General features: G+C 39.6%; 7 protein-coding genes across 26 annotated transcripts in view; 5 read left to right on the forward strand and 2 right to left on the reverse strand.

Annotated features, from left to right (window-relative positions):
- Window positions 1-7310: 7310 nt before the first annotated feature.
- Window positions 7311-14991, reverse strand: LOC111158214 (PR/SET domain 13). Its single transcript, XM_022520131.1, has 4 exons — window positions 14848-14991; window positions 13229-13360; window positions 12811-12931; window positions 7311-9073 (listed from the first exon to the last, which is right to left on the reverse strand). Exons 1-4 carry the CDS (start codon window positions 14989-14991, stop codon window positions 7311-7313), a joined length of 2160 nt encoding a protein of 719 aa, XP_022375839.1.
- A 35628-nt stretch (window positions 14992-50619) lies between these two features.
- Window positions 50620-76753, forward strand: LOC111158259 (cyclin C). 6 transcript variants are annotated; one of them, XM_022520175.1, is made up of 13 exons: window positions 50620-50923; window positions 56489-56595; window positions 57426-57510; window positions 57688-57757; window positions 60500-60551; window positions 67840-67895; window positions 68808-68843; window positions 69522-69613; window positions 70273-70340; window positions 72722-72801; window positions 73951-74069; window positions 74881-74971; window positions 75515-75574. In XM_022520175.1, exons 1-12 carry the CDS (start codon window positions 50892-50894, stop codon window positions 74930-74932), a joined length of 849 nt encoding a protein of 282 aa, XP_022375883.1. In that variant the 5' UTR covers window positions 50620-50891; the 3' UTR covers window positions 74933-74971; window positions 75515-75574. The 6 variants fall into 6 exon arrangements, with proteins under 6 accessions (XP_022375883.1, XP_022375881.1, XP_022375885.1 ...); XM_022520173.1 differs by lacking the exon at window positions 74881-74971 and having other exon boundaries at window positions 75515-76753; XM_022520177.1 differs by lacking the exon at window positions 74881-74971 and having other exon boundaries at window positions 73999-74069; window positions 75515-76753.
- A 6963-nt stretch (window positions 76754-83716) lies between these two features.
- Window positions 83717-92985, reverse strand: LOC111158307 (thiosulfate sulfurtransferase (rhodanese)-like domain containing 3). Its single transcript, XM_022520264.1, has 4 exons — window positions 92880-92985; window positions 84409-84582; window positions 84150-84309; window positions 83717-83860 (listed from the first exon to the last, which is right to left on the reverse strand). The coding sequence occupies exons 1-4, from the start codon at window positions 92950-92952 to the stop codon at window positions 83788-83790; spliced, it is 480 nt and encodes a 159-aa protein (XP_022375972.1). The 5' UTR covers window positions 92953-92985; the 3' UTR covers window positions 83717-83787.
- Window positions 92986-102567: 9582 nt separating this feature from the next.
- Window positions 102568-169835, forward strand: LOC111158301 (ubiquitin specific peptidase 45). Of its 5 annotated transcripts, none has more exons than XM_022520248.1 (17): window positions 102568-102667; window positions 106677-106849; window positions 108610-108713; window positions 113106-113206; window positions 127580-127722; window positions 128117-128212; window positions 131581-131711; window positions 137336-137423; window positions 152244-152325; window positions 154188-154279; window positions 155480-155536; window positions 155870-156013; window positions 157706-158375; window positions 159712-159809; window positions 160968-161054; window positions 165323-165476; window positions 166099-169835. In XM_022520248.1, exons 1-17 carry the CDS (start codon window positions 102568-102570, stop codon window positions 166227-166229), a joined length of 2451 nt encoding a protein of 816 aa, XP_022375956.1. In that variant the 3' UTR covers window positions 166230-169835. The 5 variants fall into 5 exon arrangements, with proteins under 5 accessions (XP_022375956.1, XP_022375957.1, XP_022375958.1 ...); XM_022520249.1 differs by having other exon boundaries at window positions 106680-106849; window positions 166099-166650; XM_022520250.1 differs by lacking the exons at window positions 152244-152325; window positions 154188-154279 and having other exon boundaries at window positions 166099-166650.
- A 3911-nt stretch (window positions 169836-173746) lies between these two features.
- Window positions 173747-201051, forward strand: LOC111158308 (PNN interacting serine and arginine rich protein). Of its 11 annotated transcripts, none has more exons than XM_022520273.1 (14): window positions 173769-174020; window positions 176358-176402; window positions 182509-182588; window positions 184194-184312; window positions 185758-185946; window positions 186179-187542; window positions 189069-189240; window positions 190359-190549; window positions 192391-192528; window positions 192949-193048; window positions 193782-193835; window positions 194909-195079; window positions 196123-197209; window positions 197453-199718. In XM_022520273.1, the coding sequence occupies exons 6-14, from the start codon at window positions 187327-187329 to the stop codon at window positions 197481-197483; spliced, it is 2160 nt and encodes a 719-aa protein (XP_022375981.1). In that variant the 5' UTR covers window positions 173769-174020; window positions 176358-176402; window positions 182509-182588; window positions 184194-184312; window positions 185758-185946; window positions 186179-187326; the 3' UTR covers window positions 197484-199718. The 11 variants fall into 11 exon arrangements, 10 of the variants coding, with proteins under 10 accessions (XP_022375976.1, XP_022375983.1, XP_022375974.1 ...); XR_002641346.1 differs by lacking the exons at window positions 176358-176402; window positions 182509-182588 and adding exons at window positions 200794-200866; window positions 200995-201051 and having other exon boundaries at window positions 173777-173857; window positions 187319-187542; window positions 197453-197570; XM_022520268.1 differs by lacking the exon at window positions 176358-176402 and having other exon boundaries at window positions 173747-173857; window positions 187319-187542.
- Window positions 201052-201377: 326 nt separating this feature from the next.
- On the forward strand, window positions 201378-224609 carry LOC111158309 (coenzyme Q3, methyltransferase). The gene is made up of 7 exons (XM_022520276.1): window positions 201378-202150; window positions 206577-206694; window positions 209068-209220; window positions 210962-211061; window positions 211909-212151; window positions 221854-222013; window positions 223792-224609. The coding sequence occupies exons 1-7, from the start codon at window positions 202042-202044 to the stop codon at window positions 224010-224012; spliced, it is 1104 nt and encodes a 367-aa protein (XP_022375984.1). The 5' UTR covers window positions 201378-202041; the 3' UTR covers window positions 224013-224609.
- Window positions 224610-243573: 18964 nt separating this feature from the next.
- The window catches only part of LOC111158298 (failed axon connections homolog), a 68593-nt gene continuing 24925 nt past the window's right edge, over window positions 243574-287241 (forward strand). Inside the window, exons 1-4 of the mRNA XM_022520239.1 lie at window positions 243574-243861; window positions 249210-249345; window positions 261086-261282; window positions 271016-271239. Coding sequence (XP_022375947.1) covers window positions 243596-243861; window positions 249210-249345; window positions 261086-261282; window positions 271016-271239 — 823 coding nt within the window. The 5' untranslated portion in view covers window positions 243574-243595. The remainder of the gene's footprint in view (window positions 243862-249209; window positions 249346-261085; window positions 261283-271015; window positions 271240-287241) is intronic.

Raw genomic sequence — 287241 nt, forward strand, 5'->3', positions numbered from 1 at the left:
GGGATCGAGCCCTACATCGGGCTCTCTGCTCAGCAGGGAGCCTGCCTCCTCCTCCTGTCTCTCTCTGCCTGCCTCTCTGCCTGCCTCTCTGCCTACTTGTGATCTGTCAAATAAATTAAAAAAAAAAAAAATCTTTAAAAAATGCCTCTCTCCAGGGTCCAGTGTTGAAGGTATCACTCCTTCTCTACCTCTTTCATTCTATCCCAACCTTCCTGTTCTAGCTTGATTTCATTCCTACTACCTTGTAACTACTGGGATTCTGCCTCAGCCTGGTTCTTTCCGGATGATAATGGGCCTGGCATTCTATTTTGATTTTGATTTGAGCCCTGTATTTCTCTTTCTGATCACCCTCAGGTTCACCATCGGCAAAGCAGCTTCAGGCCAACCCAGCCCTACCCCTGCACCTTGCGTGGCCCAGACTCCCAGGAATCCAGCCTGCTACATGAGAAAGGAGTTTGAAAACTGACAACTATATCACTGGTGATCAATCCCAAGGGGTGCTAGAAGCCTGGGAGATTTTTTAGGTCCTAACTTGGGAATAGGTTCCAATAAGTCCTGGAGTTCTCAGCAGAACCCAACTACCATACCTTTCTTTCTAGAGTCAGTAGGAACACTGGTAGTGCACTCTAGACTAACCCCTATATGCACATCTTTGTGTTTAATAAAACCAAATCAGGGGGCACCTGGGTGGCTCAGTGGGTTGAAGCCTCTGCCTTCAGCTCAGGTCATGATCTCAGGGTCCCGGGATCGAGCCCCACATTGGGCTCTCTGCTCAGGGAGCCTGCTTCCCCCCTCTCTCTGCCTGCCTCTCTGCCTACCTGTGATCTCTGTCAAATAAATAAATAAAATTTAAAAAAAAATCAGGCTAGACTGAACTGAACCCAGCCTTATAAGAATTTACCAAAATCTAAATAATTTCAAGTCCCTACAAGCCAAAGATGGTCTCTAATTTAACTCTGGTTCCAACTGGAAGAGTCTGGGAACCCATTAATCTTTCAGCTCACCTCATCTCTGTCCTGTGAAACATTCACTGGATCCAGTTACTGAATTTCCGGATACCTCCTATGTCAGTCAGATGACAGTGCTTCATTTTTTTTTTAAAGATTTTATTTATTCATTTGACAGAGACATCACAAGTAGGCAGAGAGAGAGGAGGAAGCAGGCTCCCCACTGAGCAGAGAGCCCGATGAGATGACAGTGCTTTAAAGAGAACATACAGAATGTTGAGAATGAGGCTGTGTAGTCATCAGGTCTAGGGATGAATCCTGGGAATATTTCTAGCTAGCTGTGCAACACAAACCTCATTTCCCTTATCTGGAAAATAGGTTGTTATAAAGATTAAGTGAGATAATGAAGGTTTAATGAAATGAGTGCTATCCAGGAAACTTCAAGGCAAAGCTGTTTTTTTCTCACTTTATGAGGAAAAATATTGGCCAATATGAATATCATTAATTCCTAAACTACCAATTCAAACCAATAATACATAAATTGATTTGGGAAACAAATGTGGGGCACAATATATGTACAATCATATACAAATGACAAAAGCAGTACCTGAGACCACATTTCAGCAATGTAACTTTAAATAATTCAGAAAGCCTATCATATAAATCCTCTAATGTGTTTTCTTTTCTCTATGTCTTCTTGGTTGCTAAGGCATTTCTTTCTCCAGCTTGCTGAAAACTACAAATAAGCTTATAAAATGTGACATGTTACATGGACTCATTTCTTATTGGATTGACTTTTAGCATACCTGAAAGCATTTTGTTGCTCACAGATGTGTTCTGCTATGGTCCAATGCACTCAAGTGCGCTTAAACCTGACCTGGTCGTGTCTCCATTTACCTTAAGGTGATAATTCAGGAATCAACTGCTCAGTGTCGGGTATAGAATCTTATCTTTCTGCCGGTTGTCAAGGATCTAATAAATAAATAGATAAATAAGTAAATAAATAAATATCTTTGACCTTCACTATGTTCTTATGTAAAGCCATCTGCTACTGCATTTCTCTTCACTATATTTCCTGTCACATAAGACATTTCCACCTGAGGCTTTCTACACAAAATCGCTGGAATTGAGTGTCTCCCTTTCAAATACAACTTGCCATGGAACGTTGGATTTTAAATGACTCTCTACTTAAATTCTCATAGGAACATTATGATACTGCCAACATTAAGAATAGGAAATGTGTATTTGCAGCCATTTCCTACAGTATACAAAAGCATATGTGGATAGGAGGGAAAAAAAGGTAGACAATATTCATGATATTTGGATATCGAATAAGTTTCATTTTGTAATAAAATTTCCTCACTCTACATGAAAATGTTCCTCAATCCGTTTGATTCTAATTGCAAAAATCTGCCTTTTATGCTATCACGTTCATCTTTTTAATAAATCGTGCTTTACTTCTTATCTCCTTACATGAAATGTTAAAATTTAAACAAGAAAACATATTGCACTTGAAATAAAATCAGTGTCCTTAAAGGATTTACATGCATACAAATAGTCCACCCAACCTTGGTTCCTTTTTTAAGGACCTCGAGACCGTTCTCAAGCCAAAGGATTTAACAAGTTGTCTGTCGTACAACTGGTTACACCTAATTTGAATTAAACTACAGTCGCAGCTGACAGAAGCGCTCCTTTATTCTTTTGTAGGAAGGTCACCCAGCCCGGAGCGAGCGCCACGCTCCTTCTGGAACTAAACACGTGGACCCAGACGTCTGTTGAGTCCTCCCCTTCACAGCTCACACCTGGGTGGTCAGGGGTCAAGTCTGACCTCCCGACGGCGCCAGCGCCTATGCACCCCCTCCCCTTCCCTTTGGGGAGGCAGCAGATGGCGAGGGCGCCGCAGCGCTGGTGCCGCAGCTCCCAGCCACAGCAGGGCAGGGGCACGTCAGCAAGGACTAGTCAGGCGCCAGGAACTCCCTCCACCTCCTGCTGCGCGCCGCAGGGGTAGGGGGTGGAAGGCGGGTCCCGCGTTTCTCTCCCCACCAGGGCTCCCAGACACTACACCTGAACGTGGCGAGACTCCCACACGTCTGCCCCAACCCAGAACCCAAACACCCCTGTTCCAGGGAGAGCGAAGCCGTGAGCTGCAGGAGCGTCACACTCACTCCCTGACGCCGCGGCACCCACTCAGGCGGCCACACGGCCAGTGGGTCCGGGCTTCCTGGGAGGCCGCACCTGCCCAAACCTTCGCGCGACGCCAGCCTGCCACCAATAGCATCCCTGGGCTCCAAGGGATGAGCCAATGAGAGCGTTCGGACTGAAAGGGAGCAGCCAATCACTGCCCTCACGTCCAGGGTGTCCCAGCAGCCACACCACCAAACGCTCCTTCGGCTCCCCTGAAGTTCAGGTCTAACCTGGAGCCCCGCGGCCACTAACCCCCTTCCCTCCAGTCTAGGCGGGAAATGAACTTTCCGCAGAGCAGAATGTTGAGGAATTAATTGCAACTCTTTCTGTGTGTTTCGCTTTCTGCTCGACACGGGAGGGGAGATGTGCTCGCGCTCACCTCCTCCGCAGGCTTCTCCTTAAACTCACCGCACAGCCTTGCGTGTCAGAAATTAGTGAAAACAGACGAAGAGCGTTTTTCCTGTTACTTAACCGCTATGAGGCGCTTGAACAGGTCGATGTCTGAGCTTAAAAGGGGAAGGTGACTTGATAAGGGGTCTGACGAAATTTCTCTTTAGCCACAGTATGAAAGTCCTTTATTTACTGAAGTTGGGGCGAGTTTGTCCTGGGCTAGAAGTGACCCAACAGGAGGGCGAAGTGCTAATGCTTGTAAAAGGGCGTCAACCCTTATCTCGTTGGTCGATGTCTACAAAATGAAACAGAGTTGCTAGGGTTATTTTAATATTGTCTGAGAGCCTACTATATGCATCAGGCTTTATTCTAAGCAGTTTACCTGCATTAACTCATTCAATCCTCACAACCTCCCTATTGCTTATTTCAACCTGTTTTACAGATGAGGGAATTGAGGCAGTAGAGAGACTGGCCCAAGATACCAAGTAAGTAAGTGGGAGAGACAAGAACCAGTGTCTGATTTGTTTAGATGAGCAAAACATTTTAATGTTCAAATTTACTAAGGTCCAAACAACGTAGATACTTTTACTTCTAAAATATATAAATCCTCCCATCATTTTTTAATCTCTTTATGCAAAATATTTAGTTAAAATCTTAGAAACTTCCAGTGGCTTTAGTATAACCTTCAAAGTTAGTTGTGGTTATCAGGATGAGAAGGATGGAGTATTGGAGTCTGATAACAGGAGACAAAGGGATTGGAGATTAAAAGAAGCCATCTGAGAAACACTAATTCAACTGAGTCACTTAAATAAGTAGAATTAATGTTACTGATTGTACATCACTGATTTGACTTCAACATTAAAATAATCACATTCATCATATATGATAGTGTGCACATCCATGGACAAATATACAGGTTATCTGAGGCAACCTATGGAGAGTTACAAATGACCTGCTATTAAGAACCTTTTAAATCTATATTCAACTTTCATTTTTTATACTGAAATTTATTTTAATAACCTAGTCAATATTAATTTATAAAGGGGAAAAGAAGGCTGGGGTTTGTTGTTTTATTAAATCTTTATCAATTTTTAATGTATTTCCTTTGACCAAACTTTTTAATTTATTTCTCTAAAACAGTAGTTATAAGACTTAGTAGTGAGCTAAGTAATGAAAGAAAGAAACAAGATTTTTACAGCAGATAAAATTTTCATGTTTTAAATCTGGGCAGCCTTTCTCACTTTCCCTGAGGACTTACACAGTCTGATTGCAGGAAAGTTTTCCAATATTTCTCTGTAAGGATGGATTTTGTTTCAAGCAATAATTGCTTCAAAGGACAGGACTATGATTCTACGTAGGCAATGAGAAGTAAGTCCTGGGTACCTAGAGCAAGCTGAACAGGCAAAAGCTTGGGTTTACATCCAGTCTGTGTGTCAGGGCATCACTGAACCTAGTGCGCCAAGCCCATGGTCATCTTCTGCAGGGAGGAAAGAACTGCAAATAGCACGAGGATTTGGCATAGAGTAGGCCCTCAATAAGTGGCAGTTTCATTGTCACCATATATACATGTTAATCCACACATATTTTTTTCTTTCTTTTTGAGCTTTCTTTTACAAAGCAAAACATTTTCTGGTCAGTTGATGCTAAAAACCTAAAATTCCCTCAATAAGTTTTCTCATAGGAAAAATGTCCTTTTGCTGATGAGCCCCTATAGAAGTCAGATACCTTCTCCCTCCCTCCACCCATGTCTCTTGCTGTGATGGGTTAGAAAAAGTCCCCGCCAGCCACCCAGGGACTGAGGACCTGGTCCCAACTGGGAGACAGCAGGGAGGTGATTGCTGCAGTACTCAGGATCCAGAAAATAAAAGTCATTTTTAACTGAGTTAAGTCATCAGGATCATATCCAGGTCATTTAGTGACCTACAAGAATCTTCCCACCAACCTCTAGGAAGAGCACTACAGACCTGGGCTCTTAGGGTACCTGACCTTAGTGGAGGGGATAACTAATCCTCCACTTTGAGGTAACTTCAGTGAAATCCTCCCCTGAATAAGGGGTTGGAGGGGTGACGTAGGAAGGGGAGAGGGTGCTTTCCAATTTTAGCGCATAGAAATCTATTTTTTATCATAGTCTTCCATTAGCTAGCATTAAATTTTTATATCCATAAATAAAGTCACTGTTTCTAATTCTGTTCTTCTCATTGTGGGCCTCCCAGTGACCTTGAAATGTGTATTTTCTTGACGGTAAAATGGAACACATACCAAAAGCACAAGATCATTGTCAAGAGTGCATGGAGAGAAGAAAGCTACACAGACCAATAGATCAGTACCTCCCTTTAGCATGTGTTGAATGAATGCTAAAGTGTATGAATCATAAAAAGCACTGCACAAGTTTCCCTCATTTGCATCCCAAGGAAAATCCCCTTGTCAAAACAGTTCATAAGAAGAAATAATGATTCTACAGTTCTGTAAGTCTTTTTGATGAGGAATATGAATTTTTTTTTCCTTGAAGGTCATTAGTTCTTTCCTAAACACGAAAACTCTTAGCATAATTAACAATGGTTTCAGAAAACAATTGCTTTGCCTGCTATCTGGGAGCCTGTGAAATGCACATATTGAAAATGCTATATTTCCCTATTAAAACACCACCTAACATTTATTTTATGAATAATCAAAGTCTTAGGAGTGTCCTATGATTCATTTTGTTATGGAGTCTCCTCATAAATTGTTTTCAAATTAAACTCTCTTTAAAAGATCTACTGAAATCGTTAAGTGAAGAAACTCATTTGCATTTTATTTTATTAAAGATTGCACAAACTGGAACCAAGACCAAAATACTGAATCCACTGTACATCATTCAGTGTAAAACAACATACATCACATTTGTACTCTACCAAATAAGACATTTCCTTATAATTATATATTGCGTGCTTTTAGATTCATGCTTTAGATATTTTACATTTGTCATTATTCTCTTATAAATAATTGCAACTTGACCAATTTGTACACCTGCTACCACTATATAGCCAATACGGGAAGGCGTCGTCTTTGACCCGAGAACAGATGAAATGGAAACAAATGTATGGTTGTCACATCTACCGAACTGTGACTACTGTTTTGCCTATATCGTGAAATGCTAATGTAAAACACACACACACAAAAAGTCGTTTCAAAAGGCACAATTTCCTCCACAGAAAAGAACAATTTTAAAATACATGGCAATCCAAAATCGGCGCCCTCAAGGGCGCTATGAAGTTCACATAAATGCGATCTTAAACCTTGAGAGTAGACCTCCTGGGCGTTTCGTGGGAGTGCCTATCCGCCGAGTCCAAGGGCCTAGGACGCGCGGACACCCGCCGCCCTAGGGCGGCGCAGAAGGCCAGAATTTTTTTTTTTTAAAGATTTTATTTATTTGACAGAGAGAGATCACAAGTAGACAGAGAGGCAGGCAGAGAGAGAGGGAGGGAAGCAGACTCCCCGCCGAGCAGAGAGCCCGATGCGGGACTCGATCCCAGGACCCTGAGATCATGACCTGAGCCGAAGGCAGCGGCTTAACCCACTGAGCCACCCAGGCGCCCCTTTTTGAGACACTTCTAAACCTTTGCTCTGAGTTTAAGCAGCGGACCTGGAACCTCTCACTCTTCCAAATCTGGCGCCCGACCAAAATAAAAACGGCTCTGTCAACCGGATCCTTCGTATCTCCCGGAGCTCCTCTTCTCCCAAAACAGAGCCACCCCCACCTTCTCATCTCTGTCCACGCCCCCGAAGCCCACCCTTTCCCGAGCCGACTCGTTACGAGTTGCGCTCGCCGCGGCCTCCAGCTTCGGGGTCACTCTGGTCGTCCGTGAAGCAGACGTCCACATCGCTGTCGTTGTCGCTCTTGGGCTCCCCGGGCTCCGGGAGGTAGTCAGGCTCTGCGCCTGGGCCCTCGCCCGCCTTGGCGAGCAGGTTTTGTCCGGGGTGGCGGGACTTGACGTGGCGCTCCAGGTCCCGGCGGCGCACCAGCACCTTGCCGCAGAACTCGCAGCGGTAGGGGGTGTTGCCCTCGGCGTGCAGCCGGATGTGCTTGTTCAGATTGCTGGGGTCGCCGAAGGGCCGCAGGCACACTTTGCACTTGAGCGGCTTGTAGCCCGTGTGCGTCCGCATGTGAATCTTGAGCCCGTATTTGCGCGAGTACAGCTTGCCGCAGTAAAGACACAGGTGGCCGGTCTTGGGCTTGCCGGCGCCGCCACCTCCACTGCCGCCACCCCCAGGGCCACCCGTCGCCACGACGGCCGGTGGCAGCGTCCCCGAGTCCAAGCGGCCGCGGCTTTTCCCGGCCGCCATCTCCGACAGCTGCTGCGTGTGCATGGCGATCTCTCGGTCGATGCTCGCCAAGGAGCCCAGCTCCGCAGGGCTTAGAGCGGCTGCTGCCGCCGCTGCCGCCGCCGCCGCCGCAGGCCCGCTGAAGTAGGAGATGGACTCTGGATACTTGAGCAGCCCGCCGAAGTGCAGTTTGAGCGGGTAATAAGCGGCGGCGGCAGGCGAGCCATAAAGTAGCTCTCCGTTGTAGACGGTAAAAGCGGGCATGACGGCAGGCAGGTGGCTGCACTCGCCACCGGGGTAGGCTTTGAGCCCGCCCGCGTCGAGGGCCGGCAGCGCGCAGCGCTCGACGGGCAGCCCGGTTGCAGAGGGCAGCTGGGCGAAACGCGCTCCCGGCAGCGCGGTCGCGGCGGGCTGGGCGCGCTCCACATGTTTGAAGGCTGACGCCTCTTCCGGGGGGCCAGGGAGCAGAGGAAAGCCGCGCAGGCCCCCGGAGCAGGGTAGGCCAGGCGCAGGCGGCGGGGGCGGTTCCCCCGCGAGAAGGCACTTAGAGTGATGATGGTGGTGGTGCGCGTGGTGGTGATGGTGGTGGCCCGTGCTGCCCGCCGCGGGGTTCTCCCCGCTTCCGGGGCGCCCGCCCGCACGGCCCCCGCCCAGCAGCCTGCCTAAGGCCAGGCCGGACCCCGGTTTGCCGCCACCCTCTTCCCGGTAGGGGTCGCCGTGTGCAGCCGCCGCCGCCGCCGCCCTGGCCAAGCCCGCAGGCTTAAAAGCGGAGCGCACTCCGGGGTAGAAGGCCAGGCCGCCGCCCCCCGCTGGGGAGCCGCCCACGATGCCAAGGAAGTGGCCGTGTCCCCGGGAGGCCCCGCTCACGTCTAGGGTGCGGTCCGGCTGCTCCTTGCCCTTCTTGGACTGCCCCCACTTGGCCAGGGGCGGTGAAGGGGCGGAGGGCGCAGAAGAGACCTCCCGCTTAATGCTCTCCCGCGCTCCACAGGCCTGGAGGGGCGGCGGGGCCTGCGGGTGGGACCGCAGAGGGCCAGCGGGGGCGGCCGCGGCAAAGTCAGGCGCCGGGGGTTTTGGAGAGAAGTGAAGGCCATCCGCGGCCGGGGCAGCGCCTTGGCGAGCCGCGTGCTCGTGGTGCAGGTAGGCTCGGCTCCCGCCGCTGCTGAGCACGCAGTGGAAACGTAGGTGGGCCTTAAGGCTGTTGGGGTATCTAAACGTCCTCCAGCAGTACCAGCAAATGTAGCGCTCCTCCCCTGGGCGAGAAAGAGTAGGAAAGCGACCCAGTGAGAGGCGAACTAGCAAGAGAGAAAGAAAGCGCACCCAAGGCAAAGCCCAGATTTTGACCAGCGGTATGAGGAGGAAGAGACGTATTCTTGGGTAGAGCGAATAAGTGAGTTAGTTCGGTAGCCCCCCGTAGCAAGGACCCCGAGAAGCCCCAAATGGCCAACTTTGTCAACATCTCCATCCCCTGGGATTACTCAAGAGGCCAAAGGGGTGACCTGTGCCTTTCCAACGAAGACTTCCTCCGGGCCATCCCAGCAAATCCTCGTTGGGAGGGCAGCGCTCAGGCAGACTGGCCGGGGAAGAGACCAGAACAGAGAGCAGCTGTTGCTTTAAATCAAGTGTTGAAGCTGTGCTGTGCCTGGGCCCATCTGTTGGCGTTTGCAGAATAGGTGGCGTATGTCAAGGAGTTTGGATAAACTGAACAAAGACCAATCTAATGGTCGTGAGCGCCTCATTACCAGGCGAGACAATATCTTGTATGTATGGGCCATATGTAATCATTCCTTTTCATAGAACAATGCCTTTTATGTCCACTACGCACCCTTCTCACCCCCTCCCAGCCTTAAACATTTTGCCTGAGGTTTTCCTGGAGTGTGACCAACTGAAGGGCCACATAGGGACTATGATCTGCTATTCTTCAAAATTATTTGTATCTTTATTTCCTCTTTAACCCCATTTAATTTGATGAGAGAAAAGAAAAAGCCCTGTGTCCTGATATTCTAAAAACTGAAGGATGATGTTGCATTATCTTGTCAGTTGTTTCACCTGGAGTAATTAATTAACTCCTAGATAGCTACACAAATCCAAGCTTAATAATAAAGTTCTTGGGAAAGATAGTTTATTCTTTATGAAATAAATGAATATATAGATAGATACATGGAGATACTCAGCTTTTAATAAGTGTACAACTCTCTACCAGGAACGGTATACATGTTTTTGGCATCAAGTCTTTTTTCGTGTTTAATATTATTAACATTACTTCTTTTAATTTTGCCAGGTTCTGGGAACACAATTAAGAGACACATGTATGAAACAGATTTTGATCACATGGTAGTTAATTTTCACTTAAAAAGGGCTCCTTACATCTGGACACAGAACAACGATCTTGCAGTGGGTTTCTTTTTTAATATTACAGTTGATTGATAATACTGAAGGGTGTTTGTGAGAAAGAAGTTAGTTGAGCTACAAGGAAGTACCTAAAATATGTCTGTCTCATTAAATTTAGTGGAAAAGTTAAATTCCCTTCCCCCTTGTACACAAGCAGTTCAAACTTCTAAAACATCACTATAAAAACAACTGGAAGAAATTCCAGATCTTCCTCCCTTCGTGTATTTTACTTTTGGCTTTGCATAAAGCAAGTAGTCCCCCTAGATAACTAAGATGGAAGTTCAAGTAAAGATCTGTTTATTTCGGCTGAAGCCAAGGTAGAACAGAAAGCAAAAGGGGGGAGGGGGTTGCCTCTGAGAACTTAACCTATTTGCTTATGGAAGACTTGGATAAAATCATTTCAATGGTTTTGCTACCTTGTATTGAGCAGCTTTCAAAATAAATCTTGGTGGGGGGGAGAGATTTCCTGGGTTCTCTTAATGGGTATGCTGATTTAATATCTTAAATAACCTCCCTTCTCAGAACCTTCCTCTCATCACCCCTTTTTAAAGGAGTTTTCAGAGGCTGCCCCAGAATGACTCTAGTCAATTGCAAAGCCAAGAAAGCTTTATCCGTAAAACAAAGGGTTGGTGCTTTACTTAAGCCTACCATGGAATTTAAACCCACTGGAGTTAGTCAATAATGGAAGAATGGCAGCCATCTCTACTTATTTCTTCCTCTTTTCAAGGGGTAAGCAAATGTGTTCCTGTTTCAATATGTTCCTTTTTCAGTTTATCCTAACCAACTGACATGTTCTCTGGACTCTGAAATCCAGCAATGTATGCCAAAAGTATCAGACACACTTCATAAGTGACGTTGCCTCATCTCCTTGGTGTAACCCTGAGGTTGCCAAGATTTCAAGCATTTCAAAGGTGGGGAAGTCAGGGTTCAAAATAACGCATGCATTCCCAAAAGGAAAATGGTGTCTATTCTGACATCAGTTGGCTGAAATGAAAACACAAGGGCCACCACTCAAACAAGTTGCTTTTGTACTATTTGAGAGTGCTAAGGAGGGGTGTTCTGTGTAGAAATGTCTGGCCCCAAAAGGTCAGCAGCTGTTAGAATTGTCATGTGGTGGCTGATTTGAGAGTTCTCCACTACAGGGCTTTTATCATGTTTCTCTTTTACTGGAAGAAGTTGACAAGAGAATTTAATACAGTGTGATACAAGGAACAAACTAGGATAATGTTTTATGAATACTGTATTCACAGATCTACCCACAAAATAGTGATACTTTGAAGTGAAGTGATTCATCCTTCCAAATAAACTTTGTTCTTATTCATGAATGTTTCTTAATGCTCACATTTGTATTAATTTCTTTAACCCTGTTTCTAAAGTGATGAGACTTAAGCAGGCAATTCAGGAGAAGAGCACGTTAAAATATTTTACAGAATTCATTGCGTTGACTTTAAACATAACTGTGTCTTTAGGAGAAACTGCACACTAAAGCAGTTGTGAAGGGAAAAAGTCTTGGAAGCTTTGTCAATAAAAAGGGAGGTCTCAAGATCTTAACTATTTTAGCACCTCCCAGCTTCCTTTCACAGAAAGTGTTCTTCAGTGTTCTAGGGAGGTTTGAAAATGTTCTTCTCTTTAGTCACTGCCCCTTAATTTGCATAAATCCACTCTTGGCTTTGGAAGGGATCAAATAAATCTGAGAAGAAACTGGGATACATCCCAGATTCAATTTAAGTACGGAGGGGAAATGAATAAATACCATTTAAATGGTAGGGCCTCAGTACCTGCCAACTGACCAGCTGTAAGTACCGTAATGCTTCTAAAATGCTGTAAAAGTACATCACTCTCCTTCAAACCAGTGAAGAGAAGCCCCTCCACCTTCGAAAAGCATTCCGAGTCTGAGTTATGCTTTTTGGAGCTCATGATGTGATTAATAATATGTTAAGTCTTCTTTATTGACTCTTAATTGAGTAAATGATTGTCTCTGGGTATGTAATAGGAAAAGATGACCCCATGAAGTTCATAAAGAATATTTTGGGGGGCATCTGTGTGTGTCAGTAGGTTAATCGCTCTCAAGGTCCTGAGATGGAACCCCATGTGGGGCTCCACACTCAGCGGGGAGTCTGGTTGAGGGTCTCTCTCTCCTATCCTTCTGCCCCTTGCCCCACTTTCTCTCTCTCTCAATAAATAAATCTTTTTTTAAAAAACAGTTTTTTCCCTGCAACGATGAGGCAGATTTTTGTCTCTGTTATCCTTTACTGTTGATTTTAAGGAGGTAGTGGTGACATTGCTTAGCGTGAATTCAGTTTTTTTTTTTAAAGATTTTGTTTATTTTTTCAACAGAGAGAGATCACAAGTAGGCAGAGAGGCAGGCAGAGAGAGAGAGAGGAGGAAGCAGTCTCCCCGCCACGGAGAGACAGCCTATGCGGAGCTCGATCCCAGGACCCTGGGATCATGACCTGAGCTGAAGGCAGAGGCTTTAACCCTCTGAGCCACCCAGGGGCCCCGTGAATTCAGTTTTATACAGCTCAGGGAAAAGGCCCTGTCAGTCCAGGGCTGGACTCTTACCCACCCCGCTGGCCAGAGGCCCTCTCAGACTTGGTACCTTTCTCATCGTGTGTCGGAGTTGCAGTCGTGGGGATGTCAAACCACTGAGCTAGAGAGTTGGAATACCACACCGTCAGCTCCTCCCCTGGCTGGACATCTCGAAGCGCTCGGTAGAAAATCTGGGACACAAGGAACAGGACAGCTTGCTGTCATTTCCTGGGTAATCGGTCTAAACACATCTAAAAGGAAAGGTTGGAATGCTTGTTCTGACGCTGTGTGACCCTAGAAAATCTATTGGATCTCTCTGAACCTTATTTCCCTCATTCTTCAAACGGGGAAAATAATAGTATCTACTTTACAGGGTTGTTGGGATATTTAAATGAGACCTCCAGCTGAAGAGCTTTGCTCCTGATATTGGTGGCCACCTCAGTAACGTTAGGTAGGTAGAATTGGCAGTGGGGGGAAGCCCACGGTACCTGTCCTCCTGGTAAGTCTGCAATAGCTTCCAGAGTCTGTTCCTGGGGGTTCCTGGCTGCCCGGATTAACCCTATCCATTCCAGAGGAGAGCCCCCCGACTCGTCCACCAGCTCCCCTCTCACCATGCGCACCTGCAACACAAGCAGTGGTCGTTCTTCCCCGCGCCACGGCCAGGCCCACAACCCAGAGGGAAAGTTTATCCAACACCCCACCGGACTCAGGAAAACGGTTGTGTTCACGGTGGCCAGACCGCTATGGGCTGCTGGGAGGAAGGTAATTCCTAGGACCCTTGCTTGAAGGAGGGAGAAGAGGCTGGCTAGTATGACAGTTCCCTCTCTCCCCCCACCTCGGCGATACCAAGGTCGAGAGCATCCTCCCTGAGCGACTGGGGGTATCTGGTACCTAGACGTTCCCCACTCCCACCCTCACCCCAGTTCTCGCTCCTGTAGTTCTGAGAGTTGCCCGAATACCAGGGGAGAGACGATTTGAAGGCAGCCCAGAACCCAGAGTTTCCTCCACCTTCTTCTCATGCCTCCCGACGCTCGCTGCACAGCACCTAGGTGCCAAAGTGCCCGGGAGCCCGGTAGTGAGAGTGTGCGAACAAAGCACTGGACAGCCGGCCATTTAAAAGCAATTAAAGCGCATTTAAAGAAGGCTCTAGACCGCGGAGGGTGGAGGGGGTGGTGGGAGAATGATTACGAGAGGAGCCAGATGCAGGTCCCGCTGGCAGGGCGCCTGAGCAATTTCTTACAAGAAAGCTCTCGGCAGAGACTAGGCAAACCTAAGGACCTCCTTCCGCCGCCCCCACGGGACTCCTGCCTTCTTTTCCCGGTCGCTGTGAGCCGACACCTGCCTGCTGGGACGCCTCAGGGCGGGCGGGGCCTTTAAAACCCCGCTGCGATCAGGGGTCTGTCCGCTGCTCCAGAGTCTGAGCAGGCGGGCTGGCCCCGACGCCTCCCAGTTGCGACCCTGGACTCCCAGAGCCCGGCTGCGGGCGCGCGGACCCGGTGCCCCACGCGGATGGGCCCTTCTCGCCCTGGAAGCCCCAACTGGAGCCATCACCTGGCTCACCCTCTCTCCATTTACCCCAACCCTCCAGCAGACATCCGCGGAGGGGAGGAATGGGGGGGGGGGGGGACCTGGGAACTGAGAGATTCCCAAGGATTTCCCCCGCCCCCAACACATGAAATTAAGGTAAATGCAAGCCTTAAAGTAGCGCGTTGAAGGGAAGAAGTTAAGAAAAGCCTTCAACGCCCCGCGCGTTGTGAAACAGAAAAGGCGAATTTGCAGAGAGGCCGGGCCCCGCCACGCCTCTGCGAACGAAACCCCGGAGTTCCAGGGAAACCGTGGGTTCCGAGTGGTCCCGGCGCGTAAAGAGTCCCATGCACCCCACCAGGGGCTGACCCCTCTCAGCCATGTTCTTTCCCCTCAGCTCGGCCCACGTCCAGCTCTCACTTAATACGACTTGCGGGGAATTACCGGAGTCCTCCGGGCCACCTGGCAGAACTGGCAGGTAACGACTCAACCACCCCTTTCCTCCACTTGCCCTATCTACCCCTGCCAGGGCCAGGGCAAAGGAAGGCGAAAGGCTGTGGGCGGAGGTCGGAATGGCTAATACCTTTTTCCTGGGCCCTGGTTCCCTGCGGTCTGACAGGTACTTGCCCAGCTTGAAGGTTCCGGGCACCGGCCCCAGGCGCAGGCCGGCCGGAATGCAGCAGTCCGCACTCACGCTGGTGGCCGGAGCGCGGGCTGCTCCGTGCATTGCTGCCGCCGCCGCCAGGAAGGCGCTCGGGTACGCCGGGTCCTCCGCAGGGCTCGAGTGACAGTGCCCGAGCCGCGCGTGAGCCAGGGAGCCGCACCCCGACGTGCGTCCTCCGCCCGCGGAGCGACGCGGGCGGGCATGCACTGCGCCTTTTCAATTGGGGCGGGCGCCTTTTGGCACCGCGAGCGCAAGGGCGCGGAGTTTGGTGAGAGAGTTGCTCTGCGGAGCAGCTGCAAAGTCCCACCCGAGAGGGTCACATGGAGTGGTTCCCTCAGCCCTCTGCATAATCGAGGCCTCTGAATGGCTGGCGCACAATGGTCCAAGCGACCTTCCCATTCCTAAAAATCCAATTTGTCAAGGGCGAAGAAAAGGCTCTGGTGAATCAAAGGTCCGGCGGGACCATTAATCCTCAGCATGGGGTATTGTCCTCGAGACAGTTACGATATTTTAAGTGACAAATCCACTGTATAATTTCTCCATAAATTTTGCTTCCTTTTATTGTTCTCCGACAAACCAGTTTTGGGAAATAAGTGACTACTTTAAGTCTACTTGGCTGATTCCTTTGAGCCTTGGTCTACTTCAAAGATTTTTAATTCTCTCCCCTTGGCTTTATTGTAAAGGAGATTAAACAAAGAGATGGGGACTGTTTGGAGGACTTGTTAACTTCTATTGATTTCTGGCGTGTGCCATACAGAAATTAGGCAGGTACTTGATGGGAAAACACCAGAAAATACCTACACTTTTTAAATAACGACCATATTACCATTTCAGGGGATTGGGTCCACGCCAGTCGTCTACTTAGAACCCCTTTTTCGTTCCTTCTGTCCAGTTTCGCCCCGAAATATGAAGCGTCCGGACTAGTTTTGGTAGACGTGGTCCGTTGTGCACCACTGCTCTCGGGGGCACCCCGGACCCGCAGTTTCTCTGGGATTGGAAAGCGGCCTCAGGGCCACGGCTTTGCCGGCGAACCTATGCCCTTGTCCCCAGCAGAGGGTTGAAGAGAGGGGTGTGCTGATTGGGTCTTTTTAAAATCAGGTCTCCCTCACATGCCAACCGACCAACTCAAGCCCTGATTTGCTTTTACGTTTTAAACCTAGAGGAAATCCTTGGAGTTAACTTTAAAAAAAAAGGGTGGGGGGGAGTACTGTATCAAAGGTTCTGGAAAAAAAGGTGAGGTGGGCATTAGAACTCCTACTTTGAGCCCAGTTCATGAACTATGAGAACGTGCGTACTTCGGGATTTAAACCAGAGTGCCAGAGTGCTCGTTTTCTTTTAAGGAAGACTCCGATTTGTGCAGAGACATTTCTTTTCATAAGATAGCTGAGTAATTGAGTTCATCAGATACTTGTGACAGTTCTTCCTGCACCTGCCACGCTACGCTCATCGTGGGCGGCCCTCCCCAAACCCTACGCACCACGATGCGGGCCCAACGCGGTATTCCGGGAGTGGCGTGAGAGGCTGTGGGTTTCTGGCGTGTGTTGGAGGCCCAAAGACTGTACACTTGGGCGGAGGACTCCCAGCAGCCACTACACCGAATTCTCCACCGGCCTCTGCCAGCGGAAGTTGTGGTTCTTAGGTCACTGGCCGGGGTGAATGTGATTAACAACAGCGGCCGGACGCAAGGTGGCGACACCGGTAACTCAGCGGTTGATCTCCATCAGGCCCTCAAAGAAGCTCCGTGGCACCCCTCGATGGAGACCTGCGTTCACCATACTGGACACTGTCAGGAGGCTCGGGGTCCTTTAGTCTGTCATTCGAGACTCGGGGAAACGTCAGTGGATTACTTCAGAGCCTCATTCTTCTAATCCGTAAAATGGGAACAATAATGGAACTTCAGCTTCCACTCAGCGTTTCACTCGGGTTTTTTGCGAAGGTCAACACCAATGATCTGTGTGTAGAGTGAGTGGCTCGCCCAGACTCGAGGTTTGCATAAGGGGGGAATCCAGGTCAGGTCAAGGGTCTCAAGTCTAAGCATCTCCAGTCAAACGGCGCGGTAACACGTGGGTGGCGGGTCTGTGCTAACTCAAGGCCTGTATAGACCCGGCTGCTGGGGCTGGGAAGAGAGACGCTTGGCGGGTCCGGGCGGCCACATTCTTCGGCCGCTCTGACCAGGCAGCCGCGCCATGCCCAGGGCCACTTTCTGAGGGAGCTGCCACCGATTTTTCCTCTCAAACCTCCAACTGCCCCTCTTCGTGCCGCGCGAAGGCTGCGCCAGCGACGGAGAGGAGGGAGCCTTTGATCCGTCGGCCCATGAATGGCAAAAGCCGGGGGAGGGGAGGAGGAGAGGAAGCCGCTCCGAAGAGTCGAGGGCAATAAATTTAAGCCATGAACATGTCCCTCTAACCTCTGGCCTGGCGACTCCGGGATGACACCCAGTTTAAATGACCAGCACTGCGAGCGGGAAGGGGCGAGCGCGGGGCCTGGGTTCGGGGCTCCTCCCCGGCCCTCCTTAATGAGTGAAAAAGCGTGAACGACACGCGAACAATTTTATCAATAGGACCATGTAAAGGCCGACTGTGAGGAAAGTTATTTATTAATATGGCCAATTGTGGCTGGTTCCCAGCCCCTCGAGAAGAAAGGGACTGCGCCAGAGGCATTCACACCAGCTCGCCGAGTTTTATTCTGTCCTGTGGCTCAGAGTTGAAGTTCCCCAAGTGAAATAAATTGTCCACAAAGGAGGAAAGGAACACATTTTCTTTTATTTTTTCTCCCCTAAAAAGCAAGGGTGAAACCAATCTAATGTGCCCAGTGGAGCAAGATGGGCCGTGAAAGGCTGGGTGTTAAAAGTAAAAGCGGGCTGTGCAGCAAATGGGATGGAAAATTAAATGAAATTAAATAGCTTGAACGGACGTATTGTCCCTTATTAAAAAGACACATTAATTACATGGTCTCAGCCTTATTCAAAGACAATGTTGAGACTCAATCAAAACATTCCACTCGGCTTTTTTATGGACTTAAAATGGGCGTCCAGAGGCCCCGTTAAAGCGAAATCCCTTCTGTACGGAGGTGCGGGGCGAGGCGGGTTTGGGGGCGGTCCTGCCCACTGCCCACCGCGGAACTGCGCGGGCACAACTCCCTCCCAGTAACCGGTTGCGGGTAAGGAGGCAAGGCGGCTGAGGGCCGGCAGCAGAGAGCTAACTCCCGCACTGCGTTGCTTCCAGACTCGGCTGCGTTAGGGGGGCGGTCCCCGCCCGCGCCGCGCAGCGTCCTAGAGCGGAGCTGGAAATGCTGCCGGCGCCGAGCACGTGTGACCCGGCTGGGCTCCGCCTAGAAAAGAGGCCCTCCAGCACTTGAGCGCTGCTTTAGCCGCTCTATTCCGAACACCCTTCTGCAGAGCTGGGGGTGGCCGGGGCGCAAAGCCCTTGGGCTTCGGGTCCTCAGGGGGGCCGATTCGGCAGCATCCTGAGACCTTCTCTGCCTTGAGGCCCCGGGTGTTTGGAGAGTCGCCCGCCCCAACCCTGGCCGGCTCGCAGAGTCTCGAATCCCAGGATGGAGGGAGCTGCCCGAGGTTAGGGACCAATGGCGAGGACGCGGGGCAGATAGAGCCCCGGAGACTCCGCGGAGTTGGGGCTTGAGGTGACCCGGGGCGCGGCCCCCGAGGGTGTCTGCCCCGGCCCGGCCGGCGGGTCAGCGCGGACCAGCTGCGCGGCCCCCGAGGCGCGGGTGGGACATTAAGGCCGGGTCTGAATAGGGCGGCGGCGACGGGCTCTGGGAACGCCACCAGATGACACGCAGGCGACGGGGCCATTTTCTCCTTAATTGCGAGGCCGGTGGGTGCGCCGCGGCCGGTAGACTCCAAACGCACGGCCAGGGCGCAGCCCGGACGCCGCTGGTGGGTTTTGTGGTGCCTTTTTTGTTGTTTTTTAAGTCCTTCATTGGAAGCGGCTCAATAAAAGTATTCAGAGTGCCTCTCAAGTTGCCTTTTAACCGGAGTTCCCCAACTTATTTCTTGGTTCTTTCGGTTGACATGGTGCAAAGAAAAGTCAGAGAGCGTGTTGCTGAATTGCAATGTCTCGGGGCACCTCCACATTCAGCGCTCCTCTGCCGGCCGCCGCCGAATGAGCCCGCACTCAATTCGATTTTCCTTGCTGTTGGGCACATTTAGGAGCGCCTCTATTTGTGAAGTTCATTTCTAGGCAAATGTATTCAAGAGCTGATGGGAATGAATAGGACCGTGTGTCAGCCGCCCCTAATTGGGATTAAAGCACTTAGGAGCATATGCAGAGAGTGACAGAAATTCTCAGGTTGCATTGTGTTCAGACTTCCACCCGCTTGGACACTCCTCCTCCAAGGGAGATTTATAAAGCTTGCAGGGAGAAACTGAGGAAAGAAAATCGAAACGGAACAGAACCGGGCTAATGGCTCACGATGGGGCTGCGGTTCAGCAAGTGGTGGTGACAGCTTCTGAGAAAAGATGCTGGGGGATAATTGAAGGCGGGCGGGGGAGCGGGTCTCAACTCTTTAATCAGAAAGGCGGAGTGTTAAAAGGCGAAATAAAGATGTTCTGAGATTCCCAGACGGTTTTTTTCCCCCCTTTCCTTTTTTTTTTTTTCCCGTCTTCCCCTTGAAGAGCTTGGCTTTCTTTCTTTTTATCTCTGCCTCCCATCCCCACCCCCAAAGAACATACCATCTCTTGGGGCAATAACAAGAACAATTTGGTATTTGAATTAGGAAAAGAAAAGTCAAAAGAAACAAAAATATGAGGTTTTTTGTATGTTAAGGAGAATGTCACACCCAAATCAGTCAATGAAAATGTTTCCTGATGTGTTGAAGTGTGTGTAAAATACACACATGCTGCATTAAAACACAAGCAGAATGATAAGTATTTATATAAATTCAGACTGTGGAGGTAGCTACATAGTCTCTCGTAAATGGTCACCCTGAGGTGGCTGCTCGCTTTCCCAGCAGAAGGTGACAAGGGCTTATAGAAGCTAAAAATCAGCCTGGAGCTGAGGCTGAGACAGTTGTCTAAGCAGAGAGCAGTGCCCGCCTCTTTTAGCCCCTGAGAGCAGAGGAGCCAGAAATGACAGATGAACACTGAACAAAAGAATATGAGAGAGAGACCAGATATTTCTAAAATTACCTAGATTTCCTTGTTTGTTTCTGACTTTGTTTAAATCCACATGGAAACATTGGTTCCCTGAAGGGGTGGGAGTATCCAGTCCTTGAGGACAGGAAGACTTCTCACAGTATCCTTTTTGGTGTCATTTTGGATTTGGTACCATAAGAATGTATTTCCAATTAAAAGTTACTTTTGAAGGAAATCTTGCCATCTGTGACAACATGGCTGGAATTGGGGGCATTATGCTAAGTGAAATAAAAATCTGACAAAGAAAAAAAATAGAAGTTATTTTTGAGATTTAAATTCTTTAAAAATAATGCATGAGGCAAAAGAAAAAGAGGGAAAAAAGAAAAGGAGGGTGATGTGTGGATCTGAAGAAAGGATAATAGCCAGTAGTTTTATTTTTTTAATATTTTATTTATTTATTTGTCAGAGAGAGAGAGAGCAAGAACAGGCAGACAGAGGGGCAGGCAGAGGTAGAGGGAGAAGCAGGCTCCCCGCCGAGCAAGGAGCCCAATGTGGGACTCAATCCCAGGACGCTGGGGTCATGATCTGAGCTGAAGGCAGCCGCTTAACCAACTGAGCCACCCAGGAGTCCCTAGCCAGTAGTTTTTATAGTAAATCTTTACTCAGAGTTAGGCTCTCAAACCCAGTATCTCTAGAGACACCTGTTGACACCACCCAATCCAGGGTCCCGCCCCTCCTGCCTGAGCCCTGGTGGGAAAATGGGTTCTCCATCTTCTACAAAGGGGATTCTGTGCAGAGAAGATGATCATGTGACAGAGGGACAGTGATAAGCCAAACATTTTTTCTCTTTCAATTCCTCAAAAGATCTCAAAACCTCCTTCCTCTTCAGGCTGTTCCACCTCATGAAGCAACAACTTTTAAATCTGTATTTAGGAGGCACAAATTTTTCCTTTAATCCATGACCCGGTTTTCAACTCCTTGGAAAGTGATGCATAATGGGAGGAAGCTCTCCCGGCAGGTGCTTTCATGGCCCCTAAGACAACCTGTGAGCAAAGGAAGTTCATTATATGGTTATTATGATAACAATAGGAAACAATAAAAATACCTGGCTATGTCCCAACTAAAACCAAAGTCAGCTTCATAGCCAGCATTTCTGAATAACAATTAGTTAAGTTCACTAGTAGTAACCTGTCTGTGTATTCACCTAATGTCACCACTAATTATGTATTTGTCTGATTTAAAATGCAATATGATCACTCATGTTATTCATGTTCATGTCATTCATGTCAATGACCAAATGATGATACATTTTAGTTTCCTGAAAGTATATTTGAATTTTATATATCCTTATTTTATAGTAGGGATTCACATTCAGCTAACTTTTCAAATCTGTACATAATCACAACATAAAATTAGATAAGATTATAAAAGATGAATTTTTATGCACATACAAGCTATTTTCTTTGTTAAACAACTTTATTGAAACAAAATTCATATAACATTCAATCTACTCATTTAAAATGTACAGGGGTGCCTGGGTGGCTCAGTTGCTTAAACATCAACTCTTGATCTCAGCTACTTTATTTTTTTTAAGGATTTTATTTATTTATTTGCCAGACAGAGATCACAAGTAGGCAGAGAGGCAGGCAGAGAGAGAGAGAGAGAGAGAGAGAGAGAGAGAGAGGAGGAAGCAGGCTCCCTGCTGAGCAGAGAGCCTGATGTGGGGCTTCGATCCCAGGACCCTGGGATCATGACCTAAGCAGAAGGCAGAGGCTTTAACCTGCTGAGCACCGAGGTGCCCCTCAGCTACTGTAAGTAGATAGATAAATAAAATATACAATTCAATTTCTCTAAGTATATTCACAGGGTTGTACAACCATCACAATATAATCTTAGAACATTTTTATCCCTCTCCCCAAAAGAAAGCCCATGCCCATTAGCTATCATTCCCCATTTGTTCCCAAACTACTGGTTTTACGCAACCACCAATGTATTTTCTGTCTGCAAAGATTTGCTTTTTTTTTTTTTTTCCAGTGGGGGATGGGGGGAAAGGGAATCAAGCAGACAACACAGCCAGTGTGGAGCTGGCACAGGACTCGATCTCACAACCCTGAGATCATGACTTGAGCTTAAATCAAGAGTCCAATGCTTAACCAACTGAGCCACCCAGGTGCTCTAAGATTTGCTTATTTTGTATATTTCATATAAATGGAATCACACAGTATGTGGTCTTTTGTGACTGGATTCCTAGCATAATTTTCCAAGGTTCATGCATGTATCAGTATGTTTTTCCTTTTCGTAGTTGAATATTATTCCATCGTCTAGATATACCACATTTAGCTTATCCATTCATCAGTTGTTAGGTCTTTGGATTGTTTCTACTTCTTTGCTATTATGTATAATGATGATATGAACATTTGCATATACATTTTTGTATGTATATGTCTTAGTTCTTTTGGATTTTGTATGTATATGTATGAGTTCTTTTGCCTATATATCCATGAGTGGAATGGCTTGGTCATATCATAACTCTATGTTTGATTTTTTTAAATAACTATCAAACTGTTTCCAATTTTATAGTCCCACCAGTAGTGCAGGGGTGTTCTAGTTTCTCCATATCCCCTAATACATTTTATTACCTGTCTTCTTAAATTATACCAGCCTGGTAGGAGTGAAGTTGTACCTCACCGTAGTTTTGATTTGCATTTCCCTAATGTCTAACTGAATAGTAAGTACTCAACCATTCTTTTATGTGCTTCTTGCCATGTAGATCTCCTATAGAGAAATGTTTATTCAACTTCCTTGCCCATTTTTTAATTGGGTGATTTGTCTTCTTATTATTGAACACCATACTTTTTTAATCATTTTTAAAATGACCAACACAAAACAGATTGTTAGGTTTAACCATCATAATGACACTAACAAGGAGATTTTATTATTTGTATTTTACCAATGAGGAAAGTTCAGAGAGGTTAAGAAGCTTGCTTAGGGTCACATGGTAAATAATAGATAAAGAATTCTTCTTACATCCTTCTGAGTTCAAAGCCCAGGGCATTTTCACTTGACCACCCTGCATTCAGAAAGTTAATTGACTTCATATATCTGCTGGCCTCTGTGAGGATCATTAAGTTATCATGGAATGTCCCAGGATTGAGAGAGGTGGGCCCTGGAGTCAGACTGCCTGGATTCAAATCCTGTCTCTGAGTCTTATCAGCCATATGAACTTGAGCAAGGGTAACCTTTTTATTCTTCAATATTGTCATCTGTAAAAATGAGTAATAAGACCTACTTCGGGGGCGCCTGGGTGGCTCAGTGGGTTAAGCCTCTGCCTTCAGCTCAGGTCATGATCCCAGGGTTCTGGGATCGAGCCCCGCATCGGGCTCTCTGCTCAGCAGGGAGCCTGCTTCCTCCTCTCTCTCTGCCTGCCTCTCTGCCTACTTGTGATCTCTGTCAAATAAATAAATAAATAAAATCTTTAAAAAAAAAAAAAAAGACCTACTTCGGGATTCCTGGATGGCCCAGTGGGTTAAGCATGGAACTCGTGATTTTGGCTCAGGTCATGATCTCTGGCTTGTGAGATGGGAGCCCTGCATCCAGCTCTAGGCTGGATGTGGACCCTGCTTTAGATTCTCTCTCCCCCTCTCCCTCTGCCCCCCCCCCCTCTTTCTCTCTCCCCCTGTAAAAAAAAAAAAAAAAAGACCTACTTCACAGAGTTGTTGAGAAAATTATGAGCTGTTGATACAAAGTGCTTGTCATAGCACTCGGGACATGGGATATACTCAGAAAAGCACTCAGTCGGGCACCTGGGTGGCTCAGTGGGTTAAGCCTCTGCCTTCAGCTCAGGTCATGATCTCAGGATCCTGGAATCGAGTCCCACATTGGGCTTTCGCTCCTCAGGGAGCCTGCTTCCTCCTCTCTCTCTCTCTCTGCTTGCCTCTCTGCCCACTTGTGATCTCTGTCAAATAAATAAAATCTTAAAAAAAAAAGAAATGCACTCAGTAATGATATTAGTTATTAATATTTTTATGATAATACTTATACCTACCACTTTCTGAGACCTATAAGGTACTGTACTCACAGGCTGGAAATTGTACATAATAAATCAAATGCAGAAGGATTTCTTGACACCGAGCAGGCACTTAGGCAGTCACATAAGATACAGGTGTGTGTACCTCAGGGCAACAAATAATGGATGAGGCAAGCCTTGGTTTATAGACATAATCCTGCTAATAAATGAAGACGGAGTTCAAAAATACAAATATTGTTGTTCTGCAACACTTCATAAAATAATGGAGCAAGGTGCTGGGCATCAAGGGGCGCCTGGGTGGCTCAACGAGTTAAAGCCTCTGCCTTCGGCTCAGGTCATGGTCTCAGGGTCCTTGGGATCGAGCCCCGAGTCAGGCTCTCTGCTCAGCGGGGAATCTGCTTCCCCCTCTCTTTCTGCCTGCCTCTCTGCCTACTTGTGATCTCTGTCTATCAAATAAATAAATAAAATCTTTAAAAGAAATAACTAGAACCCAAAGAGCAAGTCAACTACATATTACATGCCTCTGAGTGGAAGTATGCAACATGGGTCATGCCAAAACAAGGAAGCAAGCAAGCAAACAAAATTAAACCTGAATCTGATTGTTTTGATAATAGGAAATGGAGAGACAGATGAACTTGATAAGCAAATCCAGAGGCATACTATCGGGGGGAAAAAAAACATTAATTAACAGACTATGGAGCCCTCTACTGAACAAATGATCTGTTTTGTTTTTGTTTTTGTTTTAAGATTTTATTTATTTAAATAATAAATAAGACCTACTGAGCAGAGATTCCCAGGACCCTGAGACCATGACCATCATCCCCAGTTGAGAGCCACTGGATACAGATGAAACCAAATCAGTATTTGTTTAATTTAAGTGACAGTTACATGGGGACTCATTATACTTTCCTCTTTACTTTTGTATGTGTTAGAAATTTTCTAAAATAGGGGTGCCTGGGTGGCTCAGTGGGTTAAGCCGCTGCCTTCCGCTCAGGTCATGATCTCAGGATCCTGGGATCGAGCCCCGCATCGGGCTCTCTGCTCGGCAGGGAGCCTGCTTCCTCCTCTCTCTGCCTGCCTCTCTGCCTGCTTGTGATCTCTCTCTCTGTCAGATAAATAAATAAAATCTTTAAAAAAAAAAAAAGAAATTTTCTAAAATAGAAAGTCATTTAAAAATAAGATTTTTTAGGGCTCCTGGGTGGCTCAGTCATTAAGCGTCTCCCTTTGGCTCTGGTCATGATCCCAGGGTCCTGGGACAGAGGCCCAAATCCGGATCCCTGCTTCTCCCTCTCCCACTCCCCCGCTTGTGTTCCCTCCCTCACTGTCTCTCTCTCTCTGTGTGTCAAATAAATAAGTAAAATCTTTAAGAAAAATAAGATTTTTAAAAATCCAGTAGGCGAGAAGAGATCTGGAGCAGGTGGTGGGTGTATATACATTGTCAATATTCCACTGAAATCTGTGGGGAAAAAATAGGTCCTTTGGTTATGTGATCTTTTAAGAAGCTGTAGCAGAGATGAGCCAGAGAGAATGTGCTGAGTTGTAGAGTCTTCAATCTAAAAGGCCATCTGGAATTCTCAAAGCTACAGGGGTGCCCCACCAGGCCTAAGGAGCCCACAGGCAGTGTCCAAAGCTGTCACAATAAAAAATGTTCCTCCTGTGGCATTGAATAAGACTCCTCCTCTTCTTAACTGGAACAGAGTCCACCAAATGTGGTCTGTGGTTAAGTCAATTATACGAGGACTAAATTCATTATATTTATACAAATACCTTCCTCTAAGAAAATCAGTGAAGTTATTCTACATTCATCCTTGACCTTTGCAGTCTCGTTATTTCTCTTATTGAAACCAATAGGTGGGATGGAAGGCAGTGGGGAGGGGGTGAGTCCCCTGTATCATGGAGTTTGGGGATATGGTATCCCTAATTTGATGTCCCAAGACATGTGTGCGTCATTGGAAATTCTTATGTATTATGGGTTGAATCGTGTCCCTCCCCCAATTCATATGTTGAAATCCTAACACCCAGTACCTCAGAATGTGACCTTATTTGGACACTGAGACTTCCCTACCACAGAGGTAAGCAAGTTAAAAATGAGGTCATTAGGATGGGCACTAATCCAATGTGACGGTGTTCTCACACAAAGGGAAAATTTAGACATAGATATGAATGTAGGGAGCACATATGAACGTGGGGATGGCCATCTACAAGCCAAAGAGAGTCCTAGAATGGATCCTTACTTAAATCCAAGGTTGTTCAGAGGAAATCAAGTCTGCCAACACTTTGACTTTGACCTCCAGAACTGTGAAACAATACATTCTATTGCTTAAGCCACCTAGTTTGTGGTACTTTGTTATGGTACCCTAGCAAACTAGTCCACGTACAAACATCAGAATCCTCTTTTAAAGTTTGAATCATAAAAAGATATTAGGTGGTTCTGATTCTAAGCAAATGGCAGAAAGACTGACCTGGAGACTACCACGCCACACCCCCCCCAGGAAAACTGCCAAATTTAGACCACAGGTGGCTCCACTGGAGATAGCCACTGCACAGGACACAGATCCATAAATTGCATTGCTGACTCTGAGCATGGACCTCTGCCAATACTGCCTCAGGGAATTTGATATCTCTGCTACAACCCTCATAAAAATGGATTCCACGCAAGTATTTGCTTTTTTACATTACATAATTCCAAATCAAAGTCCTGGACAGTAGCATCTGACTTAGAGCATAAACTACATTGCTATGACCTGGATGCAAAAAGAAATATGAGAAAGTGAGCTTCTCACTTACAAACAGGGGAAGGATGAAGCCACAAGGTAGGTAGTCAATAGATGAAGGTACAAGGCAGTTAGAATTGAAGGGTTTTCATAGATTCTAGTGGCCAAGAAAAAGCATGATGTAATTTCTCCACATTGCCTTAGTCACTGTTGCAAAATCTTCTGTTTGCTTCCCATGTATCCATTCTCCCCATCATCTTCTTTTTTTCCTTAAGATTTTATTTATTTATTTGACACAGAGTGAAAGAGAGAGAGAGAGAGCAAAGTAGGGGAAGCAGGAGAGGTAGAAGTAGGCACCCCGCTGAGCAGGGAGCCCGAGTCGGAACTCTATCCCAGGACTCCGGAATCATGACTTGAGCTGAAGGGAGATGCTTAATGGACTGAGTCACCGAGGTGCCCCATTCTCCCCATCTTCTAACAAAACCCTGACTACATTACATTACAGCTGGTTGTTGCTGTCTGGAACAAAGACTATGTGTTCCAGACTCTTCCTAACTAGATGTGTTTGGGTAAGTTCTGGTTAATGTGGTATAAGCAGAATGTTTTCTGAGGCGAAGTAGACAACTTGGACCCCTTTTGCTTTTTCTCATGTCTGAATGCAGACATAATGGCTGGTGCTATAGAAATCATCTTGGTCCATGAAATGTTTTCTGTAAATGGAAACCATGTGCTAAGGATGCATAAATAAAAGATACAAGGAGGCAAGACACCAGATGACTTAATGGACCACCACATCAACACTGGATTATCTATGTCTGGACTTCTTTTAGGTCAGAATAAATCTGATGTCTTTGGACCATTTGTTTGAGTTTGTAGGGAAAATGAGCAGGAGGGGAAAGAGGGTCTCATTACTCACAGCTAAAAGCAATTCCTAAATGGTACACTAACAAATGGAACATGTTGGTTTGTTTCCTTTTGGGTTTTGAATTTGTTTGTGTGTTATTAAAAAAATGACTTTTTAGATTTCCTTGTAATTTGTTAATTCTTGTATTTGGAAGATTTATAAATAAATAAACCTTTGAAATTGAGATACCACTGATTTTATTTTACCCAAAATACTTGGAGAATTAAAAGGAAATTATAAGTTATTACTGAAACAGGAAACCTTCTCCTGAAAACTGTGGTTTAATTTTTTTAAATAAAGACATCCTTTGGGGCGCCTGGGTGGCTCAGTGGATTAAAGCCTCTGCCTTCAGCTCAGGTCATGATCCCAGGGTTCTGGGATCGAGCCCCGCATCGGGCTCTCTGCTCAGCAGGGAGCCTGCTTCCACCTCTCTCTCTGCCTGCCTCTCTGCTACTTGTGATCTCTGTCAAATAAATAAATAAAATATTTAAAAAAAAAGACATCCTTTGAATCCAGTCCAACACTGGTGTGCATTCATGGATTTGTGGTCTGTGGTCTAAATTGTAGACATTATCAGTTGTCCCAAGATTTAAGTATATTTTGGTAGTGTAGTTCTTAATAAAATACATCAAACTATCTGCATGCCATCAATCTTCTTCGGTTTCTTATTTTTCACAACTGATTAATTTAGACATCCCTAATATTAAACAGCTATGTGACATATTTTATTCTTCTCCGGGAAAAGTAACAAATGCAAAATTGTGTTAAGTGCATGGCGAAAAAGCAGCTTCCCATCACTGAACATGAAGGAGGTAGTCCCCTGATTTCCAAGATCAAACCAAAGGCCATAACAATATGATCTATAATTTTAGCCCTGGTAATGACAACAGAGGACTTTATTTAATTTCAGCTGCTTAATTTTAAATCATGTAAAGAGTTGATTTGAGAGAAAAGAATAATAAAAAAGAACTGGGAAGAGAGAAAGAGGAGCTAGAGGAGCAGGAGAGAAGAGGAAGAGAAGGGAGGAAAAGTAAGAAGCTTAGAATTCTTTACAGTTGAACAACAGAGAAAGATGGAATGACTTGTGGATTAGTATGATTGCAAGCACGGGAGAAATGGATTCTGCTGGGAGAGCATCCAGAATGAAGACATCATAAGGAAAAAATATATTTCAGCAAGAAACTTTCTCTCCTCTGATGACTTAACAGACATTTCAGTGTCTACTAGTCACAAAAAGAACGGTATAACAGAAGAGAAGCTCTCAGAAGTCACTTATTCCATTCTTAACCCAGAGCAGGAAGCACATGTGTTTTTAGGATATGTAGCCAAGTAGTTAATTAAGTTGACAGGCTGAAGGCAAGTTTCTCGTTCTTTTTAAATAACAACTTGACTTTTGTTTTTACAACCCAGTGATGTTGGGTAAAATAAGACCAATAGACAAATACTAAATCAGGACAAAGCTTTGTTGTTTTGTATAAGAAAAATATTTAGGGAGCACCTGGGTGGCTCAATCAGGTAAGCATCTGACTCTTGGTTTCAGCTCAGATCTGAGATCCATCCCAGAACTGGACTCGTGCTCAGCAGGGAGTCTGCTCAAGATTCCACTTGAGATTCCCTCTGCCCCTCCCCCCGCCTCACAGGTTCACACACGCATGCACACTCTCTCACTCTCTCAAATAAATAAACAAATAAAATATCTTGGAAAAAAATTAAAATTAATTAATTAATTAAAGAAAGAAAGAAAAATATTAGGGCACCTGGGTGGCTCAATCGGCTAAGTGTCTGACTCTTGGTTTCGGCTCAGGTCATGATCTCAGAGTCCTGGAATCCAGCCCCAAATCCAGCTCCATGCTCAGTGAAGAGTCCACTTGAGATCCTCTCTCCTTCTCCCTCTGCCCCTACTGCTTCTGCTGTCCCTCTCTCTCCAATAAATCAGTAAATCTTAAAAAAAAAAAAAAAAAGAGAGAGAGAGAGAGAGAGAAAGAAATTTAGAAAGATGCTTCATTTTTTTAACTTTTTCTTCTTTTTTTAAGATTTTTTTATTTATTTGAGAGAGAGAGAGCGCAGACAGAGTGAGAACACAGTGGGGGAAGGGGTAAAGGGGGAGGGAGAAGCAGGCTCCCCACTGAGCAGGGAACCTAATGCAGGACTCAATCCCATGACCTGAGCCAAAGGCAGATGCTTAACTGACTGAGGCACCGGGGCGCCCTGAAGATACTTCATTTTTATCCCATACCTGGTTCTATTACCTTCAACCATACTTGAATTCATTTTTAGATAATTAACTTATTAATTTTTAAATATATACTAAATTGTGCAAAGTAAGAGTTTTACCCTGCTGAATTCTCATTTTTGCATCTCACTCTGTCACATCTTAGAGAAGTTATACAGCATTCTAAAAAGAATGCTTTGAGTTTCACAATTCTTCCAGTAATTTTTCTTCTCTTTTCAATAGTCTTCTCCTGTGGTCCACTGGTACATAATCATCCTCCTCAGATCAAGCCTCCTGGTATCCATGTTCACGTGTAGTATCCTCTTAGGGAGACTCCGCACTTAGCCATGTGACTTGCTCTGCTCAATGGGACATGAGCTCATGTAACACCAACAGAAACTTGATAAGTATGTGCACTTTGGGGCTTGCCCTTTTTGATATACTGTTGATGACCATGTGAAGAAGCCTGATCTCATCTCCATAAACATAAAAGATCACATGGAGAGAGAGAAAGGCCCAGCCCCCAGCTGCCTACCAAAAGATTACTGTCACTTGAATGAGCCTAGATGATACCAGCGAAAGATCCATCCAGGTAAGTCCAGACCAAACTGCAAAATAGTGAGTAAATAAATAGTTCTATGCCTCTAAGTTTCAAAGTGGTTCACTATTTGGCAACAAGTAAGAGATAATACTTCCTATGAGTGAACACAATTAAATATAATAGATATAAATGGGAGGAACTGCCTTGATTTAAACGAGCAGCTACCTAGAAACGTGAGAGCAACCTATTTAGACAAAAAATAGCCAACAAAATGGGAGTTTTGACTCATCACAAGTGTAGGAAACACTGTTGAGATGTCCATCCAACTGTCATTGTCCCCGCTTCTTTCTTGCTAACAGAACCTAGACTGTAGGGCGCCTGGGTGGCTCAGTGGGTTAAAGCCTCTGCCTTCAGCTCAGGTCAAGATCCCAGGGTCCTGGGATCAAGCCCCACATCAGCAGGGAGCCTGCTTCCTCTGCCCTCTGCCTGCCTCTCTGCCTACTTGTGATCTCTTTCTCTCTGTCAAATAAATAAATAAATAAATAAATAAATAAAAATTTTTTTAAAGAAAGAAAGAAAAAAGAAACCAGCATTCAAAGGAGGGCAGTGACTTGTCTTTTAAATAACCAGCCTTAGAACAGTTCTTCTTTAGGTAAATAAACATCTGAAATGATAAATGGTATTAAAAAAAGATAAAAGCAAGTTAAATGGTAAAGTACTGATGGAGGAATGTGCTATTTTATGAGAAGGCTAGGAAAGGTTTCTCTGATAAGAGGACAGTTGAGACTCAAAGGATGAGAAGGAGAAGGCCATGTAAGATATCTGGGGGAGGTGCAAAGGCTCTGAGGTAAAAGTGTGCCTTGTAAGTTCCAGGTATAGCAAGAAGGCCAATATGACTAGAAAAGATGGTGTGAGAGAAAGAGTGGTAGATGAGATTAGAAAGAAAATAATTGGGCCTATTCATGTAGGGCCTTCTGAGTCATCTTAAGAACTGTGGATTTTACTTTAGTGATGTGGGAAATCATTACAGAGTTTTGAACATGTGTGTAACACATTAGAATTTTAATTTAAAAGGACCACACTGGCTACAATATTGACAATAAACTAAAAGGGACAAAAGTAGAAACAAAGACTAGTTAGGAGACTACAACAATATCCAGGAGAGAGATGAGGTGGTTTGGACCAGGGTGGTGTTAGAAGTCAGCGAGGTGAGGAGGAACCAGCGGAGAAGACAGTAAAACAACCAGTAAAGTAGAAGGAGAACTAAAGGAGTAGTGTCCTGGAACTGAGGTTTCTAGAAAAAAAGAGAAAGACAATTCTTGTCAAATGCTCCTGAAAGGTCAAGTAACAGGATTAAGAGTTGATCATTAAAATAAATAAAATCTTTTTTTAAAATTAAGAGTTGATCATTAGATCATGTTGGTAACATGGTGGGCAAAGCTGACTTTGGCTGGAGTTTCCAATGGACTAAGGGGTTCAAAAGAGAAAGGAAAAGCAGAAGTAGGGACAGTGACCATAAGCTACCTTTTAGATGAGTTTTGCTATAAAGGGAACCAGATAATATAGGGTGGTAACTTTAGAGGGATATGAGATCAAAGAGTTTTCAAAGTTTGGTTGATACTACAGCTGTCTTGTCTGATCATGGTAATGATTCACTCAAGAGGAAAATATTGATGGCTCAAAGAAGAGGAAGGGACAATTGCTGAGTTAACTGAGGGTTAAATCAGTATGGCCAGTGGCAACATAGCCCTGAAAACATCTGACATATTGGAAGACAGGCTTAACAATTCAATCCCTAATCCTGTCTATCCTCAATTCTCATCAAATCACAAAACTGAGAAGGCCCTAATGGCTGTCTAGTCCAGCCCTCTCCATTTTTAGAAATATCTCATTTTATTTAATTTTATATAAATTCAATTAATTAACAAATAGTGTATTATTAGCTTCAGAAGTAGAGTTCAGTGATTCATCAGTTGTATGTAGCACCCAGTGCTCATTACATCATGTGCCCTCCCTAATGCCCATCACCCAGTTACCCCTTCCCCCCCCCTACCTCCCCTCTGCAACCCTCGGTTTATTTCCTATAGTTAAGAGTCTCTTATGGTTTCTTTCCCCCTCTGAGTTCACCTTATTTCATTTTTCCCTCCCTTCCCCTATGATCCTCTGTTTTGCTTCTTAAATTCCACATACCAGTGAGATATATGATAATTATCTTTCTGACTGACCTATTTTGCTAGCATAATACCCTTTAGTTCCATCCACATAGTTGCAAATGGTAAGACTTCATCTTTTTGGTGGCTGAGTAGTATTCCATTATGTATATATAATATATATGCGGATGACTGCAGGCAGGAAGGCTGACCTGAAGGGTCACCCTCAGCATGGCCACCAGTTCTCACATGAGTAGTGGTAGGGCCCCAGTAAATTTGAGTGAGCAGGATCTAAACGAGCTTTTAGGGGCATTCATCCAAAGAGTTTTGATTCTGGGATTGAAATCAAGGTAGTTTATAGTCCAATTTGAATTGATCACCTCCTCTGGGCAACCTTTTTTTCTCCCAACCCTGACTGAACTTCCACCTTTTAACAAAGTCCTACCAAACACCACCATAACCTAGTTACCAGACAACTCTGAAAACTTATTTGTATTGCATTTCATGAAGTCAGATATCTCAGAACCAAAGGAATATCAGGAGGCTCCAGGTCCTAACCTTCAGATATTTTTTTAAAAGATTTTATTTATTTATTTATTTATTTATTTATTTATTTGACACAGAGAGAGAGAGAGAGAGATCACGAATAGGCAGAGAGGCAGGCGGGGGGGGGGGGGAAGCAGACTCCCCGCTGAGCAGAGAGCCCGATGCAGGGCTTGATCCCAGGACCCTGAGATAATGACCTGAGCAGAGGCTTAACCCACTGAGCCACCCAGGAATCCATAAGCTTCAGATATTTTTTAAAAACACACATATATATGTACAATAGAAGTCAAATAAAATAAATATGACTCTTCTAAGTTGCCCAATTAAAATAAATTCCACAGGACATCTTAACTTGATACTTAATGATACTGGAACAGGTGAACATTTGAGAGATGTGGGTTCTTATTTCAGGTCTCCTTTTTACTCCTATACTCTAGCCATATTTGAGCTTCCTTGGCCTCAACATTTTATGGTCCAATAAAGGAGAGATACTTCCTCTCTCATTATAACAACTAAATAATTCCCCCAAATGGGGGAAATCCCACAATGTCACTTTCAAGTCATCAAAAAACAAGCATTAATTCAGGGCAAGTTATTATTTCTAATAATTCTCTGTAGACATAGCCTATGGGTAAGCTCTTAAAGTTTTGGTGTGCTTAAGGACAAAACAATTTAAAGGCAACTGAGGGGTCCCTGGGTAGTGCAGTCAGCTAAGCGCCTGACTCTTGCTTTTGGCTCAGGTCATGATCTCAGGGCCCTTAATCTCAGGGTTGTGAGACAGAGTCCCGCATGGAGCCCCAAGTGGAGCACCCACCCCATCTCTGGCTCTGCACTCAGCACAGAGTCTCCTTGAGATGCTCTCTCCCTCTCCCTCTGCCCTATTAAAAAATTAAATCTTAAAGGTAACTGAAATATTTAAAGAGGTGTACAAAGTAACAAAATGTTTATATAATAATGAGAATACTAAAGACACAGGCTACAGTTTATTCAAATTTAGTCCATTTTAAGGAACCATAGCTATGCTGTCAAGGCTTAAGCTCCCATATAGCCAATAAAGCAATTTTAGAAATTACTGATATTGCTTAAATGCTGTATAACATTACTGACAAAGTACTAATTTTATTATTTTATATGATAAAGATTATGACAGTGGAGAATCAACTAGACTCCACACAATATTTACAAGGACAATAAAGTAAATTCAACGAGTGTGTTGACCATGAAAACCACTCCTACTTGTTTTCATTCTGTCTATATAATGGAAAACTAATTCTCAAGCCTTCCTGTTATTAGGATGGAAGGCTGGGGGATAACACATGGAAAAGAAAAGTAAATATTGCTTGATCTCAGGAAGAAAGTTTTATGCTCTTCTAAGTTGGAAAGAATTTCTGAAGTAAGGATGGTTGTAATTTCTTCAAAGCCCTAACCTATGGCATCTCTTTCTTGGCACCCAAGGTAATAAATACTGGAGAAAGTTAAAATTAAGAATCTGTCCCTTTTTTATATTACAAAATAAATCTAAGACTAAAGATACAGAAATCTGGTAGGCTGAGAAATTCATTTTAAAACTAGATACTTGCATAAAAATGGTATTAGTTGGAAAAGAAAAGAAGAGCTTTTGCTCTCAGCAAACTTATTCCTTCCAAAACACACTCCAAATTAGGGAACACTTTCTACTTTGTTTGGTAGAATTGTTCCATCTGAGAAGATCAAGGAAGGTTTAGCTTGCATATACAAATTGAAAAGAACCAGTGCTTCAGCTACTGGTGAGTCCTGTCCTAAATAAAGTTTCTGCCCAATAGGGGAGAAATAACTTCTGCCCAAAGTTTCTACCTACTTTTCAATAGGTAGTTAGATCTCCAAATCAAAGAGAAAAGAAACTTCAGTTGTTCATTTGAATAATTTGATGACAATATCTGTAATCTAAGTATAAGATGTGGATATTTTGCTTTGCTTTTTCTCTTGCAAAACTGGGGATTGAAATAGGAAGACAATTGCTGGAAGACAAGAAAAAAGAGGAACCAGTTTTCAATAGTTGTTTTCACTAATTTTTGTAGCTAGTATTTTCCCTTCTGTATTTACAGCTAATTTACTTTTCAGCATTGTTTGGCCTTTTAAAAACTGGTTGGAAATTAGTAATAGCATCAGAACTCTACCTCCTTTTTGGAAAATAAATTCCAACAAACTATTCCACATTCTAGAAATATCGAATGTTACAATGAGTGCTGGGATCTCAGAAAGATTCCTCTTTCTGGAGCAACGCAATTAGCCAGAGTTTTCCAATGATTAAATGCGGTCATCTACAAAAAAAAAAAAAAAAAAAAAAAAGATTGCTCGGGCATAAGATTATATTTCCTTACATCTAAGTGACGATCGGGTAAAGAAAGTTCCAAGCAAATCTCCCTCAGACAAACACAGAAGTGAGAAAGGAATGAAGTGTGACCCCATCAGTCTCCCCATTTGCTTTTCCAGCACCATAGCAAAATTGACCTTGGACTGATGCTGAGCAAGCCGTAGCACTGAGAGGAACGCCGGGGATCTTTGCGTGTATGGCCGAGACCCTCCCCAGACGCCTAAGAAGGAGGTCCCAATCCCTGTGCTAACTGGGGCGGCACCACACTCGGCGCTGCGAAGTCCGCTGCGGTGACCAAAGAGGCTTCACCGGACAGCCGGCCTCACCGCGAGGCCTCGCCTCTGCGCCTATGGCCCCAGCGCGGGGTGGAGGAGCGCCCAGGTTTCCTCTGGGGCTTGGAATGGATGGGGTCGGGGGCCTCTCCCCCCTCTTTCGGGGGTTGGACCCTTCAGGCGGTCAGACTGTTTTCCTAAGGAGGCGGAGAGGAAAGGCTCGCCCCAGATCCCCGCGCAAGACCTTCCCCTCTTTCCTGTGGACATTTCAGGCCGCTCCAATACCTTCATAGAGGTCGGGGTGACCTTGGGATAACGCACTCACAGATAGCCACGCCCGGCCACAGAAGCCCTCGCTGAAGTGAATGCACCCACGCGCGTCGGGGCTGGTTCCAGAAGCTGTTGGCAAGAGGCAGGAGCCGCTGGACAGCTCCTCTGTGGATCCTGTTGGCCCTCTGCCTGGCACTACCACCCCGGGTGCCGAAATCAGAGCGAGACAGGTGCCCTCAGGACTGTACCAAGCTGCCGTCAAATTCCCAAAGCAGGAAGCGTTTTAGTGATAAAGACATAAATGATGATAAAAGAGAGTTCGGAACTCATAATCGTCTGTTAAAGTTTGAGTAACAGACCTCTCACAGTGAGCACCGTACATTAATTCACGCATCATTCATGCTTTCCATGAACACGTAATGGGTGCTTATTATGGAGCAGCTGTGCTCTGGTTGATTAACATCATTCTAGGCCCTTCTAGGCCCTTCACATACCATCTTCCCCCATGTTTTCAGGAGCACTGCCAAGTGACTGTAAACAGTTTCGAAAGGTCTGTGAAGCTTGGTGACCATTGCAAAGAAAGACAGGGTCATGTGCAGGAAAAGATTGTCCAGTTCACTTTCGTGGTCCCAGGCTCACATTTGGAATCAGACCAAAGTTTTGATGTTTGGGAGAAAATTGTCCAAGGTCAAGGATTTTGTGCACCTCAATCAGTTCTTGCAGCAAGACCAGGAAGACTCCAAACACTATTTTCATCATAATTATTTACTTATTTTTTTTTAAGTTTTGAATGTGTAAAATAATTCCCCTTAGTCAAAGAGTTAAAGCCACAGCTGAGTTAACCTGCAGTCAAGTTAAGTATTCAATCCTAAGGATAGATGCAGAAAATCGATGAGGGTGACTGTAAAATGTAGTGATTGGTTTTCTGTGTCCCACGGCGGGTAATAAAGTTCTGTATATTATGAAACACAAACAAAAATGCATGCTTATCGAGACGGAAGACTTTTTCCATTAGGAAACTTTTGTAGGTGGAAATGTTGAAATTGTCAGTTGAACTGTCTGGTGAAGTCTAACATTTTCCTTAAGTAAGACACAAGTGACAGGAGGATACAGATGCAATAAACGTAGTGGGAAATTAATTTTTCCTTTGCTAGTCCTAATTTTTCCTTTGCTAATCCCACCCCCAGGCCCGTATTCGCCACGCAGCAATGCTAGCGTTGGCAGTGTGTGGAGACGTCAGGCAGGGTATGTAATAGGGCATCAGAACTCTTAAGTAAAAGTACGTTCCCTGGGCTTCCGAGGCCGGGCGGGTTGGCAAAAGCTGGCTCAAAGAGGAGACTCACACACCGCCGGCTTGCGGAGCGGCTGTGGCTGCTTCCCGTGGGCCCGCCACGCCGCAGCCGCGCGCCCTCCTGGCGGTCCGTCGCAGTTCTTCGGGTGTAAGATACAAGAACTTCAAGTTCTGTTTGGAATTCCGTGCGTGAGACGGGCCCGCGGGCACCGCAGGTTTCTCCGGCTCCAGCTGAAACCCGAGGTTTGGAGAGGGAGCGCCGCAGTCTCGGTTCGCGGCTCCGGACGGAAGTGAAAGCCCCCCCGCCTCCCGAGGACGCCCCGCCTCCCGAGGACGCCCCGCACCCTGCGCGGGTACCCGCGGGAAGCAGCCGGGGATGGCGCAGTGCCCCAAGCCGCCCTCTAGGCTGCGCTTCAGGCACAAACTCTGCCTTCAAACCCGAGTCCGCGCCGCGTCCAGAGCGAAGTGGGTGGGGTCGCGAGGAAGAACGTGGCGGGGTTTTGCTGTTTTTGTTTATGTTTACGGGAATTTTTCCTTGGAGGCCCCCCCCCCGCTACCTGGAGGAGGCGGGGGAAGGGCATCGCTCCCTGGAGTCCTGCAGCACTGAGCCGCAGCTGGGCCGAGGCAGTCGACAGGTGTGTGCCCGCGAACCCTGGAGCACCGGGAGGCGTCCGGGAGCGAGAGCAGACGCCGCCAGGCCAGTCTGTCGGGAGGAATCGTCTCGCGTTGAGCCTCTCCGCGTCTGTTAGTGGCGCTGTCCGTCGTCCGGCGCTGCGGGAGCCGGAGGTGCTTGAACCGGACCAACGTGGACCCGGTAGACGCGCACGCCACCCAGCGCCGCCCTGCTCCGCTTTCAGCCGGGAGGGACGTCCTCGGTTCGGCACAGTACTTCGCGTCTGGATTAGTTCCCTAGTGGCAGCCTCCAAAGGAAGCGCCATGTAGCCGTCACTTCCCTATTCTCAGCTTTTAGAGCTGTAACCAGCGCACAGAAACGCTCGGGAAAATAATGGTTCATTCATTTAACAGGTGTTTGTTGATTGCTCATGATGTGCCAGGCGCGGACGCTGACTTGAACCACGCGGACCAGGCATCTGGCCTCAACACGCCTGTATTTACAGTTAGTTGAATAAATGAAGAAAGAATTAGGCACCAAGAACAGCTGTAGAAAAGAAGATGGCACCTCTGGGCCACATTTCCATAGGTCATCTCAAAAAGGACAGGACAGGAAAACGGGGTCCGGGACATAGAACTAGAACCACCCTTCCCTCTTCTTGTGTTTTCCTTCAGGGTGAAGGGAATAGGGTAAAGGATGACAGGAGGGATCTCCCGCAGTGATCAGCTCTGCAGTCTGTGGGCAAATTACCTACTTTCTTATGGTATGAAATGCTCTGGTCTGAATGTGTCCTCCCAAAATTAGTAAGTTTCAACCTAATGTCCAGTGTGATGGTATTAGGAGGTGGGGCCTTAAGGAGGTGCTTAGGTCACCATAATGGCCCCCTCATGAATGGGATTAGTGCTCTTAATAAGAGACCCCATAGGGATCCCTTCCCCTTCTGCCATGGTGAGGATACAAGGAAGAGACAAGCTGCCCTCTGTGAATCAGGAAGTAGGGTCTCACCAGACAGCTGTCTGTGTCATGATCTTGGACTTCCCAACCTCCAGAACTGTGAGAAATAAATGTTTGCCGTTATTAAGCCTCTCCAGTGCATGGCATTTTGTTATAACATTCTGAATGGACTAAAATGGTCCATATATATATATATACTAGGGAGAGAGGTCTGTAAGGTCTAAATGTAATTTGCCAGTCTATTCTCATGACATTAAGACAAAGACCATAAATAAGGAAATAAGGGACAATAAATAAGAGAATAAGGGAATAAATAAGAAAGGGAATGAGAAGAAAGGAGTTCAGTTCAAGGATTGAAAACAAAGAGAACGGTGGGGCTAATACTACATCCCCGGTCCCTTCTTACAAAGAAACTGTAAGTTTAAGTTTACGAATTCCTCATTGTTTTAACATAGATCAAGGACTGATAATTAAAGGAATTAGAATCACAGAATAAGTAGGTCCTCACCCTGATCACCTCCTTGGGAAGTGGAAGACTTGATGATACTTGTTACTCCAGGGCACCTGGGTAGCTCAGTTGGTTTAACATCTGCCTTTGGCTCAGGTCATGACCCAGGGACCCTGAGATCCAGTCCCACTACCCTCTACTCCCTGCTAGATATCTCTGTCTTTCTCTCTGTCTCAAATAAATAAATAAGTTCTTTAAAAAACAAACAAACAACAACACTAGTTACTCCACTTCTTTTTAAGCTACTTTAGCCTCTGGCTATGAAAAGATCCGCTGGGATCATGTTCTGTGCTTAGATCTTATTGTAAAGGTGACTAAGTAATGACACAGAGAGGTCAATGCCACTGAAAGAAAATTAACGTTACTCACAGTTCCCCTGGAAACAAGAGGCACAGCTCACCACATAAGGCTACAGGAGGAACACCAGGTTTTGGTTAGGAAGAAAAGACAGGAGCAAGCAGTATGTTTAGGTGAGAATCTTTATTTGGGTTCCTGTGGGAAAGGTAAGTCAGGGCAGAGTGAACAGTTGGCTAGTTTGGATAATTTCCTTGGATTTGGGGCTATATGGGTGGTCCCTAATTGCCTGGCACTTGGTCCTGGGATGATGGAGGCAGAGGAATATTGCCTGCTGGGGTATAAGGGCTAGATAAAGGAGCTCCAGCTCTGGATCGGCTGGTTTGCATATCAAAGACATGCCAGGAGCTGAAAGCTTCGAAATCTCTACAAATTGGCTAGCCCTGATAAGGGCAGTTGCTCCCCAGCCAGGATTTTTTAAGATGTCAAAACATGGTAATAGAAAGTAAAAAATATGATTAATACAGCCTGGGGTAAGAGAAAGGAACAGAAATTTCTTGTGTTCTTTGAACAGAACGCCCCTGAGAGTCTAACCTCTGGTGGGCAACATTCTTTTCTTTATCTCTAGAAAATGACTTTGGAAAAGCTGTTCATTAGTTTGGATGGAGGGGTGATGGAATCAAGTGAAAAAGCCAGAAAAACAGGTTCAGAGAAGTAGGATCCAAGGAAAGAATGAAGTCATCAGGCAGACTCGTGGTGGGATATTGAGGTAGGTTTATACCATCATCAAGTCTGTGTAGTAGGGTTGAGCTGGTTTTTCCAAAGGAGTGGTTCCCTGTCTAATGGGCTTCTTTGAATTTGGAAACTGAGTCTGTAAAGTCTTTCAGTTATTCAACAAATCTCATTTTCCCAAGAACTTCTCTGTATATGACCCCAACATTGGGAAGTAGGCCCAGCAGGTATTATTATTCTGGTTTTAAAACTTAGTCTCAGATAAATTAAGTCATTTGTCCAAGGCTCTGTGATTAGTTCATAGAAGAACCCTTGTTAGTGTCTTGGCCTGGGGCATAGCTCGGTATTCTGTGTGCCATTCCTAAACAATATATTTCAGCAAGCACATTTTTAAAAAAATGTAAATCAATACATATTCATTGAGGGATTGCTAGTAATTAAGTGCCTCATACAGTACGAAGGCCTTTGGGAGTGTGATTTTTACTGGTCCTTAATTTATTCAGTGCGGACACATAGCTGGTTTGTTCCTTCTTAGCAGTATCAGTAGGACACAGAAGTCATACACACTCCAGATACACACACTGGTTTTCATCTTGGCCCTGACATATTATATATGTAGATCTGGCTCTTCACTTAACCTTTCTGCCCAAGTTTTGTCATCTATAAAAGGAGCGTACTATCTACTTAACAGGCTTGTTAATAGGACTAAATAAAATATGTAACTGCCACTATTGTTAGCTATGATAACGTTTCAAGTGCCGAATTCGATTTGACATAGATAGAAGGTCAAGAATTGATCCCCCAGCAACTGAATAAGGATTTCTGTAATCTATAATGTGAATTTAAAAGAGAACTCATGATAAAAATGTTTCAAATTGTTATTATACTTATCATTTGTAAGGAGAGATAGCATCAGAGCAGTAACTCACCAAAGTCAAGTGTTTTCTATTACAGTTAGACTGAACCATGGTTTTCAAATTAAACTTTTTTTTAAAAGATTTTATCCATTTATTTGACAGATAGAGAGAGAGATCACAAGCAGGCAGAGAGAGAGAGGGGGAAGCAGGCTCCCTACTGAGCAGAGAGCCCAATGAGGGACTCGATCCTAGGACCCTGAGAGTCGAAGCCAGAGGCTCAACCCACTGAGCCACCCAGGTGCCCCCAAATTAAACTTTTTTTTTTTTAATTTATTTGACAGACAGATCACAAGTAGGCAGAGAGGCAGGCAGAGAGAGAGACAGGAGGAGGAGGAGGCAGGCTCCCTGCTGAGCAGAGAGCCCGACGCGGGACTCGATCCCAGGACCCTGAGATCATGACCTGAGCCGAAGGCAGAGGCTTTAACCACTGAGCCACCCAGGCGCCCCCCAAATTAAACTTTTAAGTGAGCTTATCTAAAGCAATTCCCTTACTGACCTTGGGTAGGGATTCTCTTGCCTCCAGTGTTGCCATTAATCACCTCTAGTTAAATAATTAAGTCCCATAAGACCATCTGAAGCCTTTCATTATGTGCTATATTTCTTGATATCCCTCCTCCTATCACATCAGAAAAAGAGAAAAGAAGAAAATAAAAATATGATAATGTTTCTCAACATTGGCACTATTGGGCTGAATAATTCACTGATGTGGGGGGATGTCCTGTGCATTATAGAATGTTTAGCAACATCCCTGGCTTCCAGCCAATAGATGCCTAGAGTGCCCACCCCACTGCTGAAGAAAAATGTCTTCAGAGAATCCCAAATGTTCCATGACTGTCAAAATAATCCCTAGTTAAGAACCACTGACATACAGATACAATAATGAGCAGCAACAGAAAAGGGAGTGATTTTCTCCCCCTCCAAATGCTTCAGTTTAAGACCAGGGACGACCTTGTCTAGAACCTCTCAGTGGATTTTTTTTCTATTGCATTAGCCAGGATTGCACATGCCCATGCCTCAACCAACCACATGCAAGGCAAAAGGGAGCCAGCACTGCCTTTAGGGTCAGTCAAGTGAGATACTGCTCTAGTACCTGAAATTTAGAGTATATATCATTTAGAATATGTATAATTCAGGGCCTGAAATTTAGAGTATATACAATTTTTACAATAAACCTTTTTAGAAAAAAATTACCGAAAAATTGCAGAATAATATACAGAAATTTTCTGTATATCCTTTACCCAGTTCTCACTCAATAATATTAGCATCTCATATAACTAAGGTACAACTTGTCAAAATTAAGAGGCTAATACTGGTACTATTAACTAAATTCCACACTTTATTCAGATTTTTCCCACTAATGCTCTTTTTCTGTTCCAGGATCCCATCCAGGATATCACATTATATTTAGTTTTCAAGTCTCCCCAGTTCTCTCTGGTCGGTGAGAGTTTATCAGTCTCTCCTTGTTTTTGAAGACCTTGGCAGATTGAGGAATCCTAGTCAAGTGTTCCTTAAAACATCTCTCAATTTGGGTATGATGCTTTTTCTCATGACCAGTTATGGGGTTATAGGCCTTTGGAAGGAAGACCAGGAGGTAAAGTGCTCTTCTTGTAACATTATGTCTGGCGTATATACTATCAACATGACTGACCACCGCTGTTGTTAATTTTTATCATTTAGTGAAAGTTGTGTTCGCCAGGTATCTCCTTTACAAAGTTACTATTTTTCTCTTTCCATAATCCATTCCTTGGAAGCAAGCCACTAATCTTAGCTCATACTCAAGGGGAGAGGGATTAAGTTCCATCTCATGGTGGGGGATAATATTTACATATATTATTTGGAATTCTTCAGTAAAAAAAGTTTTATCTCTTTTTATCCATTTATTTATTCAATTATATATCAGTATGAATTCAAAGAAATGTATTTTGTTATGTGAGTTATAATTGCTCACGTTGTTTCAGTTTAGGCTATTGGGGTCTCTTTTAGGTTGACTCCTGTGTTCTGATATAGTCCCAATCTTTTGTTTTTGGAGCACTTCTTTTCTCCCTCATTGGTAGTATGAGCCAGGACCACCTTGTCTTTTCTCTGCTCAGTCTTAGAATTACCCATTTCTCCAAGGATCCTGGGTTCCTTTTATTGGAGTGTGGTATTTACAAACCAAGATTTGGGTGTGAGTATGCTCATTACAGTTGGGTATCAGTGCTTTCAACTCCTCTCAGGAGATGAAACTAAAAAATATGATATGTTATATACATGTATATGAATACTAACGCATGTATACCAACTTATGTATACCTACTCCATACCTATCTGTATATACATGAGCAGAGCTAGTTCTGTAATCTCTGATTCTAATCCATTACCATAGAGTTCATTCTGTCTTTCTTTCCTCGATGATTCATAACTTCCTTCTCTGATGATGAGAAACCTGGCTCCCATTATGAATTATCCATTTACTTATGTGTTCAACCTCAGCATGCATATTCAGAATTATTAATCTATACTCCTGTGAGAAACCATTTAAAAACCAAAGTACAATGTTTATGTACAGTTCTTTCTGTTTTTAGCCTTTCAGGTTCCAGTGGAATACATTTTTAAATGAGAACGTTTATAGAGAAGGAGATCCCACAAAATTTTTTGCTCAAAGCCTCACACTCTAGCAGTGGTCCTGTTCTCTTTTCCATTAATTCTATTATTATTTTAGTGCTTGGTGCATATTCTCCCACATTTTTCTTCTTGATCAAATATAAATAAGTACACAAGGATATAAATACTGTATAGGTGTATTTGTTCTACAGAAGACATTTGGCCTGGGGTTAGAGTTTGAGAAAAGGAATGTTTTAGAAGCAACCCAAGCACTTCTAAGGCAAAGTCATGGTTAAGGATCACCACTCTAAGCCAATCATGGTCATTCTAATCAAGTCTACCTCTAGGTATTGTCTACCTCTAGACAATACTTTTTGTGTGTGACCTTTACCTATGTAGACAAGCAAATAGAAGAAATAAGTAGAAAATGAAGTAAAGTGGAAAGCTTATGATGTAGACAAAAGCTGAAGAGCATACAGAAAAAGTTAAAGGGAACAGAGATGATGAAGGAGACAGAGAGTGGGGAGTCTATATGGGCCAGTTGGGGACAAGAAAACAGAAAACACACAGAGAGAAATAAGTCTCAATTCAGGACAGTTTTCTAGGTACAATTCTAATGTCAATCATGTTTCTTTATAGTGAACTGTAAATTTCTGAAACTTTAGCAACCAAAAGAGTCTAATTAAAATATATAGATTGAAGTAAGAGTGAATGAAAAGAAGGAAGGGAATTGGCAAGTGTTGCAGGGAATAAAGGATTGTAATGGAAGAAGAGAGCATTCTGTTCATAACCAGATGGTAAGATCTATTCTGAGTTTGGGTTTGAAGAGAAAAATATATTAAAGTCATATTTCAATCATTTGAGACAGATGGACTTCCTCAAGGCTTGGGGATCTGAGTCTCATTCTTGCAGACTCGGAAACCTAAGTTTACCATATCTAGATCATCTCTCAGGTGTGGCCACACAGTAATCCATCCCGGAGAAATTAATATATTAAAAACCTAATATAAATTTATTGGTTTATATGGACAATTAATAATTGACAAATTGATCGGGTATTTTTGTTTGCTGTTGAAAGCATTATATTTCCATAGGCAAATCCATGTGAAAAGCCAAATTACTATTGGGAGATTGCTTGGTAAGTATACAATTTAGATCAATAGGAGTTAGTTGGAGTTAGTGTTATCAAGTTACAACACTCATATGTATCTACTTCTATTCTAAGAACATACCTGCTGAAGAGCCTCGATCTTTGAGTCTTTGAGCCAGAGCCACTGAAGGTACTGCAGAAGTCAGAATAATACACCCCGCCCCTGTAGTCAAAGATATCTCAAAACTTAATACCCAGAACCTGTAAATATGTTAGGTTAAATGGTAAAAAGGAATTAATATTGCAGATGGAATTAAGGTTGCTAATTGGTTGAATTTAAAATAGATTATTCTAGATTATTCAGGTGGGTCCAATGTAATAAACACAAGCTTTAAGTATGGAAAAGAGGCAGAAGAGTCATTGTTAAAGTGATGGTTTGTGAGAGTTAATTGGCATTATTAGCTTTGAAAATGAAAGGGACCATTAGCCAAGGAATGTGGGCAGCCTCTGCAAGTTGGAAAAGGCAAGAAAAACAGATTCTCCACTAGAGCTTTTAGAAAGGATCACAGTCCTGCTGACTCCTTGATTTTAGCTCAGTGAGACCCACCCATTTAGGACTTCTGAGCTCTAGGATTCTGAGATTTAAAAATTGTGTTGTTTTAAGCCACTGTTTATAGTAATTTGTTATAGCAGCAATAGGAAAATCATATATTCTGCTAATTTGACCTTTCAGATTACCATTTATATATTCCATAAATTTTCCTTTCTTCCTTTCCTTTTTAAGCAAAATAATGTAATAACTTAGTGTTAACTTTTAGTTGCGATCACAATCCTGACAGGCATCCCCACGTGGATCACCTTGACCGGACTGAAGTGTTTACCCATATTTGGATTTCTTCTTTGTTCTGGGGAATCTTCTTAGAAATGGGCCATTTTTTGGTCCCAGGGCTCTTCAGGCAATAAGAATATTGGGCTCTGGTTCTCAGGTTTCTTTATGATATACACTGTTTTCTCAAAGGCCATTCTAGACTCCCTGAAACCAGAAAGTGAATTCTGGAATCCCTAAACTGTTTGGGGATTCTAGACCTAGAGGTATACAGGGCAGAGCAAATGCCTCATGGCATAAGTAAACTGGCACACTGTAAATCAACATACTTGATTATTTTTCTCTGTGGAGTGCAGAAGGATTAAAGTATCAAGGACTAGAATTAAGAAGCAGAGTACATATTTGTATCAAGGTAGCACTATTTTCCTTGTCTCTGAAAACAGAGTTCTTTATAGTCCAGATTGTAGAATCTAAACTTGTTTTAAATAATAAAAGCTAAAAGTAAAAAGAAGTAAAATGTAAGAGTTATTGAGCTCTTACCATGCACTAGGCACTATTCCAATTTCATTTAAGGTTCATTTAAACCTCTCCAGAACTCTATGGCTTAGGAATTATGATTGTCCCTGTTTTACAAACGACGAAACTGAGGTTCAGTGTGATTAAGTAGTTTGATCAAGTTTACTGGCTTAGACGGAATGGAATTCATATGTGGAAGTTCTGATACCCAGGGTATTTAGAAATGGGGCCTTTGGGAGTCAGATAAGTTTAGATGAGATCATAAAGGTGAGGCCCTCATGATAGTATCCTTATTTTCTCTCTCTGCACCACTTTTTTGTGAGGACTCAATGAGAAGACACCCATCTGCAAGTCAAGAAGACAATTCTCTCAGGAATCAAATCTGCTGACACGTTGATCTTGGACTTCCCAGCATCCAGAACTGTGAGAAATAAATGTCTGTTGTTTAGGCCACCCAGTGTGTGTGGTATTGTTACAGCACTCTGAGTTAAGATGGTTAAACAACTAGTAAGTGGCAGAGCTGTTACCTGAACTTGATCAGTCTAATTTAGAGACTGAGTTCTTTTCTTTTTTAAAGATTTTATTTAGTTGACAGAGAGAGACACAGTGAGAGAGGGTTCACAAGGGGGAGTGGGAGAGGGAGAAGCAGGCTTCCCACTGAGCAAGAAGTGCAATGCCGGGCTCCATCCCAGGACCCTGAGACCATGACCTGAGCTGAAGGCAGACGCTTAACAAATGAGCCACCTAGGCGCCCCAGAGACTGAGTCCTTAACTAGTATCTTTTACCATAAGTTAGAGGTTTACTCATCATCCACAAATACATGTATCCAGAAATTAAAATAAAGGGATGCATAGTGAATGACTAAATAGAGGAAAGGATATTTCCACAATAAAGACTATTAGTACCAAGGCAAATTACAAGAATACTTTAATTAAAAGTGAAAAGATGTGGATGCCTGGAAGGCTCATTTGGTTAAGAGTCTGTCTTCAGCTCAGGGTCATGATCCCAGGGTCCTGGATGGAATCCCATAGGAGGCTCCTTGCTCAGCCGGGAGCCTGCTTCTTCCTCTGCCGGCCTCTCTTTCTCTCTCTCCCTCTCTCTCTGTCTGACAAATAAAAAAAAAACTGAGAAGATGGTCTCCAAAAATAGTGTTTGGGAAGAGAAACTTCTACTACAAGCCTGGAATAATGTGTTTATAGTAGTTTAATCATTATAGTTTTATCAGGAAAAGCTCACTGCACTGGGAATCAAAAGAACTAGATTCTTGCTGTTTTGCCACTAACCAGCTAAGTAAGCTTGATAAAGCCACTGCATTTCTAGGCTCTAGTTTCTGAGAATAGCATTCATACTTCTGAAGAAGGCATTGTAGGAAAAAGAATAAAGGGGCACCTGGGTGGTTTAGTCGTTAAGTGTCTGCCTTCAGCTCGGGTCATGATCCCAGGATCCTGGGATCGAGACCCATGTCAGGCTCCCCTCTCCCACTCCCCCTGCTTGTGTTCCTTCTCTCTCTATCAAATAAATAAAATCTTTTAAAAAAGGGAATAAAAACGTTTTTTTTGTATCCACAGGAGAATCAATATTAGCATCAAGAATTTATTGATCATATGCCTATTTGAAAAGTACAAGGTAAGTAAAAAGTTAGAAGGGACAAGACTGATTAATTCCAGTAAGTGATAGAGTAGTGAGGACTGAGAAATAATGCTAAAATTATAAAGAAAAGTTAAAAAAAAAAACTATCAGTAAAATTAAGCCTACATGACTCATCTTCTTTTGCATCCAGGTAAAGTGGGATTTCTAGGCATTTTAAGAGCTTTTATAAATTGCTCTATCCCATCAGAGATTTCCTTAAGTTAAGTTGGCTTTTGGTTCAAGTCAGTTCAATTCAACCTACATTTACAGGGTATCTTCAGAGATGATTTGCCCTGAAACTAAGCTTCATTCAGGACTTGAACAGCCACTGGGAGTGCCAGAGCTGCTAGGAATATGAAGTTCTGGTGGGAAGCAGAAACCGGGTTGCAGACAGAAAGCATTTCTATGTAACATTTTTGGTAAATTGCCTAAAAATATCCACAGAAGAAAGGGACCTGATCTCCAAGGCCTTAGTCATTTGTTCGATTTCTATTTTGCATTCTAAATACTCAGTTTTCAACCTCTGTCCATAACACTACATTCTTTCTCTTTAAGCACCTTGCCCTCCATTTATACATCAGTTTCAAATACCAGTATCTTCTGTGCTTACCATGTGTTATGCCTTGAACTGATAGAGATACAAAGATAAAGGAGCACACAGTTTTGTAGGAAGAAGAGGGCAGAATTAGACATAAAACAGTACTAGTCTAGTGGTAGAAACAGAGTGTAATCAGGGCGCATGAACAAAACATTTGACAATATTAATTTGTGTCCTTATCTTTTGAAAGATATTAAACTGCCCAAACCTCTGGGAGTTGGAATTTTGAACCTCTGTGAAGTAGTCTGTGGCCTGGTGTTTCTTAAGCTACCACTTTTCATACTTTTTTGACTGTGATCTGGAGTGTGGCAGACGTAAGTGTTCATAAAAAGTACTACATGTCCCCCTGCATTTCTCAGCCTCCCTTGCAGTTAAGGTAGATCATGCACCTATTCTGGTCAATGGGTCAGGAGAGGAAGGGATTGTACTGTTTCTGGTTCAAGTCTCTTAACACTGATTAAGAGCCAGTGAGAGTCCTCTGTGCTCTCTTTAGAAAGATTTTTAAGCCTAGAAGCAAAGAACCAAGAGGCAATAGTTGAAAGATGAAAATATGCTAGATCCTTAAAGATCTGGAGGACAACCACCAAGGAGGTCAATCTACTCCACATCAGACTTTATGGTAGTGACATGTGAAATATAAAATATTTTTGTTAAGTCACTGACATGTATTTCACATCTGGGCCCAGTGTGTATGCGTGTGTGTGTGTATGAAACAAAATTTTAAAATAATACTACTTTAATACTTGCTGTTTTTGACATAGTTATATTTTCATTCAGGAAAATGCTCATCAGACTTACAGTGTTATTACACCCTAACTGGTCTCCACCCACAATGTGAAAAATAATGTTTTTAAGGGGCGCCTGGGTGGCTCAGTGGGTTAAAGCCTCTGCCTTCAGCTCATGATCCCAGGGTCCTGGGGACTGAACCCCACATCCTGCTCTCTGCTCAGCAGGGAGCCTGCTTCTTCCTCTCTCTGCCTGCCTCTCTGCCTTCTTGTGATCCCTGTCAAATAAATAAAATCTTTAAAAAAATAATATTTTTAAAGTTTTTCTCTAATTTTACTTTTTTAAAATTCCAGTATAATTAACATACAGTATTATATTAGTCTCAGGTGTACAAAAGAATGATTCAACAATTCCCTACATTACTCAGTGCTGATCACTGATATGTGTACTCTGAATCCTCTTCACCTTTTTAACCGATCACCACTCACCTCCTCTCTGGCAACCACCAGTTCTCTATGCTTAAGAATCTGGTTTTTTGTCTCTTTTTCTTTCTCCATTTGTTTTGTTTCTTAAATTGCATGTGAATGAAATCATATCCCATTTTCTTTCTCTGACTTATTTCGCTTAGCTGAAAAATAATGTAGTAAGCTGCTCAAAACATTGGTCGTCTAGGAACAGCTTTCAGGTGTATCCAATTATTTAGAATAGTAAGATTTACAATAAATGCAATGTCACAATAATAATAAAAATGGGAAATACAGAGTATTTCATTTTGTAAAATTAAATTATTGCATTTTGGCTGTATGTTTCTATTTGGCATCTATATGTGAATACACACACATACATACATACATACGTAATAAAGGAAAAATGTTTTTCACTGTTCTGCAAAACCGGTAGTCTCTGGCACTGAAACGTATTGCTCTAAAATTTGCATTTCAAAAATAAAATAAAATAAAATAAAATAAAGTAAAATAAAATAAAATTTGCATTCCAATCCTAAAGGACTCCATTAAGAAAGTATTCGGCTTGGTGCTGGCAAATTTTGGTAGATCCTTGAGGACAAAATAAGCTTTATTCCTCTTCTCAGTAACAGGAGAAAGAACTGAAGTCAGGAAATCTTATACTTTAACGAAGTGCCATAGCGGCGGCCTGTAAAATGAAACAACAAAATCCCAGACCGGCCTAGCTTTCCTCCCCACTCGGTGAATGGACGCAGCTCAGAGAAAATAGCTCGCGAGCTCTAGGCCGGAACCGGTATGAAACTCTCGCGAGAGCCTCCCGACCGCCGGGAGCCTTCAGTGAGCACTAGTTCCCGCCCCGTCAGTGCGCCCACAGGCTGCCTGATCCCCGCCGGCTGGCTTCCTCTGCTACGGCGGGGCGGGCCGGAACTTTTATCCATAGGAACGGGTTTACACTGTAGAGTGTTGCCGGCCGGCGTCAAGGAGAATAGAGTGCCATCCTCTTCCTCTCACCGTAGCCGCCGCGGAGCGGAGCCGAGCAGATCAGATCCAGGAGCGCGGTTACCGGGCGGGCTGGGTCTATGGTCGCTCCGCGGGCCGCTCCGCCGGCTGGTGCTTTTTTATCAGGGCAGGCTGTGTTCCATGGCAGGGAACTTTTGGCAGAGCTCCCATTAGTAAGTGATCTTCCGCCTCGTCGCCCGGGGCTTGCTCTTGGGAGTCGGTGAGGACGGGGCCTGCGACTCCCTTTGGCCTGGATCCCGGCCCCTGTCCCGAGCGCTGCGGGGTCTCCCGGGAGGCGACAGCAGCCGGAAGCGGGATGCACGTTTCTCTGGCGACTCCCCTCTCCCCGCCCCCTGGCAGTATTTCGGGGGTGGGGATGGGGGATATCTGTGAGCGGGGAAGGGCAGGGGCTAAGGAGGTTCGGTCTCTGGGGAAGGAAGGAGTTTAACTTCCAATTCTTGGATAATCTAGGCCTGGAAGCGGGGTGGGATGGGCTGCGGTGGGATGGGGGAGGGATGGGCCCAGGTATAGGAAGCGTGGCACAGTTCCGGACTGTGAGGCCGGCTCCTCGGGACAGTTGGGGTTCGCTTTTGCCTGGGCTCTCTTCCGTTGCGGGCATTGTAGTCTTTTGTCATTGACCTTCTCTCTTGAGTGGATTTAATATTATTCCGAGGAGAGAGTCCAGAGTCAGTCTTGTGTCTGCTCTCTAACCGCTTCTTGCCATTATCTTATGCCTAGGTGGAGTTGTATTACTGGTTAGGTACAGGGCAGGTGCTCTCAAATTATCCATTTCATTAGTCTGTGCCTTATATTTTAGGCATGTATTTTCCTGTGACTTCGCCAATTTCTTGAACCTATTTCATGAGTTTTTGTTTTTGTTAGTGACCATGGAAGAACTAGAGCAATATTAAAAATAAGTAAATAGATATATCCCATAAATACATTTGTTTAGGCCGAAAGGTGGGTGATACGACTAACAGAACTTTGACCAGGCTTTCCGCTGTACGGTTGAAAGATGAACAGAGCTTGATACTGTTATATTTTAGTGTAAATATGTCTGACTGCCAAGAGAGCATTAGTAACTGTAAGTTAAACTTTGATTCTGTGAAGATGATGGATTCCTATTCATTCTGCTTTTAGTCCTTTGTAAGAGAAGAAAACAATGGGGTTGGAAACCTATTTTCAGAAAAGCTGGTTTGCCCCTTGCTGTAAATGATTCTGTGGAGATGAAATTCTATAGAAGCCCTACTTCTGATCATATTTTTATTTGGCACTTTTTGCTCAGTGTAATACTTGCTTGGGCAAAATTAAAATATAGAAAATTTAGTGGAGAAGGGGTAGTATTTTGATAAACTTTGAAAGAAGGTGAAAGAATTGACGGGTAGCTAGGTGTTAGTTATCAGAAGTTACAGCCATTTTTCAACTTAAAAAAAAAAAAGATCCTACCTGCCTTTTGATAAATGGTCTCATTATGCTTCATTTATTTTTGGCATAATGAGACCATTTATCAAAGGGGGAGCAGGATCTATAATACTTGTTTTTTTTCACTTTTGAAACATAAAATTGTTATACTGTTAAATGTCCCCCCCCCCCAAAAAAAAGTGTTTAAATGTGCTTTTTTGAAAGCGTCCTTGCCTTACAATTCAAATAGTCCTGGAGAAAGGGGCCACTGAGATCTCTTGAGGATCATGAAGTGCCTGATCTGCAAAAAGTTCCAAGTGAGAAAGACAAGGCAATCAATCTGGGAAAACAAACCAACAAAAAGATTACAAAAACCATTGTTCTAGGTGATTTTGGTAAAAGAGGAAAATTGACGTGAACTATGTTGTATATCATGGCTTGAAGATGCACAGTTTAACATTTCTGAAATGGGCATGACAGTTTTTTTCTTAGTAGCACATGATATAATGGTAAATTTTACAAACAGTGTAATCTTAAATTTTATGAGATTTCCTATTTATAAGTGTTCTTGGTTTAACCTCCATACTATATGCTGTGAGGAAAAACTTGAATACTTGTGAAATTTATTGTTTTAAAAACCTTAAATGACTGTAAGGGTGGAATTAATGATAATGCCAGAACATAGTGAATCACAGTATTTTCTAGAAAGTTGAAGTAGAGCACAACACATTCTTTGACCTTACTGCAGTAAAAGTGGAAGGGCACTGAATACTAGGGGTTGACTGAACTACTGAAGAGATAACAGAAATTAAAAAGTACAAAATCAGTTCTGGGTATTTTATTGTATCAAAGAGGAAACTGAAAATACAATTACATAATATCAAGGAAATAACCTGATGAGATCAATATATATCCATACCTATGAGATGTAGCCATAGCCAGTTATAAACTAACATCCAGAATAACTGAGAGAATAAAAATAAGTCAAAATAGTCTACTTAAGAATATTAAAAAGGAAATGGTGAAATAAATCCAAGGGGGCAAAAAAGACTTAAAAAGGTAACACTGATATTAACATATTAAAAGGAAAAATAGTCAAATTATAAGCGCTGATTCTTTGGAAGGGAAAATCAATACAGTAGACTGAACTGTTGAATCAAAGTTGAATCAAAGAAAAGAAGGATGATACAAAGATAAAAAATTAGGAATGAGAAAAGTAAGTAAATCCAGACATACCTTTGGGTCATCTCCATGCTAGTAGATTTGAAAGCCAAAGCAGGGGTGCCTGAGTGGCTCAGTGGGTTAAGCCTCTGCCTTCAGCTCAGGTCATGGTCTCAGGGTCCTGGGATTGAGCCCTGCATTGGACTCTCTGCTCAGCAGGGAGCCTGCTTCCTCCTCTCTCTCTCTGCCTGCCTCTCTGCCTATTTGTGATCTCTCTCTGTCAAATAAATTAAAAATAATAATAATAATAAAATCTTAAAAAAAAAAGCCAAAGCAAATTAAGTTTCTACCCCTTAAAAAATGCTCTAGCCTACATTATGTCATGGGTAAATGTTTTCGCATTTTCAAGAGGATCTACTGAAATTACTCCAATTCACACAGAAAGAAAGCTTTCCAGTTCTCTCTTTGAAGCTACAAGAACACTGATAAAATATGGCAAAGGTAGCACTGAAAACAGTCTCAGTTTTGAATATTGATACAAAAGTAAATTATTAACAAGTAGAGTCTAACATTACATTAGAAATATAAAAAATGATAGTCATTTTATTGTAGAAATATAGTCAGTATTAGGAAATCTGTTAATGAACAGTGAAGGCATCAAAAGAAGCCTATTAATCTACTCTTGACTAAAAGAAGTATGTTGCTTTCTTAACATGGTAAGAACATCAAAACATGAATAAGAGATATTTAATGGTGAAACATTAGGAAAATTAGGGTGCCTATTTAACATTGTTCTGAATTGCTACTCAATACAATTAATAGAATAAGGTATTAAAAATGATAAAATTGTCAGCCTGTAGAGATAAAATTAACTTGAAAATTCAGCTAATTGAACAATTATTATAAACAATAAATGTTTAATAAAGTGACCAGTTACAAAACGTAAAAATGGAAAGCTTTCTTTTAAATGAATAGCAATGGAAAATAAGAAATACACAAGAATAAACTAAAGAAATGTGCAGGACCTACCAGAAGAAATTTTTAAATTCTGTAGTAGAACATAAAGATTTTAATAAGAGGAGTTTGAATTCTAGCATTGTAGAGATAACATTTCTCTATTGACCTCTAAATTTAATGCAATTGGGACTTGACATAATACTTCTAAAGTTCAAGTCTTGGAATAATTGTAAGAATATCGAGAAGTTTTTTAAAGAATAGCAAGTGGCAAAGGGGATATTTTCCATATGAGATTTTAATAATTTAATCTTACATTTTAAAATAGGATGGCATAGGAATAAGAAAAAATTGAAAGAAAAAAGCCTTAAGTATATTAGAAAATATAGGTGATTTTTTAAAAAAATAATTTTGTGTTAGGGAAGGCCTTCCCATTTGTGACCAGCATAAAATCAGAGTGAAATATGGGTTAGTTTTAGTAAGTGATTCATATATCTGTTACAAATAATTAAATGTTAAGAGATCATGCTAAACTTAGGAAATGTTTTTAGTTTATTTGACAAATGATTTATTATCCATAATATGCAGATTATAGGGGCGCCTGGGTGGCTCAGTGGGTTAAGCCTCTGCCTTCAGCTCAGGTCATGATCTCAGGGTCCTGGGATCAAGCCCTGCATCTGTCGCATCTGTCTCTCTGCTCAGCAGGGAGCCTGCTTCCCCCTCTCTCTCTGCCTGCCTCTCTGCCTACTTGTGATCTCTCTCTCTGTCAAATAAATAGATAAAAATCTTCAAAAAATAAAAATGCTTTAAAAATATGCAGATTTATGGCAAGACTCTCTAAATCGTGAAGAAGACCATTCCATTAGAAAAATTGTCATTAGAATTACAGTGTACAAAAGAACTCTATTTGGCCAATAAGGCATGGAAAATGTTTAACCTCAGAAGTAAACTAAAAAACAAACAAGACTCCCTTAGACAGTAAGATACTACTTTGCATTTAACTTGTATAGTATTTAAAAGATTGGCAGTAGTAACCCATGGGGGGTTAAATATCTTAAAACACTCTCATGTACTGTTAACAGGAATGGAAATTGGTATGACACATGGAATACAAACTGACAATGTAAAAGAGAGTTACCAGCAAAACCTACTGATCAGTTCTATTTCTGGGAAATTATTTTAAATATATTATTAACCAGATATGCAAGGGTGAATTACAAAGCTGTTCATTAAAGCATTATTTTTAATAGTGAAAAATTAAAAGCTGCATGCCTTTTAATAGGAATTAACTAAGTAAGTAACAGTCTGTCCATAATACTGTGCAGCAGTTTACAGGTATGCTGAATAACAAATTTGTTGACATAGAAAGACTTCTAGAACATACTCAGTGACAAAAGGAAGTTGCAGAATAGTGCAGAATAGTCGTTTCAATTTCATATCTCTGGTTAAAAATAGTAGACTTGACTAGGCAGGTGGAGGAGACGATTAGTGTAATAACTTCTGAAGCAGCTTTTAACATGATTGGAATTTGTGAAGTAGGGAAATTAAATACTGTAGTTACTCATGAACAATGAGAAAAGATACTTTATTATTTTTTTTTTTTTTAAGATTTTAGTTATTTATCTGACAGAGATGAGAGGCAGGCAGAGAGGGTAAGCGGGGGAAGCAGGCTCACTGCTGAGCAGAGAGCCTGATGATCAATCCCAGGACCCGGGGACCATGACCTGAGCCGAAGGCAGAGGCTTTAAACCACTGAGCCACCCAGGCGCCCAGAGAAAAGATACTTTTAATCTAAGGCACCATCATTTGATGCCAAATAATTATATATATGTGTGTGTGTATCTATATATAGCTATCTATCTAATGATTTTATGTATCACTAGGAAAAAATGTGTTGCCAGTTAAAAGCTTAAGGCATCAGTGATTGTAAGATTTTCATGATACCAGAGTATTAAAACCAATGAAATAACAATATAAGGTAGTGAGAGAACAAAAAAGAGAGACACAAAATTAGAGTGAAATTTTTTTCAGGGCGTATTTACATTCATTACTGAGATAATTCTCAAGAGTTTCAAGAAATGTGAAAAATACTATCTTCTAAGGTTACTTCTTGCACTTTGTGTTTTTCACAATGTTCATAAATTATTCAGTCTTAGAATTTTTTTTTTGTGACTTTGTTAGTTGATTTTCTGTAACATATCTTAACATCTTCATTCTTCTAGTTTACAATGGATTTTGGATAAACAAGATCTGTTAAAGGAACGCCAGAAGGACTTAAAGTTTCTCTCAGAAGAAGAGTATTGGAAATTACAGATATTTTTTACAAATGGTAAACTTAAAAAAAATTGACTGAAATGGTATAGTTGATGACCTCTGAATTAAATCTTTGTACAGTAATTTGTGATGAGCTGTTTTAGTCCCTACTTAGTATTTTTTATTCATGTATTCTTTTTATGACTTATCTTCATTTAAGTAATCTAAATAAAGTCTTGTGGATCTTACGTTGCAGAGACACTCAAGACAGTTTGAAGGTGTTCATTAATCTCCCTAAGCCTCTATAATGTGTTGTTAAACCCAATTTAAGATTGGCTAAAGCAAGTATTTTGAGGATAAATGGATTCTTTGGGCTGGTATCCTATATTGGTCATTCTTACAAATTTGCTTTGGAGGGAGAGGGACATGGTAGCTTTGTTACATGATCTTTCTAACCCTCAGTTCACTCTTCTGCAAACCTACCTCTCTGTTGTTTAGAGAATTTACTATCGACTTTTTAATAAATTTTACAAATTAGAAATTGTAGTGAGTTTGATAACTCTAATATTTTCTTTTTTACATTTATTCTAAAGATAATATAAAAACATTGAAAATACTTAAGGTAGAGGGAAATAATTATCATTCAATCTTCTTAATAGAAGAATAGTGTTTGCTGTGGGACACTTTCTATTTTTTATTGTGTATGCATACCTGTATTTTTTTAACAGATTTGCAAATCCTAGTACCAGCCCAGTGTGATCCAAATAGAGTTTTATAGCATATGTAGGTTTTTCTTTTTGTTAAAAATTAATACAGTCGTTATTTAACCACATGAACATTATTGTTCAATGTCAAAATTATAGAGATAACAGAATAAAATTTAAAATTTTATTATTTTTCTTTTAGTTATTCAGGCATTAGGTGAACATCTTAAATTAAGACAACAAGTTATTGCCACTGCTACGGTCTATTTCAAGAGATTCTATGCCAGGTAGGACTTTTATTTTGGGATTATGTCACACCTATTTGAAACTCCTACATAATGTTTATTAGCTTTAGTATAAATGAATCATGAGTTTGCCACTAGAGTTATCTTGGTTTTTGTTTTTTTTTTTTTTACAGTGTTTTCTAAATGAATGATGTTTAACTTTGTTTTATCATATTTTAGGTATTCTCTGAAAAGTATAGATCCTGTATTAATGGCTCCTACATGTGTGTTTTTGGCATCCAAAGTAGAGGTATGAAATAGTTTTCTGTTCTTCATTGAAATATAGTCAATGTACATTGGTTAATCTGTCCTGATTTTCACATTACCTGTATAAAAATAACGACAGATGGTGATTTATGCAAAATACTGAAATTCATGCAAAATCAAAGATATACATGTCTTTATATATTCATTTAACGCTTACGTAGCATTTACTATATACCAAGTGCTATTCTAAATCCTTTTACAACTATAATTGACTCATAATGTGATTTATAATCCTCATAAGAAACAATGGGGTGTATGGTAGTAATATCTTCCATTTCATAAAGGAGGAAACTTAGGTTTATAGAGGTTGAGAAACTTGCCTAAGATCATAAAGCTGGTAAGTGGCAGAGCCTGGGAACCTGGCTACTAATTCCGTGCTTTTAACTGCGTTGTTCTAGGTCCTCTAAGACATTAACTGTTTGGCACTGTAGTATTCCATAAGTGCCACAGCTTCTCTACTATAACCTGAATTATAGTACCTCTTCCTATGTTTGTATTATGTTTCTTAGATGTCTTTAGAATCATAACTGTATTCTTGAAAATTAAATGTAATTTATTTTATTTTTTTTTCTAAAGATTTTACTTATTTATTTGACAGGCAGAGATCACAAGTAGGCAGAGAGGCAGGCAGGGGGAGAGGGGAAAGCAGGCTCCCTGCTGAGCAGAGAGCCTGACATGGGGCCCGATTCCAGAACCCTGGGGTCATGACCCGAGCCGAAGGCAGAGTCTTTAACCCACTGAGCCACCTAAGCACCCCTAAATGTAATTTAAATGTAGTAGGTTTATGTTCCTTTTGGTGCTCAATTTTGAATTAGTTTTTAGTCATTATTTAGGATTATTGAAGACATGTTTCCTAATTATTACCTAAAGTAATGAGAGTTGACTCTATTAGAAATAATATTAAGACAGACTTTCTAGAACTTATGGTTTTCTAATTATAAGTGGTGGCTTAAACAGAACCTGCTCTGTTGTTATTACTGAGTTCTTAATAGTGGGAAAAGGAAGTGTTTATAAAAAGCCCATGGTATGGGTTGGTATTTCCAAATGTTACCATGTAATTTGATGTATCTGAAGTGCAACCAATATGGAAAATCTAGACAAAATTTTATAAATTTCTATTCTTGAAGATTAACTTGGGGAGTTTAATTTGTTTTGTTTGTTAAATACCTTTTGTTGTATCATTTACTGAGTGAAAGTTTTCATTCTAAGAATTTTGGATAAAGAATAATTCCTGGATTGGGGTGCCTGGCTGGCTCAGTTGTTAAAGCATATGACTCTTGATCTCGGGTTCATGAGTTCAAGCCCCGCATTGGGTATAGGGAATACTTAAAAAAAAAAAAAATTATTCCTGGAAAAAAGATGTATCCCTTCATATTTGATGATAGCATTATGTTTTTAATCTCTAACTGTGACCAAATGTTTCTGTGTTTTGTCTAGTTGTGTGGGTATTATATAGAAAGGACTTTTAAGACATCTGAGGCATTTACTTTTTAGTATCAGTTACTATGGTTTAAGGTTTGAATATAAGTATATATGCACACATACATAACTACCCCACCCCACAAAATAAGGATGTAGGTTGAAGGTATTTATATAGACTAGGTTCAGTTTAGTTCCTTTTGTTGAATAAGCAACCAATTTTTGATTTTTCTGTTTTAAAATGAAGTGAAGGTTTTAGTAATCTTATGAGGTTAATCAAATCAAATGAGACAGTATATGTAAGGTGGATCACTTCCTAAATTTTAGTTATTTTTACAATGGTGGCGTACTAAGTTCAAAGAGGAAGTGGGAATTGACATTAAGAGTCTTGGGGCACCTGGGTGGCTCAGTTGGTTAAGCATCCGACTGTTGATTTCAGCTCAGGTCGTGATCCCCAAGTCTTGGGATGGAACCCCACATTAGGCTTCCTGCTTGTCACACAGTCTGCTGAAGATTCTGTCCCTTTTTGCTCCACCTCCCACCCCCAACCCACTTGTGCTCTCATTCTCTCTCAAAAAAAAAAAAAGAGCTTGCTTTATGGTAAGGCTGAAATTACTTTAAAAAAAAAAAAGAAGTCTTATGGGGAATCTGGGTGGCTCAGTCAGTTAAGTGTCTGACTCTTGATCTCAGCTCAGGTCTTGCTCTCACAGTCATGAGTTCAAGCCCCATATTGGTCTCCTCACTGGCATGCATGGAGCCTACTTTAAAAAAGAAAAAAAAGGAAAGTCTTACATTGTATCATTCTATTATTCTTGTCTTCTTCCAAATAGAATAATAGTTTTAGTGGTCTTTTAAATTATTTTGGTGATACTAAAGTTTATCTTTAGAGATTTAGCTGTTCTGTTACTAAATAGCATAAGTACCTGTTCATTAATTCAGGGTCAGTTGAATAGGAAGCGTACTTAGTATTTTTCTTGCAGTTAAGTGTAGAATCTAAGAAATCTTTTTGGAAACTAATTGGAGTGGAGAAAACTGGCACTGTTGCTTTAGGGCTTGGTTTCTAATTTGGTATCTCAGTGATGTTAAATGACAAAATTATTTAAACATTTGTCTTACTGCAGCAATTTTAAAGAAAAGTAATACATTTTAGAGACTTAAGTACTTCGTGCCTCAAGTAGGTAGAAGATGAAAAACAAACTATAAACATGGGGGATATATAGGAAATGCTTTGCTTTGAATAAACCCAGATACCCTCAGGCTCATTGGGTTACTGTGTACCTGATCTCATCCACTTTTATTTCTCTAGGAATTTGGAGTAGTCTCAAATACAAGATTGATTTCTGCTGCTACTTCTGTATGTAAGTGCAAAAAGTATATTCTGCTTTAAGGATGTAATTCTTTAGAAAAGCTCCATAGGACCTTAATGTTTTTCAGTTTATGAGAACTATGAAAGATTTGGTTGTCTTGGGGCACCTGGGTGGCTCAGTGGGTTAAGCCTCTGCCTTCGGCTCAGGTCATGATCCCAGGGTTCCGGGATCGAGCTCCGCATCGGGCTTTCTGCTCAGCGGGGAGCCTGCTTTCCCATCTCTCTCTCTGCCTGCCTTTCTGCCTACTTGTGATCGGTCAAATAAATAAATAAAATCGTTAAAAAAAATGTAAAATGATTTAAAAAAAAAAAAGAAGATTTGGTTGCCTTTATTAAATTTCCTGGGGTCACATTTATGACTATTGTATTTGGCTAAAAATAAAGTTAAAAATACAAAAATTTTAAAAACCACTTGTAGGGTTATGTCCAGGACATTGCTTTTTAATTCTAAAAGTGGATAGTAACTATTGTCCAAAAACATCAGTTCAGTGGCTCTTAATTTTAAATAATAAGGGTAAAGAAAAAAACTCATTTCCCAGTTCTGTTGTATTTTTTTTTGCCTCATAATGACTAGCCATTGTGTCATTCTTGTGGGTAAAATAAACTGTTTCTTTAGTAATTGTAGTGTATGTATTTGATGGGAATTAAGTATGTTGCCTCCATAATTGAAAAACAGAGTGCAGGGAAAAAAAAATGCTGACTGTAGTAGTCAGCCCCAATTCTGTCTAAGCAGCAGCTGTATAACCTTGAGCAAATTGCTTTACCTCTTGGCTTTAGTTCTGTTTACAAAAAGATAGGGTTTAGCTGCCTTGGAGTCATGGCATTAAAGGAAATAATACCGTAGACTAGTGATTGTAAAATATTGTATACAAGGTATTAACATGATGCTATGCTGCATCTTCATAGGTTAAGCACAAAGGCAGCACCTAACAAAAGATGAAAGATAATGCAGATTTTTTTTTTTAATGTGATCTTGCACAGAAGAGGCAGAAGGTTTTTTTGTGTGTTTTTAGGTTTGTGAACCACACTGATTTTCATATTTTTGGGTCTTTCCCTTTTCTGAGAAGAGTGTAATTATCTAATTCAGTTTTTTCCATGCCATATTTTACTCTTCTGAGGATAGCAGAGTAGTAATCAGTTTTGCCATAGAATTTGATATAGCAGATATATCTCATTGATAAGTATTGAATTGCCCTCTGGAAAATTGAATTATTAAACATTCAGAAACAACTGGAAGGTAATCCACCAGAATGTTAGCAGTGCTCATCTGCGAGTAGTGGATTCTAGGTGCCTTATTTTATTCCTATGTCATTTTTTGTTTTCCAAATTTTTTAGAAGGTGTGTATTTTTAAAAATGTAAAATACAGGGGCACCTGGGTGGTTCAGTTGGTTAAGCATCCACCTCTTGATTTTAGTTCAGGTCATGATCTCAGGGTCCTGAGATCAAGGCACACACTGGGCTCTGTGCTGAGTGTGTTAGCCTGCTTGAGATTCTCTTTTTCTCTCCTCCTGTCCCTCCCCCTGCTCACACATGTGTGTGCTCTCTCTCTTAAAAAAAAAAATAAATAAATAAAATACCTATTACTAAGGTTTATTTTTCATGCAAAGATGTAAAGGTATATACATAACAGTGTTTGGTTCCCAAATGAATAGGAAATTGTTACAGTCGAATATTTTTGTTGAATTTCATAAATGTTACGGTGTATTATATAGGCCCACACAGCTTAGGTTTCAAATTTCAGCTCTCTTGCTTTCTTCGTGACAAATTGAACAAAATACAGTATCTGTGTCTCAGTTTCCTCACCTGCAAAGTGAGGATTAGTAACATTTACGTCAAATGGTTGTTGTGAGGATCAGATGAGTTAGTATCAGTAAAGCTCTTAGAACAGTGTCTTGCTCAGTGTCTTAGTTTGGTAGGTCTGCCTGCCATACAAAGTGATAGAGACTAAGTGGTTTAAACAACAAAATTATTTTCTCACAATCTGAAAGCTGAAGTCCAAGATCAAGGTCCACAAATTTAGTTTCTCCTGAGGCCTCTCTTCCTGGTTTTCACGTGGCCACCTTTTTGCTATGTCCTCACATGGCCCTTTCTTTGTGGTTGTGCACCCTTAGTGTTTCCTCCTCTCTTAAGGACACCAGTCCTATAGAATTTGTGCCTCACCCTTACGACCACATTTAACCATAAGTACCTCTTAATTACCTATCTCCAAATCAATCACATTGGGGGTTAGGTCTTCAACACTGAAATTTGGCAGGGCCAGGGGCAGAGAGCACAGTTCCGTCCATAATACTCAGTAAACTTAAGTGCCTACTCATTATCATCAATAACAGGATTATCCTTACTAGAAACACCGTACCAAATGCAGTGATGGTTACAAAGATAAATACAAGGAATTTAAGGACAAGAACATAAGACATGCATATATAAATACTAATATAAAAGAAAAAATAAGTGGCATAAGAGAATTAGAGAATGCAGCGAATGTTTTGAGTGATAAAAGGTTATTTGTTAGATGAATCCAGAAAGGCTTAACTGGGATTTGGTAAAGAAAGACTTTGAACCTGGGGAAATATAGGGGAAAGATAGACTAGGAACATTGAACAGTTTGGTCAAAAGTAAAGAAAACTAATGAGTTCCATTCAGTGAATAGTCAGTAAGGAAAGAGGCAGGAATAGTCCTACCTGGCTAAGGCCAGGTAAAAGAGGGCCTTCAATGAAGAATCTGCCATTTGTTCTGTTGATGGTGGTAGTATGTTTGAAGGCTTTTTTCTCAACATAAGGATAATGCCAGAATGGTGCATTAGGAAGGTAAATCTGGCAGAATAATGTAAGATGAATTAGAAAAGAATGTGAGCTGAGGTAGACAGATTTTAAAGTTTTTCACATTCTACAACATGGATGAACCTTGAGGCACCTGGTTGGCTCAGTAGGATAGCATATGACTCTCAATCTCAAGGTTGTAAGTTTGATCCCCACATTAGATGTAGAGATTACTTAGAAATGAAATCTTAAAAAAAAAAAAAAAAAAAAAACCATGGATAAACCTTGAGTACATTAGGGTAAGTGAAATAGGCCAGTCAAAAAAGATAAATACTGTGTGATTCCATTTAATACTATAAATAATCAATAGAGATAGAAAGTAGAATAGAGGCTGTTAGGGACTGGAGGGAGGGGAACATGGGGAATTGTTGAATGAGTATAGAGTTTCAGTTTTGCAAGATTAAAGTTCAGGAGATGGATTGTGGTGATGGTTGCACAATTGTCAATGTACTTATTACTACTAAACTGCATACTTAAAAATGGCTAAAGATGATAAAGTTTATGTAATGTGTATTTTACCACAATTTTAAAAGCACCCAAAAAAAATCCCTCTGTAATACATATAAAACTGCAAATTGTAGTCAGTAACCTCACCACAGGGTGCTATGAGAAATAAAAACTAACAAGTTTAAAATAGGAAAATATTATTTTGAAGATAATGAAGTGGCCCAGGTGAGTACTAATGAAGGGTTAAAATGATGTTTGGGCCCCCAGCAAGGAGAACAACAAGCAAGCTAGATTTGCATAATAGAGTCAGTAGAACTTTTACAAAGCAAGGTTTTAAGACAAGTCAGAAATGGTTTTTGAGGTGTTTTGCCTGGGCATTGGGAAGGTGAAGGTGGTACCAGAAGAGGAGAATAAGTTGGTTCTGAAAAGAGTTAAATTTAATCTTGGACACTCAGTGTGTAAATGTATCAGTAGAACATCTTAGAAATGTGAGGCCAATGATAGAAATTTGGAACTTGGTAAAATTTAAGAGATAAAGGTGCATAGTGTCTTGTGCTGCTTAGAAGATGAGTGCCAACTTGGGGGGGGGGGTGGGAAGAGACAGACTTTTGGGTTTGTGATCTTTGAGAATGTTGCCATCAGTAAACATGGGATAGGTTTGAAGCCAGATTGCAAAGAACTGAGAAGTGAGTAGGTGCAGAGAAAAGGAGACTCTAACTGTATTACAAATATATAAAATAGCCTTAGTGAAGGGGGTGAGGGGAGGTGCTGACCTAAGTAACTTTGGGAAGAAGTACAGTCTGTAAGACCAAAGGCAAAAGGAACTGCATACGAGCACTATATTCTAGTTGATAGATTTGATACTTAATGTGGACACAAGTTAATTCTGATACTGCTGTACTTGTATCTGGAATTGAGCAATTCCAGTAAATATATACATCCATGGTAAATGGATGGCAGATGTTGGGAACTAGGTTTCTCACTGCTGGAATGGGAATACACAAATAAGGAGAGGAGAACAGAAAGATCCATGTACTGATCAGTTAGAGTTAGAGGCATCAGTATGAGCTCATGGTTACCTTAACATCTCAGTAGCAATGAGTTCTCCTTGTGCTCAGATCTTTGTGTCTAATGCCGTTCTCCAATAAAAGAACTAGGTCTCCTTGGAGACTGGGACAGGAAATACGCAAGATAGACCTGGTGCATAGTGCCAATAAGTAAGGAAGTGCTTTAAAAAAAAAAAAAAAAAAAAAAGGCCCCAAAACAAGAACACCTAGCTTAATAGGATTACAAAGGGGACATAAAACCCAACTGAAAGCTCTCAGTGGCCAAGGCTAGAAGAATTTGTACAACAACAATAACAAAACGTAGTATTGGATTATAATCCAAAGTATAAAAAAAAAATCCATGAGTCCATACTGAACAAATAAATTATTGAGTAAATGGGGGAAGAAGAGACAAATTTCTAATACAGAAGAATTTCATATACTTTACATAGCTAACTACATCATCAGGGAAGCATAAATTTCTACTTCTTAAGTATTCATTGTGCATAGTGACTTCCTTCTAATGTGTATATTATGAAAAGGGATGGGGGAAATAATTTTACAGTAGACTAACCCAACAAACACTACCTCAGCCAGGTGGTTGAGGTTATTTTCAACTGTGATAAATCACTAGTAGTGTGTACCTTTCATGCGATATGATGAAATGGTGCTTTACTTCTGTCATCCTTCCTTCCAAGATCCCACAACCCCAGTCTAAATATTAAGTAAACATCAGACAAATTCCAGTGGAGCGTCAAGCAACAAAACAATACTTGGGGGGAATACAGTACTCTTAAAACTGCCAAAGTCATCAAACATGGAAAGTCTGGAAAACTGTCACAGCCAAATGGAATCTAAAGCAGACCTGACAAGTAAATGTAAAGTGGTCTTCTGGTTGAGAGCCTGGAACAGAGAAAGGACATTAGGAAAAACTAAGGAGATCTGAATAAACTATGGACTTTAGTTAATAATGTACCATACTAATATCAGAGGTTAATAATAAGGGGAAACTGGGTGGTGGGGGGTTGTTTTAGTCTATTCCAGCTGCTCTAACAAAATACCATAGACTGGGTGGCTTAAGCAATACATGTTTATTTCCCACAGTTCTGGAAACTGGGAAGTCTAAGATCAAACAAAGTGTCTTCCTTGATCAGCTCCATGACTGGCCGTTTCCTGGCAAGCAGACGGTGGCTTTCTCATTGTGCTCTCACATGGCAGAGAGAGGTTGCTCGTCCTCTTACAAGAACACTAATCCTGTCATGGGGACCCCACCCCCATGACCACCTAAACCTGATTAATTCCCTGAATTTGGAGGTGGCTCTAAATACCATCACACAGGGGTTGTGATTTCAACATACGAATTTGGGGGGATATATTCAGCCCATAACAGGGAGTATATGGGAACTCTCTCTCTTTTCAGTTCTATAAATTTAAAAATGTTCTTAAAAATTAAGAAAAAAATGTTCTTAAAAATGTTCTTAAAAAAGAATAAATTCTTTTGCTTTTAAAAAGCAAAAGAATATAATTTGGTAGAGGTTTTATATGTTTTTGATTTTGAGAGAAATTTGAGCATTTTAGTAAGTGATGGGACAGATTATTGGAGGAGGAATGGTTAAGGGTGCAAAAAAAATATGAACTGTCAGTTGAGCAGATGAAAAACAAATACACAAGTGATAGAGGTAGCAGTAGAGAGGAGGGGTATACTTTCCTCCCAGCTTAGAAAAGGATTAGAAGATAGAAAATTAATAGGCAGAGCAATTTTATCATGGAGTAGGAGAGAGGTTAACAGTATCAGGTCAATGTCAGAAAGTTAGGTGTCATAGTTTCAGCGTTAGGGATGCATATTTGTTTTATGTACAGAGATGTACCTTGTTAATTAGTTACCGTTATGTAAGTACTGTATGTAAGTTATGTAAGTACACTTTACATCTTGTTTGTATCACCAGGATTTGTAAAACTCAGAAGCCTTAATATTAGGTATGTCTTCAAATAAAGGAGAAAGAAAAGGAAAGCTTAAGTATAAATTTCCTACTGTCAACTTTAAATGGTTTAGATTTCAATCTTGGCAGATGTTACCTATCTAAATTAGTTGTTAGGTTCCTCAGTTTACAAAATAAAACTTTTTGAAAATAAAATACATAGAATAAATGAAAAAAAAATTTAAATCTCTGTGAGGTCTTAGGCTTTATACAAATGGAAGGGATCACAGAACAGATCCTCTAGGATGTGACTTGATTTAGTGAAATGTTGCATCATAATAACCTGAATACAATTTTTTCCAATAGTAGTACTTAAAAGTGTACACTCACCATTTTGAAGAGATAGAGGATTGATAGTTAACAGCTTTTTCTTTTGTACTTAGTGACAAAGAAGAGTAGTAACTGTGTGTATGCGTTTGTGTGTGGTGTGAAAAAGTCCTAGAGAACTTTGCACATATATTTATGCTTTTATTAAAGTATATCTTTTGACAAAGAAATACCTATTTATTCTAGAAAGTATAGATTAGTAAAAAATCCTTAAATCTTAGATGACCACTATTAACATTCTTTGGTTGTATTATCCTTTCAATTATTATATATATTTGGAAATATATATATTATATATATATTTTTTGAATACATAAATAACTTGTGTTCCTTCTACGCTAAATTACTGAGAAATAAAACCAATACCATTCTAAAGTTGGAAAGATTTTAGAGATGAAACCTGCCCCTTTATTTTTTAAGCCGCAGAACCCCTTTTTAATACAATAAGTATATAATTAAAGCTCTCTGATTGTAATATAGATGGGGGCCTAGGACTTCCTGCCACTTAGTACTTTCCCCTTGACTGACAATAAACAAATCTGGGTTCCTAAGCATCTCTAAGAGCACTTACTAACAATGATTTAGCTCTTATACACTGTGTTAAAGAAATTTTGGTTTAATTTACTTTTTCTTAGTTTAAGTCATTTTTTGTTTTTTGCAGTAAAAACTAGATTTTCATATGCCTTTCCAAAGGAATTTCCTTATAGGATGAACCATGTAAGTATATTGTATAAAATAAAACTACTTGTCAAAGCTGTATATAAGCTAGATCCATTTTATGTTAGAATAAACTGTATAAATAGTTTCCTATAAATAAACAGTTTCCTATAAATGGCAGTTTCAAATACTATAAGAATATAAACTTTAATTCTAAATTAAAGCTAAATTGCTCCTACCTTTAAAAGAAAACTACTTAATAGCATTGGTTATCAACCCTGGGTGCTGCCCATTAAATCACTTCGGGAACTTTTTAATAATGCTAATACCAGGGCCTCTCCAGACCAACGAAAACAGAATTTTTAGGCTTGAAGCCTGGGGATTGGTATTTTCTAAAAGCTCCCAGGTGATACTAGTGTGTAGCTAGGGTTGAGAACTATTAGAATGGAACAGTGTGAAAACCATATTTGAAACTTTAATTTAGAAGGTGAGTTTCTGTTAACATTTTTAATAGGCATGTCCTTTTTCTACTTTTGAGGGATTTCATCATCCTGTATAAATTGTATATTTTTGTTTCATTTTCAGTATTCTTTCCTTTTATTAATTCTTAATATAATAAGAGTAACACATAAGTGGAGATAGTTGCATTTTTGCATTTGTTGAGTGTAAAGTGTATTAGAAAATCTGAAGTTTACACAGCAGCTTTTAAATTAAAAAAGTAAGAATGCTTATATGAGGCTGACTTTTCTATAATGATTAAAATCCTTTATAGTCATAATTGCATGCACTGTATAGTAGTAAAAAAGTAATTTTTATTGCACATGTTCATTTTGATATAAATTTCTGTGTATATTTTCTTGATTTAAAAAATTAGTAAAAATTTATGGTATTTTAATGTATAAATTGTTAGGTTAGACTAAGTAGACTCATCTAATTTGTTTCACAATGACATTTATAATTTTTTTTAAACAGATATTAGAATGTGAATTCTATCTTTTAGAACTAATGGTAAGTATATTACTTCCTTGTGATTAATAGAATAAAACTTATTTTCAAATTTAGTGAAGTCAGAAATTCTTTTAAGAAATGATTTATAGGGAGGTGCATTTTTAAACCATCCAAATGATACATGATGGTGAAATCACAGTACCTAGTAGCATCATCACCTATATCCTCTGAGAAGCCTGTAAAATAATTTGTATATCCCACTTAGGATGGGAAAATTTTTCTGTTCTATGGTAACTGTAATAAAAGGATACAAGCAAACCAGTCAGAACATGAAGCCACTGTAAATTATTTGCACAATTTGTGTATGTGTGTGGTGTTATTTAAAGATAGATTATGTCTTTGGCAGAATTCTGCTCCTCCAGTTGGGAATTACGGATTTATAGGCTAATAAGAGGTTTCAGTGTGTTGCAGATGTGACACTTTGAGTCTCTAAGGGAATGGATGCTGACTGACTGCCAACCGATTTACCAAGGTATATTCCAGAGAGAGCGCTGCCTTCACTATTATAGTAGAGTTTAGGGCTGCCATACTGCTTGCTTAAGAGAATAAGAGGGAAGCAAGCATGAGTTAGAGAAATACATTTTGAAATACACAATTACAAATCAGTTGGGTAATGATAAGTTTTTGTGTCGTAATAAATCTGTTTTTATACATACACATTTTTTAAACTGTTTCTAGGATTGTTGCTTGATAGTGTATCATCCTTATAGACCTTTGCTCCAGTATGTGCAGGACATGGGCCAAGAAGACATGTTGCTTCCCCTTGCATGGTAATTAGAACAGAAGTTATTCATAGTGTAACATGTTATTAGCTAGGAAGGTTGACAAATGAATATGAAGTTTAGTATTTTTAATAAACTAGTGCCCCAAGATACTGTATGTTGAGTGAAATACCTGTTTGCTGAATTTTAATTAACTATATTTATAAATGCTAAATTGATAAGGATCCTTAATTCGATCAATATTTCCATTAAAATTTGATTCTTATCAAAAAACCAGACTATTTACATAAAAATTAAGACAGATTATCTTTCAAATACAGTATTTTTTGTTGTTATTTAACAACAAAATTACATATTAATTCACTGTATAATTTATAAACAAAATTATATATTAATTCATTGTATAATTTCTGGTTTCCTCTGATTTTCTAGTTTTTGAAAAATTGGGAAATCCTTATTGTAATTTATTGTAAGGTTTTAAGTTTTAAAATCTATTTAGCTGTAATTTTATCCATTAAAATATGCTTATTCATTGTCACGTTCATGTATCCATCTTTTTCCCTTGATTGGTTTCACCTGTGTATCTATGCTTTAGTAATAATATAATGTACAAAGATGGGAAATCTGACCCTCTCTGGGGGGAAATGTACAATCACACAAGGTAGTTCTGATTTCAGTAATAATATGATTTACATTTATTTCTGTAGGAGGATAGTGAATGATACCTACAGAACGGATCTTTGCCTACTGTATCCTCCTTTCATGATAGCTTTAGGTATGTAAGCATGGTATGCCTTTACTAGTAGAATTGTTACAAGCTTATTTAGGTCATCCCAAAAGAAATTTCACCCTGTTATGCTTTGCATTCTTATGGTTCATGAAGTAATAGACTAATCCTTGCATGTGAACTTGTAATATTATGAAATGCAACTTTCAGAAGTGAGAGTTATTGTCCTTCTTACCCCCCCTTCTTTTGGTAAGCGTTTGTTTTTTGTTTTTTTTCTAAGTCATTTAAGATAATTTTGACCAGTGTTTGAACAGAACGTTTTTGTTTAGGAGGAAAAGTTCAGAATTAAGCCTGCTCATATTACTTGTAAATTATATAGAATAACTGGGCCTGTCTTTTATTCCCTGAGCTCAGTTAAGTCCTCAGAGGTTCAGTAAAGGAAACTCTTGTCGTTGTTGCCTTGCTGGAGGGAGAAGTTAGCTACCATTTTATTTATTTGTGAAAGGTAGTGTAATGGGTTAGAACACTGTCTTTGGAGTCAGATAGTCCTTGGTTTAAACTTAGCTTTCTTTACACTTGTGGGAAAAGCATTTAACCTTTCTGAGTTTGTTGCCTTAATTGTAAAATGTTGGGGATACTAACTCCATACAGAATTGTTGCAAATATTAAATGAGATATGTTAGAGAACATCAGTAATTGGGGCACCTGGGTGGCTCAGTGGGTTAAGCCTCTGCCTTTGGCTCAGGTCATGGTCTCAGGGTTCTGGAATCGAGCCCTGAATCAGGCTCTCTGCTCAGCAGGGAGCCAGCTTCCCCCTCTGTCTCTGCATGCCTCTCTGCCTATTTGTGGTCTCTCTTTCTCTCTCAAATAAATAAATAAAATCTTTTTTAAAAAATTTAAAAAATAGATTAAAAAAATAAAAGAACATCAGTAATGCCTGCCATATATTAAGCACGTAATAGTTTCTTTTCCCTTTCTTTTTCCTATCAATTTCCATGATTCTGTCCTCTTGATTTTCGCCCATTCTTTTACCGCCCAATTTCTGGATAAAATACACAACTTCTTTTAACCTGTACAGTACCATTCTCTGCTGCCATTCTCACCTTTTTTAAAGACTTGTCTCAGATAACACCTCTTTAGTGACCCTCCCATCCCCAAACTTCCTACATTACCTCACTCCGGGTTTAGGATATTTTCTCTATGTTTGTCCTGTAAATGGCATTTTCCACTGTATTTTAATTACCTGTACTGTAATTTCAGTTCTTTGACCTCTTAATCCCTTCAGGGCCTACACCGTACTTTACAGCTTCATTTGGCTTGGGTCAACCAGTATGTCAGTTCACATTTGAGTCACTATTTGCCTAGAATGTCATCCTTCGCAAAATCATGCGGGTAACTAAACCAGGGAATATAACTCTTAAGAAGCTGTTGTGGGCTTAAGGTAGCCAAGCTGCTGGTAGGAATTATATTGGGCAAAATTAGGATGTAGATTGTTGTTTCTGGGTTCTTTTACTGTTTTTGTTAGTTTATGTTGTGTGTAATATATATATACTTGACCCTAGAACAACATGGATTTGAATTGTGCAGGTCTACCTATTTTACACAGGTTTTCCTTATGCTTGTCTTAATAACATTTTTTCTTTAGCTTTACTTTATTATAAATATACAGTATATAATATATACACAAAATATGTGTTAATCAACTGTTTATCAGTTTTCAGTCAAGAGTAGGTTATTAGTAGTTAAGTTTTGGGGGAGTCAAAAGTTACCTGCAGATTTTTTTAACTGCAGAGGGGGCTGGTGCCCCTACATGTTGTTTAGAGGTCAACTGTAATTATATTGTATATAGTGCATTATACTTTTTTCTAAGCTCCTTTTAATTATAACACTGAAATTCAGTACTGGGGTGCCCAGTGTTCACCGGACTTGGTCATGCACTAATAACTGAAAACAGAAGCAACACACTGCTTTTAATTGAAATATCAAAAAATAATCAGTTGTTGAAATGTATCAGCGTATTATTGGCCTGTGTGTGCATGAGTGTATGTGTGTGTGTGAAACTGACTTCTGGGTGTATTTTGACCACTCCTTTAAGCCACTGTTCAGGGATTGCTTCCCTTCTCTAATTTCTCATTGGATTTTTTTCTTAACATGCCCTGACTGTCAGAGCAACTGTACCATCCTTATCATACAGTGAAGAGCAGGAAATGTCAAGAACTTTAATATAGTCTAGTAATTTTTCTGTTTGTATTACATTAAGTTGATGGGATGGTCATTGGTAACTATTAGATGACTCTATGTAATCTTTAAAAAAGAATGTTGGAAAATGCATAAGCAAATTTGAAATGAAGACCTTATCTTTAGTTTTGAGTCCATACATTCCACATTTGTGGTTAAACGTGGGCCTTTTTCTTTCATTTTCTTTCCAGCTTGTCTACATGTAGCCTGTGTTGTACAGCAGAAAGATGCCAGACAGTGGTTTGCTGAGCTTTCTGTGGATATGGAGAAGGTATTCTTTAAAATTCCCTTAGTTGAGGGGCACCAGGGTGGCTCAGTTGGTTAAGTGTCTGACTCTTGATTTCGGCTCAGGTCATGATCTCAGGGTTGTGAGATCAAGCCACATGTTGGGCTCTGCACTGGGTGTGGAGTCTACTTAAGATTCTCTCTCTCCTGCTCCCCTTTATCCTGCTTGCACTCTCTTTCTCTCAAACAAAAATTTAAAATTTTAAAAAATACATTAAAAAATAAAATAAAAATAAAACACCCTTAGTTAAATATAAACTTGGACATTTTAAAGTTATTATGATATTTACTTAACATGAATCTAAAGTCTTATGATGTCTACAGGCTAAGAAAATTTTTGGTAAAAAATATTAAGAAACATATTTGGCAAGAACAGTTGATGTTGACTGTTTAGGTTATGTTTCTCTTTTGGGTTTAGGCTTAAACAGAATGATAAGCTTTTGGTTTGCTGAGGTGCAAAACTGCCTCTGATTTCCAGGATTATTTAAAAAAAAAACTACCTAGAGACCACTAAATACTACTGTAAACTTTTCTAACAGCCTGTCTCTGACAAACTGGGGTTTGCCCTTTTTTCTACGTTTTCTGTGTAAAATGTTAATAGCATTAGAATCAGTCCAGTGTGAGGTCGACTCGAGAAAGAGGGCTGATTTGGAAACTGGATATGACAGATGTATAGCCGCCAGCTTTGAAGCACCTTAACTCGAGTGTAGAGTAGTTAACAGAGAAACCAAACAATGTCTTTCCTGCACCAGCTCCCATTAATTTGTTTGAAACAACTGGTTTTAGAGGACTGTGCTCTGTAGTGGCATACTCCTTCATGATTTAGACCTTGTTCCCAGGATATCACTGATTTGTTTTGGTTTAGGATAGTAGCAAATAGAAGGAAACCAACTGCGGAAATTGATAAGGATGAACAAAGTATACATGTTAAAAGACGAGAGGGTAGAAGGAGAAGCTTACAGAGCAGAGCAGTAAAAATACTGCTTTCAAGTTTATCAAGATTGTCTAATAGAACCTGAATAAGGATAGAAACTATCTTTTCACTGTTTTCTGAGGATGTGTATGATGTGTGTTCTTTATATACTAAATGTTGCTTGATATTGCCACTGAGAACTTTTCAAATATTTACTTCTAGATTTTGGAAATAATCAGGGTTATTTTAAAACTATATGAGCAGTGGAAGAATTTTGATGAGAGAAAAGAGATGGCGACTATTCTTAGTAAGATGCCGAAACCAAAACCTCCTCCAAACAGGTACTTTGTAGACTTTAATTACTGATTTCATTTATATATTTCATATATATTTTTTCATAGATTATATTTATTCTTTTAATGAAATTGCTTCCAAAACTTCATGATTTATGTAACTTTTTAAAAAAATCTGATTTGGTAGATTGACAATGCCTCATTTTAAAAAATAAACATTAATCTGATTATCTGTTAACTTTCCCTGATGCAATGGCGGGTCTCTTACAGGTATCCCTCAACATATGGCTATATACAGTGCATAAATTTAAACAGAACAGAATTTAGGGTAGTTCATTTGAAATTCAGGGATAAAGAATTCTGTAGTATCCTATGTCATTTTGACTTTCTGACCTACCCCCCTGCCCCCCCACACACAGTGCTGGCTTTTATCCTGTTTTATAAATTTCAGTAGCAGTTTTCAAAAACTTAGGTGATTGATCTCCTATTGTAAAGATAAATAATTTTTGCTTTTGAGCTACCTGAAGATCCACGGCACATAGTAACATGATTTTGGTAACTGAATCACTTGTGCTAAGAGGGTTTTCTTTGTTTTGTTTTTTTTTACAGGATCTTTTTATTTAGTTCAGTGGTTCTCAGCTCTTGCTGTATATCAGATCATTTAGAGTAGGAAAAAAGGTCAGAAGGGAAATGAGGAAATGCTACCCATCTTAATGATCAAGAAAAGTAATTATATAATATTAAGATAGATTTATAGGTTTGATAAGTTAATGTTACCATTTAGAAAAAATTGATACTTATACAAGGAGCTGTTTAAGGCAGTCATTCAAACAGCTACCTTTGGATACATTTTTTGCAGAAATTCCCTGAGTGATTCTCCACTAGTGGCAGGGCCTGAAGCTGCAAGATGATGATGGACAAGATAAGGCAATAATCCTGTTGCCACACTGGTATTTTCAGTTTTAGTTATTTTTATTTTAAGTATTCAGCATTTTCCAAGAAATTGCCATTTTTCTTTCTGACTTATATAAGTTTGCTGTATTTACATGTGATTCTGTTATGCATTTGGACAATAATTTTTTGGGAAGAACACTTCTTGATTTTCATATTTAGTAGGAATGAGATTTTATATGTAAGATTTAATTGTACAGGAAATTTGTTCAGAAGAAGCTCTAATCTCTATGTTGAGTGATACCTGTAATGACAGTAACATCCCATACCCTTATTTAAATTTTTTGAGTGTATATGGACACTAACTTCCAGAAAGCTTGTTTTGTGTGAGGGCACCAAGTTAACATAAGAATAAAAATATAAAACCGAACGTTAGTCTTCTGTATTTTAATTTTCCATCTCTTGTCTTAATGATCGGGAATGCCTTTGTTTTGTGGAGTTGTACCATAGAGTAACTAACTTTAAAAATTAGTTGGCTTATTGGGGTGTTGAAAATGAGTCTTTTAATTGGTATAAAATCTCTTTCTTCCCCACTTGAACAGTGAAGGAGAGCAGGGTCCAAATGGAAGTCAGAACTCTAGCTACAGCCAATCTTAAAACATTCCGAAGAATTCCATAGTGGACCAGTTGGAAATAAACCATTGGACAGATTTCAGTTATGTCTTCAATGGAACACAAATGAAAATGAATAGCTTGTTTCTGTCAAGCATATTGGGAAGTGATTTTATTTTTGCAAATAAGTTTTTCCTTACCTAATTTGATTCTAGCACATAATTGATTAAAATCTCTTGATTATAAAAGCATGAAAGGTTCTAAGGGAACCTACAGACAGACTTACATAGACATTTCAAAATTAATAGCTTTTGATTAGTATAATTTTTCTTAATTTGGATAATAGAAATTGTAGCTTTTTATTAAGCCACGAAACATGAAGCATAATTTGTTTAAAATTCTCTTTGGTCATTGAAGGACCAAAAAAGGACATTAAAAAGTGAAATATATGAGGGGTTTTTTCCCTCCTTAAGTTAAACTTTAAAACTGTATTTAAGGAATCAAATCTTACAAAATCCTGGAAGATTTTGGTAATGATGTTGATAATTTCAGGGAAATTAATCAAGTACCTATTGATTTAAAAGTGTATTTTATTCAATAGTTTTAGTATCTTGCCATGGAAGATACTAGCCCAGCCTAGCAGAAAAGTGCAATATGTATAGCATACTTTGACATTTTAAAAGTTATATTAATTCCGTAACCATTTTGAAATGCTGGGCAAACTTTTAAAAAAAGAATCCTACATGATGTTATTTGTATTTGATTCACAGTTAATCAAGCATTTTGAAAGCTAATTGGATAAAACACGATAATATGGTTGAAATTTGGTAACATTTTAATGTTAATTTTTACTCTACTGTGAAAAGTTTTTATATGACATACACACCCTAGTTTATTTTTGTGTCTTAGTGTGGATTTACAAATTTACTACAGGTATCCTGAGCCAGGAACACAATCAGGTTTCAGGCCAGTTTGATACTGGCTATTCTTAATTCTCATGAGTGTAGGACTTTGGACTAAATGTCATGTCAGTGGGACTGTGCTGTCTGTGGAACTTAATCATTTTCTTCAGATTTAAGGAGAGTGATAAAATTTGGAGTCAAAGGATATTGATGTACAATTTAAGGATTACATTTTTTTATAAATCAATTGTGAACAATGGGTTATTAAATTAAATGTTGACTTCCTAGTATAAAACTGCAAGAATAAAAAGTAAAGTTCTCCAGCTATATTGACTAGTGTCTTGAATTTATCTCTTTGAATCTGCCTTATGTTTTCTGAGAGTCCTTCTTCCTTTAGATCAGTATTAAAGTCTTCTATAGTTTGTCAAGTGGGTAATTTCAAATGGCTTATGAACAGACTCTGGAGTTCTGCTTCCTAATGGGGAGGATTAGATAAGTTGGAAAGGAAGATTATGTGTAAAGTCAGTACCAATGATAAATACAGGTCTCATAGGCTTACAGGACAGGATAAGAAATGAGGAGAAAAGCTGTCCTCAGGTCTGAAAGAATTAAGGTTGGATTTGGGTTGGAAGAGCAGACTGATTATATATCACAATCATTGACTTGACCCTAATTTTTCACTTAAGCCCACCTTTATTTCAAGGTTTTCATTTTGAAAATTAATACATGTGACTTGCAGTTTTGTTTTCAACCTCTTGTTACAGAAAATTTAAAACAGATACGAGTAAATAAAATAGTGTAACGAACCTCCATATGTCGTTACCCAGTTTCAACAGTGATCAGTTTATGACAATTTCATTTCATCTAAACTCACATCCACTTCTCATATAATATGCATATTATTTTTGAAACAAATCCAAGATATCATATTTCATCAATGTATTCCTAAAGGTAATGGCTCTTAAAAAACTAAGTGTTATACCTGAACAATTAGTCAAAACAGGGGCGCCTGGGTGGCTCAGTGGGTTAAGCCTCTACCTTCGGCTCAGGTCATGGTCTTAGGGTCCTGGGATTGAGCCCTGCATCTGGCTCTCTGCTCAGCAGGGAGCCTGCTTTCCCCTCTCTCTCTGCCTGCCTCTCTGCCTACTTATGATCTCTGTCAAATAAATAAAGTCTTTAAAAAAAAATTAGTCAAAATAATTGTTAAATCTAGTCAGATCTAAATAAGGATAAATTATTGCAATTGATGAATCCTTTAAATCTTTTTAAATCCATAGATTCCTCCTCCCATCTTTTTTTTTTTTTTATGTTCAGTTAGCCACTGTTTAGTACATAACTAGTTCTTGCTGTAGTGTTCAGTGATTCATCAGTTAAATATCACACCCAGTGCTCATCACAGCACTCCTCAATACCAGTCACTCTGTTACCACCACCCTACCCTCTCTTATTTTTTAATTTTCCCTTTTTGGCTTGATTATCTACTAAGAGTATCTCTCCATATGGATCTTGCTAATTGTATTCTTGAGGTACCATTTAACATACTCCTTTTTCTCTATTTTCTATAAATTAGTCATTGAATCTAAAGGCTTGATCAAGTTCAGATTTAAAAGAAATTTTTTTTTGGTGCAGGTAGACTACTGTGTAAGGTTCTTTTATCAGAGGGCATATCATACCTGGTTGTCTTTCTGTGACTTATCAGCCATTGATGACATGAATTGTTTTTAAAAATCAAATAGTAAAAAAAAAAAATCAAATAGTGCTGTAGGCTGCACTGTCTAGTGTGATAGCCACTAGCTACATGTGGCTGTTGAACACTGAAAATGGGGCCAGTCTGAACTGAGATGTGCTATAAATATAAAAATAGTGTTAGTTTCAATACTTAGTACAAAACAAAATGTAAACTAGTGTTTTTAACTATTAATATAAATGATAGGATGATGGGACCAAATAAAACAGTATTAAAGTTAATTTCACCTCTTTTTAAAATGTAAGACAATTAACGATCACCTAAATGGCTTGCATTACAATTGTTGGACTGTGCTGCTGCAAGGCAAGGAAGATGTTAGACCCCTGACCCATTCTCCCTACTGCTCATTCCTGCTCCCCAGAGCAACTTTTAGTTATTTTTTGCTGTTGTGTTACTTCCACATTTCCCAATAATAAGCATATAATTACAGCACTTATTGAGCACTTAGGTGACAAGAATTTTCTCTGCTTTCTACATTATGAAATTGAATTCTCAGAACAAGAGAAGGAAACTCAGGAACAGAAAGTTAACTTACCCAATCACAGGTCAAGTATGTGACAAGAGCTTGGATTAGGTTTTAATTCTTAAAACCTGGGCAGCTGGGCTCCAGGGCCCATGTTATTAATGACTTTACTGCCCCCTCTGTTTACCTTCCAGTTTTTTTAATTCTTTTTTCAATAGTAAAATTATCTAGTAACTTCCTACTCTGGAAGATGAAGATTTCACTTTCTTATACACCCCCCTTTATTCTCCTGTTTCCCCACCAACCAGGTTCTATACTAAGACTTCTATTCCATAGGGCGCCTGGGTGGCTCAGTCATTAAGTGTCTGTCTCAGACTCAGGTCATGATCCCAGCGTCCTGGGATCAAGCCCAGCCGTCAGGCTCCCTGCTCATCGGGAAGCCTGTTCTCACACTTCCCCTGCTTGTGTTCCCTCTCTTGCTGTGTCTCTATCAAAAAAAAAATCTTAAAAAAAAAACAAACCCAAAAACTATTGCATTGCATTCCTAATTTAATTATATAATTTTTGTTAAGTTAATATAAAGTGTACATAGTAACAAGTTCTGTAGTGTACTGTGTTATATTTCCTTTGAGAATATTTTTAATCTTTCTGAAAGGAGTAATTGCCTTGGTTGTAATTTGCTCAATTTGTATCTTTTGTTAATTTATCACTGGAGTAATTTATTACTCATTTATTCCCTAAGTCACTCATAAGAAGACGTTCTTCCCCCAAGTCCTTCATCTTTTTGTTTTGGTATCCAAGATATGGGGAATCCACTTATTTTTCTTTGCCTGCCTTTGTTTTAATGGGATACATCCTCTAGTTGCTTCAGAAAAGATGCTTTTTAAGTAGCACCTTGTTCTTGTTTGTGAAAGCGCTGTGTTATCATTCTACAGATAGTCATGTAGGTTTTCTGGTCATTTAAAAATATCCTTTGATTCCTGCATTAGCACTTTTTCCTTGAAGTTCCTTTTTTCTGTTTGGTCATAATTTTTCAAATTAGAATCTTGCTTTAATTGTCTCAAGATCCATATTTGAGAGACCAAGGGAGATAATTGGGAGGTCTGTGTGCATGAGTAGGACTTTACAGAGGTGGGCCTCATTACACCACAAAACATTTTCATTATTATCCCACCCCTAACATCCTATTCTAAAGCTCTTCTTTGCCAGTGGGTCACTTTTTCTAGAATGAATGCTTCTGACTTTATCTGTGGTAGTACGAGCTGGACTGTTAAGAGTTCTTGGAAGCAAGTGAGGTCAGGGGCCTAGGTATTTCATTATTCAGTATTCAGAGTTTCATTTTACATTCCCACCTGCAGTAAGGGATCTCACTGCCATTCTTGCGACCAGATGTTTAACTGGAAGTTTCACCTCCCTTCTTTACCTGTTAATTGAATGCAAATAGCAACCCAAAATACCAGCTGCCTATAAACAGGTAACGTACCATACAGATCCACAAAGCAACAATAAAGCATAGTATTAAATATTTAGCATAAATTATCTGATGTAATCTTCAAAACAGTACTATTATCCCATGTGAATACACACCCTGTTTCTTTCCTCTGTGCCTCTTCACCCCCAAATGTGTTTTATCTCATTTTGGCAGTCATTCAGACCATATAAGGCCTAAAAAGTAACTATTAGGATTTGGTTTGTCCTAAATGGTATTACAAGGGGAATCTGGAGTAGAAAAGTCATGTGACCACCTTGAACTTCTATTTCTGAGAATGTCAGTCTAGTTTCTAGCAAACTCCCTATAAGAACGAGAGAGGCTACACTCTCCCCAAAGGAAATTATTCTGAATTTGGTATTTATTCATCTCCTAATTTATACTTACACTATATAAGTACATCCATATACGTATAGATAGCAGTACTTTGTATGGTTTCAAACTATATTGTACACATTTCTGTAGTATATTTCTCTCAACATTCCCTGTGCAAGTCATGTTCATGTGTACCTCAGTTTTTCCATTTTTATTAATCCTCATCAGCTGTGTCTGTTAAGCCTACCCACCGTCTACTGGGTTTTTTAATTTCAGTTATTGTGTTCTTAAATTCTAGAATTTCTATTTGATACTTTTTTTGTAGTTTTCATTACTTTAATAATTTTTGTCATCTAAGTTATTGAATATGTAAGTCAGTTAAAGTTTGAAAATTCCAACATGTGGATCATCTGTAGATGTGTTTCTATTGTGTCTTTTTAAAAATATCTTTTAAAAATATTTTTTCAATCATGAGGTCTTACATACTGCTATTTCTAATAAATTTTATAGAATTCTGAACAATGAATATGACAAACTGTAAGGAATGTTTGTGGCTCTGTCTCAGGGGTCTATAAACTGTGCCCCATGGGCCTAATCTTCCCTGCCATCTAGTTTTGCCTGGACTTTGAGCTAAGCAGGTTTGCCATATTTTTAAATGTTTGAAAAATAATTAAAAGAATATGTGGCAACACATGAAATAGAAAATTCAAAGCTAAGTGGCCGTAGTTTTGTGGGTATCCAGCCACACTAATTCATGTATGTACTCTCTGTGGTTGCTTTGTGCTACAGTAGCAGAGTTGAACAGTTGCAATAGAGACCTTATAGCCCACAAACCTAAAATATTTATTGTTGCCAACCCCTTGCTGTAGATAATGACATCTCTCTCTAAGAGAGGACTTAACTGCTGGTAGGCCCTTAGGTTAGCAGGAAGGTCACCTTAATTCAGTCAGGGATTTAGTTGATTCAAAGCCATTCTTACATTTTATGAGGGTTGGTCAATTTCTGGTTCTCCTTTGTTCTGAGGGTATCATTTCCCAGGGGTTCCAACTAAACATCTGGTGTATCTATCCAGGTTCTCATTCCTCGATGGGCCCAGTTCTTCAACCACAATTTCCCTTCTCTCTGAGATCGTGGCTCTTCAAATCCCACCTTAGTATATATGTCCTACTACATTTGTTTCTATAGATAAATAAATAAGATCAATTTAAAGGCATGAAGGAATTACTAAAGCAGCAAGGGTTTGAAGGGCTATGCTCCTGAGAGCAGGAAAGCTGTAGAGGATGACCCAACATGGAGGGGCGTGCGTGCATGAGTGCATGTGTGTTTACTTGCCAGCCTCTCTCGTTCTTATAGGGAGTTTGCTAGAAACTAGACTGACATTCTCAGAAATAGAAGTTCAAGGTGGTCACATGACTTTTCTACTCCAGATTCCCCTTGTAATACCATTTAGGACAAACCAAATCCTAATAGTTACTTTTTAGGCCTTATATGGTCTGAATGACTGCCAAAATGAGATAAAACACATTTGGGGGTGAAGAGGCACAGAGGAAAGAAACAGTTGTACCATCAATGCTCTAAGGCATATACTCATCCTAGTGAGAGTCCTTTACATTCAAACTCCCCCCCCCATTTTCCTTATTTGTAATTGAGATATAATTACAGAAGATATGTTTTCTTTTTTTTTTTTTTTAAAGATTTTATTTATTTATTTGACAGACAGAGATCACAAGTAGGCAGAGAGGCAGGCAGAGAGAGGGGGGAAGCAGGCTCCCTGCTGAGCAGAGAGCCAGATCGGGGCTCCATTCCAGGACCCTCAGATCATGACCCGAGCTGAAGGCAGAGGCTCAACCCACTGAGCCACCCAGGTGCCCCCAGAAGATATGTTTTCAAGTGTTCAATGAGTTTATACTCTGGTTTCTCTTCAAATCACATAAATCTTTGCCTTTTAAAATGAGTTTTGATACATGTATTATTACCTATGTACCAACACCTCACTCAAGATCTAAAGCATTTCCATCACCCTAGAAATTTCCCTCCTTGCTGCTCTTTCTAGTTAATCTTCCCTCTACAGAAGCAATCATTTTGCTATTTCTATCTTTTTTCTTCATAATTTTTAAAAAAGATTTTATTTATCAGAGCGCACAAGCAGGGGAAGAGGCAGAGGCAGAGGGAGAAGCAGGCTCCCTGCTGAGCAAAGATTCCCAAACTCAAGGCTTGATCCCAGGACCTTGGGATCTTAACCTGAGCTGAAGTCAGATGTTCAACTGACTGAGCCACCCAGGCATCCCTGTTATTTCTATCTTTATAGATCATATTAATTTTTTGTTACAAATCATATCACTACCATGCTGGTTACAACACTACTGTAAGCCTTTTAGATGGTGTTAATGTATTTTCATTGTTTGTATTTCATCTATTTTTCTGGATCTCAGATTCTTGGTGTTTTAAGACAAAGTCTGCTTTTTAAAATCTAACTTTTATATACCTTTGCTAGACATCAAACCTCTTCAGAGAAGAATAACATCTTTTTTATTATCTTTTTAGCATTTGTAATATTTAGCATAGGATCTAAGCCAAGGAAATGTGTTCAAGAAATGATTACTAGCTGTTTTTATTTTATTTAATACATTATGGGTGAAAGATATATCCATCAGAAATATCTGTACTGTATATCATTAAAAGAAATTTTATGAATTTTCTAAAGTGGGAAAATTTACAAATATATTTTTATTATTAAAAAAATAACTTGTTTCATTCATAGCCTCTTTATTGAACAGAAGCTATGCTAACACAAATGGTCATACATTATGATTAGGTACTGTAAGTAACCTGGGCTTGGGAATACTATTGTACTATACTAAATTATTTAAAAAATTCATTTCTAGAATCCTAACCCTTAATACTCCCACGGCAAGTCACATACATTATTTCAGTCCTCAATAGCCTTTGAAAATAGGCAAGGGCAAGTAGTATTCTCAACTTAAACAGTTAAGGAAAAGATGCAACGAATAACTGAGTTACACAAACCCCTTTCCAGTGATGCCAGGGCTAGATTGTTATTTTTTTGTACATTTCAATATCATAAGCTGCATATACAGAAGGAAAGAGCCAATTTGTTGTTTTTTGTTGTTGTTGTTGTTTTTAAGAATTTATTTATTTATTTGACAGAGAGAGATCACAAGTAGGCAGACAGGCAGGCAGAGAGAGAGAGAGAGAGGAGGAAGCAGGCTCCCTGCTGAGCAGAGAGCCCGATGTGGGACCCTGAGATCATGACCTGAGCCGAAGGCAGAGGCTTAACCCATTGAGCCACCCAGGCGCCCGAAAAGAGCCAACTTGTATTCCAGAAATCAATTTCCGTGTTTCTTCTCTGAAAATTCATAGGTTGCCCATTCCTTCCATCCTCCAGCATAGTGTTGAGCACTGAAAACATATAGCAAGGTTAGTGCTGTAAAAATTTCCTCCTGCTTTATAACACAAGGTTGATAGGAACTTTAGAGATGTAGAGATGCCATGACTACTCTAACCTTTAAACCTACATAAAAGACTGTTACTTTTGAGTAGGATGAAAATATAGAGGCTTAGTCTCTATCCTGCTATTACTAACACAGTATTAGAAGACATTTTTCAGTCGACCAGTAAAAATATAATACATATGAAACATTGCTACTATACACACTCTTGAATACAATTTTATACTTCATTTATGTACCTGTTAAAGCCCAGAGATACTGCCGTGTCCAAAGCCTTCTTGCTTCTCACTCCGGCTAAACAAGAAAACACCAGACTGTCTGATTTGGATGGTTTTACTTCATTGTACTTCTCTTTGAAGTCTTTTGGGTTCATCTGTAGAGCTTTACCTACCTCACCCACTGAAAGAAAATGTTAAGAATTTCAATTAAATCTTAGGTACAGTAAATTACTGAATATATACTTTTGTGAGGGATTAATTCAAGTCACATATCACTTACGTGGTATGTTGACGGACCCAGGAATTTTTCCATACTCGACAATTTCCCATGGCTCTCTAACATCGATTAACATAATTTTTTTGGAACTCAAGAGGTTTTTAAGTTCCTTATAAGTGACATCTTTAAAAATAGCTGTACAAAAATTATGGCAGCTTCCCTTTATTGACTTCAAACCTGGAAAGAATAAAATAATTTTGGTACCTTCAAAGTAACATTGCTATTAATATCTGGAAGGCAGGTCAAAGGAATTTCCCCCCCTGGTTCCAGCCAGTTAACTATAGTTGATCTTTTGACTTCACTGACCTGTATATGTATTTTGTACACAGCCTGACAGAGCCACAGGATGTCTACCCTCTTGCCTTCCATGCTTAATGGCTGGCCTTGTGCCAGCTCCATATTCTACTCTCTCCAAGCCCTTAATTAGGTGGAACTTGTAAATACACATTCAGCATTTGGTAACTGAATCCTGCAAATAACTTGTGAGTTTAATCATAATCCAAATTACAATGTTAAGAACATTTTAATTTCCCCTTGCAAGTGAAGATAATAAGCCTACGTTAGATGTGGGAACCTTACATTTGAAACTACACTTGTAAGTACTTAAAGGCTGTTTCTATCTGTTAAATAATTGGTGGGGCACCTTGGCTGGCTCTGTCAGAAGAGCCTGTGACTCTTGATCTCGGGGTTGTGAGTTCAAGCCCTAGGCTGGGTGTAGCGATTACTTAAATAAAAATGTAAATAATTGGTAACATAATATGGCACTGGGTAATAACCTATAAAATAAATCCATGGGTCCACACTGATATAAGGATATAATTGAATATATGGGGAGAAGGGATTATTTCAATTGATAAATGTAGAATGAATGATGAAAAGAGAAAATCACCATTAGGTTAACATCCAAGTAATAATTATTTCAGCAAGAGCCATTGACAGAAGCTAGAGTTAGTAGGTGAAATTTTGATTAGAAATAGGATAGTATCTCCCCCAGGAAATACTTACTAATAACAAAAGGAAACACCTGAAAGATACTACTTTAACCAATTATTCAAAGATCACTTCACTAGTAATGAGAAATGTCAACATGTATACTTTGATAGGATGCTCAAAGAAGAGCACATCACTTCCTTAGTATTTTTGCCAAAATACATACCCTGAATCAAGTGAGAAGAAAATCTCAAACTCAACCTACAAAATAACGAATACTCTTAAAAAAGTGTCAAAGTTATGAAAGACAAAGGCTGTGGAACTATCACAGATTGAAGCAGACTAAGGAGTCATGACAATGTAATAACAACATAGAATCCTGGATTGGATCTGGGACTATAAAAGACCTCAGTGGGAAAACTGGTGAAATTCAGATAAGGCCTATGGATTAGTTAACAATATTATGTTAGTATTACTTTCCTGATTTCAGTAACTGTACCATGTAAGATGCATACGTTAAGGGAAGTTGGGTAAGAATAAAGGGAACTCCATTTTATTTTTCCAACTTTTCTATAGGTCCAAATTGACTTTTTAAGCATGAAAGAAAACCCCAAAGATTTTTTAAATAAAATAAAAATTTTAAAAATTTAATAATCCTATTTCACAACAAAATGACTGCTATAAAGTAAATAATAATGCTCAAAGGTTGTTTAAAATATGAAGTATCTTATAAAGTGAAATTGGTATAAACAGTATAAGCTGGCATAGAAAGAGGTTTAAAGATCTAAGTTGAGAAGCAGACACACAACATACCATCTACGAGAATTCAGTATTTGGTAACAATTATATTTCAAAATAATGGGGATATTTTATTCAACAAATATGCAGGGCAACTAGCCAGCCAATAGGAAGAAAGTTTAAGTAGACTATTGCCTCATTCCTTACATGTAAATAAATATAAATTTCAATCTAAAAACTAGTATCTTAGAAGTACCAATAGAAAACATGAGCAGGTAATTTAAACCTTGGAATAAGAAGACCATTCTAAACATGGATATGTTTAAAGATATGACCTCATAAATATGCTAAATTTATATATGAGAAAAGAACAATGAATAACTAGAAGACACGTGGCAGGCAGGAACAAAATATTCATAACACAGAAAAGACAAAACATTAGTTTTAATAGAGCTTATACAAATAGGAAAAGGACAAAATTCCCAATAGAAAAATGGCCAAAACAGGAACAGGGAATTGGCCTGAATGATACCAATGATCAATAAAATGTAAAAAGATGCCTTATCTCACTACTTATTAAGGAAATGCAAGATACAAACAAAATTTTTCAAATTTTGCCAGATTTGTAAAAATTAAAAGGGATTGATAACATCAAATATTGGTAAAGGTATGAAGAAATGGGTACTCTTTTACAATGTTGGGAGTGTGTAATGTCAAAACCTTTTGAAAGGAAAATTTAGCAGGAATAACACTTTATGTATATATTTTTTACTTCACAATTTTACTTTTAGGAATCTATCTTCCTACAGGAGTATTAGCATGAATGCATACAAATGTATATTTGTATAAATATATTCATGGGCAGCATTCTTTGTAGTACTGAAAAATGGTAAGAAGCTGGAAGTCTATCCATAAGGGAACAGTTATAACTGGTGCATTTATACAATGGCATATTATTTAATGTAAGTTATCCAAAATATAGTATTAAATTTATAAAACTAGTTAGACAGCACTAGATATAAACCAGGGGTTCCCAGACTTTCTTGGTTCATCCTTTAATGTCTTAGTAAATTTTCTGCAGTGTGCATAGGCAAAAAAAAAAAAAAAAAAAAAAGCTTCATGGTTCTATTTATTAAATAGTTAAGAAAATCCAAAAGTGAGTTGTGAAAAACCGCATTTTCTTGTAAAACCAAACACTGCTCTATTTTCATTTGTCTTTCTCACTGATAGCAAAAGATGGAAAAATGGACAAATATAGTAGTTAAAAAATTCAGGTTTCCTAGCAATTCCACTCCAAGGTATGTACCCAAAAGATTTGAAAACAGGGACTCAAACTCAGACACCAATGCTCATAGCAGCATTATTCACAATTATTCACAATAGCTAAAAGATGGAAGCAGCTCAAGTGTTCATTCAACAGATGAATGGATAAACAAAATGAGGCTTATACATACAATGAAATATTATTCCGTCATGAAAAGGAATGAAGCTCTAACACATACTGCAGCTTGAAACTACGACATGGAGAACACACTAAGTGAAGTAAGCCAGACACAAAATGACAAATATTTAATTATTCCACTAATGAAATATCTAGAACAGGTAAATTCACAGAAAGTAGGTTAGAGATTACCAGAAGTTGGAGGGAGGGGTGTTATTGCTCAATGGGTTTGAGTTTCTGTTGGGGGTGATGAAAATTTTTGGAAATACAGTGGTAATGATCCCCACAACGTTGTGAATATAATTAATGCCACTGAATTGTACACTCAAAAATGGCTAACAGACACATGAAAAAATGCTCATCATCATTAGCCATCAGAGAGATTCAAATCAAAACCACATAGAGATACCCCCTCACACAGTTAGAATGGCCAAATTTAACAAGACAGTAAACAACATGTGTTGGAGAGGATATGGAAAAAGGGGACCCTCTTACACTGTTGGTGGGAAGCAAGTTGGTGCAGCCACTTTGGAAAACAGTGTGGAGATTCCTCAAGAAATTAAAAATAGAGAGGCACCTGGATGGCTCAGCTGTTAAGCGTCTGCCTTCGGCTCGGGTCATGATCCCAGGGTCCTGGGTAAGAGCCCTGCATCAGGTTCTCTGCCTGGCAGGAGGCCTGCTTCTCCCTCTCCCACTCCTCCTGCTTGTCTTCCCTCTCTCGCTGTCTCTCTCTCTCTCTCTGCAATAAATAAATAAAAAATCTTAAAAAAAAAAGAAATTAAAAATAGAGCTACCCAATGACCCTGCAATTACACTACTGGGTATTTATCCCAAAGATACAGATGTAGTGAAAAGAAGGGCCATCTTTACCCCAATGTTCATAGCAGCAATGGCCACAGTTGCCAAACTGTGGAAAGAGCCAAGATGGCCTTCAACAGACGAATGGATAAAGAAGATATGGTCCATAAATACAATGGAATATTATGCCTCCATCAGAAAGGATGAATACCCAACTTTTGTATCAACATGGATGGGACTGGAGGAGACTATGCTGAGTGAAATAAGTCAAGCAGAGAGAGTCAATTATCATATGGTCTCACTTACTTGTGGGGCATAAAGAATAACCTGGAGGACACTGGGAGAGGAGAGAAGTGAGTTGGGGGAAATTGGAGAGGGAGACGAACCATGGGAGACTGTGGACTCTGATGAAACAAACAAGGTTTTAGAGGGGAGGGGAGGTGGGAGGATAGGTGAATCTGGTGGTGGGTATCAAGGAAGGCACATATTGCATGGAGCACTGGGTGTGGTGCATAAACAATGAATCTTGGATCACTGAAAAAATAAAATAAAATTTAAAAAATTTATAAAAAATGGCTAAAATGGCAAACTTTATGTTACATATATTTTATCACAGCAAATACAGTAAAAAAGTAAAAATACAGATTTCCCCATCCTCTTCAGATTTTGAAGAGTTGGCTCATGTTATCTATAAGATTCGATCTTAAAATGCCTGGGATAAAACTATTTCTCACTCAACTTTTTTGTGAATTCCTGGAATACAACAAGTCAGCCGGCTGACTTGGTGTACAGTTCCTCATTGTTAGGAACTGGAAAACTACGGTAATTTAAAAAATTGTTAAACTCAAGACTGTGGTACTTCACCACAGGGAAACAAATATCACCTCGGCATGTAACTTGTGTAACTGAATCAAAGATAGTTATTTTACAATAACTATCTTATTTTAAAACTATCAAAGATAGTTTTTCTTATATATTAGAGCCAAACTGACATTCAGCTTTCTCTATGCTCCTGTTGGGGTGTGTGTGTATGTAGGGGGGCAATGGAGAGCACGTGTACAATCGAGGAGGACTAGATTTCCTAGCTTTCCAAGGCACAAATATTCTCTTAACAAGTCTCCGCTCCCCCAAACCTCTCATGGTGTGAGCCTCGAGTCCATACTAACTCTTGAGTTAAAGCTATAGTGTATTTTTGGGGTGCCTGGGTGGCTCAGTGGGTTAAGCCTCTGCCTTTGGCTCAGGTCATGATCTCAGGGTCCTGGAATCAAGCCCCACGTCGGGCCCTCTGCTCGGCAGGAAGCCTGCTTCCTCCCCTCTCTCTCTGCCTGTCTCTCTGCCTACTTGTGATCTCTGTCTGTCAAAAAAATTAAAAATTAAAAAAAAAAAAGCTATAGTGTATTTTTTGTACAAGGCCTCTACTTGTAAATCAACCACTTCATCTATCGCATGATCAAAGAAACAGAGATCAGTTCCTACACTGAAGGAAAACTGGCCGTTTGGGATTTACTGGCCGTTTGGGATTTATTGCGATGATGTGATTCTCTTGAGGGATTCTCAAGAGTAACACGGGCTATATGTGATTTTCACATTTTTGAGCCTCGTTTTTGAATAAACTCCAGTTTGGCTTTTCCACACTGGTAAATCTAGCCTCACCTGGGTGTTCCCTACAGCCTACGTTATAAGACACAGTCTGAACTCCTTAGCATGTTCTTTCATGTCCTTCAATCTACTTTACCAGCATAATTTACCAGACCTTCTCCTCCTTCCTATTCCTCCTCTGCCTCAAGAACCCTACCCTCCAGCTACATCAAAAGTACACATGTGCCCCAACTACCTTTTTATAATGGAAAGAGCAGGGATTTTAGAGTCCGATAAACCAGGCTCAAGTCCTCCCTTGTCCACTTAGCTCTGTAGTCCTGGGAAGATTAATTAAATTCTCTGGGACTTCGTTTCTTATTTATAAAACAGCAATAATATTACTTAACCTTTCTGAGTTGCTGTGAGGTTTAAGCAATCTATATGGTGCAATCTTTAAATACATGTTTTCACCTTCCTTCATGATATATGCACACGGTTCTTTCTGAAGGGTTCTTTTCTTCCTTCCTCACCTCTACCTGGCACACTCTTACTCTCCTTGAAGACTCTGTTGAATACCACTTGTCACCAACCCAACAGTTCCACTTCTAAGTATCTATTCTAGTAAGTTACTTGTAGAGATACACAAAGAGCTATGTACAATAACTACTGAAGAAGTTTTTAGAACAGCAAAAAAATGGAAACCAAAATGTCCATCAAGAGGGGACTGGTTAAATAAACTGTGGTAATCCATACTATGGACTATATGCAGTAGTTAAAAGAGTTATATGTACTGCCATGGAAAGTTTCTGAATACCAAAGTGAGAAAAGAATTCAGAAAAGTATGCACAATAGATCACATTGTATGGAAAGAAGTAATTAGTGTCAATGAGAATGTGGAGAAAAGGGAACCCTCATGCACTACTGGGAATGTAAATTGGTGCAGCCACTGTGGAAAACAATATGGAAGTTCCTCAAAAAATTAAGAATAGAACTACCATATGATCCAGCAATTCCAAGAGAAAGGACTAATATTTATTTACTTGCAGCTCTGTGCTTTATGTAAATTATATCTCATAGCACTCTGAATAAGTGCTTGTTTATCCCCATTTTATAAATAAAGAAACTTAGACTCACAGAAGTTGAGCAGCTTACCTAGTTTTTTTTTTTTTTTTAAAGATTTTGTTTATTTATTTGACAGGCAGAGATCACAAGTAGGCAGAGAGGCAGGCAGAGAGAGAGAGAGAGAGGAGGAAGCAGGCTCCCCTCTGAGCAGAGAGCCTGATGCGGGGCTCCATCCCAGGACCCTGAGATCAATACTGAGCTAAATTTCACTTAGAGGGGCGCCTTGGTGGCTCAGTCAGTTAAGCGTCTGCCTTCAGCTCAAGTCATGATACCAGGGTCCTGAGATCGAGCCCCACACTGGGCTCCCTGTTCAGTGGGGAGCCTGCTTCTCCCTCTCCCTCTGTCCCACTCCCTGTTTGTGTGCTTGCTCTCTCTCTCAAATAAATACAAATCTTTAAAAAAAAAATTTCCACTTAGAAATAGCCTATCATCACTTCCTACCAATTCAGTTTGGTATTCTTTTTATAATTTCAAACAAAGTTTTGATGTGAAAAATGTAACTATTTGAAACATAAAAGTTTTTGCTTGATAATAACAACCATAATAATGGCAACTCACTCTTGCCACAACTATAAAATAAATCCTCTGGTTCATCTGTAATCCTCTTTTGGATGTTGACACTTTAGAAATCCCACATTAGTATCTGTTGAATACCGAAAATTATTTCTAGGGATGCCTGGGTGGCTCAGTCGGTTAAGGTGCTGCCTTCAGCCCAGGTCATGATCTCAGGATCCTGGGATCAAGCCCTGCATCATGCTCCTTGCTCAGCGGGGAGCCTGCTTTACCCTATCCTCCCAACTTGTGCTCTTTCTCACAAATAAATAAATAAATAAATAAAATCTTTAAAAAAAAGAAAATTATTTCTAGAGACCATGTAATGGTCAATATAAACAACCCATAACCAAGAAAGAATATATTAGAAATAAGATTGTTACTCCAGAGAGAAAATATTAGGAAGAACATTTGGCGTGCTTCCTTATCGAATGTGTATTTGGGTTTTGTGTGAACATTTTATGACTTCTAATGTAATCACCTCAATAAATATTTTGACTTTTTGAGAACCACTTGCAGCGAAATTTGAAAAGCAAGCGAACAACCACCCTATGGGATAAAAATATTATTTTAGGGAATCTAGGGAGTAAAAGATTAAAGGGAATCTAAAGATTCTAGGGAAGTGGAGAATTTCATAAGGGGACTCCCTATACTATCTTTGAGCTTCTCAAAGTTACTCGTCTTCTCAACCTCTATTACTACCCAATCACAGTATTTTCCCTTAAATAGCCGCTCAAGTCCCCACGTCCTGTGACTGTCACCTTCCCCAACCTCCCTCCTTGCTTAAAGCATCTTCTGCTGCTGGCAACTGATTCATATTGACAATGCACTTCCGTGTTTTCTGTTGTTTCTCTGGCCGGTTTTGTCGTCCGTAAAATTAGCAGTGGTACTTTAATAGCTCTAAGTGTTACAATTCTAGGTGACTTGCCACGGAGCTCTGAGCGCGGCTCCCCAGTGGGTCACAGGTGTAACTCGCAAAGCTGGGCTCATCCTCAGTCTCCGGCAGAAACTGGCCTTGTTGCTCGCTCGTCTGAGTCGCCAACTGACCTTCCCTGCCCAGTCCGGCACCAGTATCTTCCTAAAAGCGAAGCAACGCTGACCTCTCTCCCTGCGTCCTCCGAGCACCTCCAGACCCAAGTAGCCCGGAATCAGAAAGAACGAGAACTGAATGTAGGGGCTATCTTCCCAGGAGCCAAGAGTAATGGGACTGATTTTTAACTGGAAGCCGCAAGCAGCGAGCACCCCCACCAATGCCATTCCTTCCCCGAGCCCGAGGTTAGACGCTGTCTCTTTACCCCGGGACCACCGAGCTCACCCCAGAAGGCAGCCTCCGCGGACGCCAGGATCGGCCGGCGTGCACTCCCGAACAGCTGCAGCGGCTGCACCATCGCTAGCTCGCGCCCACCGGGCCCCAGACTTCCTCCTCTGGCTCCTCCTCCTTCTTCTTCTCCGCGGCACCGCCCTCCCCCCGCCCCCGCCCCCTGCCCAGCGACAGGCTCATGAGCGCCCGCCGGCCGGCTGCTGGCCGAAGCGGGGAGTGCTACAAGGAGTGATCGCGGAGGGAACCGTACCCTACTCTGGAACTTCAAATTGGAAAGTAACTCGAGAGTTGGGGCGCGCCTGGGTGGCTCAGTCGGTTCGGTGTCTGCTTTTGCCTCCGGCCATGGTCATGATCCCAGCGTCCTGATGGAGCCCTGATTGGGGCTCCGGGCTCCGCGGGGAGCCTACTTCTGCCTCTCTCTCTGCTTGTGAGCCCTCCCCCTGTCAAGTAAATAAATAAAATCTTTAAAAAAGAAACAGAGTTGAGCTTGCTTTTTTTGTTTTGGATTATTATTTTTTAAGGAGAGACGAAGTTTAAAAGTGGAAAGTAGAAAATATACCAAAGATGAAATTAAAAGATTTTTTAAAAAAGATTTTATTTATTTATTTTTGAGAGAGAGAGAGAGAGAGAGAGAGAGAAATGAGCTGGGGAAGGGGGGCAGGCTAGGGGCAGAGGGAGAAACGTGCTCCCCATGGAGCTGGGAGCCCCTAGCCCTGCTCATTCCAGGACCCTGAGGGGACGGCAGATGCTTAATAACCGACTGAGCCACCCAGGCGTCGAAATTTAAATATTTAAAGTAAACAAATTTTTCCAACTTTATAATGGGATTCTTATTGATTAATTTAAAGGGAACTACATGGACGCTTTTCTAAGAACTGCTCTTAACTCCAATAGCTGGTTCAACTAATGTCAGTATTAAGATAATCTCATGCGATCATCTTTCCCCCACAGCTCTGATATTTGACTACAATTGACCGCAGCTTGCCGGAGTTAGGTCCAACTATTTTATAAAATGCCTTAGTTTGCAATTGCTACTGTAACAAATTACCACAAATTTACTGGCTTCAAACAATATAAATGTATTATGTACAGTTCTGTAGGTGTCAGCAAGCCCGTGTTCCTTCTGAAGGCTCTAGGCAGAATGTCTTTTCTTGCCTTTTTCATCTACTAGAAGCTGCTGGCATTCCTTGGCCAGTGGTCCCCTTCCCCATTTTCAAAGCCAGCAACTAGCATCTTCAAATCTCTAACTCTGACCTCTGCTTCTGTTGTTGCATCCCTTACTCTTCCTCTGACCCTCATGCCTCCCTTTTATAAAGACCTTTGTGATAACTTGGGCTACTTGGGTGATCCAGGATAATTTTCCTATCTCCAGATCCTTAATTTAATCATATCTGCAATGTCCTTTTGCCATATAATGTAACATAGTCACATGTTCTAGGAATTAGAACACCCTGGGAGTGGGGAGTGTTGTTCAGCTTACCACATAAAGTTTATTATTGGGATGCCTGGGTGGCTCAGTGGGTTGAGGCTCTGCCTTCAGCTCCGGTCGTGGTCTCGGGGTCCTGGGATCTAGCCCCACATCACATCGGGATCTCTGCTTGACGGGGAGCCTGCTTCCTCCTCTCTCTCTCTCTGCCTGCCTCTCTGCCTACTTGTGATCTCTGTCAAATGAATAAATAAAATCTTTTTTAAAAAAGTTTATTATTACTGTGGTTCATTTCCTTATTTTAAATTTATTCTCAATTTGGTCCCCCAATATAATGAAAGTTGTGTTTAACTGCAAATTAATTTACAATGGAAATTTTTAAAAATTAACTTCTAAATGATATTATTAAAGTATGTGTCCAAGAAATAATTTCATTAAGCAGTCTAAAATTATTCTGTTTTCAATAATTAAATAATTAATAGCACCACTTCAAATTTCTATGCCAGTGGCATCACTTACCATTATGTTTCTCCAAATTATTTGGAGTTTTGCTATAGTTTCTATATGATCTATGTTGTGGATTAACTTTGAATTAAAATGTCATTATACGTTGCAAATTCATGTACTTCCCATGGCATCCCAAAGCTGTCTTGAATACATCAAAACCACAGGTAGTCTGAACATAGATATGGAAACAATGAAACGAAGTGCTTGACCTCAATAAGTCACATTCAATTTGATTTATACTTTTGCAACAGCACATATCATGAAACAATTTTTTTTCCAATGTTCATGACTAAGTATTTGAGATATATTTTTCTGCAGGATTTTTTCTCTCAAAAGGTGAATAGCTCCTCCCTTACCTAGCACAGTGCCAGACTTAGTTTATTTAAGAGTTCTCATAGCAAAAATTCTTGTCAAGAGAGAGCCTTGATTATTGTTCCTTGGACAAGTGTCCAAGTTCTTCTTTCAGAGAAGAGTCAGGAAGGCTTAAAGTGAGATGAAAGGGAGAAAAATAGTTTAACTTTTCTGGGAAAGATCTACCAGTCCTGAGTTAATATGCACCATTAATTCTCCAACAACTCCTTTTATTTCTTGGCATAATGCAAGTGAAAGGCAACTTGAAAGGAGGCAATTTTCCCCATTTCTAAGTCACATCAAGCCTCCAGATATTTGACAAATCAAATGAAGATTAGGAAATATTTTTCCTGCAGCTTTTTTTTTTTAAAGTGTTTCTATCAGGGGCACCTGGGTGGCTCAGTGGGTCAGGCTGCTACCTTCCGCTAAGGTCATGGTCCCGCATTGGGTTCTCTGCTCAGCAGGGAGCCTGTTTCCCTCTCTCTCTTTCTGCCTGCCTCTCTGTCTATTGTGATTTCTCTCTGTCAAATAAATAAACAAAATCTTTAAGGAAAAAAAAAAAGTGTTTCTATCAAAACTTAAAATAACTATCTGTTGACTCCGCATTTCCATTGCTGTCTACTAATGATTATTTGCACAAGTAGGCAAAGATAAAGATAAAGGTACATCAACAGAAAACTGATTGGGAAAAAAATGATACATCCATTTTAAGTGTAAGCAACTAGACAAAAGAATGAGGCTAATATAGGTTTATGTCCAAGATATACTGTCAAGTGAAAAAAATCAAGTTGTAAAATAGAATGTAGATAGCTAGAAATCAAGATAGCTTTGGAATTCTATCATTTCCAAGAAAAATTGTATTGTGTTTGCATAGTTGCTGTTTCTTTCCCCCTTTAAAAAAAATTATTTATTTATTTGACAGAGAGAGAGATCACAAGTAGGCAGAGAGTCAGGCAGAGAGAGGAGGAAGCAGAGAGCCTGATGCCCGGCTCGATCCCAGGACCCTGAGATCATGAACTGGACCCTGAGATCATGAACTGAGCCAAAGACAGAGGCTCAACCCACTGAGCCACCCAGGCGCCCCATCTTTCCTTTTGAGAGAGAGCTAGCACGAACAGGAGAGGGTGAAAGGGAGAGGGGCAGACAGAGAGGGAGAAGCAGACTCCCCACTGAGCTGGGAGCCTGAGCCACCCAGGAGCCACCAGGCACCCCTAATTCTTAAATTTCTTTGTTCTAATTCAGTCCCCCTTTTTTAAAACTGTAAATTGAGAGTCCAGTATATGATACATTTTTTAAAACCCCATTTACACCAATGCAGTTTAGTATGGAAATTTAGATTTATGCAGGTTTGCATATCTTCTTTTCCTCCATGTTCTGTTTCAAATCTGATGTTAAAATAAATAAAAACTTTGATTTGTGATGCAGACAGTTTTGACTTAACAATTACACCACAGTACGACCTGTTCTTATTTGGGGAATTATTTTTCCCTAAAGAAAAAAATTCCCCTACTCCAAAACATGAGTAGTGATCCTTATACCCAGCACCTTAACAGGCAAATTTGTACTTAGTTACATTTGTCGAATGGGTGGTTTCCATAAATACAATGTAAACACCTAGTGACCTCCTTTGCCAAGTTCTGTACATAGAAGTAATGCTAATTATTTCGTAACAAATTAATTAGAGATTTTACGGGAAAAACCAGAGTTTTTTTTAATTTAACCTTTGGTATCTTGGACTCCTAACCCAAGGTTCTATCGTTAGGCCCACCTGTCTCCTGGTTGAAGAGTTGTGAAGGATTACAAAGCTCTTAGGACTTACGCATAACTAGAGTGGATTTTGCAACATCATTAAAATATTTTCAAAACGATTATTTTTACTAAACATATGCAGTGTGCAGACCACTTTAACGGATAATCGAGCTTCGAAGAACTATAGGTGAAGGTCAAGAAATTTCCTGTCTCGGTAAGTAAGCGAGGACAGGTAAGCCGATAATAATGAAAAAAAAAAAAAAAATGCGAGACAACATACGACAAATGTCAGATGTGATTTTATTGCAGTGTGACAGAAGTCGGAAGCTATCCCTTCAGGCCCTCAGCAACAAGTGGGACTTAAGCCCGACTCCGGGAAGCCCTTGAACTGCTCACACCCGAACACTGTCGGGACGCAGCCGGGAGTTCATTGCCGTTATCCTCAGATTAGCCGGCCTACGGGGCTCTGCAGATCCACAGAACGCAGGCGCGGGGCGACCTGCCCCGCAGGGTCCACGCCCCACTCCGGGGCGCGGCGGCGAGGGACTGCGTCAAACCCCGCCCCGGCTGCGGGGATAGCACACGAGGCCCCGCCCCTGCCGACCGGGAGGTCAGCCGCGCATGCGCAGTATCTTCTAGTTATAGACCCGGCGGCTCGGCCAGGCGTGGTGAGTCCGGACTGAGAGGCTGGGGTCGCCGTAGTGTCTCGGTCATCGCTTCTTTTACCCCAGCCCCTTGTGGCAGGACAGGCCTGGGAGAGAGGCCTCTTACGTGCCCCCGTCTTGCCGATCCCGGGGGTTCCCGACGGTCACCAAGGGCCGCTTGAGTGCGGCCCGGTTGGGCGCCGGCGGCGGAGTCGGGTGGTTTGGGCGGGAGGGGTTCGCAGGGAGGGGCCCGAGCCTTCGCTGTATCTGGAAGCAGGCGCTCCCCCGACGCCCTTCCCGCCTTCCTCCCGCGCGTTCTCCTCACTACCCATTTTCTCTTGAGAAACTTGGGGTGCTGTTGTTAGCGACTGGAGGGTAGTGTTTGGAGCCCTGGAGAAGGGCTGCTGGGGTCCAGGTCTCCATCCACCTCTTACTGGCTCCAGAACCAGAGAAGTCACTTAACCTCTGTGGCTCTCAGGTTCAAGTGTGAACTGGGGGCAGTCATAGGAACCTGTCTCATAAGGTGGTTGTAGAACTACGTGAGGAAGTATCCTTGAGTGCTGAGAGCCGAACGTGATGCACGGCCAAAGTGTGCAAGTGCTGTTCATCTTTTTGAGCCTGGTACTAAATGGAGAGTGTGACCTCCTCCTCTCCACGGCGAAAATAATTGCCCAAGAGTCCAAGGGTAGGGAAAAAAGATTTTTTTCTTGATACTATGGGCTTTTGTTTGTATAGGATGTTTAAAAAAAAAAAAACATTTCTAAACAACTTAGTTGCGCATCCTACAGCAGAGAAAAGACAGATGTTAGAGTAATACTGAAATTGAAAAATGAAAAGTTTTGTTTGGGAAACCGCGTGAAAAAAAGGGCCAGAACTTACTTGTCCTGAAAAGAGTTAACATATCAGGCCTGAGACTGCTCTCCTTAGAAAGGCCTGCTTGCTTGTTTGGCGTCTGGAAACAAAATAGTTCATGCAGTACCCTGTGGTTTATGCCGAAGTTCGCAGGCTCCAGGAAAACCCCAGTCTTGTGAGTCTGTGATGGGCTACCCTGGGCAGAAACATTGCGCTGACGTTGCTGGACTTTCCTTATTGGGAGGAAGAGTGTGCTCTGTTTGACCCTTTCTGGGAGGAAAAGAACATAAGGAAGCCTGCACATAGATTCCTGCAAACTTCATTTGTGTCTTTCCATTATGCTCAGGTTGTATGTCCATACTCCACTGCCCTAATAAAAGTTAGCCTTGAGTACAACTACGTGCTGAGTCCTGTAAGTCCTTCCAGTGAATCTCCAAATGTGACGGTGGTCTTGAAACTCCCCACACACAATATTGGTGATAGAAAGTACTTGAAGCTCTAGAAATTAGATTTTAATTTTGTCTCTTTTTGACTAAAAAAGGAGAGAAAAAGCTATACAGATAAGTGATTGCTAAATAGTGGGTTACTATCCAAAATTATTTCTCTGTTTAGACATATTTCAGGTCTTAGAAAAATCACTGGAAATTGACTGCATTGCCAAGTTAAGTTTGAGTCACTGTCTTTTACAGACCTTTTATAGATGGTGTGGTCAAATACCTTTTCTTTTTGTTATTCTGCAAGTAGTATCTATGGGTTGATGTCTGTCTTTATCAAGATAAGGATGTCTGGGAAGCTGGGGAAAGGTGTGGCCGGTTTCTCATGGCCCATTTTTCCTGGATTTTTTTTTTTTTTTTTTTTAGTTATGCCTGCATTTTCAGGACATCCAGTTGAAATAGTTGGAGGTAAGTCTGTAAATTTGGGGTTGAAAAGAGCAGATTGCCTTCTGATTATATCTTTTTTCCCTCGATAAAGTAGAAGACTAGATACTATTTTGAGAAGAAGGGAGATGGAGGAGTAAGAGGTTTAGAAGAGTGAGAAAGGTTTCAAATAGCTGTGTGAGGAGTAGGTAAATAGGTTTTCCAGAAAGTGTAGTAGATAATGTCATGTCTCGATCCATTTGAGATTGAGATTTTGATTATGAATTTAGCGGACCCAGTCACCTTTCTTTTTTTTTTTTTTTTTTTAAAGATTTTATTTATTTATTTGACAGACAGAGATCACAAGTAGGCAGAGAGGCAGGCAGAGAGAGAGAGAGGTGGAGGCAGGCTCCCTGCGGAGCAGAGAGCCCGATGTGGGGCTCGATCCCAGGACCCCGGGACCACGACCTGAGCCGAAGGCAGAGGCTTAACCCACTGAGCCACCCAGGCGCCGCCCCCCCCCAGTCACCTTTCTTACAAGATTTTCTCCAGCTTGTTTGGATGCAGATGTAGAGAAAGTGGTTAATTGGATTCATTTAGGTTTGGGGTTCTGTTAGGGGGGTTTTGTGGTAGTCCTTAAGGCTGGGCACACATATTTTGTTCTTTCTGTATACATGGTAAGATTACACTCTTTGTACATACCCCACATCCCACTCCCTTACCCGCATGTCTACTCGAAGTTGAATGTGTCGAATGACTTGCTTGGGCTGGTAAAATACAAGCAGACGTGACATACATCATTTCCAAGTGAAGCTTTAAGAACCAGCACTCCATTTGCTACTTCCCCATCTCTGCCTTGCTATAGTGATCATCTCACTTGGTGAGATGCAGCCTCTTGCCAGCCTGGGCAATAAAGGTGAATAGGAGTGGCTGAAGAGGCAAAGCTGGAAGAACTTGAATGTGTGATTAGAACTTGAATTAATGTTTTTGCAAGGTAGAGCTATAGGGGTTTATAGCTAATAATATAACTGTTATAATGGAAGTTTGGAGGGAGAAGGCAATCAGAAATGAAGTGCTCGGGGCGCCTGGGTGGCTCAGTGGGTTAAGCCTCTGCCTTCAGCTCAGGTCATGATCTCAGGGTCCTGGGATCGAGCCCCGCATCGGGCTCTCTGCTCAGCTGGGAGCCTGCTTCCTCCTCTCTCTCTCTCTCTGCCTGCCTCTCTGCCTACTTGTGACCTCTGTCAAATAAATAATTTAAAAAAAAAAAAAAAAAGAAAGAAATGAAGTGCTCAAGGAACTCAGAGCCCTCGTGCGTCTCTCACCCTGAAGGCCATAATTTGTTGCAGCTCCGTTCAAGAGTGATGACCTCTGGAGTTAAAGAAATGGCTCTTAAAATGGTAAACTAAAAAGCTCCCTTATGACTCAGAATTTATTTTTTTATTCATTTTTGAAGATTTATTTATTTTAGAGAGAGAATGTGTGTGCGCATGAGCACAGGGAGGGGCTGAGAAAGAGGGAGAAAACCTCAGACTTTCCACTTATTGAGGAGCCCAGTAGGGGGCTCCATCTCATGACCCTGAGATCGTGACCTCAGCCAAAATCAAGAATTGGCCGCTTAACCGAGTGAGCCACCCAGGCACTCCAAGATTCAGAATTTGTTATTGAGTTGAAAGATTCTTCCACCTTGATCAATAAAAGCAAATAAGCAAATAGCCATGAAAATTACAGTGTAGCTTAACCATAGAACAGATGATATTAGGTAGGATTTAGGTTGAGCTTTAACAGAGACTCCAAATACAGTGATTTTTTAAAAATGCTTAATTTTTTATCTAAAATCTTAACAATTAACTTCGGATTTTTAAAAAATATAAAGGACAGAGGTAAGTAACACCTTGGAGACAAGTGTGGGACATTATACAATGTTGCTATTGAAAGTGTGATCTGTGGAAAAAAAAGAAAGTGTGGTCTGTGGGGGCACCTGAATGGCTGAGTTGGTTGAGCGTCTGACTCTTGGTTTCAGCTTGGGTCATAATCTCAGGATCCTGAGATCAAACCCCCTGTTGGGTTCCTCACTCTGTGGGGATTTTGCTTGAGATTCTTTCCCTCTACCTCTCCCTCTGCTCCTCCCCATGGTCGTCTGCATGCTCTCTCTCTAAAATAAATCTTAAGAAAACAAAACAAAATAAACACACCTGGTCTTTGGGTCCACAGCAATGGCTTACCATTGGGAGCTTGTTAGACAGGAGAACCTCAGGGCCTGTGCAAGACTTGTTGAATCAAAATCCACATTTTAACAAGATCTTTAAGACGACTCATATGCGTCCTGATTCTTAAAAAAGCCAGTGTCTTAGGAAAGTGTAAGATGGGAAGAATACTTGTGGATTAAAAGATGTGAACAGTTAGCATGACATAACCAATGCAAAGTGCAAACCTTGTCTGAATCTTGATTTTTAGAAAACAAGTATGGAAGACAATTAGGAGTCAGCTGAAGAGGTTAGAATATGATGGAACCTCAGAATGGGGAATTACTGTTAATTTTCTTAGATGTAATAATTATGTGGCTATGTATAGGAAAATGTTGTTATTCTTAAAAAAGATACAAACTCTTTGCAACTTTGAAATAGTTCAGCAAAAACAAATATACTCATGTGTGTAGCTCTCTCTCTGTCTCTCTCTGTACACACTGATACTTAGGTAAAACAAATGGGGCAGATGTTCTAGATGTGGAATGTAGGTAGTAAGTATATAGGTGTTTATTATATTGGTCTTTTACCTTTTCTGGAAGTTTAAATTTTTTCATAATAAAAACGTGGGGAAAAACCCCACAAAAAATGCAGTATAGCTTAAAACAATTTCTGTCAGTCATTGCTAGGTCATATGGTGCAGGTAGAAGGGCTCTGTTGTGCTGGGCACATGGCTTCTGTCCCTGGTCCGTTATGGCTTTTCCAACTTCTGTTTCCTAGCTAGTGGGACAGGAGAAGAGGCAAGGGGACCACGTGACCCAGAAGGAGCACTTATTCCCTTGATCAAACTTTTTTTTTTTTTCATCCACCTGGACATCATGTATTTGGGGAGTAATTGGTAAAAGTCAAATGTAATATGCATGTGTATATTGGTTTATAAAGATGTCTTTGGTTTCACCTGATGTTCTCTTCTTCTTTTGATGTACTAGGGCCCAACTAAAACTGAAGTCATTTCTATTTTAATATACATTAAGTAATATACCTAAAATTTTAATTTTGAGGATTAAAGTGTATTCATTTCCCCCTACCCCCGGCCTTTTCAGTGAGTAACAGATGCGGGTGAAAGAGCCTTCCAGAGCTTTGCCTGAGAAAGCCAAAAGAAGTAAAAGGCCTGCTCTACCTCATGATGAAGACTCTTCAGACGACATTGCTGGTAAATTGTGACCTCTGGCATCCTGAATAGTGTTGTGGAAAATAACCATATTTTTTTAATCAATAAGTCTTTTGCTCTTTATTTCCACTATTTTCTGCATGAACTGTAAAATCAGCTTGTCTAGTTCCAAAACATCTGGGTGATGTTTTTACTGAGATTTCGTTTAGTTTATAAAGTAATTTAGAATTGGCATCTTTTTGTTGTTTTCTGTTTCTCATGACCTGTTAAAGCCAGGCCTTCAAGCCTGGGGGGGTAACTGGGGAGTTGCTGGCCTCAGGCTCACTTTTCTCTTGAGCTTCATGCCTTCTGTTTCAGCTTTTCTGAGATTTTTCCCTACTTTCTCGTAGCTCTCCATTTAAAAAGATGTTTTTAATTTTTATTTCCACTTTTAAGTATTTTTAACTTGGATAATGTTTCAGGATAGATTGTTGTATTGAGGGAAGTCTGAATTCTATCTTTAAGCATTTGTGTCATTCTGTGAATATGATTTTTTTTTCTCAGGGATTCTGATGATTCTTATGTTAGCTCTTCCCTGCCTGTCTTCTAGTTATTTTTTCTCAAATCCTCTGAAACTCCTACTTCCTTTTCATTTTGCTTGCTCTTTCCCTTTTTATCTTTTACAGTGTTTTCTGCAGTGCACCCTTTTTAGTTTTATCATCCTTTTTGTGGTTTTATTTATTTGTTCTTCCATTTCTATCCTGAGCTCTACCAGTCACTTCCTACCGTTTTGCCACCTCATGCAGGAACATTTGCTTCTTCTGTTTTGTATTTTTGTTTCACGGCGGTGATTTCTGTGCCATTTGTTTTTCCTTTTTTTTTATATTGGATAGAAATTGTGGCTTTAATTTTTCCTTGATTTCTCATTCTTTGAAGTAGGGTTGCCTTTCTTGGACCAGGTAGTTTTAGGATATTTGTGTAAGGAGGAGGGCCATAGCACCGTCGAGACCAACTGGAGTTTTGAGTGTGAGCTCAGTTAGCCTGTATTTCTTTTCACCCAACAGGGTTATGCAGCCCTGAGGTTTTTTCCAGAATCTGAAGATCTCTTCTCCCCTCCTGCCGTAGAGACAAGACTGTTTCTGGCAAATTTGGCTTCTTTGTTTCTCACTTAGTGAATTAGAAATTGCCTTCTTTTGCTTCTTAAAACAAAACTGGCTCTAGGGGCTCTGCTGCCAGAGTTGTTGCAGCCCGGAGATTTAGGTTTCATTCTGCATCTGCGAAGCATGCGGGGTTCTCTGTGAGACCTACCGCTGCAGTGTGCTCTCTGCTTCCTTCTGTATGCACTCCTGTTTGAGCTCTGCTGTGTTGTACGGGGAGGGCCCTGCCACTGGATTTATGACATGGGGCTTCAGAAAATGAACTGGGCGTTTTTGTTTTCTACTCTTGTTGACCTTGGACAGTTTCTGGGAGGAAAATGGGGAAGTGTTGATTTTATTTTTTATTTTATTTAATTTAAAGATTTTACTTATTTATTTGAGAGAGAATGAGAGAGCGAGCGAGTACAAGAAGATGAGGGTCAGAGGGAGAAGCAGACTCCCTGCTGAGCAGAGATCCTGATCTGGGGCTCAATCCTAGGACTCCAGGATCATGACCTGAGCCAAAGGTGGTTGCTTAACCAACTGAGCCACCCAGCTGTTGACTTTAGACTATCATTTGTAAACTGGAGGACTTTCCTGTAAAGTTTTTTAATATTTAAAGTGAAAAACATGGATTTTAATTTGTTGTTTTTTATTTGTTTGTGTGAAACAACTCTAGCCTTTAATGTATTTATATATTTTATTCAGGAATCTCAAGAAGACTTATTTGGCAGATGAAATTTACACAGTTGTATGATTAAAGAAATTACAAAAGACTGAGGAAATTTTATTAGCACAGAAATTTTTTTTACATGCCCCCCCAAAAGATTGTGAATATTATTTAAACACTGGTTAACTCTTGTAAGAAAACATAAAACTTTGAAATTTACTTATAAAAAGTATGTGTGGTTGAGACATTTAAAAGCTCATAGAGTTAATTTGGACTCTTAGAACCTTTTTATCATGAATTCACTTATCTCTGGATTCATTAACTATTTCAGTCTTGTAAGTCTGAATGGTAGACTCAGAGAATAGTTAAGTTGTGTCCTGGCCAGATCCAACCCCAGAGATGATATAGAAAGTATATGGAATGATTTCTAGCCTTAGAAATTTAAAATATAAAAAACTCAAAGCATTGATATCTAGTAACCCACTTCTAGGTCCTGTATTTGTGTGGTCATCTATTAGTCTTCCTCAGAACACCCCTTTCTTTAATGGCATATGTCCTTGCTTTTCAAATATAGGACTCTGGAATTCCTCCTTTTGTGTCTATTCTTATAACTTGCTTTTGGTGTAAAATTAGAAGTCCTAATCTTTCACCAGATTTACACATTATTTTTGTTGAAATTATATTTTATAATAAGTCACTTGTCAGGAGTCACATACTTAGGCTTCAGGATGAAGAGAGCTAATGCTTCTTCTCTCACTAGTTAACTAATAGGTCAAAAGGAGTGCTGTGCACTTGGGAAGGAAAGTGGAAAAAGTTGAAACGTACATACTCCTGCTTCCCTCTTCAAGTTACTCAGTCTTTCCTTTGTTGTTTACTTTTGGTGGATAGTTGTAGTTCTGGTGTTTAAAATAGTTGAGGTGGAAAAATAGAAGTGTTCAGGTATTTGGGAGAAGTGGAAATGTCATTGTGTCCTTGGGAGGAGAACACGATTATCTGAAGAAATAAAAACATATTAGTTGATTTAGTATAGTTGTCTCCACACAGTGCACCTGGTGGGACTCTGTTATAAAGGATAATTAAGGACCATGCAGAGTCACTTGTTATTTGGAAATATTCATTAAGGAGAATTCTTGTTCCTGTAAATTATGCCATTGTTTGTTCCTCTTTCTCCTTTCTCTCAATAGTGATGAAAATAGCATCTGAGCAGAGGTAGGCTCTGTGAAAAGATTTTGTGTGTATATTTTATTTATTTATTTATTTATTTATTCAAAGATTTTATTTGACAGAGAGAGAGATCACAAGTAGGCAGAGAGGCAGGCAGAGAGAGAGGGAGAAGCAGGGTCCCTGCCGAGCAGAGAGCCCGATATGGGACTCAATCCCAGGACCCTGAGATCACGACCTGAGTTGAAGGCAGAGGCTAAACCCACTGAGCCACCCAGGTGCCCCTTTGTGTGTATATTTTAATGAGAAGGAAAATATTCAAAATGCTTGACCTGCTCACTAATAATCTATTTATTTATTTATTTATTTATTAAACTCTTTATTTTTAAACTAATTTTTGAATTAATAGGAAGGTTCAAAGAGATATACAAGGGGGTCCCATTCACCCTTCATCCAACATCTGGTTGGGTGATTAACATCTGATTTAACATCTGGTATTTCTTTTCTTTTCTTTTCTTTTTTTTTTTTTTTTTTAAGATTTTATTTATTTATTTGACAGACAGAGGCTTTAACCCACTGAGCCACCCAGGCGCCCCAATATCTGGTATTTCTATAGTACAATGTTAACACCAGGAAAATGGCATCCGTACAGTCCTTAGAACTTATTCTGATTTCACCAAGATATGCAAGACCTTGTGTGTGTGTGTGTGTGTGTGTGTGTGTGTGTGTGTGTGTGTATCTGTGTCTATGTGAGTGGGTATAACTCTGCACACTTTTATTACATGTTTAGTTTTGTATAACTGACAGAACTGAGAGACTCAACTGCCCCATCACCACCCCAAGGTTTACCTGTCTATAGCCACACTCCCTGTTCTCCATCCATGGTCCCTGGCAACCACAAATCTGTTCTCCAAATCACCAATCATGTTATTTCACAAATACTTTATAAATGGTACCATACAGTATATATCCTTTTGAGTTATTTTGTTTTTCGGATCTCTTTTCTTTTTAATTGCAGCATTTTAATGCTACTGACTTTTGCTTACCGATGCTAGCTCTTTGGTTTAGCAAAGAAAATGTTCCCATTTCGTTTTGTCTCATTCAGCAGGTTTCACTTGCCAGCATGTAAGTCATGCTATCAGCGTGAATCATGTGAAGAAAGCAATAGCTGAGAATGTGTTGTCAGTTTGCTCAGAATGTTTAAAAGAAAGAAGGTGCTGTGATGGGCGGTCAGTACTTCCCTCTGACATTTGGTTGTGCCTCAAGTGTGGTTTTCAGGTGAGAAAATTGATTTTTATCTGTGAGTTTGTCTTAAATATTTTTCTTAAATGCTTATTGTAAGTTGGACTATTGGTAATGTTTAGAACTTAAAATAAATTTATTCATGTTCAGATAGACTTCTCCAGGGTTGAACTAAGAAACATTTGTTAAGGTAAAATAAAAGGTATATTATCTTCAGAAAGCAATCACGTGTGGTTTAGAAATACTTTGAAAGGGAATCCAACCTACTTGGAGTAGTTCTCATGTCTGGACCTGCCTTTACCTATTTGTATTAAGAAATAGATCCAAGATTTTTTTACATCTTACTGGATTAATTTTTTTTCTCTCAAAAGGATTCTTTTTTTAAAAAACAATTTTTTAACAGCTTAGAAGCTAGCAATATCTGTAATATTTTTTGAATAACATTTAAGATGTCTATAATTCTTCTAAAATGAGAGAAATGCTTATTACCTCACATAGTTCCTAAGTAAGAACCCTTCAGGATTAGTTAATTCAATGAAAAGAGCACTGAAAACTGAAATTTCTTCCGTTTTTCTTTTGTCCACCTTCAATTTCATAGCTTTTTGTGGCCAAATATGGTTCATTTATTATATGTCATATAGCAAACCTCAAAGGCCAGAAAGAGGGCAAAAAGGACATCCCTTTCCTGTTTTTTGCTTTTCTTTTTAAATTATTTTTGTTAACATATAATGTATTATTTGCCCCAGGGGTACAGGTGTGTGAATCATCAGGCTTACACATCTCACAGCACTCACCATAACCCATACCCACCACAATGTCCATAACCCCACCACCCTATCCCTATGCCCCCACACCCCAGCAACCCTCAGTTTGTTTTGTGAGATTAAAAAACTTTTCCCAGAAACATCTAGCAGACTGCCCCTCACGTCGCACTGACCAGAATGGGATCTCATTTCTTTACTTAGCTGGTGAGGGAGTTTACTGTGATTGGTCTGAGTCTCATTAGTTGCCAGTGGGTTTGGGTGGAGGTGTGGACAGTATTAGAAAATGTGTTTATAGGAGGGGGTGGGGACTGATCTGCGAGGATGTTTGGTGCCCCACAGTGTGTAAGGAAGAGAGTATGTTCATTTTTTTTTTTTCAAGATTTTATTTATTTATTTGACAGACAGAGATCACAAGTAGGCGGAGAGGCAGGCAGAGGGAGAGGGGGAAGCAGGCTCCCTGCTGAGCAGAGAACCCAATGTGGGGCTCGATCCCAGGACCCTGGGATCATGACCTGAGCGGAAGGCAGAGGCTTAACCCACTGAGCCACCCAGGCGCCCCAGTTCATTTTTAAATAATAGGGAAATGAACTCGGCCCATGATTGTTTTAGGCAAATACTATATTACAAAAAGCAAGTTAGCCTCCTTGCAAGAAATTAAACTTAATGAGAATCTATATTATTTTCTGAAACTTTTCTCTCCTGCTTGAAATTAAAAACCAAAACTTTTTTTTTTTTAATTTTATTTATTTATTTGACAAAGATCACAAGTATGCAGAGAGGCAGGCAGAGAGGCAGGCAGAGGGGGCAGGGGGGGGTGGGAAGCAGGCTCCCTGCTGAGCAGAGAACCCGATGTGGGGCTCGATCCCAGGACCCTGAGATCATGACCTGAGCCGAAGGCAGAGGCTTAACCCACTGAGCCACCCAGGCGCCCCAAAACCAAAACTTTTCTAATCATGAGTATGATTTAAGTTTTGATTAATTTGAAACAAACCAATATGTAAATGGTACAAATAGCATTCTGTTCATCTTTAGGGATGTGGTAGAAACTCAGAAGGCCATCATTTACTGAAGCACTACAAGAGTTGGAGAACACAATCTCATTGTATTACAGTTAGTCTGAGCACATGGATTATATGGTAAGTTGGATTTTCTTACTGCTTGTGTCCACTACAGAAAAATATCATTTTCTTTGAGCTTTACAAGGTAAACTATTTAAAGATATTATGCCTTCTTATGCTTTTTACCTGAACAAAACCTGTGGAATACTTTAAGAAAATTCACATTACCTGTGAATATAAAATTTAAATAAGGAATAATTTAGTCATCCCTCTACTTTTTTTTTTTTAAACATTTTCTTCATAGGATAAAGAAATGTTCTTCCTAGTTGATTTCTCATAATCAACTTGCTAAGACAGGAATTCCAGAGTACTAGGAAAGGAAAGTGCTTCAAAGCAGTCAGGTGGTTTGGTGATTCCCTGGAGGGGAAAGGGTAAGCCAGGTGATTCTACTGCTTAATCCTGGCTGGGAACGAAGTTCAGTTCCCTCCTTTTACATATAAGGACACTGAGTATCATTTACTTTTTTATAGTTAGAAAGTAAACGTCCAGGCACTAAAACAAGTCTTTGATTCCCTAGTTTCTTACTAGCATGGCATACTGGCTTCAGTGGCATAAATGGATACTTCCCAGATGTTTTACCACAAAATTTTCTTTTTTAAATGTATATATGCATCTTTTTCAACAAAAATTTTCTAAAATTTTCAAAAGCTTTCAAGTTTTCCTTGAATGAATTTTCAGAGGTTTTCACAGAAATACTTTAACTTTGTGTTTTTAACTTTGTGTTTTCACTTCTCGGATCTAAAATTAACGTAGCGATATTTTGGCTTATAGAAGAAATCATCATCTTATAATATAAATTCATGACATGGGTCAGGTGTTGCTGCATTTGTGTTTTTGTTGTTCCCAAGTAATAATATTGGGGGGAATGAGGAAAGCATAGAGACAGATTACTATGTAAATGATACATTGGAGTAAGGGAGAGGAGGATGATGATGCCATGGTGTGGCAGCTGAAGAAATACTTCTCTGTAGCCTGAGTGGAGCAGTGGTCTCCAACAATGGGCCCATCACAGTCTCCAGGAAGTCTTGTGAAAATAGGCTGCTGGGCCTCGGACTGAGAATCTGATTTAGTAGTTCTTGGGTGGGACCTAAGAATTGCATTTCTAACAAGTTCCTAGGATTGCCGATGCTGCTGGCCTGGGGACCACAGTTTGAGGACTGCACAAATAGAGGAAGGTGGAGGGAGAGTTGAGTGGCACCTGGTAGAATAGGCTTATTTCAAGTGAGTCTGTGTCAGAACTTCTGTTGTAGCTCTTAGGACCGTAATAATGGTGTGAATCATGATGTAATTTCAGAAAAAAAAAACCTCAAAAAACCAAAAAAACAAAGTACACAAAAACCAAAACAAGTTACCTAGCATAATAGTGTTGTTAGTTTTAACTTTATTGATTTTGTAATTTTATTTTTATGCTTAATTATTTAATTTTGCTTTCATAGATATATAGACCTATAAGGACAATCAATTATTGATTATTTTGTGAGTAGACTGTTAGATATGTATAATAATGAAAATAATTTAAGTCATATTTGAGGAAAAAAATTTTAAAGGAAGAAATTCAAGCTGGTCAAACTTAGAGGTTGGGACTATTTTCTTTTTCCCATCTAATTCTTTTTTTTTTTTTTTTTTTAAGAATTTTTGTTTTTTATTTGACAGAGATCACAAGTAGGCAGAGAGGCAGGCAGAGAGAGAGGGCGAAGCAGGATCCCCGCTGAGCAGAGAGCCCGACTCTGGGCTTGATCCCAGGACCCTGGGATCATGACCTGAGCGGAAGGCAGAGGCTTTAACCCACTGAGCCATCCAGGTGCCCCCCTCCCCCACATCTAATTCTTAAACCTTAAAAAGTTTAATAATTTTTGGGGTGCCTGCGTGGCTCAGTCACTTAAGCGTCTGCTCTTGGCTCAGGTCATGATCTCAGGGTCCTGGGTTCTGGGTCCCACAGGACCCACATCAGGCTCCCTGCTCCTCAAGGAGTCTGCTTCTCCCTCTGTCCCTTCCCCCTTCTCACATGCATGCTCATATTCTCTCTCTCAAATAAATAAATAAAATCTTTAAAAAAAAGTTTAACAATTTCAGTAGAAAACTTCACTAATTTCGATTAAAGGCCAACTTGAACTAGGAAAAAAAAAACCTTGGAAACCCTAAGAAAGAAAGGAATGTGGTAGATTTGATTTAATTATGGCTAATAAAGTGTTGCTCAGGGTGCCTGGGTGGCTCACTGGGTTAAGCCTCTGCCTTCGGCTTGGGTCGTGATCTCAGGGTTCTGGAATCGAGCCCCGCATCGGGCTCTCTGCTCAGTGGGGAGCCCGCTTCCCCTCTCTCTCTGCCTTTCTCTCTGCCTACTTGTGATCTCTCTCTCTCTCTGTCGAATAAATATATAAAATCTTTAAAAAAAATAAATAAATAAAGTGTTGCTCAGTAGTGGATTTAATGCTGCTTTAACAGGTAGTAATTACTAGCACAGTGGCTTCTTACCTCTGACTTTCTTCAGAATCACAGAGGTGGAATTTGAAAAATCTATTGGTACCATTCATTGGTCCTCTGTTAAATCAGGGCTTTTATATTGTTAAATTCCATACGTGATTCTTACGCCTGACCGTGTTAAGAGGCACTGGTTTAGCACTTAAAGTTAACATAGAAGATGAGTGCTTTTATTTATCTTTTTACTTTTTCAGGTGAGTGCTTTTATTAAAGTACTTAAATCTTGGTTGAAAGGTATAGCATTTCCCCTATACTTTTATTACTTTATTGATTTGTGAGCCCTCCTGTGTCCTAGTTTCTCATCTGTAAAAAAGAAGTATTATACTTCTGGAGAGCTAATTATTTTAAAAATGATAATACTCTTTTGGCTATTGTGAGGAATTAAACCAGAAAATGCATGTAAGGCATTTACAATAGTGCCTGACACAAGTAGGAGCTCAATTAAAATTTTTTTTGGTTATTTCTAATGGGAACAAGTAGAATTAATTCATGTTGAGCTGTCCTCTTTTCTCCAAATCCACTGCCATTGTATAGTTTTTATTTACATTTTCTTTTTGTACTCTTAAAGTGACAAAATATTTTATAGCAAGTAAAAATTAAATTATAGCATCAGTAAAAATTTCTTGACATTTCAATATTTTGCAAAGGAGCAATTTTTATTATTTTTGGCAATAGTTACATCAGTAAATTTTGAGGGTTTATAATAGTGTAAATCTGGTAACTACATTGTTTGAATTCCATCATGGTCTATTAGAAAAGATGTTCTGGGAATGTTTTCTGTGGCTTGTTTCCTTCACAGGTTTATCTATGTACCTGTGTATTTCCTTTTTTTCTTTTCTTTTTAAGATTTCATTTATTTATTTGACAGAGAGATAGCACAAGTAAGCAGAGTGGCGGCCAGAGTGAGAGAGAGAAGCAGGCTCTCTGCTGAGCAGGGACCCAATTCGGGGCTTGATCCCAGGACCCTGGAATCATGACATGAGCTGAAGGCAGCCACTTAACCAACTGAGCCACCCAGGCACGCCATACGTCATATATATTTCTGTATGCAAGCAATAAAGTAATATTTGTATTTTGTGTATGAGTAAATATTTGACTGAATTTTGAGTGCTGTTTAGAATAGGAACCCAGACCTAGTTTGTAGCCGTTAATCTCAGGACCACTAGTAATAATAAGAAGATTGTGAATATGTAGTGTGTTGGCATAACACTTAATATTTAGGGGCACCTGGGTGGCTCAGTGGGTTAAAGCCTCTGCCTTCGGCTCGGGTCACGATCTCAGGGTCCTGGGATCGAGCCCCACATCGGGCTCTCTGCTCAGCGGGGAGGCTGCTTTCCTCTCTCTCTCTCTCTCTACCTGCTTCTCTGCCTACTTGTGATCTCTGTCTGTCAGATAAATGGACGAAATCTTAAAAAAAAAAAATACAGATTGGATCACATCACTTCCTTGCTTAAAAAACTCCTCATGGATTTCTTTCCAGTACACTTAGGATAAAGTACCGGAACTTTAATTTGAATGATAAGGCTCTGTATGAACTCTCTCCTGCTCATTTCTCTAGACTTACCTAATGCCTCACTCTATGATATTACCCCCCATTTTATTTATTTATTTTAAAAAGATTTTATTTATTTACTGGACAGATAGAGATCACAGGTAGACAGAGAGGCAGGCAGAGAGAGAGAGAGAGAGAGAGAGAGGAGGAAGCAGGTTCCCTGCTGAGCAGAGAGCCCGATGTGGGGCTCGATCCCAGGACCCTGGGATCATGACCCGAGGCGAAGGCAGAGACTTTAACCCACTGAGCCACCCAGGCACCCCTACCTCCCCATTTTAAAGACAAGACTGGGTAGATATCAACTTTACTACTTTATTACCTGGTGTGCAAAATTATTGAAGATGATTTCATATTTACTTACATATTTATATTTTTTTCAGGTGTTACGAATGTGATGAAAAATTATCTACACAGTGTAATAAGAAGGTTTTGGCTCAAACAGTTGATTTTCTCCAGAAGCATGTCTCTAAAACACAAACAGGTAAGTTAAGCAGTTGCTAAAGAAATTTGTATTAATGTATAATATTTTATATTTCATTTCAGAAAGTTTATAAGTCCATAAATAGTACCTTAGATTTTACTGAGAGCTCTCCACAAAAGTGCCATGCATTCTTAGGTAGTAATCTTGTGATGTTATGTTGTGTTGTATTTATGTAACTAATATGAGAAGCTAGAGAGGGTAGTGACTAGATTGTGGGCTTCTGAGTCAGACCAGTGGTGAGTTTGAATTCAGGCTCCACTTAAATTTCTTACTATCTGTGTGTCCTTTACTTCGTAGTTCGCTGACATTAAAAATTATGATGATAATTCCAATGTGTGCGGTTACTGTGAGCCTTAGAGATAATGTTTTCTGAAAATTTAGAAATGATGAATGTAAAAATGCTTGCATGGTGCCCAACACCTGTTTATGGAGTGCTATCTGTTCTTCGTTATGTAATCATAGTGTCGTTCTGACACTAACCACCAGGAGTTAGGCTAACCTTGCAGATTAAGGGCTTGCTTAGTCCAACTCAAGATTAAACTCACTTCGGACACCATCCTCAAGCTCCCGGGCTTTCAGGCTGTCCACATTTCTGACAAACTGGCTATAAATTTAGGGGTTCCCACTATCCTTCTTAGATTGAATAATTTACTAGAATGACTCAGAGAACTCAGGAAAGTCCTATAGTTAAAATTATAGTTTTATTATAACAGGAAAAAGATACAAATTAGGACCAGCTAAAAGAATAGACACATAGGGCAAGAACTAGAAAAGTCCCAAACACAAATCTCCTGTATCTTCTTGTGGAGTCAGGACACATTACCCTGATGATTATCAGACACGCAAAGTATTGTTAACCAGGAAAGCTATCTGGAGCTGTGGTGTCCAGAGTTTTTAGTTGGTGTTTCATTGGATAGGTACCACTGCTGGAATCATTGGCCACATAGTTGAACTCAGTCTCTGGTACCTCAGCCCTCTAATCACACGTTGGTCTTTCTGGCATGCCTAGCTGCCATCCTGAGTAATCTTATTAGCATAAATTGTCTAGGGGCCCACCAAGAATAAGAAAGACACTCCTTTCCCTCTGAAAATCCCAGGATATAGGGGTTACTTCTCAGGAACCTGGTTACTGAGAGGCCAAATCCTTTCTCATTCAATAGTAATGTATTATTGGGGCGCCTGGGTGGCTCAGTTGGTTGAGCGACTGCCTTCGGCTCAGGTCATGATCCCGGACTTCCAGGATCGAGTCCCGCATCGGGCTCCCAGCTCCTTGGGGAGTCTGCTTCTCCCTTTGACCTTCTCTCTCAAGCTCTCTCTCACTCATTCTCTCTCAAATTAATAAATAAAATCTTTAAAAAAAAATAGTAATGTATTATATATTATAAACTTCGTTAGTTATGTATGTTGTTGTCTAACATATAAACTACGTATAACACATGTTAATCTAAATGAAGAGTGTGTAGGGAAGCAGTTTCTTCATTCAAAAATATTAAGTGCCTACCACATGCTGGGTTTTATACTTTATTCAATATTAGTGATAAAACAAAAAACAGTTTTATATTGCCCTTTTGGAGTGTATAGTATAGTGGGAGAGACAGACCAAAAATATATGTATGTGTTTCTGATGAGTGCAAAGGAAAGAAGAGATTGCAGGGATAGGTAATAATCTAGTGGTTACAGTGATCAAAAAAGGCCAGTATAGCTGGAGTGTTGGGAGAGAGTAGAACAAAATGAAGAAGTGAGTGGGGAAAGAGAATAAGTGGGAGTTCATGAAGGATACTGTAAGGAATTCCATGGTAAATAATTTTTATTTCATTGGAAGTGTAATGGAAGCTATTAAAGTGTTTCGAGCAGGGGAGTAATGTCATTTCATCTTTTTAAAATAACATTACTCCGATTTCTGTATGGACTGTTGGAGTTGAGAGCGAAGGTAAGGAGATAATTAAGAAGGTCAGAGGAGGTTGTTGTGGTAGGGCAAATGAGAAACCAGGAGGGGCACTGGTGGATAGTGGGTGGAGTAGATGTAGTGAGTGAGGGAGAGTGGGGAGAATCCAAACTAATATCAGGGTTTTGGTACTAGGTGAATGGGTGAATGGACATGATCATTTTGAAATGCCTTTGGTGCAGAATTGAACTGCTTAGTAGGTGGCATTCAGAAACTGAAAAATTATATTCAAATATACTATTCGTTAGCTATATTTTCTATAGCCCAATATACAAGCATTTTTGTTAGCTATTGCTCAAGACAGTAATGGCAAACAAATTGGCAAAGGAACCGGAGGAGGTAAACATGGGTTCTGGACAGCAGTAGAAATGATTAATTTTTTTCAACTCATTTATTTATTCAGCAAACATGTATTGAAATGTTACTCTGTCCCAGGCATACTAGTCATAGCTCCAATTCTGCTCAAATAAAGAACCAGGAAAATATGATGATGCTAGACATTTAACACTTAAGGAACGGCTTAGGGTCTTAATGCTGCCTCCTGAAGACTGCACATTTAATGTGCTTTTTTGGCCGCGAGAAGATATGTGGGGCTATCCAGGGGTGGCAAAAGTACAATTACAGAAATATTTTATCTGGATTTTTTTTTTCCATCTTAGAGGTTCTTTGAGATTAAAAATAAAGCCAGTCTGATTTCATTCCATTTCTACAGATTTCTTGAGTATTTATTATCATAAAGTATATAAGGTAGGGAGCGTGGAATGATATGGTCAGTAGAAAGAACATGGGCTTTGTCAGGGTGTGGGTTCTGGCATTCAAATTTGACTCTTTCAATCACTGGCTCTTTGACCTGGGGCAGGTTACAGTTCATCTGAGCCTCATTTTCCTCAGCAGTTCCTCCCTCTTTTCCGTGGTGTTTCAGGGAATAGAGATTGATGAGTTTTTAGCCTCAAGAATAATAATAAGCAGAATAAAGTTGTATTTTGAGTGATGTTCAAACAGAGTACTTCAGATATTCAAAAAGGGTTGAAATGTTCAATTGAAAAGGACTGAGAAAGAATTGTGAATGAGTTGGCTTTCAAGCTGACCCTTAAAGGAAGAATTTTGGGTAGGCAGAGACAAGAAAAGCAATCATTTCAGGTAGTGGGAAGCACCGGTGTAACCCTTAATTGTGTTTGTGGAACCATGGGTAGCACCTGGGATAATGGTAACAGGTTCTTGAGGGAGTTAGAGAGTGTGTCAACCCTTCAAAGTTAGGGAAAGACATAGTTGTGAATTCAAGGTTTCCTGAAGTTCCAGGTCAAAATGTCACTATCTTTCTGTTCCAAGCTACAATATCTCTCAGGCAAGTTTGATTTAAAATAAGATGCATTGACATTCTAGAAATAAGTTTTTTGGGTTAGTAATCTGCAATATTCTTTCTTGTGTGAGGCTTTATTTTTATAAAATACATTAAAAATCAGATCTGAAAGATCTGTTGAGGTTTGTAGGAATGCCGATTATGATTATGCAACTATTTTAAATGATAATTGTGAAGACTGTAGAAATATAAAAATGTATATGGTAATTTAACAAGAATATGAAACTAAGTTGTGTTTTAGGAGGGAAGATAAGAATGTTTTTAAAGGATTCTGTTTATATTTTGCTCTAAGAAAAATAGCTGCTGAGAAAAGCCTGTACCTGTACTTTATACATGTTTTTAAGTTATGCAAAGTCTCAACAGTTTCATGTCTAATACATCTAATTTAGCTACTCTGCCCAGAGAATCTCGGCCAGTGCCCCCACCATTTGTAAATACCACCAGCTCAGTGAATCTCAGCTTTTGGTCTCAGTAGCCCTTTAGATTCTGAAAAAATTAGCGAGGACTTAAAGAGTTTTGCTTGGGTAGGTTATAGCTATCAATATTTATCACCTTAGAAATTAAAAAATTACAGTATTTATTAAATCACTGAAAAATAGCAAAAATTTCCATGACATGTTAACACAAATCATGTTTTTTTTTTTAAGATTTTTATTTATTTATTTGACAGACAGAGATTTCAAGTAGAGAGAGAGGCAGGCAGAGAGAGAGGAAGGGAAGCAGGCTCCCTGCTGAGCAGACAGCCCGTTATGGGGCTCGATCCCAGGACCCTGGGATCATGACCTGAGCCGAAGGCAGAGGCTTCAACCCACTGAGCCACCCAGGTACCCCTACAACTCATGTTTTAAGGAAAGATAACTTTTTCGTAAAACAACACAAACTTAATAAATGGCATTGTTTTATATTTTTCTAAAGCTCCTTAGTGTCTAGCTTAATAAAAATAGTTGCATTCTCCTAACTACTTCTGCATTCAGTCTATGATATCATGGTGTCTACTCTCTAGAAAACTGCATTATATAACTGAGAATGAATGGAAGAGAAAAAAAAACCCAAATAATGTCCTAGACTTATTATGAAAATACTTTTGACCTTATGGACCAGGGAAAGGAGGAGAGTGTCTTCAGATCTACTTTTAGAACTGCATTTTCTGTCTTCAACCTTATTTGCCCTGAGTTTCAGCTCACATCCTACTTCAAGGACACTGTCCCAGTCTTTTACCTTATCTTTTCTACTTCTGTGCAGCATACTTTAGAATTTAATAACACAAGGTTTTGTGGTGTTTAGTTTTCCTGTATATGTGTCTTTAAAAAAAATTTTTTTTAATTTAAATTCAGTTAATTAACATGTAATGTATTATTGGTTTCAGAGGTAGAGTTCAGTGATTCCTCAGTCTTATATAATACCCTCTGCTCCTTACATCATGTGCCCTCCTTAATGTTCATCACCCACTCTGTGTCTTTCTATGAAACTGCACGTTCCTTGAGGATTGTACCCTGGCTTATATTCTCTTTGATTCTCAGTGTGGCTAAGCAATAAATACTTGCTGAACTGAACTGAGCTAGCATGTGATGAGTTTTTACTGAAGAAGTAGGAAAAGCTTTGCATTTTCACCAAAAAAGCCCTATTAATCTCAAAATTATCTTATTTATTCATTCAGCTTTTAATATACTTGAGCTTCTACCTTGTGCCAGATGCTGTGCTAGATATTGGAGATACAACAGTGAATGAAACAGATCTATTTCTGTTTCTGCTATTACCGATCTTCTGGTCAGGTGAGGGTTATGGCCAAATCACACTTAACTGGTTAATGATTGCTTACGTACTGCTGTGATGGTGCAAGTGCAGGGGACTATGAGGATACTTCTGAGTTGTAGTGAATGTAGGCTGGCTATTTTTATTTCGAGCCAGAGCTTTTTTTTTTTTTTTTTAGTTATCACAAGAGAGCTTGAGTGGGTGCATGAGCAGGGTTGGGGGGCGGGGAGAAGGAGAGGGAGAAGCAAACTCCCTACTGAGCGAGGGCTCAGGATCCTGAGATCATGACCTGAGCCAAAGTCAGATGCTTAACAGGCTGAGCCACCCAGGTGCCCCTAGAGCAAGAGCCTTCAGAGCCAGGAGCTGAAGGATATGTAGAAATTACGTAGACAAAGAGGAAAGGGGTGTGTGTTCAGGTGGAGGAAATAGTTCATTGATGAGGGAGCTTGATTTGTTCAGGGAATTCTGTAGAGCTGTAGGTTGAGTTTTTTGATGCTGGGGGTTGGTGAGAGGGTTGGACTAGATGTAGGTAGAAACAGATATTGAAGGGCCTTGTAAGTTTAGAGTATATCCTGTAGGCAGTTAGGAACCACTAATGGATTTTAAGTGGAGAATTGAATAATTAGTTTTGTATTTTAGAAAAATCACTAACAGTAACATGGAGATAGACAGAAATGCCTTTATATATATATATATATATATATATATATACCTACTCAATCATGTGGCAGTATCAATTTTTTATATGACTGAAGATTTTCTGAGGCTTATGGTTCACTAAGAGTTAGTGGAATTTTGAAAATAGACAGGTGAAATAATTATTATTTGGTTCCAAGGTACAGGAGTAGCAGGGCAGGCAACTTTTTTTCTTTTTACTCTTCAAAGATTAAACTTTTCAGCTGTAGAAATGGGCAAATTACATTAATACTACATGACTGGTTTAGGTAATTGCATTAGGCAGTTGAAGAAACCCCAGTGCAGGTTCCCAGAAGAATGCTTACAGCTGTGTAGCTTTCACATCTGATGCTAGGATTTGCTTTAAAAAAAAAAAAAAAAAAATCTGTCTACACCTCCTCCTCAAACACATACCAGAAAATTGAAAACAAGTAAAATCCTCATATAATAAGGTCACATATAAGGTAAGATTTTTAAAAAAGCAAGAAAACTTTACTGTGAAAACCAAGAAATATGTATTATTAAAAAGTGGGTCACTGTTCTCTTAAGGCTCATGAGATATGTCACTTTGATAGTCTTGTAAATATTCTAAAAATACTTAATGAATATAGGTATTCCTGATGAACTAATAGCATTGAATATTGATTTGCTTTTTGTGAACTAGATGGATGATTGACAATCCCATATTGTTTTCTGAGTAATTTTGGCCCATAATTTTTAATACTGGAGGGATGCCACTTTCAAAGAGCTTAAAGAGGGCCTGAAATATATTCTGTTAAATTCATTAAGCTTATGCTTTTGGTATAAAAAGATACAAGTTATGTTGGTTCTTTCAGTTTTATTAGGAATAAGTTTGCTGTATCTTTTTTTTTTTTTTTTTGGCATGTTTGAGATCTGAAATAATGTATCTGAGGATAAATAATATTGTGCCCTTTTATAGTAACAATTTGAATATAATGTGGTACTTTATAGCTTTTTATAAAAAAGGAATACATTTTGTTTTGCTATAAAGTGACCATCAAACATCTCATAAATTTATTTGAATTTTCAAAAATAAGTACTAAAAATAGTTAATTTTCCTGTGTAAAAGGGGTTAGGGACAAAAAGATGTTGGGCATTTAGAAATAACTTATTGTTACCCGTAGGGATAAAAATCCACAGCTCTCCATCCAAACTACAGAACACGAAATTATCTGAGTGACTATTTTCTCAGTTCTCTCAAAGAAAGCACTAACTAGTTCCTTTGTGAATACCTAGGGAGAAGTTAATTGTATACAGTGAGTGCCTAGGGCATTAGGGCTTAATTCTTTTTCGGAACCCTTTGAGAAGGGCTGCTATAAACTTTAATAAAGGTATAAATTCACACCAAAGACATCTGGCAAATGATTACATCCAGCCTTTGCTAAAGAGTAGTGGCCTTTTCTTTCATATCACCACTAGCATTTCGTAAATGTCTTAAGTTATCAACTTATTAACCTTATAATCCATTGTTACCCAGACAGATAGTAGATCATAGTGGTTAAATTTGTGGATTCTGAAGCCATACTGCCTGGGTTTGAATCTCCTGTCACTAAAAACTGTGTGCCTTAATTTCATCATCATCTCTACAGTGGGGACAATTATCAGATATAATAATGCTCTCAAACTCTTTCTTTAAAGAAGCAAATTACAAAATAAGTTTACTTTCCTTGTGCTTGTGGGAAACTCAAGAATCACCAGTGTTCCCTTTTTGGTTTAACCAAAGTAATTTACAAATCACCAAGGTAATTTAAAATTATTTATAACTTTAAGAAAAGGTAGACATTTAATATTGCTTGGCAACAGTTTGCAACGATGTGGATGGAACTAGGGGGTATTATGCTAAGTGAAATAGTCAGAGAAAGACAGTTATTGTATGATCTCACTGATAGGAGGAATTTGAGAAACAAGACAGAGGATCATAGGGGAAGGGAGGGAAGAATGAAACAAGATGAAACCAGAGAGGGAGACAAACCATAAGAGACTCTTAATATCAGGAAACAAACTGAGGGTTGCTGGAGTAAAGGGGAATAGGAGGGATGGGGTGGCTGGGTGATGGACATTGGGGAGGGTATGTGCTTTGGTGAGTGCTGTGAAATGTGTAAGACTGTTGATTGACAGATCTGTACTCCTGAGGCAAATAATACACTATATGTTCAAATTTCATTTGAATTAAATACCAGGGAAATGTATTAAATTACAATATAATGGTAATACAGAAAAAAAATATTGCTTGGCAACAAATTTACTAGTCACTGTTTTCATTTTTCTCCCATGAAAGCTGCATCTCTTTGTACTTGCTCTTTATTTCTGTAGGTAGTTTTTTTTGGAATTTTGGACAGTTGAGAAACACACCTTAAATTTTGATGACTGTTGTTATGCTGCCTTCCAGAAAGATTATACAGAGGGTATAGTTGACAAGAATCCCTATTTTCCCGTATTTAGCTTTGTTTACAGTTTTTAGGGGTTTTATTTTTTGGCAATAATGAAGTTTGAAGTTTTAAATGTCATCATTACCAGATCCATCAATCTTTCCTGTAAAGATTTTTTAGCCTTTTGGGCCATGCTTTGAAAGACTTTTGTACTCCGTGATTATAAAGATATTCACCTACAATTTCTTGCACATTACTTTTTAATATATGTCTGATTTGATATTTTTAAATTTGATTTTAAAAAAATCATAGGAACTTTGTATTGGGGTCATATTTGTGATAGGAAAATTTGAGCTACATAAGATTACTTTTTAGATAGTCTTAGCCAAGTCATTGAAGAAAAAAAAATTTTTTTTCTTTTCTGGTTCTGTGATCACCCAGTTTTCTATCTTGCAAGACCTGAGGTATCTATAGAACCTATCAGGTCTATTCAGTTAACCAGAAACTCTTTGAGTACTCAGATTCTAGGCTTAAAGGGAAAGACAGAGATCTAAAAGAGCTTTAATAATTTTATCTGGAATGCCTGAAGCTTTCTCTTGATGTTCTCTGCCTTCTGGGTCTATGTTTATCTTATTACGAAAGTACAATATCTGATGACAGTGTTGTAATATAAAAAGAAAAGGAGGGTAAGCTAGAGTAAATCCTTTTTGATGTAATAACCTTGTAACCCTGAAAATCTTTGATGAATCTTTCTAATTATGGGCATTTCATGGGTTCAGGTAAAAGTTGAGAACAAAATAAGTCATTGGTAATCAAATTTTGTATAGTTTGTCTTTTTTGTTATTGCTGTAACAGCCTAATCCTTTTTTTTTTTTTTTAAGGATTTTATTTATTTATTTGGCAGACAGAAATCACAAGTAGGCAGAGAGGCAGGCAGAGAGAGAGAGGGGGAAACAGGCTCCCTGCTGAGCAGAGATCCCAGGACCCCGAGACCATGACCTGAGCTGAAGGCAGAGGCTTTAACCCACTGAGCCACCTAGGTGCCCCCAGCCTTATCCTTTTAATTATACTGTACTTCAGAACACCTTGAAGTTCAGTCCTTAGTGCATTTAGTTCTGCGTTTATAAAGGAAGAGTTCGTAAAGTGAGAATGACCTGAAATCCCTGCCAGATTGAGAAAGCATTGTTGTCTCTATAAACAAAATGATCAGTAATCATTCATCATTAATAATGCATTACTCTTTATTAAAACACACACACGTCAGTATGTCAAATTATTGAGAGACTGATTCAGATACCCTTGTTTTATTTAAGATTTATTTGAGGGTTCAGGGGCAGAGTCAGATGCTTAATGACAGAGCCATCCAGGCGGTTCAATTACTCTTGTTTTAAACTAGAATCTTAAATTCTCAGCTGATACTTTCTTAGTGAGCAAATGCACATATATACTTAATTGCTAAAAATTTTGCTAAGATGTTATGAATCTGAGGTTCAGTATCTCTATGTTGGCTGTATATCAGTCTTTACACTCATCAGTCATAAGCATTCAAATATAAACACTTACACATAGTGGCTCATATAGTGCCTGAGACAACAGAAATTTAATAAATCAGTTGTATTTGAATTGTTACATTTTATAAATGTGCTGTTTAGTAAAACAAAAAACTTGCACTTTAAAACACATTTAGGGGTGCCTGGGTGGCTCAGTCATTTAAGTGCCTGACTCTTGATTTCAGCTCAGGTCATCATCTCAGGGTCCTGGGATAGAGCCCCAAGCCCCGTGTCATGCTGTGCTCTCAGCAGGGAATCTGATTGAGATTCTCTCCCTCTCTCTCTCTACACCCACCCCCCTCAGCACTCACACATACACTCTCTTTCTCTCAAATAAATAAATAAATCTTAAAAAAAATTAAGCACATTTAAATAGTTCTTAGAAAATGTCATTTTATTTTCTCGTTAAATTATCTGATCTATGTAATAAAGTCTAACAGCATAATTGTGAATATGCTCTCACAGACTTACATGTAGAAGTCAATAAACAGACCCTTGCCACTTGTGTGAAGTGGCTATTTAATCATGAAATAAACTATTTTTATTGCGATTGCTTGTGGCTATGTTCTTTCTGGCAGTGCTGTCCATATTTGGTGGCTCTGCATGGAGAGCCAGGTGGTGCTGAAAAGCATCGCACAGTGAAGCGTGGATATATCTAGGTTCGACATTTGTCATCCCTTACTGCTGAAGGGAAGGGTAAAATCTGTTTTTCCATATGTTTATGCTTTTTTTTTTTTGCCCGCAGTTTTGTCCAGATGGTCTTATGAACATTGTTTACTTTAGGATGCTATCCCAGATGTTTTGAAAACTGATGGGTAAATGTGGTACGCAGATACATAATCATTTGCATGTTACAGTTTTTAAAAATGCTATTTGTTCTTGTAAGAATAAAATATAATTTATTTCTGGAAGTATTTTTCAAGTGAACGATTAATGTATTAAAATACAAAAATATGAAAAATATTACTTATATATGATTAGCATATATAGTATATATATATGATACATATATAGACATATATACTACATATATACATTAGTATCATCTGCAGTTTATTTTCCCCAACATTTTTTTCATGTTAATAAGCAAAAAAAAAAAAAAAAAAAATTCTGGCAGTGTTAACTGAAGGAAGTACTTTTGAGGCGTGTTTTGTTCAGGGTTGTATATACCTTGATATGTAAGACGCTCCTTCCTATCTTATTATAATTCTTCTCATTATACATAAATCAGAAGAAATTAGGTGGTAAAATGGCAATAGATTTATAATCAAAAGATTATCATATGACTTTGGGCAAATCAGTTAACCTGTTGGAGACTGAGTTTTTTAAATGTAAAATCAGAGTAACAACCTTGCCTAAAAAGATTTAATTACTCTATCTGAAATCTCTTCAAAGTCACTATGAAGCCATCTAGTGGCAGCAGCAAGAACGAGAGCCGAGACCAGCTGACTCTAGGCTCTACTTGGAATCTCAGATGTAATGAAGAGGTGGACGTCTCCCATGTGCACACCCAGCCAGAGGCCATACGGGTCCTCCTCTTGTTTGTGCAGTGTTTCTTAACCACTGACTGGCTTTTTTCATTTTTCATTTTACATCCAGTTGCAGGTTAGAATACTGTCTTGGCTTTTTCCTGCTTTTCCTTCTCTGTGTGCCTGGTTTCTGCCCTTGAGTAACCTTTCCATTGATTTTTACCAGCCTTTGCCCCCAAGTTCTAGTATGGGGTTTAATTATTACTTGTTTTAAAATATGAAAGAAAGGAGAAGAGATCTATCTTGCTAGTTCTTTTTTGTGTTAATTCAGAACTCTAGGGTTCCGAGTCAAAAACAACTCTTCAGTATCTGGACAGCAGCCATCCTGTAACAACCAGTCATGTTTAAAGAATAAGCCAACAGGAGAACTCGTGTGGCTCAGTCAGTTAAGCAATCTGACTCTTGATTTCAGCTTAGGTCATGATCTCAGGGTCTTGGGATCGAGCCCCATGTAGGCTCTGTGCTCAGCAGGGAGTTTGCTTAAGATTCTCTCTTTATCTGCCCCTATTGCCTGCTTGTGTGTGTGCGCACTCTCTCAAATCTTAAAAAAAGAAAAAAAGAATAAGCCAACAGGAACAAAGGGAAAAAATGGGCAATAGGGTTTATGGGAAAATATTATATCATGGATAAAAGTTGCTAAGACATGAAAGAAAAATATTTTCCGGGGTTCCTGGGTGGCTCAGTGGGTTAAAGCCTCTGCCTTCGGCTCAGGTCATGATCCCAGGCTCCTGGGATGGAGCCTGCTTCCTCCTCTCTCTCTCTTCCTACTTGTGATCTCTATCTGTCAAATAAATAAATGAAATCTTTAAAAAAAGAAAAAAGAAAAATATTTTCCATGCAATAGATTTACTTAATGAAAAAAACCCTTAGAAACCACTGTTCATTTTTCTCAATGAGGTATGAAAGCCAAACAGTCAATATAAAAGGCAAAACTCATATTAGCAATTCCAAAAATCGATTAGAAATAAAAGCTAAGCTTGAGGACAAAAACCCAGGAAGTTACAGGAAATGATTAAAGAGAAGAAAAAAGTGAGGGCAGATAAACGATGGACGTGAACGATCGCTTATGAAGGTATGGATTTTGGCACAAGAAACAATTTTGGGGAGACTCTCCAGGCTGTTTTCACCTACTTACATAATGCTTACCTTGCCATGTGCTTTGCAGATAGTCGTTCTGCATTTAATCCTTATGAAAAGCTTATTAGAAAGCTTATTATCCCCCCTTAATTGATGGCTTTTCTTTGGCAAAAGTCACAAGTGCTGAGTCAAGCTTTATTTGAACCAATAGGATGTGTATGACATCAGTCTGTCCTACCTTAGATTACACTTTCTTTTTATGGTGTTTGCTTTCTGCTTCTGTCCCTGAAAAGAGGGCGACTTCCAGCCCCATTCCTCTCCCTCAATGCTATTGTGTAGAAGGGCAGGTTGGGAGGGGTGTCTTAACTTATTTACTCTTAAGAACACATCAGAAACATGGAGGGCTAAGGTGCTACTGAACCTGTTTAATCCGGTATGTTTTCATTTATATTGAATTTTTATTATATATGTTCTCCCCAACATTACACCCCTATGGCAGAAAGAGCAGTGAGACATTTTCTGATCTCCATCAGTCTGACTGGGGAGACAGTCAAATATTTAAAAATTAATTAGCAGTGCAAGGCAGTATGTCACATTAGATGAATAAAACACATAGTTGCAAAGAACTACAAAATCTGAAGGATGAAAGGAATTTAAAAATGATATTTCGGTTAGGGGCCCCTGGCTGGTCAGTTGGTTAAGCGTCTGCCTTTGGCTCAGGTCATGGTCCCAGGGTCCTGGGAGCCTGCTTCTCTCTCTCTCTCTCTCTCTCTCTCTCTCTGCCCGCCCCTCTGCCTACTTGTGATTTCTCTCTCTCTCTGTCAAATAAAATCTTTAAAAAAAAGAAAAAGAATATTTAGGTTAAAACCAAAAGATTTGAGAACTTGGAAATTTCCTGTCAAACTCCAAATTATATATATATAATAGATTTAATAGATTTTACTTGAGAGAGGGAGAAAACAGAAGTCGGGGGAGGGGCAGAGGGAGAGGCAGAGAATCTCCAGCAGACTCACACTGAGCATGGACCCCATCATGGGGCTCCATCTCATGATCCTGACATCAAGACCTGAGCTGAAATCAGGAGTTGGCAGCTTAACTGACCTGAGCCACCCAGGTGCCCCTCAAATTATATTTTAATTCAGAAAGTAATTTGCTGTTCAATAGATGTGATCATGTCAGTTTGTAAAAGTTAGAAATTGTTCTTTTTTGAATTGTTTTGAAACATGATGAATTGATATAATTTTCATATCTTCATTAACTATATAAACCAGTGAACCCCAAACATGTACTTATATACCATACATATAGGCATTTTACTTTTTATATTATAATATAGTTCTAATTTTTTAAGCTTTTTATTTTGTTGTTTCAAACTTATAGAAAAGTTGCAAGAACAATACAAAAATTGCTATTATATGGTGATTTTACAATTCCAGTATTTCTTCTGTGTATTAGTTGGCATTTTCTTGTATGGGAGAGTTTTTCCCTTTTCCTCCAATTTGAAAAACCTGTTATTGATCTGACCCATTCTCATTTTGTTCAGTGAATAGTAAACTACTACAACCCTTCTTTATTTTAATATTCAGGTTGTCCCAGAGTGGACCAGTGGAAACGTGTTCAGAATGGTGCATGTGTATTTTTGACCTACTCATTACTTTTTTTGAGCACTTCCTTATTTTCTGGCACAATAAAAATGTTATAGGCTTACTTTGTTTCTTTGCTGTCCTAGGTTTAGAATCAGCCTTTTCTTCAAGGAGTCTTCATTTCTTTTAGTGAGGAATGGTATTTAGGAACAGAAATCTGGATGTTTTCTTCTTGTTTTTTTACTTTATTCTTTTATACCTAACTATGTAATTCATCTGGAATATATCTCTCAATGTCGTGTGGGGTATAAATATATAGCAGTAAGATACACACAGGAGATATTTATTTGTGTTTGTATTCTTGCCCTTCAGGGACACCAGTTCAGGGGAAAATCTTAATTAATGTATTCAAATTATTTTAAATTATATATTATATATTATTACATATAATATTATTATTATGTATATATTTGATTTTATGTCTTATGTCAGTTATGTTTTCTCTAACTTAGGTGCATTTTCTAGAATCCTAAAACTTTGTGAGGAAAAATGTGAAACAGGTGAAAAAAAGAAGGGAAGAAAAGGCAGCAGTGTACCGTCTGTGAAAGGAATTTCAAATTTAGGAAATACTTGCTTTTTTAATGCAGTCATGCAGGTAAGAGCCATCAGGAATCTTTGTAAAATGTAAAAGATAACTTTAATTAATTTATATTTACTGACACACCTGTAAACTAGCAATTGACTGCTGAAGGTTCGCCTAGAAATTTCCGTTTTCTTTTTGTTTTAGGCTGTCTGTAGCCATTGCTGCTTACATACATATGCTGCATTTTTGCACAGTGCTTCCGGAAGTCCTTTTCTGTTTTACTGTGGTTCTGTCCATAATATGGACATCTATTGAATGTGAAATGTGCTCAGTCAGGTTTTTTAAAACTTAAAATTATTTTTTGCTCTGCTAGATGACATTGAGAGTTGAAGAGACCATTTATTCCATAGAATCAGAGGCATATGACAGCCGAATCAGAAGACTTTTTACTTTTGCTTTCTTTTAGAACTTGGCACAATCTTACATTCTTATGGAACTGATGAATGAGAACAAAGAAAATGGGACAAAACTCAAGATTTTTCCTTCTCCAGACTCTCAACTGGTAAGAAGAATGACTACTGGGATAATTGCTCTTTTTAGATGAGCCACTGATGGTACCAAAATTGATCTTTTGTATTTCTCAGCACTGTTAACTGAGATGGTGTTTTGAAAAAGTATTTTGAAAAAAATAATTCAAAAGCATTTTGTGAAAATAATCTGATTTTAAAATTCTAAAGTAAGACCTCCAAACATACGTGGTTCAAACATATGTGGTTCAAACATATCATGGGTCAAATGATACAAAAATATTACGGCAACTTTCAAACAAAAGGGGTTTGGACTTTATTGAGCAAAATGTCTAGGACTCCTATTTTGGAGCATTTGCTTAAATATGACATTTTAGTTCTTTAAAACTAGATTTTATTTTAATAGTGAGCATCTAAAGGTTTTTTGGAGCCTAGTCTGAAAATAGGTTTTTAAGCTAATGAGAAAAGAAAAAAAAAAAAAAAGAAAAAAAAGCAGCCCTTAATATTCAGAAGCTGGTCTGGCACCCACAATTAGGCCATATTTTTCAATCTCACAAAATACCAACCTCAGGTCAGGTTACTCAGAGACTGATAAAATAAGACAAAGTAAAGCCACTTGATAATTTTTTCTAAACTCAGACAAAAGCAAGGTTAGTCTACCGCTTAGAAAAATCCCAAGCACCCTCTCTTGACCAAAGTGAGAGACTGTGACTTCTTTGCTAGTTACAGATTTAGCCTCATTCTTGTCTCCCAAAGAGACTAGAATTTTGGTTACCCTAACTCAAAGATAAAATGTATCGAGACACCCAGTCTAAGAATTGTCTCCACTTTCTGACAGCAGTCCATTAAGAGCAAACTTTTGCTTCCTTAGACTCACCCCCAGATTATTCAACCAAAGACCATATCCTATATCAGTTCTTTCCAACACTGTCTTATTGAGACACCGCGTGGTTTCCCATGGTGTGTGTTCTTCCTAAATGCAACAAGTAATAAACCCCTCTTGTTCAATTACTAGTGTGTTCCTGGTAGTCTTTGCCTAGAGGGCCCTGAGACCAGTAATAACTTTTCAGTTAGAAATTGGTGTGTGTGTGTGTGTGTGTGTGTGTGTGTGTGTGTGTTGGAGGAAGAGAATGTATGTATAGCTCATGCCTTTTGAAAACACTTCAGAAAGGGGAGTTCTAAAAATTCTTAGCCCAATGTAGTAATCTTATATTTTTCTTCCAAGGAGGCAGTTTTGAAAGACAGTATTGTATTTCTTTGTTGAAGGCAGCCTGTAAACTTACTGCCTGTTCAGCCCCTTAAATTTTTTATGGCAGATCCCAGTGCCCTCTGCTAAAATGTAGTGAGGAAGTGAAAACTACTCACTGGGAGTTAGTGCATAGTCATTTGAAAAGATTTCCTATTAAATGTGATTAAATGTTAGGTACTTTGCATGTGGAACTGTGTCTTGAGATGACTATGGCAATTAGATATTATAGCTGATCACTTTCGCTTGTGTTCTTCTAAGAGGAGAGATTCAAGCTTAGGTCTTTGGTCTTTGGACATAGAGTTGACCTGAGCTGGAGAACTACCAGTGTAGATCACTGCTCTTTGAATCAACAGTTTTACTTTGTCCTTGGTAATCTATATGCCTTTTGTTTATTTTCCTTACCTTATTGTACTGGCTCTAACCTCTAGTAACATATTGAATAGAAATGGTGAGAGCAGACATCCTTGCCTCAAATCCCCAGAGTAGGGGAAAAATATTCAGTCCCTTTCATTACCATCAGGAATGAAGTTAACTGTAGGATTTTCATAGGTGTTTTTTTCATTTCATTTCATTTACCCATTTACCCATCCCCTGTTCTCTATGAGCTGGTTTTTGGGGGTTTTGTTTTGTTTTAAATTCCACGTGTAAAATCATGTGATATTTGTCTTTCTCTGTCTGATTTATTTCACTTATAATAATGCCCACAGGGTCCATCCATGTTGTTGCAAATGGTGAGATTTCATTCTTTTTTTATGGCCGAATAATATTCCATTATATGTGTATACCGCCACATCTTTTTTATCTGTTCATCAACTGATGGGCCTTTGGGCTGATTCTGTAATTTGGCTATTGTAAATAATGTTGCAGTAAATGTAGGGGTGCATGTATCCCTTTGAATTAGTGTTTTTGTATTCTTTAGGTAAATACCCAGTAGAGTGATTACTGGATCATATTGTAGTTCTATTTTTAATTTTTTGAACCTCCATACTGTCTTCCACAATGGCTGCACCAGTTTGCATTTCCACTAACAGTGCACAGAGTTCCTTTTATTCCACATCCTCACCAACGCTTGTTTCTTACGTTTTTGATTTTAGCTATTCTGACAGACATGAAGTATACCTCATTGTAGTTTTGATTTGCGTTTCCCTGATGATGAGTGATGTTGAGCATCTTTTCATGTGTCTTTCGGCCATCCGGATGTCTTCTTTGGAGAAATGTCTGTTCATGTCTTCAACACGCTAGAGAGCACTTTTGATATTCAGAAGCTATGAAGAATTATAGCCTGTCCTTTCTGTGGTTTTAGTCAGATGATAGATTTTTAAGGATAGTGGGTATGAAATATATATATGTATGTATGTAATTTATATGAAATATACATGTATTTTATGAATACATGAGTGAGATAATGTATTTGATATTGTCTTAAAAAATAATGTTCTGTAACATCCTAAGATTATACTTGGGGTCTGTTTTTTTATTATAAGGAGAGGGGGTTACCAAAAATTCTAGAATAAAGTGGGTTTCTTCTTCACACAATTCTAGCTGCTTTTGTTAAGCTTTATGACTCTCCCTGGTAAAGAGGGAGAGTGGTGTACCAATTTTGTGACATAATTTCCCATTCCTTATTTTATTAGTGAACTATTTGGGGAAAAGAAGGGTATGGAGTTTTGCTAACAAATGTAATTTGTGATCATATGTAAAGTACACATATCAAGTAGATCAGTCATTTTGCTTTTAGGGGAACACTTTTTTTAAGACTTTATTTTTTTAAGTAATCTCTACACCCAACGTGGGTTTCAAACTCACAGCCCTGAGATGGAATTGCGTGCTCTCCTGACTAAGCCAGCCAGGCGCGTCTAGGAGAGAGCACATTAAGGGACAGTAATGAGCAACTAAATATTGGTGATTTTACTTTTAAGCTAATAGTTTTATTAAATAAGGGGCAGAGGATATGAGAATACCTGTGTTTTTGAAGGTAAGGCTTTTAATTCCAATTTCCATTTTTAATATTCATTTTATATATGTAGGAATGAATTTTCTTAATACACTTAAGGCAACTTCGTTCATTTAAACAAAATGTAACTCCTAGATTTTTAATAATATTTAATTTTAAAATTGCATATTTCTGACATAGAGTTGATCATGTTTTTAAAGGACCCATTAATAGTGGAACTTTCAAGCCCTGGACCATTGACCTCAGCCTTGTTGGTGTTTCTTCACAGCATGAAGGAGACTGAAAAAGGACCACTTTCTCCTAAAGTTCTTTTTAATCAGCTTTGTCAGAAGTGGGTGCACCTAAGTTCTTGATATAAATAATAATGAGTTGTAAAATTCTAATGTATCAGTGTGTTGTGAAATTCTAACATATCACTTAGTATGAGTAGTTTTCACTCTTACTCTAACATCGCTATTATTGTTTAGATTCTCAAGAGAAAGGACTAATATTTATTTACTTGCAGTTCTGTGCTTTATGTAAATTACATCTCATAGCACTCTGAATAAGTGCTTGTTTATCCCCATTTTATAAATAAAGAAACTTAGACTCACAGAAGTTGAGCAGCTTACCTAGTTTTTTTTTTTTTTTTTTTAAAGATTTTATTTATTTATTTGACAGGCAGAGATCACAAGTAGGCAGAGAGGCAGGCAGAGAGAGAGAGGAGGAAGCAGGCTCCCCTCTGAGCAGAGAGCCCGATGTGGGGCTCAATCCCAGGACCCTGAGATCATGACCTGAGCTGAAGGCAGAGGCTTTAACCCACTGAGCCACCCAGGCACCCCAGCTTACCTAGTTTTACAGTGGCAAAGCCACGATTCAAATAGATGTCTGTCTTGATTCAGAAGCCCATGATGTAATAACAAAAAGTAAGAAAATTACAGAATTATAAAACCTGAAAGGTGCTGTAATAGGCCATCTCAATCTGGTTTTCTTATATTTACTTTTATTTTATTATTATTTTTTTACATACACTGTACCCCCTGATGTGGGGCTCAAACTCATGACCCCAAGATAAAGAGTCGTATGCTCTGCCAACTGACCCAGCCAGGTGCCTTCTTTGTTTTTATTTATTTATTTTTTAAAAGATTTTATTTATTTATTTGACAGAGATCACAAGTAGGCAGAGAGAGAGGGAGAGGAGGAAGCAGGCTCCCTGCCGAGCAAAGAGCCCGATGCGGGACTTGGTCCCAGGACTCTGGGATCAAGACCTGAGCCGAAGGCAGAGGCTTAACCCACTGAGCCACCCAGGTGCCCCCTTCTTTAGTTTTAAAGACGAGCTTCGAGGAAAATAAAATTTAAGTGAATTTCTCAAGATAGCACTGTATGTTCAAAACCAAAGTCCTTGTGTGCCAGAAATAAATACATACCATAAAGGACCTGACTTAACTTTAGTTCTTTCATATATTCTTTCATCTAAAGAATTTGAGAGCTCATTTGTGTCAGGTGTTTACTAGAATCTAAGGGTACAATGTGTAATATATTAAAAATAGATACTGTCATGGAGCTCATGAGCTAGTCTTATCTCCAGGCTTTAAAATTGCATTTTAATTTAAGCTAGTTATTTGTGCATAGTATTATATTGTATTTTATCTCCTAGAACTTACCAATGTTAATTCTTTTTAAAAAATTCTAATTGTGGGGGCGCTTGGGTGGCTCAGTGGGTTAAGCCTCTGCCTTCGGCTCACGTCATGGTCTCAGGGTCCTGGGATCGAGCCCCACATCGGGCTTTCTGCTCAGCAGGGAGCCTGCTTCCCTTCCTCTCTCTCTCTGCCAGCCTCTTTGCCTACTTGTGATCTCTCTCTGTCAAATAAATAAATAAAATCTTTAAAAAAAAATTCTAATTGTGGAAAGGACACTTAGCATGAGCTCTGCCTTCTTAAAAATGTTTAAGTGTACATTGTTGACATAGGTACAATGCTAAATAGCAGATCTCTAGAGCTTGTTGGTCTTGCCTGAGTGAAACCTTATGTCCATTGATTATGTCTATATATTCATTTCCTCTTCACTCCAGCCCCTGCTGGACACCATTGTCCTCTCTTTGATTCAATGACTTTGCCTATTTTAGATTGCTTATATAAATGGAATCACGCTATTTGTCTTTCTGTGACTGGCTTATTTCACGTAGCAAAATGTGCCATGGTATTTTGAATATAGTACAAAATATAGAGGGTTTATTATGTGTTTCATTTGGTTGGCAAATGCTGTTTTTTTCAAAGCCCAAAGAACAACAAAAAAAAAATCCTGGAAAAGTCTCAGAGACTTTGGTGCCTCACAGAGTTAAAAAGTTTTTAGGATTCTTTGTGCTTTCGAAATTTGTTTTTGGCTCTGCCAAAAATAACTGTTTTATATCTTTTTGTTGTTGTTGTTTTTAAGATTTAATTTATTTATTTGGCAGACAGAGAGGCAGGCAGAGAGAGAGAGGGGGAAGCAGACTCCCTGCTCAGCAGGGGCCTGATCCCAGGACCCTGAGATCATGATCTGAGCCAAAGGCAGAGCCTTTAACCCACTGAGCCACCCAGGCACCCCCTTTTTTTGTTGGTTTTATGAAGACTGACAAATTTTAAAAAAGAAGATAATAGGTGCTCATGATAAAAATTTAGAGTACTATTTGTACTCTGATCAAAAATCAAAAGCGATAGCGAAATAAGTCAATCAGAGAAAGACAACTATCATATGATCTCCCTGATATGAGGAAGTGGAGATGCAATGTGGGGGGGTTGGGGGGTAGGAAAAGAAAAAATGAAAGAAGATGGGATTGGGAGGGAGACAAACCATAAAAGAACTAAATCTAAAAAAACAGACTGAGGGTTGCTGGGGGGAGGGGGGACAGGAGAGGGTGGTGGGGATATGGACATTGGGGAGGGTATGTGCTATGATGAGTGCTGTGAAATGTGTAAACTTGGCGATTCACAGACCTGTACCCCTGGGGATAAAAATGCGTTATATGTTTAATTAAAAAATAAATTAAAATCAAAAGCGATTTGTGCAGGCACAGACATATATACAAATTGTTTGCAACTTGCTTGTTTTGCTTAATATCTTTATTTTTTTTTAAAGATTTTATTTATTTATTTGACAGGCAGAGATCACAAGTAGGCAGAGAGGCAGGCAGGGTGTGGGGGTGGGGAGCAGGCTCTCTGCTGAGCAGAGAGCCTGATGCAGGGCTCAATCCCAGGACCCTGGGAGGCTTAACCCACTGAGCCACCCAGGTGCCTCTGCTTAATATCTTTTTTACATTTTTCCATATTACATGTGGAAATGACATATTTGATTTAATGTGTGTGTGTATTGCCTTGTGAAAATACATCTGTAGGATGAATAGAATTACTGGATCAAAGCAAATTGCATTTGCTTTACTATGTTTATGTTAAAAAGAAATATATATTAAGAAAAGTAATTTTTTAAAAAATCTGGTGAAGATTTAAGCCATATACCTTGTGTCTGTTTTTGGACTCTGTTCCACTGATCTGAATGTCCACCCTTACCCCAGTTCTGCACTGTCTCATTACTGTAGCCTCATAGTAAGTCTTAGAATTGGATAGTGTGAGTGCTCAAACTTTCCTCTCCTTTCCCCCTTTTTTTTTTTTTTAACTACTCCAGGTCCTTTCCTTTTTTATGTGAATTTTAGAATCAGTTTGTTCATTGGGATTGCATTTGGAGATCAATTTGGAGAGGACATCTTAACAATGTTGAGTCTTCCAATGATGCTTATGAAATATCTTTTCAGTTATTTAGGTATTTGATTTTCCTCATCAACTTTGTGGTTTTTCAGCTTACAAACCCTGCACTATCTTGTTATATTTACTTAAGTATGTAATATTTTTTTATTTTTTTATTTTTTTATTTTTTATTTTTTTTAAAGATTTTATTTATTTATTTGACAGAGAGAGATCACAAGTAGGCAGAGAGGCAGGCAGAGAGAGAGGAAGGGAAGCAGGCTTCCTGCTGAGCGGCGAGCCCGATGCGGGACTCGATCCCAGGACTCTGGGATCATGACCTGAGCCGAAGGCAGCGGCTTAACCCACTGAGCCACCCAGGTGCCCCGTATGTAATATTTTTAAATACTATTTATTATAAATTGGTACTTTAGAAAAATTTCAACATCCATTTGTACATTCCTAATATACAGAAATGTACTTGAGTTCTGTATATTGATCTTGTTTTGCGTATTGATCTCGTTTTGTTCCCTTGCTCAGTTCACTTACTGGCTGTGGTAGTTTTATGTAGAAGATCTTCAGGATTTCTCATTTTGAATAGGTGACTCTCTTCATATGTTTGTTGATTTTTCTCTTTTTCTCTTTAAATTTTGTATTGGTAGCTCAGATAGGCTCCATTAAAGCTTCTATATGTCATCACAGAATTCTTTACCCCAGTCCTAGGTAGAAGAAGAAAGAAAAAAATCTAAGTTTAGCAAATTTTCTTGAGTGGTTTAGAAAGCGGTACTGCTTTGTGCACAGTTGAGATGGAGCTATAGGCAGAGACGTGGTAGAGAATGTTCCTCCTCTGTTCACGAGCAATTTCCATCCTGTGCATCTGCTTCCAAAGCCAGAGACTGGTCGTCCTACCTGCCACCTGGCTGATGAGGATCTCTGAAGGATTCCCTGGTTTCCCCTTGCAGCCTTCTTCCATTCCACAGACCTTCCTTAATCCCTACAGTACAAATGTCATGTTATGCAATTTCAGCCTTATATGGATTCCAGGCATGGAAGCCCAAATGGGGTTAGGATTTGTGTCCCTCTTGGTTTCTGTCCTCAACTCTGATCTAGAAGATGAACAATATCTACCACATGCAGAAAGGGAAGCCTACAAGGGGAGTAAATCAAAGTCTCAACATCTTGCTGCTTTTGCTACTTCTTAACAAGAGTGAGTAACTGGAATTATGGCTCCTGTTAGAGGCTAGATTCACTACTATTTCAGATAGCTTTTTAGTACCAGGGACTCACGGTAGTGCATTACTGGCGTGAATGTTTATTATGAGATGAGGAATAATGCTTAAAGTATGGGACTTAAGAACCAAAAGATCTGGATTTAGGTCAGTGGCACTTAGCTTGTTCTTCAGTTTTCTCAAATGTAAAACAATTCATATTAACTATGAATTTCTTAACAGCACTGCTGTGCATGTCAAATGAGATATGTTACACATATCCTAATGAGACCATTGTAAACTCGTACTACCACAACATATTCTTACTCTTTTATATTATTTAGACAGAATTCTTTCTTCATCTTCAAGCACTATCTAAATTTAGTACTTATTTTTATTTAAGGCAAAATGCTTATTTTGGTACTGGAGTTTATTGCAGAAAATACTACTTTTTAAGGTTACTGAAATCACCTAAATATTTGCTCTCTTGAAGTCTCCATGAACAGCACCTGATCCTTTGATTAATATAAGGAAATCTAATTGGTCAAATCCTTAAAATAAATAAATTCGTAGAGATACCAGATTGTAGTTCTTTATTTTAATATAATTAACCTCTTGTTTTTCTTTTGGTTATTCAGGGTGGGAAGATAATAGATCACAGTGGCTTGGGTTTGAATACTTTTTGTTTGCTTGTTTGCTGTGTGACCTTGCAAATTCTGTAAATAATCCCTCTAAACCCTCTTATATAAGCCGGAGAAAATAGTGCATTCTGAACTTGTTTGAGGATTTGATGACTTGTCAGATGTAAAGCTTCACATATGTACTGTGCATGCATGTAGTAGTTGCTTGATAAATGGTAGCCATATTATTCTCTGTGTACTTAAGATCTCATCCTAATTGAAACAGTGACCATATCTGGTCTTTTTACTTAGTAGAAAAAGGACTACATTGAATCTTTGACTAGATGCTATTTAAAAATGATTTTAGATGATAGTAATATATTGTTGATGAAATGATCTTTTTTTCTTTCCTGTTTTGTTTTTAAATCACAGGGCCCCTCGATTTAAAAGTTTCCAGCAACAGGACAGTCAGGAGCTTCTGCATTATCTGCTGGATGCAGTGAGGACAGAAGAAACAAAGGTCAGGTTTTGTTAAGTTTATCACATATACTCTTTAAGAAGAGGGTACAAAACTGAAGGAATTAGTTTTTACCATCATTTTAATGTAGGCTAAGAAGTAATTTGATTTTTCTTTCTATTTATTCCTTTATATATTTTTTTGCCTCTTCTAAGAGAATGTTTTCTCTTACCCTTTTGCAGCCCTATTATCCTTTATTAGTTAATACCATTTGACTATAAATAAAAATATCAATTCAAGCTGGCTTAAAGAAAAGAGAATCTAAGACTCTAGGGACAGGAAGGTTCTCAGGAATCCAGAGAATATTCTCCTAACTTCCCTGGGTTCTCTGGCTCTGTAGATTCTCTTTCTTCCTCTCCCCTCAGACGGAGCTGTCGCTGTGCTGCTCTCTCTGAACGCTAAATCTGCATATTGTGCAGATGTTGCATTTCCACATGTATTAAAACAAAACTGGCTGCTTATGAAGCCCCAATTCTGAATTCCCAAGTGAGAAACTTTGTTACCCCGCGTTGGATTAGGATCCACTCAGGGATCAGTCGCTTGTAACAAGGGAAGGAGGATCCCAGCCTACTGGATCAGGGAATGTTTCTGAGAAAAGAAGGAATGGCTCATGGCCTGGATAGATTTCCCCAGTGTTCCTTGTAATCCTGTCCCTTAATCAATTGGGTCATAGTTGACTTTAATATTAAATGAGTGATATTCATCATTTTTTGGTAGAGTCCTGCAAAAGGCATGCAATTTTTCAGAGAAAATGCAAGATATCAAAGATGTCAAGTACATAGTACATATCCTCCTTATTTTCCCTTTTTCACTCAGAGCGGACATTAATAATCCTTCATAACAGTTCTGCTGAGTCTGGATTTAACCTCAGAATCATTCTCAACCGAACACTGCAGACAGGCCCTGTCAATCATAATTGTCTTAAAAGGTCAAATCCCATTTTCCATTCAAGATAAATATACTTCTTAATCTATATTAACATGTGGTAAAGCAACCATTTAAAAATGAAGTACTCATATGCTTGTGGTAGCCTTTACCATGTTACTAGGTAAGGTGGACCTTTCTCTCTCTCTTTTTTTTTTAAATCCCACCTTCAATGGTAATACTGCAGTATTCTAGCTTCCAGTGAAGAGAGAGTTAGGGTTCTGATATTTTCTTATAAATTATCTTGAAGAATGAGTTAATCATTCTCTCCTGCTACCAAACAATGTTTATTACAATCCTGTTCTTAATTGTCTATTGACTTTCATATTAAATTAGTTGAATTCAACTTTTGAAGGTGTCACTCTCTTTTTAAGTTTTACATATACATTTTATATATATATATAATATATATTTTAAGTTTTTATATTAATTCCAGTTAGTTAACATAGTGTTATATTAGTTTCAAGTATACAATATAGTGAGTCAGCACTTCCATACATCACCTGGTGCTCATCACAGGTGCACTCCTTTATCCCCATCACCTATTTCACCCATCCCCCTGCCACCTCCCTTCTGGTAACCATCAGTTTGGTTCTCTAGAGTTAAGAGTCTGCTTCCTGGTTTGTCTCTCTCTATCTCTCCCTCTCTGTCTCCCCTCCCCCTCCCCCTGGCCCTTTACTCATTCATTTTGTTTCTTAAATTCACATATAAGTAAAATCATATGATATATGTCTTTCTCCGACTCTTATTTCTCTTGGCATTATACTCTCTAGTTCCATCTATGTTATTGCAAATGTCAAGATTTCATTCTTTTTTATGGCTGAATAATATTCTACTGCATGTATAGACACAGATACATATATTACATCTTCTTTATCTATTCATCAGTCAGTGGACTCTTGGGCTGCTTCTATAATTGGACTATTGCAAATGATGCTATAGTAAACATTGGGGTGCATGCATCCCTTTGAATTAGTGTTTTTATATTCTTTGGGTAAATACCCATTAGTGCCATTGCTTTATCACAGGGTAGTTCTATTTTTAACTTTTTGAAGAACCTTCAACTATTTTCCACAATGGCCGCACCAGTGCGCATTTCCAACGGTGCGGGGGGGCGGGGGAGGGGGGCGTGGTTCCTTTTTTTTCTACATCCTCACCAACAGCTGATGTTTCTTGTGTTTTTTATTTTCGTCATTCTGAGAGGTGTGAGGTGATCTTCTTGTAGTTTTGATTTGCATTTTTCTGGTGATGAGTGATCATGAGCATCTTTTCATGTGTCTATTGGCAATGTGTGTGTCTTCTTTGGAGAAGTGTCTCTTCATGTCTCCTGCCCATTTGGTAATTGGATTACTTGTTTTTTAGGTGTTGAGTTGTATCAGTTCTTTATGTATTTTGGATACTACCCCTTTATTGGATTTGTCATTTGCAAATATCTTCTGTTTCTTGCCTTTTAGTTTTATGGATTGTTTCCTTTGCTGTGAAAGAGGTTTTCTATTTTGATGTAGTCCCCCAATAGTTTATGTTTGCTTTTGTTTCTCCTACCTCAGGAGACATACTTAGAAAGAAGTTGCTACAGCCGGTGTCGAAGTTGTTACCATCTGTATTCTCTTCTAGGATTTTTATGGTTTCAGGTTTTACATTTAGGTCTTGAATCCATTTTGAGTTTACTTTTGTGTCTGGTCCAGTTTCATTCTTTTGCAGGTAGCTGTCCAGTTTTCCCACCAGCATTTGTGGAAGAGAGTCTTTTTCCGATTGGATATTCTTTCCTGTTTTGTCAAAGTTTAATTGACCATATAATTGTGGGTTTATTTCTGGGTTTTCTAATCTGTTCCACTGATTCATATGTCTGTTTTTGTGCCAGTACCATACTGTTTTGACTCCTACAGCTTTGTAATATAACTTGAAGTCTGGAATTGTGATGCCTCCAGCTTTGCTTTTCTTTCTTAAGATTGCTCTATTTGGGGTCTTTTGTGATTCCATACAGATTTTAGGATTTTTTTGTTGTTTGGTACAATTTACATGTGAAGCCATCTGGTCCTGGACTTTTGTTCGTTGGGAGTTTGATTACTGATTCAATTTCTTTGCTGGTTATCTGTTCAAATTTTCTATTTCTTTCTTTTTCACTTTTGGTAGTTTATATGTTTCTAGAATTTATCCATTTTTCTAGGTTGCCCAATTTGTTGACGTATGGTTTTACATACTACTCTTATATAATTGTTTGTATTTTTGTGGTGTTGGTTATTTCTTCTCTCTCATTTGTAATTTTGTCTGAGTCCCTTCTCTTTTTTTCTTGTGAAGTCTGGCTAGAGGTTTATCAGTTTTTATTGATATATGTTTTATTTTTTTATTTTTTCAGAGAACCAGCTTCTGGTTTCACTGAGCTGGGTTTTGTTTTTGTTTTTTAGTTTTTGTATCATTTATATCTGCTCTGATCTTTATTATTTCGCTGGTTTTAGGTTTTATTTATTGTTCTTTTTTCTAGCTCCTTTAGTTGTAAGGTTAAGTTGTTTATTTGAGACTTTTTTGGCATCTTGAGGTAAGCATGTATTGCTATAAACTTCCCTCTTAGAACTGCTTTTGCTGTATCTCAAAAGTTTTGGGTTGTGGTGATTTTATTTTTATGTGTTTCTATGTATTTTTAAAATTTCTTCTTTTATTTACTGGTTGGCCCATTCATTGTTCAGTAGCATGTTATCTGACCTCCATGTATTTGTGGTCTTAATAGATTTTTCTTGTGGTTAATTTCTAGTTTCATAGTGTTGTGGTCAGAAAAGATGCATGGTATGACTTTGATTTTGAGTTTGTTACTACTTGTTTTGTGGCCTAATATATGATCTGTTCTGGAGAATGTTCCACGTGCACCTGAAAAGAATGTGTATGCTGCTGATTTAGGATGGAATGTTCTGCATATATCTGTTAAGGCCATCTGGTCCAGTGTGTCACCCAAAGCCATTGTTTCCTTGTTGAATTTTTTGTTGAATCTGTCCATTTACATAAGTGGGGGTGTTAAAGTCCCCTACCCTTATTGTGTTATTATTGATTAGTTCCTTTATGTTTGTTATGAATTTTTATGTATGTGGTTGCATAAATATTTACAACTGTCATATCTTCTTGTTGGATAGTCCCCTTTATGATTATATAGTGTTCTTTTTTGTTTCTCATTCTAGACTCTGTTTTATTTTTATTATTATTATTTTTTTTAAGATTTTATTTATTTATTTATTTGACAGGCATCGATCACAAGTAGGCAGAGATGCAGAGGGGGAAGCAGGCTCCCTGCTGAGCAGAGAGCCCCATGTGGGTCTTGATCTCAGGACCCTGAGATCATGACCTGAGTCAAAGGCAGAGGCTTAACCCACTGAGCCACCCAGGCACCCCTAGACTCTGTTTTAAAGTCTGTTTTGTCCAATATAAGTATTGCTGCCCTGGCTTTCTTTTGACATCCATTTTTGTGATAAGTGTTTCTCCATTCCTCACCTTCAATCTGCAGCTGACTTTAGATCTGAAGTGAGTCTCTTATAGATAGCATATGGATGGGTCTTTTTTTTAAAATCCATTCTATCACCCTATATCTTTTGATTGAAGTAATTAGTCTATTTACATTCAAAGTAATTATTTATATTGCCATTATATTACTTCTTCTATAGTTGTTTCTGAAGATTTTCTGTGATCCTTTCTTGTCTTTCTCTTTTTCGTTGTTTGCTGGGGTTTTTTAGTGATCTGTTTCTCTAGTGACATATTTAGTGATATAATTTATTTCTCCTTATTCTTGGCATATTTTTAGTGGTTCTTGATTTGTGGTTACCATTAGGTTTGTATATAACATCTTCTACATGTAGCAGCTTATGTGAAGCTGGTGGTCATTTAAGTTGAGCCCATTCATTACTCTTCTCTTTCCTACATTTTAGGTATATGATAATATACTTTATATCCTTTTATTTTGTGAGCTCCTTGACTGATTTTTTTTTTTTTTTTTTTTTTTTTTTTACAGAAATACTCATTTTTACTGCTGTTGTGTTTCCTACCTTCATATTGTTGCTTTTGGGCTCTCCTTTGTTGAATAAGTTTTCTGTGCTTAACTTTAAATGGACAATTTCTGTGGAGAATTTGAATTGGAAAAAACCAGTTTTTTTCTTTAAAGGATTTTATTTATTTATTTGACAGACAGAGATCACAAGTAGGCAGAGAGGCAGGCAGAGAGAAAGGAAGGGAAGCAGGCTCTCTTCTGGGCAGAGAGCCTGACGTGGGGCTCGATCCCAGGACCATGACCCAAGCTGCAGAGGGTTTAACAGACTGAGCCACCCAGGTGCCCCAAAAAACCAGTTTCTTAAATAAGTTATACTATCTAGTTTCTTGGGGATTTTCAGTTATTTTGAATATGTCATAATTTGAAAGAACTGATAAATTGATAAGATAATACTACATCATGTTTTACCTATAATTTATTTTAAAAAATCAATTAAGGGATTTATAGGTAAGTTTTGAGGACATTAGCACAATCCTCCTGAGCAAATATTTGATCATATTTTCTTTGATTTAGAAATTGATTTAGAAATTTAGGATGGGAGATTCAAACTTAAGTCTTTTTTTTTTTTTTTTAAGATTTTATTTATTTATTTGACAGAGAGAGATCACAAGTAGGCAGAGAGAGAGGGAAGCAGGCTCCCTGCCGAGCAGAGAGCCCAATGCGGGGCTTGATCCCAGGACCCCGAGACCGTGACCTGAGCTGAAGGCAGAGGCTTAACCCACTGAGCCACGCAGGTGCCCCCAAACTTAGGTCTTTCTGACTACCAGATGAATGGTACTTTTTAATTCTATACAGTACTGCTTATTAAAGTTTAGTTTTAATGCTTGATCATCAATGACCAACATAAAAAAATTTTAAGCTTGCTATTTAAGTTAACCATTTAACCATGTGGTGCATAAACAATGATACCTTGGAACATGGAAAAAATAAAATAAAATTTTAAAAAGTTAACCATAATTATTTCACTATTTGATATAGTATTAAATCTGATTCAGTAACTTTGGCATATTGATATTCTTGTTGAGGGAGTCAGTACAATGCAACAAGGCGGGGGAGAAATACAGAGACTTGTATCTTTTTTTTTTTTTTTTTTAAGATTTTGTTTATTTATTTATTTGACAGACAGAGATCACAAGTAAGCAGAGAGGCAGGCAGAGAGAGAGGAGGAAGCAGGCTCCCTGCTGAGCAGAGAGCCCGATGCGGGTCTAGATCCGAGGACCCTGAGATCATGACCTGAGCCGAAGGCAGAGGCTTTAACCCACTGAGCCACCTAGGCGCCCCAGAGACTTGTATCTTAAATGATAAATGCATATTGATGCTTCTGAGCCTACAGACAATATAGGAGTTTAAGATTAATTCAGACTATCAATTTCTAGATGATTGTTTTTCTGGTATGATTTGTAAGAATATGTTTACTACATGGTCCTGTATCATTGTAAATGGAATTAAAAATTACCTCTACATTGTTTTTCTTTGTCAGTATTAAAATAAAACTATAAAATCTATCCCTATCATTTTCCCCTATCTTACTTCTGTTACTTGATGGCATTCTTTGTCACAATTAAATTGAATTGAATTAATTAAATTATTTGTTTTGTGCATTAGGATTCACAATATCTTAAAAACTCAGGCAGTACAGTGGGAAACCTGGCTTTTTGTAAGCTCTCATTCCTTTGTTTGAGGGTTTAGATGGTGTGGCAAAATTAAAATGTCAGATCTGTGGATTTATTCACTCTTGTAAGCAAGGACAGGCATGCGGTCAGTTACAGTGAGTCCCCGAGCAGGAGCTGCATTGTTTGGCCTGGGAACACCACAGCTGGCAGTCGTGCCGTTGCTGTAGTTTGTCACTGCCGTGTGTGTTTTGATTGAAGAAAGGCTCCAGCGTGATGTCTGCCACCAGAGTCTTGTAGTAATGATGAACAACTACTGACCTTTCGTAATGTTTCATTAAAGTTTTTTCCTTATGGCTGTAAAGTTGTGAACAAAACCACACTCCTGCCAGTAGAGTGCTAAAGGGAGCATTTGTGCAAAAATTGTAAATTTCTCATGGACAAAGTAAAATCAAATTTACTATAAGAAATTCTTTTACAGGCAGCCTTTTCAACTTACAAGGTATGTGCTTCTTCACTGTCTTGCTTTTAATTTGAGCTATCACCAAATTGGTGATACTACATTTTTATTTCCAAAGATCTATCACTGATACATTATTGGTTAGGATTATTGTCAAGGCAGACTGTTTCACTTAACTTTTCAGCCATGAGTGTTATGCATTCTTATTGAAAGAAGTTTATGGTGGAGATTTAAAATAGTTGAACCTTGACCCTGCTAATTGATTAATGTGCTGCAGTTGTTAGCAGCTCCCTGGCCAAAGTCTGTCTCTCGCGCTCGCTCGCTCTCTCTCTCTCTCTCTCTCTCTCTCTCTCCCCCCCCCCCCCCTTTTTTTTTTTAACTTAAATGGTTCAAAGCATGACTCTCAACAATAAGAGGCTGTAGCTGGACCTAAATTCATTTATTCTATTCAACTTGATGAATTACCTATTAATTAACTCCTTTAACAGTTTAGAGAATATAAATCTGTGGCTAAGATACAATAAAAAAGCAAATGTCTAATAGTTTAGAAGTTAATAATTTAAACAACTCCATTGTTTTTATTTTTAAGAGTTTGACATTATAGCTTACATTTCAGAAAATGTCAAAGACTCCTTAAATCATATTGAAAGTCACTTTTGAATAGGTAAAATATTCAAATTATAAAATATATTTATAGACTTATAACTCAGTTTAGAGTTCTTTATCTTTGCTAGCTGGAGAGGCTTTTTACAGTGATACTAAGTATTTACAGGTGAATATGGCATTTACTGGAATCTTTAAGTCCATTTTCCTGCATGCAATTCATTCTAATTTGTTTATTTTGATTCAGTAAATAATGTTTTGAAGGTGTAAAAGTCAACTTTAGCTCAGTATCTGAATTACATCAATTTTCAAATTTATTGCATCTGAATTGGAGATTATTTCAATGTTTAATGGCTTTGGGGACATATTTTATAATTTTGATTTTCTTCACATATATTTCAAGATAGTATGACATGGCACGGATCACTGTTTACTTTTGTACCCTACTTTGTATATATTTATGTTTTTGAATCTTGAATCAACTTTCAAAATATACTTGAAGAGAATAGTCAGCAGTTCTAGGAAATATAATGTGCTGATTGTAGGCCAGTTAATAAATGAAACTCAGTTTCACAATTATTGGGGGAAGGTATTAAAAACTTACCATGAAATCTATCCTACGTACAGAAGAATGTGTGTGTGTGTATATATATGTATACATATATATACACATATATATTTACACAGTTTAAAACATAAGGAAAAGTCGTTTTCCACTAGAAACCCTCCTCACCATCACACCCAAAGTTTAAAAAAATAGAATGTTTTTAGTGCCATAGAAGCCACCTGTTCTTTCTTTTCAAACATGTCTTCTTCATCAGAGGAGATGATTTTTTTTTTAAGAGTTTATTTATTTATTTGACAGACGGAGCTCACAAGTAGGCAGAGAGGCAGGCAGAGAGAAAGGAGGAAGCAGGCTCCCTGTGAGCAGAGAGCCAGACGTGGGGCTCGATCCCAGGACCCTGAGATCATAACCCAAGCCGAAGGCAGAGACTTAACCCACTGAGCCACCCATGTGCCCTGATTTTTTTTTTTTTTTTTTACTTTTACAGTAATCATTTCATTTTCTTATAGTTTTGAGAGCGACCTGTGTATGCTTAAGCTGTAGATTGTTTAGTTTTACATAACTGGTTACTAAGTGCAAACCTATTCCCATTATCGGATGAAGGATCCCAGAAAAAGAGGGACTGAGAGAATCTCTAGAACATTGTCTGGCTTTGGTGTCTCAGAATTTCTAAGCGTTCTTTCTGGGGAAGTCAGTGGGCAAGATCATGAATGTGTCCTGAGCCACGCTTGTCAAAGTCAAAGCCACAGACAGACCAGGTGGCTAGCTCTCTGGTCCAAAAAGGTTAAAGGCTGCTCTGTGTCTTCTACTTCTGAGTTCATTATGACCCATCTCCTTGCTCTCAGGAACAGGTCAGAGCAGAACAACTTTGGGTTAGGTAATGTGTATCCTCTGCTGATCCACAGCAGAGCTAGGGGAGGAGAATAAGGACATTAGCAGCTCATTCCCCATATATTCTGTTCTCAGATTTAAAACATGGTACAGGAGCAGGGGGATCTTGGTGGTGACAGTCTGTCTGTCTCCTGCTCTCACTGCTTCGGTTTGGGTTGGTTGCCTCCCACATTTGATCTACAGGCATTGTTCTGGAATTCCCACTAACTATGCTCCTGGGAATTCTCTTGCCTCTTTTTTTAAATTATTTTTCTATTTTTTATTATGTTAGTCACCATACAGTACCTCATTAGTTTTTGATGTAGTGTTCCAAGATTCATTGTTTATGTATAACACCCAGTGCTCCATGCAATATGTGCCCTCCTTAATACCCATCACCAGGCTGACCCATCCCCCCACTCCCCTTCTTTCTAAAACCCTCAGTTTGTTTCTTGGAGTCCACAGTTTCTCATGGTTCGTCTCCCCCTCCAATTTCCCCCAACTCACTTCTCCTCTCCTTCCCTCAGTGTTCTTGTTATTCCTTATGCTCCACAATTAAGTGAAACTATGTGATAATTGACTCTTTCTGTTTGACTTATTTCACTCAGTATAATCTCCTCCAGTCCCATCCATGTTGATGCAAAAGTTGGGTATTTATCATTTCTGATGGCTGAGTGATGTTCCATTGTGTATATGGACCACATCTTCTTTATCCATTCGTCTGTTGAAGGGCATCTTGGCTCTTTCCACAGTTTGGCTATTGTGGACACTGCTGCTTTGAACATTGGGGTGCATATGGCCCTTCTTTTCACTACATCTTTGGGGTATATACCCAGTAGTGCAATTGCCAGGTCATAGGGTAGCTCTATTTTTAATTATTTGAGGAACCTCCATGCTGCTTTCCAGAGTGGTTGCACCAGCTTCTATTCCCACCAACAGTGTAGGAGGGTTCCCCTTTCTCCGCATCCTCGCCAGCCTCTGTCATTTCCTGCCTTGTTAATTTTAGCCATTCTGACTGGTGTGAGGTGGTATCTCATTGTGGTTTTGATTTGTATTTCCCTGATGCTAAGTGATATGGAGCACTTTTTCATGTGTCTGTTGGCCATCTGGATGTCTTCTTTGCAGTAATGTCTGTTCATGTCCTCTGCCCATTTCTTGATTGGATTATTTGTTCTTTGGGTGTTGAGTTTGATAAGTTCTTTATAGATTTTGGATACTAGCCCTTTATCAGATATGTTGTTTGCAAGTATCTTCTCCCATTCTGTCAGTTGTCTTTTGATTTTGTTAACTGTTTCCTTTGCTGTGCAGAAGTTTTTGATCTTGATGAAGTCCCAATAGTTCATTTTTGCCCTTGCTTCCCTTGCCTCTGCGCTGTTTCTTATATTCCATATATGAGTGAAACCATTTAATTGTCTTTCTCTGATTGACTTATTTCACTTAGCACAGTACCCTCCAGTTCCATCCATGTTGATGTAAATGGTAGGTATTCATCCTTTCTGATGGCTGAGTAATATTCCATTGTATATATGAACCACATCTTCTTTATCCATTCATCTGTCGAAGGACATCTTGGCTCCTTCCACAGTTTGGCTGTTGTGGACATTGCTGCTATGAATATTGGGATGCATGTGTCCCTTCTTTTCACTACATCTGTATCTTTGGGGTATATACCCAGTAGTGCAATTACTGGGTTGTAGGATAGCTGTATTTTTAACTTCTTGAGGAACCTCATACTTTTTTCCAGAGTGGCTGTATCAGATTACACATATAAGTGAACTCATGGTGTTTGTCTTTCTCTGACTTATTTCACTTAGCATAATATCCTTCAGGTCCCTTCATGTTTTTACAAATGGCAAGGTCTCATTCTTTTTTATGTCCAAGTAATTATTGCATTGTGTGTGTATTCCATTAGAAAATTTTCTTTATTCATTCATCTATTGATGGACACGTGGTTGCTTCCATATCTTGTCTATTATAAGTAACACTACAGTAAACATAGGGGTGCATATATCTTTTCAAATTAGTGTTTTTGTTTTCTTTGGGTAAATACCCACTAGTGAGGGGCACTTGGGTGGCTCAGTCAGTTGAGCATCTACCTTTGGCTCAGGTCATGATCCCAGGGCCCTGGGATGAAGTCCTACATTGGGCTTCCTGCTCATGGGGAGCCTACTTCTCTCTCTCCTCCCTGCTGGTGCTCTCTTTCTCTCTCTCTCAAGTAAGTAAATTAATAAATCTTAAAAAAAAAAAATACCCACTAGTGGAACTACTGGATCATATGGTATTTCTATTTTTAATTTTTTGAGGTATCTCCATACTGTTTTCTACAGTAGCTGCACCAAACTTACATTCCCACCAACAGTGTGCAAGGGTTCCTTTTTCTCCACATCCTCACCAACACTTGTGATTTCTTGTCTTTTTGATACTAGTCATTCTGATGGGCGTGAGGTGATATCTCATGGCAGGTTTGATTTGTATTTCCCTGATGACTAGTGATGCTGAACATCTTTTTTTGCTGTCTACCATTTGTATGTCTTCATTGGAAAAATGTCTGTGCAGGTCCTCTGCCCATTTTTTAATGTATTTCTTTCTTTCTTTTTTTTTTTTTTTTTAAAGATTTTATTTATTTGGCAGAGAGAGATCACAAGTAGATGGAGAGGCAGGCAGAGAGAGAGAGAGGGAAGCAGGATCTCTGCCGAGCAGAGAACCCGATGCGGGACTCAATCCCAGGTCCCTGAGATCATGACCTGAGCCGAAGGCAGCGGCTTAACCCACTGAGCCACCCAGGCGCCCCTTTAATGTATTTCAATGCATTAAAAATCAAATCTAGTGGGACCAATGTCTGTCAGTATATTTCCTCTCCCACACTGATTTTTTTCATTGCTATTATTTATTTCTCCATATCTAATTTAGAACTAATCTCTCCCTTCAATCTCTCACATTAAAAAAAAAACTATTGCTATTTTTACTGGAATTATGTTAAATGAACACATTTAGGGGACAAAAATGAAAGGTTTATTTAGGACCTGTCAAAGAACATGGTGTGTCTTTCCATTTGATCAGGTTTTCTTTTGTGTCTTTCAGTAGTGTTTGTAAGTTTTCCTCCTTTAGGTCTTATACATTCTTTAAGTTTATTCATTATTTTATCTTTTTAGTTATTATAAATGGGGCATTTTCTTCCATTGCTTCTAACTGGTTTTTGTTTGTGTGTGTGAAGGCTATTGACTTCATTATATTTACATACCCCATATTAAATTCTTTTATTATTTAGTTTTTCTTTTTCTTTTTTTTTTTTTTTTAAAGATTTTATTTATTTATTTGACAGACAGAGATCACAAGCAGACAGAGAGGCAGGCAGAGAGAGAGAGGGAAGCAGGCTCCCTGCTGAGCAGAGAGCCCGATGCGGGACTCCATCCCAGGACCCTGAGATCATGACCCGAGCCGAAGGCAGCGGCCTAACCCACTGAGCCACCCAGGCGCCCCATTATTTAGTTTTTCATTTCAGTTTGTTCTTTTGGCTTTTCCAAATAAAAAATCATGTCATCTGCAAATAATCTTATCTCCCTTAAAATTTTTATACCTCTGAGATTTATTTTTCTATCAAATGCATTGACTAGAACATCAATACAGTGCTAAATAATAGTAATAAATGAAGGGATTTAATCTTATAATGTTTTTCTTCTTACATCTGTTAATATGATGGCTTGTATGAATAGATTTCCTAATATCCCTGCATTACTAGAACAAAAGTCTTAATGATACTATATTATTCTTTTAATGTGCTTCTGTATTTTACTTAGAGCTTTTTTCATACGTGATGTTGGCGTGTGTTGTATATATTCTCTGTCAGCTTTAGTAGCAATATTATGCTTCATGGAAATAATTTGGAGGTTTCTCTTTTTTATGCTCTGAAACATATGTTTAGTGGCATTCCTCTGTGAAATCATTAGGGCTTGGATCTTTTTGTAAGGAGTACTGTGTAACACCATTCTTCTCTCTCTGCTCATTCACCTACCCCATGAAAGCTGGAAGGTACTCCGTCTCTTCTGGGACTCATTTCCTAGAGAATTATCTAATTTTTTCTGAATTTTCAAACGTAATTACATGAGAGTGGAGCAAAGTAGTCTCTCATGATTACTTGAAATATCTTTAATTTTGTTAGCGGTTTCCTTTTTCTTAGGTTGATGTTAACGCTTTTCATTCTTACTTTGATTAAGATTGGCTAGTAGGGGGCACCTGGGTGGCTCAGTGGGTTTAGCCTCTGCCTTCGGCTCAGGTCATGATCTCAGGGTCTTGGAATCGAGCTCGCATCAGGCTCTCTGTTCAGCAGGGCGCCTGCTTCCCCCCACCCCCATCTATCTCTCTGCCTACTTGTGTTCTCTGTCAAATAAATAAGTAAAATCTTAAAAAAAAAAAAAAAAGATTGTCTAGTAGATGGGGCGCCTGGGTGGCTTAGTGGGTTAAGCCTTTGCCTTCGGCTCAGGTCATGATCTCAGGTCCTGGGATCGAGCCCCTGCGTCCTGGGATTGAGCCCCCGTGTCCTGGGATCGAGCCCCCGCGTCCTGGGATCGAGCCCCTGCATCCTGGCATCGAGCCCCGTGTCCTGGGATCTCTGCTAAGCAGAGAGCGTGCTCTTCCCCCTGCCTTTCTGCCTACTTGTGATCTCTCTCTCTCTGTCAAGTAAAGAAAGTCTTTAAAAAAAAATTAAAAAAAAAAAAAAGATTGGCTAGTAGGTTTATTTATCCTTCACCCAAAGAATCAGCTTTTGATTCATTTATTAATCTCTTCAGTTTACATACTTTTATTTTCATTAATTCTTTTGTTTTGTTATTTACTTTCATTCAGCTTTGATATCCTTTTCCTGAATTTATGACTCGGCTGTTTAATTCATTTGTTTTTATTCTTTTTAATTGTTTTAAATATTTAAGGCTGTGAGTTTTCTTCTGAACAGTGCAAAGTATCCGGCTTCTGATATGTGGTACTTTTATTATTCTCTGGCAAGTCTGCAGTTTGAGGTTCATTTTTCTTTGATATAGTATTTTTTTAATAACAGAATTAGGTACCATTTTCAGGAAGTACAGGTCAAGCAGTGGTCTCACATACGAAAACCTGTGATTAAGACTTTACTTAAAAAAAAAAAAAACAAAACCAAAAACTTCTGGAGGATAATTAACAAGCTTTCCTCTCACTGCACTGTTAAAAATGTGAATTAGAGAAGATTAAATTCATCCACTAAGTAGAGACATAATTAGTATAAAAGATGATAATTTATTAGCTCAAATGTCTTTATTCTTGGAATCCCGTTTTCATTCTGAAAAAGTTTTCTGTGATATTGGATCTCTCCTGAAACATAGGTAAGAGCTATGGAAACATATAAATCTCGTCATTTCCTAAGAGCTGCTAAAGACTTTAATACTAATACTCATTATTGACAACTGAATTCAAATAAAATGATAACTAGTCAAGATTTGGGGTATTCTTGCTATAGAAATTATTTGATGTTCTGGACTTGCTCATGTATGTATATAAATAATCTAGATGAAGATCATAGTGACTAGTTTAATAGCTTCTTATATAGAAAGATTTTCTTCAATAGATAAATTCCACATGGTCTCTGTGTTACCTTTTGTCCTGATTAAAATGATACATCATTTTAGGGACAGAGTGGCGGAGTGGGGGAGAGGAGGGAAAAGAGGGAGAACTTACTCTAAATCTATAAGAATACATTCAAGTATGGACTCTTACTAAATTCTTATTTGTTTTATAGCGAATACAAGCTAGCATTCTAAAAGCATTTAACAACCCAACTACTAAAACTGCTGATGAGGATACTAGAAAAAAAGTCAAAGGTATGTTGATTCTCTCACTGTTAAAACTTTATGCTGAAGAAAATTGTAAGTTTCTTTTCAGGGGAAAAAGAACTGAGCATTTATGTGAACTAATTCTATAAAGTAGTGGCCTTAAAGGGAGAGTATTCTTACTCCCATGGCTGCCAAGATAGTCTAGTTAGTCATAGAAAGAAAATTTTAGGATGTGTCCATGTGAACTTTAAAAACTAAAATTAGTATCAAATATACAGACTGACACTTAGGTTTCCTAAGGGAGACGTAAAATGTTGTTGAAAGCAGTAGCCTCACTTGGAAGTTCCATTTCATCATACTGTATCATTTTGCATTTGACCTGTGCTTGGATAAGTCGACTTACGGCTATTATACAGTTTCGACTAGTCAAATGCCAAATGCCTAAGCGTTCCAAAGATTCCTGCATGGAAACCAGTTATTGGAGAGAGTACTAAACCAAGCATACCTGTTTATTTTAGTGTCGACTCTTCCTCAGCCAAAGTATGAGGAAAACCAGTGATTATCTAATCAAAGCTGATTATTTATAATTATCAATATTTAAGTGTGGGCTTATATCTAATGATATGAGTGATTTGCTTTGTCCTAACTGTATATTCTGTCTTCAGATATTAACTAGTGGTAATATGAAGTCATCATTTTTAGAAGGTGTTCAAAATATTATTTATATTTTATTTATTTTCTTATCTATTTTTTTGTCATTATGTATATACTACAGGTCTGTAATTCATAAAATGATTGTACATGCCCAAACTATATACAGTTAAGGGTTCAAGATATTTTTAAATTATAATTGACACACAATGTTACATTAGTTTCATGTGAAGGATTCAAGATTTTTTAAAATGTGGATTCTCATGTATGCTTTGGTTTTTTTGTTTGTTTTGAGATAGTGCCATCTACTGTATGTTTAGAATAACTGCCCAGTTTTGCTTTTCCTTCAGTTTTGTGTGATCTTTTCTATTTTTAATCATAAAGTATTAATCATAAAGTATTAGTACAATGTTGTCTGTATTAAATTTGAAATTAGAGATCCAAAAAGGATTGAAGTTTGAAAGAGGAGTGAAGTTTGTTAATATATATTTTTTGTCATAATTTACTGTGGAAAGTTTTAAACCTCTATTAAAGTAGGGAGAATAGTATGACGGAGCCTCATGTACTCCTCACCCCTCTTAAACTACATTGAAGTCATGGCATGTTACGTTTTACCTATGTTCTCCTAACCCATGATTATTTTGAAGCAGATCACAGGCATAATTTTCTTTGATTTATAAATATTTCCCAAACAGAATAATTTTACCATTTTAAACTGAATACACACAAACACACATACATATATAAATGTTATATATATATGTATGTATTATATATATAAATGAGTTACTAATTGCCCAAATTAATTCTTTACACTATGCTATGTTTACTTGTCTTTTACTACTCTGTTGTTTCCATAGTTATCACCTAGGCATCGGTAGCCCTAAAAGCATAATCTTCTTTTTCATTCCCCCCCTGTCTACCTCTACGTTAGGCACAGAGGCTTTAAAGGGTTTAATGGGGGCAGTTGAGCTATGGTATAAACAATGGTTATTGGTCTACTTTTCTTGCCTCAAGTTTAAGAACAGTTCATCATTTCTTGGACTCTACTGTAGCTGGTAATCAAATTTTCTCTACAGAATTATAAAGGAGAAAGACGTTATATAGTATGATGTATGTACATCGTACAAAGAAGTATATTATTAATGTAGTACTGGACATCTATCTTCAGATTTCTTTTAAGTCAACAGAGAAAAAGCATGTTACATTGTTAGGTTGATGGCTGACTTTTTTTGCATTAAAAAGTATTATTTTTACAGCATATGGAAGAGAAGGTGTGAAAATGAACTTCATAGATCGGATCTTTATTGGTGAATTAACTAGCACAGTCATGTGTGAAGAATGTGCAAATGTAGGTGCTTTGGAATTCACTTCAACATGGAATAGATTACAGTGATATCATTTTTTGTTTTCTTTCACATATAATCATCAGCATTTATTTTTTGTTTGTGACAGATGACTACCTAGTAGTTTTCAAAAGTCATTAGAATATCTCCTTCACTCCCAGAGGAGAAACATAATTAATAATTTTTTTAATTTATAATTTTTTAAAAATAGATTTTTCCTCTCGGCAAGCCTGTGAAGTTCTTTTAGCCTATTTTAATGTGCTGGAATGTGTTAGCTACTTGTTTGGATTGAAATGAAAGAGAAACTTATGGGAAGGGAGTAACTATGTTCTATAACTATGCATTGCCCTAAAATATGATTCTAATAGAAATAATTTAAGGTAGTAACATAACTTAGGGTAATCTACCACATTTTATTTAAAGTTTACATTTATGTAACTTGAAGTTTTGTTTAAAGTAGAATCACCTTTGAATGTAATGATAATTTTTATTTTGAATGCCATCTGTACTTTTAACAACTTAAAACACATAAACATTTTTTATAGGTTTTTAATTACTTGGTAAAAGTATTTCTGAAAGCATATGGCTTGGAGTATGATAGGTATAAACTTTTGTTAGATTTTTCTGTCCCAGATTATGGAGTACCTTTCTTTTCCTCTGTAGTCTTATAAAATCAGGATTATATGTTACATCTCCTTCTAGCCTGTCATGTTGAAGCACAGCATTTGTCAACATGACATTACTTAAATTTCTAGTATTTTCAACATAGAACTTGATTTCTCGCTCACAAGCTAGAGAGAATCCTTTTAAACAGAGTTCACCTAAAGAATCTGCAAAACACAGTCAAGCACTCTGGCTTTTTTTTTTTTTTTAATGTTTCTATTTGATTTACATTGTGGCATATAATTTAGTTAATCAGTTTTATTAAACACAGTTTATTTTGAAGTTACTTTGAATATTCTAAGTTAGTCGTATTGGCAATATTATAAATTTCAGCTGGGTTGCATTTATTAGGTTTTGGGATATCTTGTTTTGATTAACAGTATGTGCTGCTCTACCCAATTAAAATCATGGTTTATTCCAGGGATGTTTTTTAACTTGAGATTCTAAGTTGCCTGGGAAGTTTGATTTCTTTAAGACTTTATAAAACTCCATTGTCTATATTAGAACTCTAACTGAATTTCTCAATATGTTTTCTTTTTAAGATCTCCTCAGTGAACGATCCTTTTATTGATATTTCACTTCCTATAATAGAAGAAAGGGTAAGGAAAAACTTAATGAGTCTTCTGTGAAGGCATTTATTCACTCATATACTTAGATATTTGTTGAGCATATGATCACATTATCTGAGAGTCTTTTTTTTATACTATGATGGAGTTCATATACTGTATTTGATACTGGAATTTATGTATATATGCATAAATTATGATATAGTTCTTACTCACAGGGACTTCAAACTGTTATGTATTATAGTTTGAGAATTAATGTTAAGGAAATTATCTAATTTCAAGTGAGCTAGAAATCTTAAAAAGTAGATGATATCCAGAATTTATTTCCTAAAGAAGTTTTGTGTTATGTACATGACATCTATATAGGTTTCAAAACCTGTACTTTTGGGAAGAATGAGTAAATGTAGACGTTTGCAGGCGACAGATAATGGTCAGTACAGTGACACTGTTACTATAGAAAATACTCCTCAACCCAGAGCCACCAAGAACCAGTCTTCATCTAAAGATAAGGTAAGATTATATGCATTTGTGAGACATCTTTTTAAAAAACTTTTTAATAAGAAAAGTTTCAAAAATACACAAAAGTAGAGAAGGTAGTATAATAAATTCCCATGTACCCATTTCTCAGATTCACAGTTATCAGATCATGGCTAATCATATTTTATCTATAGCTGTCCCACATTCTCCCCTTCCCCATCTCAGATTATTTTGAAATAATTCTGATATAAAAGATACTTTTTTGAAGACATAACCACAGCACATTATCCTAACTAAAAATATTAACAACTTTTAATACTGCCAACATCCAGTCCTTATTTAAATTTTTGTAGTTGTCTCATAAATACCTTTTTTGTTTTTGCTTTTTAATGTGTGCTTGAATTTAGGATCTAAAAAAGATCTATAGGGGCGCCTGCGTGGCTCAGTCATTCGGCGTCTGCCTTCAGCTCAGGTCATGATCCCAGGCTCCTGGGATCAAGCCCTGCATCGGGCTCCCTGCTTGGCGGGAAGCCTGCTTCTCCCTCTCCCATTCCCCCTGCTTGTGTTCCCTCTCTCACTGTGTCTCTCTCTGTCAAATAAATAAAATCTTTAAAAAGTAAAAAAAAATCTATCAACTGCAGTTGATTGCCATCTCTTAATCACCGTCTCTTATATCTCTTTTATTTTTATTTTTTAAAGATTTTATTTATTTATTCATGAGAGACAGAGAGAGGGAGAGGGAGAAGCATGCTCCCAGCAGAGGGCATTTGTTGAAGAAACCAGGTCACTTTTTTTTTTCCCCTATAATTTCTCACATTCCCACATTCAGTAGTAATTTATTTTGCTATTGCATTTCCATGGTGTTAATAGGTTTCTTTAGTCCCTTTATTTCCTCTCTAAGGTAGTTCAATCTAAAAACCTAACTAGGCTCAAGTTTTATTATTTATTTGACTTTTGGCAAGAAAACATTTGTTTAAAATTTCATTTATTTTGAGGGAGAGAGAGAGACTCCGTGCCCAGCGTGGAGCCCCATGTGGGGCTCAGTCTCCGAACCCTGACATCATGACCTGAGCTGAAATCAAGAGTCGTATGCTCAACTGGCTGAGACACCCAGGCACCCCTTAGCAAGAAAACTTTCAACTGGCAGTGTATGCTTCCACCAAGGAGATGCACATGATGTTTGATGTCTAATCTTTGATGTCACGTCATTCATGACTATTGTCTAGACCCATTATGTCACTAGGGACATAGCTGGTTGTTGAATTATCCCATAAAAACTTAAAGAAATCAATCTAAATTTGTACTTCATTTTTTTAAAAAAGCAAACTTCTTTTTTTTAAATGTGATATGATTTGTATAACTTGGCAAGTTGATATGTTATCAGGCTTAGCTTTTTCTGTTAGACTGCTCTTGAAGTGGCCGGACTCCAGAAAAAGGATTGTAACTTAAAAGCCTGCCTCACAGCTCTGTTCTACAAAGACTTGCTTCTTTCTCCACAGATTAGTAACTGCTCTTGTGGGTTTCTTGTATCAAGATTAATTTTAAATTAGAACTGTTTGTTATTATATCTTCTATTGATTGTAGTTTAGGTAGATTTAGGAAATGGATGTCAGAGGGTCTAGAAAAAGCATTTATTCAAGAGTTGTGGAACGTGTAAATAAGACTTGCATTTATTTTCAGTAAGGTCAAAAGATTCTTTTCTCTGAAAATACTGTCAACTTACAGAATCAACTAGTTCATGGCAGAAAATGTGTAAGAAAATGGTCATCTGGAGAAGATCAGGCTGTCGTCGTGCACCGGAAACGTGGGCCCCCCGAGATGAACGGGGCTTCCCCAGCGGCGGCGAGCACCGCGAATACCGAGTCGGCTCTGACTGAAAGCGCCACGGATGGCAGTGAGAGGGAGGCCGGCCCTTCTGAGAGCAGCGCTGATGCGGACAGCGAGGCTTCAGAGTCCGAAAGTGCTTCCGAGCAGGCTGTGCTGTTCGTGTCCCCCCCGGGCTGCCATGTGCAGCCACGCGCCCCCTCTCCGCAGCCGCCGGCCGTTGGACCACCCACCCGCGAGCCTGGCGGTGAGGAGCGAGTGGTCGAAGCTATTTCTGAACTTCGTCTGAGCAGCCCTGTAACTGGAGAGAGAGATTTTGATAGAGAAAATAAGCCACGAAGTGTTCCAAGGAGTGTATGCTCTTCGGAGGAGAAGCGTGTGCTGTCTCCTCGCCCCCCAAATGCCTTTCAGACCCTTTCTCGGAGCTACGTGACTGCCTCTAAAGAATGCTCGCTTCAGTCCTGTTTCTACCAGTTTACATCTATGGAATTACTAATGGGGAATAACAAGCTTCTGTGTGAGAATTGTACTGAGAAGAAACAGAGGCACCAAAAGGAAACCGGTTCTGCAGGTGAATATTTAGGTTTTTGTTTTTCTTTGTCTTCATGGGGTATTTGATAGTCAATGACCACTGGGTATAGATCCGAAGTAGAGGAACCTGAGACCCTTGTCGCTACACTTAAGCTGCTTGGAAGCATGAATTACCTTTTTCATGTTGTATCTCAGCACTGAAGATAGTGACTGCACTTCTAAATTTTTGATGAAGTCAACAGGAAATACCCATCTCTGCCTTGAAAAGTGAAAATCCACAGAATCTTATTTTGGTGGACTAGCTCTCTGAAATCTTTCCAGAAGAAATTTCCCTAGTGCATCTCTAGCCTTGATATGGAGAGAATACTCCGCTTCTTAGTGACTAGTTGTTTCAAAATGCAGGCTTTGTAACCAGTTGTGGTGAGGCACATAGATCAGGAGAAGCTGCTGCTGAAAAGATAGTTTGTTACATACAGTTCTGAAGAGGAGGGAGGACACTAAGCCATGCCATGCAGGGCCACACGGGGAAGCACCAGAGTTGGTCAGGAGGCAGAAGGAGTGAGGAGCAGACATGGACAAGAGCCTTTTTGTAGTTTCCAGGGATGGAATTGGAATCAATGAATTTGGGACTGATTGATTAGTTTTGAATAATTCCAGTGGGCTCTGGGACAATGGGGCTGTCTCTAGTTGGATAGTACATGGCACTAGTGTGATGAGGGCACACTTTGATTGGTTTGCATAGGAGAGGCACACTTTTATTTACTGTATCTAGGAATTTGCTAGTTCTGGCCGAAGCCTTCCTTATAATGTCAGCAAGGCCCTAGGTGTCAAAGTATCAGAATAAAGACATACTTAATACACTAGTAATTAAAGAAATGTCTAGATGGGAGAAGTAAGAAATACCAGTTTCTATTAATCTAAGTTAAATATGCTGTTGGCCATATTCAAATCCCACCCCAGGTACTTTCTAACAACCTCTTACTGAAATGCCTTGTGGTTCCCATGACTCGTGATCTCCTTTCACTACAATGAGTAATGACCTATTTTTTCAACTACAGGTGTGTTTCTGGTGGTCTTTGGCTGGAGGGCATTGACATAAGTCGCTTTAGTCCATCTGCTTCCTAGCTCCCAAAATTTTCATTGCCAAGTGTCACCTCCCCTATTCTTCGTCTTCATAAGCATGTGCTTTTTTAAAAAAATCGCTTTCATTTCAGTGGAGTTTTGGAAAGGAGTATATGAGGCACCCTTGTCACCAGAGTCTAATTTCTTTAACATGTTTAAAAATATATGATGCTTCTTCATGAATGTTAACTCTGTTGTATGGTATATAACATATAAAATGGAATTTTACAAATAAATTATTATATTTTATATAGAAAAGAAAGCAGAAGGAGTTTATACTAATGCCAGGAAACAATTGCTCATTTCTGCTGTTCCAGCCATCCTAATTCTCCATCTTAAAAGATTCCATCAGGTAAAAGCCCTTTTAGTAGCACTGTAGTAATTTTGTCATATGTTTCACAGAGCCCTACGCCTTGTAAAATGCTGTCAAGGATTAGACAGTAACTTGTTTAATATAAAAATTTGTCATAAGGGATTTACTGCTTTTTCAGCCACAATAGTTTACAAGAATTTCCTAATTAAAATTGTTTAATTCATAATACTGTATTTGATGATTTGGGTGGTAGGAACCGAAGTTGTGTGTGTGTGTGTGTGCGCGTGCATGTGTGCGCACGTGTATGGAAGAGAGAGAGAATGAAAAATAAAGTTTATTAAGAATCCTTAGAAGCAGGGAGATAGCAAAGTGCACATAGCTTTCTGAGTTCTCATGAGCCCAGTGAGAGGGATAGGTGGGCTGGGCATGGTTGACTTGGACTACCTGCAAAAGGGCTACAAAATGCAAATGTAGGGACTTTACAGTGAGAGGGAACCTAAATGTTTTTAGTGGGTCAGATTTTTCTCTATGCTTAGTTTTAATCCAGTGCCTTGTCTCATTTTTTGTTTTTGTTTTTTTCATTTTTTTTTCATTTGATATAATGATTTAAAAATTTCTCTGAAAGACTAAATAAGTGACATACTAAAACTTTTTGGAAAAAGTTAGAATGGGCGATATTTTTTTGACATCAGTTTAAAAATAAAACTATATCATTAGAACAGTATGGTTGAGATTGTCAATAAATAAAACATGAATAATTCTTAAAACTCTTGTTATGATAAAGGAAGAATCTCAAATCAGTTGGGAAGGAGGTATACTCTTTTGTTTCTAAGTTTATTTATTTTTAAGTAATCCCCACACCCAGTTTGGGCTCAAACTCAGGACTCTAAGATTGACCCCAAAATCAAGAGTTGCTTGCTCCTTCATCTGAGCCAGCCAGCACCCCACAGGGTACATTATTTGATAAAGGATTTAGGAAAAAGAGCTGAAATTAAAAAATGTAAAGCTTCCCTCTATACCATATATCAATACTATTTTCAGATAAATATTTTAACTGTGTGAAACGAATCTTCAAAAGACTAGAAGAAAACTTAAATGAATATTAAGAAAGCTAACTTCTAGGATTTTTCTTTTGGTTTTACTAACAATGATTTAGATGGTTGTTGCGTTAAAAATTGTTTTTTTGTTCTTTTTAAGGCTGGCTTGAGTCTTCGAAAAGTAAACAGACATGTAGATTTTCCACTTGTGCTTGATTTAGCACCATTCTGTTCTGCTACTTGTAAGGTATCGTATATATTAAGATGTTTAATTGACATGTAAATACTATGCTTAGAAGTATTAGGCCTTTGTTTCTTTCATACCTTCATTCATTCATTCATTCATTCAGCTTCTCTGAAAGAGAATTTTATCATTAGTGAAGTTAAATCCATAATGTGGGAAATTTAACACACTGAATGACTTTTGTCCTTTGGGAGACAGAGTAAGGGACAGTTGAAAAGCTGTGTAAACCATGAGGCATGGTGGTCAGGAAGATCAGTGCTGCTTGTCAGTGCTGCTGGAAGCAGATAGTTGCAGAGAGAAGTAAGCAGATATTGTGACCTCTCCTGTTCCTTGTGAATGATGTGCTTGATTGCCAACAGTTTTAGCAGTTGTGGAGTTCATTCTCTTTTATGAGTCAATATTCTAGTGCATTGTTTTTCATGCCATTTCATCTACACTACTGAAAATAGTATACTTGTCAGCTGAATATGATACTTTAAAATCGATAATACTTTAGTAATTAGATATAGAAAGCAGACTGGTTTATAATTGCTTGTATTTGTATGTATGTAAGAACTATGTAGGTGAAATCAATGGCTTTGTCTCCCTTGAGGGAACCACATGTTATGGGGTAACATGTTGTTCTGTTCATGATTCCTGGTTAGCAGTCTAGATTTTGTGATATGGAATGGAATGCCTCTTGTACTTAATATTTTTACTACACTGATTAATCAAAACAAAAATATCTTAAAAGCAACTATTTGGCAGATTCAGTTTATCTGCTGCAGAATACCAGCACTATCTATCAATTAGTAACACTCCATATTCATAGAATTTGATAATGTGGCAACAGAGTTTGTATTAAATTTATAAAAACACATTTTTAAAAGGTACTTTTTACAGAGAATTTCCAAAATACACAAAAGTAGACAGAACAGGAACCTATATAGCACCCATCACCTAGCTCTAAAACCTTAGGTACGTGGCCAGTCCTGCCATATCCACATGCTTACCTACTACTTCCCATGTTATTTTGAAGCAAATATCAGGCATTATTTCATTCATAAGTATTTTTTTTGTGTATCTATAAAAGAAGAATCACTCCCTCCCCTTTTTAAAGAACATAACCACAATACCATTTTCACACTAAAACAAAAACAAAAACAACAACACTCCTTCATATCATCTAATGTATTTAATTCCAGTTGTCTCACAAGTGAAATTTTAAAAATGAATTAGTATCAAGTAAGGTCTATACATTTAATGATTGGATGTCTTCTAGTCTCTTTTAACGTATAGTTCCCCTCTCCCACCTCTCTCCCCTTTTCTCCCTTGTAATTAATGTTTTTAAGAAATTGAGTCATCTTTCTGGCAGTTTAGATTTTGATAATTCTTCCCCTGTCCTCTTTATTTCCTACAAATAGATAGTTGGCTCTTAAGAGCCTTGAACAGATACGGGTTTGATGCTTTTTGTTCCCCCTGCTAAGGCTATTTTATAGGGCATGTTTTTGTTCTGTTTTGTTCTGTTTTGTTTTAACCAGGTGGCACATAATGCCATTTACCTTTCTTTCGGTGGTATTAGCAAGCAGTGATGCACAAGTGCTAGATCCATGAGTTCATTAAGAATTACAGAATGGTGGCATTTTAAATCTGTCATTCCTTCTTCATTGATTAGCTGAGCACATCTATACAGAGAGAAATTCCTTTAATCTATTTAGTTATAATAGAGTTTTTATAGAAAAGGCTGGATAAATGTTTGATTCTTAACCTCTCCCGTTCTAAACCAGTTTTCAGAATAATGAATTAAATCAGTGGCATCCTTAAAAACTATGATCAGTTAATTTATGATTTTTTTAAAAGATTTTATTTATTTATTTGACGGAGAGAGAACTCTCAAGTAGGCAGAGAGGCAGGCAGAGAGAGAGGGAGAAGCAGGCTCCCTGCTGAGCAGAGAGCCCGATACAGGGCTTGATCCCAGGACTCTGGGATCATGACCTGAGCCAAAGACAGAGGCTTAACCCACTGAGCCACTTAGGCACCCCTAATTTATGATTATTAATTTATGAATTGAAACACATTAAATATATTTCAGCTTACTACACTTTTCTTTTTATTTGTGTTCTAATATATTAGTAGAATATAAATGGGTCCATAGTTGGCTACTGAAAGGCTCTTCAAGCTGGCTTCTGGGTTCTCTTGATATAACGTAAGTGGTTTCTCTCTGAACGATTATGCTGCCAACTGGAATATATTATTCACCTGTTTAATTTTTAAATTTTAATTTTAGGGATTTCTTTTTAAATTCAAACTTAAATATTTAAAATTTTGCTAAATACATAAAATATTTACATAGTTCCAAAAGCAAATGTATTAAATGAATAAAACAAGGTGAATTCAAATAAGTATAGCTTTCCTTCTCCATGTTCATTCCACCTGTTTCTTCCCTCCCTTTATATATAAACCATTTAAAATTTGTTTATTCCTCTGTAATTTTTTTTTAACTGTTGAACTTAATTTTTATTGACACCTTACAAGGTTGACTTTCTTAGGAAAGTATTTTTTCCTCCAACTATATGCTTCTGGTTCTGAAGAGCTGCAATATGATATAGTAGAAGGAATGTTTAAGTCAATCATGTGTTAACACAACTCTGTGTTAAAACTTAAGATTCTTTTTTTTTTCCTGTATTTTTTAAAATTTTTTATAAACATATAATATATTTTTATCCCCAGGGGTACAGGTCTGTGAATCGCCAGGTTTACACACTTCACAGCACTCACCATAGCACATACCCTCCCCAGTGTCCATAACCCCACCCCCCCTTTCCCAACCCCCCTCTCCCCATTAACCCTCAGTTTGTTTTGTGAGATTAAGAGTCACTTATGGTTTGTCTCCCTCCCAATCCCATCTTGTTTCATTTACTCTTCTCCTACCCCCTTAATCCCCTATGTTGCATCTCCTCTCCCTCATATCAGGGAGATCATATGATAGTTGTCTTTCTCCGATTGACTTATTTCGCTAAGCATGATACCCTCTAGTTCCATCCACATCGTCGCAAATGGCAAGATTTCATTTCGTTTGATGGCTGCATAGTATTCCATTGTGTATATATACCACATCATCTTTATCCATTCGTCTGTTGATGGACATCTAGGTTCTTTCCATAGTTTGGCTATTGTAGACATTGCTGCTATAAACATTTGGGTGCACGTGCCCCTTCGGATCACTACCTCTGTAATTTTTAAAAATATAAACAGATATGTGTACATGCATCTTCACTCTTAAATAATCACAGCTTACAATACGTATCCTTTTTTTTTTTTTTTAACCTTACTCTTAACATTATATCCTGGAGATTATTTCACAGCAGTATTTTGAGATAGTCTGCACTCTTTTTTACAAGCAACGTAATACTCAATGCATCATAATTTATTCAACCAGTCCCCAGTATAATGGGGACTGATTTATTTGGGTTTATTCCAATTTCTTTTTAATCCAAGTATAGTTGACATACAATATTATATTATTTTCATGTATATAATATAGTGACTCAACCTTTATATACCTTACAAAGTGATCTTGATAAGTCTAGCTATCATCTGTCACCACACAAAATTGTTATAATATTATTACCTATATTCCATGTACTGTACATTATATCCCCATGTCTCCAGTTTTTTGATATTACGAATATTTCTGAAGCTAATTGTCAAAATAATAACTAATAGCATTTTTTTTACATTTTGCTCATGTACCTGTAAGATAGACTCCTACAAATAGGATTGATAAATCCAAGAGTAATACCTGTGTAATTTAGGGGTGCCTGGGTGGCTCATTGGGTTAAGCCTCTGCCTTCAGCTCAGGTGATGATCTCAGGGTCCTGGGATCGAGCCCCGCATCAGGCTCCCTGCTCAGCCGGGAGCCTGCTTCCTCCTCTCTCTCTGCTGCCTGCCTCCCTTGCCTACTTGTGATCTCTGTCTGTCAAATAAATAAAATCTTAAAAAAAAAAAAATACCTGTGTAATTTAGATAACATGAAATTCCCCTGCAAAGGGGTTGTACCCCTTGTGTTCCTGCAGGCAGTGTGTGTGAGTACTCTTTTCCCCACAGCCTAGCCAACAGAGAATGTTGTCAGGCTTTTGCATTTTGCCAGTCTAATACATGTGGAAACACAACTCATTGTTTTAACAATGCGTTTCTCTTGGTTTAAGCAGGACATACATTTGACTTAATTTTCCTTTTTATAATATTTCACGAAAAAAATTACTAATTTCACTTTTTCCTTTGTCTAAAAGAATGTAAGTGTGGGAGATAAAGTTCTCTATGGTCTCTATGGCGTGGTGGAACACAGTGGCTCCATGAGAGGAGGTCACTACACAGCGTATGTGAAAGTGAGAACACCCTCCAGGAAATTATTGCAGCATATCACTGGAAAGACATATGTACCTGGTATGGCATCCTAAGTTCATGTTATTCCTACAAACAAATGAATGTGTTCTTCCTTTTCTGGAAGAGGTCATCTGTTTCATGGATACCTCCAGTGGATTCACTTCGTTAAAGTCAAATGAGAAATACCTTGAAGAGTACTTCGATCATCTTAAAGAACCTTAAATGTCGTAAGACTGTCCCCTTCTAGATGGTGTGAGGTGACACACTGTTTTTCAGGGTGTTGAGTCATCGTGTATTTTGGTGGAGTGGCATTTTACTTAACAACACCAAAAGATTTGAAGACCTACCAGGTCCTCAGAATAGAGTGGGGGTTGAAAATGTGCACACTCTGCCTATGGATGAGCAAGCTTTGCTTCTTTTCTTTCTATTTCAGTGAGAATGATTCTTTTCCTTGAGCAAATAAATATTTATGGGTCTAATATTTCAGTAGGTATTTAGAGTGAAGTGATGCCAATATTGCTTTGAAAGAGTTAGTTGATTTTGGAAGATGTGTAACACAAGAAGAAACACACCAGTAAGATCTAGCATTAGATAGATAGAGTTGGTGATGAATGTGTTGTTATTTATAATGTAGAATAAGAACATACTTTTTGTAAAATTATACTTCTTTTTGTCTTGTTAGATTTGAAGGAACCTGATAGTGAATCGACAGGCCAGTGGGTCCACGTTAGTGACGCTTACGTGCAGGTGGTTCCAGAATCAAGAGCGCTGAGTGCCCAAGCGTACCTTCTTTTTTATGAAAGAATATTATAATTATCTGGTAATACTTAGTGATGATGATGATTTTAGATCACTTTTGTTTAAATGCTGCAACCATAACCATAATATAGTAATGTGCCTTTCTAGTCTTTTCTGTAGGAATAGCATGTCCCTCAAATGCCTCTGAAGATTTTTACCACTTTGGTGAATCCTTTTAATGTAAATCAAATTTACTCAGTGCTTCCAAACTTATATTCTGAAAATACATGTAAACAAATGTTTTTAAAGAATATTTATCCTAGAAAAAAAAAAGAGTGTGCAGCAGTAGAGGAACCCCTGCCTTATAATGTGGCTTATTACTATCAGCATTCAGAAATGATGCTGACTAATCAAATTGTTCCTTAAAACAGTGTTTACCAAATGTGAGTTGCATACCGTCTTTCTGATTTCATATATGTGTGTGTGTGTGTATGTGTATGTATTTATCTCCTGTGCCATTGTTTAGTTATTTTTAACCTGAGTTTTTTGGCTTACATTTTTAAACGTAGCCTTGTTTTGAGCATGTTTCACATTTTATGTGCTAGTTATATTATTTCTAATAGACATTAAAAATACATAGCGATTAGAGAAAAATTGTTCATCCATGTAGCACTCCACTTCATGTCTCAGGGCTGTCCAGCAGTGTACATATACCACTGTGTGGGAAACATTGTTATAACATATACTTACACAGTAGGTACAGTGACCTCGTGATATTTTGTGATTCCACCTTATAAAAAGATACCACTGTAGCTTCAGTAATAGGATCCTACACATAATTTATTGATTAGCTTGTTGCTTTGAGGTTTTGACAACTAGACAAATGTTGAAATATATCATCAGTGTATTATTTGCAGCCTGTTCATGACGGAATTGAAGATAATTTGCATGTAATTAGCCAACGTCAAAATATAACTATTGATAATTATAACAATCAGAATTGGTAAATAGAAGTTGTTAATCCACATGGGATCATTGGATACTTTGAAATATAAATTACCAAATTATATTATTATACTTGACAGGGAAATATAATTTTCTAGTTCTGTAGGTCAGTAAATATTAATCATGGTTTTGGAATTTGTGATCACTTTTGTCATCAACAAGCATCATTAATAAGTTCATGTGGGCTTAGCTTGTATTTTAATGAGGTGTAAAGTTGGCATTTCAGTTTTTAAATAAATACAGTAAAAATTTGGTACTTAAACCGTTCCTCTAGAATACAAATTATTGAGCTGTCTTGGCTTAATACTTGGCATGAACATACTTCTATTATTACTTAGGCATAAAATTTTAAAAAATAATGGCTACTTGGGTCTGGCATTACTGAATCAAAACCCATACCTGCATGGTTCAAGCATTCTAATCATTAGTGCCAACACATCATACTACAGGCAGCTACTGGCTAAGTGCCTAGTTCCAGTTCATTTTCCTCTTGGGAAGGAAGGATACGAATAGGGGCTGTAGATAATGTGTGGAAATATTTAACCAAGCCTTTGACCCTTCTTAATATTTAAAAGGTTGTATAATATTGTCAAGTTTACTGGTGCTGCCTTTTGATATGTGGTTAAGAGGAATTGTGATTAGTGTTAAAGATGGTAATAATATATAAAACTGAGAGCTTAAAAATTTCATTGCACAAATTCTATCTTTAAGGTATTCAAATTTGAAATAATAGTGTTTTCTTGATTTTTTTTAATGTGACGGAGAAATATATCTTTATAAATTAATCTGCAAACTCAGGTTGGGTCCTATAAAAAGCAGTTTGAACTGTTTAAATTAAACAATGTTTTATGTTTATTTGTAATCCATGAACATTGAAGTTTTCAGTACCAGAGCAGTGAGTTTTTTTGGAAAATATTAGTTAAACCTCATTATTCAAGTTAGCCATATTGGTAATGACAATTACCATCTTTTCCCCCAAATGTAAATATCAAGTCACCTCATTTTTCTCCTAAAAAAAGATACCATTAGGAGGCACATATTTTTCATTGGATGGTCACTTGCTTCCTGTTTCATTGGTAGATGGACAGACACAAGAAAAAAAGTGAGAGAAAGAAGGAAAGGGAAAGGAAGGAAAAAGGATAGGAAAGAAACAAGAGCATTCTTTTCTCTTGCCTCTTGGCTTTATCCCTTACACAGCTCAAGTCAGAGATGGTGAGATAGGTGAGGGCAGGAATCAGGGAAAGTGCCTAGTCCTCTTTTCATTAATAGGATGCCCAGGAAATGCACCAGTGCTGTAGTTATCAAAGAGGAGACAGAATGAGCTTTATTCTGCGTACCAGTTAAGACGATTTTTCATAGAGTGATACATTGTAGCTTTAGAACATTACCTCAGTACTCAAGTACTGCAGTAGGTCTTATGTTTAACTTAACATTTGTTCAGTAAGTATGTATTTTTTGAATACCTGAGATGGGTCAGACACTGTGCTGACACCATTTTAACATGTTTTAAAATGGAGAAACCTATGTATGTTTTAGACATTATTCCAGAAGTAACATGAAAAGAGAAACTTTATTTTTGTCTCATGGTAAAAGAGCAAAGTCTGAAATCTACTTTTTTATGGCCTAGAGTTTCTGAATATTTTTCAGGGTCTGCTGGTAAATGGAACAAATTTGATTTTGATACCTAAGAATTTCCTAAAGATAGATTTGTAATAGGGAAAGTATGTTAAGTTACACATGGGCCTACATTTAATTTCTTGTTTATTCTGAACATTTTGAAAGTACATTTGCAGGGGTACTAAATTGTGAAGCTGCTAGAATAACAATAGTTTCTAGATGACCTCAGGAAACCATACAAATAAGTGAGAAATGTTTACAGATTCTTGAAACAACTACCGTTGTGCTTGGCCAAGGGAGTTTAAGAAGTAAAACAGAAGTTTCACTAGCTGTATTTAGAAACTGGTTTACAGGGTATGTCTAACCTGTTTCCTCTGTTTTTTCCTATTTAAAATGATAAAATTTTGATTATGTGTCAATTATGGGAATACTTTTGGCATAACCAAATATATTTCTGTATTTAAGACTTTGTTATTTAATGTTTTTAAACCAGATGTGAAAACCACCTTTTTGGGTGGCAAGGAGGGTGGTAGTGGTGTCAGTTCTAAGAGGAGTTGATTCCTGTTTTCTTATTTTAAATGCTCCAACAGAGCTATTTTACTATATATAATAGCTCTTAGCTCGCATGCACGATGATTTTAGTGATTTTTATACAACAGCTGAATAAAATTTCCTAAAAATTAAGCTGTGAACTGTATCACTTTCACCCAATTTTTATAGTACAAAATACCATTCTGCTTACTTCTAAATTCATATTCATAATTTGCATGTTATCTGATCAAATAAGCCTAAACCAAATATGTGCAATAAAATTGAGCCTTTATATATTATCTAGTCCATTAAGAAAGATGATTTTTAGATATTTAAAATGTTTTGGTTCATGTAGGAATCGTCAATTCAAATGTTTAAAAGATAGAGGACTGTATTTTTAATTTTGAGTAATGCTGGTTATATACCATTCCTACTATTTTATCTTTTTTGCAGTGTTTTTAGAAAATAGCTATATAACTTATTGAGCACTATTTTGATGTTACTGTATAAAAATGCATAATAAATATTAAATTTTTTCTTTGTTTCGCAGTTGGTCCTGGAGTTTTTGCAATGCACATTATTGATAATATTTATCAACACTGTATTTGCTTACCTAGCTATATTCAAACTATCCTTTGCATTTCAGAAATTCATTATTTCAGAACAAAAGATATTACAGGTCACTTTCACTCAAATTTCAGTATCTACCAAGGGTGAATCTTCCTCTTTTCAGATGTTTCTCAAAATATTTGGATTATTTAGACAGGATTATTCCTTAGGAAATATTTTGTCTCCCTGTTTGGATTTAAGCTCTTTTGGGTCATGAAGCTCTTTGAGATTATGATGAAAGTTATAGACCATCTATTATTTGTTCACTAATATAAAAAAGTATTTATTGAAGTTGTGAGTTGGGGGAAGAGGAGGGTTTTAATTCTGGACCCCTCTTCACTCTTGCTAATGACAATGTAGAAGTTGGGAAGGGATATCTTGACAGTTATGTAGTCTCAGAAAAATATACAACCCAGATTTTTGTATGTAATTTCAGAGGTCCATGGACTCCCCCTCAACCGAAGCCATTTTCATACATTTTTTAAAGTTGCTCTCAAGCAGAAATCCAAAACATTTGCATTCCAATATGCATTAGGACAGCCTTGTTTTTGCTGCAGTAACAAATAACTCCACAGCCCAGTGGTTTAATACAACAAAAGTTTATTTCTTCCTCACCCAATGTCCCCTTGTGAATCTGGGCAATCTTCGTAGCCAACTATTTTCCAATTGATGACTTTGTAATCCAGGCTTTTATGTTGTACTTCTATCATTTTAACACCAGGTCTCCCCACTCTAGCAGGGGAAGAGAGCACTAAACAGTCTTGCACCAGCAATTTAATTCATCTTGAATGTGTCGCTCACAACCCACCGGCCAGAAGTAGTCACATGGTCCTGCCTAACTGCAAAGAGGGATAGATAGGATGGGTAAGAAAGGGTAAGTCTCCCATGGGCTGTCTTGTTTCATTAGCAAAATCTTTCCAGAGTTCATCCATGTGGCGGCATATACCAGAATTTCATTCCTTTTCAAGGCTAAATAATATTCTTATACACACACACACACACACACACACACACCACAGCTTTAAAGAATTTTATTTTTCAATGTTAAGATGGATGATATATGGAACTTAACAGTATAAAGATTCATCTTGAATGATAGGAATACTTCCAAATTCTGTATCTTTACCACATCTCATTTAACTTTTTTTCCCATTTAACCTTGAGGCTAACTTGATTCCACAGCAATGCAAAATACTAACTTGAACATACCCTCCCTTTGAATTTTCTACTTCAAACACTGCAAACAGGGAAAGTTAATAAAAATTTAATTGACAGAGTCTGCTAATCTGTTAGTCATAAATAGCAGATTACCAATACTGCTAAGATGGTGGCTGCTTCAGTACTTTCTGATCAAAATGCAGAATGACCAGACTGTAGCAGATAATGTACATGATCACTCTTTAGACACTTTAATACAAAAACATTCTGAGAAAGTTTGGGGATGAAATACGTGTATGTGTGTGACGTTTCCTTCAGATACTACCTAACATTACAGGGAAATCCTAGCTGATAAGTCAGGGAAAGGGAAATGGGACTATAAAATTCATTTCCTGGGGTGCCTGGGTGGCTCAGTTGGTTAAGCGACTGCTTTCAGCTCAGGTCATGATCTCAGAGTCCTGGGATCAAGTCCTACATGCAGAGAGCCTATTTCTTCCTCCTCCTCTGCTGTTCCCTCTGCTTACACACGCTCAGTCAAAAAAATAAAATCTTTTAAAAAATACAGTTCTTGATTTGGCAATCAGTGATTGCTGAAAGTGTCTTAAGTTGGTACAAGGAACAAAACGAGTTATTTAATAATTATCTCCATTTGGCAAGGGGTTTCCAAAATTAATGGCCTATATTGGGTTGTTCAAAATCTTCAGTCATCTGACAAATGGAAAAACTCTTATATGATACACAGTATGCTGACTGGTTGGAGAATAGAGATAGGGCCGGGATAACTACCAGAAAATTGCTTCAACTCTACTAGGGAAATCAACAAAGAATTACAATATGATTATACGAGGTCAGTAGGAACATGCAAAAGTTTCAGTAGGGGGATCAGGTTTCACAGACCACTTTCTCTAATTCTAATGTTTCTCAGAGGTGTGCCTGGGTAGCTCAGTAAGTGAAGTGTCTGACTTTGGCTCAGGTCATGATCTTGGGGTCCAGAAATCAGCTCCTAGTCCTGCTCTGTGCTCAGTGGAGAGTCTTCTTGAGATTGTCTCTCACCTCGGCCCCTCCCCTCACTCATGCATGCATACGAGTGACTGCGCCCGCTCTCTCAATCTCAAATAATCTGGAAAAAAAAAAAAATCTCAGAAACAAATTGGAAAATCAGACACTTTGCAAAAAAAAAAAAAAAAAAAAAAAAAACCTGGAAAATAAAATCACAGACCAAAATTAGAGATAACCACTGGTAAAATGTGGTATATGTCCGATGTTTCCCCCCACGAGTGATTTAAAAAATCTATTAGACTGTTGTATAGTCTTTTTTGTGCTAATTGGAAATTAGGGAAAAAGGCTAAACGAATGAAACTTTTCTCCACTCACATTATGGTATTGCCAGGTGTAATTTGTAAGGGTTTCTCCCAAGATAAAATTTTATTTCGAAGGCCACTTGGATTTGAGGATTAGCACATCTTTAGCTGAGGACTTTCTTCTAATGCTCATCCAGGAGTATCAAGGTTTCAAGTGTTTTATTAAGGAAGACTGAATTTCATGCAACTGACATCTATATCCTCACATCTATATTTATCTTCTTTATCCAACTAGATGCACTTAATTTTATTTCTATTGTAATATGCCCCCCCCTTTTTTGCACAATTCAGTAACTTGGTTCACCCTTCAGTCACGCAAAAGTTTCCTATTACTCTTTAGAAAGGCATTTTCCAAGATTTAGTTGAAAATAAATACCGTATCTTCGGAATAATTTTGTGTTCCTTGTAACTTGTAGTGCTAGCCCGGAAATAGATACTTTTGATATTTTAACGTCGTTCGCATTAACACACCGTGCAATCGAAGTATTCCATTCGAGGAACTGCATCGCAAAAGTCCTTTCGGGAGGCCATCTTGTAGTCGAGAGAACGGGAGTAACAGAACAGAAACTGATTTCCCCACTTCTCCCTAAGGGTCACGGGTAAAGAACGAAATATCGGGACCAACTGGGTGACGTAGAGTTGAGCAAATGTTGCCGGAAGGGGGCGCGACGTTTAGGGGTTAACAAAGAGCGCAGTCGCCGCGGGTTTAGTTAAGGTCTCTGAAGTCGCTACCATATAGACAGACTGGCCATTTCACTAACATCCGGTCTTCCTGAGGTTGAGCCGTCAGCGACGCTCTGTTAAGGCCCAAGCCTGGAGTATTCCAGATGTTCCAGCAGAAAAATGCCGCTGTGGGCGTACTGAGCAACCCGCTGGAGTTGGTTCAGTTTGACCCTGAGGCCTCTCCGTAGTGTGAAAGTAGCGCCGCGAATTCAGCCCCCCCCCCCCGCCCTTTTCCGAAGCGAAAACGTTCCTGGCGGGGAACGTACTTACCCTTGAAGGAAATCACGTTGCTAAAGTAAAAAAAAAAAAAAAAAAAAAATCGAGAGCGTTCTCTACCGAATACTTGGGCTCCTGGCTTTCTGGCCATTGTAAAGATGAAAATGGGCTCAGCATGACTCAATTAAAAGGTATCCGACAGGAATGTTAAGACACTTGCACGGTGCCGACTACGAAGTCCCAAGAGCTTTGCCCAAAACAAAAATGGCGTCGAGGCAGGTTAACTAGACATAGTCACGTGCTCAAAGACCAGGATGGGGGACAATATGGCTTCAGATGACAAGCGGATGTTATTATTATTCACTTCCGGGTGCAACCAATCGGGCGCCATCTTGTCTTGTTCGTGAAGAAGTAGAAGCATCGAAAGGTTTGGAGAGGTATTACAGGAACGGTGGCGACAACGGTGTTCCGGAATTAGAGTGAGTAAGTGGTGGAGAACGATTACGCGTGGGGACTTGGCAGGCCATTACAGCCTTCTTGGCTTCCGTGGCGAAGCTAGCATAACTTAAACACGTAGGCTGCGTACGCTGCTTGGCGCGACCGCTGGAACCTCATCTCCTTAAAGCGGCGGTGTCCGCCCGACTTGGTGAGTCAGAGCTATGCTCTCAGGGAAAAGGAAATGTTGTTACTGAAGAGAATGTTTACGACCCCTTGCTCTAACTATGAGAGTTTTCTCTTGGATGAGAAGGGACTAATTGTTGGGCTCCTGACCGGCCGTTAAGCACTGCGCGTGCGCAGTGGGAACCCCCTTATGGGGAGGGGGTACAAGGGGGCGGAGGAGGCGGAGGAGGCGGGGGCCCGGACCTGGACCTTTTGCGCTGTGCAGTTCCGAGTACGCAGGCGCAGCCAAGGGCAAATGCGTCCAGTTAACTACAACTTCATTTCCTAGTTTGTATTTTTGTTGTGTTTTTTATCCGGTCATGGACATCATGTCTTAAGGTCCACGAGGGAAAGAGTAGTATCCAACATTTCAATTTTATTATTTTGTAGTGAATATTATTATCTGAACATCACCGGCACTCGACAGATTTTGATTGTTGATGGCTAATTCATAGAAGAGCAAAATAAACTTGAAATTTGTGACGAGTGCAGCAAAGCAAAAAAACAAAAATTGGACACAAAAGATTCACCTGTAGGACTATCTTGTGGGGCTCTAGGGGTAGTAACAGTAAACAGGTTCTTTGAAGATGTTCATGAGACTGTATTTTAAACATACTTATTAATAGTTTTTTTTTAAAAAACCTTTTTTGAGTTACAGAAAAAGTGAGCAGATGGCACAGAGTTCCTATATAAACACCCCCGCCTTACACACAGTTTCTTTATTATAAATCGGTATGATATGTTTGTTACAATTAGTGGACTAATATTGACACATTATTATTAGAAAAAGTCTCTAGTTTATTGATATATCCTGAGTTTTAACCTAATATTTTTTTCTGTCCCAGGATTCCGTTTAGGATACCATGTGATATTTAGTTGTCATGTGTCCTTCTTTTGGTTGTGACAGTTTTCAGGCTTTCTTAGTTTTTGATGACTGTTATAGGCTGAATTTTGTCCCTCCAAAATTCATATGTTGATGTCAGTACCTCAGAAGTAACCATATGTGCAGATAGTGTCTTTAAAGAAGTAAAATGAAGTCATTAGGGTAGGCCCTGATCCCTAATGACTGGTGTCCCTTATAAGAAGAGATTAGGATACAGAGGGACGACCGTACATATAAAAATATAGAAGACAGCCATAATAAGCCAGAGAGAGAGGCCTTTAAACGAAACCTGTGGACATTTTTATCTTGGACTTCTAGCCTCCAGAACTATGAGGAAATAAATGTCTGTTCTTTAAGCTACCTAGTGTGTGGTACTTTGTTACGGCAGCCCTAGCAAACTAATTTAGTGACCGTGACAGTTTTGAGGATTACTGGTCAGGTATATTGTAGGGTGCCCTCCTACTGGAATTTGTCTGATGTTTTTCTCATGGTAAGACTGGCGGTAGGGGTTTTGAAGAGGAAGATCGCAGAAGAGCAGTGCCTTTTTCAGCACATCCTATCAAGGGTATGTAATATGAATGGGATTTATCACGTTTTTGACCTTGATCATCTGCTTAGTGTATGTCAAGTTTCTCCACTGTAAAATTACTCTTCCCTATCCATCTCCTTTCCTCACTGTACTCATTAGAAGGAAGTCTTTTTGCACAGTATACATTTGAGGGTTAGAGAGTTACATTCCCCGTCCTTTAGGGTGGAGTATCTGTGTAATTTACTTGGAATTCTTCTGCATGGGAGATTTGTCTGTCCCTGCCAATTTACTATATCATTTATTTATATTAGTATGGACACATGAGATATTTATGTCATAATTGGTTATAATCCAATGTTACTTTATTTTGTTGCTCAAATTGTTCCAGCTTTGGACATTGGGAGCTCTTTCAGTTGTCTACTGTGACCTGCCTCCATCCTTTTAATATTTTCATTTAAAAAAATTTTTTTTTAGCACTTTCTTCTTGGCACTGTAAGGTATTCCAGACTCATTTTGTATATATATTTTTTTAATCTCAGTCTGAAGAATCATTTATTTCTCTTAAGGATTTGGATTCCTTTTGTTGGAGACTTGTATTAGAACCAAGATAAGTGTGCTCTCTGCTACTGGGGTGTTGTTTCCTTTAGGCTTGCTTGCTCTCTGTATGTTTATTTTTTTAATTATCACTTTTTTTTCCCATATCTGTAACCAAACTATCCAATTCTCCAAAATTTTGAGTGCCTCTTTTGATCTGTAAGCTGCAAAGTATTTCAATATATAGTAAAATGTATGTCCCATCAAGGAGCAAAAGTTTGTTTTTTACTTTATTTCAAATGATTATAAGGTTAGCCTTTACTGGGGCCATTTCCACCTAACCTGAATTGAAAAATGATTTTTTTTTTTACTTTGAGGTCCGGTCACCTGGTATGTAGGGCTGAAATGGCAGGGGAGAAGAGGTTTGTTGCATTTTATGGTTTTTACACTGTGTATGTGATGTGAGAAACATTTCACCATATGCATCAAAAGCATGGATGTGTTTCTGTATCTCTGATTTTGCAGTTGATGCTTAAGTGCACCCCCCACACACACATACACACAGAAAGGAGGGGCAGAAGGAGAGGGGAAGAATCTTAAGTAGGCTCCATGCCCCATGTGGACCCTAATGTGGAGTTCCATCTCACAATCCTGAGGTCATGACCTGAGCTGAGATCAAGAGTTGATGCTTGACCGACTGAGCCACCCAGGTGCCCCTTATTTATTTTTTTGATGCGTTAAGTGCTTTACAACAAACACTGCATTTTTATCCTCATTCATCTTTGTCAGTCTGTGAGAGGACTTCTGCAAATATTAATGATGTCCTTTAAACAAGTAATTTTAAGAGCCTTAGAGCAATGAATATTCTAATGTAGAATCATCTAAGAAATGGATAAGATAAATGATCATTTCTGGTTGTATTCATTTCTTAGAGATACTGTAACAAATTTCCAGAAACAGTGGCCTAAAACAGCAGAAATTTATTCTTTCACAGTTCTCTGGGCTAGAAGTCTGAAATAAAGGTTTCTGCAGGGCCATGCTTGGTTGCTCTACTCCCAGCTCCCCACCCCTGTTGTAGGGGAAGATCCTTCCTTGCCTCTTTGTCTCCTCCTAGCTTCTGGCGGTTCCCAGCCATCCTTGGTTTTTCTTGGCTGTAGGCACATCACTCCAGTCCCTGCTTCTGTGGTCATAAAGGTGTTCCCTGTGTGTGTCTGTGTTTCTTTTTTTTTTTTTTTGATTTTATTTATTTATTTGACAGACAGAAATCACAAGTAGGCAGAGAGGCAGGCAGAGAGAGAGGGAAGCAGGCTCCCCGCTGATCAGAGAGCCCAATGCGGGGCTCGATCCCAGGACCCTGGGATCATGACCTGAGCTGAAGGCAGAGGCTTAACCCACTGAGCCACCCAGGTGCCCCTGTGTCTGTGTTTCTAATAAAAACATCATTGGAGGGACGCCTGGGTGGCTCAGTTGGTTAAGCAGCTGCCTTCGGCTCAGGTCATGATCCCAGCGTCCTGGGATCGAGTCCCACATCGGGCTCCTTGCTCATCAGGGAGCCTGCTTCTCCCTCTGCCTCTGCCTGCCGTTCTGTCTGCCTGTGCTTGCTCTCTCTCCCTCTCTCTCTCTCTGACAAATAAATAAATAAAATCTTTAAAAAAAAAAAACAAAAAAAACATCATTGGATTAGGACCTGCGTTAATCCAGTATGACCACACATCTTGAATACATCTGCAGAGACCCTGTTTCCAGAAAGGGTCACACTCATAGTTTTTGGGAGTGTGGATAGGACTTACACCTCTCTTTTTAAGGGGTCACAGTTCATTCTATAACACTTGTCATAGTCATGAGTTAGATTTTTCCAGCTGTATGTGATAACTTAGATGATCTGATCCAAATCCCAGTTGTTTCTAAGAAAATAGCATAATAAATGGGATTAATTTAATCCCATAAAGGGAAAGGCCTCTAGCCTGCCTGATCTGTAATCAGATTTTCCAGATTTGAGAAGTTGAGCCTAAGGATCGTTAAAATTAAGGATAAAGGAAGGACAGATATATTGGAGTTGATTTTTGATGTTATAAAATCAGAGTAGTAGTAACAGAATATTATTTTCTTCATTGAATATTAGTGTACTTGTAAATAAATTTTAGCAAAGAGTAAAGTATTTCACCACTTAATATGGGCAAAGCAGCATGGAGAATTCAAATAATTTTAAGACTCTGCCCTCAAGAAGATCTTGTTTTGAGGAAAGAAAAAAAAGGAGGAAATTCAGTGTAAGTCTCTGTAACTGTATACTGTATCATGTTTAACTTATCATCTTGGAAATTTTCAAATAGTACAAAAGTAGAATATAGTGAACCCTAATGTACTTATCACTCATCTTTAACAGTTACCCTTCCAAATCATTATTAAACCAATGTGTAAATGTCATTTTTAAGGCAATGAGGCTGTTAAGATACAGGGCTATGTTACTTCATTGAAAAATACTGAAGTTACGGGGCACCTGGGTGGCTCAGTGGGTTAAAGCCGCTGCCTTCGGCTCAGCTCGTGATCCCAGGGTCCTGGGTCTGCTCAGCAGGGAGCCTGCTTCCCCCTCTCTCTCTTCCTGCCTCTCTGCCTACTTGTGATCTCTGTCAAGTAAATAAATAAAATCTTTAAAAAAAAAAAAAAGAAAAATACTGGAGTTACAAGATAAATTTTTTTATTATTGCTATATGTGCCTCATATTTCTGTTTTCCAGTTATGTTTGTTAGTGAATAAGAAGGTTTTATATGTTGAAGATAAAGAGTGGGTTTTCTAAATCCTTGCTATCAAATCACTTACCAGACATGTTCTTTAATCAAGAAATACTTAATGAAATCCTTTATCAAGCATTGTGCTAAATGCTTAAACATACATAAAAGTTTATATTAAATTATTTGAATACACTAAGTATTTTCTTAAAATCTGTCCTTTTACAAAATTCAGCAGAACTCTACATTTTATTCTCGTGACCAGAGATACCCTTTTTGGACTAGATTATAGAAATTTACTCCAAATCCTTCATAGGAAAATGAGACAGAAGTCAGGTAATTTGTCCATAGTCTCATCATTATATTACTTGTGTGATGTTTATTGCCAGAGTCACTCTGGACTGTGCTGGTCAGCTTCCTTTGATTCTTTGTCTCTTTTAAAACATCTATAGATTTATTTTTTAAAATACGCACTTGGGACACCTGCGTGGCTCAGTCAGTTAAGCCCCTGCTTTTGGCTCAGGTTATGATCCCAGGGTTCTCGGATCAAGTCCTACATTAGGTTCCTTGCTCAGTGGGGATCCTGCTTCTCCCTTTGTCTGCCGCGCCCCCAACCCCACTTGTGTTCTCTGTCTCTCGCCTTGCTCGCTCTGTCTGACAAATAAATAAAAATCTTTAAAAAAAAAAAGAAAAAAAATATATAAAATAAAAACACGCTCATGGGGCATCTGGATGTTTCAGTCGTTTAAGCATCCAGCCCTTGGTTTTAGCTCAGGCCATGGTCTTTCTTGGGTGTGGGATTGAGCCTTACATCGGGCTCTGCCCTCAATGCAGAGTCTGCTTATCCTGCTCCCTCTGCTCCTCCCCCTGCTCGCTCTCGAGTTCTCGCTCTCAAATAAATCTTTAAAAAAAGTAAAAATACACACTTGTGGTAAAATCATTCAAAGAACACAAGGATTGAAATAATCATTTTCTGATCTCTGTTTTCACTTCCTAGAGCTTATCAGTTTAAGAGTTTTTCGTAATTTAGGAATTTTCTATACTAAATTGCGCTTTTTTTTTTTTTAAAGAGTTATTTATTTGAGAGAGATAGAGTATGTGTGTGTCTGGTGGGGAGGGGGCAGATGGAGAGAGATCTTAAGCAGACTCTGCATTGAGTGTGGAGCCTCACGTGGGGCTTGATCCCAGGACTCTGAGATCACGACCTGAGGGAAACCAAGAGTCAGACATCTAACTAACTGTGCCACCCAGGTGCCCCTAAATTACTTTCCTTTTTTTTTTTTTTTTTTTAAGATTCTGTTTATTTATTTGAGAGAGAAAGAGAACAAGCAGGGGAGCAGGAGAGAGAGGGAGAAGGAGGCTCCCCGTAAGCAGGGAGCCTGATGCAGGGCTCCATCTCCAGACTCTGAGATCATAACTGAGCTGAAGGCAGACGCGTAATGGACTGAGCCCCCCAGGCACCCCTAAATTGCATTTTTTAAATAAGATTTTGTTTATTTATTTGACACAGAGAGCAAGGGAGAGGGGCAAAGAGAGAGGGAGAAGCAGGGAGCACAATTCAGGGCTCCATCCCAGGGTCCTGGGACCATAAACTGAGCCAAAGGCAGATGCTCAGCCAGCTGAGCCACCCAAATGCCCCTAAATTGCATTCTTAATTGAAAAACTTCAAGTGGGATCATAGTTTTTTTCACTTCTTAAGGCAGTTTATTTATCAGTATATGTCAGCATATAAAAGTCCATCTTTCTCATTGTAATGGCTGATTAACAATCGACTGTATGGTTCACTTTTATTTCTGACTTTGAGTGACCCTAAACAGGTGTTCCCTGTTACAAACATGCTGCAGGTTTTTGGGTAGTATGATGAGAATACTCCTGTGGTTTAAGTTCTTAAAGTGGAATTGCTACGTCAGAGGGATGTGCATTTACAATTTTGATAAAATACTGTAATGCTAAATTGTCTCCCCAAAAGACTATTGGGTATTTTTACCTTCTTCCTCATTCAGCATTTATCCTCTGTAGCCAAGTCAAGTTTCTCAACTGCAGACTTAATTGAAGCATTTTATTAAATACCTCCTAACTTCTTCTTTGACTTTTTACTGTCACCTTCTTTGCTGTATTTTTATTCTGTTTTGCCTCTCAAAATTTCACATATCTTTTTTCGTATTTTTCTCAGCCTAGGTGTATTAAACACTGTGTATGAATAGTTTACGTAAAAACTTGAGGAGTAAGAGGTCTTGGGAAACATAGTAAAAGTAGAAGTGACTGGTTTCAACAAACAAAACTGGCTACAAGTAATACAAATCAAACTCTTGAAAATATGCAAGTAAAAACTTTTTGTGTGGAGAAAACTTTTGAGGTTTTTTTTTTTTTTAATAGTTAAAGCTTCAATTTATGATATACTGAGCGGTAGGGGACAGGAAGATATTTTTCCAGAGATAAAATGAAATCTGGTTAAGTGTCAGATTGCTTTTAAAGAAGAAAAAAGAGTTGAGTAAAATGGCTTGGCTTGATTACCGATGCCACTGCCCCCCCCGCCCAGTTGTAAACTTGAGTGCTAGCAAAAATGATAACTGAGAGTGTCTTTATGGCAATATTAAGCATTAATTTTTGAAGGCTCTTTTGCTGAGTTTTCATGTGTTTCTCATTTAATCCTCACAAGAAGTGTATGAAGTAGACACTTACATGTCCTCCGTTTTACAGATGAGAAAACTGAAAATTAGAGAGTGGTTAATTTGCCCATGTTCATGCAGCTAGGGAATGGTTTAGGTAGGCATCATGAACCAGAGCTTGTGCTCTGAAGTCCAGGTTACAAGTGATGGTTAGAAACTAAAAAGGAGAACTGAAAAAGTTATACACGACAACCAGGAAATGTAAGTAAGTGAAAGTAACTTCATAGTGATTTTTTGGGAAGTAAATATGTATTGGAAATGATGATAGGGAGTCAGTACAGTTTTTTTCATCATTAAAGTGGTGTTACTAAATGCACATCTGTTTGCAACTCTAGGAGGCACTGAATAGAGCTAGTTATAATGCTTACATTGTATGAGTTTATAACCTAGGACAGAAAAATCCATGCATTGCGTTCTGACACACCATTAGAGCTTCGGAAAACACAGCAAACCATGCTTACACCAGCTTTTTGGTTCTCATAAATACAACAATTTCCTTATCATTAACCTTTAAAAGTAAATGGAAGGAGCCAGAGACAGTTCATTTTTTCAGTTGGTATTCAGTGACTGCTGTATGCCAGAAGCCGGAAGATAAAAAGATGAATGGATTTGTCTGTTTACCAACTTTTTAAAAGCTGTTAATCTAATGGGAATAAAATGCAAACATTTGAAGGACAAATTGTTTTCACCTTGCTGGTGTTAGTTTTTAAACTTAGAATTTTATCGAAAAACCTAAATTAAAGCATTTATTACTTCTTTGTGCCATTTAAGTTAATACTAGGTGGATGAAACTTCTTTTCAAATGTTTGTTGTTCCTTTTTTCTCAGCATATATAACAGTACCTAAGTTGTTGGACATTATTTTGTATTAATAAATTGTTCCAGTAAGTAAAAAGGTATTTTGAGAGGAAAAAATTTTTTAAAAAGTTTTGCTTTCATATTTGTGATGTACATATTTCCCTTAACTTTATAAGTGGTAAGTAGTATCTCATTATAAAGTTAATGGAAGAAAAATCTCCAGATTAATTTGGAGAAGATTACACTTCTATGTTGTATCTTTGGAATTTGTTTTTATTCTAGTAACTCTTCATAATTTAAGAGTAAACATATGCTCTTTTTCTTTCCCCCCACCAGGGCATAAGTAATCTTGCTGCTATGCTTCCAAGCTGTAGTCTGAATCAACCTAAATTTTAAACGGAAGGTGAACCTCTGAGGTCAGTCAAAATAGCAGTTGGTATTTCTTCTGGGTGTCCCCTCTTTATTTGTTACCTTTTAATTAAAGTTGTAAAGGGTTCTAGTAAGTCATTTAGCTTTTATTTAAAGGTATAATTGAAAAAGAGGAGAGGGAAAAAGGAGAGAAGAAAGAAAATCTGAAGAGAGATTAGAAAAAGAAGCATATGTAGCTTGGAACTGAAATACAGTCTAGTGGTTGGTTTTAGGTGTGGTGCTATTTAATTTCTATTTTGCCATATTCCAATGATGCTATTATAATAGACTGTATTAGTGTAACTAGAAGTAACAATCAAGGTAACAAAAGGGCTGCTGCGTATTTCCCAATTTACAGTGCTCTTCAGTTGAAAGGTTAGGATCTGCCATTGATAGAACTTTATAACATTCTGTGAATGCTGCAAAGACCAGAGCTGTACACCCTTTAAGAGACTGAATTGTAGCAGCCAGTTGTCCTATTTGAGTGGGTGTTTCTCACTTGTTAATATGGCTTTTTTATTTTTTGTGATCCTGCAGTGCTAAGGCTTGCTTTTGTCTTGTTTTTAGAGTAGAGGAAAGGGTCAGTATAAAAAGATTAATTTAGTAAAAATTTATTTAATGCCTGCTCTATGCTAAGCCTCAAAAATGAAGAAACATACCCTCCATACTATGTGTGTCATTGGTTCTTGAATAGGGTTGTACATCATTGTTGGATGAAGTACAAATATACTGGACTTGTAGGAATTTTAAACTTTTTATTATGAAAGTTTTTAAAGTAGTTTAGAGAAAAGTAGACCAGTGTGGTGAAACCCCTCCCCCACACCCATCACCTAGATATTCTCTCCTTTTGTTTCCCATGCTATTTACATGTTCAAGAAATTTGGGTCTTGGTAGACTCTCTCACTTTCTGGATTTGTCCGATTGTTTCTTTTGATACTGCCTACGTCATTCTTTTGTTCCTTATAATTTCTTTATTCTGAAAGTAAGATCCAGAAGCTCAAATGGATTCAGTTAAACATTTTTGGTGAACATATTCATAGTGATTCTGGGGACACAATGTATCTCAGGAGGAGATTTCTGATAGTCTTGTAGGGGTGATATTTCAACAACCTTTGTATTTGATTTCCTATCAACTTTTAAGATTTCCTGAGTCAGTTGTTTCATTAGGTTTGGTAATATGTGATTTTCTAATTCTATTCTACTTCTGCATTCGTTAGCTGTAATTAGAAGAGTTTTCCTTCCTCAGCCAGAGCTGTTGTTTGGTTGCCCTTTTTAAGGAGTCTTGGTTGGGGAGAGATTAAATCACTTTTTTTCTTATAATCTTGAAAATAACTACATTTCCAGAGATCTGTATTGAAAAAAAGTAAATTCACCCCATCTTTTTAGCTAAATTTATTAGAGCTGTGCTTGCCATCAAGCTCTGACACCATCATTAACATGAAATTTTTTGCTTTTGCTTGCCAACCTAAAAATTCCAGTTGCCTCTGGCAACCTGTTGACCAGAATTTTAGAGCTCTGATCACATAACTGTATCATCCTATAGTTTTTGATGTGTGAGCTTTTAAAATTAAAGAACTCTCATTCTCATTTTTAAACTGTTTATTTTATTAAAGGTAGAAAATCAAATATATTTTAAAAGTCAGGATGTGGGATCAAGGAGGACAGCCTTGGCAGCAATGGCCCTTGAACCAGCAACAGTGGATGCAGTCATTCCAGCACCAGCAGGATCCAAGTAAGGAAACAAATTGAATTTGGAAGTTGGGGAAGGGGAGATAGAGATGAGTGGGAGATGGGCGATGGGATTAAGCGAAATGGAATTGGGATTGATTTATTGGAGCATTTTATGAACAAAATTTAATCTTTTCTCATAAATAATATGGCTATACCATACATACTAGGGAATGGATTTCTCTTCGGGGGACTTCCCCAAAGAGTAGAAAGCTTTATGAGTATTTTATGTTTTCAAAACTGATTTAGTTCTTGTTTTTCTAAAGAAAGAAAAAATCTTCCTTAAATGTGTTGCTTAAGTAAAGCACACTTCTGTTTTTAATTCCAAATCTTACAATTCTATGTAGCTCATAGTCAGCTGATGTTATGCTTTATATCTCAGTTAAAAATTTCTTTGTGTTATGGAATTTATCAAGCATATATGGATGTAGAAAAGAATATAGGGAACCCCCATTTATTACTTAGCTTTAATAGTTATTAACTCATGGCCAATTTTGTTTCATTGATGTGACCCTTTCCACTGCACTGCTTTTACTGGGTTAATCTGTTTCTGTTCCTTTTTTTAATACCTACATAGCATTGTATTACAGGATAATACTGTGATTTAATAAATCACTTTTGGATGATTGGGTGTAGCTTTTTACGTTTTGAAATAATTACCATAATTTCGTGTACATGTCATTGCGTTGTTACTTGTCCAGTAATTTTGTGAGGAAAAAAAATCCAAGAACTAGGTTTGTTACATTGCTGTTGCACATTTGAAAAGTTTTAGATACATATTACCTAAGTTCAGCTCCATCTGGGTTGTGCCAGATGAGTTCTATTTAATCTTCACTGAGATGTGAAAAAACATCTTACTCTTCTTTGTTTCTTCTATTAATAATATTAGATCAACTTAAAATGTTATGTATAGATATTGGAGAAGGAAGAGGTCCTTTAAGATAGCAAGGCAATACATTTTGAATAAAGAATGACTAAGAAGTTGTTAAGCAGTGTATTTTAACTAGAGGAAGGAAAAGAGGGTGATGGTGCGGAGGAACATGCATAAATAACTTTATTTTTCTGAAGTCTTAGAATTCTCTGTAGGCCTGGGTAGGTCCTGTTTGAAGAAGTGGTGTGTGAATTTGATCATTTGTGTTATAATTAGTTAAAAAAAAAAAGGAAGACTTAAAGTCTAACTAAACTAAGGTACAGGGGATACATTTCTTAGGAGTTAATATTAGAAATAACAGTTAAGAGTGTTTTACTGGAGTTTTCTGCAAGTCTTATAGTTAAATCATTTTGTAGCCTGGATATGGGTTATTTTCTAAGCATCCTTTCAGCCATAACATACTGTAATATTTAAAATCTCTAGTAAGGAATAACTGAGATGTTTGTTTTACATAGAGGCACTATTCTTTTAGCTCTTAAATTCTGAATGTTAAATTCTGCTATATTAAATTATGTTAGGCCAGATTGACTGGGCTGCATTGGCTCAAGCTTGGATTGCCCAAAGAGAAGCTTCAGGGCAGCAAAGTATGGTAGAACAACCACCAGGAATGATGCCAAATGGACAAGATATGTCTACAATGGAATCTGGTCCAAACAATCATGGGAATTTTCAAGGGGATTCAAACTTTAACAGAATGTGGCAACCAGGTTTGTTGTTTCAAGTTATCCAGATTTTAGGACTATTTTAAAAATAAAATGTGGATTAAATTAAACTGTTTAATTTGCTTAGTTTTATGACTTCTTGAAATTAATGGTCCTTAAAGAATAGGCAGTTTCATTTAGATTTGAATTTGAAATTTTGTGGTTAAAGTTGTTCTGTACTCCGTCTGCTAGCATTGTGGCACTCAGTTTGATTCTTTTCTCGGTTCTTCATTCCTAGGCTGACAGGGGCTGGGAACACTGGAAACCTCACTTGGCATCTAGGGAAGAGAGCATTCTATGTCTCTCTGTTGCAACCTCTGGCCTTTTCAGAAGCAGCACTGGCAGAGCAAAACATGTCTAGCCTCTAATTAAAGAAATTCTGTGTCACTCTGTGACAAACTAGTCTGTCAAATATACTCTGCCCCTACTCTCCACCCATCTTTTTCTTCCCTTTTTTTTCAGATAGTGAAGATCTTCATAAGTTTTTATGTTTTATTTTTTGTTTGTTTGCTTTTTTTTTTTTACTTCACACTATGATTTAGATTTCTTGATGCTAGTTCAGTTTTCCATGTCTTGTGTTAATTATTTTTAGTAGTCACTTCAAAATATTTATAGAGGAATCTTTAAGTATGCTAATGGTGAAGTTTTAATCTCCCTTTCCCTATTGATACTTATTATTGTTTCTCAATGTAAGAGTGGAAAATTCAGGAGGTAAACCTCTAACATCACTTTTTAAAGAATAATGAATATTCTAATCTTTGATACTCTGAGGTAGTTTATTTCTAGTTTTCTTGAAGTTACACCAAATTTCCCCAAATTTGAAAATGTTCTGGTTCCCAAGTTCAAGTTCATAAATAACTTACCCTGGCATTCCTTCTCCCCAACTTTATTCTACTGGCTCTCTTTGTGACCTGGGCAAGTGATTTACCTCTGTGTGCCTCAGTTTCCCCTCTTTAAATTGGCAAAAATAATACCTGCTTTCTCCCTACCTCACAGGGATGTTGTGAGGATAAATGTGTTCATGGAAGAAAGAAATTATATATTAAATCTCAAGGTGTTATTTTCTATGGTATTGTTATTGAACAGAAATAGAAAAATTCAACAAAAAAATTGCTTTGGATTTTGTTACATTTATTAAAATTTTGGGCATTTGATTTTTATATGTTTAGGATATGAATTAGAGTGGAGTTAGCTCATTTGAATTATTTATTAGTTTAATTAATTGCTTATTTTTAAGATATACAAGAGGAATTTGACCAAGAAGTCATAAATTTTTAAATCTGTTTCTTTGCTGAAAAATCTTTCTTGAGATCTTAAAAATTTGTGTTGATTTTGTTATAACCCCTGTTGAATGTTTTTATGCCTGAATCCTAAATAGAATGGGGAATGCATCAGCAGCCCCCACACCCCCCTCCAGATCAGCCATGGATGCCACCAACACCAGGCCCAATGGACATTGTTCCTCCTTCCGAAGACAGCAACAGTCAGGACAGTGGGGAATTTGCCCCTGACAACAGGCATATATTTAACCAGAACAATCACAACTTTGGTGGACCACCCGATAATTTTGCAGTGGGGCCAGTGAACCAGTTTGACTATCAGGTGAAAGATATTTTGTTGCTTTAATATTGTAGATGTGCACGTAATCTACCATTCTTTGGAAGTGTCTCATCAAGAGTACCTAAGATCTGTGTTTCACTTTTCAGTCTTGTACAGATAAGGGCATATTATGTCTCAGAAAAGTTATCGATTTTTGAGTATTAAAATCATTAGATTCTTATTTTCTGGTTTTCGGTTTGCTTAGGAGAATGATATAAAGGATCATTAGGGAAATGTTTGGATAAAATGAAAAATATGTAAGTGCAATAGCTATATGATGTTTTGTTTTCTAATAATTTTAAAGTGGTATATTTAAATGTCGAATAAAGTTTAGAAAATTCACAGTAGTTGAATACATTATTTGTCAATAATAGATTATGGATAAGACGTGAATAAAATACATGAAGAACAGATCATCTTCCTAAATGCAGTTCCTTCTGCTATGTAGAATTATGACTTTTTCTAGTGAGGTCATTTTTTTTTCCATTCTAACATGACATGTTAATGGAATTGTACATAATTTCCTTTGTAGCATCTTATTCATTCCTAGGGACATAGAACTCTATGGGGATAGTATCATTATGTGGGGCTTTATTTTCTCTAACTACTCTGCCAAGGGTCCACCCTTAAGCTATAGTGCTAGGCGTCATTTTGAAATAACTGATTGCAGTTGTTAACCTTATAAACTGAACTATCATAATTTAAAATTTTGAAAAAATTCACATTATGGACATAAATGTAACCAGTATTCACCTTGAGAGTACTCTTTATTCATACATATTCAGATATTTGTGGTATACTCATGCTTGGTATACAAATACGACCGTTTTTTGTTTGGTTTGGTTTCGAAGAAACGTAGAGGCAGGGAGCTTCTACTCACACCCTATTATCTTGATGGATCCCTATGCTGACAAGCCAGAGAGCTCTGTTGGCGATGGGCTTAAGAAAAGCCTCTGAATGGCAAAACTACAAAGAAAATTTAATGATTCAATAACTTTTATTTTGTTTAAAATAGATAACTTCTTGCAAGATTGCAGAAACAAGTTCCACTAAGAAATAACTTGGAATTGATTTAAAAATTTTTTTCTTGTATTTTCTAGTTATAGAAAAATTGACATTTGATACCTTGGTAGTGGAAGGACTAGTTTATAAATGGATTCAGAATGAAAAAGGTTATATATATATATATATATGTATATATATGTATATGTGTATATATGTGTGTGTGTGTGTGTGTATATATATATATATATATATATAAAATATCCTTTTCTCTACTTCTTGAAAATAGTGTATTAGCTGAATTTTAGATGGCTCTTCACATTTACATAGGCAGAAAATCTTTATCTTTCTTAAGAATAGTAAGCCTAGGTTCTTGGGGTTACAGAAATATCGGTGGATGTTAGAACCATGGAATTCTTGGATTTGCTGCACACATGGATTTCTACTGTCCCAGTTCATAACACACGTGTGTCCCAGAGAGTATATTGTATTAATGTGAAGAAAAATAAACTGCAATACTCTTTCAGCATGGGGCTGCTTTTGGTCCACCGCAAGGTGGATTTCATCCTCCTTATTGGCAACCAGGACCTCCAGGACCTCCAGCACCTCCCCAGAATCGAAGAGAAAGGCCATCATCATTCAGGGATCGGCAGCGATCGCCTATTGCACTTCCTGTGAAGCAGGAGCCTCCACAAATTGGTAGCTATTTAAGTTTAGTGAAGCACAATTGGCATGATTTCTTGATCATGTGAAAAGACTGTCTTATTTTCTTAAATTGTTTTGACACTTCTGATATGTTAGGAATTGATAGTTAAAAACCCTATCATTTTATAGTCATAACCCTTAAAATTACAAAAAGGATACTGGTATAAAATATATAAAGTTCTGAATAATTTTCTTTAAAAGAAATTGTTACCTTAAACTCCAGATTTTGTGATGAATTGTAAATTTATCATGGCCATAGCATCTTGATATTTTTTCAGTGTTGATAGTTTGATACATTATGCCAATTTATGAACAGTTGCCCCTTTTAAAATCTCTTAGTTGTTCTCTATCTCTTGTCTCTTTCCACTCTCCATTCATCTGATACGCTAATGTCAGATTAATTTTTCTTTTATTATTTCACTTTCCAGAAATACTTTGGCAGAAGATTTAAATTTTTAACATAACTACCTTAAGTCTAATGACAAGTTACAGACTTAAACTACTTTATATTTAGAAATCCAAATTGAACATTTATAATACCAGAATGTTCAAGTGTTAACTTTCTGTTATGAAATAGACATTTTAAGAAGATTCTAACTTCTTTTTTAACTTATGGAATCATACTTGTTCAGATGAATTCTCAGTGTGAAAGTAGACGTGCTTTTGTTTGTTCTGTTTCCATATTTTAGGAAGCAGTGTAGTCTAAGAGTTTGGCTTCGAATTAGTCCCCATCACTACTACTGTCTCTTTAATTTTGAGCACATCACTTAATTTTATAAGCCTCCGTGTTCTTATTTGTAAAACAGATTGAGTAATAGTGATTTTTTTTTTTTTTTTTTTTTTTTTTTAAGAATTAAGCAAGATGGTGGTTTTAATGTGCTTTCATAGTGCCTGGCTTATTATAAGCATTAACACAATATTCACGCTGTCATTAAAAATGATTTTAAAAAGAAGCATAATGGTTAATGGGTTGCTTTACTACGGTCTTACTGGAGAATGATAGTTATAAGCACTCAAGTGGTACCAGTTTGTAGAAATCCAAGAATAAGGAACTCATGCATTTGTGATTTTTACTTAACTAACTTAGAAATGTTTCTTTTCATGTGAAACAGATGCAGTAAAACGCAGGACTCTTCCAGCTTGGATTCGAGAAGGCCTTGAAAAAATGGAACGTGAAAAGCAGAAGAAATTGGAGAAAGAAAGAATGGAGCAACAACGTTCACAATTGTCCAAAAAAGAAAAGAAGGCCACAGAAGATGCTGAAGGAGGGGATGGCCCTCGTTTACCTCAGAGAAGTAAATTTGTAAGTGTTAGAATTACTTAACATGAAAGTCCATGTGGTTTATATGTGAAAATTACTGAAATAAATAACTAATAATGAGCACTGAAAGTAACAAAGTTAAATCTTTAAAGCTTCATCATTTTTTTTTTTAAAGATTTTTTTAAATTTTATTTATTTGTCAGAGAGAGAGAGAGCGAGCAAAGGCAGACAGAGTGGGAGGCAGAGGCAGAGGGAGAAGCAGGCTCCCCACAGAACAAGGAGCCCAATGTGGGACTCGATCCCAGGACGCCGGGATCATGACCTGAGCTGAAGGCAGCTCCTTAACCAACTGAGCCACCCAGGCGTCCCAAAGCTTCATCATTTAGATGGTGTGAGTGGCTTAGGAATTTTTTTATTCAGCAATAATGTGCTCTCAGATGACATGGTAGCCACAGCACTGGCCAGTATGCAACTGGCCAAAATAGGTAGGCCTTCCAAGGCCATTTTGTGCTTCAGAAATAAATCTTGAGATAACAAGGTAACTAGATTTAATTAGACATTGGTTTAGCTTAAATGTCACAAATGCTCTCTGTCTACTTGTGATCTCTCTCTGTCAAATAAATAAATAAAAATCTTTAAAAAAAAAAATGTAACAAATGCCATAAGTTACTTTTATCTTTTGACAAAAGAACAATGCCAAAGATGGGTTTTTTTGGTGGGTATTATGAAGATAAGAACCAAAAGACTGCCACTATTAAAGTTTACCCTTTTTTGGGGGTAATTTTTAACTCTTTAGATGAAATAATGGATTTCCAGATTTAATAGGTTTAAGTGTCAAAAAATTGTTTGAAGATTCTCTTCCCTCTTCTCCCACATGCCGCTGGGCTTGTGTTACATGTAGTCTTCCCCTGGTTCAAATAGTCTTTTGAACTAGTCTGAAATTAGTGTTTCAGTGATCACCTTGTCTTCACTTAGTAGGTTTGTTTTTTTTTTTTTTTTTTTTTTTTTTTTTTTTTTATATTTTTTTTTTTTATTTATTTGAGAGAGAGAGAGAGAGAGAGAGAGAGAGAGAGATCACAAGTAGGCAGAGAGAGAAGGGAGAAGCAGGCTCCCTGCTAAGCAGAGAGCCCCATGCGAGGCTCGATCCCAGGACCTTGAGATCATGACCTGAGCCAAAGGCAGAGGCTTAACCCACTGAGCCACCCAGGTGCCCCTACTTGGTAGGATTTTTAAGGGTAACTGCGGGATACTTCTTTGCCTAAGAGGAGTCCCCCTTTTAAGGTGTGCTATCTAGATACTGAAAACCTACAGCCAGGAACAGACAGAGTGCTGGCATTTCCTCCATCTGAAGTACATCTCATTTCTTACCTGCCCATTTCATAGCGAAAAAGAAGCAAATTTCACTGAATTTCAAGGCCAGCTAAGATCTGCAAACTGACTTCAGACTTTTTAAATTTTAAGTCACATGGCTTTAGGTAAATACCTTAAATTTGTAGTTATTAAAGTTACATTGAATAATATAAATGTGGTCTACTTATCCAAAGTTCTATAAGCCACTCATTTCAGGACCATCATATATAGTGGATATTAATTCAGTCAGTTTTGGCATGTTATATTCCTGGTTATTATAAAATAAAGTCAAAATTAACCAAGGAAAAATTGAAAAATAATTAAAATACTTGATTCTCATAAGCTATCTTGTAATTTTAGATTTCTTTTCAGGTAACACTTTATACTACTAAGTGAAGGCTATCATTTTTATTTATCTGTTTCTTAGACTTTTTAATTTGGGGTTTTAAAGTAGTGTGTAAGATAATGATTTTACATTATAAGCCTGAATTTGGGTTACACATACTATTACTTTTACTATTACTCATTACTAGGATAGTGATGAGGAAGATGAAGACACTGAAAATGTTGAGGCTGCTAGTAGTGGAAAAGTCACCAGAAGTCCATCTCCAGTTCCTCAGGAAGAGCACAGTGAACCAGAGATGACTGAAGAAGAGAAAGAGTATCAAATGGTAGAATGTTAAATTTCTTACCATGTACTGGATTTTAAAAAATTTGTTATTTTTATTATTTATTATTTTTTTTGGAGAGGGAAATGAGGACAAGAGGGAGAGAGAGAGAATCTTAAGCAGGGTCCATGTCCAGCATGAAGCCTGGCATGGGGCTTGATCCCACGATCCTGAGATCATGACCCTGAAATGAAGACTCGGATACTTAACCAACTGAGCCACCCAGGCACTTCAGTTTATGTGTTTTAGAATAATTTTCAAATATGCAGTTGCTTGGAATGGTTGATACGATCTCTTTAAATATGTTTTATAAAGTGGCTCACTAATTTTTTTTAAAAAGTCAAACTGTATTAGTAACTATAATAATAAAGTTAAAAATAATATGCATAAATGTATGTAAACACGTAAAATATCCTTCCATAGATGTTGCTGACAAAAATGCTTCTAACCGAAATTCTACTGGATGTCACGGATGAAGAAATTTATTATGTAGCCAAAGATGCACACCGGAAAGCAACGAAAGGTATATTTTGGGTGTTCTTGGTTTTGTTTTTCTGGGAGTATTTTGGTTTTGGTGGCTCTTTTGGACTCTTTTTGGTTGTCCTTGCTGAATTCTAGCAGATATTTGAATATTTTCTTCTTGCATGTTTTAACTCTCCAGGAAAGGTTAGGTTTGTAGACACCGTATTAAAACTATGTGAATATTTTTCTTTTATTACCCAACTTGCCTGAGCGCAAATTAGCAATTAGGTTGTTTTTCTATAAAACATATAGTGGAAAAATTCTTGATACTTGATTTATTTCACCTGATTTTGTTTTTTTATAGACACCATGGTATTGGTGTATAACTTCTAATACAGTTTAGTTTCACTAGTGAATTGAATTACGAACCTTCAGTTTTCACAGTTTACCACTTACAGTACTTGCAGAAGAAATTCACCCATCCCCACCCCCTCTATTTTTAGTAACACAAAATATATTGAAAAAAAAAATTATGGACCATACCTCAACAATAAAATAACTGATGTAGTGGTCAACATTTTTCATCATTATAAACCAATTTCAGCTCACCTCAGAATTATAATTTCAAGGCCAGACATGCTACTGGTTTAAAGTGAATGTTATGTTTTTAATGTTTCTTCTCTCCCCAAAAAGCAGCAATAGTAGTAGATTTAACAATACCATAGACTCTCATGACTATGAAATCGTGGCTATTTGTGTTAACATGTTGTTCCTGTTGTTGATGTGATACAAAGCTCCTGCAAAACAGCTGGCACAGTCCAGTGCACTGGCTTCCCTCACTGGACTCGGTAAGTGTTTTCCTTATTTGTGAGAGGGCCTTAAAGAGAAAATCACACTTACCTTGTCTCTCTACGTGTTCTGTTTTGAAACTGTACTATTCCTACTCAGTTTTAAAACCTAGGTCTTAGGCTTATATCATTCTCTAAAAGATTTGCCTATTTTTTTTTTTTTTTTGCCTAAAGCGTTCACAAAGGGATTATTATAAATCATTATAAATGTGACTAATTCATAGTTTATTGGGGCAAGTTGTAACAGTTCATAATTTAGCTGTGATAATATTTAAGCTCACTTTCAGAATTATTCGCATACATGCTTTAGGGAAGAACCTGTCCTCTAATGCTTTTAAGCACTTTTATGTAGATTGTGTTGTAGTAAGTCGAGTTTTAACATAGAGGAAAAGAGTTTATCTTACCATAGTATAATAGTAGTGATGTGTTCATAATTTGCTCTTTGCATGATATATTCTCAAATATATGAAAGCTTAAACGTGCCTTTTCCGCATCATATCAAATTAATCTTTGTGGGGACCAACAGAAATGGTTAGAAGCAAATGCCCATGTGATTTTGTGATGATTACTATGTAGGTCACTTCAGGGTGGGGAGTAGTTTTAGCACCTTACCATTTCTGACCAGTGAGAATTACAATATTCTAATTTTTTTTAGGGAAAAAATACTTTGCATACTACCTGGGATTTCTGAGCTTTGAACAATGAAAGAATGAATTTTACAAATATTTTCAGGATCATCAGTAGTTGAATTGACTATGCTTTAGTGAGCCTTTGTTATTGCCCTGTTAAATGGTTTCGTTGGTTTGCGCGGACAGTAAAACAAACCATTATCACGATTCCTTTGTGGTGAGAAATACATGAACTATTCCAGAAAGAATGAAATTCTGTTAATTTTCAGGAGGGATCTATAAACTCCTTAAGAATTGGAATTTATACTTCTCCCCACCCCGAATAAGCATATTCTTCCAAGAAAAGGCAATGAAAAAAGAAATTAGCTTTCTTCTCGGACCTTAAAAATTTTTTAGTGTATAGAATAATTTTTCCATATGATAGACTGGGCTTTATGCACACAGGTGGACTGGGTGGTTATGGATCAGGAGACAGTGAAGATGAGAGGAGTGACAGAGGCTCTGAGTCATCTGACACTGATGATGAGGAATTACGGCACCGAATCCGGCAAAAACAGGAAGCTTTTTGGAGAAAAGAAAAGGAACAGCAGCTATTACATGATAAACAGATGGAAGGTACATCTTTAGACGCCCTTAATTTTTTGTCTAGTTCTGTTTGTGTGTGTGTGTTTTTTTTAAATAACCTAACAGTATCAGGGACAGAATTAAGGTTAGAGTATAGATAATATGTGCCATAACTGAAACTAAGGGTTTTTTGGCTTATTTGTGGTTTTTTTCAAAACTACAAAAGCTTGTAGTATTCAAAATATGTAGTTTGTAAAAGGTAAACTTTGTCTTGTTTTGTAAGACATTAATTTCAGTAGCTATAAGTTAGTGTATTTTCATTTCTAAAGTTCTCAAAGCTTTTGAAATAGAAATATATTTGTAAAACTAATGTAAAGTAATTTGTAGCTAGAATATTTAGTGTGTAGCTAGTATATTTAAGGAAATAGAGGGCTTTTAGAAGCTTTTCTATGCAAAATACTGTATATGTTCTTTATAGTTTATATAATGATATTAGGAATACTGAAAGAGTATTTTGAAGTTTTTGGAAAAATCATACTTGGACGATTGGGAAGGTAATTATTAAGAGTTAGCAGTTGAAAATTCCCTATAAAATTACTTACTTACCTTTAAGTTGCCTTATTGGACAAAAGGGAAATCTTTTTAGATTGCTTCAAATGTACCTTTACACTTCAGTACCCTCTTGCTGTATTGTCCAGGAGCATGGCTAACTACTTGCAGCTATTGAACATTTGAAATGTACCTAACCCTAAATTGAAATAATGCTGTAAGTATGTGTAAAATACATAATAGATTTGAGAGATTTTATGTGCCCCAAAAAAGCAGAATATCTTAGTACTCTTTTGGATTTATTACATGTTGAAATGATAATGTTTTTGATATATTGGGTTAACAAACTATTGAAATTAAGTTTATCTTTTTTTAATTTTTTAATGTAACTAGACAATTTTTAATTGCTTATGTGGCTTGTATCCTGTTTCTGTTGAAGAATGCTGTTTCACTGTTACGATCTAATAGCTTGAAATTTGGTAGTTTGGGAGTTTTTTTCATTATACATTGACATTTCATAGTATTTTTGTCTTTTTCTCTTTCAGAAGAAAAGCAGCAAACAGAAAGGGTTACAAAAGAGATGAATGAATTTATCCATAAAGAGCAAAATAGTTTATCACTACTAGAAGCAAGAGAAGCAGATGGTGATGTGGTTAATGAAAAGAAAAGAACTCCAAATGAAACTACATCAGTTTTAGAACCAAAAAAAGAGCATAAAGAAAAAGAGAAACAAGGAAGAAGTAGATCAGGAAGTTCTAGTAGTGGTAGTTCCAGTAGCAATAGCAGAACGAGTAGTACTAGTAGTACTGTCTCTAGCTCTTCATACAGTTCTAGCTCAGGTAGTAGTCGTACTTCTTCCCGATCTTCTTCTCCTAAAAGGAAAAAAAGACATAGTAGGAGTAGATCTCCAACAATTAAAGCTAGACGGAGTAGAAGTAGAAGTTACTCTCGCAGAATTAAAATAGAGAGCAATAGGGCTAGAGTAAAGATTAGAGATAGGAGGAGATCTAATAGGAATAGCATTGAAAGAGAAAGACGAAGAAATCGGAGTCCTTCTCGAGAGAGACGTAGAAGTAGAAGTCGCTCAAGGGATAGGCGAACCAATCGGTCCAGTCGCAGTAGGAGTCGAGATAGGCGTAAAATTGATGATCAACGTGGAAATCTTAGTGGGAGCAGTCATAAGCATAAAGGTGAGGCTAAAGAACAAGAGAGAAAAAAGGAGAGGAGCCGGAGTATAGATAAAGATAGGAAAAAGAAAGACAAAGAAAGGGAACGTGAACAGGATAAAAGAAAAGAGAAACAAAAAAGAGAAGAAAAAGATTTTAAGTTCAGTAGTCAGGATGATAGGTTAAAAAGGAAACGAGAAAGTGAAAGAACATTCTCTAGGAGTGGTTCTATATCTGTTAAAATTATCAGACATGATTCTAGACAGGATAGTAAGAAAAGTACTACCAAAGATAGCAAAAAACATTCAGGCTCTGATTCTAGTGGAAGGAGCAGTTCTGAATCTCCAGGAAGTAGCAAAGAAAAGAAGGCTAAGAAGCCTAAACATAGTCGATCGCGATCCATGGAGAAATCTCAAAGGTCTGGTAAGAAGGCAAGCCGCAAACACAAGTCTAAGTCCCGATCAAGGTAGTATACTTTTTAAAGTATTTTGTCTGATTTTTAAAAAAAAATTTGACTGAATTTATTCAAAGTTGAAAGTGTCCTTTCTCTCTCTCTCTTTAATAACAACTCAGTTTGGTACTTGATAAATGAACATAGTCTTAAGTAATTTTAGAAATCCTATATAATAATATTTATTTAAAAATTGCAGATTCTTTAGTTTAAAATACATTTTTATTTTTAAATTTGTCTTTTCCCTTTTTTTTTCAGATCAACAACCCCTCCCCGTCGTAAACGCTGAGGAATGATGTGGCAAGAATGCCATGATGTTTAAAAAATTCCATGAGTTTTAAGGGCTTGTCTCATTATAGAGGCACATTGTGGCTGTGTAGGTGAAACCAGAATTTTTTTTTTTTTAATCTGTAAATAGGTGTACTTTTTCCAAATGCTGCTCCAAGTTACTTAATAGGATTTCTTTGTATTACATTTTTTTCAAAAAATAGTGCTTAATAAGACTATAAACATGCCATTCTCTTTCAGCTGTAATGTTCTTAAAATTATTCTTGAATGTACTGTGATGTCAATAAAGCTCTTCAGTTCATTTTTGTTAACCTCTTGCACCTTAATTTTATGATTTTAATCTAAGGAACGTACTTTTATAAAAAGGCAGCTGGAATTTTGTATAACAGGTTTTAAAGGTACTTCCTCTCATCTTCCCCAAAGAAAATGGTTTTAACTTAATAGTTTGTCAAAGTTTGTAAATTGTACCCATGGATTTTTGTCAAATTCCAACTTTAAGGGTGTGGAAGAGGGCCAAAAATAGACCTTTACTTTTCATTTGGAAACATTTGACAGCTTTCTAAACTTTTTTTCCTATTTTGAGGATTTTCAAGTAATATATTCTCTGTGTATAAAGTATGGTTTTCTTCTGTACAGTGAAATTGCTGGAATCAATCAAGCCAGTGCACCATTAGAGTCATTTATAAGGAACAGTTGTGTTTGACACTAGTAGTCAAGTCTGGAATTATATTCTGCAATTATCCACTTCTGTTTTAAAAGCATATTTCAAACACTGGGGATATTACAGAAATAAGACTCACAATTCAGTATATTTATTTATATTTTTAAAGTATAATATGACCTCAACTCAGTGGAGGAATGCTATATTATGCAGGTTTGTGTCAATTTCATGACATTAAAATGGTCTGGTTTTGTCACTTTCTTAACAATTACGATCAGTGAGTGGTCTAGCTATTTAAGGCAGTCAAAACTTACAAGTAAAATGAGGCTCTGCAGGCATTTAAATGCCCAGCTGCTTTCAGGGTCTGTTTTTGTGTGATTATTGTCTTATGCCACAATCAGATACAACTCTGAAAAGAAATGCTTTTACATTTTAATTTAAAAAGGAAAAAAGCAGGTGCAGGTCACGGAAAAGTTTTAAAGTATGCCTTCTTACCAGCAATAGTTCATTTTAAAATAAGCCAGATTTTTGCCAAGATCAGTGTTTCTTCAAAATGAAGGTAGAAATAGATTTGTAAGTGTGCTCTTGTACCTCTACATAGGTTCCTAAATAATTTTGAACAGTTACGCATTTATCTAGAGGAAATAAATCAACTGTGAATAAATGCATGTTTACCAAAATGGTTGTTTTACAGTGCATTTAGTTCTGATATTTATAAAGTTGATATTCACAGAATAACTTTTAAATAGTTTGGAATTCCATATAGTTTAGACATCAGTCACGTGGAGACAAAATGAAAATGTGCAATATTTTTTATGTAGGTGAGCTAACACAATGTACCTAATTGCAGAATTATCAGATTAATTTGTAATAGATAAGTTGTATAACATTTTCATATCTTAAAATGTTTTTTAGATCAATCTTCAGGTTAAAATAATATTTTCAAAATAAAATTCTACAGAAAAGTTCTGTTGGCTATGATATGCACATTTTTGGGCAAGACAAATGACAAGAGCCAAAAATAATATTTGACAGTTTTATTTACTCTTCCATAATATGCAAGCTTCTTATCATTTAAATCTGTAGATATTTTTTAAAACACAGTCATGATATATGTGATTATTAGTAGATACATCAGTATTATAATTAGATATTTGGGTTTTTTAGGTTTTATGGATAATTTAGAGAATTCATCATTTCACTGACATGTAATTAAGTATGTTTACCTTAGTGGTAAGATTTTTATAAAATAGGGCTTCCATGATTTGGGATGTGAATGCTAACATGCATAAGTTAACTAGATACATAATTTGGTTATGAAATCTTCTAAAATGATACCACCAGAAAATCCGTAGATTCAATTTTTGAGACAATCATTGGTCTGAATTGGTTAATAAAACTGTCTTTGGGTTCTCTTTTAAAATATTTCTAGTGTATTAATCATACTTGTTTTTGTGCAGTGGGGGTAAACCACACCATTAAGAGAATAAAATGTAATTTGGAAGAGGTAATTATAAGATTTGTTTAATGAAGGCCCCAAAATATAAATAAAGACTGGTGTGGAATCTCAGTGTATATGTTTTCTGCCATTGTAAAATGTCTTTTTTTAGCATCTGTTTCGAATGGTATAATACACAATAGGTGAACTTCCCAAACATCTATTTTTTTTAGTGTCTAAGTTATTGTTTCTTCAAGGAAACACATAAAGTATAATTAATTAGTAGTTGAGGTTTTTTATTTTTGTGAGAATTTTTACAGAGGAATTGTATAAGGTTCAAGTTCCTGTAATACTGTCTTATGGAAACCTTTACATTTAAATGGAGTTTTTCTTATATACATTAAAGTCTATTTTCATTTATCGAAGTTTCTAAAATGTACTAATCATGGTTTAATGGAAATATTAGATCCACTGGATTGTCCTGATTCTGCTGCTTAATATATTTTGGGCAAATCACATAAACACTATGAGCCTCAATTTCTTTAACTATGGAAGGGTGGAATTTGATTCTTTCTAAGGTCTTTAATATTTCTAGCCCTTAAGTTTTTCAGTTTTAAATAGAATTTGGCTGTAATACCTAACACTAAAGAAAATAGTTTTTTTATTAGCCCTTAAAATAACTTGTGTGATGAACTACATTATATTCCATAAAGGTTTATCATGTACAGTTTTCCTCTAAGTACACAAAAAGATTAAATCTGCCACAATCTGATTATGTGAGTATAAGTTAAGGTGAAATTATCCTAAGTTACCCATTTATGTGGAATTCTGTAAGTATGAAAATTTACCAGTTAAACTCTGAATGCGTGTATATCATTTCAAAGTGATAAAACTGTTAGCTACAAGGGAGCACTTTGCCCTTAATTTGAGAAAAGTTTTTATACTTGAATTTCACAATACTAAATGGATTTTTAGTTTTACAGTAGAATAAATTGTAGGCACTGATTTACCACACATGGGTGAGACCATGCCAGTGGTCTAGGAAATACTCCCAACAATGGCCATATACCACATTACAACTGCCAGTCGTACCAACACAACTTGGAGTTTAAGCATCGTTGGGAAAGCCTTTGTTGATATTTGTAGAGTATAATGAGCTAGTTTTGCTTATCGGGGCCAAACTAGTGGCTATTAAAGAGGCTTTTGTGTCAGTATTAAGGCAAATCACTGTTTGCCTTTGTTGAATTGAAAAGGCAATGGGAAGACCCTGAAGCCCCGTGAAGGGGTACTTTCAAAGAAAGTACATTTAAATAAAGCTTTTAAAACTTTATTTAATCATACTTGCACTCTGCTTTTTCCTTGGATTTGTCATTCTAATAAATACAACACATGCTAAATGTCCTTCTGTCCCAGAGCTTTGTGTCTTTGGAGAGATGCCGTGTGTCCTGAGAGAGGAACTCTGAAAAGGACATTAAAAAAGTCAGCAGCCGGGCGCCTGGGTGGCTCAGTGGGTTAAGCCACTGCCTTCGGCTCAGGTCATGATCTCAGGGTCCTGGGATCGAGTCCCACATCGGGCTCTGCTCAGCGGGGAGCCTGCTTCCCTCTCTCTCTCTCTGCCTGCCTCTTTGTCTGCTTGTGATCTCTCTCTGTCAAATAAATAAATAAAAATCTTTAAAAAAAAAAAGTCTGCAGCCACTCTTAGGAGGAGGTCAATATTTTACTAAGAAGCCATAAGTGAAAGACTATTACTGAGCATTAAATTTCACTAATTCAAAGAACACTTTACCAATTTGACCGTGCCTATTGAAAATGTACAATGATTTTTTTTCCTTTAATCTTAAAAATGTATCATTGCTCTTATTCAAGGAAAGGCTTCTATACATTTAGAAGTAAAGTTAATACCGCTTTAGTTTTCAGTGAAGTTTGTCTGGCTAGAGTCTTACTACATAACGTATGCCCTGCCCAGAATATTATCAGGTCACTTGGAGAAACTGAATTTTCAGTTTGGACTTCTAGCCCCCTGACATTTGAGTTCCTTGAAAGGGGAAAAAATTCTACCTTTAGGAAAGAAGTGCTTCCATGCATTTGTGATTCTAAGGGTCAGTGGCATACAGAAGTATAAATATGGGAGACTTCTGTTAAATATTAAATAAGAGTTACATGAGAATAAAAGCTCGTTTACATAATATGAAGTGAGAGGATCCATGACTACGTTGGCCGTGAGGTTTGAGGTGGTCATACCGAAATAGGCTATAATAGACTTGAAGTTCTCTTATAACAAACATAGTTGCATGCGCAGTTTGACGGGTGTTGAGCGTGAAGAGTGTAGTCCCACGCTATTAACAGCCATTAATGCAGCCATGAGTAGACTGGCTCCCGACAGTGTGAGAGTGGATCTCGGAACCTTTCTGTTGGGGGTCTTTTGCTGGAGGGACCGGAAAGGAGGTGGATCCTTTCACGATGTGGGGAGGCCGGAAGCTGAGCTCCTGCGGGACTCGGTTTGTAGGAGGGCTTAGATCTAGGTGTTGGGGTACACAGGCTGAGGGTGCTCGCTTAAGCAGTTCGGCAGGTGAGTGTCGCTTAACCAAGTTGGCACTGTGAAGGTCCCTCACGCAACCCACCGAGGGTGGGGGTGGGGCCGGGGCCGCCGTTTTGCGCAGGCGCGGCAGAGGGTGGCGGGCTGTTCTGAGCTCCGCGCGGGGTCCGCGCAAATCTACCTTCGGTCTGGTCTCTGGCTGTCGATGATACTCCCGGCCTGGGCTCTCGCCTCCCGTTCCCGGAGACTGGGACTAGGGACTAGTGGTCCCGGCTGCGGAGCGCGCAGTCTCCCGGCCGTCGCCGTGTATCCAGAGACCTTTTTGGTTGAGTCCTTGCCGCTGGCGAGCACTCTGTGCCTGCAGGAATCGGAAGGTCATGTGCTTTCTTCCCTAGCCGCGCGAGAGGGCTCCGGCTGCGGTCTCAGAGTTCTTGATAGCGTTGCATTTGTTTGGTTTGCACATATCTTCTTTTTTTTCAGAAAGAATTTAAGGCAGCCATTCTACTTGTTTTGGTTAAATTCATCAAACTCTTGGCAAATAAGATCAAGGAAATAACTCACTGAACCTGAGACTTGCAGAAGACAGTTTGATTAACCAGAAAGTTAAGTTTACCCTTTATATGAAGCTCATTTAACAAATGCTGTGTGCCAGGCACTGGGAGTTTGTTTTTAAGATTTATTTATTTTTAGAGATTGAGAGCCAGCCTATAAGGGCGGGGGCGCGGAGGGAGAGAGAATTCAGGCCGACTCCCCTCTGAGCCCGTTGCTGGGCAGAGCTTGATCCGGAGACCTGGAGATCACGACCTGAGTCTAAACCAAGAGTTTGGACACCCAACCGAGCCACCTAGGCACTGGGAATTTTCTAATGAAGGACACCTCAGAGATCTCTTTAAAAAAAATGTTAGAACTGAAATTAGGATATAATGGGTGAAACGGGAAACTTAGAGGTCCAGCACAGAGTTGATAAGTTGGTGCTCTAATGCAATGAAAAATAGTGCAGCCAATAAAAATGATTTAAATCAGTGTGTGCCCCCATGGAAAAATGATTCAGATACAGCATTAAGAAAGTAAGTTACAAATCAGTATGTATTATGATTTTAGATCTATATATGGAGCTATATGAGAGAACAGAAATACATAGAAATTTTAGCAGTGATTATATGTGGCGGAGGTGGTTATCCATCGTTTTATCATTATATATTTTTGGAATTCATTTTTTCAGCAAACATGTCTTATAATCAGAAATTTAGAAAAATATAAATATTTTCAGATTTTGGGACTGAGTATAGAAGGAGTATCTAATACATATTTAAGATCAGGGAAAGTTTTTGAACAAAGTATTTAGGAAGCTGTCTTGAGGGAGTTGGGCAGTTTTGGAAGTCATTGGAGTGGCCAAAGGACTAACTTGAGTATCTGTGAGATTTCTGGGAAAGTGCAAAGTGTTCCTTGAAAAGGAAGGCTGGAAGTGAGGACTGGCAAGGGATGAGACAGACTTTTTAGGCCATGACAAGTCTGTGAAAGGCTACCTATACTCCTGAGAGTGACTTTACCTTGAGGACAGAGGGAAATTACTGAAGGAGCAATATAATCTGACCTGTATTTAAGAAAGAACACTTGGCAGCTGTGTGGAAAGTGGAATGGTGGCAGGAAAGACTAGGCCCAGGGAGGCCTTAAGAGTAATCTTGACAGTAAATTATGATTGCTGGAACCAAGGTATTGGTAGAGTAGAGGTTTTGTTCACTGTTGGCATGGTACATCATAGGCTCTGGATAAATGAAGTTTGGAATGCATTAAATGAAGTTTTCCTCTATGTCTTTAAAATCTCAAATACCAAAATGATCACACATTCAAAGTAGAGAAGGAGTTGGTAGGATTCTATTTATTAATACAAACTCAATTAGTTTCTCTCAGTTCTGGTATGGTGGTTTTTAAAGCTCTTGAGAATTCTGTCAATACTGATAACTGGGGGGCTAATTTTACAGAAGTAGAGGAGGAGTAGGGATGATAAGGGTCATTACTGAGTACAGAGCAGAGACTTTTAAAATCTCTGATGTGCAGTTTCATAATAATAACTTAGATTTTTTTTATCTACGTATCACAGTTTACATAATTCTCCAATAACACTTCCTTTATCTACCTGAAGTCATAAAGAAGGTGGTATTTGAACTAGGTCTTAAACGTAGTATAGGTGGAAATGGTGGAAGAGAGAGTAACATGAGCAAAGGCCTAGAAACACTAACTTGTGTGTGTGTGTGTGTGTGAGAATGTTGAAATGGCCTTGGGCCAGACTGTGAAGATCCTACTGAAAAACAAAACAAAATTTAAAAAACATAAAAAGCTCAAGAGAAAAATATTCAGAGACTATGAAAAGACAAGCCATGAAATATAAATGACCATTTGTCTTAGTCCATTTGACTACTGTAGCAACATACCACAGACTGGGTGGTTTATAAACAACAAGTCTATTTCTTACAGTTCTGGAGACTGGGAAATCCAAGATTCAGTGCTGGTAAAAGCCCATTTCCTGGTCCATAGATGGAGCCTTCTTGCTGTGTCCTCACATGATAGAAGAGGCAAACTTGCTCTCTGGGGTCTTTTATAAAGTCGCTAAACCAGTCGTGAGGGCTCTACTCTCATGATCTCATCACCTCCCAAAGGCCCCACCTTCTAATATCATCACTTTAGGGGTTAGGACTTCAAAGAATAAATTTGGGGAGAACACAAACATTCAGACCATAGCACCATTAAGTTAAGAAAGGACACTTAACCACACTTATGATAAACTCAGAAAACACTGAGATCCCATGTTCACCTATTGGATTATCAAAAAATAAAAAAAAAATTGATAATACACTGCATGAGTGACTGTCAGTGTATTATTGGTGTGGGGAAGCCAGCACTAGAAACTGGTTTTACCCTTGGTGTTGGGAACTGGTTCAACATCTGTGAGTGGCAATTACAAATTTATAAATTCACATGCCATTTAACACAGTCATTCTTGGGATTTCACCTACAAGTACTCTAAAATATATGAAATCACCTATGGAATTCGTTATACCAGGATGGTTAAATTTTTACCAACTTGATAGGTATGTAGTGGCTTTCATTTGTATTCTCCTAATGGTTATTGATATTTTATATCTCTTCATGTGCTTATTTGCATCTGTATATCCTCTTTGATGAATTGTCTGTTCATGTCTTTCTATACCCATTTTATAAGAACCAGACCCATTGCATAATTGGGTTGCTTGGTTTGTTGTTGTTTTATGGGAGTTGGGTTTTACTGTTGAGTTTAAAGAATATCCTCATGTAGTCCAGATATAGAAGTCCTTTGTGGGTTATGTGTTTTGCAAATATTTCCTCCCCGTCTATGATTTGTCTTTTCTTCTTCTTAACAGAGTCTTTTGCAGGATGAAAGGTTTCAAGTCTAAGTCCAACTTAATCACTATCTTCTATTTTGGATTGTGCTTTTGGTGTCAGATGTAAGAAGAACTCTGTGCCGAACCCTAAGTCATGAAGATCTGTGATAGTTTCTTCTAAAAGTATTATGGTTTTGCATTTAGATCAATGATCTATTTTAAGTTCATTTTTGTATAAGATGTGAGATTTAGGTTTAAGTTTTCTTTTCTGGTCTATTGGTATCCAGTTGTTTCAACACCATTATTGAAAAGACTATTTTTTCCTTCATTGGACTGCTTTTCAACCAGAGTCAAAAAATCTGTTGGGTGAGCTTTATAATGTCCGTAGTATTTTCTTTGCTCTAAGGTCTACTTTGTCTAAGTATTTATTGAACAATTGAATGTTCTGCTGCAGAGTAACTAGTTCATAAAACAGGTTTCTATGTAAGTTTGAACATGTAGACTGGATGAGTGATTATTTTAGGATAATATGTATACATACACACGTACATACAGGTTTTTCTTTTGGAAAGGGTTTTAAGTCTATGTATAAATCCATTTCAAGTAGCTAACGTGACAGAATTTGAACTTGTTTTGACAAATAATCTCAGAATTAATATCATCCTAGGTTAAAAGGTCACATAGTTTTATTTTAAATCTCATTTCTTATAATTATGGAGAATAATATTGGTAGAGAAACTGATGGTATGAAAAACTTTTACATATACATTACTTATTTTTGCCAATTAAAATTTCAGATATTTGATTAGAGTTAATTGGCAGAACGCAAGATATTTATTTTATATTTTACTATAAATCCAAAAGTAAGGGGAAAACCCTTTTGTATATCAATTGTAATATGAGATTGCCATGTAAAATAGTTTCTTCAAGTATATACGTATTAGGGATTTATACTGTGCAGTTTTCTCTAGGCATTTAATTTTTATTTTCAGAGGAACCTGGCTGACTCAGTTGGTTAGAGCATGTGACTTTTGATCTTGGGGTTGAACCCCCCATTGGGCACGGAGATTAATTAATAATGTTGTTTTCAATTTATTCAGAGAATCAGTTCAGTTGGACTCCACAAACTAACCCGTGGGTTTTCAGTGAATACAGCATCATGTGGTTCAAATCCTATAGAATAACTTTTGCCTGCTTGAATAGAATGAAAATTTACAGGTAAGTTTATTCATTACTGTGGCAAGTATTTACGTAATTATATATAATCATAACCTAGTATTCATTATGTTTAATAAACGCTGCTAGTATGAAAGAGCTTATGTGCTTTGATTAAGGTATCTTTTTATTTATCTAAATATTCTTACTCTTCCAACAACTTTTATATCTGGAAAGTTTCAAACCTACAGAAAAGTTGACAGTATCCATCTCTTGCATACCCTTTATCTATATTCAAAGGTAGCTTTTATTTTATTTTTAATGTAAGACTGTATTACCTGGAGAAATCCTTTTTGCTTCCACACTTGTGACAAGACACAAATAATGCAGTGCTTAAAATCGTAACTGATTTGGGTACAGCATAAATGTGATAAGGTAATTATACAATTCTAGGTGGTAAGATTGAATCAAAGTAATATCTTTCTGTAGTTGTATTTTATAAACTAATTTCTAACTTGTGAAAAATATTGCATAGAGTTAAGGTATGAACTTTGTTTTCTAAGTGCTTGCTCTACTTCTTGTAAATAAGTTAGCTCCTGTAAAATTGGGTGTATGTGAAATATATGGTAGTCAGCTGAGCACCCATCTACTGTTACCTATTGTATATTAGTCATTGATTATTGAAACTTTGCATGAAGCACAGAAAAAGATGGTAATATTCATAAGACAATATTAAAGAAGCATGATATTTAACTCTTAAAAGGATAATAAGTCATCAATGTAGAATGTACTCTATGTAGCTAAGAAAAACACACTAAAAATTTGAATGGTATTACCTATCCTAATGTAACGACCTTATTCTTTTTTTACCTAAGAAATTCTGGAGGATTTTCCTATGATATACTTTGACATGGAATTTGGTATAATGTCTGATCTATTTGGTCCCTGTTTGATCCCATTTGATTTTTTTTTTAATTAGGTGAATTATATACTTTTCTGTGCCTTTTTTTTTTTTTAAGATTTATTTATTTATTTATTTGACAGAGAGAGAGAGAGGTCACAGGTAGGCAGAGAGGCAGACAGGGGCGGGGGGAAGCAGGCTCCCTGCTGAGCAGAGAGCCCGACGTGGGCCTCGATCCCAGGACCCTGAGATCATGACCTGAGCTGAAGGCAGAGGCTTAACCCACTGAGCCACCCAGGCGCCCAGGGCCTTCTTTATTAGATTATCCATTTGACACGTTTCCCGAGTACCAACTGTGTTCTAGGAACTGTGCTAGTCACTAGGAATAAAATGGTAAATAACATAGTCCATACCCTGCCCTCATAGTGTTTAGTGGGGAGACATGATCAAATTGTCACATTGTTCCATGAAGAAATGCAAGGTGGGAATTAAAATAAGGGGCTATAACCCAGTTTTGAGAGTCAGGGAAGACTTCTTAGATGGCATTGAATTAGGTGTGCAGAGGAGGGAAGGGAATGTGAGAAGAATGGTCCAGGTAGAAGAAACAACCTGTACAAAGTTCCTGAGAAAAGGGCATGTGGGGTCAGTGCAAAGGAATGAAAGAAGGCCTGTGGGGCTGGAATGGGGAGGATGAGGAGAGTAGTTAAAAAGTGCATTTGAGGAGGGAAGAAATTGGGGACCAAATAATTCAGAGCATTGTAGGCCATGCTAAGGATTTTGAGTTTTTTTCCTAATATCAGTGGGAAACCGTGGAAGGATTTCAAGTGGGAAAATAGCATGATCATATTTATATTTTGGGACACTGTGGATGCATTGTAGGGAAAATAATTGAAGGGAGATGTGGTAGGAAGCAGGCAGACTAATTAGAAGGCTAGTGCAATAAATAGTTTAACCAAGAGATGATTGTAGCTTAGACTAGGATGATAGTAGTAGAAATGAAGAGAAGATGGGGGCACTTGGGTTCAAATCCTGGTTCTAGCATTTACTTAATCTAAGTCTCACTTTTGTTACTTGTGTAATAGGGATTGCGATATAACCTACTTTATAGAGTTGCCAGAACAATGAAATAAGATGACGCGTGACATATACGGAGTTCTTAAATAGTACCCACATTTAGTAAGTGCACAATAAGTGGTTACTATTACTATTTCTACTTCTACTACTACTGTTCCTATTATTATGTTATTATTTTCATTCCTATTAGATGTGACCCAGAAGGCCAAGTCTTGTAACATCCCATTTCTGTTGCAATTTACTTTGAAAGCAAATTAACTTTCTTAATGGAACTCTGTTCCATCTGTGAATATATATATTTGCAGTGTGATTATGAAAACCTGGTTTTAAAGCATCGAAAATGAGCCATTCATTTAGAATCTAATAAATTGTAAATTAGAGTATCTTTCTACATAAATAGATTCTATGTTACATTTTTTAAAATGTCTCTTTTTGCCTGGCTCTTCCTTTTGATCCCTTAGGTACCCTTGGACAAGACTGTACAGTACTTCTCAAACCACTGTAGACAGCAGTGAGATAAAAACATTCGTGGCCCTGGCTCATAGGTGGTGGGATGAACAAGGAGTATATGCACCTCTTCATTCTATGAATGACCTGAGGGTGCCATTTATTAGGTAACATTCCAGAAACTCTAAATATTTTAAAATGTAACTCTTCAATAATTTATCTTCTTTTGAGTTTATTTTTCTCTTGATTTATACCTAAGTTCAAAATGCTGCATTTTAAGTTTGCTTTAGAAATTAGAGAGATTCTGGGGCAGCTGGCTGGCTCAGTCAGTAGAGCATGTGACTCTTAATCTCAGGATCATGAGTTCAAGCCCCACATTGAATGTGAAGCCTCCTTAAAATAAAAATTAAAAAAAAAAAATTAGAAACTTTTTAATGTCCATTGTTTGAGCCATTAATTTTTAAATAACGCTATTCAAAATCTAGGCTGCTTTTATTAACTGATTTGAAGCATTTTTGGACAATTTTAGGCTACTTAGAACTAAATTCTTATGAAAAGGACCTAGGATCCTATGGCATCAAGGTCATTTCATACCCACTTTGACCTTCAGGCAGTCTTGATAAAGAGGCACCTGCTGGTTCAGTCACTAGAGCATGCAGATCTTAATCTCAGGGTCATAAATTCAAGCCCCACGATGGGCGTGGAGCCTACTTAAACAAACAAACAAAATATATCCTTAGGTATCCTTATTATATGTAATGTTTATTTTATTTTTGTTGCTTTTTAAAGAGTTTATTTGAGAGAGAGAGTGAGCATGGGTGTGAGGGGAAGAAGCAGGCTCCCCGACACGGGGCTTGATTCTGGAACCCTGGGATCATGACCTGAGCCAAAGCAGATGCTTAACTGACTGAGCCACCCAGGTGCCCCCATATAACATTTATTTTAATATAAATATAATTAAAATTCATATACAGTTCAACTTAAAAGTGTAGTATACAATGCTGTTAGGTATATATGTCTAGGTGTATATGTGTGTGCTTATGTTTGTGTATGTGGTAGAGTGTTACTATGATTATCTTAGAATTAAGTTAACTTGATTTGGATGCCTATTTACATGATCATGAAAACACCATTAACTTAGAAGATCAAAAGAGAATCAATTTAGAAGGGAATCTCGGCAAAATCTGAAAATATAGATCGCCAGTATGCTGCTTCTAAGCCCTGTAAAATAACTTATTTGTTGCTGACATGAAATGTGTCTATCAAGTACTGACAATGTAGCTAAGAGATTCCTCAGCTAACATGATATCTTAAGCAAACAAAATTAGGTGAATCTAAACTAGATTGTTTTTAAAGTTTTTCTTTAGATTATTACTGAAGTAATAGTTAACATATAATTATTACTAGTTTATTTTAGAAGCTTTACTTAAAACCTCCTTCCTGCTTTTGATTGTTAAAAAAAGTCTTTAATGCTGAAAAGAAAAGAGCTATTTACCCCCAAATATCAATAATCCATTTAAAATGAGAGTTTAGGGGCGCCTGGGTGGCTCAGTGGGTGAAAGCCTCTGCCTTCGGCTCGGGTCATGATTCCCAGGGTCTTGGGATCAAGCCCCGCATCGGGCTCTCTTCTCTGCAGGGAGCCTGCTTCCCCCTCTCTCTCTGCCTGCCTCTCTGCCTACTTGTGATCTCTGTCTGTCAAATAAATAAATAAAATCTAAAAAAAATAAAATAAAATGAGAGTTTAATATATCCTCAAAAATTATACACTTTTAAGATTTTATTAATATTTATTATATATTATTAAAATGTTTATATAAATAAAATAATAAAATAATAAATAAATAAAAATATTATATATATTATTAAAATTAATAATTTGTTTTTGTATGTTTTGGATTTTTAAAAAAGAGACAATCTTTTAAAAACAGTTGCTCATCACCAGCCAGGAAAACCTCTGTCTGGGATGAAGATTCTTGATGTTGGCTGTGGTGGTGGATTGTTAACTGAAGTAAGTGGTTTACAACTTTCCTGCCATTTTTAACTGTGAAAAAAATTTTGAAAAAGTAGGCCTACGACTCATTTATCCTTTTAACAAATAGTATTGTTTATTTAAAAAAAAAAAAAAGAAATGCCTAATGTTCTTATTATTTTTATCAGCATAAAACTAATAAATGATTTTTACTTTCTTAAGAAAATATATAAATATTTTAGAAAATTATAGAGGATTTTTTTTGGTGTTTTTTGTTTATTTTTGCACAAAATTGGGCACTGGTCTTTGAAATAGCTCGGAAAATTTTGTTGTCTCTTCTAAGAGATTGGGCCGTTTCCACTGGTTTAAATGCACTGATAAGCCATTCTTTTGCACTTGCTTCAGTACAAAAACCTAACCGAGTACTGCCTGCTTGTGGTGTTCTCCCTGGCCTAGGTACTTTAGAGTACTTAGAAAAATACTCATTCACCTTCTGCAAAAAATATTTGCCTCCACTTGTAGTATATTTATGACCTGCAGCTCTGTTTTATAGTCTTCTTTCAATAACTGCGTGGTAACTTTTGTGCACTTCAGAGATGTTAATACTCTATTGTGTGTGTGTAAGTGTACCTATAAAATACAGAACTCTCTCAAATAGTTCTTCATAAGTTTTTTGTTGTGACTATTGTTCACTCCTAAGTTTTTATTATGGTAATTGTAAAATGTGTACAAACTAGAGGAAATGATATAATGAACTTCGATGTACCCAATAAGTATCCAATAATTATCCTCTCATTATTAATCTTGTTTCCTTTTTAATAAGCTCTTTATTGCTAACATGTATTCTGTTTTCTTCTTGAGGATAACAATTATTTTATCCTATTAGCCTCTAGGGCGGCTTGGAGCTTCGGTTATTGGAATCGATCCTGTGGATGAGAACATTAAGACAGCACAGCACCATAAATCATTTGATCCAGTGCTAGAAAAGAGGATAGAGTACAGAGCATGTTCCCTGGAAGAGATTGTGGAAGAGACTGCAGAAACATTTGATGCTGTTGTAGCTTCTGAAGTTATAGAACATGTGATTGATCTAGAAACATTTATACAGTGCTGCTATCAAGTGTTAAAAGTAAGACTTACTGGTTTACTTGTTTGTTTGTTTCTTCTGAATGTGTGTATGTATCCACAGCAATAAGTGTTTCATAATACTTGCAATCAGTAAACTAGGATTAGGGGATAACATCTCTGCTGGGGATTATTTCTGCTTCTCAGCTTGCACTCAGTCCTGGGGTTTTCTTGATACAGTATCTTGATATCCAAGAATCTTGAAAAGTGTTGGTCCTGAACATAATTATAAACAATAGATTTAAAGGGGTTTTTTCCCCATTGGTGGACTCTGGATTAAATAGCTAATAAATATCAAATGACAATTACTAAGAAATTGATTTGGGGGGCGCCTGGTGGCTCAGTGGGTTAAAGCCTCTGCCTTCAGCTCAGGTCATGATCCCAGGGTCCTGGGATGGAGCCCCGCATTGGGCTTTCTGCTCTGCTGAGAGCCTGCTCCCTCCTCCCTCTCTGCCTGCCTCTCTGCCTACTTGTGATCTCTGTCAAATAAATAAATAAAAAATCTTAAAAAAAAAAAAAAAGAAATTAATTTGGATTGATACTTAAAAAACAATTAAAATCTTTATTAATTGTATAAATTGACTTAGGTAGCATTTCTTAAATAACTCTGTATGTAATATTTTTAACAGTTTTCAGCTTATAGAGAAATATTTCATATATATGATCTTACTGATTTTCCCTACAACCAGATGAGGAAGGTAAGCAGGTATCTGTCGTGACCAACTTGGCCCAAAGGAGATCAGAATTTGAGAGATGTCAAAGGTCACTTGGCCTTTTTTTTTAAGATTTATATATTTATTTTATGGGATGCCTGGGTGGCTCAGTGGGCCTCTGCCTTCGGCTCAGGTCATAATCTCCGGGTCCTAGGATCGAGCCCTGCATCGGGCTCTCTGCTTGGCAGGGAGCCTGCTTCCCCCTCTCTCTCTGCCTGCCTCTCTGCCTACTTGTGATCTCTTGCTGTCAAATAAATAAATAAAATCTTCGATCTCACAACACTGAGATCATGACCTGAGCTAAAACCAAGAGTCAGACTCTTAACTGACTGCGCCATGCAGGCACCCCTTTTTTGTTTTTTTTTTTTTTAATTGAGGTATAGTTGACATACAATATTGTATGAGTTTCAGACGTATAGCAGTGATCTGACAATTATCGAGTTATGAAATGTTCACCACAATAAGTGTACTTACCATCTGTCACTATAAAAAGTTATTACAATATTACTGACTACATTCTCTGTGCTGTATTTTTCATCTTCACGACTTGTTCTAAAACTGGAAATTTATACCTTTTAATCCTTTTTACCTATTTTGCCTCTTACCCCCCTCTCTTCTGGCAACCCCAGTTTGTTTTCTGTATTTATGAGTGTTTCTAGTTTTTGTTTATTTGTTTTTTTTTTTATTTCACATGGAAGTACAGTCATATGATACTTGTCTTTTTCTGACTTCTTTCACTTAGCATAATACCCTCTATGTCCATCCATGTTGTTGCAAATATTAAGATCTTATTCTTTTTTTTTAATAGCTAATATTCCATTGTCTATATATACCATATCTTTATTCATGTACTGATGGACACCTAGGTTGCTTCCATGTCTTGGCTATTGTAGATAATGCTGCAGTAAACATAGAGGTGTATATATATATATATATATATATATATATATATATATATATATTTATTTATTTTACAACCCCCCATGAGGTACATATCTTTTCAGATTAATGTTTCTTTTCTTTAGGTAAATACCCAAAAGTGGAATTGCTGGATTCTGTGGTATTTCTATTTTAATTTTTTGAGGAACCTCCATATTGTTTTTCATAGTGGCTGTACCAATTAACATTCTCGCCAAGAGTGCACATGGATTCCTTTTCCTCCACATCCTCACTTGTTATCTCTTGTCTTTTTGATACTAGCCATTCTGACAGGTGTGAGGTGAAATCTCATTTTGGTTTTGATTTGTATTTCTCTGATGATTAGTGATGTTAAGCATTTTCTCTTGGGTCGGGTGGCCATCTGTATGTCTTCTTTGGAAAATGTCTATTCAGGTCCTCTGGCCATTTTTTAATCAGTTTTTTTTTTTGTTTTTGTTTTTGTTTTTGTTTTTGTTTTTGGTGTTGTTGTAGGAGTTCTTTATATATTTTGCAGATTAACTTCTTATCAATTATATCATTTACAAATATTGTTTCCCATTTCGTATGTTGCCTTTTTGTTTTGTTGATGGTTTCCCTCGCTGTGCAAAAGGTTTTTGGTTTGATGTAATCATAATTGTTTATTGTTGCTTTCATTTCTTTTGTCTGAGGAAACAGATCCAGAGAAATATTGCTAAGGCTGGTGCCCAAGGGATTGCTGCCTATATTTTCTTTTAGGATGTTTATGGTTTCAGGTCTTAGATTTAGGTCTTTAATCCATTTTGAGTTTATTTTTATATATAGTGTAAGAAAGTGGTCCAGTTTCATTCTTTTACATGTAGCCGTCTAATTTTCCCTACACTACTTTCCATTGTATATCTTACCTCCTTTGTTGTAGATTAATTGACCATATAAGTGTGGGTTTATTTTTGGGCTTTCCATTCTGTTCTTTTGATCTGTTTTTGTACCTGTACCACACTGTTTTAATTACTGTAGTTTGTAGTACAAACTACAAGATCTTGGATTTGGATGTGATACTTCCAAATTAATTCTTTCTCAAGATTTGGGGTCTTTTGGGGTTCCATACAAATTTTAGAATTATTTCTTCTAGTTCTGTAACAAATACTATTGCAATGTATTAGAGATTGCATTGACTCTGTAGTGTAGACATTTTAACAGTATTCTTCCCATCCATTAAGTATGGTATATCTTTCCATTTATTTGTATCATCTTCAATTTCTTTCGTCAGTGTCTTATTCAGAATTTAGTCTTCAGTATTCAGTATTCAGAATTTAGGTCTTTTACCTCCTTGGTAAACTTTAATCCTAGGTATTTAATTCTTCTTGTTGATAAGATTGTAAATGGGAGTTACTTTCTTAATTTCTCTTTCTGCTAGCTCATTATTAGTGTATAGAAATGCAACATTTCTGGGTATTAATTTTGTATCCTGTACCTTTACTGAGTTTATTTCGTTCCTGATCTTAGAGGAAAAGCTTATAGCTTTCCACCATTGAGTATGATGTTAGCTGTGGATTTTTCATCTATGGCCTTTATTCCGTTGAAGTATTTCCCTCTTTACCCACTTTGTTGAGAGTTTTTACCATGAACAGATGTTGAATTTGGTCAAATACTTTTCCTGGATCTATTGAGATGGTCATATGATTTTTGTCCTTCATTTCATTAATGTCTTGTATCACGTTTGTTCATTTGCAGATACTGAACTATTCTTGCATCCCTGAAATAAATACCACTTGATCCTAGTGAATGGTCCTTTTAAAGTATTCTTGAATTTAGTTATTGGGATATTGGTTTATTTTCTAGCAGTGTTTTTTCTGGTTTTGGTATCAGGGTAATGCTGCCCCTTTTCAAGGAATTTGGAAGCATTTATTCCTCTTCTACTTTTGGGATAGTTTGAAAAAGATAGGTTTTAACTTTTTAAATATTTGGTAGAATTCACCTGTAAAGCCATCTGATCCTGGACTTTTGTTTATTGAGGGATTTTGGTGTTTTTTTTTAGATTATTTATTTATTTGACACAGAGAGAGAGATCACAAGTAGGCAGAGGCAGGCAGAGAGAGAGGGGGAAGCAGGCTTCCCACTGAGCAGAGAGCCCAGTGTGGGGCTTGATTCCAGGACCCTGAGATCATGACCTGAGCCAAAGGCAGAGGCTTAACCCACTGAGCCACCCAGACACCTCTATTGGGGGTTTTTGATTACCAATTCAGTTGTTACCAATAATTGATAATGTTCAGATTTTCTATTTCTTCCTGATTCAGTCTTAGAATATTGTGCACTTCTAGTATTGATCCATTTCTATGGGGTTGTCCAGTTTGTTGGCATTTAAATTTTCATAGTGGTCTCTTCTAATCCTTTCTATTTCTGTGTTGCTGGTTATAACTTTCCCTCCTTCATTTATCTGGGCCCTCTTTTTTCTTGGTGAGTCTGGGTAAAGGTTTATCAATTTAGTTTGTCTTTTCAAAGAACCACCTGTAGTTTCATTGATTTTTTTTTCTCTTGTTTCTTAGTCTCTAATTTATTTCTGGTCTGATCTTTATTATTTTCCTCCTTCTACTGATTTTAGGCTTTGTTTATTCTTTTCCTCTTTCCTTTAGGTGTAGGATTAGGTTGTCTTGTTTGAAATTTTTCTTGCTTCTTTGAGGTAAGCCATTGTCATAAACTTCCCTCTTAGAACTGCTTTTACCGGGACGCCTGGGTGGCTCAGTTGGTTAAGCAGCTGCCTTCGGCTCAGGTCATGATCCCAGCGTCCTGGGATCGAGTCCCGCATCGGGCTCCTTGCTCATCAGGGAGCCTGCTTCTCCCTCTGCCTGCCATTCTGTCTGCATGTGCTTGCTCTCTCTCCCTCTCTCTCTCTGACAAATAAATAAATAAAATCTTTAAAAAAAAAAAAGAACTGCTTTTACCTCATGCCAAAGATTTTGAACCATTGTGTTTCCATTTTCATGTCTCCAGGTATCTTTTAATTTGCTCTGATTTCTTTGTTGACCCATTGGTTGTTCAGTTGCATGTTATTTAGACTCCACATTTTTTCCAGTTTTTTTTTCTTGTAATTGATTTTTAGTTTCATTCTGTTATGGTCAGAAAAGATGTTTGATATGATTTCAGTATTCCGAAATGTATGGAATCTTGGGGCACTTGGGTGGCTTCATCTGTTAAGCATCTGCCTTTGGCCAAAGTAATGATCTCAGGGGTCCTGAGGTCAAGCCACTTGTGGGGCTCTCTGCTCAGGAGGAAGTCTGCTTCTCCCTCTCCTCCTGCCCTTCCCCCCAGCCCCGGCTTGCGCATTTATGATCTCTCTCAAATAAATAAATAGAATCTTAAAATAAATTATTGATTCTTGTTTTGTGGCCTAACAAGATTCATCCTGAAGAATGTTCCTTGAGTGCTTGAATGTGTTTTCTGCTGTTTTTATGTAAATGTTCTGTATCTCCCTGTTAAGTCTGTCTGGTCTAATATGTCAATCAAAGCAACTATTTCCTTATTGATTTTCTGTCTGGATGACTTAACCAATAATGTAAGTGGAATAGGTGTTAGAGTCTCCCCTCCCCTCTCCTCTCGTCAACTTAGGTGCTTTCTAGTATCCTGTATTCCCGATTGCTGACGTATTCTTCTGCATCTTCTAATGTGCAGTTGATTCCCTCGTGTATTTTTTCATTTCAGTTATTGTATTCTTCATGTCCTATTTGTTCTTTTTTATGTGTTCTGTCTCTTTCTTGATTTGAACTCTCAACTGAGTTCATCCACTCTTCTCAAATCTGGTGAGCATCTTTATTACCATTACTTTGAGCTCCTTATCAGGTAGATTGCTTATTTCCATTTTGTTTATTTTTTTGTGGGTTTTTTTTTTTTTTTTTTTTTTGCTAAAATTTTAGCTTGTTCTTTCATTTGGAACATATTCCTCTATCTCCCCATTTTCCGTGTTTGTTTCCATGTATGTCAGCTACGTATCTTGGTCTTGAAAGTAGTGGCCTTGTGTCAGGAGGCATCATGTGGGGCTCTAGGGTGCCATCTTCCCAGTCACCAGAACCAGACATTCTGCTCTATGGGCTGTGTGTGTCCTCCTGTTGTGACTGGGCACACGCTGGTGGGCAGGGCTGACCTTCAGCCCCGCTGTGACTTCTGCAGGTGTACTGGTGTACGGAGCCATGCTGTCAGAGTGGCTCAGCTGCAGCTGCTGCCCATGTGCTGGTGTGTGGGGCTGCCCATCCTCTCTCCAAGGAAGGAGTTGCTTTGGAGAGGCCCGAGTCCTGGCTGGGGCTGCCACTAGGTGTGGTAGGCAGTAGTTGCTTTGGGGCAATGCTGATCCTGACCAAGGCTCCCTGCTGGGTGTGGCAGGAGTTGCTTTACACGGGCAATTTCCAGGGCAGGTAGATCTACAGGGGAATGCCAGGACAAGGTGAGTGGTGTTAGCAAGATAGATGGAGAATGTCAGAACTAGTTCCCACAAATCTGACCAACTAGGCTGAAGAAGGACAAGAAAAGTGACGTCTTTCAGTATTTCCATGGCTGAAGAAATCTACAGATTCCTGACTTTCCAACACATGCCCTAAAGTTAGTCAGTAAATCTCCATGTAAAACCCTGGCGCTTTTTAAACTGCTTTCTCTGTGCTGGGTGTCAGCCTGAATGAGGTATTGTGCTTGCCCTTTAAGAGCAGAGTCTTGGTATCCGATAGCCTTCTGGCTCTCTGAAAAGTTAAACCCCTCTGAATTTCAAAGCCAGGCAGTATGAGGGCTCATCTTCCCAGTGTAGGTCCCTGGGACCAGGGGGGCCCAAGGTGGGGCTTGAGCCCCTGGCTCCTCCGGTAGACTTCTGTGCCTGTCATAGCCCTCCCAATTATAGGTTGCTGTGTCAGGAGTTTGGTTCCCTGCCGCATCTCTGCCCCTCCTACCTTTCTCCATGTGGCTTTTTCTTTATGTCTTCAGCTGTGGAAGAGCTTTTCTGCCAATCTTCATTCAGCCAACAATTATATGTAGTTGTTGCCTTGGTCTCTCCATGGGTAGATGTGAGCTCCAACTCTACCGTCTTCCGAACGAATCCAGAGGTCACTTGGTCTTTATGTCAAAGTTCACTAGGCACTTAAGTGGGGCTTAGGGTCACACCTTTTGATTTCAAGTCTCGTTCTTCCCATTATATTATAGACTTAGTCCTCTGAAAGTGGTTCCAATTTTTTTTTAATAAATCTCCTAAAGTATTATTGTTGTTGTTATCATTATTACTGTATTGACTGTGTTGTTAATGTAGAGGTAACACCCTGAGGTCAAGAGCTAGAAGAATGAAATGTTTAGCCCTAACCTAAATAGAGCTTTTTAGAAATACTTTTTCTGGGGCGCCTGGGTGGCTCAGTGGGTTAAGCCTCTGCCTTCGGCTCAGGTCATGATCTCAGGGTCCTGGGATCGAGCCCCACATTGGGCTCTCTGCTCAGCGGGGGGCCTGCTTCCCCCTCCCCCTCTGCCTGCTTCTCTGCCTACTTGTGATCTCTCTCTCTGTCAAATAAATAAATGGAATCTTTAAAAAAAAAAGAAAAAGAAAAAGAAATACTTTTTCTTTTTACATAAGTTTAGTTTTAGAGAAGATTACAAAGATAGTACAGAATGTTCCCACCTGTCCTTCCCCCAGTTTCTCCTACTGTTAACATTTCACATAGTAAAGATAGGAACTAGGGTGAGGCAAGTGAAGCATGTACGGCACAAACCTGAAGGAGACACTCAGGCTTAGGTGCCAACCATGCATTTACACAGTCCGGAAAGTGAGCACTTCCCTCAGTTTTGTTCCTTAGGCATCTCACTTGTCTCCTCATAGTCCTAGCCCTGTACATAACCCATTGTGCATTTCTTAAAACTGAGAAATTAACATTGACATTATGCTATTAACTACACTACAGACCTGATTAAATTTCATCAGTATTTCCACTAATGTCATTTTTCTGTTCAGGATCCAACCCTGGATTCTACATTGGATTTAGTTGTCATGTCTCCTTAAGTCTATAACAGTGTCTTGGTGTTTCCTTTTTTTTTTTTTTTTTTTTTTAAGATTTTATTTATTTATTTGACAGAGAGAGAGATCACAAGTAGGCAGAGAGGCAGGCAGAGAAAGAGGGGGAAGCAGGCTCCCCGCTGAGCAGAGAGCTCGACGAGGGGCTTGATCCCAGGACCCTGAGATCATGACCTGAGCCAAAGGCAGCGGCTTAATCCACTGAGCCACCCAGGCGCCCCTTGGTGTTTCCTTTTAAATGAGCTTTATTAGGCTTATCTTCTATTTGCCAAACAAAACTCCTTAATTTTTACTTTTTGTGTTATGTGTCAGTATGTATGAATGGAGGTTCTTTCACACATATTAGGAATGTGTGTGGCATTGTGGAATTTGAAACTAATTTTTGCATTGATGGAAAGCCTATTATTAAAACGACTGTTGCTCACCACTGTTTCCTTAAATTTTGTAGGACATAGATGAGATACCCATAAGTGATTTTTTTCCCCAAGCTCTATTGAGATATAATTGACATGTTACTGATTCTTAATAAGATATTTTAGAACACCAGAGTTTTAGAAAAGTTACAGTGTATCACAAAATAATACCTTATATTTCAGTTTTTAATTTAATGGCACATTGCAGTATTTCAGGGTCTCATCTTTCTTTTTGGTTTTGGGGTGGTATTTGAGATATAGTTTCTCTCTCCCTACACACACAAACACGTGCACGCGCAATTATTAGAAGGACTCTTAAGCATTTTATCCCCATCAGGCCGATGAGAATATGTAGAAGAGGGAGGAGACATTAATCTTTGCCATATGTGGGAGTAAATATAGGAAACACCATGAATGTAGCCACTAAAAAATGTCAGACTAGGGGCATCTGGGGTGGCTCAGTTTGTTGCATTGTCCACCTCTTGGTTTGCACTTGGGTCATGATCTCAGGGTCATGAGATCAAGCTCCACCACTAGCTCCGAACTTTGGGGAATCTGCTGGAAAATTCTCTCTCTTTCCCTTTACCTTTCCCCCAACTGGTGCTAGTGCTCGTGCATGTGCACTCTTTCTCAAATAAATAAGTAAATCTTAAAAAAAGACATGGCAGACTAAAGAGTCTCACAAGGGGTGCCTGGGTGGCTCAGTTGTTAAGCATCTGCCTTCGGCTCAGGTCATGGTCTCAGGTCCTGGGATTGAGTAGGAAGCCTGCTTCTCCCACTCCCACTCCTCAGGCTTGTGTTCCCTCTGTAGCTCGCTCGCTCTCTGTCAAATAAATAAATAAAATCTTTTTCAATAAATAGTCTCACAGATGGTTTGTATTCATGTAAGTGCTTATCTTGATCTCTTCATATTGTTTATACTAATGAAATCAAAACAAAATAAAAAAACATTCAAACCACAACCATTAATGTTTTTGTCAGACAACACTGATTAGCACAAGATGTGGCTCTGTATGCTGCACAGAACAAGTTAGACAGGCTCGCACCCAGAGAGAAAACAGTGTCAACACATGTGAGATTGGAAATGTGGCCATGTAACAAGGAGTAGCCCAATCCCATTTCTATATTTTTATTATAAAGTATCTGATATGTATCTGATATGTGCAAAAGCAAGTTTATAATATGTCACAGTAGTATGAGTTTAACAGTTGTAAGCACTGTTGCATAAACCCAGTGAGTACATCTGTAGTAGACTGCCTTTTTTTTTTTTAAGATTATTTATTTATTTGACAGAGAGAGATCACAAGTAGGCAGAGAGGCAGGCAGAGAGAGAGGGGGAAGCAGGCTCCCCGCTGAGCAGAGAGCCAGAGAGCGGAGATGCGGGGCATGATCCCAGGACCCTGAGATCATGACCTGAGCCGAAGGCAGTCTTAACCCACTGAGCCACCCAGGTGCCCCTGTAGGAGACTGCCTTTAGTAATGAATTTCCCAAAAGAAAAAAAAAACTATTTTGGTAAATTATACTTTATTTATATTCACGTATCTTAATTGCACTTAAATTATTTGGAAGGAAGGAGGAGGGTGGGGGAAGCCAATCCTTTACCTGATACTCCTGACATCTAAAATGGTACTTCTATCTGTATGGTTTTTTTTAGCCTGGTGGTTCTTTATTCGTTACTACAATCAACAAAACACAGCTATCTTATGCCTTGGGAATTGTCTTTTCAGAGCAAATTGCAGGTATTGTACCAAAAGGTACTCATACATGGGAGAAGTTCGTTTCACCCGAAAAGCTAGAGAGCATTCTGGAATCAAGTAAGTATTAAGAATGTTTCCAGTTTTCACAGCCTTACTGAACGTTTAATGTATCTACAATCATTAATCACACAACCTGGCACTTAATTAAATGGGCCACTATTTTCTGGATGTTGGTTTCATCTCTCAGCTAGATTATAAACTCCTTGAAGTTAGGCATGGGTATTAGGTACCACTTCTCTCTCTCACCTGTGGCCCCTAACCCAGGGCCATGCAAATCACAGATGATCAGTGAATACTGTTTGGCTGCTTAGTCATTATTTGCTTAAGGAGGAGGTGCAAATGTCTGTCACTTACACATCCCCACTTGGTCCTCTGGAGGCCCTGTGTGTATCAGCTTATCCTACATATTATTTTTTCTGATTCCTCCGTACTCAGGTACACTTTGAACTTCCTTGTCACTTTTTATGTATTTTATGCTACTTAGAGCACGTCTTGTATTACGGTTCTTTTGGTGTTTTTAAGCCCCTTTCTGGTCTGTCAGCTCTGTGGAGGCCAGACTGTCTCTTTTTTGTACTCCCTGCAGTGCCTGCCTGTGCTTCACATGTTGTGAGCTCTTGATTTATGTGGTGAGTTCCTGTCAGGTCATAACATGTAGTTGGTGTTTGGTACTCCTGCTGAGTACTTAACTCATGTGTGTCTCGGGCTTTTTTTCACATCACAGTATATCAGTAAACTTGATTTGGAGTATTGAAATAGTATCAATCCAAGGCAATGGAGGAGGTTCTGAAGATTTCTGCAAGTGATATTGCTGAAAACAGAGTAGGAGAAAGTACTGTAAGATGCTTGATAGGAATGATCACTTGTTGGCAGATAGTCTCTCTTTTTTTTCAGATTTAAATTTTTTTCAGATTTAAATATTTATTTTTTCAGATTTAAATATCTTGGGGGGGCAGATATTTCCTAATAAAAGCTTATATTTACTCAGTACTTACCAAATTCTAAGCATTGTGCTACTTTATACGCATATCTAATTCTAACAACTCTAGGACTGTATGTTCTGTACGTGTGAGAACATTGAGATTCAGACAGGTTAAGTGACTTGACTCTGATCACCATCTAATAGGTGCCAGGTTGGGATTTGAACCCAAGCAATTTGATTTAGAGTTTCTGTTCTGTGCCATAGTAAAGAATGATATGTACTTGGTTACACAGTATTTTTTTTCCATCGAGTCAGGAATCTTTTTTTTTTTTATTTAATTTATTTATTTGATAGAGAGAGGCATAGTGAGAGAGGGAGCACAAGCAGGGGGGGCTGGGAGAGGGAGAAGCAGGCTTCCCGCTGAGCAGGGAGCCCGATATGGGGCTCCATCCCAGAACCCTGGGATCATGACCTGAGCCAAAGGCAGACACCTGATGACTGAGCCACCCAGGTGCCCTGAGACAGGAATCCTGGTTTTTTTTTTGTTTTTTTTTTTTTAATTTTATTTTTTTTAAACATAAAATATATTTTTATCCCCAGGGGTACAGGTCTGTGAATCGCCAGGTTTACACATTTCACAGCACTCACCATAGCACATACCCTCCCCAGTGTCCATAACCCCACCTCCCTCTCCCAACCCCCCTCCCCCCATCAACCCTCAGTTTGTTTTGTGAGAATAAGAGTCACTTATGGTTTGTCTCCCTCTCAATCCCATCTTGTGTCATTTACTCTTCTCCTACCCCCTTTACCCACCATGTTGCTTAGGAATCCTGTTTTAAATATAGTCACATTAGAGTCTTGGCATTTGGAAAGTAATTACTTAACAAAATCTACTCTTTCTGATTGTTTTCTTCAGACGGTCTGTCAGTTCACACGGTGGCAGGAATGCTCTACAACCCCTTCTCAGGTTACTGGCGTTGGAGTGAAAATACAAGCCTGAACTATGCAGCTCATGCTGTGAAATCCATTGGACAGGAGCCCCCGGTGCCTGCTGGGTTTGTTTTCAGGGGGGAAACAGAGGAGCTCCATGATAAAGACTCCATCAACCCGGGTGTGCAGGAAGAGCTGAAGAAATGAATGGCTTCGAAGGACTATGTATAATACGGCTTGAAAGTCTCATGTTTACATATGTGAAAATACACACTTTGTCTTTTGTGAGTGGATTGTGAAGAAAAGAAAGTCAACAAAAAGGGCTAAAACCTTGGATAAAAGTTTTGGTTGTTTCATCTAATGGCCACTTTCAAAGGATGATTCTGTGGATAAAAACTTTTGGCAAGGTATTGTGTAATCTAGGCATTTAAATTCCTCAGCCTTTGTTTTATTAATAGGGTATATATACTTGACTTGACTTGACGGATTATATATATTCATCCAGCGTGTGTGCACATACGTATATGCTGAAATGGGTTTTCATTTAGAGGAATCTGCATTATCTATGTTCTTTATCGGGTTTTAGCTAAAGACAGGCTTCTGACATACGAAAACCAAATACAGTTTTATTCCTCTTATATATGGGAGAATAAAATGCATTTTTTCCTTTAAATTTTACTTTGTTGGAAAGCAAATGGATTGTTAAATATATACTACATTTGGATTCAGACATTAAAATCAAGAAGTCCGGATAATGTCGGGCATACTTCTATACAGTTCCATAAATGTTTTATTGTGACTTTTTTTTTTTTTTTTAAGTAGAAAGGACTTTTTAAAACTCAATTAAAAATTCGGTTATGGAAATTTCTTCTTCAGCTAACATTTTTATAATTGAAGGGACTGACTTGAAATGTACTTTTATGCTTCTTGAAGTATGTGAATCCCTGGCTTTTTCTGAAAGTCCAGATGCTCTCTATAGAGACATTCATAGAGGCCATTGACCCAGTGTGACAAACAAACACGGATTGAATACATGTGACCCAGGTTGAAGGTCAGCTTTTTACTTCTTATCATTTTTCCCATTTACACTCATGTTTGCTGTATTCCTTTGTCAGTGTCTGTTAGAGTTAGGTAGGCAAAGACTTCCCAGCCACCTTAGTTTGTCATGTACTTGTTCTCAGCAGCATTTCAGGGGAGGAAACTGAAATTTAAAGAATTAAGAAAGGAATTATAACTTCAGTTGCTATGGTGTGATTAGGGGGCTAAAAATTAGGAGCTTCCATTGGCCTCCATTTAAAAGTTAGACTCTTAGTCTGAATTCTAGTAGTTTTATTACCAAAACAAAGCTTCCTCATTCTATCTGTTAAAAAAATAAAGTGTTGGTGTAAAAGAGTAATCTAAGAACAATGTAATGGAATTGGTTAAAAAGTAGTCCCCCCAAACAAGTGTATTTATTTTAGAGAAAAAAAACACTTTCAGTTATTAAAAATACATTCTTAAGTGATGTAATTTCAGGGTGATTCAGTAATAACTACTGTGTTTCACTTGACTTCCAATGGAATGAAGAGATGAAAATTTCATGCCTCTGTGTATAATCTAATTTGATCTTTCAGGCCAATTTCAACTAAATTTCAGGAGAAATAGGTTCAAAAAGATACTACAAATTGTTTTAAGTGTGTACTTGTGGAATGAGGATTGCCCAGCCGAAAACTTTTAATTCTGAGAACTAACAGCTTTTGAAAAGCGGTAATCTAGCGAGTAGGGCTATGCTGGGGAGTTTCATCTGCAAACCTTCCCTCAGGAACTCCGGGTTCTTAAGACTGCCCTGCAAGAGATAATGATGGAGACTTTATGACTAATGGTCCAGCAAACAAATGTAAGCCTGCCTTAGAATGGAAAAGAACAAGGCTCAGAGAGCAAGAAGGTGAATTTGCAGGCAGTCTTAATTTGGGGTGAGGGGAACAACCATGGGAAGCTGGGCAGTGACCTTGACCGCCTTGCTATAGTCATGAAGGAAGTCAGATTGCTCAGTGGGACTGTAATTCTAAAAACTGCTTGACCATTTAAGGTTGGCTCAAAGGGCTACAGATTAGGAGAGCAAAACTTTCAGCACTTAGCAGTAGCTATGAATGATGGTAGGAAGGGTCACTGGCAAGGCTGGTGGTGATGAGAGAGATCAAGGGGTATAGCTTTCCCCAAAATTTTTGCAAGGAACAGTAGGATCTAGCACCCAGCACAAACACGCAAAACCCCCCTGGGAACCTGGAGGAACCTTCTGGAAGCAGGATTCTAGAAACTAGCCTGATTAAGAGACTAGAATAAAAAGCAACGGCAGTTGTTACGAAAGCGTTGATTTTTTCCCAAAGTTGCTATGTTCTGGGGAAAATCAGTGCCATCCAGGTGTATAAAACATCGCTGTGTTTGTGTGTTCTATATTTTTCCTGAAGACAAAGCAACACAAAAGAATTGTCTTTAAATCTTTTATTTTACGGAGCACCTGGGTGGCTCAGTGGGTTGAGCGTCTGCATCCGGCTCAGGTCATGATCCCAGGACCCTGGGATGGAGCCCCAGGTCAGGCTCCCTGCTCAGTGGGGAGCCCTTTTCTCCCTCTCCCTGCCACTCCCTCTGCTTATGCTCTCTCTGTCTGTCAAATGAATAAAATCTTTAAAAACTTTTATTTTATGTCTAGACATATACTTGAGGCACTAGAAATGCTATCACATTTTCTTTCCCCTAAATCAGGCCTTAGTGCTCTCAAATGAAAATGTCAAAAATCATTGCAACTTGTGACCTTAAGAAACTTTCTGGTTTTTTGGTCAACATGTTTGGATTTGGAAAACAGGTGCTGTTTGGGCACTAAGGTTGAACATTTTTGTTTGATTATGATTTGTTAACTGAGTCATTTTATAGATAAACATAAAACCCACGAAGAGCCGTTCTTTGTAGTTGTATTGCTTTGGAGAATTTGTTAAAGGCGTTCCCATGGTTCCACCTGATTTCACAGTGGATAATTGGAAATTATCTTAGAGATATGTTGATATCTTAGAGATATCTTAGAGAATGATGTGTGTCCTACGTTTCCCTTCCACACCACAGCCAAACATATCAAAAGGGTTTTCTCTGTTTTGTCATTATCTCTCAGTCTGGTGGGCCCCTCTCCATTACTGTTTCATTGAGACCATTTTCACCAAAGTCACAGATTGACCACGTGACTATACCCAAAGACCATTTTTCAGCTCTAATCTCATTCGTGGACATTGTTAATTACCTCCCTCCTTTATTCTCTTATTTCCATGATTTTACCCTCTTTGACTAACCACTCGTTGTCAGCCTGAGTTCCCTTTTCTTGCTCTACCCACGCACCTGTTGGCTTTAATTGGATGGTTCCCTATACCCATACTTTTATAGTCTCCTGTAAATAAATCTGCCTCAAATTATCATATTTCGGGTGGGCCATCTGCTTCCTGCTGGGACCCTCACTGATAAACTCACCCACTCCCAACCACTTCTTAAAACCCTCCAGTCATTTCTCATTGCTCTGAAGATTAAAGTCCTAAATCCCTTACCATGGCTATGGAGTCCTGACGTGATTTGACCCTGCCTACTCCTCAAGCTTCGTCATTTACTCTTGACAAGTTTGCTGGATTATTTTTTAACTATCTTATTTATTTATTTTAGAGCTATACAGAGGGTGTGTGTGTAAGCACGATGAGGAGCAGAGGGAGGGGGACGAGCAGACTCAGTGCTGAGCACCAAGACTGGCAGAGGGCTGGATCCCAGCCGCCCTGAGATCATGACCTGAGCAGAAATCAAGAGTCAGACACTTAACTGATTGAGCCACCCAGGCGCCCCAAGCATGCTGGATTTTAATAACAAAAGTGTTCATCATAGTACTTTTGCACTATATTAAACTTTACCTTTAAAAATAATTATAAAATAGGGGCGCCTGGGTGGCTCAGTGGGTTAAAGCCTCTGCCTTCAGCTCAGGTTGTGATCCCGGGGTCCTAGGATCGAGCCCCGCATCCGGCTCTCTGCTCAGCAGGGAGCCTGCTTCCTCCTCTCTCTCTGCCTGCCTCTCTGCCTACTTGTGATCTCCGTCTGTCAAATAAATAAAATATTTTAAAAATTTATAAAAATAATTATAATTTCAGATTCACAAAAAAAGTGTCAAAAGTAATCCAAAGGGTTCCCATATACCCTTCATTCAGCTTCCCAAATGTTACCTTTGACCACAATACAATGATAAAACCCAGAAAATTAACTTTGATAATCTACAAACCTCATTTAAGTTTTTTTTTTTAAAGATTTTATTTATTAATTTGACACAGAGAGAGAGAGAGAGATATCACAAGTAGGCAGAGAGGCAGGCAGAAAGAGGGGGAAGCAGGCTCCCTGCTGAGCAGAGAACCCCATGCGGGGCTCCATCCCAGGACCCTGGGATCATGACCTGAGCTGAAGGCAGAGGCTTTAACCCACTGAGCCACCCAGGCGCCCCCCATTAGTGTTTTTTTAAGGGGGAAGCAAGATCCCACATTGCATTAAGTTGCCATGTCTTAGTGTCCTTTAATTTGGGACATTTCCTCATTCTGTCTTTGTCATTTGTGACTTCGACAGAGCACTGGACATTTGTTTTAAATGCACCTCACTTTGTATTTTTTTTTCTTATTTTTCTTCACAATTAAATCCGGGTAATGCCTCTTTGGCAAGAATACCACAGAAGTGATGTTGTGCCCTCCTCGGTGCGTCCTGTCAGGAGACTCCTGATGTCGGTATGGCTTGTTACTGGGGATGCTGAGTTTGGTCACATGGCTAAGGTGGGGTCAACCAGATTTCTTCACTGTAAGTTACCATATTTTTCCCTTTATACTGAATAACTACCTTAAAGTAAGATACTGTGAGAGTATGTAAGTGCTGTGGTTTTCATACTCTTGCCCACTAGTTTTATCATCCATTCATGGTTATTGCTTGAAGCAATTATGACTGTGGTGTTTGTCTAGTGGTAATTCTCGTCTTTCTTTCCACACTATTTATGGAATTCCGAAAGGAAGAACTGTCCCTTCTCCCCGATTAACTCATTTATTTAATTATTTATTTTCATTAGAACGGACTCACGGACATTATCTTCTATGGGTTACAACCCACTGCTATCATTTTTCATTACTCAGGTTGTTCCATATTTGGCCATTGGGAACCCTTCCTGTGGCCTTTCATGTCCCTGTGGCTTTTCATGCACTTCTTTACTTTCTAGCATCACAGGGGGTCTCCAGGCTCAACTTGATTTGTCTTGATCCAGCCCAGGAATTCAAGGAACCCCAATTCCTTTTATTGGAGAATAGTATTTAGAACCCAAGGTCTGAGCACTAAGTATCCTTCTACTGCTGGGGCCTCGGTGCTTCTGGGGCATCGGTGCCTCTAGGGCATCTCTGCAGACGGAGCTAGGAGGTATATGCAGGCACACACCTGCCCACGTGAGAATGACCATGAATTCATACCGATACCTCTGATTGCAGGCCAGTGTCACAGTGTTTATCCCACCAGTCCCGCTTGCTTTATTTTACTTATTCAATCCTCGCATACTCATAGTTTCACAATTGCTAAACAAATATAATTTAATCTTAGTATATATAGTTAAAATACTGTGTTCCAAAGTTATATTGACTTTGTTCTTTTTTTCCTTATCCGCTTCAATCGGTTGTATTGTTCATTGTAATTAGTTTGTGATTTGTAGTTCATTTGCATTCAGTTAGGTTCATAGTTACCGCTTGTATTTCTTTTGGGGTTCTTCCCCCCCCAACATCCTGGCTGATTTAAATTACTAAATTTAAATTATAATCTTATATATCGTTATAATTATAACTTAAATTATTACTTTTAGAGTATGTATCACTAAACATGGTTCTAAAAGTCAGAGCTAGGGGCGCCTGGGTGGCTCAGTGGATTAAGCCTCTGCCTTCAGCTCAGGTCAGGATCTCAGGGTCCTGGGATCGACCCCCACATCTGGCTCTCTGTTCAGTATGGAGCCTGCTTCCCCTTCTCTCTCTGCCTGCCTCTCTACCTACTTGTGATCTCTGTCAAATAAATAAATAAAATCTTTAAAAAATAAAATTAAAGTCAGAACTATATAAAAAATTATACTTCGAGACCTATCGCTCCCCCACATCTCTTCCACTCCCATATTCCCTACAGCCTATTCTTTCCACTCCATTCCTCCTGACTCACTGTAGGTAACCAGTCTCATTATTCTTCCAGTTTCTCACATATGTGTGTGTGTGTGGGGGGTGCGTTTGTGCAAATAAACAGATGCGGGCATAGTTCCTTATTTCCTGTCTTGCTTTCAAGAAAGGTAGCCAGCCATAGTACCATTTCACACTTTGTTTCAAGTCTTGTGTTGTTACATTCTGCTACTGCGGCTTGCACAGTTCCCCCTCCACTCAAGAACATTCGAACCCCCTATTAGCCAGCATCCTCTCTCCCCCCACCTAGTTCCCCTGTACCTCTCCTTCAGACCGAAGCCCAAGCATCATCTCCTCTGGGAACGTTATCTTTGACTGTCTGGCCTAGGGCAAATGCCGCTTTTAACTTTATGCCATATTTCCCCTATCACTTATTATTACAGATTTAGATTTGTTTGTGTGAATAGTTGATCAGGATCCATCTCAAACACTATGTGGGCTGGACCATTGTTCTGTTTCACTCATTATTATATCCCCTGACCCAGCTCAGTGCCTGGCACTTGATATTTGTTTGTTGAATGGGAAAACAAGTGAATGAAATGCTGGTAACATATTTGTGACATTTCAATAAAGTCAAGTAATTTGGATAATCCAACAGGTTATTACAGGTTATTTTGAAATAATAGGCCACTTACATTTGCTTCACTATGGGACTTCTACCTTCATAAAAACCCAAAGAAATAAATTCAGTTTTTCTTGAGGTTCTGTAAAGTATTTAATCTGTTTGTCTTTATTCTCAGTTACCCTTTTTCTAAGACTATGGTCTGTTTTCATCTTTTTGAACAGTAAGCCATGCCATTTCTAATGCCTGAAGAGCCCCCCCCCCTTTTTTGTTCCCTAATAATGACCTCTCAGTGACCCTCTTGACTACCTGCCTATTAATAGACTTGGCCAAGCTGGTGGATGTCCCCTTAATCTCTTCTTCCCTTCTGTAGCAACCAAACCCCTTATTTTAGCTACATTTCTTGACCTTCCTGGAAGCTAGATGTGGCCATATAACTTAATTATGGCCAATGAGATGTGAGTGGAAATGGTATGTGTACCTTCCAGGATGTGTCAGTAGGGAGCATGCTCTTTTCCTTCCCGTTCCTCCCTCCTGCTGGCTGAAAGGGAGACATGGTGGCTCGAGTTGGGACAGTCAGCTGAGACTTAGAGCTGGAGCAACAAGATAGCAGAGCCCTATATCAGGGTTATAGAATGAGGGAGGGCAGGAGGAAGAGAGAAAATGCATGACTATCCGCTTGCTTTAGCTACTGCTGTTTGGGTTTTCTATCACAGCCAGATCAAATTTTAACTTATTGTGGTTTGCCTAACCATAACATCCAGACCTAGCGTCAATTATTACCATTTGGTGGATGGGGGTAAATAACCTAAACAAACATCTGTTGAAGGGAAGATCCCACACATAGGAAAGCAGTGATTTAGGGATCCTCCCAAGAGTGACCCTCTTTAGCTGTAGGAAGTCAGGACTGTGTGGGAAAGGGGAAGAAGCTAAAAGAAACTTCCTCTAGGGAAAAGTCAGACAAATCCAAAATGGGAGACATATACAAGTGAACAGACCCAAACTGTGATGAGATCGGTACAGAGCAAGAACTTAGATGCGGTTCTGGCTAGAACAGCAACAGCAAAACAGCTATAAAATATTTTTGAGACAATTGTATAAATTTGAACATAGACTAGATCTGAGTTAACTTTATGGAATTATTAGGAACATTCTTGTGTGTGATAACATGGTGTTTGTGAAAGCCAATGTCCTCATTCTTAGGAACTACAGAGTTGGGAATATAGGTAGTGAAAAACAAGATATCTCAACTCACATTCAAAGGGTTTAAAAATGAAAACAGGCCATGTTGTTAGAAAAGGATAAGGGGGAAGCGGGAACAGTGAGATAAAGACAGATTAAATACTTCTCAGGACTTTGTGAAAACTATATTTATTTAGGTTCTGGGAGTGTGTGTGTGCTTCCACATAAACATAGAAAGTATGCAGTAACGTTACTAACTGGTGAATTTTGGTGAAGTGTGTACATGCGTTGTACTATTCCATCAATTTTTCTGTAAGTTTGAAACTCTCAGAATAAAAAGAGAAAATATTAGTGATATTGTGATATTGAATTGGTCTAGAAAAGAAATTCTGCATGAATTAATGTAAATTCTGTCTCATGCTGTTTTTTAAAAAGAATTCGTAAGTCATATTGGCCACTTGCTGTAATCCTTTGCTTTTATGGAATGCCAGACCCTGTGTGAAGGGCTCTGCATGGATTATCTCATTTAAACCTCACAGCAGCCCCTGGAGGTAGGGATGATTGTCCACTCCACTTCCACAGGGCCGTTAAATGTTTTCAGCGTCACACAACTAGTAAGATTCAACCAGGATTTGAGCCCAGGCAGTGTGATTTGTGACCCTGTGCATTTTGCTACTTTTATCCTTGTACCCCGTGTCTGTGCCATCATGGGTCGGAGTAGTAGCCTGACCTCACACAACGACCTATCACATCTCTGAGTTGTCTGAATGCAAGGGAACGTCTTCAAACCATTAAACCCAACAAAGCTTCACAAGGTTTATAGACTGTGCTATTTGCCTCTGTTCTCTTAGAGTGTCATTACTGTTCTTCAGCTAAACCAACTACGTGCTGCTCATTGTAATTTGATAAAATGCTTTAAAGACCCAGAATAAAGTGATATCCTTACTTTCTATAGTATAGTCCTAGGTTTTGCTATTGTATTAATGATAAATTGAGGATAAGTATTAAAATCCTACACATCAATAGTATCTTAGTCAAGCAAAAAAATCAGAGTGTTGGACAGCGTACTGATGTACGCTGGGGACGCTCATGAGGGCTTCTGTGCTGTGGTTGACCTGGACCCTCAGCATTGAGAGGAATCAAATAGAGATTTAGAGAGATTGCTTGGTAACCAGGCACAGGGACAATTATGCTTCCTGGAATTATTTTTCAAACTTGGACTGGAGATGTCCCTGCAATTCCATAACACATATTTTTATCATTACAGACTTAACAGAAATGGGCTGAAAATGTAAGAATCCTAAGAAAATATCGATAGAACAATAAAGATGGAAACAAGACCAATGCAAGGAAGTGTTAGTATAACCAACACATAATTGCTTTCATTAACTGACAATGTGACTTTATTAGAAAGGAGATTCTTTGTTGATTATTACTAATGAGATGCATGTTAGCCTTCTCTGTATCAAAAAATTTAAAAAATATATAAATAAGTAAAAAGTTCTGACCCTGGGGGGGTGCCTGGGTGGCTCAGGTGGTCAAGTGACTGCCTTCAGCTCAGGTCATGATCCTGGAGTCCCGGGATCGAGTCCTGCATCAGGCTCCCGGCTCCATGGGGAATCTGCTTCTCCCTCTGACCTTCTCCCCTCTCATGCTCTCTCTCTCTTTCTCAAATAAATAAATAAAATCTTTAAAAAAAAAAAGTTCTGACACTGAAGGTTTGCATGGAAATCAAACAAAAGAATTTATTGTGAATTCTTGTATTCTTATATCAGTAAACCTCTTGTATTTCAGCAAGAAAAGGATGAGCACTTATAAATGAGCCACTGTTTAGGAGCTGAGAGGCACCAGTTGGACCATGTATGGAAACAACATGTTCTCAAGATGATATGGCAGAGCTGAGAATGGGGTGTGTAAATATGGTAAATATGGACACCAGACATTTCCATTTTGCTCAATTTGAATTTTCGTTTCTTTTTTCTCTCTAATTTTTTAAAAGTAGGCTCCACCCCAAGGTGGGGCTTGAACTCATGGCCCTGAGATCAAGAGTCCTACACTTTGTCAACTGAGCCAGCCAGGCACCCCCTTGGATTGTTGACAGGCAGAACCTAATGGACATAGAACTCACAGACATCATGTGAGATCTCCATTCATATTATAAAGAAAGTAAAGTTATTTTCTTTACTCTGTAACAGACCCTAGGGGCGCTTGGGTGGCTCAGTTTGTTAAAACAGTCCCTGTAGTATCTGGGGTCTACAGACAGGCTTCTGAGGTTCCAGAAACCCTCTGAAATAGGGAACAAAATTATTAGGGGGGGGCACCTGGGTAGCTCTCGATCTTGGGGTCATGAGTTCAAGCTCCATTTGGGCATGGAACCTTTTTTCTTTTACCCTAAAAGAAAGAAAAGTGTGTGCACGCATGTTTGTTTGTTTTTTTTTTTTTTTTTGCTGAGAACGTCCCATAGCTCTCATCAGAGTCTCAAAGGGATTTTTGACCACACAAAAAGGTTAAAAATTACTGTACTAAAATGCTGCAGTGAGAAATATAGTCTTTACTTGGCAGAGTATGTCAGGAAAAGAAAAATATGGTCACTCTATATTTTGCCTATAATTTGTAAAAGTGAATATGAAGGCTGTCAAGAGTTGTGAAAGGCAAAAACTGGGATATTTAAATTGCCTCTTTTAGGTTTTTTTGTTTTGTTTTGTTTTGTTTTTGTAGGCTCTATACCCAAGTGGGGCTTGAACTCATAATCCCTAGATCAAGAGTCATAGGCTCTACTGACTGAGCCAGCCAAGTGCCCCATTTTTGGTCATTCTTTTTATATTGAATTGGAGAGATGTTCTGGAATTCTGTTCTTAGACTTAGTTTTATCAGGATGGCATGGTGGAAGGCCAGCCTGAATTAATTAACTATGAGATTTATACAATATTTAAAGAATTTCAACTCATAGGGGTGCCTGGGTGTCTCAGTCCATTAAGCATCTGGTTGTGATCTCTGGGCCGTGGGATTGAGCCCCATGTTAGGCTTGGCACTCAGCTCAGAGTCTGCTTGAGATTCTCTCTCCCTCTCCCTCGGCCCTCCTCCCTGCTCTCTCTCTCTCTCAAATAAATACATAAAATCTTTAAGAGAAAGAATTTTAATTCCCAATGCTACTTTTATTTTTTTATTCTTTTTAAAAAGATTTTATTTATTTGGCAGAGATCACAAGTAGGCAGAGAGGCAGGCTGAGAGAGAGGAGGAAGCAGGCTCCCTGCTGAGCAGAGAGCCCAATGTGGGCCTCGATCCCAGGACCCTGGGATCATGACCTGAGCTGAAGGCAAAGGCTTAACCCACTGAGCCACCCGGGTGCTTCTCAATGCTACTTTTAAATAGAGATATATAGATTAATAGGTAGATGGCTGGGTAGATGATGGATGGATGGATGGGTGGGTGGATTCATGATAAATACTCAGCTATGTTAGCAGAGAACTTAAGGGGACGGCTTTAGTCCAGTGGGATATCTAAGCAGCTTACCTCCCTGCCCTCAGCTACCCCCTCCTTCACACATACCACGAGGTGGCACCCAGACCCACCTCAGAGTGACCAGGCCTCTACCTTTACTGGCCTTTTCTTACTACTTGAACACCCACAGACCTGGCAGTTTTGCACCCAGAACTTTCCCTGAGAACCCAGAACCTCCTCAAAGGAGGCTGGAACTTAGCTCTTCTATAGGCAGATCTCTCTGTGCTCCTGAGATGACATCTTCCTTTGAAATCAATTGGTGCAGGCCCAGATGACTGGGGCTCCAGGGACCTGCAGGGGCCCAATGCTTTTGACGTTCTTGTAGCCCAGTAAGGATCCCTGTGAACCATAGTAACTGACCAGGATTTGGATACCCCATACTGATTCTTTTCTACAATCTCTCCTTGAGACTCTTTCTTGAGTTCTTCTTGTGTGATTCTATCTCCCACTGCTCCCTTCTACACTTCCTGAGGCAACCTCTAGAAGCCCCATTTCACGATTTATCAATTACACTCCTTCTCAAGTCTTCATTGAAGTTTTCTTTACCTGCTGCTTTAACTGGCTTGTCCTCTGAGGATATAATTTCATCTGGAGCCATTTTGAGAGGAAGTTTCACATTCTCGGAATTGAGAGATGTAGTTTGTGTCCTTTTTACTTGTGGCCATAACTCTTGTGTAAGAGCTCTCCTGTCTCCAAGCCTCAAGTCTGGCTGTCCTGTCCTCTCCTTCTCTATAGCTAACCCCCTACTTCTGATCACTCCCCTCAGTCACAGCATCTCTTTTGTTCTTCCCCCTCTCGCGTTCTCCCATCTTCCTGAGGAGCTCCAGTGTCTATGCAAATGGTTTGTGTCTACCTCATCAGCAACAGGACCTTGTCTCTAGAGGTTTCTACCTTTATGGACACTCCTAGCACTTGAGGTGCTAAGAACATCTGAAATTGAAACCCCCACTCAGAGGAGGGAGCCTCTCTGAAACAAGGATAGAAAACCAAGAAGCCATAGAAGAAAAAAAACTGAAAAATAACAAGCTGGGGAAAATATTTGCAAATCAATTCACAGAAAAAAAGCTGTTTTTCTCAATTAGAAGCTCCTATAAATCAATAAAAAGTACTTGTACCCAGTAAAAAATGAACAGTTCACAGAAAAGTCAGTACAAATGCATTTTAAAGAAATGCACCCAAGTTCACACATAACAAGAGAAGCACAAATTTAAAACTACAGTGAGACACTTCCTCACCAAATTAGTAAAGATCAAACATTTAATATGTGTGGTAAGGGTATGTGTGAAGAAACAGACACTTTCAAAACTACTGAGGATGTAAATTGCCCTCTATGACGGGCAATATGGCGATATATGTCATAATTAAAATTCATGGTTCCTTTGGCCCTGAAATTCCACTTCTAGAAATGTGTGTGTGTGTGTGTGTGTAAGTGTGTAACCACTATTTTCTGTGCTGCTATAAAAAAATTCAGGAATCTTGGAAGTTCTACATTTAAGATAAGAAAGAAAGGAAACTAATATACAGGACAGGCATTTAATGATAGAATTTTGTGTAAAAATAATCTAAAACAATATATACATACATATATACAGGTACATGTATATATAGAAAATGCTTTCATAATGCATAGAATATCTCTGGGAATAAACACAGAAGTTGTGTTTGGCTCTGTTTGTCTCAGGGAGGGGAACTGGGCTACGAGAACAAAGTTAGGAGGGAGACTGTGTCTCTTAGAGTCCCAGCAAGAAACTGAAGACGCACTTAAGGTGGTTATTTTGAAGAGGGGCAAAAAAAGACTATTTACAAAACTGCAGTGCCCCAGGGCTGACAGCAGCAATAAGTCATTACCACCGCTCCTGCTGAAGGAAAGGGGTATGGGCTTGGTTCCTGAAACCCACGGAAGGTGGCAATGTGGAGAGAGCTGCCTGATTGGAGCTATGGCCCAGGTGACTGCAGGAGAAGACCCTACGGCTTAGTCATCCCTTCCTGTTCTCCTCTTGTCCTCCAACCTCCGTCATGGGGCAAACTGCATGGGGACGTTCCAGTGCACACAACCAGAAGCCATGGTGTGAAGAACTCATTGATGTCATTCATGCGGTTCAGCCTCGGGGGCGAGGAGTGGGGTGGCAAAGAGCACATCTGGAGGCTAGGGGAGAGTATCTGGCTCAGAGATCTACTTTTCATTGCATTCTTCTTTGTAGCCGCTAAATTTTGTACTGTGTTTATGTATTTATATTAAAAATAAATTACACAATCTCTTTTTTAAAGAATGGACGACTGTTTACTTCCCCCTCCAACTATCTGTCACCTTTGCTTTCCTTTTCCCAGCCAAATCCAAATTCATGGTGGGCATCGTCAACACTTACCATCCTTCCCTTCATTTTTCAAGCCTTGCTTATGACCCCTTGACACTTGAATGTGCTCAGCCACCAAAGGTCAGTAATGCTGGCTAAATATATTTTACTCTCCTAAATGAAACAAGATGGGATTGGGAGGGAGACAAACCATAAGTGACTCTTAATCTCACAAAACAAACTGAGGGTTAATGGGGGGAGGGGGGTTGGGGGGGTGGGTTATGGACACTGGGGAGGGTATGTGCTATGGTGAGTGCTGTGAAGTGTGTAAACCTGGCGATTCACAGACCTGTACCCCTGGAGATAAAAAGATATTATATGTTTATAAAAAATAAAATTTAAAAACAAAAAAATATATATATATATTTTACTCTCCTTTTTGGGAGCATGTCACACTACTGATCCCACTTCACACTTTCTTAAGAAATCTTGGTTTCTGTAGCCCCAACACCCATCTGGCTTACCTCCTGGTTCCCTCTCCTTCTTAATTTCCTAGGTGGGTGCCTCTCTTCCTTTGGCCACCCTCTAGATGTGGTGTTCTCAGCATTCTGTCCTTGGCCCATTCCCCTCTCACATAGCATTGACTCTCACATTCTCATGCCTATTCCCTTGTCTTTAATGACTCCCAGCCATCTCAATCCTGGGCCCAGATCTCTGCTCTAAACCTCACACTTGGAGACATCTCCACTTGGGCCTTCTGTCAGCTGTCTGTTAGGGGCTGAATTGTGTCCTCCTAAAATCCATATGTTGAAGTATTTCAAAATGTGACGATATTGGGAGAGAGGCCTTCAAAGAAGTAATTAAGGTGAAATGAGGTCACTAGGGGGGAGCCAATCCACTCTGACTGGTGTTCTTATAAGAAGATATACTAGCTTCCAGCTCTACTGTCGGTGAGGATTTGGGATGCCTGGGTAGGGTAGTGTTCGGTCTTTTCTCCACAAGTCATGCCAAGAAAGCAGAAGCCTTACAATAAAATCCAGGGTAACATTATCAATTAAATTTTCTACTCTTTGAGTAGCAGTTTATTTTTTAATATTTTAGAGCTATTTTAATAAAATGGCATCTTAAATTTTACAGTGTAAAACCAGCGATAGTACCAACCTCACATCCACTTATTCTTACCACAGCAGCAAGGTCTTAAATCTTTTAAACTGTATTTTGAAACATGAAGTATAATACAAATTTTTTCCAAGTATCAATGAAATTTATAAAAGAATCCTATTCATTTAGTTATGCTCTTTGTGTTGGCACTTGAAAAAGTTCTGTACTAGCAGTAATCTCCCAGGATCCTCTGTCTTCTCCCCATTTCCATCCCCCCACCTCCCCCGCAACTCGCCTGCCCTATGGCTTCCTCTGTCAGCTCCTAGCACTTAGACTAGGACCTCTCAAAAGGCATATCCATTCCTGTCTCTTCTAATTGCTCCTCTTGAGTCTTGATTCATTTTCTCTCCATGTCTAATTCTGCTGCACCAACTCTTTTATCTGTATGTCTGGTGTTCAAACTCAAGAACTGTGACTTGATTGGGCTGGTTAAGAACCATTGAACATGGAGTGTGTATGGCGGTGGGTGGGGAGAGTTCCTTTTGGACAGAGTTTTTGGTCCTTTTCAGAAGCTGGTGGTCTAGACCACTTTTATTTTTTATTTTTTTATTGTTTTATTTAAACTCAATTATTAACATGTAGCATATCATTAGTTTCAGATGTAGAGTTCAAGTGATCTAGACCACTTTTTAAAAAAATTTTTATTTATTTATTTGACAGGCAGAGATCACAAGTAGGCAGAAAGGCAGGCAGAGAGAGAGGGGGAAGCAGGCTCCCCGCAAGCAGCCTGATGTGGGGCCCGATCCCAGGACCCCAGGACCATGACCTGAGCCAAAGGCAGAGGCCCCAACCCACTGAGCAACCCAGGTGCCCCTGACCTAGACCACTTTTTTTTTTTTAAAGATTTTATTTATTTATTTGACAGAGAGAGAGAGAGATCACAAGTAGGCAGAGAGGCAGGCAGAGAGAGAGAGGGGGAAGCAGACTCCCTGCTCAGCAGAGAGCCCAATGCGGGACTCAACCCCAGGACCCTGAGATCATGACCTGAGCGGAAGGCAGAGGCTCAACCCACTGAGCCACCCAGGTGCCCCTGATCTAGACCACTTTTAATCAAAGTATGGTTTCATCTTACCAGGAAGCTTGTTAGAAATGCAGAATTTCAGACCTCACACCAGAACTACTGAGTTAGAATTTGTATGTTAAAAAGATCCCAGGTGATTCATATGCAAACTAATGTTTGAGAAGAACTGATCTAATTGTACCTTATTTGGTCGTCATGGCAGAGCTGCACCTGAAACACAAGTTTGGGAAGCACTGATTTCCTTGTCCCTTGTCATATCATCATAGCCAGGGATAAATAGGCATAGCAGTATTAGCATAAGGAACTGTCTGAACCCACCTTTCTCCAAAGGTGACAGTATAACTGGTAGGTATTTGAGGCTTGATAGCCATCGGATTTAGACATTGTTCAGAATAGAATGGTGTAAAGATGGGATACCATGGACAGCGCTCCAGCCTTGGTGCATGAGAGATACTGTAGATGGTGGGAAGCTCAAAGAGCTGTTGGTGTAAGACACGGTGGGTTTGAATCCTGCTCTGGGAATTGAACTTGTTAACTTACCTTCCTTAGCTTCACCTTCCTCATTTGTAAATGGGATGGCAATACTTATCTATCACAGGTTGTTTTGAAGCATTATTGAAAAAAATATCACTAGACAGGCAGGTCTCATGTACAATAAATATTAGTCCCTTCCCTTTTCTTGTGTAAAACCTCAATTAGAGTTAATAAATAAATCAATAAATAAAAAATCTTGCAAAAGGAAAATAACAAGATCCCTCTAGCTTGGGGCTAATATCCCTGGTTATGACACCAAGGCTATCAGGATTTGTGGCAGTGGTGGAAGAGGTGGACATCTGGCACCCATAGTCTTCATACCATTTCAATAGCTGAAGGAGAACTGGGAGGGGAGCTGGAGGGCAGATATACTTAGCTCCCTCCACCTTCACCCTGTAGGGCAGGGGTCCTGCACAGCCAGTGGGGGTTCAATCTGGGATCTGGCTCTACATATGGGATGATGAGGAGCCATTCTTGGAAGAGTCAGTTGTTGACCCAGTTCTGTTTGGTTCCCCTCTGGCTGTTAATTACACCGCCACCATCCTCTGGAGCTGAGCCCCTGCCTCTGAGCCTTAGTCTTCCTTCTCTTTGTGGCTGGATTGCATCCCTTTGTGGAGCAGCGTGGCTGTGAAGGGCTCACCCGATCTTGCACAAAGGTTGATTAAAGCTGCTGTGCCTTTGTAACTGGAGCTGCTTCTCTTGTTCACCGTAGCTTTGCTCTGACATTCTCATACCAAACTTCTGTCCACTTCTTATGTCTACTGACTCCTCAGAGATTACTCTGCTTCCTTTCACTATTATACAAGCTGACTTATAATACTCTTTCTTCCATGCCACAGGTCTAAAGGCTAAATTTTAATCTGCATCACATTAGGATTATAGTTTAGCTTTTTTCGTGAAATTTTCTCTTACATGGGCATCTAAAAGATGTTCCCTTCAGGGCATCTCTGGAAATTTAAACCACATCTGAACTAAAGACCAAGTAATGCTCAAAGATGGTCTGCTGGGACCAGGAAGCAGCAGTTGGCTGGGCTTCCATGAGTGGGTGGGGCAGGTCCACCTGCCAGAGGAGCTGTGAGGGTAACATGCAGCCAGTGGCTCTCTGGGATCAAAACATTAAATTCATCTGGTTTCTAACTTGTTTCCTGGACATCGAGTTTGCCAGTATTGATTCTCCCTTTTGTCTTCCATATTGCTTCACTGCAGGTAATTTATGCTCATCTTCATGACTGAACCTGAACTCTCAGGAAAATTATTCAGTACCAAATAACAAATGGTCACTCTTTAAATACTGGCTCAACATTTAATGAGAGCAAAAGCTTAGTGCTATGTGGGAAGGGCGCAGAATAAGAAGGAAGAAGAATCGCTGGTGCAGAGCTCCTTGTCCCATCTCTGCACAGAGCATTCTTTTTCTTTCTTTCCTTTTTTTTTTAAAGGTTATTTATTTAAAAAATAAAAATTTTTAAATAAAAAAATAAAATTTTTTAAATAAAAAAAAAAAAGTTCATTTAAGCAATCACTACACCCAACGTGGGGATCGAACTCACCAATTGGAGATCAAGAACCATATGCTCTGGCCACTGAGCCAGCCAGGCATGCCAGCACCAAGCATCTCTGTTCTGATCCCAAACTTGCGCACTCTGCTTCCTGAGACTAAGGCCCGGAAGCCTTCTGGTCCTGCTCCCTGGAAGAATCTGGTGACTGCCTGTCACTCCAACAGGCTCTTGGGTTCCATTCCTCGCAACCGGCTCAGGAGAATTTCTTTTCCAAGCGCACACACTACTTCTCCCAGACAGGTCACGTGTGCGGACACAGCGGTGAATGAGACCCCGCAAGTGCGGGTGCGTGGCTAGCTCCTTCCGCATCTTCCTCGTGATGGCAAAAACCCCACAGTTTAGGGCCTTGACAGCATTCACTGGGGTTCTAAGGCGCTGATGTGGTAGCGGAAGTAGAAAAGGAGTTCCCCTTTAACCCAGGGTCGCCTTCCTCACGCAAAAGCCTAGACGGTTCCTATACCATCCTTTCACCTTTCGAGTGATAGATAAATCCCCTACTTGATTTTTTTTTTTTTTTTTAGTTCCTTCTAACAACCTTAAGCTATTCATGCTCTTGCTAAAATTTGTGTGTGTATCCTAAAACTATGAAACATGGCCCTATTGTTTGGACTAATCAACTTTTCAAAATTAAATTAACAAAATGAAGTTAAAGGGAAAAAAATTGAACACACACAGGCGCGCGCGCGCGCGCGCACACACACACACACACACACACACACACACACACACACACACGTTTGCCAGATTTTTTGCATCGAAAAGAAAAGGAAAACAAACCCAAACACCCCACATCTACGAGTTCCCTGATAAAGATTTCAAACGGGAAGGACTCGAGCTGGGTCTGTCAGAGGGGTGCTCTCTCTAGAGCACATTTTTGTTGTTATTTGTCAAACCAGACATCTCTCCATGGGCACACGGCCAAGACCCAGGTAACTGTGTACTGTAACAAGAGTGTTTTGATAAATTATGCAAATCCACAGCGCTTTCCCGCCGGCCAGAACTATTTAATTGCCGACCTTAGTCCGGGCCCTCGTTCCCAGCCCCCGCCGGGCGGCGTTTCCAGCCTGCCACTCGCCGCGGCCTCAGGTGAGCTCCGCGCGCTCCGCGATCCCCGGCCTGCGGGAGGGGCTGGAGCGACAGCAGAGGGCGGGCCGGGGCTCGGGGCGGGGTGGCGGGGGAGACGGAGATCCGGGCCCTGACTGCGGCTTCCTCCCGGTGGAGCCGCATTTCCAGGCACCTCCGCAGCCCTAGCCCTAGCGTGCCGAGCCGTTCCCGGCCGTGCCGCCTGGAGGCGCGGAGCCCGCGGGGCGCACCCAGCCCCGCAGCTCCGGCCCGGGCGGAGGCCGCCGGACCGCGGAGATGCGGGGCGGGGGCAGGGCGCGGGGTAGGTGACTTTATCCCGCCTCTGTTTCCCTGCCCCGGGGAGCAATGACATCACGCGGCCTTCTCCAGGCGCCGACACAAAGAGCGGCGCGGAGAGGCCGCTGCGGGGGGAGCCGGCGGCCGCCGCTGCCGCCGCCCCGGGCCCTGGGGCCCCGCCGGCCAGGCCCGCCGCCCGCGGCCCGCGCCCTTCCTGCTCCTCCTCCGCTGCCGCCGCCGCCGCCGCCGCCGCCGCCTCCTCGGTCGCCGCCGCCCGCGCCGCCCCTGTCCGCGGCGCGCCGTTGAGCCCGCGCCGGGCCCCTCCGGCCCCCTTCCCATGCGGGCGGCGCGGGCCCTGGGAGGGGCGCCCGCAGCCAGCCGCGCAGCATGCACTGGGGGGTTGGCTTTGCCTCGTCCAGGCCGTGCGTGGTGGATCTGAGCTGGAACCAGAGCGTCTCCTTCTTCGGCTGGTGGGCCGGGTCCGAGGAGCCCTTCTCCTTTTATGGGGACATCATCGCTTTCCCTTTGCAGGATTACGGTGGGATCATGGCAGGGCTGGGCTCCGATCCCTGGTGGAAGAAAACACTTTACTTGACCGGGGGAGCTTTGCTGGCCGCAGCTGCGTATCTGCTCCACGAACTCCTGGTCATTAGGTGAGCCGGAGAGAGGGCCCCGCGCAGGGGCGCCGAGTGGGGCACCTGGCCAGGGCAGGGCTGGCGCGAGGGGGGACCATGCCAGCCTCTCGGTCACGCCGCGCAAATGCCCAAGAATCCTATCCTTACCTTTCCCTAGAGGCAGTCCGTGGTCACCCGGCCTGAGGGGCAGTTTCGAGTTGACAGGAGAATTTAAACTGGTTGTGGGAGGGGAAAACATTTATCTCGCAGTCCTTTGGTGCTAAAAAGCAAAAATTCTCCGGGATGTTGTGGAGCAAAATGGTCTATTAGGAAATGCCCTTAGCAAGATCCAAGTGCAATGTTTGCAACAATAGAATGAGGCCTGGTGGAGATACTAAGTTACACTTTTAGGGAATGCCTTATTTGTTTATAGGTAATAATTATGCTAGAATATTAACCACTAACCTTACCTTTTACTTAAAGGTTAGTTCTCCACTATCCCTCCCCAAATTTCAACATCATTAAAAAGCTGAAATGCAAAAGCTCCAGAGCCCTCTGGGTCCCTGTTAAGGGGCATGGCCAAGTAGAGGGGTGTGCGTTTTGGTGCAGCCCTTAACCTGGTTATGGGCTGCTCAGGTATTTCAAGCTAAGCACCATCGCGGGGATTTCGATGTCGTTGTTGTGTGAGCAGTAGGAGATCCGAGGACAGGACTAGCACATGGGCGTGTTTGACAAGAACACGGGAGTCACCCAGTGCCGTAAACAGTTGCATAGCCTGCCTGCCGCAGAATGTTTACAGGACTGATTTGGAAATGCCAGAAAATGGAGGCCCCTACTGTTGGTACATCCAGAAGGACAGGAGATCTTTGTCTGAGTAGGACAATACTAAAGGCTCCTGGGGTGGTCCTTTGGCTCATTGACAACATCAATTTATGGTTAAAATCTCCATGCGTTGGAGTCCTCTGTCCCTGGGAGATGACCAGAAGCGGGCAGTTTTCAATATCTCAGAATATCCCTGTTGACCAGTATTTTTAAAGTAGTGACAAATGTGTTCACACTGCCTTTTTTCAGGGGGAAATCTTACACAATAGCTTGTAAACAAAGACAGTGATCGGTGACCTTTAACAGGTCTACAGGGATTCCAGGAGATTGTGACAGGGTAACTTGGGTATTTTGAATATTTCTAATCTCGGAGAGGGTGGGAAATCATTTAAGTCTGAGGAAATATATTGGCTTTCACTATTATTTAGCCATAATTGAGAAGTTTTATTTTAACCTTATTATGTACCGTGAATTCTCTCACTTAGCAGGTGCCTTGAATCATCTAGTTGAACCATGTAAAGATTTTTGAAGTGAATTTAAGGTGCATTTCCCTAGATTATTTCCTTTTTTTTGCTAGTTTTAGAACTCGATTTCGAGTTAGATTTCAAGCTGTATGAAAATACCCAAAACATTTGTGCAGTACGTTAAATGGTAACCCAGCTGTTTCTCAATTATATTCCAGTCCAGAACCTTTTCAGGATCCAGAACCCTGTGGCTTCTCACCGGTTTAACACTTTGTGGAGGGAGTGAAGGCACGCGGCTTCATAGGACCAGCTCTAAACCTTGCTTAAATGACCTTGCAGAAATAGCAAGGAGCCCAGAGCTCATCCTGGGAACAGGCCACACCCTGGCAGGTGTGGTCGTTAGACACAGAAGAGCCTTCTGCCCGCAGATGTGTCCTTCACTGCTTAGCAGATTACTTGGATACTTACGTGGATTGAGACGTTTTAAATCTTTGTTATATTCACTTTTTGTTTCTTCACAGATGTCTAAAGCCTGGGTAGGAAATGTGTTATAATGGAAGAGAAAGTCCTGTTATAATGCAAATAATAAAAATGGCCACCCATATTTGATCCCTTAGTAGGGACTCTGCCCATCTAGAAGTGCTTTACTTGGATTTATCCCTCTCAGCTGTGGCTGGATGCTTGGTTCCGAATTCATAGTTAAGGCAATTACAGCGGGGAGAGAGAGAGAGAGAGAGAGAGGTAAAACCACTTGCCTAAGATCACACAGCAGGAGTAGTAGGATCCAGACCTGGGAGTGTGTGTGTGTGTGTGTGTGTGTGTGTGTGTGTGTGTGTGTGTGTGTAGTCTGCACTTTTTCCCGCTGCCTCCTAGAAAGTACCAAAGACGACATAAGCCCGGCTGGGGGGAGAAGAAGAGAAATGTAAAGAATTGGGATATGGCCCAAGGAAGACAGGCCTGTGATTAGGGACTGGAGTTTTTGACAGCCTCTAGGGGCACAGAAAGGGGGGAAAGACTGAGCAAGGTCTGGGACTGCCAGACAGAGGTGACATGACAGACTTACATTTAGGGCGAAATCTCACTGTCAGTTGTCTCCATAGTTTAGGCAAGACGAAACAGTCCAGAATCTGCAAGGTGGAAGACACATCTTGAAATGATCACCGTGTCTGAGGTCACGGACAACGGTAAAGTCATCATCACTCGACTTGGATTTTCTGCCGGAGAGACTTAACCTGAGTGTGTGGCCGTGTGTCTAGCACGTAAAGTTGACTGGTGAGAAGTACTTAGGAAGTTGCATTAAGGAGTATAACCCAAGGAACTGTTTTGGATTTTATGCCTGCTTCTCCCACGACAGTATTTTTAACCAAATACTGTCTCAGCCCTCTACTTTACCTCCCCTGAGTGGTGACAGTGTAGCAGCTATCTTAAAGTTTGAGAATGTGTTGTTTGTAAATTAAATGAACTAAATAATGATTGTGTTGTTGGTAGCTCTTTTGCACTTTAGGCGTTAGGGTTCAGCCTGTCCTAGAGAACTTAGGGAATCAGAGCAGCCCCCAGGTCAACCAGTATCTGACCTCCATAAACTAACAGCTTGTCAGTGGCACACAGAGGCACAGTCCCCTGAGATATCCTTCATGATGGGAGGAGGGGCCAGTCTTGCAGCTCCGTACATGTTCTCTTCTGTAACCCTCATTATAAAGCCACTTTGGGAGGTACAGCTGTCCAGGTATTTTAAAAAATAACCTGCTCCTCTGATCCTAAGGGAGTAGTTTCTGATGTGTGGAAGGAGGACTCTGGAACCAGAGGGGGTTCACATTCACTTCGCTTTTAACCAAGTAACCTTGGAGATGAGAATAAATTTCTTGGCTCCTTGGTTTTCTCATCTGTAAAATGGGTCAATAATAGCAGCCTGCCTTACGGAGTTGATTCAGTTAGCACGTGTGAACTGCTTAGAACAATTTCACATATAAGTGAGCATTTAATAGAAGTTGGCCGACATTGGCTACTAAAACTTCCGTAGGAAGGTTCCAGGCTTGAGTGACCCAAGTCAAACTGGCCGTTTTGATAGAATTAATTGAGAAATTGCCCATTTCAGTGTCAATGAAGGGCTTAAGAGCTTGGGATCTGGAGCAGCTAATGGCCTGATGTTAGAGTGATGTTCTTTGGACAAATTATTGAGCCTCTCTGAGCTTCCGTTTCCTTATCTGCTGTGTAATATAATATACACTAAATTTAAACTATAACAATATCCACTCTATGGTATTACTTCAGAGTGAAATAAGTTAGTATGCATCATGTATACAAAGTCATTGGCCCATGCTTGTCACATCCGTTCTTATTATGATATGGCGGCCAAGTTAACCATTAGAATTAGATGTTTCTGGCCAGTGGAGCAAAAGATTTTATATTTATCTCCTCCCTTTCCAGTCTTAAATTTTTGCCTAGCAGAAAATACCACTCTGTGACTTGAATTATTTGACTGGACAACATCAGTTAACTGTCAAATGTAGTTTGTGCTCTCTGGGAACAGTTTAAGAGGCTTCTTGATTTTAATATCTGACCTCCCCGACATTTCATCTAAATGAAAGTCTTCATTTTATATAGCAAATTTTGCCAGAAAACAGCAAATATTTTATTCTTTTGACTTGAGCAGTGTTTTCCAAGTGAGTCATTCTGAGCTCTTTAAGTGGAATGGGCACTCTGGTCATGAACTTCTCTGGAAGAGTTGGTTTTACTGAAGGCAGATGCTGCAGGGGGTGTGCTCTGTGGGCCGAGGATGTAAAGAGGTTGCCCTTGCTTGGGGGGAAGTAGGTACGGGATTAAACTGGGAGCGATGTGAGGAGCCAGAGGCTCGGGGAAGGCCCCGGGGAAGAGTGACGTCTATGTGACTGGGAAGTGGTTGGGCCAAGCTAAAGGTGGGGAGTTGTAGATGGTTCCTGAGGGTGGTGTAGGAGCGAAGCTGTGGAGGATGGTGAGATAGTGTCATTTAAGGGGATAAGACCGTATCTCTGTGCATGAGAATGGATTCTAACCATTCTTATAGGATGCTTGGGAGCTCCACAGATGTTTACAGATTTTTAAAATTTAATCATGCTCCCTGATGCATAATCGGTACTGCCCTCACTTTCTGTGAGTGGGAAGAAGAGAGGCCTAGGGTAACGTGGCCAGTAGGAAGCAGGGCTTGGATTTGACCTGTGTCCACACTTGGAATCTAGCATTTTCTCTATTATACGGTGTCCATTGCAAAGCCGTACCAGGGAAATCCTCCTACCCAAAAAAGTAGCCAAGGGAAAGCTAGATGTGTGTCTGAGATAGAAGAAAGGGAAGAGGCAGGGATATGAAGTTATGTACTGTGTGCTGGGAAGCTAGAGAAGATGAGAGAGAGCCCAGAAGCTGGCTTTCTTGGTGTCATGCAATGAAGGGCCTGGCGAGGGCACACCTAGTTTGGAAGGGGGACCAGATTCAGGGTCTCAGATTCCCAGCAGACTTGGTTCCTAGCAAAGTAAACTTACGCTGTGATTCCTGGGTTCTAGGGACAGTTTCATGGTACAGTCCAGGGATCAAGAACATAGATTCTGCTTGCCTTGATCAGTCCCTGGTCTGCCGTTTACTAGCAAAGGGACCTTGGGCAGGGTAATCCTCTCTGCCTCAGTTTCTTCATCTGTCACTCATGGATAACAGTCGTAGCTCCCTCAAAGTTATTGTGAAGATTCAATGAAATGATACCTGTGAATCCCTTAGAACAAGGCCTGACACCCGGGAGGCACACACTGTCATGTTTATGCCTCAGTTTGTGCCGAGCGGCTAAGCATAGCCCGCCAGGGAAGAGGGGGGCACTCTTCCTGCCCCATGGGCTATAGTTAGCCAAAGGAGGTTGATACGCAGCTACTCTCTAAGCCCTTGGGGTCACCATGATCACTTGTAAGGTTCTCTCGTGTTTTGGCCAAGCTTCCACTCTGCTTCTGGGTGAGGTGAGCCCCCGTGACAAACAGATCTGCGTGTTCATGAAGGAGCCACAATCCACCGGGGGCCTCCGGGGAACTCAGGGCATTGAATGTACAACATGTGGTTTGTTCTTTATTTCTGTTTTGGTTTTGGCAGGAAACAGCAAGAGATCGACTCCAAAGATGCTATTATTTTGCATCAGTTTGCAAGACCTAACAATGGTGTCCCCAGTTTGTCTCCTTTCTGTTTGAAAATGGAAACTTATTTAAGGATGGCTGACTTACCCTACCAGGTACTTGTGTACGAACGGGTCTCACTGTCCCGACAGGAACATCAGAGGGGTGGTCCTCATCTCACACGGTGGGAAGGGCTGGCTCTCGGTGCCGGAGGGGTGGGTGTGAAATTAGCACTGCCTGCTTCTTAGCAGCTGCTTCTGAGAGACTGGGTTGTAAGGTCTGTTGATGTTCACACCCAGGTTAATGGGGGATCCAAAGGTTTTGAATTTCTGTAGGTTTCAGGGTCATAGTATTTTTTTCCTGACATGCAATAGGCCTTGGTTAAGCTTGGCAAGGCCTCCTGGGCAGTGGTTAATTAAGGTGGGTGTACCATTGCTGTATGTGGTTTTTTCCTTGAGATTTCTGTTTGACAGCATTATATTTTGTCTCTTGTGAGTCTTGGGGGGCAGAGCACCTGGCAGGCCACCAGGGAGATAGTAAGATAGCTGTAGATTTTGGGAGAGCATGTCCACAGTGCTCCACCTTCCATTTAGGTGACTTTCGGGGAAACATTCGCTCATTTCAGCATCAGAGAATGAACATGGGAATGTATTTAATGGTATCCATTTCTCTGTGAGTTGTGTCTCACAAATTTGGCAAGTTGTGTTTTCATTGTTACTCAGTTCTAAGTATTTTTACAAAAAATTTTCCCGTCTCTTTTTCTTTTTCATGTAATATCCAGCTATACACATATTTTTTAAGCTTTGATTTTTGTCATTTTTTTTTTAAAGATTTTATTTATTTGTCAGAGAGAGAGGGAGAGAGAGCGAGCACGGGTAGACAGAATGGCAGGCAGAGGCAGATGGAGAAGCAGGCTCCCTGCTGAGCAAGGAGCCCGATGCGGGACTCGATCCCAGGACGCTGGGATCATGACCTGAGCCGAAGGCAGCTGCTTAACCAACTGAGCCACCCAGGCGTCCCTTGTCATTTTTTTTTAAAGTTTTTTTTTTTAAATTTAATTTAATTTTTTTTTTATTTGACAGACAGAGATCACAAGCAGGCAGAGAGAGAGGAGAAAGCAGGCTTCCCTCGGAGCAGAGAGCCCGATGCGGGGCTGGATCCCAGGACCCTGGGATCATGACCTGAGCCGAAGGCAGAGGCTTTAACCCATTGAGCCACCCAGGCGCCCTGTCATTGTTTTTTAATTATGTGATCAGAACAGATAGTCTCTATCTTGATTCCTTGAAATTTACAGAGGCTGTCGCCTAGTGTGGCTAGTTTTTATGAATGTGGAAGATCATCCCATGTTCTCCATTTAGGTGAAGAGCTCTCTAGATTTACTTACTTGAGCATTTGTTTAGTGGATTATTTAGATCTTGGACATCTCTGCATATTTTCTGTTTGCCTGTTCTAGTATTTCTTAAAGGATTGGATTAAAATATCCATGGGTATTTGTTGACTTCTCTTTTCTTCCTGCCATCGTCTGGGTTCTTGCTTTATGTAAGAGATCATATGGTTAGGTACATGCAATGTGAAAGATCACATTTGTCCTCTTTTGCTTCTTTTCCCAGTATATACAGCACCTGGCTATGTCTCCTGCTTCTTTTTTTTACCTCTTGAATTTTATATCATCAAATAATGAGATTGGTTCTCCAGCTCTCTTTTGGTTCGTATTTGCTTGGGATGTCCTTCTCCATCCTCTTTCTCTATGTTTTTTGAATCTGTCTTTCATAGACAGTGTATTACTTGTGGCCAATCTAAGAGTCCTTAATTGGTGCGTTTTATTCATTTATACTTGTAATTATTGTTTAACTATGAGATATCTCTAACATCTTTCTCCCTCCCTCCCTCTTTCCTTTCCCTCCTGTCCTTTCTTTCTTTCTTTCTTTCTTTCTTTCTTCCTTTCTTCTTTCTGATGTCTTAGTGTTTTTTTTCCCATTATACTTGGCTTTTTAAATTTTTTTTCTTGTTTTCTGCATTCTAGTGGGTAGATAAGAACTTTCTTATCACTTAGAACAAATTCTATTTTTGTTCTCGTGGCGGTTGCGTCTAAGATCCAACTTTGAGTTTATTTATCCCATTATCATTTCTCAAGTGCAGGTTGGTCCTTTGATGATACAAGGATTGTACAGGTTCATGTGAACTTTGAGTCTCTCTTTTCCAAGCCCTGATCCCAAGCGTGTTGTTGTTGTCTAATGTTTTAATTATGGAATTTTGGAAATCCTTTCCTTTTTTCCTGGTTCTTTTTTAGGCAACAGGGCTTACTAAGTCTGACTAGCCTTATTTCCCATGTATCTTCTCCTCTGGGATTATTTATCCTCTTATTTGAGGACTTTCTTGGTGCATATTTTCAGATTGAGCCTTTATGCAGCAAACCTCCAGTGGCTTTGCACACTTGATGATGCCTTTATTTCTCCCTCATGTTTGAAATGTCTGCGTTCCAAATTCTTTGCCTTCAGGGCTTTAAAAATATTACTCCCTTGTCTTTCTGCATTGGTATTGCTATTGAAAAACCTGATGTTTTACTCTCTTTCTCTGTGGAAGCTTTTAGAATTTGAACTTAATCTCAGTAACTTACATTTCACTAATATGTGCCTTCACTAATGTATATCTTGTTCAGTCCTTTCTAAACTCTTGTAGTATAAAGTCTTGAATCTTTTTTAAATTCTGGGGAATTATTAGTTTTCTTCAAATACTTTCTTTTCTTTTTGATTTGTTTTAGCCTTCTTCTTTCTTGTTCCCTATTATCCGAATACCGAAATCTCTGCTTTTATTTTCTCTATCTCTGAATATACTCCTTCATCTTTTCTTCTTTCTTCTGGATGGATTTCTCTTCCCAACATTCCATTGCCTCTCTCTGTTCTCTTCTTGCATCTATCATACTGCTTATCTATTGTGTTCAACGTCTGTATTTTTCTCCTTCATATTTCCCCTTGGTTTGTATTACAGTTTCTTCTTTTATGCCTTAGAGGATCTCTATTATGCTAATTAAAATCTGTCTGTCCCCGAGATCCCGCTTCATGGTGCAGAATGTCCAATGCTCTTCTGTGACAGCAGTTGCGTGCGTTCTGTGTCGGCTTTGGTTTGAGATTCCCTTTTTGCCAGAGATGTCCGCTCTCCTGCCTGGGGATTTGTACGGGGCAAGGGCCAGAGCTCAGGCTACAGGTTGTGTGCCTCTGAGGGGATGTAAGAAAAGTAAGAGGTGAGCCCCAGGCAGCCCCAAAGCACTTTGGTCCCGCTGGTTTGCTGCCTTTCCTCCAGGGAAGGTGGCTCCGACTGGTCAGGGGCTCAGCTGTGAGCTCCGACAAAGTGGCAGCACCGGGAGGAGGGGTCTCCGTTGCAGGTAACAGAGCAGCTGGACCAGGCTCTTGGCTGCTAGGATGATGTTAGCTCGGCAGCTCCCAATGCCCCCACCGACCCCCCAAACCTGTGCTTTCTGAGCCAGTTTCTTTGCAGAGGAAGGGTTGGGGTGGCAGGGACCCTCCTAAGGTGGCGCTGAGATGAGATGAGTGGCAGCCCCTTGGCTCAGCAAGTACCATTACGGAGGCCCCACTGGGAAAGTGACGGAGTGACACCTAACTGGACTGCTGGACTGTGGGTGCAGCGCTCTGGGAGGGCACAGCCTGTCTGGGGACTGGAAGGAGGTTGCTTAAGACTGGGACCTGGAAGGCAAGGGCTGAGTCTAGAGAGAGGAACGGGGAGATCATTCAGGACTTTGTAAACCAGGAGTAGAGCAGAAATCAGCACTGAGGACAGACAAAGCTTGAAGCCTCTAGATGCAGTGGGTCAGATTTGAAAGATTGCTGTTGAGCTTGGCATGGGCAGCCAGCACTGGAAGACACGTGTCATGGAGGGGCTCCGGTTGAAGGAAGAGGCCAGCTGTGCTACCCTTTCCTGTCTTGCCTTCAAGCCTGCAAGTGCTGGACCAGCAGCCAGACTGCCTCCATCCCTGTCGCAGAGCGGCTGCTTTTAGTGAGTGTGACGGGGGCAGCAGGACACATGTCTCACCGGGAAGCCTGAAGCTAGTGCTGAGGCCGTCGAGGAGGTGGCCACCTACCCCCTTGCAAAATTATTATTTCTTGTTAAGTATATATGTATGTATTTTAACAGAAAGGTGTAGGCATGTTTTTCCTTCTGCAAGGTCTCTGTGGAAAATAAATGGAGGGTCAGAAATTTAGGGCAGAGAGCTCAGGGCAGAGATTTAGGCAAGAGAAAATGGTTCTGTGGTTGAGAAGGCTGCTCTGTGCCTGCCGTGGGTGCCTTGGGACCTGTGTGCCCTCAGTGAGGGGCTGGGTTGATGCAGGTGGTGCCTGGGAAGTGCTTGGCGGGGTGGGGGTGGCATCGCCTGTGCTCATTGGTCCAGAGGCATTTTGTCAAGAGATCCAGGAAGCTCTACACTCTGCCCCTTCTTTGCTCTGTGCCTTGAAAAAGAAAAGATTAAAATGTCATATTCCTAAGAGCACGACTTTATATTTGAAACTTTTTTTTAAATGTTTTAACCAGAGAGAGACTGAAATAAATATTTAATGGCCATTAGTAGAAACTCAAAGGCTTTTTTTTTTTTTTAAACCTTGATCTATTGGTCATAGTCACTTATCTTTCCATCTTTTAAAAAAAAAGATTACACATATTGGTAGGTCAATTTCAACAACTTTTCATTGTGTAATAATTATAGATTTGTAAGAAGATGCAGAAAAGTTATAAGGAAGTCCTGCAGATATGGTTAATTTTTTTTTTTCAAAATGAAAATAGCTTTAGCTTTTTTTTCCTGATTACATAGAGATGACATATGGTCCTTATAAGAATTTCAAGCAATACACAGAGTGTGAATGAAAATCGCCTCTCATCTTACTAGCTAGAGATCACCATCACTAAAACTTCGGGCCACCCTTCCATACATTTCTACACATACACACAAAGATGCCTACATTGTTTGCTGTAACTGATTGTATAAGAAGCCTGTATTTCACACAGTAACTTTTTTTAAGTATAGGAAAGAAAAAGAAAGAAATTGACTCCTTTGGAACTCTCTGCTCTGGCTTTCAGCCCTAACTTTATTATTTTTTTAAGATTTTATTTATTTATTTATGAGAGCAAGAGCAAGTATGAATGGGGAGCAGAGGAAGAGGGAGAGGCAGGCTTTCTGCTGAGCCGGGATCCCGATGTGGGGCTCGATCCCAGGACCCCAGGATCATGACTTGGGCTAAAGGCAGACGCCTAACGACTGAGCCACCCAGGCACCCCCAGCCTTAACTTTTGATTGCTCTCTTTATTTGCTGATCTTGTCTGTACCCACCCACCTTCTATCCTTTTGTGTTGAAATTTTGTGTCTGTAAGCTACAGACAAGTTAAAAGCCTAGCACTCTGAATACCCATATGCCTTTCACCTAGATTCACCAATTATTGCCTTTTTTTGCTTTGTTTCTCTTTGTATAAACCTTTGTAAACAACTTTTTATGAACCATTTGTAAGTAAGCTGCAGAAATCATGACACTTTACCCCTTAATACTTCAGTATGCATCTCCAAAAAACAAGGACTTTTTTTACTACAAAACTACGATACATAGTTGTAAAGGGAAGTACTCCGTTTTTTCCTTTCTATGAGGGAGAAAACCCAGTTTTTCCCTGCTGTGTGTTTCCTTCCTCTGAGTTTCCTTTCCTACTAATGTAGAACACTTCACTGCTGACACTTCTGGTCACCAAATGTGTGGATGTCCCGTCCCTGCCCCCCACCAGGCAACTCTCTGTGATATGATCTGGGTGTCCTATAATTTATTTCAATTCTAACACTCTCTACCCAGAGACAGTGTCATAACTCTGGGTAGGCTTAGTCCCACAGACTGTATCCTCCCCCCACCTACAGAATTCAGGGAAATACCTATGTTTATTAGTTTATTAAATATATGTTAAAAGATATAAATGAGCAGCCAGATGCAGCGGTATGTAGGGTGAGGTCTGGGAGGCTCTGAGTGCAGGAGCTTCTGTTCTGTGGGGTTGGGGGCATGTCCCCCTCCCCATATGGATGTATCTGCCCATCTGGAAGCTCTCTGAACCCCATACTTTTGGGATTTTATGGAGACTTCCTCACATCGGCATGATCTAGTATTCAGTCCATTTCCAGCCCCTCCTTTCTCTCTGGAGGATGGGGAGGGGCTGAATGTTCCTGGCTGCTAATCCAGGTTCAATCTTTCTGGTAACCAGCCATCCAAGGAGCCCACCCAGAGTCACCTCATTAAGACAAAAGATGCTCCTACTGCTCTTATCACTTAGGAATTTTTTTTTTTTAAGATTTTATTTATTTGACAGAGAGAAATCACAAGTAGGCAGAGAGGCAGGCAGAGAGAGAGGAGGAAGCAGGCTCCCCGCGGAGCAGAGAGCCCGACGCGGGGCTCTATTCCAGGACCCTGAGATCATGACCCGAGCCGAAGGCAGAGGCTTTAACCCACTGAGCCACCCAGGCGCCCCTCACTTAGGAATTTTTATAAGGCTTTGAGGGGCTCTGTGTGGGGAACTGGAGGCAGAGACCAACATATACATTTCTTATTATTTCATAGCAGGGGATGCCTGGATTTTTTGGCCAATGTGTTATAATCCACACAAGTTGCTCAAATTATCTCAAATGTAGCCAGTGGGAGACCTTTCAAGATGGCTCCAGGGCGCAGTGAACGTAATGGATATATATTTAGTTGAAAAGTGAGGGACCATGACGAGTGTAGCAAGTCAATGTCCCATTTCATGTGCATTTTCTCACTTAATCCTACAACTATTGTTATCCCCATTCTGTGGACGAGGAAACTGAGGCCCAGGAAGGAGCAAGGGAGACCCAGGGAGGACCAGGGTCACACTGAATAAATGATGGAATGAGATTTTAAAACTCAAAGCCTATAGTTTTTGTGGCTACGCTGATAATACAGTGTTAAGTGTAAATTAATCTCTCCTAGGGCAGACTTGCAGGGGGAAACTTCAGCTCAGAAAAAATAAAGAGGATTTATCTCCTCATGTTTCTTCTCAGAATTACTTTCAGAAAACTACCCTCAGGGGCGCCGGGTGGCTCAGTGGGTTAAAGCCTCTGCCTTCGGCTCAGGTCGTGATCCCAGGATTCTGGGATCAAGCCCCGCATCGGGCTCTCTGCTCAGCGGGGAGCCTGCTTCCTCCTCTCTCTCTGCCTGCTTCTCTGCCTGCTTGTGATCTCTGTCTGTCAAATAAATAAATAAAATCTAAAAAAAAAAAAAAAAGAAAAAAAAAAAGAGGGAAAAAAAAAAGAGAAAAAAAAAAAAGAAAACTACCCTCAGTGGGCCAGTCAGACTCCAACTGCTTAAATAAAACAGGCCAGGAGTTCTTGAATATATTTAAGGAAGTTAAGGAAAATTAAGTATTATTTTTAAAAGATATGTTTTTATTTCAACAGTCATATAACCAGTTCTGAAAAATTGAAGTTCATGGAAAGCTCATCTGCCCCTCATGGTCTTGCCATTGACTTTCAACATTTTTGTGCTTCTCTTTTAAATATTTCTTGAATTCATCTAATTTTTAGTTATATATAATCATAGTTTCTCTAAAATGTTGTCTTCTACTTTTTTGTCCAGGAAGCAAAATACATTTTTTTCAGTTGATCTTTTTTTATGTTTATTTTTATTAGAGTATAGTTGACAGACAATGTTATATTAGTTTCAGGTACACAACAATGATTTGACAATTATATACATTACAAAGTATTCACCGCAATAAGTGTAGCTATCATCTGTCCCTGTCCCCATACAAAATTATTACAATATTATTGACTGTATTCCCCATGCTGTACTTTTCATCCCTGTGATTCATTTATTTTATAATTGGAAGTTTGTACCTCTGAATCCCCTTCACCTATTTCGCCTAACCCCTATATCCCTTCACTCTGGCGGCCACCACTTTATTTTCTGTATTAATGAGTCTGTTTCTGTTTCTTTGGTTGTTTTTTAAGATTCCACATATAATATTCCATATATAAATGATTTGATATTTGTCTTTTCTGTCTGATTTATTTAACTTAGCATAACATACTCTAGGTCTCTCCATATTGTTGCAAATGGCAAAATTTCATGCTTTTTTATGGCTGAGTAATATTCCATTCTGTCTGTCTGTCTCTCTATCTCTCTATCCATCCCATATCTTACTTATTCACCTATTGATGGACACTTGGATTGCTTCTATAGCTTGGCTATTATAAAATAATGCTGCAGTAAACATAGGGGTGCATATATTTTTTCAAATTAGTGTTTTGTTTTCTTTGTATAAACACGTAGTAGTGGAATCACTGGATTGTATCGTGTTTCTGCTTTTAATTTTTTAAAAAAGATTTATTATTTATTTGAGAGAGAGAGGGTGCATGCACACATGGGGGGAGGACAAAGGGAGAGAAAAACTCAAACAGACTCTGCACAGAGCGTGGAGCTCGATGCGGGGCTTGATCTCACAACCCTGAGATCACTACTGAGCTGAAACCAAGAGTCAGACACATAACTGACCATGCTGCCAGGTGCCCCTGTTTTTAATTTTTGCTGTTTTAATTCATACTGTTTTCCATTGCGGTTGCACCAATTAACATTCCCACCAACAGAGCATGAGGGTTTCCTTTTTCCTACATTCTTGCCAACACTTGTTTCTTGACTTTTTGATACTCTTCTGGCTGGTGTAAAGTGATACCTCATTGTGGTTTTGATTTGCATTTCCCGATGATTAGTGATGTTGCACATCTTTTCATGCATCTTTTGGCTATCTATATGTCTTTTTTGGAAAAATGCCTGTGCTCGTCCTCTGATCTTGTAAAAATCAGATGATGATGATGATGATGATGATTTTAGGGTTGAGTTGTAGGAGTTTTTTATATATTTTGGACATTAACTCCTTATTGGATATATCACTTGCAAATATTTTTTTCCATTTGGCAGGGAGCCCTTTTGTTTTATTGATGGTTTCCTTTGTTGTGCAAAAGCCTTTTAGTTTGATATAGTCCCAGTTGGTTTTTTGGCTTTTTTGTTTTGTTTTGTATTTTTTTTTTTTTTTTTTGCTTTTGTTTCCCTTGCCTGAGGAAACAGATCCAGAAAAATGTTGTTAATGCTGATGTCTAAGAGACTACTGTGTATGTTTTCTTTTAGAAATTTTATGGTCTCAGGTCTTACATTTAGGTATGTAATCTATTTTGAGTTTGTTTTCGTGTGTAGTATAAGTAAGTTGTCCAGTTTCATTCTTTTGCATGTAGCTCTCTAGGTTTCCCAACACCATTTACTGAAGAGACTGTTTTTTTCCGTTGTATATTCTTGCCTCCTTTCTCGTAGATTAATTGGCCATATAAGCATGGGTTTATTTCTGTTCTCTATTCTGTTCCCTTGATCAATGTGTCTGTTTTTATGCCGGTATCCATACTGTTTTGATTACTGTAACCAGGGAGAATGATACATCTAGCTTCCTTCTTCTTTCTCGATGGCTTTGGCTATTCGGGTCTTTTATAGTTCTATACAAATTAGGATTATTCATTCTAGTTCTTTGAAAAATATTAATAGGATTTTGGAAGGATTGAATTGAATCTGTAGATTTTTATGGGTAGTATTTACATTTAAATAATTTTAATTCTTCCAATCCATGAGCATGGTGTATTTTTCTATTGTGTTGTCTTCAGTTTCTTTCATCAGTGTGTTATAGTTTTCAGAGTTTTGGTCTTTAATCTCCTTGGTTAAATTTATTCCTAGGTATTTTTTTCTCTTTCGATGCAATTGTAAATGGGATTATTTTCTTAAGATCTCTTTCTGCTAGTTCATTATTAATGTATAGAAATGCAACAGATTTCTGTATATTAATGTATTCTGCAACTTTACTGAATTAATTTGTTCTAATAAACTTTTGGTGGAAACTTTAGGGTTTTTTATATATAGTAACATGTCATCTACTAATAATGACAGTTTTTCTTCTTCTTGCCAATTTGGAAGCCCTTTATTTCTTTTCCTTGTTTGATTGCTGTGGCTAGGACTTCTAGTACTATGTTAAATAAAAGTGGCAAGAGTGGACATCCTTATCTTGTTCCTAATCTTAGAGGAAAAGCTTTCAGCTTTTCACCATTGAGTATGACGTTAGCTGTGGGTTTTTTTACTTATGACCTTTAATCTCTTGAGGTATGTTCCCTCTCTACTCACTTTGTTGAGAGTTTTCATTATGAATGGATGTTGAATTTTGTCAAATACTTTTTCTGAATCTAAAAAATAAAATTTTTGGTAACAAAAACCTACTAGGACTTTCATTTCCATAAGAATCAATCATTAATTTTGTTACTCCAGTTTTTAAAAGGGGTCTAGATAAAAATGTACCAAATATTCAGGGAGGTGGGTGTTCTAGAGGAAAAGGCAAAGGTACCAACAATAGTAATAAGTAATAAGAAGTAATAAGAAGTAATAAGAAGAGGGGAATATACACTGTACAGTGGAAGCACAGAGGAATGGAGGTGATGGTTGTACTTTGGGGAAATAGTTCACTGACCAGGTGAACTAAATATTTAAATTTTGATTAATTTGAACTAAATATTTTAGGATGGATATGACTTGGCAGAAGTTGGGGAAAAGGATTCTTATAAAAGGTAAAGTGTGTACAAAGTCAGAGAGGTGGCAAAGACCTTGATGTGTTTGGGTGTGGGCAGTTGGAATTCAGAAGCCTGGAGGACTTGATAGCAAGGAGTCTGGGCAGGTAGGCAGCGGCTAGATGGTATAGGCCTAGACTGCTATGTGGAAGGGATTAGAATAGGCCCGTTAAAAACCACTGGATAATTTTGAGCAGCAGAGATCTTGGATCTCATTTGCATCGCACACAGTTTTTTCTGATGTCAGTGTGCAGGGTAGAATCTGTCTGCAAATGACAGGAGTCCTGAAGGGGATGTGTTAGGATGATACGGGCGGTATCAAGAATTCACCTGAAGCAGGTGCTATGGTCTATGATAAATTTACATCCTTAGTGTACAAATTACAAGAATGTCTGATGTACTAGCAGCTTTTAGAGGTATGTGACATTTCTCTTGGTCAACATCAGGGGGAAAGTCTAGTGCCTGGCCAAGGAGTGGGGGCAGCAAATGCCACTCTAACTCCTAGTGTTCATAAAGTGTGTGACTCCCTCACCCCTACTCCGCTCCATCTGGGACCATGTCTTCTGAGATGCTGTAAGATTCTAGTATGGTTGTGAGTCAGAGGGAAACTTATAACAGATACAGAGCTCTGGGCACCATTCCCACGATTCTGATGCAGAGGTCTGGGCTGGGGCTCAGGAATCTACATTTTAACCGGCCCTGGATTGGAGTCTGTTGGATGCACTTTCTTACTCTTAAGTGTTATAATTTCTGGGGCCACTTGTTTGCAGTGTAGTGGTATTAAGCATTATTCAGGCGTAAGTTGCTGGGTTTCAGATGAGGTCTTTGGTTAGTAGCCTGGTCCGTGCAAGCCTTATTATGGTTTATTTTCACTGTTCTGCGTCTGTGGGTTGTTCTTACGTTGTAACTAGACCAGCTGTTGCCTGGATCATTTCAACACTACCTCTCCTCTCTGGTCTTTTTTTGTAACAATATACCAGAGCTCAAGATGATATCTATGGGAATAAAGTAATGTCTTTATCTGAGGTAAATCCTTTTTTTTTTTTCCTCCAAGAGTAGCTATTTGTTGTCTTAAAGAGTTTATGTGCTGAGTTCATTCACTTGCACAGTGCAGTCGCTATCAAATATAGAGTTGGAATGTTTGTTTCTTTTACCCATCCAGTGAAATTTAAATAAAACATTGCTTTTCTCTTTTTAAAATTTACTCTGCTTAGAATTATTTTGGTGGAAAACTTTCTGCTCAAGGGAAAATGCCTTGGATCGAATATAATCATGAAAAAGTTTCTGGCACCGAATTCATAATTGACTTTCTGGAAGAGAAACTTGGAGTGAATTTAAACAAAAACCTTGGCCCGCATGAAAGAGCCATTTCCAGAGCAGTGACCAAGATGGTGGAGGAGCACTTCTACTGGTGAGTCCTGCGGGCACGCTGGGCGAGTGCCCAGGGCCTTTCCGGGCCTTTGGAATAAGCCCAAGTCCGGTTTCACTTTTCAGACTCTCCCCAACCTTTTTAAAGTTTTCTACATTCTGACCGACCTCGGGGTTGAAGTTATGACCATGAATTTCCAGGTGTCTAGCTAGACCAAGGGTAGACAGGCATTTTCTGTAGAGGTCCGGCTAGCACATATTTTAGATTTTATGGGCCATGGCTCTGCCGCCACTCCTTAAACTTGGCCATGGTCATGCCAAAGCAGCATGCTTGCCAAAGCAGGGAATGATGAGCAGGACTCTGTTTCAGTGAACCGATAAAAACACTGACATTTGAATTTCATTTAATACTAAATATTATTCTTCTGAGTTTTTCCCCCAACCACTTAAAAATGTATTTTTTTGTTAAAAATGTATTTTTAAAAGTTTTTTACCTTTTAAAATTTTGATTGATTATTTATTTATTTTAGAGAAAGAGAGAGAGTGAGCGAGCACGAGAGCAAGGAGGCAGAGGGAGAGGGAGAGAGAGAGAATCCTGAGCAGACTCCACTCCAAGCTCAGAGCCCAACCTGAGGCTCTAACTCATGACCTTGATATTATGACCTGAGCCAAAATCAAGAGTTGGACACTTAATTGACTGAGCCATCCCGGTGGCTCCCCCCCACCCAACCATTTAGCAATGTGGAAACTTCTTAGCCTTCGGGCTGTGTTTCACTGACCCCTGATCTAGACTGTAGCTCGCTGAGGTGAGGAAGGTGTTTCAACTGACTCTGCTCTTTACCAGTAGAAACTGCTGAAGTAAAATACTGTTACATCAGACACCCAGAGGAGGGAATGGAGTCCAAGTCAGGATAGAAGTCTCACATGAGGGCACCTGGGTGGCTCAGTGGTTAAAGCCTCTGCCTTCAGCTCAGGTCATGATCTCAGGGTCCTAGGATCGAGTCCCGCATCGGGCTCTCTGCTCAGCAGGGAGCCTGCCTCCTCCTCTCTCTCTGCCTGCCTCTCTGCCTACTCGTGATCTGTCTGTCAAATAAATAAATAAAAAAAAAAAAAAAGAAGTCTCACATGAAAGGAATCATTCAGGCTTTGTAAAATTATCGTCAGTTTTCCTTAGACGACGAGAGCTTCTCTGTGTTCCAGAAGGCAGGTGTCCTAATGCTCTCCGAGCGTCTTTGCCCACGCCTGGCTGACTCCTGGGTACGTCCCTTGTCTGTGTGGGGAGTTGCCCGAGTTCTGTGAGTGGCCTGGTGCTGGCTAGGACCTCTGACTTCAACAGGCACAGGTATTCTTGGTTTACAAACTCATCATCATGTCGGTTTTTTTCTTTGCCTTTCATCCGTTTTCTGGAGTTTTAGTGCCTTTCTGGACACCCCAGTAGATAAGAGAAATTTTCTCCCTGATGTGTCTAAACTTATCTTGTTCCAAAGATTTAATTAAGAGTCATGAAACCACTGTTCTGGCATTTGGTGTCACTCCTGGGCCAGGTGCTCACCGATAGCCTTCACCTCCCCCACTGAGAGATACCCACTTAGTGTAGACGGTTCTTCCCCGCCACCTTCCGATCTCATCAGTTCGGCTCTCTTTCTCCATGGAAACTTGCTTGTTCTTTCTAAGGAAAACTTGCTGTTCCCTCTCTTGGATCTTAAGGGACTCTCTGTTTCTCTTTTCCTCTTTCTGCCTGTGGTTCGTGCCTCCAGGGCAGACCTGAAGTGCCGCTTCCTCTTCCCCCTCCCACTGTAGGGGTGAGGGGGTGGGAGCAAGGAGGGAACCCGGCAGAGAGTGGCAGCAGGGGTGCAGATTAGCCTGGAAGTCAGCATAGACTCCGTGTTCCTGGAATGAACCCAGGTCTCTTCTGGAGGACACCCGCGGAGAACAGTCGTGACCCCCATCTTCTGGAGTGCAGGGCTTCACTGTGGAACACTGCACGTGATGTGCTGAGCCTCAGGGAAAAGCCCACGGGACAGAGCCCATCTCACCTCTTGCCATGTTCGGGTCCCCACTTTGCAGCAATTGAGCAAAATGCAGAACCAGCACAGGGCCACCCTGACCCTCTGTACCTTCTTTGGATGCAGCCCTCCAAAGAGCTACCTTGTTTGATGGGCCCATTAATGCCGAGAGCTCTTGCTTTGTGAGCTGCCTGAAAAGCAGCCAAAAGTCACCATAATTTCCCTTAGTACTTGTGCTCCAGCTCCTTGACTTTTGTAGTGGTTCATAAAATGTATATTCCAGTCAGAAAGACTTTGATCGAGCAAGACTCCCAAGTACCACCTGTCCCTGCTTTTGGCTCTGGGTGTGCAGACGTTCTGTATGTTTACTTCCTGGTGGAAGTTCATCTGTTCTTTCCCTCCCCTTCTCTCCTGGCACCAGCCCCAGCTAATACTTGAAGGGAGGCAGCTCTTGGTGGGGGTGGGCGGGTGGAGGGTGAGTGGGAGAGTTGTGGTACTCTGGTGGGGAAGAATCTCAATTCTATGGACCATAAACACCCACGTGCTTGGGGAAGTTGCTTAGGTCACACATAGACTCTTCTAAGGATAATTTTGTTTCTCTAATCTGCTTTTTAATTACAAAATACATTTTCTGGGAGGGGGGAGGGGATTAGCTACTATTTCTCATGTGTGTCTCCTCAAAGGTTAATTTGAGAAAGAATTAGTGAAGGTGGGAGGTCAGGTCTTGATAGAGATACAAATATCCAGGGAACTTTCAAAGAAAAATTCCCCAATTCCTTCAATTCCCTTTGGTCCCTAGCAGCAGAAGGAAAAACAAACCTTCCTCTGTTTCATAAAGCTCCCTAAACTTTAGTCATGTTGTTGCTTTGGGGAGACCTTGAACGGGCTTTCCCCAGAGCTCTAAATCCTAAAGGAGTAAAGAGCCCTGTCCCTCCGGTAAGAAAATGCCCAAGACAGAGAGTCTGTAGACGCTCTCCGTCAGGTTCCTCTTCTGCTCCCCCTTTCCTTGTCTCAGAGGCCACACACAAAATGTGCAAGCATGGAAACGGTGGCCAGCATGAGGAATGGACCACTGTCTGTAGGAAAATATTACAAGGATGAGCTTTTCTTTTTTTTTTTTTAAAGATTTTATTTATTTATTTGTCAGAGAGAGAGAGAGGGAGAGAGAGCAAGCACAGGCAGACAGAATGGCAGGCAGAGGCAGAGGGAGAAGCAGGCTCCCTGATGAGCAAGGAGCCCGATGTGGGACTTGATCCCAGGACGCTGGGATCATGACCTGAGCCGAAGGCAGCTGCTTAACCAACTGAGCCACCCAGGCGTCCCAAGGATGAGCTTTTCATGAGAGCTTGTTAAATTCCAACAATGTGTGAGCTCCAAGGTTGGGTCTGTGTTCACAGCGGTGGAGATGAAATCCGTTGTTTGACTCAATGGAGTGGAATCATTTGGAGTTTTCAGATATGTTTATTTGATCTGAAACTGTAAAAACACTCCAGGTATGATTTTCTAAAAAGCAAAGACAACGGATAGCTGGCATTGTTACATAAATCCCATCCTGTCATCCCAAGGCTCTGATTCTGGTTTGTTCAAATAAGCACACTAAGTAGAAAGAGGTTTTTCTTGAACTTAAAATCCACACCAGCATGTCCCACTTGCATAACTATTATTGAACATGAAGAAGACAAGTTTTTATCCTCTTTCTTCCACTGAGTGCTTAAGTTAGATCCAATGCAGGCAAGTTAGTATGAAGGTCAGTACGAGAGACATGGAGTCAGATTAGTGGAACAAAATTGCTTTGGGAATAGACACTATGATTTCTGTATGACAGGCTAGTGTAGTAAGAGTCTTGTAGCCCTTGGGGCGCCTGGGTGGCTCAGTGGGTTAAAGCCTCTGCCTTAGGCTTAGGTCATGATCCCAGGGTTCTGGGATCGAGCCCCATATCACACATCGAGGTCTCTGCTCAGCAGGGAGCCTGCTTCCCACCCCGCCCCCCGCCCCGCCTGTCTCTCTGCCTACTTGTGATCTCTCCCTCTCTGTCAAATAAATAAATAAAATCTTAAAAAAAAAAAGAGAGAGAGTCTTGTAGCCCTGCAGGGAGGCGTGAGGGCAGCATGGGCGAGCCATCTGGTCATACCACTTTGACCCATTAAAATATAGGCGTTAGAACCGGGAATTCAAATTTGCTTTTAGGTTGGCCATGATTTTTAAATTTTGAGTTGGGCTTTTGGTGTAGTTTCACTGAAAGGGGAGGTAGGATCCTTACTAAAATGACTTACCCAAGATCTCGTCTAAAAGCCAGCAGTCTCTCTCTCTCCTTGATTACAACTGGGTTAATGTGTGCCCCTCTTCTCTGCTGCCCCTGCCCCCAATTTCAGATGTAGTGAGAAGTCCTCTTTGGAGGGGCTGTTCTGGGGCCTGTGCCATTCAGGGAAATCGCAGAAGCTTATCATACACTCTTGCATTGTTAGAAGACAAGCATACGATGACAGTGATGGAGCAGGACATGGAGAAAGGTGTCCATGGTCAGGAAGGCCTCATGCTAAGGCTCACTCCTCAAACAGTTGATTGCCATGGTCTGTACTTTCCCAATGTTACTGTCATCTCTGCTGTGCGCCAGGCCTCCTGTTAGGTTATAACGAGGGAGATCTTCGTTGAAACATCAGGGGTCGGCTCTTTTTTCCTGTCCTCTTGATCTCCTTTAAAAATGTTGAACAGTATTTATTCTTGTTCTAAGGTAATCAATCTTTAAGAGAGGCCTTGACCCCATTTTGCAGAACAGATCAGGAACATCAGTTGTTTAAAGGAAATGAGTATCAATTTTCTGAAAGAGGTTCTCAGAATGATGACTGAATTGTTCAGCCTCATCTAGCTTCCAGACTGGCCCTCCCTGCCCTTGCCAGGTCATGATTCACAAGTCCTTGCGCAGTGGGTCTTTTCCCAGTAGAGAGTGACGTGGATCTCAGAAGCGAATGGGCAGCCCCTTCTTCATTCTTCAGAGGCATTTCTCTTTCTCCTTCATTCCATTTAAATATTGTCAGCCTTTAGAAACACTACTTAGCCATCGCTGGCTCAGAAGTGAAGCTTTTCTACATTTCAATCAATAATTCATTCTTTCAGTAAACTTAATGTGTGACTGACGCCTAGTGGCCAGGTTCCATGCTGGATGGGGGGAAGCCAGGCGATAAGATGCTATCTCGGTCCTCTGGTGACTCACAGGCGGAGGGAGACGTCGGGCCATCATAATGGTGGGTGCTGGGGGAGAATTGAAGAACTGAGGAAAGGCAGCCAGCACCTGCTGGAGTGATAAGGGAAAGGCATTCCCAGAGGAGATGGTATCACAACCAAAGTGAGGGACCGTCAGTTGTGGGTGAAGGGGCTGGGCGCCTGGGGCAGATTAGGGTGTCTAGGCAGAGGGGGCAGCATCTGCAAGAGTTCCGAGGCAAGACTGAGGAGCCTGGGCAGGCACATGGAATTCTGTGTGGCGGGTGCACAGGAGGCAGTGTGGGGGATGGGGACGGAGAATGGCCAGCCCTGCGTGGGTCAGATTGGAGGGAGTGGGGCAGCTCACTGAGCTCAGCAGCTGGGGGGTTCGTGAATGACTCCGAGAAATAGGCTGATGGGACTAGATTTGTGTTTTAGGAGCTCTTTGTAGCTGCCTTGGGACAACTGGATTTCTGAAGGACCTTGAGGGGATGTCAGGAGACCTGCTAGGAGACTACTGTGCTCAGGGTTGAGAAATGATGAAGGGCTGAGCTACCTGCTGATTGAATTGGAGAAAAGGGCAACTTCATAGGGTGACTGGCTGTCAGGAGCGAGGGATAGAGAGCAGTGAAGAATGGGTCCCAAGATTCTTTCTGGCTTGGGTGGGGAGACGCCGATTTGAAGGGAAGGAAGATCATGAGTGCAAGTTTGGAAATATGGGTTTGTAGAGGATCCCTCAGGTCCTCTACAAAGGTGTTAGGACAAAGGTCTGGGCTGGGTATGGGTTTAGGAGTCATCAGTTTGAAGTCGTGGGTGTGAATTAGATCATACCACAAGTGTGGCGTGAGAGGTAGAAAGAATAGCAATGAAAATCTTGGGAACCTGCATGAGGTGGTGGGAAAAGCAGTAGAGATGTAAGCTAAGGGAGAGCTCTTCTATGAAAGACATGGCCAGTGTCACATGTTGCAGACTGTTCAAGAAAGAGAAAACTATGCAAAGAATGTTTTAGGGGTGCCTGGGTGGTTCAGTCAGTTAAGCATCTGACTCTTGATCTCAGCTCAGGTCTTGATCTCGGGGTCATGAGTTCAAGCCCCGTGTTGGGCTCCATACTCAGCATAAAGCCTACTTAAAAAAAAAAAAGAAGAAGAAGAAGAGAAGGTATGTTTATTGGATTTTGCAACAAGGAGGTATTTTGATTTGGATGAGAGTAGTTTCCGTCAAATGTTAATAGTTTGCTGGGAGCTTGGTTATGGAAGGAGGTGGATTCTTGGTTGTAAGGATTGGGAAGCATGTGTAAATGAGGTTTGCTGCTTATAGCGATTGAGTTAGGAGCCCATGAATCACCCATTTTCTTTGGAATTTAAAGTTTGTACCCACTTCATAGGGGTTGACCCTTACAGAGCCTAGCTGGCCCTCATTTGCTTCTCTTCACTGACACTGGGCAGTAGTATTAGGCTCAGGGAGGGAAGGAGGAAAGAAATCAAGAGCAGTGTGGGAAAGAGAAGAGAGGAAGACCAGTTTCTCAGGTTACCTCTAGATGCGAAATTCCAGATCAACCCAGTATTCCTCCTTCTGTGCCCTCCATTCAACCTATTAACGAAGATGGAGAACCTGATGCCATTGCGTTGGTGGGGTTTCCTCCAGCTTAGCTGTATGACCCAGAACAGCCACCTCTTCCATTCCCATCTGCTACTTGAACCCATTAGCGCTCTGTCCATCACTACAACCTCATCCTGGGCACATGCCCCCACTTCCTGCTCTACGGAGGAAACAGAAGTCACTAAGCAGGAATCCTGAACCCCTCACCTCTTGTGACACGCTCCTCCTCTCTATCTCAGAGCAAGTGGTTTCTTTGCTTCTCTCTAAGATGGCCCTTCCAGCTTGGCCTTCTCACCTTCTAACTTGCCCTTGACCTGTGGACTTTCTAATACCACTCCTTACCCTAGAAACTTCTCCTCTGACAGCTTTAGCACTCTTGCTGACATGCCATCAGCTACAAGTCCTCTATCTTGAGTCTAAATGTATCTCCGGAGTTCTCAGCCTTCTGCACGTTCTCACTTGGGGGTTCCATGGGACCTTCAAACGCAATAGCTCGATGTGTCTTTCATCATTTAAACCTGTGGTACCTGGTGTGTGCCCACCCATATTTGTTAATGGCACTATCATCCACTCAAGTCATTGGCCTGAGAGAGAAGACTTAATCTCTCCTTATACCTAATCCATCAGTCAATAGACTCTTTTTTTCATACCCCAGAGTTTCTCCTCTGCATTCCCTGTACACCCTCCCTCCCATTGCCCTAGCCCTTAGGTCTTGCCAGAGTCTTCTAGCCAGCCTCCCTACTGGTGGTTTCTCCCTTTCCAACCCTTCCTTCACATTGCCACAAACCCGATTATGTTTCTTGTCTGCTTAAAACCTTTCAGTGGTTCAACTTTGCTTCCAAAATAGAGTTCAGCACCCTTTGTCTCAGGCCCAGCCAGATCTGGTCCTGGCCCACCCTTCGGGTCTCTGCACAGGCGTCCCATGCCACCCAGCTGGTGTTCTTCATGCACACCCTTCCCCCTCTGCTCTGGTTGGTGAGCTTCTGCCCATCCCTCAGGATCACTTATGCTTATGGTGAAACCTGTGTCATTCGTCTACCAAGAATGTCTCTTTTTTCACATCAACCTGTCAGTTTAGAGCCACCACATTCCTCATTTTTACTCTTTAGTCACTTTCTGGATGCTCTTATGACCTGGTCATGCTTATTTTGGGAGATTTTAGTTTTATTCTTGGTTCTTGGACTTGTGAAATAATCAAGGATGGCCTAGCTCTTCTACTATGCCTTTTAATCCAGTACAATTCAAATCAAAGTACTAAATTATTCTAATGGAATGTGAAAACTGTTACCTTAATTGCTGCAGGTATAAAAAGAAGAGCAAATAGGAAAGTATTTAGTTTGCATGTTTATAAAGAATTTACTAGAGTAAATATGAGATCTTTTACATCAAAGGATCCATTGACTTCTCTGACTGTACGTAGTAGTTACATCGTGATGTACTTTTTCCTATTTTCAGCAAAATCCATTTCTTGACTCAATACTTTATTTTGAGAGATTTAGAAAGAAGTATACAAAACTTTCTAACGAGATTTGTAGGCATTATTTTAAAAAGGTAATAAAGAGTTATGGGTATAGTGCAGAGAATTGTGTTGAATTGGTTGTAGGATTTTTCAGTAAAAGTCAGGAATGCCTAAAAACTTTCAGAGAAATCTTCTCTTTCTTCTTTTCTTTTTCTTTTTTTTTTTTAATAGAAGAAAGAACAGAGGAGAGAGTAGAACCATATAAAATGATCAACATTTCAGGGACTTTTTTTTCTTTAAAGAATTGTGGTGGAAAATAGCTATAATTTATTATAATTCCTTGTGTTTTCTCTGTAAAAATATTTTTCACTCTTCTAATTTTTTTGAAGTGGCCATTTTGCTCTATGAACTAACACTAGGAGGCGAGACGACTGCCAGTACATCTTTTATGGCTCGTTATGGGGAAAAACGAAAATATCTTCTTTAGGCACTCCCACAGCTACATTCTTCTCAGCCTTCAGTAGGACACCCTTTTAATTTCTGCCCGCCAGCACAACCAGCACTATCAGGAAACACAGGAACATTCCTGCAATTGTATATGTTCCGAGCCCCAAATCGGCCAAGGCCCGAGGGTGGTAGCCGGCAGCCCACATGCACCCGGTCGCTGCTCAGCTTCTCTGCAAGTCCCATGGCAACATCTGGACCAGAGAGGTGGCCACAAGCATCGCCCAGATGGGAAGAGTGACTCAACGGAGTTCCTTCCGTCTTTGTATTCACTTCAGAGTCCTGGAGCACAAACTGAAACCATCCTCCAGGCTTTCTGGAGAGCAAATCAAATATATAATATTTTTATATTTTATAATTTATAATAGTTTATAATTTATATAGTTTATACTAACCTTGGACAGGTATATCTACTCCCTAATCCTCTGTCAAATAGGCAAAAGTTTTCTTTTTTAAACTACCCTTTGATATGGTAAAATCTAAAATGCATACACAAATTGTACAAAAAACCCCCCAAAAGGTGCAGCTTAATTAATGAACACAGAGCATATCCCTGCATAAGCATTCCTCAGATCAAGCAAGAGAATGAAGCCAGTCCCGCAGTCACTGTGCCTCCTTCCTGGTGTCCCCATAGACCTGCACAGTCCTGCCTCAGAACCTCTGGAAGGTTTTCTGTGGGGTTGTTTTCTGTGGGGTTGCCTAAGATGATCCAGAAGCCAGCCTTGGGAGGTGGGGGGCAGTGTGGATCTGAGGGAGGGGTCCAGGAGAGGTTTGGTGGAATTGTGGCATGGCATCGGTATCTGGATTTGTTCTAGTTTCTCTTACAGACCCAGAGTCTAGGCATTGGCCAGAAGCTGTTGTGACATCTGCCATGCAGAGACCGCTCTTTGTAAAAGCCGCTCTTGCTCATTTCCTCCCGTGTGCCCGCTTCGGACGCACTCTCTGGAAATGGACTCAGGAGCTGATGTGTACCTAATGCCCAGTAGTAACCTGTTTCCACACAATTCCAGGACGTTAGCTTATTGCCAGTGGGTGGACAATCTCAATGAGACCCGGAAGATGCTCTCTCTTAGTGGTGGCGGTCCCTTCAGTAACCTGCTGAGGTGGGTCGTGTGCCACATAACGAAAGGAATTGTGAAGCGCGAGATGCACGGCCACGGCATTGGCCGCTTCTCAGAGGAGGAGATTTACATGCTGATGGAGAAGGACATGCGGTCCTTGGCAGGGCTTTTGGGTAACGTACCACACCTTCTATTCTCTATTTTCTGTCCGCACCTTTTTTGCATGATCCTTAAAGCGCTCTTAGTTGGCTGATTTGAAGTCTTATTTTGGTTGGTTTCTTTGCTTCCACGTGTAGGTGGCGGCCCCACCATTTAACCCGACCCCCTAACTTTCAGGAGCAAGTGTCCGTGTCCTCCGTCACTAGCGCCAGCCCGGCCCGTGTGGCGAGGCGGCGCGGAGAGGACGCGGGCGGGCTGCGGGCTCACCGCCACCGGCAGCGCTGCCGGCCGCTGGGGAGGCCGTGGGAGCCGCGGGTGGTTCTTAGCCGGGAAGCTCTTCGGATTATGACAGGCCTGGGTGGAAGGGCTGCTTGTGAACGCCTCTGCTGGAGGAGTCCCGGGGTCTCCGTGGCCATCAGGCTGCTGCGAGCGCGGGCAGCGCCGCTTCTGACCCGCTCGGCGGGCACCTGCCGCGTGTCATTTCTCACGCCTGTTTCCGTTGGTGATCTCAGTGCTCTCCTTCCGAGCGCGTTGTAACGCTTCTGATTTTGCATTTACGGCACACAGTGGGTTTCGCTGTGCCTGGAAGCCCCTCGAGGGGGAGGAGGAGGAGTCCCGGAGCGGCGTATGTGTGGGCTGGTGAGTGGAGAGCGGTGTCCTTGCTCCCCTCGTTGGCTGGGCTGATGTGACTCTGTGCCCGGCAGAGCGCGAGTCTCAACTATGTCAATTCATAAACACATCGTTTGAATTCAGGAGCTTTGGTGTGGGAAATGATGGTTTCTCCTGGGGACATCTAAGCCCTCTGTGTGACCAGCTGTGTGACCCGGTCCCTTGGGACCGCGTATTTTGGGGTTTCACTAACTTTCTTTTGGCGTTCTCATCTCCATTCTAGGGCACATCATGTTCCTTACCTTCTCCAGGAGCGGGGGTTGGGGGTCTGTTTTGTTGAAAACCATGGGGCCTCCAGGAACTGTGGGCTGTGCTAGGTAGACCCTGCCCCCTCTCCTCCATGGTGACTTGCTCTGACTGGCTCCTTTCCTTTTCTGCACTTCAGGTGCTTCCTGGACCTGGAGTTACCACCCCCCCCAACCCCCCTCCCCTGGCCTGCAGGAGGAGAGCCAGCCCAACAGCATATCCATCTCTCTGCCAGCTTTGTTTGGGGGAGGGGGTTGATGCTGTCCAGACCGTCTGGTGCTTTCTAGGCCCTGCCTGACATAGATATGGAATTGGCCTTAAGTTCGCCTCGTTCCCATGGAAACAGCCCTGGACTTGCAGCCTCTTGGAGCAGGCCTGCCATGGGCCGTTTTCTCCTTCGTAACTGTTCTACCTGCTCGCAGCTTTCTTTCCAGCTCACGCTGTGGGGAGCCCCAGCAAGCCAGGCACGGAGCCCTCAAAGTTAAGCCAGAGGTTATGCAGTAAAGTCCTGCCCGTCTCCAAAAAGTTCACAATGTTGTTTCCTTAACCAGGAGGGGGTGAGAATCAATGTCCTGGAGCACTTCCGGTCGGGAGAACTGGGGAGCACGGGGTAGCGATTCTCTGATTCTTAATGACTTAGCAAAGTGCTTCTTTCCCAGTTGTGGGGAGATGGGAGGTAGAGCTATTATTGGCAGCTGGGTTGGAGACCTGGCAAGTATTCCAAATACCATCAAGTCTAAATCATTTCCTGAGATAAGAAATTGATTCAGCTATTTGAAAAGCAGGAGTCCACTGGAGTTCTCTTCCATGCGGGAGCTCAGGGAACAGTCTAGGCTCTCATGAGAAGCACTTTTGCTGCCTTTGGGGAGGGAGAGGCTCTTCAGCTGAACATCAGAGGTTTTCTTACTAAATGAGATAAAAGCGTTACCTCCCCCCTCACCGGGAGATGTAGCTTAACTTTTAAGGCCCAGATGCCTGAGAGACTCAAAATGCATAATAACTTTTTGTTAAGTATTTCAAGATTTGGGGAAATTGTCTAGGGAGGTATTTGAGTCATCAGGGTAAATTAATTATTGCTGTTTCAGTTCAATTGACTTCAAGGATTGAAGACCTTCTTTGGGGCCAGCGCTGGGGAATACAAAAGTGAATAAGAGATGGTCCCCACTCTCAGGCAGCTTCCTCTCCAGCGGGAGAGACAAACTTATAAGCCAGGAATAGGCAAATTGTGGCCCATAGCTGGTGGCCTGTTTTTTCTGTTTGTTGTTGTTGTTTTGTTTTTTTAATGGCTTATGAGCTAAGAATCATTTTTATATTATTAAACTGTAGGGAAAAAAATGCAACAGAGATGAAATATGGCCCAGAAAGCCTAAAATATTTACCATCTGAAGCTCCACAGAACTTTGTGGACCTCTGCTCTAAACGAGTACCCATGTTCAAGTTGGACTGTGATAGGTGGTCTATGCTTGGTGCCCTGGAGACACAACAGGGTAGGGGTGAAATGGCAGGGAGAGCTTGGGAGGGCCAGAGAAGAGGCCACAGGCGTTTTGGCTCCAGAAAATAAGCAGTTGTCCCAAGGAAGAAAATAGGGAAGAACCATCTGGGCAAGTCATGAGAAAAATGGTCACAAGTGAGGGACATTTTGGAATCACGGTTGAAATGAAGGTTAAAAGGTAGTTTGGGACCGTATTATAAAAGGTAATAATAATGCTAAGATACTTCGTCATACAGAAAATATGGAGAGGGTGCAGACTTTTGAGTATTACAGAGAAAGAGGCATGTTTGTGATTTAGAAAAGTGGCTCTGTTGGTGTCATAGCAGATGACTTGGGCCTGAAGGGGTGGGTGTTAAGAGAGACTGAAGATAGGCAGCCCATATCTTTGGATGTAGTTTAAAAAAATTGTGATGAAATTCAAATCAAAAAATTAAATTAAAAAAAATAAAAATTAGTTGAGAAAGATGATACCTTCATGTTGGAAAGGAGGAGACAAAATTATTATTTATAGAAATTAAGAGATTATGTAGCTAAAATAGGGACACCTTGGTGGCTCAGTCAGTTAAGCGTCGGCCTTTGGCACAGGTCATGATCCCAGGGTCCTAGGATTGAGCCCCCACGATGGGCTCAGCAGGGAGCCTGCTTCTCTCTCTCCCTCTGCCTGCTTCTTCCCATGCTTCTGCGCTCTCTCTCTGTCAAATAAACAAAATCTCAAAAAAAAAAAAGAGATTATGTAGCTAAAATAATAGAGAATCAAAATTACGGTTAATGAGGGAGTTCAGTAATTTTACAAAGTTACAGACATCCAGATGGCCACCAAACACATGAAAAGATGCTCAACATCACTCAGCATCAGGGAAATGCAAATCAAAACCACAATGAGATATCACCTCACACCTGTCAGAATGGCTAAAATTAACAACACCGGAAACGGCAGGTGTTGGTGAGGATGTGGAGAAAGAGAAACCTTCTTGTACTGTTGGGAATACAAATTGGTGTAGCAATTGTGGAAATCTGTATGGAGGCTCCTCAAAAAATTAAAAATAGAACTACCCTTTTTTTAAAAAGAAAAGATTTATTTGAGAGAGAGAGAGAATGAGCAGTGGAGAGGGGCAGAGGAAGAGAGAGAGAAAGAGAGAAGCAGACTTCTCAGCAGAAGACAGATGTAGGGCTTGATCCCAGCACCCCAGGATCATGATCTGAGCCAAAGACGGACACTTAACCAACTAAGCCACCCACACACCCCCAAGTAGAACTACTTTATGATCTAGGAATTGCACTACTGGGTATTTACCCCCAAAATACAAAACCACTAATTTGAGGGGATACATGCACCCTTATGTTTATTGTAGCATTATTATAAAGCCAAACTCTAGAATCAGCCCCAGGATGAATGGATAAAGAAGATAAATATATTATAAATAGTGGAATATTATTCAGCCATAAAAAAGAATGAAATCTTGCCATTTGCAACCCATCAATAATAGAGAGTATTATGGTAAGTGAAATAAGTTAGTCAGAGAAAGACAAATACCATAGGATCTCACTCACATGTGGAATTTAAGAAACAAAACAAACAAGCAAAGGAAACAAAAGAGAGAGAAAGACAAACAAAGAAACAGACTCTTAACTATAGGGAACAAACTTATGTTACCAGACAGAAGGTGGGTGGGGGGGATGGAGAACATAGGGGATGGGGATTAAAGATAAATTCATCCTGGGACACCTGGGTGGCTCAGTGGGTTAAGCCTCTGCCTTAGGCTCGGGTCATGATCTCAGGGTCCTGGGATCGAGCCCCGCATTGGGCTCTCTGCTCAGCAGGGAGCCTGCTTCCTCCTCTCTCTCTGCCTGCCTCTCTGCCTACTTGTGATCTGTGTCCGTCAAATAAATAAATAAAATCTTTAAAAAAAAAAAAAGAAATTCATCCTGATGAAATAAACCAAAATAAAATGGCAAGAAGTTTACAAAGTTACAAACATGTAAATCTCGATATCTCAAATAACTGATTAGGAAATATTAAAAGTTTCCATTTATAATAATAAAAAATCAAAATATTAGAAATATTTATGAGAAATATTCAGGTCCTACAGAAATAAAATTGGATAGTTCTAATAAGAGATAGAAGGTTTTCTAGAAAATGGGGCGTATACCCTCGTTTATCCATTGGAGAGTGATTCGAAAGTATACCCTTGTTTATTCATTCAAGAGCCAGAGGTCTAACGTAGCTCCATCACTTCCTAGTTCTGCGACCTTGGGCAAGTTTCTGAACTTCTCTAGGCCTTAGTTTCCTTATGTGTAAAATGGAGACAATACTGGTGAAAAGAAGAGTAGCACATGTGAAGTGCTCAGAATAGTGCCTGGCAGGTAGTAAGCAATCTAATAACAGGCAAGTGTAAAACACAACTGTGATGAGGGCAGGAAGCAGAGGTTCACGGTGCTGTGGGTGCTGATAATGCGGGGAGGGCTGCCCAGTGGTCAGTGCTAGCCCCTCTTCAGTTCGGCATGTTTCCATGTCCCCTTGGGGTAGGTGTATACATTGGAAGCAGAAGCAATGACCAGTAGTGGATGCCTGACTTTCACCTTGTGCAAGAAGTGTGTAGACTATTTCTATCCCCTCCCAGCAAGGTGAGAATCAGAAAAGCATGAAAAAAAAAAAAAAAAGAAAGAAAAAAAAAGAAAAGCATGATGTAAAAATTCAGTACAGAAAGGCCAGATTTTGGGGAGGCAGTGTGGTGGCTGGAGTGGCCCTGTGAGGGAGGCATTTCACATCTTGGGCTCCACTGCTTAAGTTATCCTAACTTATGTTGTTAGGATAACCACAGTTGCCCTTTTGGTACACATCTTTCTAATATTTTTATGTGTAATTTTAAATCATATAGTTGTATAAATATACACATACATATAATTTTCCAACCTGTCTTTTCCTTAATATATTGCAAGTATTTTTTCCTAGACCATATGTTGCCCTGTGCCTGGTCTCACACTTGAGGCCATAAAAACTGACATAAAACTCATCAGCCTTCTGCCTCTTTTGTATTTCTGTGCTACCATTAATCCTGCGTCTACAGGTATGAACTTGAAGTGGAAGGGAAATAAGACAGAATGAATATAAGAAAAGAATGTAGCTGGGTCCCGCCTTAGCACAGAGATCCCTGGCTGTGATCATGTGATAGGAGATTAAAGTAAGAAAGAAGATGTAATCTGGTACCCAGTCAGAGTAATGCCACCCATTTGGCAGATGAGGAAATTGAGGCACAGAAAGGTTGAGTGACTTGCCCACAGTTACACAAACAGTAGAAAGAGATGTTGGTGAGCAAGTAGGGCACAGGCCTGAGCTGCTGCCTGATGGAGATACTGTTGCAAACGTTTATAAAATGACAAGATTTGGGGGCGCCTGGGTGGCTCAGCGGGTTAAAGCCTCTGCCTTCGGCTCAGGTCATGATTCTAGGGTCCTGGGATCGAGCCCCGCATCGGGCTCTCTGCTCAGCGGGAGCCTGCTTCTCTGCCTACTTGTGATCTCTGTCTCTCAAATAAATAATAAAAAAAAAAAAATAAAAATAAAAAATAAAATGGCAAGATTTGTGAGAATTACCACCCGGAGAAGTACTAGGTGCAACGAGGGCCCTTTTGAGGGGGAGACTAATGTGGTCACAGGGGTTATGCAGGACTTCTTTGAGGACATGGCACTTCCGGACTCTGAAAGATAAGTGGAAGTGAGACCAGCATGGAACATAGAAGGGACGTCACCTGTGAGGGCTCTGACATGAAAGGCAGCTGGAAGCCTTCAAGGAATGAAATGATGGCTAGTGTGTGAGTAACTTTGTGTGAACCGAAGTGTGGCATGAGGTAGAGGTAGGCAGGGGCTAGATCACACAAGTCTTCTGTATCACCTAAATAATCTTGGTCTTTCTTCTAACAATAACGGAATCTGTCAGAAGTTGAAATTAGGGAAGCGACATGACTTTATTTATATATAATGCGCTAGAGGGGCCACGGGTGAGTTTGGGGGCCCAGTGAGGAGGCTGTTGAAAGGTAAGATGGTGTTGTGGATTACAGTCCTGGTGATAGAGTTGGACCTACGATGATGGTTTAGAGCTATATTCTAGAGACAGAGTTGACTGCAGTTTGGTGACTTGATATATGTGCGGGGTGGGGGGGGGAGAGGCAGTGATGGAGAGGGCAGGGGTAAGGAATAACCAAGTTCTTGACATGAACAGTTAGTACACAAAGTAGCCATTCATAGTTGGAGAATGCTGGAGTAGAGGTGAACATCATGAATTTCAGGTGTGGGTCTGCTGAGTCTCAGATCCCTGTGAGACAGACACGAGTGGAGACAAAGTGTATGATTAAGGGCACCCTTTTTTTTTCTTAACTCATTAAATTTTTTAAAAAGATTTTATTTGAGAGAGAGAGAGCGCAAGAGCACATGCAGGGAGAGGGGCAGAAGGAAGAGGAGAAGCAGGCTTTCTGCTTAGCAGGGAGCCCAGGTGCAGGGCTCAATCCCAGGATCCGGGCATCAGGACCTGAGCCAAAGGCAGATGCTTAATTGACTGAGCCACCTAGGTGCTCCATTAAAAAAATTTTTTTGGAAGATTTTATTCATTTATTTGAGAGAGAGAGAGAGCATGAGTGAGGGGAGGAAAGGTGCTTTTTGAACTGGTATAGAAAAGGCAAATTAATTTAGTAAATGGTGTTGGGACACGTGACTAACCATTTGGAACAAAATATGTACAGCCCTCCTGACTTTATGTCATACATCTGAATAAATTCCAAATGGATTAAGCATTTAAATGTAAAATATAAAACCATAAGGGTGTCAGGATAAAATATGGGAAAACTTTTATATAATCTTGAACTTGGTAAAGTTTTTCTAAATATGGTACCAAAGGGAGAAGTGACAAAAGAAAAGTTGAATTGCTAGATTTCTTGAGACAAAACCACCTGGATGTCAGTAGTTACCATAAATAAGGTTAAAATAGAAATGGAAAGCTGGAAAAATGTTTGCAATCTGTGACAAAAGAATTAATGTTACTATATGAAGAACTATAAAAATCTAACAAAGTGAATACTTGGAGAAAACTGGACAAAAGACATAAAAAGAGAATTTGCAAAAATGACACACATGATGAGTAAATATATGAAAAATATTCAACCTCTTTAGTAATCAGAGCAGTGCAAATTAAGAAATGAGGCACTACTCTGTCAATCAGATGGGCAAAGTTGTTTTTTTTTTTTTTTTTTTTTTTTTTTTTAATGTGATGTATTGGTGGGGTTATGAAGGAGGCACTGGCATTCTCTACTGATGGGAATAAAAACTAGGACATACTTTCTGGAGTTGAGTTCCACAGTTCTAAAAGTCATAACATTTTACATATTTACTTATTAAATAATTTAAAAAATCAGGAATCAAAGCTTTGAACCTTAACAAGAACAAATAGGGAGAAATGTCAAATTCTGTACTTAGGTCCCCCAATTGAATTGCACAAATACAGGGTGGGGGAGGGACATGTGAAAAAGAGACTTCAGGATTTTAGTGGTTTTCAGTCTCTGAATGTCACCAAGTGTGATAAGCTGTCAAAGAAGCTAATCAAAACCTAACCTGTTTAACGCAGCGTCCTGTCTATAGATCTATCTATAAGAAGGATTATAATACTGAAACATTGCGATCTTAGCAGTTATAAATAGTATGGGTTTTCTAACCGGAGTCCCTGGTTTTTGTTTACGATGATAATGAAAACCGAAGTTATTTTAGGCACTTGCTGCTCTCTTTCCCACCCTTTTCTCCCCACTTCTGTTGTTAACTTTCACTTTTTTCATCTGGTGGGGGCGGTCTGAAGGTTTAACCAAGGCAGAATACATATAAATTAGTATATTTTTAGGTGCCCACTTGCAGATTGTTTGTGAGTAATTTGCATTCTCTAGAATGGTATTTCATCAATTCTCTTTGGTACAGACATACCTAAAGAAATTATTACTACTTCAAAGGATGTTCTAAAGGGCTAAGCCTTGAGCTCTGGTATCAAGAGTTGGTAGTCCAGTAGACTGGATTCCTAGTTTGTACAAAGCTTGGGACAAAGAAAGGACTTTTTAAAGGGCACAAAGTTAAATGACAGCAAGGAGAAAATCAAAACACTCGACTCATAGTTTGCTTCTAAATAGGTAAGAATTGATATCTAAACTAGATGAGAAGGTCTCAAGAGAGCACTACAGTATTTTCACACAACTAAAAGACTAACAAGCAAAATAATTATTTGAACGTGATTTTTGTATTAGTTACACACAAAGGGTAATGTTAGGGTCTTAGGAACCAAAGATGAGTAAGAATGGTGTCTGCCTTGAAGAACCTTATAAACCAGCAGCACTCAGGTCTCTAGGTCCAAGCAGTGTCCTAGGACATGAAAAATTTTCCATGCGATCTTGGAATTTTGAGTATAATCCTTCAGAAATGGGCAGAATCGGAACGTGTCAGAAGATAGAGATAGGAGATTGTCCCTATTTCCAAAAGGGGAGGGAGAGGTAGTTTCCGATAGTGAAATAAAATACTAGAGTGAATTATTAAATAGATGGGTACTTTTCACCAAGAATGATCTTCGTTCATTGTGAATAAATCATACCAGAAAGTGACTACTTTGTCTTCTTGAGTTGTTGGACTTACTAATTGGATAGACCATGTCTTGATTTATTCAAACCATTGGATACCATCTCTCAGGATATTTTTGTGGGCAAGATGGCTGGTTTTCAGAGGGGGGCTTCCATGGGTGCATACGGTGGTACCAGGGTTCGTTGAGTGCTCTGGTGAGGAGGAGAGGAAGCCTTAGCAGGTTGGACTCTCTTCACTCCTGTTTTACTGAGAACAGCTCCCTTGTTATCTGTTTATATATTGGAAATCTGTTGCATTTTGGTTCGATAGAGAACTTTCCCTACCGAAGAAAAAAAATTAAAAGCCCCCAGATTAGCTAGTGGATTTGTAGCTGATTGAGTGACTCTATCTTTACAGTGCGGATCGAGGGCTTGATGTCACTTAAAGAGAGCTCTCTAGGGACTCTGTTCTTGACTTTTCTCAATGACCAGTTGACAACTTCAAAGACATGCTTAGTGGTTTTTTCAATGACTCTAGGTGGAAGGATAACTAAAAACCTGGTTGGGAAAATTAGGATTCTAAGCTTTGAACCTTAACAGGAAGAAACCTAATAGAGAGAAATGTCAAATTCTGCACCTAGCCTGTTTAATGCAGTGTAGCGTTTCAGTTGAAAAGTTGGTTCCTTAAGGAAACCTTTCTGGACCTTTCTCCAGGTGCGTCAGTCAAACCTGTTCCTTGCCCCCAGGCACTTGGTGCTTTCTTCCCCCAGCACTCCTTGCACCTTCTTTTTATGGTTTGGTTTGACTGTCTCCTCAGTGGGACTGTGCCAGGCCTGGTGCTTTCGTTTCTATCTCTAGAGCGTGACGCAGTGCCTGGCACACATTAGGCACCCAGCAAGTGTTTGTGGGACAAAGGAGTTCAATGTTAAGTTCTGGGATCCATTTTTTAAAGGAACTTGATCAAACTAGGGTGTATCCAGAGAACAGTGGTTAGGAAGGTGGTTCGTCTTAAAATAGTTTCATGCAAGGAAGCTGAGGATCCCCGGGGGAGGGTGGTCTGCAGAAGTGAATCTGTATGGGTCATATACCCACGTTTTGCAAATACTGGGAGTGGGTACTGACTTAGGTGTGGAGGCAGCTGATGGACATATTTGGGGAAGAGGGAGGGGAACAGAGGAGAGGGTGGGGTGTATATGTGGGGGAATGACAATGGATTACAACTCAGGGTAAGGCAGCACTTTAAAACAGACCAGTCCTAGGGGCGCCTGGGTGGCTCAGTGGGTTAAAGCCTCTGCCTTCGGCTTGGGTCATGATCCCAGAGTCCTGGGATCGAGCCCCGCATCGGGCTCTCTGCTCGGCGGAGAGCCTGCTTCCTCCTCTCTCTCTCTGCCTGCCTCTCTGCCTACTTGTGATCTCTGTCTGTCTAATAAATAAATAAAATCTTTAAAAAAAAACAAAAAACAAAATAAACCCAGACCAGTCCTAAATGGGAAGGGCTTGTCTTGTGATGTGTGGTAGGAGTAGTTGTTCTTTGGAATTACTCCAAGGTGAGGTTCATGAGCACCACCAGCCATCATCAACCATCATCACAGGTGGTGAGATCTTTAGTTAGAGATGGTCGGTCTCTGGGGAGGGGAGGTTCTTCCAGTTCTGATGGTTTCATGATTTTATATTCATTCTCTAGAGAGGAGATCAGAGATGTTTCCAAGTTACGAAACAAGGCCGAGGCCAAAGTAGAGATCATTTGAGTTCCGGTTGGGTGTCTTGGATTGTGATTTGTATTTGGCTTCCGCTCCTGCCTTCTGCAGCCCCCGTGCTTTAAATGATCTGTGTTCACATCTCCTGTTATCGAATCTACTTTCTGAACAATGGTTGGTTCCCAATAAACCTCTCTTCGAATTTCTACTTTTTTTTTTGAAGTTGTTTTGATTTGAAGGCTCTTGGACAGGGGATTTGTTTTGTTTTGTTTTGAAGCAAGCTTGGCAGTAGGCTATTTTAATAGCTGTTCTTCCTACCCTGTTCAAATATGTTCTGCAAACAGCTCTGCAGCACAGTAGGTGCTGAGGCCTAGGCTGGGAGCCCACTGGGCCAGACACAGCAACCACACACCTCGCCTCCCAGTGAAAGGGACAGGGTAGGGCAGGCAAGTCTTCAGGACTAGGTGCTGGAAAACGGTGGGAAGCGTCAGGTTTTATCTACCACGTTAAGAACACGTTCAGCATATGTTGAGTAACTGAACAGAGGGCAGAGGAATAAAGACAGAGAAGTAATTTTGCCTGTCAATCTAGCTAGAAAGATAAATGCGCAGATAAAAGATGAAAATAACAGACACTAAAAAGGGAATGTTTTGGAGCCTCAAAGCAGTGTTTCCTAATGGGGGTTCTATGCCCTTTCCAAATGACTGGCACTGCCTAGCATGATGGTGGTTCTCAGCCCTGATTGCTCATTAGAGCACCTCAGGGGCTGATAGAACACAGCTGCACAGGCCCTATGCCAGGCCAAATAATTCACATCTCTGGGAGTGGGGTCTGGGGAAAGGTGTTTTTAAAACTGAACAGGTGATTCAACTGTGTCTGTAATCTGATATATAGGGCAGCTGGGGAGGTGAGAAGGGCTGGCCTGGGTGCTGGGGGGTGCTGGGAGGAGGACTGGGGAGAGGGGTAAGGACCGTGGAAGGGCCTCAAGAGGGCATTGGGCCTTGGTCTGGGCAAGTATCAAAAGGGAAAAATCCAGAATAAGCCAAGCCTGCTGGATTTTTGTCTCGAGGGTAACCCTGATTGGGTCTATGGGCACAGGCTTTCCTTCTTTCCATGTCAAAAACCTAGTAGGTTGATTTTTCATAGGGATACATTTCAGACATTTAGATACATTTGAAATTTGTAACAGCATCCTTGAGACACTGTATTTTGCAACACCCCCTAGGGCTAATTATTTCACAGATGAGAAAGCCCGGCCAGGGTCAGAGAGGTGAGGGGGTGGGTCTTGGGTCTCTCAGCTAATGGGACACTCTTCTTTGGCTCTAGTACAACTTCTGTGTGTTTGCATTGGTGGCTTGTTAAGATCACACGCAGGGAGAGTAATAATTTGACTTGGAAACCATAAATTCGATTTTTACCTGTACTGATTAGATTCCAAGGAGTGTCTAAGCTTTTTACACATTCCTCCTGGAGTCCTATACTGACCTCCTGAAGGGGAAGTGATTTCCTTTATACGTATTATCCAATAACTCTCAGTTGCTTGCAGCCCACTATTGGGCATCAACTCTTCTTTTCAGGTATCTCTCTAGTCTAGATTTCCAGGATGAGGGCGGAGGAGTGGCTGGCCAGGGGCTGGTGGGGCCAGACCCTGCTCATGGGGGTTTGTGTCCTCATGGGATCTAGGCAGTTGGGACCCAGATTGTGGCTTGTTCCTTTTCCAATCTCATTGTGGCTATCTCAGTGGGTATAAATATGTTGGTTATTCATGAAAACAACAACAAAAAAGGACTTCTAGCACAACACAATTAAATGGCTAATGAGCACCAAGTGTTTAGAAATCTTTGTGGCTTATTTCGCAGCACAGATTGGTTGGTATAAATCTGACGGAAGCAACCTGATCTCTATCCTGGAGGCATTCTGTCTGTTTCTTCCTCTGAGAGAGGTCTTTGACTTTGTGTTTAAAATATCAGGGTTCCAGTTCCTGAATGATTAGAATAAAAGAATGAAAAATTTGCAAGATAGCACCCTATGGATAACAGGCTTTTAAAATCTTCACCAGCACACGTCCTTTCCTCGTTGCCAGATACGGAAGCCTTTCCGCGTTGTGTTCTGTTTGGGCTGATTTTTGCCTGGATAAAATTCACTGAGTAGGCTGTCTAACTCAGGGAGGAATTACAGAACAATGATGGCCTGATGTATCGTAAAATTAAGTCCTTGGTGAATCCAACCACATTTTTATTTAAAATTTTCAATTTGTATGAAAAAGACTAATTGGCATTTAAAACATTAGGGAAAAATGTAGGTATCTTCCATCATTCTGTCATCTAACTCAGTAACGATTTTCTATTTCCCTGTATCTTCTATATGCATATTTTTAGAAAATATCATTTCTGATGGATACATGTCTTTGTATTTTGCTCATTCTTTTAAAGCAAATGCTGAAATGTGCTTTACTTTTGAGGAATTATTTACTTTAAATAGACTCACAGGAGTGAGATTACTGGGTGAAAGATTATGAACATCGTTAGGTTTTTCTAGGCATTGCCATGGTGTTTTCCAAAAGAGAAGCACAGGTTTACAAAGTGACCAGTAAAAGTCTGAGCTACCAGTTCCACTGAAGGCTTACCAGTAATGGTTCTGATTCCTAAAGAAAAAAATATCACTTACCACTTTACTCATTATAAACTGTTATCTTCAGTTTAGTCTGTATTCTGATTCTTTAATCACCTGTAAGAAATATTTTTTCTTTTTATTTTTTCTAATTGTTTCTTATGTGAATCAGCTGTTCGAATTTTTTTGTCCATTTTTCTACTGAATTTGAGGTTTCCTTTAAAATGTAATTGATCTATTTATATCTCACTGAGTTCTACTCTCAGTGATGTCTGAGGCAAATATTTTCTCAATCTCACTTGGAATCTTAAAGATGTATGCATGTGGACAGTCTGACTCGTGGTTATCCTCGGCCATCCTGACCCCACTGTAGGCATCCGCGGTGCTTGTGTGGGTGCTTGTCCAACTCTTCCTAGTCCCGAACCCAACCCTGCAGAAACCTCTGCTCCTTCCACTGAGCTGCCTGCCTTCTCCTTGAGGCCGGCTTCAGACCTGGGGCTGTTGACTTCCAACCAGGACCCCAGAGTCTGCTGGAGCACCCTGCATAGCCCACCTCCCTCCCACACTTGATTACTGCCTGCCTCTCAACCTCCGGCTCCTTTCTCCTACAGGTTCTCCTCACCCCGCCATTTTGTTAGCCCCCACATCCCCGTTCCACTTCTCCGTTTACTTCGCTTTCACTCAGCCTAGCCTGTGATCTGTCATGGAAGCTACTCTCATCCCTAGTGGTCCCCATTTGCTCACCTTCCCCAGCTAGCAGTGCTCCAGGTGGCCTGGTCAGCCTCGCTCTGTGGAGTCCTGTCCCCTCCCTTCCTTCTTCAGGAGTTTGAGTTCAAATTCTTTCTTTCCTCTCTTCAACCTTTATTTCTTTACAGATTCCTTCTACTTAGCATGTAAGTCTCTCCCTCCCTTAAAAACACCACTCCAGTTCTGTCCTGTCTCTTGCCTTCCCTTCACACAGTTTATCTGAAAAGCCACAAGTCACACTCACTTCCCATTCGCTCCTAGCCCCTGCCCCACAGTTGCTCTTGAAAGGGTAAGGAACAACCTGCCTGTTCACCAGATCTGCTTAAGAGCCTTATTTTTATGTCCGTTTTTATTTTGACATTTTGGAAGTGGGAAATGTCAGCCTGAGGGAGAGGCTGAGAAGGCTCTCTCCCCTGCTATAGGCTAAGGGAAATAAGTTTTTTAGGTGTGTTGAAGAACAGAGGATTGGGGCGTCTGGGTGCTGCAGTTGGTTAGGAACCGACTCCTGGTCTTGGCTTAGGTCATGATCTCAGGGTCCTGGGATCCAGCCCCCCCCTTGGGCTCTGCTCAGCCTGCTGGAGTTTCTCTCTTCCTCATCCTCTCCCTCCCCCTTTTCTCTTCCCCTGTGAGTACATTTGTGCACACCTGCAATCCCGTTCTGGCTCAAGTAAGTAAGTACATAAATAAATAAAATCTTTTAAGAAAAGAACAAAGGATTCAGGCTTTTTCTTTCTCTGGAGGCTTCATCCTCCATTTTCAACTCCTCAGATTCCCAGGCGCCCCCTGAGGAGGCATTAGTGTCCTGCTGTTTCAGCTGGGGCTCCCGTTCTTGGCTGTAACCTGCCAACACTTGCAGGCACTTCGTTTTTATTAACTCATTAGTGTTCATGAAGATCTTTTTTCCATGAAGAAATTTAGGCACAAGGAGGCGGCTTCCCAAGGAACAGCCGGCTAGCAAATGGTGGAGCTTGGATTGGACCTGACTGGTCTGGGAGAAGCCAGAAGTCCTTGCTGGACACTTTTTTAGCCTTTATCTTACTTATTGGATCTGTCGGACCCCCTTTTCCTGCTTTTCCTTTTCAGGTTCCTAAAATACCGATGATAGCGGGAATGACAAATTCTTTTCTATTCTTTAAGGGTCCTCTAGCTGGACTAAAAATTAAATTTACTAAGCTAGATTAACAGGAGGGAAAAAAAAAGTTTTATTACATGTGCAGAGAGGCCCAATAATGAAATTGAGAGTGAAAGAAATGACCAAGGCAGGCAGTTTATATATTTTTTTAGACAAAGAGACAATAAATCTGAGGAACTGAGAGGAAAAAAACCCCTTGGGAGCTTCGGTTAGTAAGGAGTTCTGAACAGAATTTGGGCTGGGGTAGTAAATTCGTAAAAAGTAACACGGGTTGTTTATATAGGCTTCTTGGCTCTAAATTTCCCATCTCCAGTGGTAAGATTGTCTCTTTAGCTCCTGGAAGACAGGGACGACATCTTTCACGTGAGAGATTTATTTCCTGTTTTCAGGGGGATGGGAGGGGCTGAGTGTGTTGCACTGGCTGTCTCTGGGTCACTTTTATACAAAATAATCAATATGTCAAAGTGGCATGTTTTGGGGCAGCCTGCCCTTAGCCCCTGCAAACATTCCTAGGATTCCATCCCCCGCCCTCCTGAGTCCAGCTCTTTTCTTATCTTCACTTAGATGTCCCATAGCCGCCTACATTGAGCACATCCTGAAAGAACTCACCCTCCCACCAGACCAGCACGTCTTCCTGTGACCTCTCTGTGAATGGCATTGTCATCCATTCATTTATTCAGGTTGGATGCTAAAAAGCCATTCTAGATTTCTCCTTTTCCAGGAAGGAGATCCTCCACCTGGCTACTAAAGTCCTATACTGCTGGAGCCCTGCCTTCTTTCCAATGTCATTTCTTTCCTTTTTTTTTTTTTTTTTTTTTTTTTTTTTTTTTTTGAGGGGGGGGGG

The sequence above is a fragment of the Enhydra lutris genome, unplaced genomic scaffold (genome assembly GCF_002288905.1).
Source record: "Enhydra lutris kenyoni isolate GAN:26980312 unplaced genomic scaffold, ASM228890v2 scaffoldscaffold58, whole genome shotgun sequence".
Taxonomy (NCBI): Eukaryota; Metazoa; Chordata; class Mammalia; order Carnivora; family Mustelidae; genus Enhydra; species Enhydra lutris.

Coding starts and splice junctions, on each gene's coding strand:
- LOC111158308 (XM_022520268.1), top strand. CDS start 184,225: ATGTGGGATCAAGGAGGACAGCCTTGGCAGCAATGGCCCTTGAACCAG. Junction 187,543..189,068: donor TGAACCAGTTTGACTATCAG/GTGAAAGATATT, acceptor ATACTCTTTCAG/CATGGGGCTGCTTTTGGTCC. Junction 190,550..192,390: donor TACCTCAGAGAAGTAAATTT/GTAAGTGTTAGA, acceptor ACTCATTACTAG/GATAGTGATGAGGAAGATGA.
- LOC111158214 (XM_022520131.1), bottom strand. CDS start 14,991: ATGCACGGAGCAGCCCGCGCTCCGGCCACCAGCGTGAGTGCGGACTGC. Junction 12,932..13,228: donor CAGACTTACCAGGAGGACAG/GTACCGTGGGCT, acceptor CTTGTGTCCCAG/ATTTTCTACCGAGCGCTTCG. Junction 9,074..12,810: donor TCCGACACACGATGAGAAAG/GTACCAAGTCTG, acceptor TTTCTCGCCCAG/GGGAGGAGCGCTACATTTGC.
- LOC111158307 (XM_022520264.1), bottom strand. CDS start 92,952: ATGGTGCAGCCGCTGCAGCTGTTCGGGAGTGCACGCCGGCCGATCCTG. Junction 84,583..92,879: donor CGCGGAGGCTGCCTTCTGGG/GTGAGCTCGGTG, acceptor TATTCTTTCCAG/GTTTGAAGTCAATAAAGGGA. Junction 83,861..84,149: donor GTATCTCTGGGCTTTAACAG/GTACATAAATGA, acceptor ATATGTTTTCAG/TGCTCAACACTATGCTGGAG.
- LOC111158301 (XM_022520248.1), top strand. CDS start 102,568: ATGCGGGTGAAAGAGCCTTCCAGAGCTTTGCCTGAGAAAGCCAAAAGA. Junction 102,668..106,676: donor CTCTTCAGACGACATTGCTG/GTAAATTGTGAC, acceptor TGTCTCATTCAG/CAGGTTTCACTTGCCAGCAT. Junction 159,810..160,967: donor ATCTTAAAAGATTCCATCAG/GTAAAAGCCCTT, acceptor GTTCTTTTTAAG/GCTGGCTTGAGTCTTCGAAA.
- LOC111158309 (XM_022520276.1), top strand. CDS start 202,042: ATGTGGGGAGGCCGGAAGCTGAGCTCCTGCGGGACTCGGTTTGTAGGA. Junction 206,695..209,067: donor AATAGAATGAAAATTTACAG/GTAAGTTTATTC, acceptor TTGATCCCTTAG/GTACCCTTGGACAAGACTGT. Junction 211,062..211,908: donor GTGGTGGATTGTTAACTGAA/GTAAGTGGTTTA, acceptor TTATCCTATTAG/CCTCTAGGGCGGCTTGGAGC.
- LOC111158259 (XM_022520173.1), top strand. CDS start 50,892: ATGGCAGGGAACTTTTGGCAGAGCTCCCATTA. Junction 67,896..68,807: donor TTCCTTATAGGATGAACCAT/GTAAGTATATTG, acceptor TTTTTTAAACAG/ATATTAGAATGTGAATTCTA. Junction 69,614..70,272: donor ATGTTGCTTCCCCTTGCATG/GTAATTAGAACA, acceptor TTATTTCTGTAG/GAGGATAGTGAATGATACCT.